Here is a 288,358-nt window from a genome sequence, read left to right as displayed (position 1 = left end):
TAAATAAAGTACACTCTTTCCTCTCTCCACCAGCCCAGTGCAGGCTGAGTCCTTTTCCCAGCAATCCCTAGGAAGAGGTGGCGGCTGGGAGACTTAGGTTAGTGGAGGTGAGCTTTGTGTTCCCGCAATTTTCTTAGGTTGGTGGAGAAACCCCAAGTGACCTTTCTTTACCGCCGAAATTCAGACTTGGTGCCTGTTTCTAGGAGCAGGTGGCAGTCGGGTGACTTAAGTTAATGGAGGCAGCCCAAGTGACCTATCTTCCCGAAATTTTCTTAGGTTAGTAGAAATAGGCTAACTGACCTGTCTTTACGACTGAAATTCAACCTTGGCGCCAGTTCCTAGGAAGAGGTGGCGGTCGGGTGACTTAGGTCAGTGGGGGTAGCCCAAGCGACCTATCTTCCCACGATTTTCTTAGGTTAGTCGAGATAACTGCGGTGTGATAAATTATCCTGTTGGAATTTGAACTTCCCGCCGTTTTTCTGGGGGCGGGAAGGGGAGGGGGTTAGGTTAGTGGACATAGCCCAATTGTTCTGTCTTCCCTACAAAATTCAAACTTCCCGCCAAAATCCGCCATCTTGAATGTTGTCATCGCCACCATCTTGGATGATGCCATGTCCTGTTCTCAGGTCTACACGCCGCCATCTGGGATGATGTCATCGCCACCATCTTGGATACATCCTGGCACCAATGCAGAGTGCTCAGAAACACCCTTGCCCCAATACTTGTGTTGACTACGAGCAGTAGGCCGACATGCTGTCTGTTGGTTGGCAACATTTGTGTCAGACAACCGCTCGTGGCCTGGCTGCCCTGTTCTACCTTGCTTTCATCAGCTCCACTCAGTAGCTGCTGTGATGCGTCATGGATCCACGTAACTGCTTGCTGGTAAAGGGGAGTAACATTCAGTATTCCTCGTGGTGATTTTTTACATTGTCTACCTGCCCTACTTATTATTTTCTGGTTTGTACCCAACCCTCAGAGTTTTACTTGGTAGGTTGTTTGGCAGTAGTATTGTACGAAGACACTAGTTGTCATTTGAAAATTTGTCCCGCTATTATATAGTCTTTTCCTTCTGATTTGTACCCAATCATTAATGTTCTAATTAATCAGCTCTTGGTCATAAATACAGCTGGAGCAGTTGTACTAAGGCACAGGTTGCTGTTAAACAAAGAGGGACCTTGTGGTTGGATGTAGTGGTTAACTGGTTCAGTTCTTTTGTTGTAATTGCATTTCTCAGTCATTAGTTGAGGTTATTGGCTTAATGAAAGCTGAGGCGAATGGATTGCCGATTGTGGAGTTTGTGGGTCTATGACCCAAAATGTATGCACATCATACAATAGGTGGGGCCACCTAGAGGTGGCATAAGGGTGTGCAACATGTGGCATCACGTGTCCTCACTGCAAGAGGCAACTTGCAGTGACGTACAGTGGTGTTCGCAATGCTCCACTGAAACCTCTGCATATGGTAGAGCAAACTATTATTCAATAGCGAGGTCACAAAGTGGACACTGTGCTGCAATCTAAACTTGGGCTGTCACCTCATTACGATAAGAGAGCCATTTATGACGACAGGATCAAAACCTCCAGTACTCACACTATTTACTTGAAGCATGAGAAGGGTAGTGAACTCTGACGGTGTAAATGAGAGATAAAGTGAGTGACTGGCTGACTGAGAGCTTGTGCCAAACAGTATGGCTCGTTTATCATGGTGTAAATATTGTATGAGAGTGATGTATGTTGTGCCTGCATATGTGATTCCTTACGTGCCTGTGTGTAGTCATTTGAGTGCCTTTCAGTGTGAATGCATGTGTAAATATGTATGCCTGTGTGTAAATACATTCTGCTTATTTTTTCTCTTAATAAGTAGCATACTGTGTATGCATGAGTATATGAGCACCATGTGCTGGAAAAAATTATAAAAATTATTTAAAAAATTAAAAAGTCTGGAAAGTATATATAAAAAGTTTAAAAACTGTAGAATAATCATCAAAAAGTTAAATGTTGTAAATGGAGAAAAAATATTGTTTTATGGTATTTCTCTGTTTTGCACTTCATGTGTGTGTGATTTTGTGAGTGCATGTGTAAACAGAATAGTTTTAAGTTTCACCTGCCGCTAGTTATCCAAGTCATACCACTTTTAAACTGCACCTCTGCAGTAGCTGTAATCAGAACTGCAGGGTTAAATAGAAATTTTCGCCCAGTAATGTTAGTGATGTAGTAATAGTAAAGCAGTAGTGCATTGTAACGTAAAACTTTTTTCAATCATTACTATTATTTGTAAAGCAAAGGATTGCGAACGTGTGTAAAAACATTTCAAACAGTAACAAGACCTGTGAATTTAAAAGCAATACTACTTTGTGTATTATAAAAACAAGATTTCTGAATGTAAAGCAGTATTACTACTGTGAATATTTATGTCTGGATAAAAAAATTGTTATTCGTTACCATATGTCTCCGTTGTTATTTCACAAATCCCAAAGCTCAAAAATGCATGTAAAGGCTGTGCATGACGCACAAGGTATTAGTTTGAAGCATGAGGAAGGTGCTGTTTAAGATGGAGGAAAACATAATACATGTAATGATTGGAAGGGATTTCCGCCTATCGTGCTGCATGTATAGGTTTTTGGGAACGGGTGATCATGTCCACTTCCAAAGACATATAGCAAACATGTCTGAAATTATTCAGATTGGATCACCTGTGCTTGAACAAAGCCACAGACGTAGGATCTGAATAAAGCTTCATACTATCTAAGTAGGAGCTAGGTACAAAGAAAGCAAAACACAGAATGTGAGGTAAAAAATTCATCCATTCATTCTACAGGGCACCTGTAGATTCCAGGTCTTGAATAGATGTTAACTTGAAGATCCCTGTGACCTTCTCCTCGCCTTTGACGTAGATCACGGACTCAGAATGATCGAATATTCGAAGTGACGTCATCATTTCTTTATAAGGTATACCAGGATCGTCCCAGTGGAGTCCCTGAAAGACATGTGTTAGCCGCTTTGCACTTTATTTCAGCATAGTTCACATCCTTGAAAGGCCTCGGTGATGCAGTTCGTGTTGAGAATGTCTCAGTTATACCAGGATCTTCTGTGTATTCTATTAGTGCAACATCTCTAAATATGAATTATCTACACTCAGCATCACAGAAACCTTAGATATCGGCAACGATGTTCACAGTACAAGTTGTCATTGTGAAATGCTCTGGGTATGCCACAGCGTTTGGTCATTTATACAGCACGCTGCAGAACACCAGTAAGTGGGCAATAGTTAATGACACGGTCATGTAGAACTAGAGCGTGTTCTGGGAAATTAGATGAGAATTCAAATTCGATTCTTACATCTATTAGTCCTGATTTGAACATATCATTCCGCTTAGAGAAGTCTATTACGAAGACTGGTGCCAGCTCCTTGAATTTCCGTGGACTCAGAGGCATGCTTCCTCTTCAGCACCTTCACAGTAAGAAGCATGGAACCTTGCATACATGTCAAATACTAGACTACATACATTCTGATCCCACTGTAGCTGTTAATTGTCATACGGATAGAATTCTGAATTAAGTAGACTCTGGCATTAGTTAAATTATAGTTGTCAAATACGGTGGAATCATTTGCTAAATTCCTCCTTCTATTGATCTGAAATGCAGATATGATGAATCTCGGTATTTGCAGCTGCACTGGGGTTTTAATATCCCATGTTTGTCTGCTCGCTGTCGGTAGCATAGGGCAGTCAAAAACCTCGCGTAGGTGGAAAGTTAATGGCAGATATGGGCCTGTATTCAAAACTTTTAAAAGCTTCAAACGCTCCTCGTCTACCACAGTGATGTGTGGCATTTTCCAGATAGTTTTATTGAGCTCCTTGAATGTACGAGGTGCTATCTGTTGCACTCCATACCAGAATAAGTCTCTGTTTAGCATTATAACAATTCGTTGCATGCCCTAAAAGTATTCCATAACCATTTTTAGAGGTATACATGCAGTAAATCGAAGGTACTCTTCTGCTGTCCTGCCCACAGTCTCCTCTATGAAACATCCTGTATTTTCTAAACCATCCAGATCCGAGGCTAAGATGAGACATATGTTTTAACGACTGATGCTATGCCTACATTTCGTGTACGCTCAATCCCTGCCCCATTAATTTCACATCGTATTTCCTGGAACAGGAATACTAAAACATTACGTATAAGCTTTGATCCTTCTGTATGGCTACCATCCTTTTTCTCAAATGATCCATCCAAATATATGAAATTTTTGCATGGAAGAGTTAAAGCGTCATGATGCTTGATGAAAAGCCCAATTTCATCGTTCCTGTTAAATGTCATTGGAGCATATGATCTATGCGAAAATTATTCCTGGTGTAAGTTGCTCATCATATTCCTCTGCGTGAGACATATTGAGCAGCGACGTCATTGCGAGGTTTCAAGCCTACTGATTTAAGAAACTCTTAGTTCACACGTGTTATCACATTGCGGTTCTGCTGCGAAGTGCTGAGCTGTGTGCGCTTATTTTATACCTTACGCCCATCTTGTTTTAGATGTAGCCGTACAGAGATTTCCTGACTACGAAAGTCGACAAGTTAGTTATTCTGGCCCTCAATGCGCAGGTCTAGATAGTCCAATGTCTGAACTGTCACTGGAAGCTATATAGCGTTGGTAGGAGTCTTAACAACCTTTTACCCTGTTCCAACTTATGGGAAGAACCCGTAAATTGAATGAATCAATCTGTCGTTGAGATATGAGTTCGTTCCAGTGTTACACTCAACACGGATTGTGCTGACAGGGATAATATACATTGTATGATCAGATTTGTAAAATTTACTGGGATCCATCTTCAAACTTGTCCCTCTGTGAAACCCAATAGTGGGCCAACTGAATCTTTCTGCTTAAAGTCAATCGACGCATTCACCATCCTTTTTTCAGATTTAAGTGTACTAATGTTTGCACAGAGTTCAATCCCTTTTCCAAACTGTTTTAAAACTTCGTTTAAATCGTCTATATCGTATGCACCAGGATCAATTTCCACAATTTCGTTTTTACCTTTAATTTCCAGATGCAGTTTATTGTTAGCCTCTGTGGTATTTGGAATGGTATTGTATGTCTTCAGACCAATACTCCAATCTCCAACGCTTAAATCAACTAGTGGGAAGTAATTCGCACATAGAACAGACGATCGTTCTTTTGAAGTCAGAGTGTATGACATCTCATCTAAACATTAACTGGTGAAAGGATGCATATGCTCGTCCTTATCATTTGTAAACGTCAGGAGGAGCATGAAGTCTAGATGACCGCACATGTAAGTATTAAAGTCTTGGTAGCGTCGAAAATTGTAGAACACATGTCTTCTGCCTTTGAAGTGTCGTTGTAATTCTTCTGAAGGTTATAAGTCACCGAATGAGTAGAAATAGTAGACGTTATTTGTGCTTATTTTTTTAACATATGCTACCCAGTGAGTTCTAGGTCCTCCTGCTACCTCTAAATTCACAATTCCGCATTCTCCTGATTTCAGCGCAGTCTTCAGTAATGTATTCCGCATAAACACACCTCGGAACCTCGGAATGTTGAATTTCTTCTTAACAAACTCAAGCAGATCTGTATTTGTAATCGCCGTCTGGTAGGACTGCTAGGGACCCTGTTTTTGTTTATGAAGAGACCTAGTCCTTTCTTATACCGTTTCAAGTATAGTGCTTATCCGATGGCTGCTGCCTTCGTGATGTCTTTATGTCTTCGTGCCTTCTGGATTTGCTTCTATGAGTTTTGTGTATTTTTAACTGACCTAGTAATTGCCGCAGCACCCCAGCCAGTGAACCCGCCGCTCAGTGACTGGCTAGGGCAGGAATGAGGACGGAAATAATTCCACCCAACGTCTTGGGTATTAATAAAGCCCTGCGTGGTTTTATCGATCTTTTTTTTACACTCCCTTGTGCTTCAGGGCGCTTGTACCTGTATACATCGCTGTCAGGATACAGTTTTTCATGCATCCTTTTGTTGTATTCCTCTTCCTTAGCGCCCAAAGTGCAGCTCTCACAACTTGGTTGAACTTCTCCACACCTAAACCCAACTTAACTTTACCATGCATCGTTTTTTCAACTGCAAATGATGCAATGCGTTGACCTATACCAATATCCCTTCTCGCACGTATTGCCTTAGCTTTATCAGCTAAAATTCCATTGGCAGTGTAACGATCTTTATTTCGTACATCCACGAATGTGTAACTCGACTGGCAGTTTGCCGAGAGTACCGCCTGCTCTTCTAATGCATCTCCTATCATGTATGTTATGGTACTGAGGTGGATGTGGTCTGCACAAATAGCAAATCGCCAGCGTTGATCCAACTGTTTTGTGATACAGTAAAACCAAGCCATTTAACTAAAGTTCTGTTCCCTCGATGCTGTATGACCCTCTCAACGAGATACACATCTGGTTCTACTCTCTTGTGTAAGTCTTCTCTGTAAAAAGCATCCTGCAATTTCAGTACCACTGTTGTCCTTTAAGAGGCAGGTTCTACGATTCGTTCTCTGTTCTTCGCAAACTGTGAATATCTCAGTTGACCAGTTTGGCCTGTACGACTTCTCAAATTCCATCTTGTGTTTTTAAATACATACTAAATCACCTACATTATATTGCTGTTTGCGTGTATCTAGCATTTTAATATTATTGTATACTGTATCTAGTAGTGTACTGTCAAGCACATTGATTGGTCTCATTTTTATTGTGCCATGTTTGGCTCGATTATACTGTGCAATTATTTGTGGGAGGATAAGGGTCCATTTGTGAGAGCCACGAAGATTGAAACACGTCCATCTTTGGGCTTTCATTGTTCTGGGCAAATGTTCCACGATACTCGCCGTCAGGTGGATGAATGTCGAGTAATGATGTATTTCATACTGCTCCACCACAGTCTTGTAATGTCTATTGTAAAACTCATTACCGTGATCTGTTTGAAGGTTGTCGGGGCTGCAATTCATCCCTGTCTGCAGCAATCGCTCAAACACGTGTGCGATATCCTTCCCCCTTTTCGCCTACGTGAGTAATGCCCTGACAAATTTAGAATAAGTATCAATGACCATTAAAATATATTTGAACCCATTATTCATACTGAATATTCCCTCATGTTGACAAGATCCGCCAGCCACAGGTCATCCAAACCTTTAATCATAACATATCTATGAGGGTACGGTTTGCGTGCTGGTATGTGCAGTTCTCGAATTACCGTTTCCACGCTTATTCAATGATACCTCTCTCTCTAAGCTCAGAAATTATTGAAACATATTTATTCGAATGAGCTGTACTACCAGCGGCAGCTGATGCCATGAGCACTCACCGCCGATCTAGTAGCTCATTGGGGTCGTCATAACATATATATTGCGGGAGTCGATTGCTCACTCCTTTATGCTGAAGGTCAATACCATCACCACTGCTATTTTTTCCACCATTCAATATAGGTTTTATAATAATGTATTTCACATTGCTTTGGCTTTTGCATTCTTACGAAGATCAGTCAGATGTAATATTTCACAATACATTTACCGATCTTTAGGCGAATAATAAGGTTCAGCAGATTAAGTGTTTTTTGAAATTTCCTATCCGCTATCTGTACTGATATTTCATTTAAAGTTATAGGCTGCGTGCCCATCATGTGTAGTTTTTCAACATTGACACCAAATATTTTGCCTAGTCTAGCATCACTGTGACGGTTAATAAAACTGGCAATAGCGTCATCGCCGTCATTGTGGAATTTCGATGAGAGTTCATCGAGAAATTCAGTGATTGGCTTAAAGATTTCTCGCAGTGTCTGCTCTCGATCGAAATGCCCTAACCTCAGCCTCTGTAACTTCTCTCGAATAACCTTCCATGCAGGACTTTGTCTTTAGTTGAATCTTGTTGTACACTAATCGGACTTCTGTGCAGCATGAGGCTTTATGTATCTGCTCTTTTTCTTCTTATGCTGCTCCCCCTTCTCGGTAAAAGCTGTTTTCTTTTCAGTTAAGTCGCCTACTTTGTTTTCAATTGCATTACCCCATTCATAAAATGTCCCCTTCTCATTAACAGCTGTCTCCCCTTCAGTTAAGTCGTTTACTTTCTTTCCGATCGCATTAATCCAGTCATTTACTGTACTGTTCAGTCTCAGAAGGGTATAACAACATGTCTCTAGTTCCTCCCGTACGCCTCCAACTTTGCATTCGAGAGTTTGAATTTTCGTGTCCATGTGCACTATGCGTACCCAAACTATCAGACTGAGCACCCGACATGCATGCGAATTTATCCATCGTGATGCGTTCACTGATGTACTCACCTCTTTCTCTGGCTGTATACCTAGGAACTCCTGGAATTTCCGCCTGTACCTGCCATCATTCAGTTCCCTTGTTTTATCAATAATGAGAAAACCGTACTGTGAGTGATTTCGGCAGTCTGCACATATCTTTACAAATCATTGAATGACGTATTGGTTCCTACGTGAGCCTAGTAAATGTGTTTTAAATTCAGACTGTCCTGTTTGAGTGCTGTAATTAGGTTTGGATTATTCCTCACCAGCTGTTTTGAGACTCTGGGATATGTCTGACTCAGATACATCAACAGCCATATGGCGACCATAAATAGAAATATCGTCGAATTTGATTTTTGTTTTCCACAGCAACATCGTCAAATATGAACACTGTGTTTGGCTTTTTTTTTCCAGTGGACTGACATCACTGCTCTCTCTGAATGTCATGTCTCTTTCACCATCTACAACCTGCAATATCTCCGGTAACAGTTGGTATTTGGCCTGAAACAGTGCTTTCAAAAATGCACATAGATACTCAAAGCGGTCTCCATCTGGGTGTGTTAGCAGCGACATGAGAACATTTGTCTTGCTGCGGTTGGATGGACCTACAACTATTGCACTAGGTTGGAAAGTACACTACTGGCCATTAAAATTCCTACATCACGAAGATGACGTGCTACAGACGCGAAATTTAACCGACAGGAAGAAGATACTGTGATATGCAGATGATTAGCTTTTCAGAGCATTCACACAAGGTTGGCGCCGGTGGCGACACCTACAACGTGCTGACATGAGCAAAGTTTCCAACCGATTTCTCATACACGAACAGCAATTGACCGGCGTTGCCCGTTGAAACGTTGTTGTGATGCCTCGTGTAAGGAGGAGAAATGCGTACCATCACGTTTATGACTTTGATGAAGGTCAAATTGTAGCCTATCGCGATTGCGGTTTATCGTATCGCGACATTGCTGCGAACCAGGAGAGCTTCTGTAAAGTTTGGAAGGTAGGAGACGAGGTACTGGCAGAAGTAAAGCTGTGAGGACGGGGCGTGAGTCGTGCTTGGGTAGCTCAGTCGGTAGAGCACTTGCCCGCGAAAGGCAAAGGTCCCGAGTTGGAGTCTCGGTCCGGCACACAGTTTTAATCTTCCAGGAAGTTTTATATCAGAGCACACTCCGCTGTAGAGTGAAAATTTCATTCCCCTCATTTATTTGAATTGCCTTCCTAAATTCGAAATTCCTGCCAATAGGGCAGGTGGGGGAGAGGAGGGGGAGCGAGCAGGAACCCCGCGAGCCAGCTGGGGATAACCAATGACCTCATCCAGAGGTGTGGGTGGATGGGGTAATTAATTGATCAATTAATTAAATTGCAAATGAATTTGATATCAAAAGTGTCCCAGGAACTTGCAGTTACACTGATTTTGGTGAGACAGCCAGTGAAAATAGTAAGAAGACAAAAAGTGTGTCCGAATATGGGGACGCATTGGGAGGGCTGTGGTATAACATTTATTTTATGAAGTAATTAAGCTGTAAGTTAAAATTTAGTAAAAGAACTGTCTCCAGCTTTTCTGTGTGTTTCCAAGACAGAGTGAAATCTCTATTACTTAACATTATTCACTTTGTACAGGAGTGATTTTGAGCCAGGTCAGCTTTAAGGCAACGCCTTTCAGCTATAATCATTGTTGGTCATCAAGATGGTGACGAGCTTCTTGATTTGAAGAAGGACGCCAGGAACATAGGGATACATTCCTGATAGGTAGTTGGCGGTTAGAACCAGCCCAGGTAATGGCAAACTATCAGATCTGAAGATTTCCTTCCGAACTCGCACGTAGCTCTTTGTATGAGCGATTGTTTAGGGTGTCATAGGAAATAGTGTCTACCACGGCAACCAGCTGTCTTCTTGCTGTGACCGAGTTTTTAAACAACACCCAGCAGGGACAGCCAGCCTCACTTCATTCTGTGGTGTCCTGCACCAGTCAACCCGCAGCGCCCGTGTACATCACAGAGGAGTTCGCGGGCAACCACCAGCTGCCGTCGGCACAACAGGCGAGATGCTGTGACCTACAAGCTAGCCGACACGTCATCATACTCCAGGGGCCTCCGCATTTCCAGAATTTCTCTCCCTCGCTCGTCTCACCCTTATAGGGGTTTCATCGATTACATATTTATAACTTTTATTTTAACATGCTTGATAATACGTGAATTTCATGCTAACACCATTTTAATGTTGTGATGGAGGGAATGAATAGGGCAGTTAAAGATATAGTAAAAGAAAAAGACAAAAAGATGATTTTTGCAGATGATATGGTAATATGGGGTGATAAAGAGGTAGATGTACAGTTACAGCTTGATGCGTGGAAGGAAATAATGAAAAGGTATGGATTAAAAATAAATAAAGATAAGAGTGAAGTAATGGTATTTGGAAGAGAGAAAGGAATCAATGGAAATATTACCTTGAATGGAGAACCCCTCAAAGTGGTAGAAAGTTTCACTTATTTAGGGAGTGAAATATCTAGGGATGGAAGAATAACTAACGAAATTAATAGGAGGTTACAGAAGGGAGGCAATTTCTACCAAACAATAAAACATCTGATTTGGAATAATGAAGTTTCAGAAAGAGCAAAACTCCTGATGAATAAGAATTATTACTTCCCTATTGTCACCTATGGTGGAGAAACATGGACAATGAAAGAAAGGGACTGGAGCAGACTGCAAGCAGGGGAAATGAAATTTCTCAGATCAGTTAAGGGAAAAACAAGAATGGACAGAGTAAGGAATGTAGAGATTAGAAAGGACCTCAAACAAGAAAGTATGAGAGAAGAAATTGAAAGAAAGAGATTAAGATGGTATGGGCTTGTTAAGAGGATGCATGGGCAGAGACTCCCCAAAATTATGGAAGAACTAAAGATGGATGGGAAAAGACCTAGAGGGCACCCAAGAACAGGGTGGAAAATGGGAGTGAGAATATCTGTAGAAAGGAGAGGTGTGACCTGGCAGCAAGTGGAGGAAGAAGAGTGGTGGTGGGAGGACCGAGTCAAATGGAGAGGACTCGTGAGCACCCAGACCCGGCAGCAGCTGGAGCGGGATTCGGATATAGATAGATAGACCATTGTACTCTTTCCTCCCGATTTCAGAGCCTGACATTCGTTTTCTTTTACTTTTCAAATCTTGAATGCAGGATGTATCGCAATCAAGGAGTCGAATTCGGGCTCTTGTCATTGTTTTTACTGTGGTACCGCCTGCCTGCTCATCTACTTCCCGATGATTACCTTCGATTAACACTTTGAGTCACAACAACACGAAAAAAATATTATTTTGAAAATTTTCACAATATTAATCTTTATTATGGTAGTGAGCAACGAATAAAAGAAGAAGGGACATACAGTTTTCAACCACCCATCATTTTACGTGATATATTTGGAAGCAATTGCGAATTTTTCCTAGACACAAACCCAAATGAGCTTATAATGCCTAAAACAAATTGTAGCCCTCAGTAACGAGCAAAAATGAGACATAAATATAAGAAATTTAAGTCGAAAGTACATAATGCCCCAGTTGTTTCATTTCGTTACCACTCATAAAAGCTGTAGTACAAACTCAAATTTAAGTTACCGTAACTTAATGTACACTTACTGTCACTGTCATTGATCTTCTCAAAATGATCGATAAGAAAAAAAAGAAAAAAACACACGCATGTCACAATCTCCTACAATCACGTAGCACAATAGATGTGTCTGCCTTTCTTGCGAAAGGCACTAATATCTCAAAAAAATTAATGAAATGATGGTTTTCGGTACTCAAGGCTAATCACTGTTCAAAACGGCTGCTTGATTCATATTTGCAAGTAGGATCGAGTCAGATGCTTTCACTGTCACACGGTGTAGCATCCCATTCAAAGGCTTCCATTTGTTAGTAGAAGCGGTGGGCATGCAAGGCGTATCGCCATAGGTTGGGCAATGGCAGTTACTCTGGTATGGGTAGCTGCAAGTGTAGATGGATAGAGGCGGATAGTGCGGAATGCGGCGAGAGGTTGCAGAGAGAAATCAGCACGAAGGAAGATGTAGGGAGCTTTACGTGGAGTGGCGGAAAGGAAAGAGAAACGGCCTTCGCTACAAAAGGTAAAGTGCCGAAGAGAACTCTCTGTAGTTTATTTACGGAAATCCGTTGAAGACTGGAGGACACGTAGTTTTTTGTTACTATAAGTAGCTTGCAGGAGGAACTTAGAACTGCTAAGAATGTTACTGACGCTAAACTAAGCCTTATACTTCAAAGTGCCTGAAATTATGGAGAAGGGAATTACCAAAGATAAACAAAGGAGCTTAACTTTTAATTTATCTTGATGTGTCCTTAGTACTTACTCTGCCGGCCGGAGTGGCCGAGCTGTTCTAGGCGCTACAGTCTGGAACCGCGCGACCGCTACGGTCGCAGGTTCGAATCCTGCCTCAGGCATGGATGTGTGTGATGTCCTTAGGTTAGTTAGATTTAAGTAGTTCTAAGTTCTAGGGGACTGATGACCTCAGATGTTAAGTCCCATAGTGCTCAGAGCCAGTACTTACTCTTTTGCTCTCTAAGTGTTTTGAGGTAGAAAGAGTAGTCGCCGTATTTTCAATGCACACCATAATCTTTGTGTGAATAAGTATAATGAACGGAAGAGGTGTTCGGTTAGTTTTATTTATCGTTGCCTATCTTCTAGCGTCAACATCTCTGCAGTTCTCCTGTACTATGACTTGATGTTTAGTCTTTGAGACAGTCAGAGCGCCTGACTCACGTTTAAAAAACTTACACTTATCTCGGGGGATTAACGTCATATAGTAAAGCTGCTGACCCAATTTATTTCAGACAACGGTGTTGCTGGGTAGCGTTTGGAGCAGATGAACGTGGGCATCGCCACAGTCCTAACATCTTGCGACAGTCCATCTCGCCTTTGTTACCTCCTGCGGCGAAGCGCGCCAAGCGGCCAGTAAGCGATACCGCTGAGTCCAGCGGAATCTTGTGAAAGCGGAAGCGGATCATGATGTTGTTTATATTGGTTTGTAGAGTGGCTTTTACAAACGGGAGCGTCTGTAGTGCAATAAAATTGCAGCAACAAGAAAGGGAACAGATCACGTTTGTGTTAGGTTTCCTGAGGACCCTGAGCAGTACGTACCATCGTGTTACTGAACTGTATCTTCAGGATTCGCTTGTAACTGTAATTGTGGTGCGTTATTTGTAGACTTGTTATTGTGTATCCTAAACTTTCCTTCTGGATGTTGTGAAGAAAGTAAACTGCTGTTATTCAGTGTGTCAAAGTGACACACTTTTTACAGGTTTAAATCATGGAATCATGACTTACTTTCTATCAGTAAGGAACCAAATAAGAAACTGAAGAAGTTGACTCATTTGGGGTACTAATTTATTTGTTGTATATTTCATTCACTTTTCTTGCTAGCCATTTGTTATTCCTCACTTCCTTCGAATGACGACATCATTAGTTTAGACGCTTGTACACTGACAAATTGTTTGACAATTATTATTGACAATTATCCAGATATTTGCTTTCAAGTGAACTGTAATGTAATGAACTTTTTATAATGTTTTCAACATATATCTGTTACTATTTTGCAGACATTTGTCCCACACAGAATAATATAAAGATGAAGACCGTAGTTGTGGCAGTAGGCGACAGTGACTAAAACACAACGAAACGACAAATGTGGCGTCGATCACTTTTGCACGTCGAGATACGTGTCCGTGCTTTTTGCGTGTAAATCTATGTGTGTTGTATGTGTGTAGTAGGCTGCAGTCATGTGTCACATGTAATGTACGTTTTTTTCACAAATACCTTGTTGCTTGTCACTGGATTCACGAGTTTTAGCTCCATTAGCACTTATTCCACGATCACCAGTGTCTTCTGATATTACACGAAGTCTTGGAGGCAAAATAAAATCAAACAAAATAAAATAAATATTTCGTGAATCACGCAAGTGACTGCTTTCTGACCGCATGGAGCGCTAGTGTCGCTCCGGCTGTCATACGGTAGCAACTCGCGCAGTGGAGAAAGTCACGGCTGTATGTAAACTGACAGAAAAAAATAGCAACAACGTAAGATAATTAATGTAGAGTAACACATTTAAGTGCTTAACATTGCAAGATCATAGGTTTGAGGAAGGCTGGCGTTTCCAAAATACCATGTGAGTGCGGTAAGGTATACATTGGCCAAACTATTCGTACCGTCAATGATAGACGTGTTGAACATCGAAGCCATACGCTGCTATTACAGCCTGACAAATCAGCGGTGGCTGAGCACTACCTTACAGAGGCACATAGGATGTCATACAATAAGACACAAGTGGTTGCAAACGCCTCACATAACTGGGATTGTGTTTTAAAAGAATCTGTCGAAATCAGACTGAAAGATATCATTAACCATGATAACGGATACCCGCTAAGTAAATCTTGGAATCCTTTTTCATCAGATATGAAGAAACAATGGCATCTATGAGTAACTGTGTTTAACGATATATTGTTCTTCGGCAGTATTCACCACTGAAGGCGCTGCAACTCCTCTTGCGCCAGGGGGCAGCAGCAACGTTTGAGCGCTTGCGCGTCACCTCAGCGCATACGCTTTTGTATTTTCGCTGCATATAAAGGTTCCATCGTTCACGGTTTGAGTCAGTTGTCGGCGAGAGCGGCTTAGCTTTTGTCACATGATGATGGCGGCCACATGGACCGCTGAAATATTGTGTGCAGATGACAGTTCGATCCGGCTGAACACCTGGCAAGAATTTAACCAGTTAATACGCCGGTAAAGTCTACTAGTCACATCACAGGTAAGCCATTGCAAATGTGAAATGTTGGTACATTAATAACCGGTGTAACTGCCAGAATGTGCAATTGAAGCATGCAAACGTTCATACGTTGTGTTGTATAGGTGCCAGATGTCAGTTTATGGGGTGGAGTTTCTAACAATACCACCACTTGCAAAGTAGGTTAGAAATCAGATTAATAATGTTGCTCACGCAGCATATGTTCGCTTTATTGGGCAACAACAAAGTTATTGACTGTGGATGGTATTGTCAGAATGGAAACAATCAAGTCACTGTAAAAAATTTTGGCACTTATCTCGAATGGATTCTGTAACGTCTCTTAGCAAAAGACGTATTATGTAATAAAGAGAAAACATTGTGTGTCATGTTTTGTTCTTGTATAGAATTATGTACTGTTTTTTTTAGATAATATCTATGTCGGCGAGTACTGAAACCGCCACAGACGATACTTATTAAATATCAAACAAAGATGAGAATAGGTGACTAGTATAAATAGTAAAAAACGAACATTAATTTCTCTGTCGTCTTCTTGGAGTTACGTGAGTAGGATAGCCTGTGACGTTATATTGTACTCTTGCGTAGCATTCTTTTGTCAAGATTGTGAGAGGGACGCCATTGGACATAGCCTTGGAAAGGTGTGTAATTAATTGATTTGTTTAAATGTTTTGAAAAGAGTTACTTAGTGAAACCTTGCATTATGATTTGTAATAAGCTTTCCTGGTAGTTTATCCCATCCCTTTAAGACATTTTCAGTTATTTAAATATTATTCGTGGTGCGGAGCTGCGCTACGAACGAACGAGCCGCTGCCGCGGAGCATTCAAACTGCATTAAATGAAATCTATCATACCGCAAAGAAGCGGGCAGGTAATAGTGAAGTAAAATTATTTCTTTCAGCTTTCGGAATTGCAGAGCAGAGCAGCAGATTTTATGATGTGTTTTACAGGTTGACGCGAGCTGCTGATAATATATTACTAACAGTGTAAAAAGATACTTTACCTTCATAACATAAAAGAAATCTTGCTGTGCGTAGTTCTGGTCTGGCAAACCTTATAGTAAAAACATCTTTTTTCTCCGATAGTAGTCTCATGTTCTCGTGTTAGTCGTGGTACTTATTGGTGTTTTACTGTTAACAAAAATCCACTGCAAAATTTTGATGTTGAACAATCATTGCGTACTGTAACATCAATATTGATAACAAAGTAATTTTCATTAACCTTTTCATTAACTATAAAGTAAGGAAGATATGTTGAACTTTATAGTGAGTTACAGTAACGAAAAAATGTTCCTTTAATAGAAAGCCAGATCCAGAAGAATAAGAACATAATATATTTTTTGTTGAAAATTAATGATCCAAAGAAAGTCACAGCACAGCATCACTAAAATGTATTTCGGGGCTCTTTTCGTAGTAACATATTTTATTTCATATATTAGTTGTTATGCGAGTAATAATAAAACAAAGCAAATAATAATAGAGCCAGCGAAAATTCCCACGTAGATTTCGTCGAAGTTGTTATGGCCCATCTTGTTGATTCTAGGGTGATTCCACTTTGATTGCTAGTAGGTCCAGATCTATATTTTAGCAATATTTGAAGACCTAACAATTGCGTTTTTCATGAAATTCTTAATGATCAAACAATCCCAGATCAGAACAATGGTATGGTAGAAATAATTTTTGACTTGGTGTTCACGATCCACATTTTTATTAAACTTCTTGTAAATTCACATATACTTCTTCTTAATTGTCACATCATCAATAAAACAGTTTTGTATCAATTTTCGTATATTTAATTTCCACTTTAACCAAATACAAGACTTGACTGTTCTTTTACAGAGCGAAATAACAATTTCTGCAAAGTGAAACAAGGACTGCTCTGTGCGCATTCGGGCCAAAACAGTTACAAGTAAGTCAAAGATTATGACAGTCTCACAGAAATGAGTACACACAAGAACCATATCACTATAATATACCGATACATCGGAGTACCTATACATTAATAAAACCAAACGTGAATATTGTCACAAAAATATGTGTTACTTCGCATAAAAGTTGTACGATATTACTGGTATCGAGAATTGGGGTTGGAGTGCCGTAATGGTCACATAAATAAAGAACCATTACAAGTTCCATGCGGTAGTCGATCAATCCAGGGACAGTTAATGCTGATGATGGATGACGCTGGAGTTTTAGTCCGATGACGCCCCATGCGTGTTCAACTGAACACGTATCTGGTGATCGAGCAGGCCAACGAAACATGTCGACACTCAGAGAGCATGTTGGATTACAACAGCGGTATGTGGGCGAGCGCTATCCTGTCACAAAACACTCACTGGAGTGCTGTTTATGAATGGCAACACAACAGGCTGAATCACCAGACTGACGCACAATTTTGCAGTCACTGTGCGTGGGTGCGACAGTGCTCCCGCTGTTACACGAAATGGCACCGTAGGCAATAATTCGAGGTGTAGCTTCAGTGTGTCTAGCACGCAGTCAGCTTGATATGAAGGCATGAACTGACCTCCTTCAAACCAACACACTGCCATCACTCGCACCGAGGCAGAACCGGCTTTCATCAGGAAACGCAACAAACCGCCACTCTGCCCTCCATTGTGCTCTCGCTTGACAGCAGTGAGCCGGCCGTTGTGGCCGAGCGGTTGTAGGAGCTTCAGTTCGGAACCGCGCTGCTGCTATGGCCGCAGGTTCGAATCCTGCCTCGCCATGGATGTGTGTGATGTCCTTAGGTCAGTTAGGTTTAAGTACACTACTGGCCATTAAAATTGCTACACCAAGAAGAAATGCAGATGATAAAAGGGTATTCATTGGACAAATATATTATACGTGTGATTACATTTTCACACAATTTGGGTGCATAGATCCTGAGAAATCATGACCCAGAACAACCGCCTCTGTCCGTAATAACGGCTTTGTTACGCCTGGGCATTGACTCAAACAGAGCTTGGATGGGGTGTACAGGTACAGCTGCCCATGCAGCTTCAACACGAATCCACAATTCATCAAGAGTAGTGACTGGCGTATTGTGACGAGCCAGTTGCTCGGCCACCATTGACCAGACGTTTTCAATTGGTGAGAGATCTGGAGAATGTTCTGGCCAGGGCAGCAGTCCAACATCTGTATCCAGAAAGGACCTCAAACACGCGGTCGTGCATTATCCTGCTGAAATGTAGGGTTTCGCAGGGATCGAATGAAGGGTAGAGCCACGGGCCGTAACACATCTGAAATGTAACGTTCACTTTTCAAAGTGCCGTCAATGCGAACAAGAGGTGACCGAGACGTGTAACCAATGGCACCCCATACCATCACACCGGGTGATACGCCAGTATGGCGATGACGAATATACGCTTCCAATGTGCGTTCACACGGATGCAACCATCATGATGGTGTAAATAGAACCCGGATTCATCCGAAAAAATGACGTTTTGCCATGCATGCACCCAGGTTCGTCGTTGAGTACACCATCGCAGGCGCTCCTGTCTGTGATGCAGCGTCAAGGGTAACCGCAGCCATGGTCTCCGAGCTGATAGTCCATGCTGCTGCAAACGGCGTCGAACTGTTCGTGCAGATGGTTGTTGTCTTGCAAACGTCGCCATCTGTTGACTCAGCGATCGACACGATCAGTTACAGCCAAGCGGATAAGATGCCTGTCATCTCGACCCCTAGTGGTGCGAGGCCGTTGGGATCCAGCACGGTGTTCCGTACTACCCTCCTGAACCCACCGATTTCATATTCTGCTAACAGTCATTGGATCTCGACCAACGCGAGCAGCAATGTCGCGATACGATAAATCGCAATCGCGATAGGCTACAATCCGACCTTTATCAAAGTCGGAGACGTGATGGTACGCATGACTCCTCCTTACACGAGGCATCACAACAACGTTTCACCAGGCAACGCCGGTCAACTGCTGTTCGTGTATGAGAAATCGGTTGGAAACTTTGCTCATGTCAGCACCTTGTAGTTGTCGCCAACGGCGCCAACCTCGTGTGAATGCTCTGAAAAGCTAATCATTTGCACATCACAGCATATTCTTCCTGTCGGTTAAATTTCGCGTCTGTAGCACGTGACCTTCGTGGTGTAGCAATTTCAATGGCCAGTAGTGTAGTTCTAAGTCTAGGGGACTGATGACCTCAGATATTAAGTCCCACAGTGCTTAGAGCCATTTCAACCATTTGACATTACTGAAGTCACAAATGGCAGTGGTTCAGGGTTACTGGAATCCACGCCGCAGGGCTTCTGGCTTGGAGCTGTCCTTTAAGTAACCGATTTGTAACAGCTCGCTGTGTCACTGTGACGCCAACTGCTGCTCAGATTGCTGCTGCAGATGCAGTTCAAAGTGCCAGAGCCATACGCCAAACATGATGGTCTTCCCTCTCGGTAGTGCCATTTGGTCGTCCGGTGACCGGTCTTCTTACAACCGTACATACTACGAGATCATCGCTGCCAGCAGTCGTGTACAGTGGCTCCATTCCTGCCAAGTCTTTCTGCAGTATCGCAAAAAGAAGGTACAGCTTCTCGGAGCCCTGTCGCAGCGACAACTCACAAGGGAACCTCCCCATCGCACCCCCCTCAGATTTAGTTATAAGTTGGCACAGTGGATAGGCCTTGAAAAACTAAACACAGGTCAATCGAGAGAGCAGGAAGAAGTTGTGTGCAACTATGAAAAAAATAAGCAAATATACAAACTAAGTAGTCCTTGCGTAAGATAGGTAACATCAAGGACATCGTGAGTTCAGGAGCGCCTTGGTCCCGTGGTTAGCGTGAGCAGCTGCGGAACGAGAAGTCCTTGGTTCAAAACTTCCCTCGAGTGAAAAATTTACGTTTTTAATTTTCGCAAAGTTATGATCTGTCCGTTCGTTCATTGACGTCTCTGTTCACTGTAATAAGTTTAGTGTCTGCGATTAGTAGACGAAAGGACGTGCCTCTCCAATGGGAACTGAAAACATTTGATCGCAAGGTTATACGTCAACCGATTCCTCCGCAGGAAAACAAGTCTGATATATTCTATGCGACACTGGTGACGGCATGTGCGTCACGTGACAGGAATATGTAGTCGACCCACCTAACTTGTACACTTGGCGAATGTGTAAAAAGATTCTTCTACCTTGCCCGATTTAGGTTTTCTTGTGCATGTGATAATCACTCCCAAAAAAGTGATTGCATCAGACGGACGGACGGACAGATAATAATTATCTGAAAATAAAAAATTAAACTTTTCACTCAAGGGAAGACTTGAACCAAAGACCTCTCGTCCCGCAACTGCTCACGCTAACCACGAGACCACGGCGCTCCTGAGTTCACAGTCTCCTTGATGTTGCCTATCTTGCGCATGAACTACTCAGTTTGTATATTTTGCTTATTTTTTTCATAGTTCCAGACAACTTCTTCCTGTTTTCTCGATTGATCTGTGTTCAGTTTTTCAAGGCCTATCCACTGTACCAACTTATAACTAAATCTGAGGGGGGTGCGATGGGGAGGTTCCCTTGTCAGTACTGACTGAGAGACGTGTGGACTCTTCTCCATCCTCGGTAGCTGCCGCGGACCTGCAGTTCTCGGATCCCAACGTCAGCTAGAGGATTCCGGCCAGACGATATCTTTAAGCGCCACAAATTTCCCACATCCTGCCGCGCTCGCCCCTCGCCTCCCCCTAGATATTTATCCCTCCGCCCGACCACGGCACCGTTTTCTATTTTAATTACGCTCGCATTCGCTAATGGAATTCAGATGTCCCGGGCATTAAATATTTATGCCGGTGACGGCCTTCGAAACGATCGCATAAAATTCCGCCGGACGCTTACCTCCGGCACGTGACGGTAGCCAGAGGCCGCTTCTCCTATAATATTTATGCGTCGGCTCATTTTTTTTCCTCGCCGCATTAATTCATCTCGGAACGGAATACGAGAAGTTTCGGCTAAAAATACGGCCGCCGCGCGCTTAGAGAGACGCCATAAACTGCGAATCGAGGAGGCGAGCGCGTGCCCGCTCACACCAGAGTAGGCCGTGTTCCTGTTTACAGCCTCGTCACTCACTCGGCCTCACTGCGCCTGCGCACTCCTGCTTAGTGGCCGTCTGGCCGAGATCTGCGGCCGGAACTGCCGCACGCAGAAACAAGAGCGTACAGAGGCCGGAGGTGAAACTCATATACGGACGTCTGGTAGCACGCCCTTGGTTCGCTGCCACGCCACTTGGAGCGCTGCAAGTTTATCCGTCCACCAGCTCGCTTTCTTATTGTCAGATTTTTAGTCTTCCATGCCTGTTTTCGTATCGTAGTTAACACAAGTTGTTTTCATCACAGTGTGCTTCTGATTATGATTTCTCGTGATGCTGAGAGAATTAGATTAGGAAATGAGACACTTAAAGTAGTAAAGGAGTTTTGCTATTTGGGGAGCAAAATAACTGATGATGGTCGAAGTAGAGAGGATATAAAATGTAGGCTGGCAATGGCAAGGAAAGCGTTTATGAAGAAGAGAAATTTGTTAACATCGAGTATAGATTTAAGTGTCAGGAAGTCATTTCTGAAAGTATTCGTATGGAGTGTAGCCATGTATGGAAGTGAAACATGGACGATAAATAGTTTGGACAAGAAGAGAATAGAAGCTTTCGAAATGTGGTGCTACAGAATAACGCTAAAGATTAGATGGGTAGATCACATAACTAATGAGGAAGTATTGAATAGGATTGGGGAGAAGAGAAGTTTGTGGCACAACTTGACTAGAAGAAGAGATCGGTTGGTAGGACATGTTCTGAGGCATCAAGGGATCACCAATTTAGTATTGGAGGGCAGCGTGGAGGGTAAAAATCGTAGAGGGAGACCAAGAGATGAATACACTAAGCAGATTCAGAAGGATGTAGGTTGCAGTAGGTACTGGGAGATGAAAAAGCTTGCACAGGATAGAGTAGCATGGAGAGCTGCATCAAACCAGTCTCAGGACTGAAGACCACAACAACAACAACAACAACGTGTGTACTACTCCCTTTGTACAGGGATATAACTATGTTAGACATATTCTGGTTGCGATCTCCTTGCATACGTAATACTGGGTGGGGCAAATGATTCGAAATATGATTTTGTTTCATATAACAGAGAGATGTGTATCTACAATTGAAAGAAAACAACCCTCGGTCACTATTTTCAACGAATTAACTGGATTTCAACACTGCTAGGAGTGTCTTCCTCAGAATTTAAATCAATGTATGGTCTACAACATGGTCACAGAATTATGACTAAAAACGTATGATACAGAGTATAAGTACGGAATCATCGTGAAAGACTGGCAGTACTTGCATGTCATTTATAAAAAATAAATATGCCAAAAGGGCATTAGTGACAAAGATATTTAAGATAAAGAAAATTGTGATGGCGAGCCACTAAGGGCTGCTCGTTACTTGCGTGGTGCAGGTTGCAAAACGGAGAGTCCGTACTTATACTCTGTGTCATACGTTTTTAGTCATAATTCTGTGACCATGTTGTAGACCATTCTTTGATTTAAATTCTAAGGAAGACACTCCTAGCAGTGTTGAAACCCGGTTAATTCGTTAAAAATAGTGACCGAGGGCTGTTTTCTTTCAATTGTAACTACTCACGGTCTTTGAACGTGCAGCCATGCACAAAATTTTGAGATGTGTATCTGTTATTGCTGCCGAATCTGAGTGTGAACTGCTCGCTTTAAATGCATTTTAAAGTGTTATTGCTCGTCATCATCATCGTCATTTCCTTGAGCCTTTGTCCCACTTCAACGCGGGGTCGGCCTTGTTACTAATGCCCTTCCTTTCGCCAACATGTACCCCCCCCCCCCCCCACACACACACACACACACACACGACGGGGCAGAAGGAGTGTATCCCAACTTCCTACATCTAGTCTAAGTCATGGAATGGTGCAGACGTTTTTCAGATTTCTGCGAGTCATGTAACTGAGGTGGAACATGGGGAGCAGACTGGTATTCACCTAGTGAGATGTGGAAAACCGCCTAAAAACCACATCCAGGCTGGTCGGGACACCGGTCCTCGTCATTAATCCGCCGGGCGGATTCGATCTGGGGCCGGCGTGCCTTCCTGAGTCCAGGAAACAGCACATATCGCCCTCGGCTAACCTGGCAGGTAAAGTGTTATTGCTCATGTTCTACGTTATTTTTGTTTGCATCCGTTTTCCATACTTTCTCAATTTTATCATGTTTTGACAGTTTTGGTATTCAGCTTTATTATATCCTGCCACGATACGAGTACGTAATTGTGCTTTCAATGGCGTTGCTTCTTGTCACTGATTGTAAGTGCCATGCATTTCTCACTGTCTTGAAGAGTACGGATGTAGATGTAGATGAGCAAGCCCTGTGCTTTCTAGTGTTGGCGACTAGAGGACTCTTCCTTGCGAAAGGCGATAGTAGTTATGCAAATGTTTTGACACATTAGTAATAGGTACTGCAGACTGTGGTATCACGTACCGATACCACCTCATGGGTATCGTACAGTTGGCAATGGAACCGCAAGTTTCCATCAGATGCCGATAGTGGTCGTGCGGGATCCAGTGGACCCAATGGTGCACACCTGTTGAGTCACGCCTGTAGCAGCTCCGTACCACGAGTGCCCACTGCCGCCACTATACAGGGTGAAAATTATTTAAACCGACAAACTCTGGGACGTTGTAGGGGACATCAAAACAAATATTTTTCCCTAATGTCATTTTTTCCTATGAGGATTATTTAAACCGGTGGAGGCCGTATTACGCTCTTTAGTTGTTAGAGGCTGTATTACGATCTTCAGTTGTTAGAGGCCGTATTACGCTCTTCAGTTGTAGGCAATTGCTGTCCACCAGTGTAGTAGTGCATTGTCTCTGTTTACTAATGTAGCCATACACCTGGAGTGAGTACACTGATATGGTTGGTGCGTACTACGTAGCGCACCACAACGAACGAGCTGCACAGCGGGTTTATCAACAACAGTATCCTAATCGCCGTATCCCGCATCATACGACTTTTGCTGCTGTGTACCAACGTCTGCGTGAGACCGGGTCATGTAGCATCAGGTTACGTGGACAGGGACGCCGTCGCACGGCAAGAACGCTGAAAGTTGAGGAAGCTGTCTTGCAGCATGTGGAGCGGGATCCTTCAATCAGCACTCGTGAAATTGCACCTCACATGGGGACGAATCAGACGAATGTAAGAACAGTCCTTCGAGAGCAATTGTTACGTCCATTTCACTTACAGCGTGTCCACAACTTGGAACCAGTTGATTATCCACCCAGAGCACAGTTTTCGCAGTGGTACCTGGAACTGTATGAAATGCATCCTACATTTCCATCCTCTATGTTGTTTACCGATGAAGCAACGTTCGGGGGTGATGGAGTCTTCAACATGCACAATTCGCATGTTTGGAGTGAGGATAATCCACATGCCACAGTTCCCAGCGCTCATCAAGTGCGGTTCTTCGTTAATGTGTGGGTCGGTGTTGTTGGGGACTGTTTAATTCGGCCGTATCTGCTACCTAGTTGTTTCTTGGTCGTAAAAAAATGGAAAAGTGTTTGTTGATTTAATTATTTGCCGCCAGAGAAATCTTCCTCTACCGGTTTAAATACTCCTCATAGGAAAAAATGACTTTAGGGAAAAATATTTGTTTTGATGTCCCCTACAACCTCCCAGAGCTTGTCGGTTTAAATACTTTTCACCCTCTATAGGGTGGCCGGCAGCAGACAGACACGCGCTCACTCTTGGAGCCCCTTCACTACGAGATGCAACGCAGATACTGCCTCGTCGTGGCTCCATAGTTCGTGCTCTACTGCACAGAGTGCTATCCGTGTTGACACATAGAGGTGGACTTTATTTCTTGCTGCAATGTTTGTAATTAGTCTTCGTTTGCTTGCAGAAATACGAGTTAAGTAAATCTGTTTACTGTGTTAACTTGTTCCCTAATCATTTCTCCTCCCGTCCAGCTGTTCTGTGATATCAGCTGCCACACCTCTCTGTAACCATCTCTCCTTACCACTGTGTAAGAAGTTGTACACAACACAAAAGTACATTTTAGGAGAAGTCAATGAAACTTTCGGTGGCTTCCATTAAATGCGAGACTACGAAAAACGGATGCTAACAAAAATAAAGTACAAAACCAGCATTATACGTACAGTGCATTTAAATCGAGCAGTTCACACACGGATTCGTAAGCAATAATAAACAGACATGAGTCCACAGAATACCATGTGACGAAACCAGTGTCTATTTCATATGAAACTAAAACAAATATGGAACCATTTACGCCACCCATTATTGCGGATGAGAGCAAAAATTAAGCAGAATACGAGCAACATATTTACTTTGCAATTCAGAGAGTGCAACACGCACAAGACGGTAGTAACCAAGAACATAAATTCCACTTGATAACAGCCAGACGGTCGAAACTGCAATATTGGGTTTTACTAATAAATACGCTTTACCACCAGACCCACCTATAAAGTAAAAATGAACAATATTTTCATCTAGTACTGGTATTTCGAGAAGTAGATTTCCGCGCCATATTTCTCGTAATCAAAGCTCAGCCGCGCGGGGTAGCTGCGAGGTAGTAGGCGTCTTGTCACGGTCCACGGGGCTCCCCCCGTCGGTGGTTCGAGCCCTCCCTCGGGCATGGGTGTGTGTGTCTCGTCCTTAGCGTAAGATAGTTTCAGTTAGATTAAGTAGTGTGTAAGCTTAGGGGTCGATGACCTCATCAGTTTTGTCCCGTAGACCTTACCACAAATTTTCCAATTTCAAAGTTCACTGCCATGCCACTTGGAGCGCTGCTGTTTTTCTTTGTTTCCGTGTCATAACACGGTCCTTGCACTTCTGATCCTTCGGTGTTCCGTGGTATAGAGCCTATGTACGCCGCTACGGCCGCCTATGTTTCGTCCGCACCGCGGCGGAACGCACGAACAGACGATAACTAAGTGCAAAGTCCACTGTTGTACCTCTGTCACTGAGACAAAAACACAAGATAAAATTGCGAAAAATACACTAGTAAACGATTTTGGAACTGTTGGCTGCTTACTATACTAATAAGACGTCTGCCTAGCGCTTCTGACGCTTACGCACATGGAGTTCATACAGCGAATGTAAATACTATTTAGGCATTCGTATATTTCTGCTTTGAAGCTAGTTCAGAAGATAAATCACTGCACTAACAAGTATATAGACTGTAAATTTAGGTATTGTAAGGTTTGTTTCCCATATCAAGTGCAAAAATTTAAAATGGTAAAATAAAATCACATAAGTAACTGTCCGTTTCTGACGGTCAATACGTGTCTGAAGGCGTAACAGCATGTAATAATGCGACGCTTTTGCGGAATGATTCACAGAATCAGAATGAATACTTTTCATGGGATGAAAGCTGCTGAACGCGATATGTTGTGTCTATATGTTCACTTTTTTTTTTATTGTGGTACTTTCAACGGAGGAACGCGTTTTTCTTGCTGAACATGTGTTTCGACACATTCATAAATTCACAGATTTAGTGCAGAACACATTTTCTCAAAAATCCCAGGAAACGACTGTGCCTCGCCGTAAGGCTGTTCATCGACTTATTGATACATTTAGAGAGACAGGTTCAGTGTTACATGCCGATCGAACTGAAAGACCACTGATTTATGAACTAATATGACATCGGCCTTGAGTCTGAAAAGTGACTACGCCTGTAATCAAATATATTTCTAAGCACACTGTTTTGTGTCCCAAAGAGTGCATGTGAGTACGATGCACTCGCAGCCTAGACGTTCGCTCCATGCGCAGTGCGTGTACTTCTTGTGTATTGTGTCTTATTAACTTAGCAGAGGAGAATGACATCGACTGCGTGTTGGGTAGAATTCAGTTGAGTCTCTAGTACCGATAACTGGTTAATCAACTATTAATTATCGAGAAGAATCATTATCTGTCTTTCTAACATGCTGTAAGGAGGAAAACTTCGAATACTGACAGGATTAGAATATATATATTGTTCATTGCTGTTCAGTGTTTGCGAATTTCGAGATGGGTGAGTTAGAGGAGCGACATGTCTGCATTAAATTTTGAGTGAAACTCAAGAAGACCTTTACAGAGACCCACCAAATGAGGCAGGAAGCCTACGGCGATGAGCGCTTAAGCCGCACTTGGTGTTACGAATGGTTCACACGGTTTGAAAATGTCCGGACGGAAGTTAAAGATGACCCTCGTTCAGGACGCCCTTCGACGTCTACCGACGACGTTCACGTCAAGAACGTCAACGAAATCTACATCTACATCTGCGTGACTACTCTGCAATTCACATTTAAGTGCTTGGCAGAGGGTTCGTCGAACCACAATCATTTTATTATGCGTGCCAATCGAAGACTGACTGTCCGAGAAGTTGCAGAAGAATGTATCATTTCAGCCGGACCATGTGAGAAGCAAACGGCCTGAAATGTGGCGAGACAATTCATGGCTCTTGCTTCACGATAACGCACCCGCACATTCATCCCTGGTGGTGCGTGACTATTGCACAAAAAACGAAATTACTGTTCTGCGTCATCCTCCGTATTCTCCAGACCTGATCCCCGTAGACTTTTTTTTTTTATTTCCGAAGTTGAAAACCACGTTGAATAGACGAACATTTGCAACGATAGACTAGATAAAAGAAAATTCGCAGACTGCGCTTCGTGCGATTCAGCAAGAGGCGTACCAAGATTCATTCCGGATGTGGGAACGGTATTGGAAGCGGTGTATCAATTGTGGAGGAGAGTATTTCGAAGGAGACCAAGCACAGTAAGTAAAAGGTAAGCGTATGAAAATTTTGTGGACGAAGTTCCGGAATTTTTTGAACCGACCTTGTGACAGACAGACATACAAGAATGAAACGTCCGGCAGTTACACATTAAACACAGGCGTATGCAGGGATGCCAAACGCACCTTGCTCCAACACTTGGCGTGAAATTACGAACGTTCCGGAATTTTTCGAACAGATCTCGTACAGTGAGATGACAAGTCAGGGGATACCTCCTAGTGCCGGCCTGTGTGGCCGTGCGATTCTAGGCTCTTCAGTCTGGAACCGCGTGACCGCTACGGTCGCAGGTTCGAATCCTGCCTCGGGCATGGATGTGTGTGATGCCCTTAGGTTAGTTAGGTTTAAGTAGTCCTAAGTTCTAGGGGACTGATGACCACAGATGTTAAGTCCCATAGTGCTCAGAGCCATTTGAGCCATTTGCTACCTCCTACTAACGTGTCGTTCAAAATGGTTCAAATGGCTCTGAGCACTATGGGACTCAACTGCTGAGGTCATTAGTCCCCTAGAACTTAGAACTAGTTAAACCTAACTAACCTAAGGACATCACAAACATCCATGCCCGAGGCAGGATTCGAACCTGCGACCGTAGCGGTCTTGCGGTTCCAGACTGCAGCGCCTTTAACCGCACGGCCACTTCGGCCGGCCTAACGTGTCGTACCTCCTTTTGCTTAGCGTAGTGCAGCAACCCGACTGAGTCGTGGTAAAAATTGCTGTTTTGAAGAACGCGCCGCAGCGAGTAGTGTGAAGCAGTCGCCCTCCGTTTCTGGCGGTGGCGCCGCTGCGGAAATCGCAGCTTTTGTGTCTCCCTCTGGTGGGAAAGGGGAAAGGTTGCCTGTTCACGTGCATTTAAGGGCCGCTATGAGCTCGCCAGGGGCCCCTGCCACATCTTCACCGTTGTGTCCCCCCTTTACCCTCCATCTCTACACCCTACATCTCCTTTCCCAAGGTGACTTCCATCAACTCCCCCCCCGGATGATGCCCTCTCTCCCTCCATTTATCCCTCCTATCAACTCTGATCCTCACTCCCCCTCCTTTCCTCTGCCCTTTCCCTGGGCTCCCTCTTCCCCCCTTCCATCCTGTTTTCTCCCCACTAAACCTCTCCCTCCCTCCCTTCTCCCCCCCCCCCCGAGTCCTTTTCTTTCCCCTCCTCTGTCTACCCCACTCCCTGCCGCGTCTGCCCAGCGCTCCCCACCCCTCTTATGGGTCCTCATCCTCCATCAGCTCCTTTCCCGGCTCCCCCCCTTCGCTTTTACTCTCCTTTCCCCCCCTTTTTTTCCCATCAACTGTCCAGTTTCCCCCCACCTGCTCTCGGCTGTGGTATGTCACATTTGCCAACTTTTTAGTGCAGTGTTCCAGTGACTATTCAATGTTGTTTGTCTTTCTCGTGTTGCGAACAGAAACCATGCTGTCGCTAGGTCTGAATTTTTTGTCTTTTGCGAACAGAAACCAGACTGTCGCCGTGTTTTTTAATTGTCTGTCTATTGTTTTACCTGTCTGCTTCGTATGTATTTTATTAGCATCATCATCCCTCTGTTCTTTGTTTTAAGTTCCACGATTTCTTTTCGCCATGTTACTCTTTAAGTCTCCGATTTTATCGCCTGTTTTTATTATTTATTCTCTTCATCTTTCTAACAAAGTCTGTAGGCTGAAGAGCGGCATACTAAGCTGCTGCCAGTCCGCCCCCTTCGGGGGGAATTGAAATTCAATAAAGAAAAAAAAAAAACTCGCCAGGGGGTCAGTCGGAGTCAGTCTGGGAGTCGGTGAAGTGAGTCGACAGAGTCAGTCGGGAGGAAGACACTCGCATGTTAGTCAGTCGGCTCTAAGTCTCAGTCGCTGTTGGGTTGTGGACTGAGTCGGGTTCGTCGTTACTTCTCGGTTGGACGAGTTGGCAGGTCCGCACGGTGCAGGTAAGCGCCGGGACCGTGGTGGACGCAGACGGAAGGCCGTTGGTCGATCGGTCGGCTGGTCGTCGGATGGCGACATGTGGTCTGCCGAGCACTGACACCAGCATCAGTCGGGAAGAGCTGGCAGCCAGCAACAGTCAGGTCCGTTGGTCGTTTGCTCGGCCAGTCGTCTTAGTCTACTACGTCTTGGATCCTCAGGATGAACACCATTTTCCGGGTCGGGATGTGGTTGAACCTTGTTGGTTCGTTGGGACTGAGCAGCGACGTAGTCTCCACAGCGCAGCAGGCACGCGCTGTTGCATTTGGATGCGCTATCTGCGAGAGCGACTTTTCGCTTTCCTCCGAAGCAGGATCCTCAAGTTAAGTCATTAGTTACTTCTTTTTAAATCTCGACTGTTACGATTTGTTCATTATTTGTGGATTGATGTTTACTCAGCCGTTCACACGTGTGATAACAAGTGGTGTGTGTTGTTGTCTAGAACTCGCATCCTTCTTCCGTAGTGATTTGACAGTTGTTACTTGTGTTTTCTGCATTCTTTTAAACTTGTCTTGAGTGGTGTTTGATGCCTTGATCTTGGTGAGGCCGAGATAGAAGGTGTAGGTATCTTGGTTTACTCGACATCGGCCGATATTCTCTGTTGTTTGTGCAGTTGGATCTGACGGTTGGAAATCGGTCAGATTGTCGGTCGGAGTGCTAGTATGTCTGTCGTTGGGAGCTGCCTCTGTCATGTTTGTCGGATTCGCTGTGTTAACGAATTTATTGGTTGGAGTGTAACGGCCTAATTCCTGAAATATGTTTTTAACTTGCCTATCATCTTGAGAGGCGGTATATGTGTACTGTAGAGCATGTTAACTCATTTGGCCAACCTTGTATAATTTTATATAAGATTGCATTTCATGGGCTTTTATTTAAATGGTCATTTTAGTATATAAAGTTGCCACCCTTCCACCGTAAGACTTTTCTTAGAAGTTCAAATCAAGTTGCACCTTCGGTGGCAAGTTAATCTTTTAATTTTAGTGTTTTATACCATTTCCATCCCTCCTACAGGGTGCATAGTTTGTGTGCTTGTATGAATTGTTAAAACTTCTAGTTTAAAGTAATCTGGTGTGTTGCAGATTTGCACCAGTGTAGTCTTTCAGAGGTTGTTGTGAGCGGTCGTGACTACGGCCGTGTCAAAAGGGAGCGGCAAGGTTCTCAGCCCGAAAGCTCATACTCTCAAAAATTTGTTTCTTTCTGCCTCTGAATAAATTGTAACTTGATATTTAGAGGGTGCATTCTGATTATAATTTTAAATCTGTTCTGAAAAAAAAAAACACTTTTAGGAATAAAATTTCCATTTGTTAAAAGCAATTTGATTACGATTTCATCAGTTACCCCCTGGCAACGACTTCCACACTCACATAGTGCGATTAAATGTGTTAATGTTCTTGATGAATCGCTAGCAAATAAAATAAATTCTTAAGAAAATTCTTTGAAAATAAAAACACGGTTCGCCGACGTCGCGTTGGAAGTCCTCTGAAGAAATATTGAGCCATACTGCCTCTATACCCATTCATAATTACGAAGGTGTTGCCAGAGTAGGATTTTGTGACGATCTGACCTTTCGATTACGTCCCATAAATGTCCGATGGGATTCACGTCAGACGATCTGGGTGTTCAAATCATTCCGTCGAATTGTCCAGAATGTTCTTTAAACGAGCAACGAACAATTGTGACATGGCGCACTGTCATCCATAAAAGTTTCTTCGCTGTTTTTGATCATGAAGCCCACGAATGGTTGCAAATAATCTCCAAGTAGCCGAACACAAGCAGGACCCAGTCGATTCCATGTCAACACGACCCAAACTATTATGGAGCCCCCACCAGCTTGCACAGTGCCTTATTGACAACTTGGGTCCATGGCTCCGTGGGATCTGCGCCACACTAGAACCATGCTACTAGCTCTTACCAGATGAAATCGAAACTCATCTGACAAGGCCACGGTTTTACAGCCGTCACAGGTCCAACCAATAACGTCGCGAGCCCAGAGAGGTACTGCAGGCGATGTCGAGCGGATAGCAAAGGTATTCGGTCGGTCGTCTGCTGCCATAGCCCATTGACACCAAATTTCGTCCCAGTGCTGTAATGGATATGGTCGTCGTACGTCCCACATTGGTTTCTGCATTTACTTCACGCAATGTTGCTTGTCTAATAGCACTGACAATTCTACGCAAACAACGTTCTTCTTGGCCGTTAAGTGATGGCCGTCGGCCACTGTGTTGTCCGTAGTCAGAGGTATTCTCAGCATACTCTTGGCACTGTGGATCTAGGAATATTTCATTCCCTGACGATTTCCGAAATGGAATGTCCCATGCGTCTAGCTCCAATTACCATTCCGCGTTCAAAGCTTGTTAATTGCCATCGTGCGGCCATAATCACGTCGAAAATCTTTTCACATGAATCATCTGAGTACAAACGACAGCTTCGCCAATGAACTGCCCTCTTGTACCTTATGTACGCAACAGTACAGTGTATTTGTGCTTGTTGGTAGCCCATAGTTTTTGCCATCTCGGTGTACAATCATTCTACTTTCCAAGCGACTGCGAATATTTGAAATTAATTCTCTAATACATTCTCTTCCCATACAATCAGACCTTCTTTCCAATAATTACACATTAAGGAACAGGTATTGATGGATATTTCTGTCACTATGCATCAAAATCCACCAAAATCATTCTGCAAGATGGCACATAGAAAAGACATCAGACTTGCAGCCATCCACAAATCGGTCAGCCGAACAAAATAATTGCAACAGTAAGACACGGCTATGGTCACCGCATGGAGCATCTCCTGGGAGTCCAGTAGCTTATACCCGATGCACCACTGAACCTTTACTGTGACCCGAGCACCATCACACTAACGATGCGACACAGAAATATCATCGCGATTAAGTCTTCAGGCTCCATACCGACTTCTCACAAAGAGACTAACGCGGCTACGGTCAACACATGAAACCTCTCCCGGGCGTCCAGTAGCTTGTATCTGATGCACCACTGCCTGTTTACTCTAAACCTCGCAGCCTCACACTGTTGGTGCGACATAGAAATTGCATCGCGATTAAAAACTAGAGCCTCCATGGTGTCTTCATTCCAAGAGACTAACGTGGATCCGTCACCGCAAGGAACTACTCCTGGGAGTCAAGTAGTTTATAGATGATGCACCACTACCCGCTTATTGTAACCCTCGCACATTCACAATGACTATGTGAATAAGAATTTTCGTCGCCATTGAGTCCTACAGCCTCCATGCCGTCTTCTCTCCAAGAGAATAACGTGGACTCAGTCACCACAAGTAACTACTCCTGGGAGTCCAGTAGTTTATAACCGATGCACCACTACCCGCTAACTGTAACCCTCGCACCTTCACAAGGACTATGTGAGACAGAAATTGCATCGCGATTGAATACTACAGTCTCCATACAGTCTTCACTCCAAAAGACTAACATCGTTACGGTCACTGCAAGATACTACAATTGAGAGCCCAGTAGTTTATAGCCGATGCACCACTACTAATTTACTGTAACCCTCACATCATAACAATGGCTGTGTGACACAGAAATTGCTTCACGATTGAATAATACAGCCTCCATGCCCTCTTCAAGAGACTAACGTAGATATTGTCACCGCAAGGAACTACTCCTGGGAGTCCAGTAGATTATAGCCGATCCACCATTACCGGCTACTGTAACCCGCGCACCTTAACGATGACTAAGTAACACCAAAATTGAGACGCAGTTGAAAATTACTACCTCAATGACGTCTTCTCCTCGAGAGACTAACGTGGATACGGTCACCGGAAGGGACTACCCCTTGGAGTCAAGTAGTTTATAGCCGCGGCACCACTACCCACTTTCTGTAACCCTCACACCTTCACAATGACTATGTGACACGGAAATTCAGTCACGATTGAATACTGCAGCCTCCTTGCCGTCTTCTCTCCAGGAAACTAACGTGGATACAGTCATCCCAGGGAACCACTTCGTGGGGTCCAGTAGCGTAAAGACAATGCACCACTACCCGTTTATTGTAACCCTCACACCATCACAATGACTATGTGTCACAGAAATAGCGTCACAAATGAAAAATGCAGCCTCCATTCCGTCTTCACTCCAAGAGAATAACGTCGATACGGTTACCGCAAGGAACTACTCCTGGGAGTCCAGTAGTTTAAAGCCGATGCACCACTACCCCCTTACTGTAACCCTCGCACAGTCACAATGACTATGTAACACACAAATTGCGTCGCGATTGAGTATTACAGCCTCCATTTTGTCTTCTCTCCAAGAGGGTAACGTGGATACGGTCACCTTTAGTAACTGCTCCTGGGAATCCAGTAGTTTATAGCCGATGTACCACTAACTGCTTACTGTAAACCTCGTACCTTCGCAATGACTATGTGACACAGATATTGCGTCGCGATTCAATACTCCATCCTCCATGATGTCTTCCCTCCAAGAGCCTTATGTGGATACGATCACCGCAAGGAACTACTCCTGAGAGTTCTGTAGTTTGTAGCTGATTTACCACTGCACGATGACTACAACCCTCCTAACTACACAATGACTAAGTGACACCGAAATTGCGTCGCTATTGAAAACTACAGCCTCCATGTCGTCTTCTCTCCATCAGACTAACGTGGATATATACACCGCAAGTAACATTTCTGAGGGTCCTGTAGTTTATAGACGATGCATCCCTATCCGCTTACTGTATCCCTCGCACCTTCACAATGACTATGTTATATAGAAATTGTGTCGCGATTGAAGACTACAGCCTCCATGTCGTCTTCTCTCACAGAGGCTAACGTGGATCCGGTCACCTCGAGGAACTACTCCTGGGGATCCAGTAGTTTATAGCCAATGCTCCACATCTCGCTTCTTGTAACCCTCACACCATCAAAATGACTATATTACACAGATATTGCGTAGCAATTGAAAACTACAGCCTCCATGGCGTCTTGTCTGCAAGAGACTAACGTGCATACGGTAACCACGAGGAACTACTCCTAGGAGTCCAGTAGTTAATAGCCGATACACAATCCCAAAGAAAGCAGGCGTTGACAAATGTGAAAATTACCGAACTATCAGTTTAATAAGTCACGGCTGCAAAATACTAACGCGAATTATTTACAGACGAATGGAAAAACTGATAGAAGCCGACTTTGGGGAAGATCAGTTTGGATTCCGTAGAAATATGGGAACACGTGAGGCAATACTAACCCTACGACTTATTTTAGAAGCTAGATTAAGAAAAGGCAAACCTACGTTTCTAGCATTTGTAGACTTAGAGAAAGCTTTTGACAATGTTGACTGGAATACTCTCTTTAAATTCTGAAGGTGGCAAGGGTAAAATACAGGGAGCGAAAGGCTATTTACAATTTGTACAGAAACCAGATGGCAGTTATAAGAGTCGAGGGGTATAAAAGTGAAGCAGTGGTTGGGAAGGGAGTGAGACAGGGTTGTAGCCTCTCCCCGATGTTGTTCAATCTGTATATTGAGCAAGCAGTAAAGGAAACAAAAGAAAAATTCGGAGTAGGTATTAAAATCCAGGGAGAAGAAATTAAAACTTCGAGGTTTGCCGATGACATTGTAATTCTGTCAGAGACAGCAAAGGACTTGGAAGAGCAGTTGAACGGAATGGACAGTATCTTGAAAGGAGGGTATAAGATGAACAAAGATGAACATCAACAAAAGCAAAACGAGGGTAATGGAATGTAGTCGAATTAAGTCGGGTGATGCTGAGGGAATTAGATTAGGAAATGAGACACTTAAAGTAGTAAAGGAGTTTTGCTATTTGGGGAGCAAAATAACTGATGATGGTCGAAGTAGAGAGGATATAAAATGTAGACTGGCAATGACAAGAAAAGCGTTCCTGAAGAAGAGAAATTTGTTAACATCGAGTATAGATTTAAGTGTCAGGAAGTCGTTTCTGAAAGTATATGTATGGAGTTTAGCCATGCATGGAAGTCAAACACGGACGATAAATAGTTTGGACAAGAAGAGAATAGAAGCTTTCGAAATGTGGTGCTACAGAAGAATGCTAAAGATTAGATGGGTAGATCACTTAACTAATGAGGAGGTACTGAATAGGATTGTGGAGAAGAGGAGTTTGTGGCACAACTTGACTAGAAGAAGGGATCGGTTGATAGGACATGTTCTGAGGCATCGGGGGATCACCAATTTAGTATTGGAGGGCAGCGTGGAGGGTAAAAATCGTAGAGGGAGACCAAGGGATGAATACACTAAGCAGATTCAGAGGGATGTAGCCTGCAGTACGTACTGGGAGATGAAGAAGCTCGCACAGGATAGAGTAGCGAGGAGAGCTGCATCAAACCAGTCTCAGGACTGAAGACCACAACAACAACAACACCACTACCCGCTTACTGTAAATCTCGAACTTTCACAATGACTATGTGTCACTGAAATTGTGTCGCAATTGAGTACTGCAGCCTCCATGCCGTCTTTTCTCCAAGAGACTATCGTGGATACAGTCACCGCAACGAACTACCCCTGGGGGTCTAGTAGTTTATAGACAAAGCACCACTACCCGCTTATTGTAACACTCACACATTCACAATGACTATGTGACACGGAAATTGCGTCACGATTGAATATTACAGTCACGATTGAATATTACAGTCTCCAACCCGTCTTCTCTTCAAGAGGCTAACGTGCATACGGTAACCACAAGGAACTACTCCTAGGAGTCCAGTAGTTGATAGCCGATGCACCAATACCCACTTACTGCAACCCCCGCACCTATAGAATGACTATGTGCCACAGAAATTGCCTCGCGATTGACTACTACTGCCTCCACGCCGTCTTGTCGCCAAGAGACTAACGTGGATACGGTCACCACAAGGAACTACTCCTGGGACTCCAGGATTTTTTAGCCAATGCAGCACTACCCGGTTACTGTAAACCTCGCAAATTCATAATGACTAAGTGATTCCGAAATTGCGTTGCAATTGAAAACTACAGCCTCCAAGCCGTCTTGTCTCCAAGAGACTAACGTTGATACGGTCACCGCGAGGAACTACGCCTGGGAGTCCAGTAGTTTATAACCGATGCACCACTACCCGCTTACATTGACTCTCGCACCTTCACAATGTCTATGTAACACAGAAACTGCATCACGACTGAATACTACAGCCTCCTTGCCGTCTTCTCTCGAAGAGGTTAAAGTGGCTACGGTCACCTTCAGTAACTACTTCTTGGAGTCCAGTAGTTTATAGTAGATACACTACTACCCGCTTGCTGTAACACTCACACCTTCATAATGACTATGTGACACAGAAATTGCATCGCGATTGAATACTACAGCCTCCATGCCGACTTCTCTCCCAGAGACTAACGTGGATACGGTCACTGCAAGAAACTACTCCGGGGAGTCCAGTAGTTTATAGCCGATCCACCACTACCCGTCTACTGTAACACTCACACATACACAATGTCTATATGACATAGAAATTGCGTCACCTTTGAAAACTACAGCGTCTATGCCGCCTACTCTCCAAGAGACTAACGTGGATGCGGCCACTGCAACGATTTACACCTGGGAGTCCAGTAGTTTGTAGCCGATGGACCACTACCCACTTACTGTAAACCTTGCACCTACAAAATGAATATGTGACACAGATTGCACCCGATGGAAGACTGCAACCTCCATGCCGTCTTCTCTCCAAGAGGGTGACGCGGATGACGTCACCTTAAGGAACTACTCCTGGGGGTACAGTAGCTTATAGCCATGCACCACTACCCTCTAATTGTAACCCTCGCACCATCACAATGACTATATGACACAGTTATTGCGTAACGAATGAATACTACTGCCTCCATGCCGTCATCTCACCAAGAGACCGACGTCAATACGGTCACCGCAAGAAACTAACGTGGATGCGGCCACTGCAACGATTTACACCTGGGAGTTCAGTAATTTAGAGCCGATGCTCCACTACCCACTGGCTGTAACACTCGCACCTTCACAATGACTAAGTGACACAGAAATTGCGTCGCAAATGAAAGTTACAGCCTCCATGCCGTCTTCATTCCAAGAGACTAACATGGATACAATCACTGCGATCAAATAGTCCTTGGAGTCCATTACTTTATAACTAGTGCACCACTACCCGCATACTGTAATCCTCGCAGCATCACAACTATGTGTCACAAAAATTGCGCCTCAATTGAATACTACAACCTTTATGCCGTCTTCTCTCAAAGAGATACAGTCATGCCAAGGAACTATTCCTGGGAGTCCAGTAGTTTGTAGCCTATGCACCTCTACCTGCTAACTACAATCCTCCCACCTTCAAAATGACTATATGGCACAGAAATTGCGTCGCTGTTGAATACTACAGCATCAAAGCATCAATGTCGTTTTCTCTCGTAGATAGTAAAGTGGATTCGGTGGCACCTTTACCTATTTGCTGTAACCCTTGCACCTTCACAATGACTAAGTGACACAGATATTGCTTAGCGACTGAAAACTGCAACCACCATGACGTCTTGTCTCCAAGAGACTAACGTGGGTATATTCACCGCAAGTAGCTGCTCCTGGGTGTCTTGTAGTTTATAGCCGATGAACCACTACCGGCTTATTGCAACTTTCGCACCTTCTCAATGACTATGTGACACAGAAATTGCGTAAAGATTGAGTACTACATCCTCAATGCCGCCTTCTCCCCATGAGAATAACGTGAATACGATCTCCGCAAGGACCTAACTTGGGAGTCCAGTAGTTTATAGCCGATGCACCACTATCCCCTCACTCCTTCACATTGACAATGTGACACAGAAATTGCTTAGCGATTGATAACTACAGCCTCCATGCCGTCTTCTCGCCAACACACTAACGTGCATACGGTCACTGCAAGGAACTACCCCTGGGAGTCCTGTAGTTTATAGCCGATGGACCACTACCCGCTTACTGTAACCCTCGCCCCTTCACAATGACTACGTGCCACAGAAACTGCGTCGCGATTGAATACTAGAGCATCCATGCCGTCTTCGCTACAAGATACTAAGGTGGATTCGGTGACTAAAGGGAACTACTTATGGGAGTCCAGTAGTTTATAGTCGGTGCATCACTACCCACTTGCTGTAACCCTCGCACCTTCACAACGACTAAGTAACACAGATATTGCTGTGCGATTGAAAACTACATCCTCTCGCCAACACACTAACGTGGATACGGTTACCGCAAGGAACTATTCCTTGGAGTCCTGTAGTTTATAGCCGATGCACCACTACCGGCGTACTGTAACCCTCGCACCTCCACAATGACCACGTGAGACCTAAACTGCGTCGCGACTGAATTCTACAGCCTAAATGCCGTCGGCTCTCCAAGAGACTATCGTGGATATATTCACCGCAAGTAACTACACCTAGGTCTACTGTAGTTGATAGCCGATGCACCACTACGCGCTTACTGTGACCATCGCACCTTCACAGTGACTATGTGACACAGAAATTGCGTCCCGATAGAATACTACAGCATCCATGACGTATTCTCACCAAGATACTAACACGGATTCGGTGACTGAAGGGAACTACTCCTGGGAGTACAGTAGTTTATTGCCGATGAACCACTACCCGCTTACTGTTCACAATGATTATGTGTCGTAGAAATTGCATCTCGATTACATACTACAGCCTTCGAGCCCTGTTCTCTCCAAGAGGCTAACGTTGAAACGGTCACCATAAGGAACTACAACTCGGAGTCCTGTATTTTTTTGCCGCGCACCCCTACCTGCTTATTGAAATCCTCGAAGCTTCACAATGAGTATGTGATTTAGAAATTGTATAGCGATTGAATACTACATCCTCCATGCCGTATTCTCTCAAGACAACAGCGTTTTTACAATCACCGCAAGTAACTACTCCTGGGAGTACAGTAGTTTATAGCGAATGCACAACTAACCCCTTACAGGTGCCCAGTAGTTTATAGGTGATGCAACACTACCAGCTTGCTGTAACCCTCGCACCTTCACATTGACTATGTGACATAGAAATTGAACCGCGATTGAATAGTACAGCCTCCATGTCGTCTTCTATTGAAGACGTCTTCTCTCAAAGAGTCTAAAGTAGATACGGTGACCGGAAGGAACTACTCCTGGGTGTCCAGTAGATTATATCCGATGCAGCACTACCCGCTAACTGTAACCCTCGCACCTTCACAATGACTACTTGTCACAGGAATTGCACCGCGATTGAATACTACAGCCTCCATGCCGTCTTCTCTCCAAGAGACTAACGTGGATACGGTCACTGCAAGAACTACTCCCGGGAGTCCAATAGTTTATTGCCGATGCAACACTTCCCGCTTACTGTAACCCTCACACATTCACAGTGACTATGTCACTCAGAAATAGCGTCACGATTGAATATTAAGGCCTCCATGCCGTCTCCACTCCAAGAGGCTAATGTGGATACGGCCACCTTAAGGAATTTAACCTGGGAGTCCAGTAGTATATAGCCGACGAATTACTACCCGCTTACTGTTACCCTCGCACATTCACAATGACTATGTATCACAGAAATTGCGTCACAATTGAAAACTACAGCCTCCATGCCGTCTTCACTACAAGAGAGTAACACGGATACGGTCTCTGCAAGGAACTACTCCTTGGAGTCCAGTATTTTATAGCCGATACACCTCGACCCACTTACTGTAATCCTTGCATCTTCACAATTGCTATATGACACAGAAATTGTGTAGCGACTGAATACCACCTCCTCCATACCGTCTTCTCTCCAAGACACTAACATGGATACGATCAGCTCAAGTAACTACCCCTGGGAGTCCAGTAGTTTACAGCAGATGTACCACTACTCGCTTATTATAGCCCTCGCACCTTCACAATGAGTATGTGACACAGCAATTGCGTCGCGATTAAATACTACAGCCTCCATGGCGTCTTAACTACAAGAGACTGACGTGAATACGGTCACTGCAAGGAACTACTACAGGGAGTCCAGTAGTTTATAGCCGGTGCAGCACTACCCGACAGCTGTAACCATCTCAATTTCTAAATGACTATGAGTCACAGAAATTGCGACGTGATTGAAAACTACAGCCTCCATGCCATCTTCTCTCTCAGAGACTAACGTAGATGCTGTCACCTCAAGGAACTACCCCTGGGAGTCCAGTAGTTTATAGCAGATGTACCACTACTCGCTTATTGTAGCCCTCGCACCTTCACAATGAGTATGTAACACAGCAATTGGGTCGCGATTGAATACTACAGCCTCCATGGCGTCTTAACTACAAGAGACTAACGTGAATACGGTCACTGCAAGGAACTACTCCAGGGAGTCCAGTAGTTTATAGCCGGTGCAGCACTACCCGACTGCTGTAACCATCTCAATTTCTAAATGACTATGAGTCACAGAAAATTTAAATACTACAGCCTCCATGGCGTCTTAACTACAAGATACTAACGTGAATACGGTCACTGCAAGGAACTACTCCTGGGAATCCAGTAGATTATAGCAGATGCACCACTACTGGTTTTCTGTCTCCCTCGAACTTCGGCAATGACTACGTGACACAGAAATGGCCTCGCGATTGAATACTATAGTCTCCATGCCGCCTTCTCTCCAAGAGACTAACGTGAAAACATTCACCGCATGAACTATTCCTGGGTGTCCAGTAGTTAATAGACTATACACCACTACCCGTTTACTGTAATCCTCGCACCTTCACAATGACTATGTGACATAGAAATTGCGTCGCTGTTGAATACTAGAGCCTCCATGGCGTCTTCTCTCAAAGAGACTAACGTGGATACAATCACCAAAAGGAACTACTCCTGGGGGTACAATAGTTTATAGCCGATGCACCTCTACCCACTTGCTGTAACCCTCGCACCTTCACAATGACTATGTGACACAGATACATCGTCGCAATTGAATACTACGGCCTCCATGCCGTCTTCTGTCGAATGATAATCATTGTGGGGGTGTGAGTGTTATAGTAAGCGGGTAATGGTGCATCGGCTATAAACTGCTGGACTCCCAGGAGTAGTTCCTTTTGGTGATCGTATCTACGTTAGTCTCTTTGAGAGAAGACGGCATGGAGGCTGTAGTATTCAACCGCAACGCTTTTTCCATGTCACATAGTCATTGTGAAGGTGAGACGGTTACAGTAAGGGGATAGTGGTGTATCAGCTATAAACTACAGGTCACCCAGGAGTAGTTACTTGCTGTGAATATATCCAGTTTCGTCTCTTGGAGAGAAGACGTCCTGGAGGCTGTAATTTTCAATCGCTATGCAATTTCTGTGTCACTTAGTCATTGTGAAGGTGCGAGGGTTACAGTAAGTGGGTAGTGGTGCATCAGCTATAAAGTACTGGACTCCAAGAGGTAGTTCTTTGCAGTGACGGTATCCACGTTAGTCTCTTGGAGAGAAGACGGCATGGAGCCTGTAGTTTTCAGTCGTGACGCAGTTTCTGTGACACATAGTCATTGTGAAGGTGCGAGTGTTTCAGAAGGCGGGTAGTAATTCATCGGCTATAAATTACTTTACTCCCAGGAGTATTTCCTTAAGGTGCCGTATCCAAATTAGCCTCTTGGAGAGAGGCCATCATCAGTTATTTTGCTCCCGAAAAGGCAAAACTCATTTACTACTTTAAGCGTCTCATTTCCTAATTTAATACCCTCAGCATCACCCGATTTAATTCGACTACATTCCATTATCCTCGTTTTGCTCTTGTTTGTGGTCATCTTATATCTTCCTTTCAAGACACTGTCCAATTAGCTCAAATGCTCTTCCAGGTACATTGCTGTCTCTGACAGAATTACTATGTCATCAGCGAACCTCAAAATTTTTATTTCTTCTCCATGGATTTTAATATCTACACCAATTTTTCTTTTGTTTTCTTTACTCCTTGCTCAATATACAGATTGAATAACATCGGGTAGAGGCTACAACCCTGTCTCACTCCCTTCCCAATCACTGCTTCCCTTTCATGCCCCTCGACTCTTATAACTGCCATCTGGTTTCTGTATAAATTGTAACTAGCCTTTCGCTCCCTGTATTTTACACCTGCCACATCCAGAATTTGTAAGAGAGTATTCAAGTCAACATTGTCAAAAGCTTTCTCTAAGTCTACAAATGCTACAAACGTAGGTTTGCCTTTCCTTAATCTATTTTCTAAGATAAGTCGTAAGGTCAGCATATCCTCACGTGTTCCATCATTTCTACGGAATCCTAACTGATCTTCCCCGAGGTCGGCTTCTACCAGTTTTTCCATTTGCCTGTAAAGAATTCGTGTTAGTATTTTGCAGCCGTGGCTTATTAAACTGATAGTTTGGCAATTTTCACTTCTGTCAACGCCTGCTTTTTTGGGATTTGAATTATTATATTCTTCTTGAAGTTTGAGGGTATTTCGCCTGTCTCATATATCTTGTTCACCAGATGTTAGAGTTTTCTCAGGGCTGGCTCTCTCAAGGCTATCAGTAGTTCTAATGGAATGTTGTCTACTCCCGGGGCCTTGTTTCGACTCAGGTCTTTCAGTGCTTTGTCAAACTCTTCACGCAGTACCATATCTCCTATTTCATCTTCATCTACATTCTCTTCCATTTCTATAATATTATCCTCAATTACATCGCCCTTGTGTAGACCCTCTATATACTCCTTCCACCTTTCTGCTTTTCCTTCTTTGCTTAGAACTGGGTTTCCATCTAAGCTCTTGATATTCATACAAGTGGTTCTCCTTTCTCCAAAGGTCTCTTTAATTTTTCTGTAGGCAGTATCTATCTTACCCTAGTGAGATATGCCTCCATATCCTTACATTTGTCCTCTAGCCATCCCTGCTTAGCCATTTTGCACTTCCTGTCGATCTCATTTTTGAGACATTTGTATTCCTTTTTGCCTGCTTCATTTACTGCATTTTTTTATTTTCTCCTTTCATCAATTAAATTCAATATATCTTCTGTTACCCAAGGATTTCTACTAGCCCTCGTCTTTTTACCTACTTGATCCTCTGCTGCCTTCACTATTTCATCCCTCAAAGCTCCCCATTCTTCTTCTACTGTATTTCTTTCCCCCATTCTTGTCAATCGTCCCCTAATGTTCTCCCTGAAACTCTCTAAAACCTCTGGTTCTGTCAGTTTATCCAGACCCCATCTCCTTAAATTCCCACATTTTGCAATTTTTTCAGCTTTAATCTACAGTTCATAACCAATAGATTGTGGTTACAGTCCACATCTGCCTCTGGAAATGCCTTAGAATTTAAAACCTTGCTTCTAAATCTCTGTCTCACCATTATATAATCTATCTGAAACCTTCGAGTATCTCCAGGCCTGTTCCATGCATACAGCCTTCTTTTATGATTCTTGAACCAAGTGTTAGCTATGATTTAGTTATGCTCTGTTCAAAATTCTACCAGGCGGCTTCCTCTTTCATTTCTTACCCCCATCCCATATTCGCCTACTACATTTCCTTCTCATCCTTTTCTTGCTATCGAATGCCAGTCTCCCATGACTATTGAATTACCTGACTTAAATCCATGAACATGACAGGGAGACCAGAAAACTGAAGCCACCTGACATTGAAGACGTCTGTAATGATTTTCAGATGTTCTGGACTCCAGTATCTGCATAAACACTACAATATCTTATCTCCAGAATACTAAAAGTTTGCGCAACTGTTCTGAGGGCAAAGTGTGGATATTGTGAAGAGGCAAAAATGTAAACCATGCTGTATTTTACTTGATGATAGATAGAGAAAATATTTATTGTTTTGGTCTGTTTAGTTTGTACGATGTGTTTGTATCTTGAACTTAAGTATATAGTTTTTATTACGAGTGATTGAAAACTTTTGACCAGTAGTGTACATATAACCAGAATTTCTTTGCGTTTTGTGAGAGATCCTTCGACAATATTTTGCTGCAGTAGTTGTTGAAGGGTTCACGCTTTGCCCTCTTGACAGCCAAATGCATTTCATTCAACATCGTATCTATTGCCCCATTCTTTATTTTGCACCCATTATGCACTCGTCTCTGTTTCTTTAGAAATTTCTTTACACCTGTTGTATACCATGGAGATCCTCCCATGAATAACGTTTCTATCAAGTGCATGGTGAACTATTCTTCTAAACCTGAGTTCTTCTACACGCTCCCCTCCAGAGTTAAATGCTTCGAGTTCCTCATTTAGGTACGACACTAACGTGTCTTTCTTTATCATTGTTGCCACAACTGCATCATGGGCACTAATACTAAGTGAGGTCTGTTTGTTGCTTTGAGATCCAATATATTTCCATCATGAAAGGGCTTCCGAACAATCTGTTCTAGGTAGGACTCAGAGAAGGTGGAAGGTAACAAGCAGCCCGGCTTGCCTCCTTCCATTTATATTACATTTATCTGCCCCTTGTCACGACTGGTGATAGGCAGGACACTTTAGTCGTACCTTCTGGAAGTCTCATTACGTTGACTTATTACGGGGAAGTGTATTTTAGAAAACCCTCTTGGTTTGATGGTGGGTAGAGACAGGTCGCTGGTTCGGCATGTCGTGGCGTTTGGATGTGTCCGAGTCCTAACGAGCGAGATTCTGGTTCTCCGCTACGACCACGGTCCCCTTACTTATCTCAAAGCGTATTGGTGAGAGTATACAGCCGCACGACTCACTAGTTGGGGGTTAACGTTTATATTGGAAGTGTACCGTTGTCACAACTCCGCTAAACCCGATTCGTACCTTAGTATCATTTGATGTGGTATTTAACTGACCACTGGTGTTTCTAAATTAACCATTGGATTGTATTGGTTTAATGATTTGATGTGGAGTTAGGATACGGTAGCCATCTCTCCTCCTGCCAATCTTGTTAGTTGTCGTCAGCAATTAACTTAGTTTTTTTCGTAAAATGTTGATGCAAAGACTTTGTAACTGGTTGAAATAATAAATAATCGGTTTATGTTTTACTAGGGGTTTTGTTTGAAAGAGCACATAGTTCCCTTCAATTCATTGATTTATTCTATTGATAAAATGGTTCAAATGGCTCTGAGCACTATGGGACTTAACTGCTGAGGTCATCAGTCCCCTAGAACTTAGAACTACTTAAACCTAACTTACCTAAGGACAACACACACATCCATGCAGGAGGCAGGATTCGAACCTGCGACCGTAGCGGTCACGCGGTTCCAGACTGTAGCGCCTAGAACCGCACGGCCACTCCGACCGGCTATTCATTAAATGAATAGTTATATAGTTAAGAGGAGTATGACAGAGAATGGGTAAGTCAATTACTCTGACAGGTTTCACACACCGTGAGATATTCCAAAAGGCATTTAATAATGTTTCGCAGGATGTCTTGTCACGCCCACACTTAAAAAGCTATAGTTTTCTCAAATGATTGTTGCATAATTACAGTTCCCCGCGTTTTTGACAATATGATTGGGAGCTTACTTACTCGTGAACTTACGTTTTCTTTAAAGTATTCGAATACATCTAGAGATGAATATGGTAGTCGATGTAAGGTTCCCATGCCCACCCTTGATATAAATTCTTGTCTAGATAAATCTGGAATACAGTTTCAATCTGTGTATTGGTGGGTTTGAGTTTCTTATCTACCGCTACACAAACGCTTCCTTCATTTGCCATTAGTCTTTCCTTTCGATGTACATTTAGATTTTCGCCAAAAATCTCTCTGCTATCAGTTTCGGGCTTTAACTAGCTTGTGCTCTGTGCAAAATTCTTCCAAGAGGCTTTGCTTTTGTTTCTCTTTCCAGTCCACCTCTATCTCTCCGTTTTCTTACTATAAATTCCAGTCCCTAATCACGACTTAATTTTCATTTCCCTTAACGATCCGATTAATTTATTTTATCTGTGGCCACTATTACAATATGAAATTACACTACTTCAGTGTTTCTATCTTGTTTACGATAATGTGTTCACTATCTTGTGCATAGTAGCTCACCTCATTCCTATTTTCCTATTCATTATTAATCCTACTTTTCAGATACCCCTATCTGATTTCGAATTTATAGCGCTGTTGTCACCTGACCAAAATCAACATCGTTAATTCCCATGATGAAATAGTGAAGGCAGCAGACGATCAAGTAGGTAATAAGAAGAGGGTTAGTAGAAATCCTTGGGTAACAGAAGAAATATTGAATTTAATTGATGAAAGGAGAAAATATAAAAATGCAGTAAATGAAGCAGGCAAAAAGGAATACAAACGTCTCAAAAATGAGATCGACAGGAAGTGCAAAATGGCTAAGCAGGGATGGCTAGAGGACAAATGTAAGGATGTAGAGGCTTATCTCACTAGGAGTAAGATAGATACTGCCTACAGGAAAATTAGAGAGACCTTTGGAGATAAGAGAACCACATGTATGAACATCAAGAGCTCAGATGGAAACCCAGTTCTAAGCAAAGAAGGGAAAGCAGAAAGGTGGAAGGAGTATATAGAGGGTCCATACATTGGCGATGCACTTGAGGACAATATTATGGGAATGGAAGAGGATGTAGATGAAGATGAAATGGGAGATACGATACTGCGTGAAGAGTTTGACAGAGCACTGAAGGACCTGAGTCGAAACAAGGCCCCCGGAGTAGACAACATTCCATTGGAACTACTGACGGCCTTGGGAGAGCCAGTCCTGACAAAACTCTACCATCTGGTGAGCAAGATGTATGAAACAGGCGAAATACCCTCAGACTTCAAGAAGAATACAATAATTCCAATCCCAAAGAAAGCTGGTGTTGAGAGATGTGAAAATTACCGAACAATCAGTTTAATAAGCCGCAGCTGCAAAGTACTAACACGAATTCTTTACAGACGAATGGAAAAACTAGTAGAAGCCAACCTCGGGGAAGATCAGTTTGGATTCCGTAGAAATACTGGAACACGTGAGGCAATACTGACCTTACGACTTATCTTACAAGAAAGATTAAGAAAAGGCAAACCTACGTTTCTAGCATTTGTAGACTTAGAGAAAGCTTTTGACAGTGTTGACTGGAATACTCTCTTTCAAATTCTAAAGGTGGCAGGGGTAAAATACAGGGAGCGAAAGGCTATTTACAACTTGTACAGAAACCAGATGGCAGTTATAAGAGTTGAGGGACATGAAAGGGAAGCAGTGGTTGGGAAGGGAGTAAGACAGGGTTGTAGCCTCTCCCCGATGTTATTCAATCTCTATATTGAGCAAGCAGTAAAGGAAACAAAAGAAAAATTTCGAGTAGGCATTAAAATCCATGGAGAAGAAATAAAAACTTTGAGGTTCGCCGATGACATTGTAATTTTGTCAGAGACAGCAAAGGACTTGGAAGAGCAGTTGAACGGAATGGATGGTGTCTTGAAGGGAGGATATAAGATGAACATCAACAAAAGCAAAACGAGGATAATCGAATGTAGTCGAGTTAAGTCGGGTGATGCTGAGGGTATTAGATTAGGAAATGAGACACTTAAAGTAGTAAAGGAGTTTTGCTATTTGGGGAGCAAAATAACTGATGATGGACGAAGTAGAGAGGATATAAAATGTAGACTGGCAATGGCAAGGAAAGTGTTTCTGAAGAAGAGAAATTTGTTAACATCGAGTATAGATTTAAGTGTCAGGAAGTTATTTCTGAAAGTATTTGTATGGAGTGTGGCCATGTATGGAAGTGAAACATGGACGGTAAATAGTTTGGACAAGAAGAGAATAGAAGCTTTTGAAATGTGGTGCTACAGAAGAATGCTGAAGATTAGATGGGTAGATCACATAACTAATGAGGAAGTATTGAATAGGATTGGGGAGAAGAGAAGTTTGTGGCACAACTTGACCAGAAGAAGGGATCGGTTGGTAGGACATGTTCTGAGGCATCAAGGGATCACCAATTTAGTATTGGAGGGCAACGTGGAGGGTAAAAATCATAGGGGGAGACCAAGAGATGAATACACTAAGCAGATTCAGAAGGATGTAGGTTGCAGTAGGTACTGGGAGATGAAGAAGCTTGCACAGGATAGAGTAGCATGGAGAGCTGCATCAAACCAGTCTCAGGACTGAAGACCACACAACAACAACGACAACAATTCCCACAATATCTAACTTAACGAGACCTCGATGTGAAAATGATTGAAAAATAGAAAAAAAAGTTTTTATCTCCATCTGAAAGACGAATATCTCCCGTTTCCAAAAATGTGTCCATTATCAACTCTCAACTTGGTTATTTGTTCTTAAACGCTCTCTGAACAAAAGTCTGTACATCAGCCACGTCTCCTTTCGGTTCACTGTCGCACTGCCACAGTCATGCAGACAAAGTCAACATACAGGGACTTTGCAGATACAATATTATTTAGCAGATGTCAACATGGTCACACACAGAACCATAATAAGGGTTTCAACAGCTGTGTGTGGAAACAAGTACCAAAAACAGTGCCTGTTGGAAGGACGGTACACAAAATAGGTGTGACGGATGCTGTCATCTGTTTCAATGATGGTGCAATTAGCGGGACAAAAACAATGGACAAATTGGTTATCTAACCAGAAAATAATATGATAGTTCCTCCGACCGCCATAGATCGTCAGAAAGTAGTTGAAGCTGAAAGGCTGCGGAGGCCACCACTGAAGAATTCAGAGTAAGGAAAGGACTCCTGAAAAAGTGTAGAGGATAAAGAAACAGCTGGCCAGCAAGAATATGCTACTGGAATGTTCTGAAAGAGGCATTCGGTGAGTCAAAAGCACTGTGAACAGTCTTTTCTCAGTAGAAATAACTCAAAAGTCACGATCGCTTAAATACTGTTTACTCGATAACCGGTTTCAACTCACTAAAGGTGCCATCATCGGATCTGAATGTAGCTTAACATTTAATTAACATTCAGATCCGATGATGGCACGTTTAGTGTGTTGAAATCGGTTATCCAGTAAACAGTATTTAAGCGATCTTGGCTTTTGAATTATTTCTAAAACAGAGTGATCGCCCCACTACGCACTATGTGTTCACTACAAAAAAGTCTTTTCTCATTTTCTCGAAACTACATTATACGAAATTTGGGTACATATATCTTCACTATGGTTTGAGCTACGTTCACCAAATTTCTCCCAAGTGAAGAATGGTATGCCGGCCGCGGTGGTCTCGCGGTTCTAGGCGCTCAGTCCGGAGCCGCGCTACTGCTACGGTCTCAGGTTCGAATCCTGCCTCGGGCATGGATGTGTGTGATGTCCTTAGGTTAGTTAGGTTTAAGTAGTTCTAAGTTCTAGGGGACTGATGAGCTAAGATGTTAAGTCCCATAGTGCTCAGAGCCATTTTTTGAAGAATGGTATACTCTCATTGTATTACGCCTAATACATTGCAGAAAATTTCTGTGTTTGTCATTCTGTGAATAATTTTAGCGGTAACTTCTGGGCAAAATAATTATGTGGTATAATAGAGATTTTTCTGTTTCCTCAGGTGCACTACAAACTACAAAAAGAGAGGCATAATGTGTTCCTATGAATGTTGACAGCAGCCTGCCACAGTATGAATGATGCACAAGAAAATAGTACCAGAAATGAAACGAGTATTATAAAATCATCTATTGGACAAAATTTTGTAATTCTCAAACTATAACTGACAATTTAATAAATTGGATACAGCTTCAAATGGTTCAAATGGCTCTGAGCACTATGCGACTTAACATCTGAGGTCATCAGTCCCCTAGAACTTACAACTACTTAAACCTAACTAACTAAGGACATCACACACAACCATGCCCGAGGCAGGATTCGAACCCGCGACCGTAGCAGTCGCACGGTTCCGGACTGAATCGCCTAGAACCGCTCGGCCACCGCGGCCGGCTGTACAGCTTCAGTTAATGTCATTCAGTGTTGGTACAAAACCGCAACCTCTTCCGCATTGCAGGTTACGGGTAATGCGCACCGATACCGAAGTATAAAAACACAGGCCGTTCACGTCCACGTATCCTTAAGCCCATCTATTTCTGTTTTTAAATTTTCTACCCTACCTACTTGATTATGGAACGCAACTTCCAACATTCCGACCAGTAGTTTATTTTTTATTTATTTTTTTAAGTTACGTCAGCGTCATGAGTATCCCCCACCTGCCGGTCCGAACGGGGGATTATGTTACCTATGAAATATTTTACAAAATAAATTTTCATCATCATTTAATCCTAGAGCTGCGTGTACTCGGAAAAAATAACGGTTGAAGTTTCCCCTTTTTTCAGCCGTTCGCAGTACCAAAATAGCAAGACAGTCCTGGCTAATAATTGAGAGATCCGTCCATCATTCGGACAGTTATTCCTGGAAGTATGAGAAAGGGTGCTGCCCCTCTTCTGGAACCAAGTACCATAGTAGTCTGGCCCCTCTGCATATACCCCTCCATTGAGATTGCACCAAGGATACAACAATACGAAGTATCCCAAGTGCAATGCTCAGTATTCAGGAGTACGACAGGTACGATCATTCGAAGCAAAATGTCTGGTAAACACGCTTACCTAATGAGCTATAAACACTGTTTCATCTTCGATACTGTGAAAAAAATCTCTTCTACTGATAGCTCTTTGCTTTCCTTACGATAGTACGAACCAAAAAAAGAAAAAAGGTACAGTAAACATGCCCTCTAAAGTGCATACCTCAAGAATTACAAGCACTTGTTATCTTCTAGTGAACAACTGCTCATAACTCTTAAGGTATGCTTTTTACAGCCCATCTTTACTAGACATTTTTTTCTTGTTTTGGTCCGTACTACCTCCACCGATAATATGGAAAGCAGAGAACATGCAGTAAAAGAGATTCGTTTCATAGTATCGAAGATCAAGAAGTGTTCTTAGCTCTTACGGTAAGCATTTTAGAGTCCATGTTTATTAGACCTTTTTGCTTCGAATGACAGTTCCTACCATATCTCTGAAGACTGACCGTTTCACCTGGGACACCCTGTACGTATCACTGAGGCAAGCAAGGCTCCCTACCGTGGCGAGGACCATAGTTAGTGAGGGGGTAGGAACTTGTAATCTGCCCCTCCCTTTCTTGTTGTTGCCACTGTTCACAACGACCTTTTCAGAAGATTCGATATGAGTAAGATTTACAATAAACTTTTTACTTAACTTTTCTCGCACAGTTAGCTCCAGTTCTTCATGTCTAGGAGTCTGATTCTTGAAGCTGAGATTCTCATGTTTTAAGTTCTCATGGTTCAATTGATCTAAATAATTTTGAAGAATGTCTTTGCAGAATTTTTGTTTTCACAATAATTTATTATCTCACATTTTACTGTACCGTACTGTCTATTGAATTTTTACATTAAGAAAGCCGAAGTTGCATTGTTCGGCCAAAATACAAAAATACGTCCGATCACATCAGAGGGATGCTTACTACTGCTTCACTCTGCGTTAACAACATTATTCCAAATGATTTATAATTTTTCTTGACAAATGAATTTCTATTAGTTTAGATTAGTATTTAATAAATGAATCCAAAAATAAACGTAATACGCAGTACTAGATTGCGTAATTAATAATAGAAATTTTAAGTGTTCCAAATATTTCGTAATTTCAAATGTTTCTATACATTCAAAGCTAGTACATATAGATTGTAACAACGAAATTAAAGTAATTCCCTTTCATAAATTTTATCTTGAAATATAACATATTGTGTATAAATTATATGAAGCTTTTCAGGAAAATAGCTTTTCAGGGAAATAAACTACTGACCATTAAAATTGCTACATCAAGAACAAATGCAGATGATAAACGGGTATTCATTGGACAAATATATTATTGATATATATTATCTGATCACATTTTCACGCAATTTGGATGCATAGATCCTGAGAAATCAGTACCCAGAACAACCACCTCTGGCCGTAATAACGGCCTTGATACGCCTGGGCATTGAGTGAAACAGCGCTTGGATGGCGTGTACAGGTACAGCTGCCCATTCAGCTCCAACACGATACCACAGTTCATCAAGAGCAGTGACTGGCGTATTGTGACGAGCCAGTTGCACGGCCATCATTGACCAGATGTTTTTAATTGGTGAGAGATCTGGAGAATGTGCTGGCCAGGGCAGCAGTCGAACATTTTCTGTATCCAGAAAGGCCCGTACAGGACCTGCAACATGTGGTCGTGCATTATCCTGCTGAAATTTAGGGTTTCGCAGCTATCGAATGAAGGGTAGAGCCACGGGTCGTAACACATCTGAAATGTAACGTCCACTGTTCAAACTGCCGTCAATGCGAACAAGAGGTGACCGAGACGTGTAACCAATGGCACCTCATACCATCACGCCGGTTGATACGCCAGTATGGCGATGAAGAATACACGCTTCCAATGTGCGTTCACCGCGATGCCACCAAACACGGATGCGATCATCATGATACTGTAAACAGAACCTGGATTCATCCGAAAAAATGACGTTTTGCCATTCGTGCAGCCAGGTTCATCGTTGAGTACACCATCGCAGGCGCTCCTGTCTGTGATGCAGCGTCAACTGTTCGTGCAGATGGTTGTTGTCTTGCAAACGTCCCTATCTGTTGAGTCATGGATCGAGACGTGGCTGTACGACCCGTTACAGCCACACGGATAAGATGCCTGTCATCTCTACTGCTAGTGATACGAGGCCTTTGGGATCCAGCATGACGTTCCGTATTACCCTCCTGAACCCACCGGTCCATATTCTGCTAACAGTCATTGGATCTCGATCAACGCGAGCAGCAATGTCGCGATACGATAAACCGCAATCGCGATAGGCTACAATCTGACCTTTATCAAAGTCGAAAACGTGAAAATACGCATTTCTCCTCCTTACACGAGGCATCACAACAACGTTTCACCAGGCAACGCCGGTCAACAGCTGTTTGTGTATGAGAAATCGGTTGGAAACTTTCCTCATGTCAGCACGTTGTAGGTGTCGCCACCGGCGCCAACCTTGTGTGAATGCTCTGAAAATCTAATCGTTTGCATATCTCAGCATCTGCTACCTGTCGGTTAATTTTGCGTCTGTAGCACGTCATCTTCGTGGTGTAGCAATTTTAATGGTGAGTTGTGTAGATAAAATTGACCTGTCCAAAGTTCGAAAAATATTTCTGGTATCGATTACAACCGTTGAGGAAAAGTAATGCTAGAGGAGAATGTCCCTTTACAGACTGCAGGGCAGGAAGGGAAGATTGGAAGCCTTGTAGAGAATGACAGAGATTGTACTCGTATATCCAATAAATAAGTGATGACGTTTGGTGTAATTGCAACTCTGAGATAAAGAGATTGACACAGGTGAGAAAACTGTGTAGAACCCCATCGAACATGGGAAACCTAAGAAGACTGAGGAACTGCACAAAGAAATTAATCCTTGCGATACCTGAACAGTAATTCACTGGCCGAGACACGTGTCGAATCACGTTCCTTGTGTGGTTGCATCCACTGTAGCTGAGATGTTTGCAGACAGTAGTTACACAGTCGCGCAGGTAGAAAAGCAGTGAGATATCGACGGGCTGCGGAATTCAGTGTGTATGATGTGCGCAGCAGCCATAGGGCCACACCGGAGCCAGCCGGCGGAGATAGGGCGTTCTGGGAAAGGGCGTGGCGACTGCCCACGAACAATGGCGCGGGCGTTGCAGGGGTGTGGGGGCCTACGCGCGCTCTATCTGATGCGCGGCTGGTCACGCGGGCACATCGTCCATCCACGCAGTTCTGTCCGCCCGCGTTACGTAACTGCTCAAAGGGTGAGCGAATGCAGAACACAGCAGTCCGTCTGAGACTAAGCTCAGATGCCGCTTCAAAAAATGGTTCAAATGGCTCTGACCACTATGGGACTTAACATCTATGGTCATCAGTCCGCTAGAACTTAGAACTTCTTAAACCTAACTAGCCTAAGGACATCACACAACACCCAGTCATCACGAGGCAGAAAAAATCCCTGACCCCGCCGGGAATCGAACCCGGGAACCCGGGCGCGGGAAGTGAGAACGCTACCACAAGACTACGAGCTGCGGACAGAGATGTCGCTTCCTTCGAAATTCTCAGCGTCCCTCTACGTGAGGTAGTCTGCTATACAGCGAATAGACAAAATAATGTGAACACTTGTACTTACTTGGGAATGGTTTATTAATAAGGGGTCGGACCGCCATCTCCCGTAATACAGTTGCGATTCTTCTTGGAATACTGGCATACAATGATTTCGGGTGGAATCTTATGCCACTCTTCGATCAGAACCTCTTCTAATTCCTGTAGTGTCGAGGGAGGCGGAAATTGCTCCGGAGTTTGCGCACCAATACCGCCCACAAGGGTTCGATAATGTTCAAGTCCAGGGACTGCGCTGGCCAAGGAAGACGCTGCAGTTCAGCTGCATGCTCCTTATAAAACGACTGTGTGAATGGGTGCATTATCGTCCTGAAATATGGCGTCATTGTTGGGGAACAACATTTGAATCATGGGGTGCACCTGATCACCTAAAACGTTCACATAATCGTTGACTGTAACACGGCCTTTGAGAGTAATGATGGGACCAGCAGAATACCATAATATGGAAGCCCACACCATCATACTTCCACCTACATGTTTAACCGTTGAACTCAATCAGTCTCGATTGTAGGCTTCTTTTGGCGTTCTCCAGACGTAAACCCGGCCCGATACTGGAAATAACGAAAACATTGACTCGTGGGTCCATTTGACGTGCTTCCACTGATCAGCCGTCCATGACTTATGCTCCTAACACCATGTTTTACGCTTTTTTGCGTTAGTTGTCGTCACTAATGGTTCCGGTATAGCAGCTCGTCCATGAATATTCGCTTTATGAAGTTCTCGGCGGACAGTGCCGATAGATACGGGGCCTCGAAGATGGCTATTGAGCTCTGCAGTCACTTTCGCTGCCGTAGTTTTGATCCAGTTCGTGTTAGCGTACGACGATCACTGTCATTTAGTTTTGATGATGGCTATCCATGTTTTGTGTAGACTGTCGTGACTGTTGAAACAGTTGTTCTTGAAACATTCAATAAGTTGGCTGTCTTGGTTACTGATGCTACAGCTATCGGGCCCTCACAATCCGCCATCTTTGGAACTCTGTTAGGTCTTCCATTGCACGTCGACCTCGGCTACTGAATGCAAATACGAAGTGTGCACTACTCGTAAACAACCTACACTGATGTCTAGTCCGTACTGAACACGCACAGTCTAGCGCTACACGTGCCTTACCTGCGTTGTTGACCGTCAAACACAACCATCCCATTACTCCACTGTTCGCATTATTTTGCCTATCTCCTGTAGGTGGACTTCTCTGTTAGTGGCAATTGCCAGGTGTGCAGCTGGTGCTTTAGACCACAGGTACATATGCAAGGGGTTGGACAAAAATACGGAAACACCAAGAGATATTCATGATCGAACATAAGTGCCAGCCAAACCTGTGGGTTGTGCTGTTATACTTGACCACGAACTGCCCCTGCGCAGTGACCTCAATACACTGCAAGTGTCAGTCGTGATCAGAGCTGTGTTCTACGAGGGACGTTCGGAAAGTAATGCTTCCTATTTTTATTTATGGAAGCTGCAGGAATTACATTAAACACAACAGCACGGCTAAATGGAGCAATATTTCAGCTACAAACTGTCATTTTTTCACAGAGTCACCACCATTCGATACACACTTTTGCCAACTATGAACCAGAGCCTGCGTACCTCACTCGTACAAATCGGAACCAGCTGAGAATAACCACTTTCTTACAGCTCTGACAACAGCATCCGAGTCTTGGAAATGTTCGCCACGTAGTCCATCTTTCAGAGGCCCAAAGAGATGTAAGTCTGAAGGTGCTAAATCGGGACAATACGGTGGATGTGGTAAGGCAGTCCAGTCGAATTTTGCAAATGAGTTGTGTGGTCACAAAACTGGTGTAGAGCCTGGCGTTATCATGTTGGAGGAGAAAGTTGGTCTTCTTCTCTAGCTTTACCCTGGAAATGATAACAGATAACTGATAATTAATAAGAAGTGGCACAAATTCTGACAATGCATTTCTAACAAATAGAATAACGGGAACCAATAAATTAATAATCCTCAGTTAAATCCTTGTCAGAAACTACATACTGGAATCGGTACAGTACATCAGATACTCTTATGCACATTATTTTTTAAGTATATATTTTTCTCGTGTACATACTGTGTCTTGTTACAAGTGAGTGGAGTGTAATTATTGCTTGATAAAACCGTAATTAACATCCAAGTATGGTACAACATTAAATCTTATTAAACGAAATGGCGGGCACAGTAAGGAGGGGGACAGACTATGTTCAGGACCGTTTTGTTAATGCGGGTTGCCTACATCAGGGCAGGTATGCATGCAGGAACAAACATATTGTTCTCCTTTGATTGACAGGTACTTAACCTATAGTTCTCCTTTGATTGACAGGTCCTTAAGCTATTGTTCTGTTAAATGGTTTGCCGGCCAGAGTCGCCGAGTGGTTCTAGGAGCTTCAGTCTGGAACCACGCGACTGTTACGGTCGCAGGTTCGAATCTTGCCTCGGGCATGGATGTGTGTGATTTCCTTAGGTTAGTTCTAAGTTCTAGGGGACTGATGACCTCAGATGTTAAGTCCCATAGTGCTCAGAGCCATTTGTTAAGTGGTTTTCTATGTGACTGCACTTAATCTATCGTTTCCCCACCCCTCCCACTCCATCCCCCCTCAGGAAGGGGGTGCTGGGCCATTTTGTTAGTGTGGGTTGTCTACATCAGAGGCAGGTATGCACCCACGGGCAAACCTATAGTTCTCCTTTGATTGGCAGGTCCTTAACCTATTGCTCTGTTAAGTGGTTTTCCATGTGACTGCACTTAACCTAGTCTTCCCCCACCCCTCCCACTCCCCTCCCCCCTCAGGAAGGGGTTCTGGGCCATTTTGTTAGTGTGGGTTGCCTACAAGCAGGGGCAGATATGCACTCGGGGGCGAACATATTGTTCTCCTTCGATTGATAGGTGCTTAACCTATTGTCCTGTTAAGTGGTTTTCCATGTCACCACCCTTAACCTATTGTTCCCCCGCCCCTCCCCCTCCCCCCCAAACCCCCCTCTCCCCTCGCTGCTAGAGGCACACTGTCATGTCTGAGTTTTTGGAATAGGCCCTGTCACTACTATCAATTTGATTGACTACTTAATGAAGTTCATCAATTAGTTAATCTCTGCTCATCTGGTAAATACCCATCCCCTCCCTCCTCTCTCTCCCCCACCAGGAAAATGGCGGGAAAAAGACTCAGTTGATTAGTCATTTGGAGGGAACTTGATTGCTGTGTATGGAATATTGTTTTAGGGGATTAAAGGCTGTCCCTGGAATATATGAAAAGGGTATATTGTTTATTTATAAAAAATACGTTTTTGGGGTTTGGATTTCTCTTGCTCATGATTCTAGGCTGTTTGGAAACATGTACGTCTTGCAACAAGCAATTATATGGGGGCAAGCATGATGCAAAACCTAATGTTCAGCATTGTACTCTGGGTGTCTTAACCTAATGCTTGAGCCTTTGTCGGCACTTAACCTATCGTTCTGTTAAGTGGTTTTCAGTGTCACCACACTTAAACTATTGTACCGCCTTTGATACGAAATTAAGTAATAAGTTATGTCCTCCACCATTTTCTGGTACAGTTTTCAATTTCACACGCTTTTGAACACCATTTCTGGCGCATTCTTCTTTGTCACCCACCCCTTGAACTATTGTACTTCGTTTTACATAAAAATTATTCAAATTAACTTAGTGGTCTGCACGTAACCTGTAGTTCTGCTCCATGTCAAGCACTGACATACATCACCCGCTTAACTATTGTACCACTAACACCACGTTGATATAAAAAAATTATGCAAATTAATTAAATCGATATTCTTCACATGTATTGGATAGTTTTTTTTTTTATAATTTGCGACATCCTATTTGTCTTAGAGTATTATTTGCCTGTATGAGGCCCTTACAAGTTGGGTCTGATTCAAGAGATTGAGAAGGTCCAAAGAAGAATGGCAAGATTCATGACTGGTACATTTAACCATCACGAGAATGTTACAAATCTCATTGAAAGTTTGAAGTGGGGGCACTCTTGCAGATAGACGACATGCTCTCCAAGGATGTAGAGCATATATTATCACCACCAACTTCCATATTGCTCAATGATCACCAGTCAGAGATAACGGAAATTAGAGCTCATACTGAGAGGTTCACACAATCGTTCTTTCTTTGCACGAACCGTCAGTGATACAGAAGGAGGGAAATATGACTTTGGCGCAAATAGTGCCCTACACCACACACCGCCTGGTGGCTAGCAGAGTATATATGTAGATCTAGATGGAGTATAGTTAAAACAAGAGATCACTAATAGTAAAAAACACATCCCACCACTCAATGTCCGACGCTGACGCCGGAGTCTGGGTGTACTGGCACTACCAGCGAAGCTGCGACGCGACAGTTGAAGCCCTGCAAGGATGAGGTGGCGACATCTCTTTCATACTTTACAATTGAGAAATTCCCACCGAAATACATGTTCACCTATGTACTGTTGCTGGTGCGATGACGCACAGCTGCAGTTTGGTCCACAGCCTTTAAGATTTCACAATGCCTCTCAGAATAGCAGAGGGCACGTTCATAACAGGACAACCTGTCCGTCAGTCAATTTACCCATCAAACTACCAGTCTGCGAGCACCATCTGCCATTGTTTTCTGCAGACAAGACTTTCAGAGGCAAACTTCTTTTGCACAGATCGCTACACTGCGAAAGCTGTCTACAGATCATCAAATACATACAAAACTCACAAGAATATTTACCAGTGTAACTACAATTAAATATTACGATTTCTTCTACAGTCTGACACCGATCGATGTACAGGTAATGTCTCCTCTTGATGGCTGTGCTTCTTGAACGAATATCAGTATCCATAGCACACATAATTTTCCAAGTAAAAAATCTCATACTCTCGCAGTTATCGATGTGCTGAATCCAAATGTCCTTCATGATAGGACATACAGTCCTCCTCTCTAGTCATGCCACAACATAAATCACACTTACTTTACAATGCAATATATACGCATCTTATACAAACAGAGCAATTATCTTTTATATCTCTCCAGCATCCAAAAAAATTATGGTGTTCCCACACTCACACCGGCTATATGTCACGATGCTCCTCAGTCCTAGGGAAGCACCATCCGCCTTTTCTTTCTTTCTACAGATGTGACATTCAGTGGCAATAAACTATTTTACACTGATCGCCATATTGCACTGACAACTAAACCTCACAAAGTGCCATACATATCGTCAAACACAGAAAAACTCTTACACAATTACACTGCTCTCCCACTGAGGACAGGAGCTTGAATATTAGAGTGTCAAACCAATCTCCAACCCAGCAATATAACACCGCATACCATGTCGATGTAGTAAACATACGATTCATATCCTCTGCCATACAAAATCACCCCTTCTGCATCAGAAAGCCGTCAGTGGATAAGAAGTCACTGTCAGAACTGTTGTGCAAAGAGTGGCTATTTCCCCTCCCCCACCCCCCCCACCCCCCTCGGTATGAACGCGTTACTATTTCTGGGCCAGACCTGCCTGCTTACTCGCGTTTCTAGACCCATCTCCAGACTCTGGGATTGCAAGAACATATCTAATTCCGCATGGTTTCGCACCCAGCAGTATCCTACCAATTGCTCACGCAACGTAATCCCGAAGATGTAGACTGGGAATTATTTCTATACAAACCCAAAACGTTAACTAGGTGGAGCATGCTCTAGACCACAGAGTAACTAGAAACAAACAGACGAAAAATGATATTTCCACCCGTAAATACCGATCTCGGTGATGTAACAGATTCTAAATCATCCCTATAATTTACAAGTTCAATGAAGGTGTTCCTCATGTCTAGAGAACAGGCAAATGTGTCTTCCACATGTTGGATGCACATCCCACAATCGATCTCCTCTCAACTAAATAAAGGCGTGGAATGTGCAGAAGCAGTCAACTGAACAATTTACATGGGAGGGAATAATGGTACAGCACAAACGCACCTCCATATTCATTCTCAAATTTCCACGCGATCACAAAAGCTATCCAACACATATTAAGTATTAGTTCACTATTCGGTAATCTAGAGGACAACACCTTAATTCATCTACATTCCTACACTCCAACAGGCCTCTCCATTCTGACAGCTCCTACCATTAAAGGGAAATATGAATCGCTCCCGCACAGGTCACCGGCGCTGCAGGCCGAGCACGCACAGGTAGAATCAATCATCCTAAGAAATCGGTCACATATATATTTCATCCCTCTATTTATAATTAAATGTTATGATCGCTGTCTCCATTGAATGACATTCGACAATGAGCTGTTGACAGCAATGACTCTGCAGATAGAAATATCAGTACCATTCTTATGACTTGACATACTCTTCCCTTTGCTATCACAGTACTAGACTTCAAATCCATACCTTCCTTATGAATGGACACAGTCACTTCCTCTGCATATGTTGAAACACAAACACATACCTTATAAGCCTGATGCTTAAGGCGAACCTATTACGCACCGCCTACTACTAAGTATAATACTTCATCAATAACTGATTACCTATGATATATTCCCGGCGGGGTCAGGGATTTTCTCTGCCTCGTGATCGCTGGGTGTTGTGTGCTGTCCTTAGGTTAGTTAGGTTTAAGTAGTTCTAAGTTCTCTGGGACTTATGACCACAGCAGTTGAGTCCCATAGTGCTCAGAGCCATTTGAACCATCATTTTTTTGAACCTATGATATAAAATAATACTGAGAGAAAATCAGCGATAGATGGACATGTCTCATAAGATTTTCTTGTGAGTGATATCACTATGTCTTAGAAAGAGAGCCGTAATTGGACAGATGTTAAAAAAACCCGATCACAACAACTACTGTATGTTACTGTCAGAGGCGGTCTTGGTACGACATTACCACTGAATGAGGTGGTTTTTTGCCCAGACAAATACCGTGACGGCGACCACAGGAGTATATTGTATCAGATCAACACGTTGCCGACGGTGCAACCTCGCAATAAAATTACTCAATTTAGAAAGTGATATGGCTAAGGAACATGGTATGAAACCAGTATTTGCGAAACTGTCACGCCACCGCAGCTAGATATTTCTACAGTACTTGCAACGTATTTTGTATCGATCCCATTGTCGGAGGTTCGGTGATATATCCACTGAGCTATAGGCGATGGTTGATTGAGAATGATCACAACCAGTAGTAGATGGTGTGCTGATTGAGATCGTAAGAAAATGTACACTAGCTTTCCAGATGTCTCGTGTTACGCTATCTGCTAGAAATGATGTCCATTATTTTGAATCAAGTCTTTCCATTCAAGCTGATACCTGCTTTGAATCACAGCCACAAGTGAATCATATTTCTGGCACTCTAATATCTCGAAACGAGACACCTTTCTCGACTATGTCTGCTATAGTAATATTCCAGCGTGGGTTTAGTCCGCCCCTACGCATCTTGCAACTGCTGCCATTTCTGCAGCTTAGCGCATGCGATCGCTTCAATTTAAGTCGGAACTGAGCAGAAGTCAGAGAAAGCCATAACCACCACCTTCTGCGGCCCATGTAGAAACAGAACGGCGTGAGTGAGTGCAACAGGACCATTTGGTGGAAATGCATTGTGGTGTGTCGCCAAACCAGATACAGATACTACTGTCTCAAGCAGATCCGCATCCATTCACATCTATCAGTCCAACATGCTATCATCGTTATTCTGTACCATCCAACAGAGAAAAACATGCTGTCACATCATTGTCTGGTGTTGAAACTACTATAAAATTACTAAAATTGTTCACACTGTCAACTGTGATGTTTATTATTACAGTACATTGGCGATGTCTTTTCCATCCCATCCGTGCACTGGCATGCTGTTGGTTATCACATAATGATTGACTGACAGCGCTTGTTTGAGTTGGGCAATGAGTTTTGTGGATGGGTGACACCTTCTGCGGGTTGCCAGCTCTGAAACAGTGATCGCGTACATGAGTGCAATATGAGGAATCAGTCGAAAGGGAACGCAGAGCTGTCACTGTAACAGATGAGTTTACATGTAGAGGTCGTCAATCTCTTTCGGACATCAGTTTGGAAACTCTCCACAATGCAGCCAAACCCTTCTAGTTTCCTTATGTTGTAACTGTCTTTTATTTAAAATCGTCCAGTGTGTGGCTTGTTATGGTAGCCGCCATAACAACATGATTTACACTGTGCGATGTCTAGTTCTCTGCGAGAGGCCGTGGATCAAAAAGTCTTAACGTCAGTTTAGAACCTGACACAGGTCTCAAAGTTGTGGCAGAAAAAGAAAATGTTTCACAGTGTACAAAAGCGTGTTAGACATCAACGTTTCAGACTCCGACACAGGGTCACAGGGAGCCTCTCTTGCGACTTACAATATAGTCTGTGGGATACGATCATTCTCCTAGTTTATAGGTGATGAAACTTTAAAGTGGCCTCTGCAGTGGATCAATACGTGTATATTTAATAGGATCGTCCCACACAGGCAGCAGCAACAGCAGTTTGAGATAAATTCAGTGACAGACAAGGTGTTCTATTAGGAATGCTATTCTGGGGGGGGGGGGGGGGGGGGGCATCGCACAACTCTCTCTGTGTGCCATATCCATATCGCAGCTATGCGTCATTGCTCCTGCAATGGCATCTAGATGAGTTTCTATTGAATGAAGTTAGTGGAGATTTTATAGTTCGTAATTTTTCTCTGTTGGATGCTATAGAATAACGATGACAGCATGTTGGACTGATTGATCTGAATGGATGCAGATCTGCTTCAGACAGTAGTATCTGTATCTGGTTTGGAGACACACCACAATGCATGCATTTCCACCAAATGGTCAAAACACGTCCTGTTGCAGTAACTCAGGTCGTTCTGTTTCTACATGCGCCGTAGAAGTTAATGGTTATGGCTTTCTCTGACTTCTGCTCAGTTCCAACTTAAATTGGAGTGATCACATGTGCTAAGCTGTAGAATTGGGATCAGTTGCAAGATGCGTAGGGGCTGACTAAATCCACGTTGGAATTTTACTGTACCAGAAAGGGTCGAGAAATGTGTCTCGTTTCGAGATATGAGAGTGCCCCAGAAATGTGATTCACTTGTGGCTGTGATCCAAAGCAGGTATCTGCTTGAATGGAAAGACTTGATTCAAAATAATGGACATCATTTCTAGTGGACAGTGTAACACTAGACATCTGGAAAGCTAGTGTACATTTTCTTACGATCTCAATCAGCACACCATCTACTACTGTTTGTGATCATTCTCAATCAATCATCGCATTTAGCTCAGTGGATATATCACTGAACCTGTGACACGGGATCAATACAGAATACATTACAAGTACTGTAGAAATATCTAACTGCAGTGGCGTGAGGGATTCGCAAGTACTGGTTTCATATCACGTTCCTTAGCCGAATCACTTTCTAAATTGAGTAATTTTATTACTAGACTACATCGTCGTGACATGTTGGTCTGACAATATATACTCCTGCGATCGCCGTCACGGTATTTGTCTGGACAAAAAACCACCTCATTCAGAGGTAGTGTGTACCTCGATTTATAAATCTCAGTATAGCTTTTGACATGGATACTTGTGTGCACTTGTAGAACTAAGACAGCTTGTAACAGTTACTTTCAGTAGTTGTTACGATCGGGTTTTTTAACATCTGGTCACTTACGGCTCTCTTTCTAAGATGCAGTGGTATCACTCACAAGAAAAACTTATGAGACATGACCACTCATCGCTTATTTTCTCTCAGCATTATTTTTTATTGTAGGTAATCAGTTATTTACGAAGTAGTATACTTAGTAGTAGGTGTAAATTATAGGGATTATTTCGAATCTGTTACATCACCAATTCGATATTCACAGGTGGAAATATCATTTTCGTCTGTTTGTTTCTAGTTACTATGTGGTCTAGAGCACGCTCTACCTAGCTAAAGTTTTGGGTTTGTACAGAACTAATTCCCAGTCTATATCTTCGGAACTATGTTGCGTGAGCGATTGGTAAGATGCTGCTGTTTGCGAACCATGTGAAATTAGATATGTTCCTGTAATCCCAGAGTCTGGAAATGGATTTAGAAACGCGAGCAAGCAGGCAGATCCGCACCAGAAACAGTAACACATTTGTACCGAGGGGGGGAAACGAGCCAGTCTTTGCACAATAGTTCTGAGAGTGACTTCGATCCACTGTCGGCTTTCTGATGTTCAAATGGCTCTGAGCACTAAGGGACCCGACATATGAGCTCATCAGTCCCCTAGAATTTAGAACTACTTAAACCTAACTAACGTAAGGACATCACACACATCCATGACTGAGGCAGGATTAGAACCTGTGACTTTAGTGTTCCCGCAGTTCCAAACTGAAGTGACTAGAGCTGCTTGGCCAAACTGGAAGGCCCTTTCTGATGTAAAAGGGGTGCTTTTGTATGGTGGAGGATATGAATTGTATGTTTACTACATCGACATGGTATGCGGTGTTATATTGCTGGGTTGGAGATCGGTTTGACGCTCTAGTATTCAAGCTCCTGTCCTCAGTGGGAGAGCAGCGCAATTGAGCAAGAGTCTGAACGTATTTGACGATATGTATGGCACTTTGTGAGGTTAGTTGTTGGTGCAATATGGCGATCAGTGTAAAATAGTTTATTGCCGCTGAATGTCATGTCTGTAGAAAGAAAGAAATGGCAGATGGTGCTTCCCTAGGACTGAGGAGCATCTTGACATACAGCCGCTGTGAGTGTACACATAGCACAATTTTTTGGGTGCTGGATAGACATAAAACATAACTGCTCTGTTTGTGTAAAATATGTATATATTGTATTATAAAGTTACTGTAGCTTATGTGGTGTAAAATGTGCATATATTGCCTTGTAAAGTTACTGTGGTTTATGTTGTGGCATGACTAGAGAGGATGACTGTGGTCCTATCGTGAAGGACATTTAGATTCAGCACATCGATAACTGCGAGGGTATGTGATTTTTCACTTGGAAAATTATGTGTGCTATGGATACTGATATTCGTTCAAGAAGCACAGCCATCAAGAGGAGACATTACCTGTACATCGATCGGTGTCAGACTGTAGAAGAAATCGTAATATTTAATTGTAGTTACACTGGTAAATATTCTTGTGAGTTTTGTATGTATTTGATGATCTGTAGACAGCTTTCACAGTGTAGCGATCTGTGCAAAGGAAGTTTGCCTCTGAAAGTCTTGTCTGCAGAAAACAATGGCAGATGGTGCTCGCAGACTGGTAGTTTGATGGGTAAATTCACTGATGGACAGGTTAGCCTGTAAGGAATGTGGCCTGTGCTATTCTGTGAAGCATTGTGAAATCTCTAGGATGTGGACCAAACCGCAGCTGTGTGTCATCGCAACAGAAATGGTACCTAAGTGAACACGTATTTCGGTAGACATTTCTCAAGTGTAAAGTATGAAAGAGGGGGCCCCAACTGTCACGTCGTAGCTTCGCTGGGAGCGCTAGTACACCCAGACTCTGGCGTTAGTGTCGGGCATCGAGTGGTGGGATGTGTTTTTTATTATTAGCGATCTTTTGCTTAAACTAGATTCCATCTACATCTACATATATACTCTGCTAGCCACCAAGCGGTGTGTGGTGTAGGGCACTATTTGCGCCAGAGTCATATTTACCTCCTTCTGTATCACTGACAGTTTGCGTAAAGAGAGAACGACTGTCTGAACATCTCAGTATGAGCTCTAATTTCCGTTGTCTTTGAATGGTGATCATTGCGTGACATGGAAGTTGGTAGTGATAATATATGCTCTACATCCTCGGAAAAAGATAGGATTTTGGAATTTAGTGAGCTGCCCCTTCCGTTTAGCATGTCGTCTATCTGCAAGAGTGCCCCCACTTCAAACTTTCAATGAGATTTGTAACACTCTCGTGATGGTTAAATGTACCAGTCATGACTCTTGCCATTCTTCTTTGGACCTTCTGAATCTCTTGAATCAGACCCAGCTTTAAAGGGGCTCATACAGGCAAATAATACTCTAAGACAAATAGGATGTCGCAAATTATTAAAAAAAACTATCCAATACATGTGAAGAATATTGACTTAATTAATTTGCATTTTTTTATATCAACTTGGTGTTAGTGGTACAATAGTTAACGGGGTGGTGTGTTTGAGTGGGTGACATGGAGCAGAACTGCAGGTCATGTGCAAACCACTAAGTTAATTTGAATAATTTTTATGCAAAACGAAATACAATAGTTTAAGGGGTGGGTGATAAAGAAGAATGAGCCAGAAATGGTGTTCAAAAGCATGTGAAATTTGAAAACTGTACCAGAAAATGGTTGGAGGACATAACTTGTTACTTAATTTCGTATCAAAGGCGGTACAATAGTTTAATTGTGGTGACACTGAAAACCACTTAACAGAACAAAAGGTCAAGAGCCAACAAAGGTCCAAGCATTAGGTTAAGAAACCTAGAGTACAATGCTAAACATTAGGTTATGCAACATGTTTGCCCCCATGTAACTGCTTCTTGCGAGACATACATGTTTCCAAACAGACTAGAATCATTAGCAAGGGATATCCATCCCCCTCCCCCAAATGAATTTTTTATAAATAAACAATATACCCTTTCCATATATTTCATGGACTGCCTTTAATCCCCTAAAACAATATTCCATGCACAGCAATCGATTTCCCTCCAAATGAACAATCAACTGCATCTTCCCGCCATTTTCCTGTTGGGGGAGAGGGAAGGAGAGGAGGGGGATTTACCAGATGAGCAGAAGTTAATTAATTAATCATCTTAATTAAGCAATCAATCAAATTGATAGTAGTGACAGGGCCTATTCCAATAACTCAGACATGATTGTGTACCTCTAGCAGCGAGGGGAGAGGGGGGCTTGGGGGGAGGGGTAGGGGTGGGGGAACAATAGATTAAGGGTGGTGACATGGAAAACCACTTAACAGGACAATAGGTTAAGTACCTATCAATCAAAGGAGAACAATATGTACGCCCCTGAGTGCATACCTGCCCCTGCTTGTAGGCAACCCACACTAACAAAATGGCCCAGCACCCGCTTCCTGAGGGGGGAGGGGAGTGGGAGGCGTGGGGTAAGAATAGGTTAAGTGCAGTCACATGGAAAACCACTTAACAGAGCAATAGGTTAAGGACCTGCCAATCAAACGAGTACAATAGGTTAAGTACCTGTCAATCAAAGAAGAACAATATTTTTCCCCTGTGTGTATACTTGCCCCTGATGTAGGCAACCTGCACTAACAGATGGCACAGAACATAGCTTGTCCCTCTACTACAGTACAAACCTACAATCTTTGCAAGGACAGTAGTGGCACACGTACGACACTACCAGAGGTATCAGAAAGATTTTCACTTATAACTTGTTACTCAGACAGTTACAAAATACAAGCACTCTTCTCAGTTTATGCCTGTTCAACTCCACAGCTACCAGACAAGGATAACCTTCTTTTCTCGTTCGTGAAAAACGAGAACGAGTCCGCACTAGAGATGCACACTGCGTAGTAAGGAAAGTGAAGCACCCAAGAAGGGAAGAGGAAAGGGAATGAAACTTGTTGAATTGAGAGAGTAAGTGATGTTATTTCGTTGATTATGAAATCGAGTCAAATTTATAAAGAACTTGGCAGTAGAGTCAATTTGTCGATATGACGTTGCACCCCATATGCCCTGGATGTATGCAGTGATTCGATTGAGAAAGATACCTTAACCCCGTTCTGTCCTCTCATGATGCAAGATAAGCCACAACTGTTGTAACTAGTAGGCCTACTTGATGTCCTGAACATCGGCACTGCGATGGAATTGACATCCGAGCTGGTACCAAACATGTTCTACCGAGAACAGATCTGGGGATTCTATTGTTCTATTGGCCGTAGGAGTAACTCAGTAACACATAGACATTTCATAGGTACATGTGGTCTGTTCGAATCACACCAAGACAGTCGCATGAGAGTTAACACGTCCTGCTGTGCCATTAGAGATCCCTCAATCACTACTAGCCATTACCTAAGGTCGTATCCGATGGCCCCCCACATCTCCATGCCAGGAGTAACAGTACTGTGTCTCTCCAAAACGTTTGAAGAATGGAAGCACCTCTATCCCTTTCCCTCCCCCCACCCCCCCGCCAAGTCACCGTCATACTCGCCAACAATGGTCATCCAAGGTAGTGCATAACAGCGATTCATCACTGAACACAATGTAAAGCCATTCATTAGCAGTCTACGCTTCCGAATCATTGCACCAGTACAGACGCAGACATTTGTCTTGTGGCGTTCATGGCAGCCTACACATGGGACGATAATTCTCTAGTCTAGCTCCTGCTTGTCTCCAACCAATGATGCACAGAATCAATTACTGTGGTATCGTCCAAAGATCATTATGCCACACCACAATAGACAATGCGCATCTATACCACAGACATTAGCAATGCCTCGCTGCAATCTGCAACAATTACTTGGAGAGGCTGAGGAAGACATGCCCTCTCCCTCAGCACAGCAGCACTCTTGCATGGAAGTCAAAAAAGAGCCGAGCATGGAAGCACTCAGCCCCAGTTCGTGAACTCAGCTGAAGCAGTCAGCATCATTGTGTATTATTCAAGATTCAGATGGTAACGTAATTTTCTAAATCTTCAATATTGTACATCAAAAGAACAGTTTGTTAATTGGTGCATCAAGTGATGCTTTTAATAGCCAAGTCAGTTGTATGAGGGTTGCCCAGAAAGTAATGCACCACATCTTTTTTCTTCAACAATTAGAATTACACTCACAAAAGAATGATGTTTTATCTACACATCCTATTTTTCCACAAAATCTCCATCCCACTGTATGGCCTTCCTCCAGTGTGAAACAAGGTCATGTATGTAGGATGACCAGACGTCCGGATTAATCCGGACATGTCCTCCTTTTCCGCTCTTTGTCCAGGGTCCGGGCGGGTTGTTATAGTGTCCGGGTTTTTCGCAAAGTTGAGCGTAATACAGTTAAATTTACAATTCGTCCCGTTCTATTGCTCTTTTCTTAAATACTTTAACTATTGGCACAGCCTTCGTGACAAACCCGCATGAAGGCGGTATTAGTAGGTGGCACCAGGATCGTCGATGTTATCGTTCATCTACCTATAAGCGAATGCAAATATCGATTATTTAAAATTTTCGTTTCGTATCTTCGATTTGTATTGGCTTGACTTCCTGCAGTGCACGTGTGATTTGTGAGTATAATCTTTAACCGAGTGAGTTACATAAAATATTTGGCTATGCCTAAACGAAAGTGTACATATTATTATGTTCTTTCCTGCAAATATCCGGCTTTAAGAAAGGGAGAAATGAATTTGAAGCGGGATGTAAGATATGTGGAGCTGGAACATACGTCTCAGTGGCCAATAAACGTAAGAAGTAACTCGACAGATTAACTGTCATGATTTTATTTCATAGTTTCATAGTCATTCAATTTATTTCTATTTGGAAGGTTAAAGTGCAGTTTACATGTCGTCAGCTGCTGCTTGAATTGTAGATGTTGGTAGCGGTGTGTCGAATGAAGGGAGGTGAATGGTCTTACGTTTTTCGCTTTATAAACAATTCCGTGTTGTTGACATAACAAAACAATTGACTCCACACTGTCACCACAATCAATGTTTTCAATTTTTTTATATTGCTCAGTTAACCACCACCTGGCCATCAGTAAGAATTAACTACTAGTTTTACCGGTAATTCTAGGTAGTCACATGAATTGTCCAAAGCTGACGGGTGGTATCCTCATCTGCAGTTGACCCGTTTGGTGTGTCCTCTTTTTGATTCCTTTGTCCTCCTTTTTGAAGCTGTTTGTCCTCCTTCTTAAACAATTGTATCTGGCCACCTTACGTGTATGCCCTGTCGGAACCAATCCTTGTCCTGGTGGTGGAGCCAGTGCTTCACTGTGTGAATCACCTCCTCATCGTCCACAAAATGCCTTCCATGAATGGCATTCTTTAATGGTCCAAACAAGTGGAAGTCTGAGGGGGCAATGTCAGGTGTGACAGCCGTGGATGGTCTCCCCAACCACTGCAAATCGTGGAGCTTCGCCGAACCTCTTTCTGATGACGTCACCCTCTGTTCCCAGCGACTAACTGTATTTCTGTTGACAGCAGATGCTCCACAGACTTTGCACAAGCGTTTGTGAATATTCCCCACAGTTTCTTTCTCTGCAGTGAGACATTCAATGATGGCATAATGCTTGTAACGGACATCATCTACAGACGCCATTTTGAAACTGTTCTGCAGCTACGCTATCTGTGAGAAACCACTGAAACTTCGCGCGCTCACTCAGGAGTTACATATGTAACGTTTCGCATTCGTAGCTTTGTTCTCGGCTGAGAAAAAGAATGCGCTGCATTACTTTCTGGGCCACCCTCGTAAATTATCGACAACTCCTGTGGCAAAGGATTGTATCAAGTTAAGTAAATCTCTTTATTGATTGGTGTAATAAAGTGAACTAGTATTTCAAATGTTGTAATTCCAATGAGGCATCTCCCAGAACAAAGAACCCAAAATTTTGGCTGGACGATTATAGCTTCATCTGGTCATAACGATTACTTGTTCTCACATGGCAGGCATGGATGCAAAGGAGTTGCAATGTGCTTCATGCGCAATACGATAATCCTCCCTTGTGGTGGTCGGACGTGGTCGACTGGAAGAGGGAGGGGGCTGGTTCGGAATGGCAGAACCACCACCACTAACCAATGATGACTGTGCTCATAAGTACTAGTCTTTAATACATACGTAAGTGACAAAATTATTTGTGATTGCACACAATAGTTATATGATATCTGTTTTTTTTTTATTTCCGCACGGTTTTTGAATGATGTCAGTCAGATGGATGTATAACGTATGTGAGAAACGTAATGAGACTGACTGGCAGTGCTGCGTTTTTCTGCTTGAGTAGACCAGTGCGTTCATCCTTTCCAGGAGCTCGGCCCGAGTTTCAGCTCCATACAGCCATCACATGATTTTTGAGAGCACCATCAGTGAAGTTGTTTGTTTCGGAAATGGAACAGAGGACTTTAGGGCAACTTTATGTCATCAAGTTTTGTGTTAAAGTTGGGGAATCCACGAGTGGACCTTTGAAAACGTTGAAAGAGGCTTATGGGAAAGTTTTCTTATCAAGATCGCAAGTTTTTCGCTGAAACACATCATTTTTGTAAGGCCGAGACCACGTTGAAGATAAATCTCGCACAGGGAAACCTTCATTTCCAAAAACTAATGAAAATGTCGAACGAGTGCGTGCTCTGGTAAGATCAGACCGACTTTTAACAGTAAGGATGATGGGTGATCTGTTAAAGACTATCACCGTATATCAGATTTTCACCAAAGTTTTGCACATGCAAAAGGTTTGTGCCAAAATGGTGCCGAAAATCCTCAAAATTGAGCAGAATGACAATCGAAGGAACATGTGCCTTGACCTTCTTGAGAGGATTGCCAATGACCGTGAATGGTTCACTCAAATGATCACAGGTGACGAATTCCAGACTTTTGAGTATGATCCTGAGACAAAGTGGCAAAGTGAAGAATGGCACACTACATCTCTCTGATTGAAAAAACTCGAATGAGCAAGTGAAAGCTCAAAACAATGCTGGTTTGCTTTTTTAACAGTAGGAGCTATCATGCATAAACAATTTGTTCCTTCAGAATGAACTGTCAACCTACTGTGTTTCAAAGATGTCCTTGAAAGGCTCAGGAAAAGGATGAATCGAGTGAGACTGGACATTGCAGACAAGTGGATGCTGTATCTTGGAAATGCACCATGTCAAATGGCACCTTCCATCATGGAATTTTTGATCTCAAAAGGCTTTCCTGTTATTCCACAGTCCCCTTATTCACCTGATCTGAGTTCTTGTGATTTATTTCTTCTCCCAGAATTAAGAAATATCTTAAAAGTACGTAACTTGGGGACTCTGGAGAACATTCAAAAGAATATGAATGACATGTTAAAGGACCTACCAGTTGAAGCCTTTCAGCGCTGCTACCAAGACGGGGAACAATGACTCCACTGGTGTATAGCTGCCTAAGGGAACTACCGGGTGATCAAAAAGTCATTATAAATTTCAAAACTGAATAAATCACGGAATAATGTAGATAGAGAGGTACAAATTGTCACACATGCTTGGAATGACATGGGGTTTTATTAGAACCAAAAAAATATGAAAGTTCAAAAAGTGTCCGACAGATGGCGCTTCATCTGAGCAGAATAGCAATATGATGTTCTTTACAGGAAATGCTCAATATGTCTACCACAATTCCTCAACAATAGCTGTAGTTGAGCAATAATGTTGTGAACAGGACTGTAAAGCATGTCCGGAGTTATGGTGAGGCATTGGCATCAGATGTTGTCTTTCAGCATCCCTAGAGATGTTGGTTGATCACGATACACTTGCGACTTCAGGTAGCCCCAAAGCCAATAATCGCACGGACTGAGGTCTGGGGACCTGGGAGGCCAAGCATGACGAAAGTGGCGGCTGAGCATGCAATCATCACCAAACGACGCGCCATCTGTCGGACATTTTGTGAACTTTGTTTTTTTTTTTGTTATAATAAAACCCCATGTCATTCCAAGCATGTGTGTCAATTTTTACCTCTGTATCTACATTATTCCGTGGTTTATTAAATTTTCAAATTTATACTGACTTTTTGATCACCCTATACTTTGAATGGAACAATATTGCTGTTTGAAAAAAAAAAAGTTGATTGCTAAAAAATCAGTTTCATTAATATTCTCACACCCACCTACACACACACACACACACACACACACACACACACACACACACACACACACACACACACACAAACCCACCTCGTTCTCCGCGGAGAACTGCACCGGAAATGACCGCGGAGAAGCCCTCGGACGTTGGCGTGCCAGGTACATATAGTCTGCAGCCTTGAGCTCGGCTCCAGTTCACCACTGGCAATGGAGGGTGAAGCTTTGACAATGCCAGCTACTTATGCTGGCGAAACATCAGTAAAATCGTCAGATGAATGTTGGCCGAAGAACGCAAGACTGAAGCCAATAGGCCACAAAAGCCTTAACAGTTTTGTGATTTCACACAGTCTGTTGGAAACGACTCCAAAATACTGTTTGTCGTGGACAGGTTAACTGAAACCAAATTCTTGGTGGACATGACAGTTTCACAGACGATTCTGCTGGAGCACAACTTTTGACAGCAGCTAATGACTCTTTTATTCAAACATAGGAAGGAGACAGTAGAATTCAGACCTCAGTTTGGACAGAAAGTTCCTGAGGATCTTTATAGTCATGAATGTTATTGAACCTGTAATAGGGGCAGTTTTTCTTTACCACTTTCTGCTAGCAGCAGATTTCCACAGTGGAAAACTATTATCAATAGCAACAGCAGAACCAACATGGTGTAACCAGAAATTTAACAGTGTCATATAAGAATTTCCAGAAATTGAGTCAGTAGAAAAGGCAAGCTCCTTGGGCGAACACAATACTATGCTTTTCATTCAAACATTGCCCGAACCACTGTTAGTGGCATAACGCTGCTGCACAGGAAGATATTAACATGCAGATCCATAAGGTTGTGATTTAATTGGAAATACTAACAATATTAGAAAAAAATTGTGACTTACATGATTACAACCCTAGATTAAAAAGTAACTTGCATTTACTCCTAGCCAATACAAGTTTGTATCAGAAAGTTACAAGCTACATGGCAATTAAATTATGTAATAAGTTTCCAAATGTAAATATACACTGAAGAGCCAAAGAAACTGGTACACCTGTCAAATATTGTGTAGGGCCCTTGCAAGCATGCAGAAGTGCAACAACATGATATGACATGGACTCAACTAATGTCTGAAGTAGTGCTGGAGGGAACTGATACCATGATGAATCCTGCAGGGCTGTCCATAAATCTTTAGGAGTATGAGGGGGTGGAGGTCTCTTCTGAACAACATGTTGCAAGGCATCCCAGATATGCTCAATAATGTCTGGGGAGTTTGGTAGCCAGTGGAAGTCTTTAAACTCAGAACAATGTTCCTTGAGCCACTCTGTAGCAATTCTGAATGTGTGTGGTGTCAAATTGTCCTTCTGGAATTTCCCAAGTCCACCAGAATGCACAGTGGACATGAATGGATGCAGGTGATCAGACAGGATGCTTACTTACATGTCACCCGTCAGAGTCGTATCTAGATATATCAGGGTTCCCATATCATTCCAACTGCACATGCCCCACAGAGCCTCCACCGGCTTGAACAGTCGCCTGCTGACATGCAGGGTCCATGGATTCATAATGTTGTCTCCACATCCATACACGTCCATCTGCTCAATCCAATTTCAAATGAGACTCATCCGACCAGGCAACATGTTTCTAGTCATCAGCAGTCCAATGTCAGTATTGATGGGTCCAGGTGCGGCATAAAGCTCTGTGTCATTCAGTTATCAAGGGTACACAAATGGGTCTTCGGCTCTGAAAGCCCATATTGATGATGTTTCATTGAATGGTTCACATGCTGACACTTGTTGATGACCCAACATTGAAATCTGTAGCAATTTGTGGAGGGGTTGAACTTCTGTGACATTGAATGATTCTCTTCAGTTGTTGTTGGTCCTATTCTTGCAGGTATCCTTTTCCAGCTGCAGTGATGTCGGAGATTTGATGGTTTACAGGATTCCTGATGTTCACAGTACACTCGTGAAATGGTCATAAGGGGAACTTTCCACTTCATCACTGCCTCGGAGATGCTGTGTCCCACCACTCATGTACCGTCTATAACATCATGTTCAAACTGACTTAAATCTTGAAAACCTGCCATTGTAGCAGCAGTAACCGATCTATCAACTGTGCCAGACACTTGTCTTGTAAATGTGTTGCCGACTGCAGCACTGTATTCTGCCTGTTTACATATCTCTGTATTTGAATATGCATGCCTATACCAGTTTTTTTGCACTTTAGTTTATGTACTAAATATTACTGCTTTTGAAAGTTCTGTTAGAGAACATCCATAGTGCCACTGCTGTTATCCAGTAAGTGAATAGTTGAACTGCAATAAATGTATATAACTGTAACTTTTGTAACATATAACATGTAGTATTATATATAACCCTGAATACTGTCCACTATAATAAACAGAGTTAAGCCAAATATCATGTTCTACATCACACTACACAGGATCAAAGACTAAATAAATAAATGGCACCTTCAGACAGTCAGTGGGCCTTTCTATTATGCATGCTGCCAAAGTGGAACAATAAATGGTGTTTGCGCAGCAACTACAGAGTTTGGATGCCAGAACTCTGTCAGAGGTAATGGATTTCAACAATGCTGTTGCAAAAGTCTGAATATTCAGCATCATCACTTGTGAAAAGGCCTATTCACAAATACTGGTTGTGCCCACATATATATAGAAAAGACAGCCATCATTTCCGCGTTTGGCGTGTTCGAGTACCAGTTCATGCAGTACAGTTTGCAAAATGCAGCACAAACATGGCAGTGTTTTTTTTATTCACCAGGTCCTCAAAGACATTGATTTTTTTGTTTTGTTACATGGACGATATTCTAGTGTTTTCAGTCACTAGAGCAGCATGTGAACCTGAACCATCTCATACAGTGTTTCTGATAGCTATGCCAATAAGGGGCTGTCACCAACAAAGAAAAATGCACTTTGGGGAAAAAGCAATGTGAACTTTCTCAGTACTGACATGTCAGCAGGGACCATAGCTCCAGTGTATGAGAGGGTAGAAAACTTTTGCAAAGTAGCGATATCACAAGCATCTGCAGCATTTCCTCAATTATTACAGAAGGCACGTGCCAAAAGCACTACAACTTCATGCATCGCTCAGACACCTGTTGAAAGGAAAATGTACGGTTAGCAGGAGAAAAGTGAAGTGGAGTCAAGAAACACTCATGGCATTCAACTCAATTAATGAGTATGCAGCTCAGACAGTGGTACTCACACATTCATAGCATTACACATCATTGGCATTAATCGTGGACACTAGCCAAGTGACACTTGGAACTGCCTTGCAGCAACTTGTGCATGGAGCCTCGCAGCCTTTAGCATTTTTCTCACAAATGCTTACAACAACACAATAAAAATGAGGCACAATAGACAGGGAGTTGTACAGTAAATTCACTGCAATACAAAATTTCCACAACTCAGTGGAAGGCAAGCAATTCAATATCTACACAGACAATGTTCCACTTACAGCTTTCTTTTCTAAAGTCTCTGCACATGGCTCACAAGGTGCTGTGCCTTGCCTTTCTCAAACCTGTACATAGACCACATCAGCAGCTGCAGAAACATAGTTGCTGACTTTTTTCTCATGTTGTTGTTCAAACATGAAGGCCATTCCATGGCATAGCATTCTGGAACAACAATAGAATGACACTGACCTACATTTTATGCTTGAGCAGCAGCATTCCAGTCTCAGCTTGTCACAAGTACATGTGCAAACTGCAAGTTTCATTGTGGAGTCATGCATCATACAACCTACTGCTCGTTTCTATACCCACAAAATTCCGGCTCTGTGGTTTTGAGGCCTTCCACAATTTAGAACACCCAGGGGTGAGAGATACTGCCAAATCGATAACAACAAGTAGTTTGGCTGGGCATTGAGAAAGACTGCCAAACATTGGCTCAAGCTTGCACCAGATGGCAACAGTACAAGACTGGCAGGCCCTTACTGGTGCCCCTTAGCACCAAAAGCATGCCTACAGTGCACTTTAAACGTGTTTGCATTGACATGGTGGCACCTTAGTAATGTACCAGATCAGTGTAGTTACTTATTAACAGTGGTTGACAGATTTACATGCTGGTCCAAGGCCTCTTCAATCACTGATGTGGCTGCAGAAACAGTGGCCAGAACTTTTGTAAATGATTTGATCACAAGATTTCGGGTACATCAGATGATAATAACAGTTCAGATCCTCACTGTTCTTCCAGTTGCTATGATTATGTGGTTACTCATGTATTAGAGCAACCAGCTGCCAACCCGCTAGCCATGGGATAGTGGAGAGTCTCCACAGGACCTTGAAGGTGACCATTATGTGTAGAGGACAGCAATGGCCCAAAGCTTTACCCCCAGTGCTACAGACAACAGCTACAGACACAGCAGTGCAATTAGTGTTTGGAGAGCACTGGAAACTTCAGGCTGAAATCATGTCTGACAAATGAAGACTTCTGCCTACTGAGGCAGCCACAACAGAATCTGAACAGCTTCTCCAAAGAAGCATGAACCAAATTCAACCTTCAGCACCAAAAACCACTATCTTTGGGACCACCTTACACAGGACTGTATAAACATGGAGCAAACACATTTAAGATAGCAAGCAATGATAGGGAAAAAATGGCTTGCATCAAAGGGCTGAAGCCATCGCACATAGAGGGGAACTTGATGGACTGGAGGCCATGGATCACACCACCTACTCCATCGGGCTCTAACTTCAGGCCATCTCCTCCAATTGTACATGAGGGGGCCTCAGAATGTGTGGTGCAAGACTCACTGGTGCATAAGAAACACCATCTACAAACACCTCAACCACCACAATCAGTGATCACAAGAGCAGGAAGAGGAGTAAAACATCAGTTCCCCAAAATCCCCACTGCTCCAGGCTTACAAAGAAGAAGGAGATGGGTGTTGATGTAGCAACCTCAGAATCAACCAATCAGTCCTGAAGAAACAAAAGACAAATTGTTAGTGATATTTTTCTATGTTGTGCTCTTTGTACTTTCTGGGATGTAATGTGCTTTTGCTTGTTGTAAGAAGCTTTCATGTAGTGTAAAGCACAATAAATGTATGTATTCAGAGCTTGTGTCTACATAATTATTGTGGTGTCTGTTTACTTTGTTTTTATCCTACACGTTCAACTCTTCCATCCAGTATTCATATATCTCAATTTTATAGCTGCCACCTTGATAAATCTATCTAATTCTGTGTGTCTACATATGAACAGAGGATCCATCTATGCAATATCCCCCCCTCCAAGAATAAATGCATAACATACGTGCTAATTTATCCATACAGTTACCTATCAATTAATTTCAAGATGGTTCTGATGTTGTCTCTGTGCTCAATTTTCATATCCTTGATACCTTTGTCAGTGTGTTCTTCTTGAGCACTTTCATTCATGATACTCTTGTTAACACTTTCTTTTCAGACATTTATATCCTGTATTATTTTAGTGATGCTTTCTTTTATAGCATTTATATCCCTGATACTTTTGCTCATGCTTATTTTCAGGCAGTTGTATCTACAATACCAGTACTTTTGCAGATGTCTTCAGGATGGGGTACTTTGATATCTTCTTCAAGTACCACAAGCCTTGCAGCTAGCACATTCATTGTTTGCCATGTGCTCTCGAGTCTCACATTCAACTGCTGTTCAGTCTTTGTGTAATTTGCTGATTAGCCCTCAAAGAATTTGCATTAACCACACTGGTACGGTTTTAATTTTTGTAGAACAGCTTTAAAGATTTCATTATTTTTGTCAATACAGAATTTTTGCATCAACATAAATGTGGATATTTGGCCTGTGCACCATACCCTAAGAATAAATGCATGATATGCATGCAAATTTGCCCATGGTGTGGAATATACTGACTCAGTTACATATTGGTACATTACCTTTTAAAAAGAATATCCTGGAAATTCCTCTGTGCCACCCATCATTCAGTTCTGTTGTTTTATCAATAAAAGTAACCCGTACTGCAGGTGATTCTATCAATCTCCATGTACAGTTGTCAATTAATTGACAATTACGTCAGTTCCTATGTGTGCTTGATAAATGTGTTTTAGCTCATACTATCTTGGTTGAAAGCAATAATAAAGTTTGTGTTATCCCTTACCACCTGCTTTGAAATCCTAGAATATGTTTCAGTCAAATAAAAGACATCAACCCCATTATCTTTCCATAATTGATCCTGGTTTTCCATAGCAACATCATCATATATGGGGTGGCCAAGATAAAAGAGGCCCTGTGTTATACTGAACATGATATTTGAAACTATCTCAAGTGTTGTTATTTCTTATGTTATTATTTTGTAATGCTAGGGTGTCACTTGAGCATGGTCACATGATATGATGTGATATCAAGCAGTGATTTAGTGATCAGTGCTGCTTTGTCAGCAGTCAGTTTGAAGCTTGCTGCAAAAACAGTTCAGCAGAATGCCTTGTTCAGCTGAATAAAGAGTGTTTATTGTTGAAACTTTTTTGTCTGTCAGTTGTTTAAAATGTTGAATTAAAGTATCAGGATAAAACATTCAGATACAGTTGCTCCTGCAAAAAGCATTGTGCAGAAATTGATCACAAAACTTAGAGCCACAGGTTAAGTCACTAACTCCAAATGTAACCATGTAAAGAAAGTTAGTTTGCCTAAAAATACTGGTGTGTTCAGAAGACTATGGTAAGAAGTCCATGGAAATCAACTGGATGTCTATCTTCCCAACTAAACATCAAATGAATATCACATTAGAACATGTTTAAGCTGTTACATATGTGAACATACACTGTAAGATGGATATGCATAATGACACCACCATTGCAGATGGTCACTCCCGCATGTTGCCGATGGTTATCTGGATTCAGATCTTTACTTCAACTCAGATGAAGCTTGGTTTGACTTTATCTGCACTCTGACAACACATTCTATTGGTCAACAGACAATCCCAGGAAATGTTTTGAGATGCCTCAGCATGATTTGAAAGTAGATGTTTGGTGTGCAGTTTCATGCCAATGGATTGTAAGCACCATTTTCTACAACACCATAAGCTCTCAAGTGTATGTAACGGAACTGTTGCAACCATTCATAGGGCAGCTAATGGAGGAAGAAAGAGAGTATGCATTTTTCCAGCAAGATGGCACTACAGCATATACTTCGTGGCTTTTAATGTCATACGTCGATGAAGCTTTTGGAGAAGAACATACAGTTTCCGAATGTTTATGGCCTTCCAGATCACTCAATCTACCTACCTGTGATTTTTATTTTGAGGTAATTTAAAGGGCAAATTCTGCAGTAGCAAGTCATATACAACAGAAGATTTGAATACAAACATTCACAATACTATTGCAAAAATCACACCAAATCAATTGACAAAAGTTTCCAGGAACAAGTTGAGATGTGCTGAGTTGTGTATAAAGTTTATGGTGATGTTTTCAGCACCTCCTGTGAACTACTGACCTATTGAATGTTAAGTACATTGTTTTTCATAATAATAATTTACTACTCTGAATTTTGTATTTACAATGAATGAGTGAATTCTCTGTATATTGTTTATAAGATGAGGGGCCTCTTTTATTTTGGACACTCTGTATAAAAACAGTGCTCAGCTTTACTCTTTCTAGTCATATGATATCACTGCTTTTGCCGAATGTCATGTATGCTACACCATCAATGCTGGACAGTATCTCCTGTAATAACTGTTATGTGGGTTAGAATAATTATGATTTTAAAATATATACACATGATCAATGCGAATCCTAACAGGTTGTGTTAACAATGACATAATAACATTCATCTTGCTGCAGTATCACAGACCAACAGTTATCAGCCATAAGCTATAGGGAAGAAACATTCTATTGTTGTTGTTCTTCTTCTTCTTTTTCTTTTTCTTCTTGTTTTTGGTAGTATTGCAGGACCAATCAGTTACTATGAAGTCCTTGGGATGAGGGTGTTTTGTCCACTCAGCCCTAATGATAACTATACTTTTATATTACCATACAAGGGCTTTTATGGAGGAAAAAGGCACATACATATGGCTCTTACGCTCTTACACTTTTTTATTTATAAACTCTTAGATATACTTGGATATATGAATACGCTTAAACAAGAATGTAGTTCTGTGCCTACATCTGGCATGGCAGGTTCATACAGATTTCCGCGTACTGATACACAGCATGTGTCATAAAGCCTAGTAACGATTTCTTCTGATGGATGCAGAGCTTGGTGTGCTAACTCCATCAGACTAGTCTATGGTTTCTCATACAACCTGTACACATATGGCTGCCACCTTAGTCACTTGTCTAGAGTACGCTGGATCATGTAAGTGGCACAATTAAATTTTTAACCATTTACTCATGTAACTTTCTTTTGTTAAAAAGTTAAACTGTGCATAGGAAGTACCCTGTGGAGATTGTATGATCTCCTACTATCAGTGAGGCAGTCCGAGCATCTCCGCTGAATGTGGCAGCAATTTACATTGAACTTTCACATAGTTGAATACATTTACTCAAGGAAAATATCACTTTCATATCCCTATATCAAGGATTTTTGAAAACCACCACTTGGTAGAATTCATGGTCTGACATCATTCTCACAATAATGCATTTACTGTTACTGCTATTTAAACTGTATGTTTAATTAAACAACATTATTTTCACATGAGGTAGTTGGGGTGGGGTGCCTCACCTAACCAGAAAAAAAAGGTTACACATATATATGACTATATTCTGTAACCATCATCAATGTCACTAATACTTCCATAATAGCTTCAATTAAGGAGGGGAAGTGTGTAGCTGCTGCACGTTGCAGCACGTTGATCCTTTGAGAGTTCTTATGCAACTGGGAAAATGCTTTTTCAGCTGTTGTTAATAAATATCACTTGTAGCAGTGTCTGCACCTTTAAAATGCAAAAAAATGTACAGCTCTATACTGGTCTCTACAGCCAGTTTATCGAGTTATCCCTCATGTCATCACCACAAGCACTGCTAAAGGTTATGATACTTGACACCAAACCTGATAAACACAGAGTGATAGTATCAGTCGTTAATTTAAGTGGTGGTGATGAATGTATAGTGCAGGTTCTGAACACTGAAGGATCTTTCAGCACTTTGAACTTATCCATTAAGCCACTGCTAAAAAAAATGATGGCTGCAAGATGTTGGCGTTCTCACAAAATCTACTAAGCCCAATCATCATAAATGTTCTGTAACAAATTATTCCTGAATATGTGATGATGCTGCTATTAGAAGACTGTGAATTTGCCAAGACAGACAGTGTCCATGCTTATTATTTGTTTGAGTGGCTTAAATCTGAAAGTGTTTGAAGTTGCTTCTCAAAAAAAGAAAAAAAGAAACTTGTACAAGAGTGCAATAATTTAAATACAATTTGTTTCCTAAATAACTGATGGCCCTTTTTATATAATGCTTCATGCAGCCTTTACAAGTTACTCAAGTGTTTCAGAGAGATGCCCTTATTTCTAGGTATGATTATTGTTATAAGCATTTTGAGCTGAATAGAGAATATGAAGTTTATGAACCTCCTCCTGTTCACTGTGATGATTGTAAAAAGGAATAAATAATATTTTTTTCTGTGATTCTTTTTTCTCTTTCTTGTAAGCCTTAACAAAAGAATGTGCAGTCATTATAGCTTAGCCAGTGAAGTAGTATAGTAATGCAACTACCCTATTTTTTTAAATAAACTTCTGCAATTACCTTACCAATTGAGGCACAATGATTGTACGTCTTTATAAAAAATGATAGGATTGATGAGAAATAAAACATAATTTTTTTAAGATATATTATTTTATTAAATATTTTTGATACAATCACTTTTATTTATATATAACCATCATCCACAGCACTATTATGAGAATAATTTTTGGTTTTATATGCCTTAATTTCACCCTGTATTGCTTTCAAACTGATAGGAATAATGACATACTTAGGTATTCTGTCTGTAAATTCTGCCTGAGTAGGGGTAATAATAGCAGACTGCAGTACTGTATGAATACATGAATTTATACATTGATCTTACTTATCACATGTACTCTCCTCTCATACACACAGCTCGCAGAATAATTGAATAGCACCTTCTCATTGGGTTGCCACCAACTCAGCCTGTCTGTCACAATCCGTAAGGGGCTTATAAGCCACACAAGTTCACAACTTTTGAATGACTAATAAATGCACCACAAAGAGTCTCCTGATGTTAACTTCAGTGTTGGAACTGAATACATGTCAGCAATGGATGCCCTCTTGTTAAAGATGTAGATGACTGGAGGATGACATGGGTCATCCAGTGATTGGTGTATTCCAACATGTTACGCAGATGCCCCCACACCATCTCTGTAAACTGCTCTTTAGCATTGCAATGAATACTCTCAGTTTCTTTTAGTACTTGGCAGTCACTGTCTGGTGCTCTGCCTATGTTTACAGGTTTAAATCCACTGACAGTCAACTGATAAGGAGCTGTGAACAGATATTATCTGGAAATAACCACTTGGCCTGCTCGATATATCAGGCAGTCCATCTGCTGATTTCTGCTCCAATGTAACAGGATGCCATTGTGCAAAGGGAAAAAATAGTAGTAATAATAAATAATCCAGAAGAAATTATAATAATGGACGGTGAGAGAAAGGAAAAGGTTAGTACTTACAGTTGACTGTGTGGGTCAGTTTTTTACTCTGTTTGTAGGTTGCAGATCTCTGGTGACACCTCATGATGATGATAACTGATCTTTTCACTATGGTGTAGCATGAATTCCAAGTCCAGTTGATAGCTTGCATGCCCAGATGCTATGGATGAGTTGTGAGGATAGGTCATAGCAGCTTTATGGGAACTGGAAGAACGATTTTGGACTGGGGATGGGGGGAGGGGAAATTCTTGGATGATTTGTGTGTCCACCAAATTGGGCAGGCATGTTTGATTGTGATATCACAGTTCCACCCTCCTGCATCCTGCCTTGTGTCATGAATTATACTACCTGGATAATAAATACCACTGATAAGATTTTCCAGAATGAGATTTTCACTCTGCAGTGGAGTGTGCACTGATATGAAACTTCCTGGCAGATTAAGAGAGTCGTGCTTGGGTAGCTCAGTTGGTAGAGCACTTGCCCGCGAAAGGCAAAGGTCCCGGGTTCGAGTCTCAGTCTGGCACACAGTTTTAATCTGCCAGGAAGTTTCACCACTGATAAGGTAAGAAATTACAATGATAAAGAAAGGGGTGGTCCTAATTGGGTAATAAGTTAGCTCCTAAACAAACAAAGCTCAAGGACCTAGATACCTGGGGGAGGGGAAGAAGAAAGGGGAAGGGGAAAAAGAAAGTGGGTGGGAAATGTCTAGACATTCAAGATCAGCAGCCCAACTAACAGCATAACAGCCCACCAATTTCAAATTGCTAGCTGGCCAAGAGGGAAAGGCAGAAGAGGAGAAGTGAAGATAGGGGGCCATAAATCACTGATAAGGGGGAGATAAGGATGACAGGTCATAAATCATTGGGATGAAGCTGGTTCTGTTCCATTAATCATTGCCATGCTGTCGTCCCCACCATAGTAAGAAAAAAGTTCTTGAGATATTTTATCACTTGTAAAAGACAGAGAAAATAAAGTTCAAAAGATCCAAACAGCAGTGTTAGGGCCCTTTGCATATCCCTGCAATCTGTAATTTTTATTTTACTTTTGGCTGCTATTTCTCCTTTTCTGTTGTTATTATTATTATTATTATTACTATTATTATTGTTGTTGTTGTTGTTGTTACTTCACTCATTATTTTCAATACCCATTTCTGTCCGTGTCCTTCCTACTGCATTTTGCTTAATTGTTCTTGTTGCAGCATTCTTCTGTCAAAAAGAGGTTTGATGCAGCTCCACACCAGTCTATCCTGTGAAAACCTCTTCATCTATCAATAACGGCTGCATCCTACATCCATAGAACCTGCTTACTGTATTCATCCTTTGTCTTTCCACTACAATTTTTATCCACTATACTTGCCTCCATTATCAAATTTATAATTCATTGATGTCCCGGGATCTGTCCTATTAAATGGCCCCTTCTTTTAGTCAAGTTGAACCATAAATTACTTTTGTCCCCAGTTTGATTTGGCAAGTCATCATTGGTTACGTTATTTACCAACCTAGCTTTCCGCATTTTTCTGTAGCACCACGTGTATTCTTGTCTGAACTTTGATGTCAACAAGATGTTAAACCCAATCAATCTTCCTTCCTTCCTCCTTCTGGTGCAAACCATTTATCATCCCAGTTTCACTCCCATACAAGGCCATGCTCCAGACAAATTCTTTCAGAAAAGTCTTCTTCACATGTTAATTTATATTGGGTACTAACAACTTTCTCTTTTTCAGAAGTGCTTTCCTTATTGCAGCCAGTTTGCACTTTATATCCTCTCTACTTTGTCAGTCATCAGTTATTTTGCTGTTCAAATAGCAAAATTCGTCTACTACTTTTAGAACTTTACATATCTTAATAACACTCCTCAGTCAGTGATTTCAGTTGTCTTCCTCTGACAATTAGCAGTCCAATTTGTATACAAGTTTTAAATAATCTTTTCTCCCTGTAATCACTGTTACCTTCAGAATTTCAAGGAGTGTATTCCAGTCAACATTGTCAGAAGTTTTATTTAAATCTACAAATTCTTTAAACATAAGTTTGCCTTTTTCTAAAAATCTATCTTCTAAGGTAAGTTGTATAGTCAGTATTATCTTGTGTTTATCTACATTTCTGTGGGATGCAAGCTAATTGTCTATCTGCCTCTCATGACATCTAGCAATCAATTTTGCATTATACAGTGACACCCAGGTACTTTTGATCAAATAGTGTATCACCCTCTACCTTGCTTTACAGAAAGCACAGTCCACTGACCTCAACTTCTGTGACGAGGTGTGGACATCCAACTCTTTCCTACTTGTACTTTCACTGTACTTCAACCATTTGCCATAGATGCTCATGATTGTAGCATGTAAATGGCCAACTAGCCTTGGCATTACTGAAGTGCTCGTTTCCAGGCACAGGACCATAACAATATGCAATTTGTCAAAGTAGCTTATGTCAGAGGGTTTCCTCATCATCACTAGAATAATTTCCCATTCATCTATGCTCCACTTATACAGTTTCCTTATCACACAACATGCCCACAGTGTGACAAGGTGTCATTCATTCTTGCAGTGGACAGTGGTCATAATGTTTTAGCTCATCAGTATACGTCTCAAATAGTGAATTGTAATTTAAAGTTATAGGATAGCATTTTACAGTAATGGTTCGGTTATATTTGCATTCATGAGTAACACAGGAATTTTACACAATGATAATCAAGCAATTTATATAGCAGCACAGTAAGCTTCCTAACTACCACTGCAAGATTCAATAACGGCAATTCTGAAATATCACTTAGGTGCAGATCTAAAATTAAGGGAGAAACAACCCCAGTACAAGTAAAGAATTTTTTCACACTAAATGTTTTAACACAGTAAACAGCAGTACCAGAGCCCCTCACTATCCTATTCCCTTCACAAATAGAACACTGGTGTAATAAAAGTTTGTATGGATCTGTGCACACTGTATCCTCTCTTATCTTTTTCTCATGAATGATGGTGGCTATTCACTATACAATTTACTTACAGTAATGAGAACTAAATCAGAGATCACTTTTCTTGACTGAAAAGGGAGGGGGGAGGGAAGGAAGGTTGTAAATACTAAAAACAAAATCAGAAAATGACATACTGATATGTTGTTGTTGTGGTATTCAGTCCTGAGACTGGTTTGATGCAGCTCTCCATGCTACTCTATCCTGTGCAAGCTGCTTCATCTCCCAGTATGTACTGCAGCCTACATCCTTCTGAATCTGCTTAGTTTATCCATCTTGTATCCATGTCTTGGTCTCCCTCTACGATTTTTACCCTCCACGCTGCCCTCCAATACTACACTGGCGATCCCTTGATGCCTCAGAACATGTCCTACCAACCGATCCCCTCTTCTAGTCAAGTTGTGCCACAAACTCCTCTTCTCCCCAATTCTATTCAATACCTCCTCATTAGTTATGTGATCTACCCATCTAATCTTCAGCATTCTTCTATAGCACCACATTTCGAAAGCTTCTATTCTCTTCTTGTCCAAACTATTTATCATCCATGTTTCACTTCCATACATTGCTACACTCCATACAAATAATTTCAGAAACGACTTCCTGACACTTAAATCTATACTCGATGTTAACAAATTTCTCTTCTTCAGAAACACTTTCCTTTCCATTGCCAGTCTACATTTTATATCCTCTCTGCTTCGACCATCAGCAGTTATTTTGCTCCCCAAATAGCAAAACTCCTTTACTACTTTAAGTATCTCATTTCCTAATCTAATTCCCTCAGCATCACCCGACCTCATTTGACTACATTCCATTATCCTTGTTTTGCTTTTGTTGATGTTCATCTTATATCCTCCTTTCAAGATGCTGCCCATTCTGTTCAACTGCTCTTCCAAGTCCTTTGCTGTCTCTGACAGAATTACAATGTCATCAGCGAACCTTACATTTTTATTTCTTCTCCATGGATTTTAATACCTACTCCGAATTTTTCTTTTGTTTCCTTTACTGCTTGCTCAATATACAGATTGAATAACATCGGGGAGAAGCTAAAACCCTGTCTCACTCCCTTCCCAAACACTGCTTCCCTTTCATGTCCCTCGACTAAGGATGGGTAAAATACGCACAGAGCATAAAACTGTTTCACCACTGCTATGATAGATAACAGTGGCAGTAGCAGTAGCAGTATCCCAAGTAAGACGACAGTAATGAAATGATAAAGAAATGAGGAGTGAAATTTATCTAAGAAACTTTCATTAGCTCTGAGGAGTGTGGTAGTGCCTAAAAATTGGCATTTATATAATAAAAATGCAATAGTTAAGGATATATTACCTATTCTAGCACAAAATGTGGGGACTGATAAGCTGTTAAGTAAAGTTTTTGAATTTCATAATGACTGAAAGATAAGAAGCTAAGATTAATAAAAAAAGAGATGAACAATCAGTTACCCTGTGGGTCTTTTTATTTTCTTTATTATTATTAATTTTTCACTTCTTTTTTAACCAAGCTCGTTTTTACTGTGTGACAATTTGTAATAGCAAACACATCAAAATGTTATAATATAGTAACAGAAAATAGGTTCTTGTTGAACAGTTTTTAAAGACAGATACATGAGAGGGAAAGCTCAGCATTAAATATTTCAATAATATGGAACAAGTTGACATACTGCCAAATACAGGGAATGGTGTAACAGAAGGAGGGAGGAAACAAAATGTATTATATAGCCTGGGAAGGTCACTGTGCTATGGAGAAAACTTCAAAATTGGTAGGTGTGATGGGGAAGGGACAAAAACTGGGCACACAATTGAAAAATTTATAAGATGAGGGTGTATCTGAATTTATGTAGGGATAGGAGGAAGGAAGGTTAGGCGAACCCTTAGAAGGGATGCTCTACACGTGGACAGGTAAATCCGTGGAAGGATTGACTTTTAACTGTTTTTGTAGGAAAGGAAAAGTAAAGGGACATTTACATCATGCATACAATAAGATATGGTCACAGTATTTTGTTCAGAAAATGAGTTGAAAGCACAACTAGTACAGAGAGATGAAACTGTAAAGTGAATGTAAGTAAAATGAAGGAAGTATTCTCAAAAACAATTTAAGGCACATGGGTTGACCTGGTTGCTGCTGATTCTTTGGAACTCCATTTTCCTTATATGTTGAATGAATACAAATATGAGACTTGAAGACATGGAGAGCAAGGTAGATTGGAATAGCCACCATGTAAACAAATGTTTGAACTTTTATATCTTAAGCAAATTGAGAAAACTATGTTGTTACAAACTAATCACACAGGATTGCCCCGATTAAGAGTGATGTAGTCAGGACAGAGCATGAACAACCATGACGAAGGATTTGTGTAGTTTTTATGACCATGCTCTGATTTCTGAGTGAAATAATTGACTGTTAGAAGTAATGCAGTCATTTACTAGTTTATGACAGTCACATGTTTAAATGAAGATATGAAAGGAGGGCATTCCTTGTGATCAATGAAGCTTAATGTTACAATAAAATTACCCTTAGTGGAAATATAAACATTCACATTTACTCTTGGCGAATAAAGTGATTACCAATTCAAAAGGTTCTTGATTTAAGAGATCAGAATGTATTTATTTTGTTATGGACAAAATGGAAATATGTAGAAATAGTAACAATTTATCAAATGGTCATAGTTTTCAGATAGTCTAATTGGTTACATAAGTTATTTTACACAACATCTTTCATCTTAGTGGAGGGAGGGTGTTTCGAGGTATGTAGTGGTACATGTTGTTATTTAATATAGCAACATGTCTCCCTTCTTTCTACTATATCATTGAAAGACATTTGTGGAGAAATATGATTTTTAATTAACAGTGTAAAAAGGACTGCCCACTGTGCATGCGTTTTTTGGATTTATGTGTGGACATGGAGGAAGAAATGTGAGCACAGTGCATCAACAAGATACAACAAAGTGTGAATGCTTTTATTTGCGATAGTGAAGTCATTTATACATTGCATTCGTGCTCTGGGGATGTTGTGGACTACAGTGGATAAGTGGTATGATGACAACTGTCTAGTCTCAGAACAAAATAAGCTATGTTACAAAATCTCTTACTTACTATCTATCATTTGATTAATTATCGTGTCCAGACCCGCTACAAGCATGTTGTAAATGAATGATCTGTTCACTCAATGCTTTAATAGTTTATGAGAAAATTGAAATACAGAAGAGTCCTTTAAAGAGTGGATATGTGATTTTGTAGCTAGTTCCTAGAGAACACAAGCTCTCTTACAGCTCTTAACCCTCTGCAGATGGAGACAAAGTTCCATGGTACAATTAGTGGCACTGCATAGCAGGGCCATAGCCTCAAGAGTTGACTACATGATCACTGTAAGAAGATATTCAGTGTAACTGGTATTACGAACAGCATCAGGGTGACAGAGCACTTCACACAGTAGGTGCACTCACCAATGCAAATACAAAACTGAGCCACCATACTATTGCAAAGTCTCATCACCTATGATGATTGTTCCCAGAAAATAATTGTCCATATTTTACATTTCAATCAAGTAGCATCATTTTTGTTCAAGAGTCATGGTGCGCAGGACAGATGTTGTACACTCTTCTCTCTTCTTCAAAACATTTTGGAGAATGTCTTGAACTGTTTGAAATGTTGCTCCAGTTTGGTTTGTGACAACAACATTGACGTGCTGTGGTGTAACATCCACGACTTAACAATGCATGCTCATGACTGACTGTCTGAATATGTGTCTGTTGTCTACAGCTGCTAGTTCAAGCTGTTACCACAGTTACTGCCCTGACTTCACTTATACACCAGGAATAAAATCAATCTCAGAATTTTTTGGACAGACAGTGTAGTTCAGCATGTCACATGACTAAAATGTCTTCAGACCATCTACTATCCATCAGCATGACAGTATAATGCTGGATGGGCTAGGTGTTCAGTGTCAGGGCATATGGTGACCAGGTTGTGACAACAGAAAGTTATTGTGCTAGACTGGGATTCCAACTTTCATGGTCACTGACATTTCCACTTATTATTTTTGAAAAATTTTAATCAAGCCTAGAGGCAGGCTGAGCCTGCTTTCAAATCATTTGTGTGTCCCATCTTAGAATACTGCTTTAGTGTGTGGGACCCGTACCATATTGGACTGACAGAAGATCTTGAACCCTTACAAAGAAGGTCAGCACAAATGCTCACGGGTTCATTTGATTTAAAGGATACCATCACACAAGTGTTGAAAAACCTGAATTTGCAAACATTTGAATATAGGCACAAATTATTCCATGAATGTCTGTTTACAAAATTTCAACAAGCAATATCAATTGAAAAATAAAGAGATGTTCTTCAGCTCTCTGCATATCACTCCAGCAAGCGTCTTAAAGACCAGAGACTAATAACAGCACACACAGAGGCATAAAGTAGTCATTCTTCTCACATTACATGCAGGTGGAATGAGGAGAAGCCCTAACATGTGCTATCATTCTAAGTATCCATTGCCTTGGAATTCAAAGTGGCTTGCAGAGCCTATATGTGGATGCTAATATAGATACAGTGGTCATCACACCAAATGTAGGCCTCTGCTCACTATACACTGAAATGACAAAAGTCGCGAGATACCTCATGATATCATGTCAGACCTCCTTTTGCCCAGCATAGTGCAGCAGCTCGAAATGGCATGCAGTCAACAAGTTGTTGGAAGTCACCAGAATACAAATACAACCAGTGGCAGCAGGTGCTGCTGAGGCATAACCTGCCTCTTTGGTCACTACATGCCTTCCCCGACTCCAGAAAGCATCATCTTCCAGTGGAACTGCATCAGTTTTTCCTCACAACTGGCTGAGTTACATCAACTCTTAAGCATTACACCTGCTTTCTGCATTGCCCTTCAGGAAACCTGGTTTCCCACGATGCAGACCCCTGCCCTGCATGACTATTGGGGCTGCGACAAAAAAATGTACTGACTGTGACAGACTGTCAGCTGGAGTTTGTATCTATGTCCTTACCTTTGTCTGTAGCGAACCTGCGCCCCTTCAAACACCTTTCGGAGCTGTGGCTGTCAGGGTGCGGACAATGCAGGAAATTACCAGATGTAACATCTACCTTCCCCAGATGGTGAAGCGCCACTTGATGTACTGGCTGCATTAATTCCCCAACTCCCTCCACCTTTTCTGTTTCTGGATGATTTTAATGCCCATAACCCTTTGTGGGACAGAAACAAGGTTACAGGCCATGGTAGAGGTGTTGAGGACCTACTAACTTAACTTGACCTCTGCCTCCTAAATACAGGTATCTCCACACATTTCAGTGTACATGTGGCACATACTTGGCCATTGATCTCTCGGTCTACAGTCCTGACTTTCTCCCATCTATCCACTGGAGAGCTCACAATGAGTTGTGTGGTAGTGACCACTTTCCACTCTTCCTGTCCCCTCTGCCTGTGTCCCTCATCTGAACGCTTGCCCAGATGGACTCTTTCCAAAGCTGACTGGGATGTTTTCACTTCTGCTACCACCATTGCATGGCAACATTGATGATGTGATCCACACCATCACTACTACCATTGTTGCTGCAGCTGAATTGGCAGTCTCTTGTTCCTCAGGCTGCCCCCATCTGAAGTCAGTGCTTTGGTGATTTCCAGAAATTGCTGCGGCCATTAGAGACCGGAGGCTGGCCCTCCAATGTCATAAGTGCCACCCAACCCTGGAGATCCTCATTGCCTTCAAACGGCGCCATGCCCAGGTCCACATACTCATCGAATGACAGAAGCAGGAGTGTTGGGAATGCTACGTCTTCACCATTGAAATACGAACCTCTCCTTCCTGGGTTTGGACTGAGCTCCGATGTCTTTACATCTATCAGACCTCTGCAAGTTTACCTCGAATTTCTACACATGGACCTGTATCTGCCGACCCAGAAGTAATTGCAAAGTGTCTTGCTGAGCATGATGCTCAGACCTCTGCATCTGTGAATTACTGCCCAGCCTTTCATCTCCTCAAACAGCGGGTGGAATGACCACACTTATTCTTTTGCTCCACACCACCCTGAGCCATATAATTCTCCCTTCAGTGAGTGGGAATTTTTCAGTTCCCTTGCTGACTGTCCTGATATATCACCTGGCCCAGACCACATCAATTCCCAAATGCTTAAACATCCAAAGAAAACTATGATCATGCTCTTCACCTGTCTCACTTTTTTGAGTCTTGGAGAGCCCAGGTTCTTCCACTGGGACGATTGTTGCTTTGTCTCTGGGTCATAACAGTAAATCCAGCTCTCGTCGATGGTGATAACCCATGACAAGAAGGGTGGATCATCAGATGCGGTCTGACGAAGGTCCTTGAACACTTCGCAGGTCCTTCGTAAAATCACCACACACCAAACACAGAGTATTACGGAAATCCCTGTGGACATGCAACACATCCTCCCAGCTGAATGACACTCCGCACACTGACTCATCAGATAGGCAGCTCTTGCCACCTAGCAGTGCAAAGATCTATTACTCCTACTTTCCAGATGGCAGCACCAGTCCCAAAAATTTTGGATTCCACCTCGTGTTACCTCAGTGTATGTCACAGGGCATAAAAAAAAGATGGTCATTACAAAACCACCATGGAACACTAGAATCTTGGAGAAAGGTCACATAGACAGCCGAGTCCCAGTATATGTGGGTTTATGCTAATGGTGGTGTCTGAGCAAATTAAATGCTGCAAAATAATGCAGGGCATCCCACTTGACAGTATAGGGGAGTTTTTGTGTGTGGACACTGACACAGTTGCCGTTGTCTCTCACTAGCAAATGATACAGGAACTTACTGTCCAGTCACAATCATCCATTTGTTTGCCTACACCTCCTCCTCTCCCCTCCACCACAGGCCACCTGAGTTTTTAGCAAGGCAATACACACACCAGCTTATCATTCCCAGATTGTTGGAAACACTTCACGTACTTTAGGGTGCATGTTTTGCTCCCCAGCTTACCTGTGTTCAATCCAACTGAGCACATATAGGAGGGCATCTAGTGATGTGAGGGCCTTGGATTAAACTCCAACCAATTATCATTAGATGGGTTTAGTATTTGGTTATGATTCTACCACCTCAGCAAATGGTGATATGATTAAAGATTACGTCCTACTTCAGTATTGCCACACATTCCAGCAACTACCTACTTTGTGCTGTATGTACTACAGTATTTATAGTTGGATTTCATTTCTTAGCTAATGGCATGATGCTTGTTAATAGTTATGATCTGTTATGCATTTGATTAATGGTGTCACACTGTTAGTATACAATAGGTCATGGATGATGATTAGTTTATTATATTTGTTTTTGTAATTACTCTCTGTGCCTATTTTTTTCCTTCCTTCTGGTATGCTGATACTGAGAATAGTCTGTTTCTGACTGAAACTGGTTGTTTAATAAAGTGGCAATACAGCTGCGTGCAACCCATGATTTTTAAAAAAAATCTAGAATCTGTAAATCACTGAATACTCAAAATAATGTAAAAAAGGATAATTTTAGGTAGTCACTTCAGTACAGATGTGTGATGGACAATACATAGGAACACTTAGAAACATCATAAAATCAGCTCTTTTACTTTTTTGAGTGATACTGGTTCAAACCCCCTCTGTCTGGGGCAGCTGGATGGGGAGCAGTGAAGAAGTACTGGGAGATCTCTCTCTCTCTCTCTCTCTCTCTCTCTCTCTCTCTCTCTCTCTCTCTCTTTGCATTGTTAAGTAGTGCAATAGTTTTGTAAGAGGGTATATTCCTTTCATAAATTTGTTAAATTCACGAAGAGCCTGACAGGATGGAAAGTATTTACCTGTAGGAGACAACTTTCTGTAAAGATGACGTAGACAAATCAAGCAATATTCTTATCTCTTGGAGCAACAAGGCCATTTTTCAGGGGACAAACGATGAAATCATTGTGTAGGAAAGAGAGGGGAGTAATGTCACATAATCCACATTAAGAGGAACTGGTGATATATCAGGAACAGAGGCCGTTTACCTATGTGGCATGTGTTATGGGATTCATGGCGTCAGGTGCCTAGTAGCTATACTGCACAGTTTCTTGGGGGGAAAATAAGCCATTACCACAAATAAACTAAAAACAATAATAGTATTATGAGACTGTGGGCTACAGCAGATAATAGATCACTGACAAAATTTTGTGTGTTTCTGAATGCTTCAAGAATACATTTGTTGTACGACGGTAAGTCATAAATTATCCAGACTTTTCATAAAACACTTAATTTAATTTGATTTACACATTACTTTTCAAAGTAGTCTCCCTTCTTTGAAATGCCCTCAGTCCAGTGAGCCACAAGCCAAAAAGAAGGTTTCTGGTTGGTTGCAAAGCCACTGATGCACTGCTTTGGAGCACCTCTGTGTCTGAGAAAATAGATGTCCTTGCAGATGCCTTTCACTGATGCAACAAATAAAGGTCTGATGGAGCAAGATCTGAACTTCCAGGAAGATGTTCCAGCAGCTCAAAACCCAATTTCTGGAGGGTTTCAGTACGAGCGTTTCTGTGTGACAAAGAAACTCTCCATGACAAAAGATCTCTGTTTGCTGCGAATTGCTGCTTCATGTTCCTTAGGCAACAATGTACAGTAATAGTCTTTGTTGAGGGTTTTCCCCTTCTCCATGTAATCTTCCAGTATACTGTATTTACTCGAATCTAAGCCGCACTCGAATCTAAGCCGCACCTAAAAAATGAGACTCCAAATCAAGGGAAAAAAAATCTCCCCAATCTAAGCCGCACCTGAAATTTGAGACTCGTAATTCAAGGGGAGAGAAAAGTTTTAGGCTGCACCTCCAAATCAAAACAAAGTTGGTCCATTGTAATATGAGACACAATTTAGGTCGAATGAATGATGATACAGCTACAGTAGTTTGCTTCGAGTCGTAAGCTTAGCACTTAAGCTTTACCAGGTAGCCATTGCTATGTGTCAGGCGCTCTGTCCGTATGGACACGGGTACCCTTCCTTTTTCACGTGCTTCATCTGGTTTGAATTGATTGTTTATTTTTCTTTGATCTGATAAGCGCTGTTCTCTTTGTTATAGGTGTTTACGTCACTCTAAGCTGAAAATATATTACTGTACTGTGTCATGCACTGTTTGTCGCATTCTGACAATGAGTGTTTACGGCCTGTCGCCGCTCGCATGGCTTACTTTTGAGCGCGCTACCGCCGCTTACAATTGAGGAGAAAAAAAAAAAAAGAGAGAGAGAGAGAGAGAGAGAGAGAGAGAGAGAGAGAGAGAGAGAGGAATCGTCTCATTAGCGAAACAATGGCAAGAGACTGCTATTTGTTGTTACTTACACCGCTGCTTTCTTTGATAATGATCAACAAGAACCAAATAATATACTGCGTATGATAGAAGTTCTGAACGAGAGTTTAGCGAAAATTTTTCTCCGTTTGAAAATCTTTGCAGATGCCTCTTTAGTACCTAACATTCTGCACAGAAGTTAGTCATCTTAGATTTAAAAATCTAGTCAATTGCCGTGCTTCATTTCTGACTGTATCACTATTAGGCATAAGAATAATACGAATATAAACATGACATGATATGTATATTCTTCCGCGTTTGCTGTTGTCTCACTCTAGTTTCGTAGTTTATTAGGCAGACAGGATTTAAATGAGATACCAGCAAACACGAAACAATACATGGCAAAATGTTTATATTCGTATTATTCTGAAGGTGAAGAGAATACTGCATGTGATTCACAGTTCATAAAAGTTCCTATTAGCAACCATCTCTTCTCACAAGTAGGAAAAAATTCAGAACGTAGAATTGGCCACATTGGCAAACATCCCAGTCTTGCCAGTCGGATTTTCGTAGTACATTAAAATGCTGCTACATTCGAACATGAACAATACGGAATTCGTATTTACTTCGTTGGATAATGTATGAAAATGCAGTGATCGAAACTCGGGGCGGAGTAAATGCTCGTCTTCCACCTTTTTTTTAATTTATTTACTGACGCAGAGGTTTTGGCGCCAGTATTTATCTTTGTGCCTACAAAGCATGCCTGTGTAGCGCTACATATATTCTATGGCAGAAGTTAGTTGTGGCAGCACCTACCAACATTTTTCATAACTTCCGCTTACTTTGCACTCGATTCTAAGCCACAGGCGGTTTTTTGGATTACAAAAAAAAAAAAAAACGGAAAAAAGTGCGGCTTAGATTCGAGTAAATATGGCAGGCCCTTTCGTGTCCCAAATCACAATTAGCATAACCATACACGCTTATGCCGCACACTTGAATTTTTTCTTCACTGGTGATTTACGGTGCTTCACTCCATACTCTGGAGTTTTGATTCTGTCTCATAGTGATGAGCCAATTCATCACAGGTCACTAATCCTTGAAAAAATGACTCACCACCTCTTTCATAATGGTTGCGTAAGCGATGACAGCTCTCAGAATGTTTGAGTTTGTGTTCTTCAGTGAGTTGTCAATAGCACCCATCACGAGCAAAGTTTACGGAAGCTAAGTTTATAATGGATGATGGTATAGGCAAAACCATAACTGATGTTCAGTGCAGATGCTACACAATCAATAGCAACCTACCTATTTGTCAAAACCATCAATTGAGCTTGCTCCATTATGTCTGCCATTGTGGACATTGACAGGCACCCTGTTGTGCATCAAAATTGTCCAGCCAGTTTTGAACTTCTCAATTCACTTGACCACAGCAATGTACTGTCCCAATACTGCACTACGATGAATTTCAGCCAGTTTCACTGCTTCTGGCCAAAAAAATAGTATCATTGTCCTTTTTTCTTCCTTTGTGCAAACCACTAGTGGAGTGGGCATGTTTACACCGCCACTGCTGGCTCACTACTATTCTGATGAAGGTCAAGAAAGGCACACATCACCACATTAGTACCAACTGTAAACACACATTCGCAGAACACAGTATAACTACTGCCAAAGCATTTCTTTAAGGAAGCCAAGATAATTTTTGACCTACCCTAGCAATTCAACTTTATTAAACCATAAAGGTTACTAGTTTAGATGCACTGAGTCATCATTTTCAAATGCAATCACAAACCTTGAAAAATGCATTAATAATTTATTGTTTTAGTGGCTGTGGCTTGACAACCATTTGTGGAGTCATATAAATATTTTAAATTTTATTCGGTCACACTCCTCAGTGACAATTATGTCGAAATACAAAATTTATTAAACCACATTTTACAAACTAAAATTGGTACAGCCTCTGGTCTCCATCAAATTACTATGTACTTGTGCCACCATATTGTTGGGAAAAAATGTTTGCTTTACATTATTGACACACTTTAGCTAAAAATCATTTGTTGGCATACTCTCACACCAAACATGGCAGACCTCTAGCCAAAACAGATAGACAAGAAGTTCAGATTAAGATTAATTATAATTTATCTCACATAGTTTTGTTTTTTCGTGGCTGTTTTTCATTCCTTTCACTAATTTTGTGTTTAGTCAGTGTGCCTGAGCTTCCTCTATGTTTCAATGCATTTTTGTACAGTTTTAATACATGCTTTAGTGTTTAACTTACTCATATGCACTTGCCCACCCATTCACTCCTGACAAATGTTCTCGCGCTCCCTCTGCTAAGCAAGATATAGATCAGACTTTCACAAGCAATTTGTCATGGCATTTACTGTGTGGCATAGTACTATTAACTATGATGCAGAACTTTGTAATTTTCACATGTATAAACTTTATAACATGTCTCATTACTTTTCAACATGAACTGCAATCCAGTTCAAGGCAATCTACACAAATTAGTGCATGCAATGATGGACAACTGCCTGTTCTGCTTGTTGCTAGTTTGAGTGATGGTAAATGCTTGTAATATGGGTATCTTTGTCTTCCCACTTTGTGAAAACAAGTAAGAACCCCTGGTGATTTGTCAGTTTTAGAGTATCCACAGCTAGACATTACCTTCACATTTTACTGTATAGGAGCCCTACAATTCATTAGTGCTAGCTACTGCACCTCCTCCCACACTCTCTCTCTCTCTCTCTCTCTCTCTCTCTCTCTCTCTCTCTCTCTCTCTCTCTAAAAGAATTCAAACATGTCCCATGATACACGCCTGTGAAAATCTATGGTACAGAGCAAACACGAATTTGTCAACATTTACCTTTCATGCAAGTAAGAATGAGTCCATTACAACCAATAGGAGGTGCTGATTTGAGACATGTTTTCCATTCCCGTCATGGTCAGAAGTATCCGTGCAGAGCAGCAGTTTGTGCTTCTGTGCTCCATCATAATAATATATTATTATTATGTCAATGTGGTAGCAAGGCAGTAAAATAGATGAAGAACGAATTTTTGTGAAAATTGCAAACAAAGGGTAGCAGAAGGAAGAAGAATGATGCAGAACATTAACATGGCCGCGAGCGTAGATGCACGTAATTCTAAGCTATGAAAAGTTACAGTTGTGTGGTCAAGAAGGGCGACTGTGACAGTTGTAAAGTTGAAAAAACAACACTAAACAAATGAATTTCAAGCCTACAACTATCAATCAAGTCTTTACGAAGAGCATCGATGCACTGAAGAAAGAAAACCAGGGCCTACGATTCAAACAAAAACCAAGTGAAGAGGGCAAGACAAATGTGATAAACCATCCGAGTGGATAAAGGTGTCGCATAAAGGTAGTTCTTTATCCACAAAAATGTCAAAAAAATCTGCAAAAACAGCTACACTCTAAAAAAAAAAAAGTAAAAAATAAATAAATAAGAAAACGCAATATTATGTTCCGCAAAGAGTGTTACTTAACATTAATATCTACATCTACATCTACATCTATACTCCGCAAGCCACCCGACGGTGTGTGGTGGAGGGTACCTTGAGTACCTCTACCGATTCTCCCTTCTATTCCAGTCTCGTATTGTTCGTGGCAAGAAGGATTGTCGGTATGCTTCTGTGTGGACTCTAATCTCTCTGATTTTATCCTCATGGTCTCTTCGCGAGATATACGTAAGAGAGAGCAATATACTGCTTGACTCTTCGGCGAAGGTATGTTCACGAAACTTTAACGAAAGCCCATACTGAGCATCTCTCCTGCATAGTCTTCCACTGGAGTTTATCAATTATCTCCGTAACACTTTCACGATTACTAAATGATCCTGTAACGAAGCGCGCTGCTCTCCGTTGGATCTTCTCTATCTCTTCTATCAACCCTATCTGGTACGGATCCCACACTGCTGAGCAGTGTTCAAGCAGTGGGCGAACAAGCGTACTGTAACCTACTTCCTTTGTTTTCGGATTGCATTTCCTTAGGATTCTTCCAATGAATTTCAGTCTGGGATCTGCTTTACCGATGATCAAATTTATATGATCATTCCATTTTAAATCACTCCTAATGCGTACTCCCAGATAATTTATGGAATTAACTGCTTCCAGTTGCTGACCTGCTATTTTGTAGCTAAATGATAAGGGATCTATCTTTCTATGTATTCGCAGCACATTACACTTGTCTACATTGAGGTTCAATTGCCATTCCCTGCATCACGCGTCAATTCGCTGTAGATCCTCCTGCATTTCAGTACAATTTTCCATTGTTACAACCTCTCGATACACCACAGCATCATCTGCAAAAAGCCTCAGTGAACTTCCGATGTCATCCACAAGGTCATTTATGTATATTGTGAATAGCAACGGTCCTACAAGACTCCCCTGCGGCACACCTGAAATCAGATTAGATTAGATTAGATTAATACTAGTTCCATGGATCATGAATACGATATTTCGTAATGATGTGGAACGAGTCAAATTTTCCAATACATGACATAATTAAGTTAATTTAACAACATACTAAAGTTAATATAACAACTTTTTCATTTTTTGTGTTTTTCTTTTTCAATTTATATCTAAAAATTCCTCTATGGAGTAGGAGTTGTCATTCAGAAATTCTTTTAATTTCTTCTTAAATACTTGTTGGTTATCTGTCAAACGTTTGATACTATTTGGTAAGTGACCAAAGACTTTAGTGCCAGTATAATTCACCCCTTTCTGTGCCAAAGTTGGATTTAATCTTGAATAGTGAAGGTCATCCTTTCTCCTAGTATTGTAGTTATGCACACTGCTATTACTTTTGAATTGGGTACACCTGAAATCACTCTTACTTCAGAAGACTTCTCTCCATTGAGAATGACATGCTGTGTTCTGTTATCTAGGAACTCTTCAATCCAATCACACAATTGGTCTGATAGTCCACATGCTGTTACTTTGATCATTAAACGACTGTGGGGAACTGTATCGAACGCCTTGCGGAAGTCAAGAAACACGGCATCTACCTGTGAACCCGTGTCTATGGCCCTCTGAGTCTCGTGGACGAATAGCGCAAGCTGGGTTTCACACGACCGTCTTTTTCGAAACCCATGCTGATTCCTACAGAGTAGATTTCTAGTCTCCATAAAAGTCATTTCACTCAAACATAATACATGTTCCAAAATTCTACAACTGATCGACGTTAGAGATATAGGTCTATAGTTCTGCACATCTGTTCGACATCCCTTCTTGAAGACGGGGATGACCTGTGCCCTTTTCCAATCCTTTGGAACGCTACGCTCTTCTAGAGACCTACGGTACACCGCTGCAAGAAGGGGGGCAAGTTCCTTCGTGTACTCTGTGTAAAATCGAACTGGTATCCCATCAGGTCCAGCGGCCTTTCCTCTTTTGAGCGATTTTAATTGTTTCTCTATCCCTCTGTTGTCTATTTCGATATCTACCATTTTGTCATCTGTGCGACAATCTAGAGAAGAAACTACAGTGCAGTCTTCCTCTGTGAAACAGCTTTGGAAAAAGACATTTAGTATTTCGGCCTTTAGTCTGTCATCCTCTGTTTCAGTACCATTTTGGTCACAGAGTCTCTGGACATTTTGTTTTGATCCACCTACCGCTTTAACATCTACCGATATTATCGGTAGTGTTTATAGGAACTATTGATTTATTACCGATTCTTCTGGGCAAGTATTTCAAATGAAAAAACTTTATACGAATTTATTGTTTAAAATACAACATTACAAGATACGCACAATTCGTTTTATAAAGGTAAACCCCTTTTACTTTAAGTCTGTTGCATTTTTCATTGATTATTTCTGTTGCCTTGGAGAAAACCCACTCCGCAGGAAATGAAGTCTCTGTACAGCACAAATATTTAGTGGTCATTACACACAATATACTATTAGATTTTTTCCACTATTGTAACACACAAGCATGCTTGTGTGTTACACTTTTCAAAACATTGACGTAAGGCAATTACGGAATCACAGACTGATTTAACGACGTCGATGTTGCGCTGTTACTGATTGGATGGTCAACTTTTTTGCTCAATTTCAAACTAGTAGATGTATTAGCACTGCTCATGGATTCTTCTGTTTCAGTTATTATTCTTGGTGTTGATGCAACAATAGCAGCATACTCTTTCCGAAGTAATGGCGCAGCATCTGTCTGTCTCTTGAAATGTCCTGAAATCGAGTTTCTTAAATCTAGGATCTAATAATGTCGCAAGTATATTAACAGTCCTGTATTAAATGGTCTCGGGCTTCCTTTGATTTAATCAAGGAATCCAGAACTCTTTTCGCTTCATTAGTTATTAAGGTGCTTTCCCAGAGCTGGGTGAAATAATGGGACGTATGGGTGTGCCAATAAAAGGATGATCTACACCAAAAATATGTGTGAAGATATAATGGATTATTACTGGGCAGTTAACTTTTCTGCAATGAGAGGAATATTGGATAGTTCCTACAATTGAAGGATCCCATTGAATTTGAGGCTTACTCCAAACTCGTTTGAATAAACTTACCAGATTAACAGGTCAAATAATTAACAATTTTAGAGATTGAATGACAAGTATCTGAGAGTTTTAAGTAAATCATAGTGCAAAGGACGTGCGTGACTAATAAAGTCTCACAGTAAAAAAAAGTTTCAAGCTGTTCTGAGCATGTGACTCTTAGTTGATAGTTAAATCTTAATATAAAGATATAGCAAACTTACCTTCATGTGCTGTCGTGTATCCTGGAAATTACATGAAAAATTTTGTTTTGACAACAAAGGAGTAACCACATCTTTGAGCATAGCTGGGGAAGGTTCCTTTGCAATTTTGTAGTGTTTTGTACACTATTCACACAATGAATAAGAGGCGTGTTTGTTAAGTGATACAAGGACGCATATACCTTTTATGGATATGTCAAATATATGTGCGTGTGTGTGTGTGTGTGTGTGTGTGTGTGTGTGTGTGTGTTTGCGCGCGCATGTGCGTGCGAGTGTATACCTGTCCCTTTGTCCCCCTAAGGTAAGTCTTTCCACTCCCGGGATTGGAATGACTCCTTACCCTCTCCCTTAAAACCCACATCCTTTCGTCTTTCCCTCTCCTTCCCCCTTTCCTGATGAAGCAACCGTGGGTTGTGAAACCTGAATTTTTTGTGTGTGTTTGTGTTTCTATCAACATACCAATGCTTTCGTTTGGTAAGTTTCATCATCTTTGTTTTTAGATATAAATTACATAGTTGGGTTTATAAGAGTATTTTAGATGCTGTGGTTAATTTAGTCCATGTAATTGCTTTAGTTTAACTGATTATGATGTAGCAAACATGCCATTAATTGCCAAAGGAGTTTGACTATATGTGAAAGTTCATGACAGCTTTACAACACTAGGAAAACTATTGTAGTAGCATGCAAAGAATATATGATGAAATCATTGCTACAAGTGAATTTAAGTAACAAACTTGGGTAGTACCAAAAACAATGTTACGATAAAGGTACAAATACCGGTTCTAACAAAAGTGGTCAGTCACAATTGTATAGCATGCTTTAAATGAACGTGGTGTACAAACTACATAATTAGAATCAGTTAACCTTGAGTACTGGCACTTGTAATCTGAGATATAAGGAAAAAGATGGTTAAAATGAACTTACCTGAAGGAATACAAATGAATTGTGTTCAGGATTCATAGCTTTATTTATTTGAAGTTGAAAGAAATAAATATCTAATAGAAATAACAGAGTAATGTTTAACATGTAATTCTATGAAGAGTTTGCAGGAATTTTATTTTCAGTATGTTGCTAATGTTACATGGTTAGGGCATAGCGAAGTGATGTGTTGCACAATGTTTGTAGTACCAACAAATGGTGGTTGTCAAACACACAAATTACTTCTTATTAGCAGCTTTAGTGAGTTTGGATAAGCATATTGGGCAGGAAATATGTATTGTTTACGAGTGTGATGAACACAGCATTTCTGCAAGAAGTGACAGTGCTGCAGTTTGGTCCCGCTTTGTAGCACCAGCTGGTTTGGTGATTAATCCATGGAGCTGTGCCCCTGCCTCACACATTGCACTCCGTGGAGTAGTGCACTTCATGACAATGGACCATGTTATGAAATGATGAAAGAGTCAGTTCAGCTCTAGAGAGAGTAGACACTGAACCATCTACAAATTTGTAATACTCTACATAACTGACAAAATCTGAACTGCAGGCAGTTGTATATGGGAGGTTCTAGAATTTGTGTGTGTTGGAAGAACAGATTTACATCTTCAAAACTGACATCTTTAATTTGGTAGCCTGTGAACATAGATAAGCACGACTTCCCTCTCCATCGCAGGTCAAACTGCATGGGAGACTAAGTCCACGAAAGGAAAAAAGAAGATATTGAGAGGGAGATGCTGTTGTTGTTGTGGTCTTCAGTACTGAGACTGGTTTGATGCAGCTCTCCATGCTACTCTATCCTGTGCAATCTTCTTCATCTCCCAGTACCTACTGCAACCTACATCCTTCTGAATCTGCTTAGTGTAGTAATCTCTTGGTCTCCCTCTACGATTTTTACCCTCCAATACTAAATTGGTGATCCCTTGATGCCTCAGAATATGTCCAAACAACCGATCCCTTCTTCTGGTCAAGTTGTGCCACAAACTTCTCTTCTCCCCAATCCTATTCAATGTTTCCTCATTAGTTATGTGATCTACCCATTTAATCTTCAGCATTCTTCTGTAGCACCACATTTCGAAAGCTTCTATTCTGTTCTTGTCCAAACTATTTATCGTCCATGTTTCAGATCCATACATGGCTACACTCCATACAAATACTTTCAGAAGTGACTTCCTGACAAAGCTATACTCAATGTTAACAAATTTCTCTTTACATTTTATATCCTCTCTACTTCGACCACCATCAGTTATTTTGCTCCCCAAATAGCAAACCTCCTTTACTACTTTAAGAGTCATTTCCTAATCAAATTCCCTCAGCATCACTCGACTTAGACTACATTCCATTATCCTCGTTTTGCTTTTGTTGATGTTCATCTTATATCCTTTCAAGACACTATCCATCCTGTTCAACTGCTCTTCCAAGTCCTTTGCTGTGTCTGACAGAATTATGATGTCATCGGCGAACCTCAAAGTTTTTATTTCTTCTCCATGGATTTTAATACCTACTCCGAATTTTTCTTTTGTTTCCTTCACTGCTTGCTCAATATACAAATTGAATAACATCGGGGAGAGACTACAACCCTGTCTCACTCCCCCTCCCAACCACTGCTTCCCTTTCATGTCCCTAGACTCCTATAACTGCCATCTGGTTTCTGTGCAAATTGTAAATAGCCTTTCGCTCCCTGTATTTTACCCCTGCCACCTTCAGAATTTGAAAGAGAGTATTCCAGTCAACACTGTCAAAAGCTTTCTCCAAGTCTACAAATGCTAGAAACATGGGTTTGCCCTTCCTTAATCTAGCTTCTAAGCCGTAGGGTCAGTATTGCCTCACGCGTTCCAACATTTCTACAGAATCCAAACTTATCTTCCCCAAGGTCGGCTTCTATCAGTTTTTCCATTCGTCTGTAAAGAATTCGCGTTAGTATTTTGCAGCTGTGACTTATTAAACTGATAGTTCGGTAATTTTCACATCTGTCAACACCTGCTTTCTTTGGGATTGGAATTACTATATTCTTCTTGAAGTCTGAGGGTATTTCACCTGTCTCATACATCTTGCTCACCAGTTGGTAGAGTTTTGTCAGGACTGGCTCTCCCAAGGCTATCAGTAGTTCTAATGGAATGTTGTCTACTCCCGGGGCCTTGTTTCGACTCAGGTCTTTCAGTGCTCTGTCAAACTCTTCACGCAGTATTGTATCTCCCATTTCATCTTCATCTACATCCTCTTCCATTTCCATAATATTGTTCTCAAGTACATCGCCCTTGTATAGACCCTCTATATACTCCTTCCACCTTTCTGCTTTCCCTTCTTTGCTTAGAACTGGGTTTCCATCTGAGCTCTTGATAGTCATACAAGTGGTTCTCTTTTCTCCAAAGGTCTCTTTAATTTTCCTGTAGGCAGTATCTATCTTACCTCTAGTGAGATAAGCCTCTACATCCTTACATTTGTCCTCTAGCCATCCCTGCTTAGCCATTTTACACTTCCTGTCGATCTCATTTTTGAGACGTCTGTATTCCTTTTTGCCTGCTTCATCTACTGCATTTTTATATTTTCTCCTTTCATCAATTAAATTCAGTATTTCTTCTGTTACCCGAGGATTTCTACTAGCCCTCGTCTTTTTACCTATTTGATACTTTGCTGCCTTCACTACTTCATCCCTCAAAGCTACCCATTCTTCTTCTACTGTATTTCTTTCCCCCATTCCTGTTAATTGCTCCCTTATGCTCTCCCTGAAACTCTGTACAACCTCTGGTTCTTTTAGTTTATCCAGGTCCCATCTCCTTAAATTCCCACCTTTTTGCAGTTTCTTCAGTTTTAATCTACAGGTCATAACCAATAGATTGTGGTCAGAGTCCACATCTGCCCCTGTAAATGTCTTACAATTTAAAACCTGGTTCCTAAATCTCTGTCTTACCATTATATAATCTATCTGAAACCTGTCAGTATCTCCAGGCTTCTTCCATGTATACAGCCTTCTTTTATGATTCTTGAACCAAGTGTTAGAGGGAGATATCAAGTCAGTAATTACCAATCCATACACATCAGTATCGGCTCTATTACACGAAGCCCCCTCTGAATGTTTAGCACATACGGCAGGAATTATCATACAGGATAATGAGAAAACACAGTCTACAAAGAAGGCTGCTTACAAAACACCTGTATGTCCCATCTCAGAATGTTGCTCAAGTGTGTGGTATTCACACCACATTCAACTTCCAGGAATACTGAATGTGTACGAAGAAGGGCAGTGCAAATGGTCACGGGTTTAACACAAAGGAGTCACAGAAATGCTGAAAAACATTGTCACACATCTTAAGATAAACTACAATTATCTAACAAATACCTAATTACAAAATTTCTAGAGCCAGGCTTAAGTTTGGAATCTAGTAATTAATCCGTACATATCAGTCTCATAAGGACCACAAAAACAGGTGGTACAATGCTAAGTAACCTCTGCCATGCACCTCACAGTGGTCTGCTAAGTTTGAGTTTGTATGTAGATGAAGACAGACCTGGTTAAATGTAGCTGGGCAAAGGCACTGGACTGTTAGAAGAGGAGCCCAGACCACCAAGACAACATCAATGAAGCTGTATCAAACCAAGAGTTGCAGTTTCTGTGAATTAAGGAATGCCTTCTCTTTCTCATAGCTTAACGAAAGTGGTGCAAGGGATGAGGACATCCTAGTTTCAATAGCTGTACCTCTGTTTGTCTGTTGACCATCAAAGGTTAAGAAGTAATGAGTGACGACGTTCGCTAGTGCGAAAAGGAAGACGATTGTGGAAGTGTTTTCAGTGGATATTGGGAGAGGATTTTGAAGGTTCAAAGCCACCTGAATGTGAGAGACTGAGGTAGATAGTAGTTACATCTATAGTAAGAATGCAAGATTTGAGATACAAAAGAAGTCAGAAAGGAATAGAGATCCTCCAGCAATTGGCTCGGATCATTGCTATATGAATGAAGGTTTGGGCTGATAGATGCTGGGCTACAACCAAAGCTTAAATTGGTTGGAACCTGTATGCCCAAAATCACTGTTCAGAGTGGTTGGGGGCTTGAAGCTGTAGGACAGTACGGATTGTTACCATTGGCTATTTTTGGTTGAAAAACCGTAGAAATGCAGTGATCATGTAGGATGCGAAATTCTTTGAAGGTTGTCACAAGGGAATGTGATGGACCTAGTATTTTTAGAATTTACTGCAGTTCATTAAGGGAAATCAGAGTGAGGTCAAGAAACACGTACACAACCTCTGTGCCTCATCAGTCATATACCAGTTGTGGAACTACTGTCCACTGGGCGAGTGAGGATAAAATTTTATAGGTGAATTTTGTTTTATGGCCCATGGTCCAAGACATAATTCCCTACCTGTTTCATCTTCCAATGCTAGAGATAGCATCAGAGGCTTTAATGAGCCAGAAAGCAGTTACAGTCTCAAACGAACTCAGTGAGACAAAGTGTTTATATACATAACTATGCCACAATCGGTTTGCGGCATAATCAGACCACTACCTAAGATCGTAGCATTGTGCTGACGTATGTTATGGACGTTATAGTAGGTACATAGACCCATAACTTGTCCAATTTCAATCCTTTATTGGTGTTAAAGTCGATTTTCTGCTTTTGAATTCCTTTGGCCTCTCTGTACATCTTAACACAGATATGATTAGATCTTAATAAAACCACAATATCAGAGTAACTAATTTACTGGTTCCCTAGTCCAGTGCATCAACTGCTGCTGACTAATCCATATTATTCCTATCACAGTTGCTTGTGTTCCTTCCACTTATAAAAATTGTCACTGGCAGAGCACTCAGAAAACAAGGTATTGAGACACTGTTTAAACCAACATTAAAGCAGTATTAATATTTGAATACTGCAAAGGACCTAAGCCTGCCACTTGCCATAGCAGGAGTATATAAAACTCCTTTGCAGTTGTAATCAGGTGTCATAGGAATTGCAAAATGAAGAACTAACACTTACCTTAAGGAATGCATGAGTAACTGTTGTCTAGACAACATAGGTAATTCAGTACTTACAGATCATGCACTGGAGCCATACATTCAGACAAGAGCTCAGAAATGTGAACAATTATTGCATTTTGGTTATGCACTTCTTCAATCGGAGAGGTCCTTAACCCATTTGCTCCAACAACTTTACCACCAGATAAATTTCTATGCCACAACAGAAACTAAAATGTGCCTGAGAATTGATTCTATTTATTGAATACTGTCCTCAGTTAATGGGAGTTTTAGGGAGCATTAAAATTAGGAAACATGGAAGAAATTTATTTGTAAACAATCCGTTTACTTATGATATAGCAGACAATGTACATATCCTTCACATACAAATGTAGTGCAAAAACATAGTGACCTCAGTAGAAATCATTTATAACACTCAGATGTTAACAGATGTCCAGCAACAGTAACAATGGTGCATGTAAAATTCCTACTTTAATATCTATACCATCAAGATAACAGTGCACACAGCAGGAAGAAACACGTAAGTTAACACTTCTTAATTATAAAAATATAAAAAATATACATTTCACTTCAAAGAGTGCTCAGATCCTTTCAGTATGTATTTTGTACACCTCATCACTGACTAAAATGACAGATCAGCAATAAATTACTCCTAAGCCAAACATAAAATGCCACCACCTTCATGAATCACTAAAGTACTTATAAATATTCTATTAGTACCACTTCCATTCTATTTACTTTAATTAGGAACAGATTGTTGTGATAACACTCCGACCTGGAAGTGAAAATAAGCTGAGAAATGGCAGTACACGCAAAGAAACAATTTCAACAGCTGTCAGCCCAGTGCACAATACGAGTTATCTACATAATGAACCACAAAATTTTTTTCACAAAATGAATGTGAGTTATTAATATACAGTAATAAGGCATTGTGTGTGTGAAACCCATTTTATGTTCAGATGTATGCACATACACAAATATTACGTTTCTCAATAAGGGCACTATCATTTTTTCTATTGCATAATCTGACTTTGGTGGAGTCAGTGCGGTAAGATACCCTTTTAGTTTTACAAATGAGACTCCTTTTTTAATAATAAATATCAACATCATTCACCCATTGCATTAAAAGACTTTGAAAATCTGATTACCACCCTTCTTCGTTTAATACCAGTTTCATTTCTAAATATAATGCACACAACACAATCGAAATATACATAAAAGAAACTGAGATTTCATATAAAACTGAGATTTCATTTAAAATGTAAAAGCAATTGCTTTCTATTAAACCAGTTAAATACAAGGTAACCAAAAACTTAAATACAGAAATAAATTGTAAACAGACAGAGATTTACAGGGAACTGCTGCACTTCTTCCCTACTCCAAACAATATATTGAACTTTCATACTACCAGTAGTTTATCTGATTAACTGAAATTACAGAATTATTTGGGGGAAAAAACTAGTAAAGATAGACATGATACACTATGGATTGCACTGTACATGAAAAAGATGATCTGATAGTTTCAGTTATCTGCAACATCATCAAATATTGCACACTTCAAAATCAAACCCGAAGTATTCGTGTTTGTAACAGAACATTAAGTTGTGTTGATGTGATGTATTACATTTCTTGAAAAATATCTGACATAACTGTTTTCCTGGCATATTTCATTTAACCATAGTTAGCCACAAGGATGGAATCCTGTATCACATGCACTACAAGAAAAATATAAAATGAAGGACTAAAATGCCTCCCACAAAACATATATATTCATAAAAAAGAAAAGCTTCAGATCTATCAAAAATATGTAATAGTTAATGGATGTAAGCAGCATTCAAAAAAGATATACAGGATGTAATAAACGTCTATGTGACTAGTTCTGATTAAACGAAACAGCACAAAAATATGTTTCTCCTTAGCCAATATGGCTCAGAACAATTGCAATGTTGTATGTTATACACATTGATACACTTTTAAGCATTGTATGTAAATACTCTATGAACCACACATTAAACATTCATCTTTGTTGGCTAGTGAACAAACCATTGCACTCATATTGTATGCTTCATCGCTGTTGTTCTGCACCTTTGGGGTGGAATGGCCATTTGTTGAGGTGCTAACATTGCGTGATAATTTACTCTTGTCGACTGTGAACTGGATTGCTTGAGCCGCAGGCTTAGTACGAAGATAGTACATTCCCGTCTTCAGCCCCTAAATGAACAGATACAAAAAGAAGAAATTTAACCATTATAAGAACAATAAAAACAGATGTAAGAATTACTGTAATGTTTTGCTTTCGATAACTTTATCTCCTTATGGGACACAAGCAATAGCTCCCACATGTATCTACATGGACGGTTACTTCTTGTAACTTTTCTTTCTTCATAAGACAAGTACGTTATCTTGTTTCTCTGTAGGCCAATGAATCTACTGTCCCTATACGTCAAAGGTGTCTACTTCCATTAATACTCTTATTCTTTGTTATATCATTAAATCAAAATAAATACAATGCTTCGAACTGCTGTACAGTATTCTGTTTGTGGGCCAGAGAGTCGAGTTATGACTACATTTCAGAGAACAATGTTAATTAACTGAATACCATCAGTTTAATATAACTTACATAATGTAAGCAGAGCATAGAAGATGAGTTGATGATACTGCTACTTTAAAGTAGAACTAACAAGCTGTGTTTTGAGTGTCTGTGGAGTGTGTAGTAAGACAAAAATTAGTTGATGAAGGTATACAATTCAAATGGAGGAGCGATACTTGGAGAAAGTTTCAAACAGCAGTCCACACTTCACACGAAAAATACAAATTTCATGCAATGTAAACAAAATGGTTTCATTCTTGTTTATTCCCCCTCAATCATGAGAAAACATATCTGCAGCATCAAACAAAAACTGGACACCTAGCAATGTCTTTAAATATGTCTGCTTGTGTCTATATATGTGTGGATGGATGTGTGTGTGTGTGTGTGTGTGTGTGTGTGTGTGTGTGTGTGTGTGTGTGTGTGTGTGCGCGCGCGCGAGCGAGTGTATACCCGTCCATTTTTCCCCCTACGGTAAGTCTTTCCGCTCCCGGGATTGGAATGACTCCTTACCATCTCCCTTAAAACCCACATCCTTTCGTCTTTCCCTCTCCTTCCCCTCTTTCCTGATGAGGCAACAGTTTGTTGCGAAAGCTTGAATTTTGTGTGTATGTTTGTGTTTGTTTGTGTGTCTATCGACGTGCCAGCGCTTTCGTTTGGTAAGTCACATCATCTTTGTTTTTAGATATATTTTTCTCACTGTTATATCACTGTGACAAAAAAGTGCACTAATAATACTGTACTCAGTTTGGTCATGGTAACTTGCGTTTGTCGACTAAAACAAGGTGCCTGGCTTATCATTCATTTCCGTAATTTATTTCATATTTTCTCGTTCTGACATTACAGACTCTGTAACACCAAACGTGTCTATGTGTCAATGTAATCCTTAGATATTCTCTAAATAAATATTAAATATTAAAATAACTTTATAGCAGTCTTCAAAAACTGTTTTATGTGTGAACAGAATATTATTTACTGCTAACCAATCAGTCGTTATGTCCATTACGTCAGTATATAACTTGCTTCTGTCATTTAGGCAGGTCGGATATTTTGTGACATTTCAGCTTGCACTTGAGAATGGCTATACAGCCGAAAACAAGACTGTGTGAAATAAATTAATAGTTATTTACAGTTTCATGGTGGGAATTTCCTTCAAAACTGTTGTGTATGTAGCAGGAATGCTGCAAGTCTGCAAACTCGTGTACTTGCTCTAATTTCCACTTGCACCTGACAAAAGACAGGCGACGAGTGGCCTGCAGCGGAGACTCATGAGTCAAGTCTTATGTGCACATGGAGATGGCGTGTTCAGAGATGTCACAAGACCCGCTGACGAGGTTAAAGCGAGTATACAGAGGTCATTTCTGATCCTTACATTATGTCCCTGTTGGTGGAATGTAAGTACAGTTACTCTAACAACATAAGTTTTTCACTTTCAAAACACATACGCATGTCAATAGTGTTTCACATCTAGGAATTATATCTTTTCTGGAGGTTTTATAAGTAAGTTAGAAGCCTTTGATGAAAGTGAAGTTTCACTTTGGATTCATCTCTGTAACTTAAGTGTTCTTCCATAGTTACTCTCCATAAACTTCCTATCTTACATATATTAATAGCTGTAATAATTAGTATAGCTGTAATAATTAGTATAGCTGTAATAATTAGTATAGCTGTAATAATTAGTATAGCCGTTGTTGGGAACCACAGTAATAACTTTTTTGCTCCACATTTGTTGATATTGTCCACGAACTGTCAGTGATGTGACTGAGTGGACATGCTAATGAAATACTTATCACTTGATTTTAAGATAACTATCTGGTGGGAAAATTTTTTCTTTCACACCTTGCAGTATGATTTCTTTGCTCAATAGAAGACTGAGTTTCCTTTCATTATTCATTTTAGTTACTGTGCTGCATCCAGTTAAGAAAACATTGAATGAAATTTTACTTGTTTTGCAGAGGTGGTTCGTTTTAGGGCACTGACTGCTGCATATGAAACATAGATAAAATTTTGTAGTACTTCATAAACGATTCAAGATATTTAAACGAGTTTTTGGCAAATGACAGCACACAAAGAAATGCGTATATTATATTGCCGTCTGACTAATACTTTAAACTTTTTCACTGATTGAGATGTGGATGCAACTATAATTTTTTTCAATGGAAAGTTGTATTTGTCTGAACAGCATTTAATATCTCGTCATAAAGGAATACTCTGGGATTACACACATTAATATTTATGATCATCTATGTAGGACACTCAACTACAATCGGAACCTGTTTGTCGTTATGTTACAATGTGTATTTGCTAAGTAACTTAATCACTTAAAACTTCTGGACTATTAGGCCATACTAGATGCATAAAAGTTTCTCCGAACATTTCCTCTCTGACTGCAAGAGACATCTTCAAGGCAAAATGGTGAACTACAATCAGAACTCGAGGGAGTGCGGAACATGTAAGTAGTGTTGATTATTGCTCGTAATGCCAACATTCTTATGCTGCAATGTTGACATCCAAATTTTATCTTATTTAATACCTTTCTCCTTTCTGTTAAATTTATTATGGAGTTTATAAATCTCAAAAGCCTCTTTATACATATGAGCATGATAATGCGATGTTTCAATATGATGCTTGTCTTGGTGAATTTTATTTCAATATCACCCTCCTGGTAAACGTGTTCCAGTACAGCCAATTAATGCACATATCCCAGGCAGCAATTCCTCTTGTGTTCAACGTGACGGGTGCTAACGCTGCTTTCTGTTGTACCAATATAAATCAGTCCACAACTACAAAGAATGTTATATCAACCAAGTGCAATCAAAGGATGTCATACGTCTTTTGCCGATCTTTTATGTTCCTGGTGGGTCTGAAGATAGTTTCCACACCATACTTGCTGAACACAACAATTCTTATATGGAGGTGTCAGATACTCTGCTTCATTTTTTTTTTATTCTGCTTCCTCTGCACCACCACGACAGTGTGCCATTTTCTCAATCAAAAACCAAGAAGATGAAAACACCAACACAAATAAGATCACATGAGCAAATGTACACAGGACGAACAATGGAAAGTAGCCGAGTACTCAGGGCAGAAATGCAACTACGCGAACACTATCTGGTCGCTAAGTGCCTCGTGCATTAATGCGCCTGGAGCGTATAGACTCAAGCGGCTGACCACATTAATCTACCGGGAGCATAAAGGTGGCAGCAAGGAAGTGGATGTACACATGTCTAGAGCACCTGACAAAAGAATCAAAGGTGTGAGTAAACATATCCAGGGCACCCGGGGATAACAGCAACCACACATTAACTCAGTCAGTCAAAAGGTTAAACGGTAGAGTGAAAGCAAGTGACCAAGTCAGGATTCGGTCCCACACCCTTTCAGATACCAGCCACACGCCCTATCACTAGATCACCACACCGGATGCAAATCAGATTGCACTTCCTGTGTCCTCTGCTCTCTCAAGTTATAGCAACTGTTCGTTAAGTGGCAATGGCATTGTTTTCACAACTTATACACAAAAGCCTTCCTTGCAAGTGAGTGTGCCTATTAGTCTATCAGATCAAAATCCCTACATCAGTTCCTGAGATTAGCCTGCACATACAGCTGAAGCAAGCAACTTATTTCAGTGTGTGTGTGTGTCATATGTGTGACAAAGTCACACATATTTTCCAAGCTATTGGCAGGCTGTATTTTATGTCCTATCCAGCCACTGTCAACCATTTTGCTTTCCAAATAGCAAAACCCATCTACTACTATGAGTGCCTAATATCCTAATCTAATTCCCTCAGTTGATTTAACGACTACATTCCATTACTTTTACTTTTATTGCTGATCTTATTACCTATTTTCAAGACTCATTCCATTCTGTTCAACATCCAAATCCTTTGCTGTCTGACAGAATTACAATGTTGTCAGCAAACCACATTGTTTATTTCCTATCCCTGAACTTTAATTTCCTTTCCAAATTTCTCTTTGATTTCCTTTGCTGCTTCCTAAATGTACAGTTTGAATAACACCAGGTCTAGGCCAAAAACCTGTTTCATTCCCCTTTCAACTACTGCTTCCCTTTAATGTCCAGGCTCTGGTTCAGGTTCTGTACAACTTGCAGGTAACAGTTCCCTCATTTTACCCCCGCTACCTTCAGAATTTCGAAGAGTGTCTACCAATAAACTTTGCCAAAAGCTCTCTCTCAATCTGCATATGCCACAAATGTAGGGTCAGTATTGCCTCACATGTTACTTGATTCCTTTGAAGTCCTACTGATCTGCGAGGTCTGCTTCTAGAGGTCTTTCTATTCTTTGGTCAATAAACTGTGTCAGTATTTTGCACCCATGATTTATTAGGCTAATGGTTTGGTAATATTCACACCTGTCAGCACCTGCCTTCTTTGGATTGGGAATTATTAAGTCTTCTTGACATCTAAGGGTTTTTCGTCTGTCTCACATCTTGCACCATGTGGAATGGCTTTGTCAGGATTGGCTCTCCCAAGACTTAATGATTCTGAGGATGTGTTGTAGGCAACGTGGGTCTTGTTTAGATTTAGGCCTCATAGTGCTCAATGAAATTCTTGTAAAGGTTTTAATGTGACCCTCTATTTTCATATACTACTACTATCCTTCCTATAAATTTGTCTTCAAACTCATTTCTCTTGTATAGCCTTTAAATAAATTCCTCCCATCTTTCTGCTTTCCCTTCTTTGCCTAGTACTAGCTTGCTATCTGAACTCTTGATATTCATTCAGAGATTTCTCTTTCCTCAAAAGGTCTACTTTTTTCCTGTAGGCAGCTTCCATGTTTACTCTAGTAATGCATGCTTCCACAATGTCACATCTGTCCTCTAGCCATTCCTGCTTAACCAATTTTTCACCTTTCTCTCATTCCTTAGATGTCTTTATTCCCTTTTGCACCATTTTCTTACCTTCTATTTTCATCAATTAAATTTACTATCTCCAGTGCAATCCAAGGCTGCTTCTAGGCATTATCTTTTTACCAATTTGATCATCTGCTGCCTTAACCATTTAATATGTCAAAGCTGCCCAATAGTCTTCTATTGTATTCCTTTTCTGTATCCATCAATCATCACCTACTCTTCCCTCCAAATACGTGAAAAACCACATCTCCTTAATTTCCTACTTTTTTTTGCAGTTTATTCAGTTTTAAATATCAGTTCATAACCAATAAATCAGGGTCAGAGTATATACTTGCAACTGGAAATGTATTACAGTTTTAAGTTTGATTTTGAAATCTGTCTTACCGTTACATAAACTTCGTGTCTTCACATCTCTCTCAATTCCAGGTCTCTTCCAACTGTACAACCCTTTTTCATGATTCTTATGCTAAGGGTTACTGTTGATTTGCTACAGTAATGCATTCATTAAAGTGTTCATATTAATTTATCTGCATTCCTATTTTCTTATTCATTATCAGACCTACACCTCCATTACACCTATTTGATTTTGTATTTATAATCCTGTACTCATCTGACTAGAAGTCTTTTCTTCCTGTCACTACACTACACTAATTTCCATTGAACTTGAACCTACCCATTCCTTTTTTAAATCGTTTAATCTTTCTGCCTGATTAAAAGGGTGTAACTTTCCTCACTCTGGCACGTACAAAGCCTTGTGGGTTGCACCTTAGGTACAGGCCAGCAAGGCAAATCGTCTAAGCATAAAATACTTTTACAGCTTGTTGATATACTTTACACTAACCATAGTAACAGATCTATGATAATACAGCTGAATGCGTTTACTTGACAAATCATAATTCTTGTAACATCAAGTACACTTTTTTATTTTGTAAAAACAAAAATTCTACACCAATTAACAGTAAACTGATTTTCGACATTAGCTTTTCCTTGTCCTCTTTCTCTTACAGTTGGTTGCAAAAACTATTTTTTTTTTTTTAAATAACTTGTGTCACAATATTCTGGAAAGGAACTAGTGAATTATTGTGCTGACAAAGCAAGTAATGCTATGGAGGAACTATAATGTAATTACCATTCGCCATGCATAGAAATGCATTGATGTTAGCTTTCCATAATTTGGTTCAGCAATATGTATGTTGAGAGACTGGCTCTGATCAATGAAAGCTCCTCTATCAGCTGCCATCTTGATAATAGTTTTTTGAGGTATCTCCCACACAGTTTTGTACAGCGCCTTCAGATCATCAGGAATGCCAGCAATGTTCTGCAAACAAACAACATTTAATTAAGGAAGTCCAAATTTTGGTTTACTGTAGAGTGCAATCTTAGATACTTGCCTGTATTGATCCACCACTTGCTATTATTTCATTCTTCATATCATCGTTCCACAGACCACACTCAGTCAAGTCCCTCAAGAGGTGTTGATTTACAACCTGCAACATACAATAATTGAAATGAAATTAAAATGGATTAAGGAAAGTTGCATAACTTTACAAGATCAGTTGTGCAAGAAATAGATTTTAGAAGTGTAACATGATTTCTGTTATCACCGTGTAATTTTCATAAAATGCTTGGTAATTCACCTTTTACATATCAGCATAAAAGGTTGACAGTGTATTACTTCAACAACTTAAACATTACAAGTATTAGTAACTGAACTGACATGTATCTAGCGGTCAATTATTTTTAACAGCAGTTGATATTTAGTCCACAACAGTCTGCTTGTGTAATTTTTTGAAATTGAGTAAGTTTTTCTGTTCAGATTTACAGTGTGAAAAGAAGCCCTGAAGCTTTCAAAGCATCAACGGAAAATATCTTCTTAATTCATAAGATGCAGGGTTCATTCATTACGTAACTACTATACTTTTGCTTTTTGGTACAAATCTACACTGTATGTTTTTCCAGAGAACATGCCTGACTACTTTAAGATTACGTAAACAAATGGCACACTTTTTAAATATAGAATTATATGGCAATCACATTGTCACCTGTTAATGTTTGAATTTTGGCTGTTACTGATGTGCCAATAATGACCGGTTAGTTAATAGCCTGAAGGTGTAAGAAATTATCATTGTGGCCTTGCAGAACAAAACTTTATTTGCATATGCTGAAAGAATGAGGAGGTGCACTGGAATTAGCAAATACAGATAAGATAAATACTCAATCTCACGTTGATAAATGTACTCCAAAAAATGTTTATTTTTAGTTGATGTAACTACAAGAGAATAATAAGAGTAGGAAATAACAACAGAACTATTGTTACTCAAAACAATATCTACGCTCCGTGGTGGCTGTAAAATATTCCATGCTGGTTGCAGTGCCCCTGGTGGTTATCACGAAAAGCCAACTGACAAGCAGAGCACCATCCAGGTAATGCGCAGGGAAGCACACACGCTGTCCCGATCTCGTTGTGCGAGGTGATGGTGGTAGGAGGTGGTTCTGTGACAATCGGGAGGTGGTTCTGCAGCAGTTGGAGGCAGCTCTGCGACAGAGGTAGGCGACACCGGTGCTTGAGCAGGAAGTTGTGGCTGTGGACAGTTGTAAGCAGGATCCTCATGCGGAACGTAAGCTGGTTTCGCGGAACATAAGCTGGTTTCACTATCAATTGGCACTGTATACAGTTTTCCATTTAGCAGTATTTCAAAGGTTTCTTCTCCTTGGGCCAGTGTAAGGCACTTGTGCAGGTCTGGCGCCACCTGTTTGGTGCATGACGCTATTGCAGGACACTAAGTCTCGATGAAAGTCAGTAGCAGGAATGCTATGTCTTGAAACTTGGAGAGGGCGAAGTCGAGTGACATGTTCCATGAGCTTAACTACAGAGTCGTCATGATCCTGACCAAATGTCTGTGGCAGCGGTGCTTCAATGAATTCTCCAGGTGGTGCAGCGTTTCGCTGCACACTAGTTTCACCAGTGAAGTGTAAGTCAGGTTTCTACACCACGCAGAGCCCCAGAAGAACAATCGGTAACACAGTAGTCCAGTCTGATCCATGGCACATTATGTCCCCCTTGAGTGTGCAATGCCAGCACTCAACTAAACCATTACTGGCAGGATGGTTACTAGCAGTCCTGTGGTGCACTGCGTTGCAGAACTTGGCTAATTGAGAGACTAGTTCCCACTTGAACTGGTGGCCGCAATCCGTTGTCACATGTAGTGGGCAGCCAAAGCAAGAAATTCTGCTTGAGGTAAACACGAAAGCTATTTTTTCTGCTGTTATGTTGTCTATTGGAGTTTCCTCAGGCCAGCGTACGAGGCGATCAATCATTGTTAGAATGTATCTCTGTTCGTTGGAATGAGGCAGTAAGCCTAAGATGTCAATGTGGATGTGTGCAAATCTCACATAGGTCACTGGAAAGTTTCCAATCAGTGCATGAACGTGACGACGAATCTTGCTTTGTTGCCAGTGTATGCAGGTACGTGCCTATTACCGGCAGTCTTTTTGCACACTGGGTGAAGCAAATTGGTGCGAGAGGGCGTGAACTGTTGCCCTGACACCAGGATGACTTCAATTGGGTACTTTGCCCAAAGCTGGTGTATGAAACCCTGCCGACAAGAATGATCTTGCTTTTCCTTTGGCAGCAGCATCAGACAGGCAATCCGCTACCACCTTGTCGATTCCGGACACATGTCTGATGTCTGTAATAAACTGTGCAATAAACATTAGTTGCTTGTGCCAGCATGGTGAACAGTTGTCGCTGTTCTGTCTGAATGCATACATCAACGGCTTATGATCAGTGAAAATAGTGAATTCTCTCACTTCCAGTTGAGGTCATAAGTATTGCCTCCTATATTGCAAGGAGTTCACGCTCACACGCACTTCACAAATGTTAAGATGCCGACAGCCTGAGAGTAAAATGCCAAAGGTTGCCACGCGACTTCGTTTAATTGTTGCAGCGCAGATCCAATCACTGCCTGGCTCAAGTCTAATTCTAGTGCAAGCAGTGAGTCTAGTACATGCTTCAAAGGCAGAATTCATGTCTTCAGTCCACTGAATCAATGAAGTTCCCCCGTTTTTCGGACCAGCCAGTGCTGCAGTGAGTGGTTCTTGTACTTCAGCAGAGTATGGCACATACAGACAGCAGAAATTGAGCATACCAAGAAACTGATGTAGATCATGAGCTGTGTGCTGTTGTGTGATCTGTAATACAGCTTTCACTTGTTCTGGGAGGGGAAGTGTGTCCTAAAAAAAATCAATCTGCGACTGGCCAAACACACATTTGGCTGTATTTAACTCTACCCCTTATTTCCTGAGCTGCTCTAAAACTTGTAGCAGATGATGTTTGTGTTGTTCTGTGATCCAGGAAAAAATTAAATCGTCATCTACATATGAGAAACAGCATGTCAGTCCTTGCAGTACTGAGTCAAAATGCTGCAAAGATTGTACAGCGATCCTCAAGCTGAATGTCATGACTTTCTTTCAAATAAGCCCGAAAGGGGTGACAACTGCCATTTTCGTAATGTCTTCCTCTGCAACTGGTATCAGTGTATATGCCTCAACGCAGTCCAAAAAAGTAAAAATCGTCACGTCTTGTAGTACATAATTGTAGCTGCGTAGTATAGGCACAGGGTATCGATCTGGTACTGTCCGGGCATTGAGAGCACGATAATCACCATGAGTGCCAGGCGCCGCTTTTCTTAGGCATGAGATGTAGGCGAGACGACCAAGGGACTGCTACATATGATCCCTACTCTGAGTATAACATCAAATTCTGCTTTTGCAATAGTTAACCAGTCAGGCGCTAGATGCTGAAAGTGGCAAGAGACTTGAGGGCCGCCTGTGGTCTTGATGTAATGTAAGGTGTCATGACATACTTCTCTGGGTCCTCCCGGGGGCCGCATCATGGCCGGAAACCGTTTGAGTAGGCGGGCTTTCTCCCCAGCACCTGCCTGTATGAGAAACAGAGCACTCAGCTGTGAAACCTAGAAATCGACAGTCCGTTGATGCCATCAACCAACAGTGCATTCCTGACATCGGGCAGCATGTTGTTGTGCGCCAACAGATCGACATCGTTGACAAGCTTGGTGACGCCTGTGATGCAGTCCCACATGAATGCTTGGTGTAGTCCCAGGTCCAGTTTCATGCACTGGGTGCCATAGATTTTGATGGACGAATTATTGGCAGCAGACAGGTAGAATAATGTTGTGGTTCTACAACAATGTACCAGTCTCCGGGAAGAATACACAAATCTGAGCCAGTATCCACTAGATATTTGTAGCCTGTCTTCATGTCACTGACAGAGGCATTGGAATGATGTTTTGCAACCGGTGACAGCATCTGACGTGCGATGACCATTGGTGTTGGTGTAAGTGCAAGGAGATGTACACTTATATGTCCGGTTTCCAAATTTCTTATGGTACCAACAGAAGGAGGTTTGTTCTTGTCCTGTAGTGGAAGAGGTAGTTGAGGAACGGCTTCCGGACCTCCTGCGGTACCAGTGCAAGTTGGAACTGTTGTCTTGTCAAGAGAGTAGCTCCTCAACTCATTTGGTGAGGCGGCCGATTTTCGCTGCCAGATTATCATGATCAACATATGTGACTCCTGCCAGCAGTAGGCCCAAATGTGTTGCTGCCAGTGTATTAGTCAAGGCTGCAGACAGCATGGATTGTGTTAGGTTGTTCAACACTGCCGGCGCACCACTGCATGCTGTTACCCACATACTAATGGCAACCTGGCCTGTAGCACCCACTATATGGGCAGCCAAGTTGGCCAGTGCTTCCAAGGGCCTGTCGGTCTGCAATGCTATGTTGGATTGTATGTGTGGCAGCAGACAGCGACTCCACAATGTACGCAGCAGGCTATCAGGCACAGTACGAATGACTACCTTGCCGTGTATGTGCCACAAAAACTGCAAGAGTATGCAGTCTCCCATTACTTCTTGAGTTAACACCTGTCATATACATTCCTCTTCCAATGCAGAAACTAATCAATCAGCTCCGCATTCAATCTCTTATTTGAGTTGACTGCTGATGGTGTGGTGATAACATCTTGTACTTGCGCAGTGTAAAGATGGTATAAATGACTGACGACCAGTACAATTTTTCGAGGAGTCCAAAGTAACACCATCACAGAGGAAACTGGCTTCAACCTGCACAAACCAAAGTGCCAGATTGTGCAGCCATAAATGGGGTCAGCAGAGTGAGAGTCTCGTGACTTGGAATTATTTCTCTTGACAATTCTGTAAAGTCCAGGGTGTAAATGCGGACAAGGAAAAAAAAATTCCCAGACATCCCATTTAAAAAATATACTTTTTCCCGGGAGAAAATACACTTTTTCGTGCTAAGTCATAGTAGGTTTTCCGTAGATTTTTCCTTTGAAGCTATAAGACTTATCAATCCTTTGAATGGTTTACATTTTATACACTGGCATAGAGCTTCGTGGAAAGGGAGGAAAAGAAGCAGGAGGAGGAGAGAAGTTTTCGAAAGACCTTTGATGTGCAGCAACATAAATGCTGCATATTTTCGTATTACGAAAGTATAAATTTGAATTGCACCAAACACAGCACGTTAATTTCTGGAGCGTTGAAATCGAGATTGCAATGTCCTTTTGTAAGCCAGTCATATCTCATGCCACGTGATCTTGCCAGCCGATGACAGCAGATATTCAGAGCATAGGACACGTGTTAATAGTCATCCAATAGCATGATCATTGTTACGTAGCACGAACATACAGAGGAAAAGTTAATGGTTTACATTAATATACAAAGTATAGCTACAAGAGAAGCTGAGCTTTCACATGTAACATTGATCTTTTTTTTGGTTGTGTTATACTTTAAGATACATGGAAGTATTACACAGTCTTCATCCTAAGGCCTTTGATATATTTTTGCTGTTTGCAGACACTTGTGCGTGCATGGTGTTTTGTTGTCATAAATGGCATATTTCCTTTGCCACTAAAGTTTTATTTTTTCCCCTCTCGTTTATATTTAATTGCTGCAGTATCTTACTCCAGTAGCAGGATACAGTAACATTCTTTGCTTGAGAATCAATTCTTACCAATCAAAATTACAAAACTTTAATTGAAAGCTAAAACAATGAAAAATTCCTGGAATTCCGAAAAATTCCCAGGTTTTTCCCGGATGAAAAAATTCCCCTGGATTTTCCCAGTTGTCCCGGGTCGTATACACCTGAAGTCGTATGCAGTGTAACTGTACATCCCGGCGTTTTCCAGGCTTCAAATCACATTGGGTCACCACTTTGGTTGACACTGACATGACAGTGATAACGGGTCTGTTAATAGCATGAAGGCACAAGAAGTTATCGCTGTGGCCTTGCAGAACAAAACTTTATTTGCGTCCACTGAAGGAATGAAGCGGCGCACAAGAGTTAGCAAATACAGATCAGCTAAACACACAATCTTACAAAGATAAATCTATCTCCGATAAAAGGAGAGAAGTAAAAAGTGTGTTCATGGAATAGAGTGCTGCGAAGTGGTGGAATGGGAACAAGGAAGGGGCTGATTGGTGAGGACAATAACCAACGAAGATTGAGGCCAAGATGATTATGGAACATAGAATGTATTGCAGGGAGAGTTTCTTCCTGTGCAATTCAGAAAAGCTGGTGTTGGTGTCTTTCCCACATATAATGCAGAAACCACCGTGCTGCATTCTATGTGTGTATGACAACCAGCAAGCTATCTGTCTGCATGAATGGCCACGGACAATCTGTGACCAAGAAACAACTGGACCACCCTGTTGCTGAGTATGCCTCCCAACACATTATTCTTTTCAGTGACTGCTTCACAGCCCGTGCCACATGGACCCTTCCCACCAACACCAGCTTTTCTGAACTGTCCATGTGGCAACTCTCCCTGCAATATATTCTATGTTCCTATAATGCTCCTGGCCTCAACCTTCCTTAGTCATTGTCCTCACTCATCAGCCCGTTCCCTGTCCCCTTTCTAGCACTACACAGCACACTGTTCCACGAACACCACTTTTTTCTTCTCTCCTTTTCCACTATTCCCCCCCTCTCTTCCCCACCCACCGTCTAACCACCTGACTGCACCTAGCTGCCCTCCCCCCTCTCCATCTCGTCCCTGCATGCTCCCCAACAGCACTTTACCATTCCCACTGCAACCACGAATATCCACCGCAGTACACCACACACGAACAGACCTGGCCTGCAGGCAGATCGGTAAGACTAAATCTGATGGGTAGGGCCTACACATTAGTGGGAAACGATGGTCTTCAGATCGGCAGGTCTGATCCGTTAAGAGATACCCACAAAAATGGCCTGCAGTTTTGGCCCGGAAGTCCATTCATGCGGCCAGCTATTAACAGGTCACAGACACCATACTGATGAAATAAGACCCCAGTGATCAATCCATGCAATAGATAACTTGCACAAATACTCTGAGAATCAATACTAATCACGATAGGCAGTAAATCACCGTATAATGATTGCTGAGCTGCAGTCAGGCACACAGGAAAGAATCACACTCTCACAACTACATTTTTGGCCATAGCCTTTGTCAGAAAACGAGAGCACATACACATTCACACAATCACTCAGACACAACTCGTGGACACACGACTACTGTCTCTGGCCGCTGTGTCAACAGTCTCTGAGAATCAGATCCAAACAAACCACTCTTCACACTTTCCTGCCTCTTGTGGCAGCTGCTAGGCTAGTGGCAAGAAGTGATGGCAATGCTGACTGCAAGCTGAGGTGAGTGGTACAAAGGGGAGAAAGCTATATCCAGCCAGTGACGATGCGCGACATCTCACTAAACAAACCATTTCATCTACTGAAACAAAATGAGTTTTTTTTTTTTTTTTTTTAAATTTCTCTGGCATTTTCCCAATTTTCTAGACACATCTGAAATTCCCTGATTTTCAGAACTTGTGGCAACCCCGACATCATTACCTTGACACAAACAATCCAACTGGCTCAGACCTATTTATCTACTAAAAGCCATCGCTGCAGGCAGAAACTGTGGCATGCATGTCACTGTTTGCATTTAATGTGTCAGGTATTTATTTGGTCTGCAGCTGTTCATCATAATCCTGCACTGATCTGAGGTTTTGACATAAATCATGTGAAGGGGAATTTATCAGTTACATACTCTGTCCTCCTCTGATTCCATGCCAGCAAATTCAGAGGATTTGGTTGCAGTACATGAGAGCTTCACAGAATACAGACTTAAGCCCAGGATCACTTAGTTCTGTAATCCTGATAAAGTATGGCAGTGTGGTTTCAGTTGCCCGAGACTGCAGTTTTTGTGTGTGTGTGTGTGTGTGTGTGTGTGTGTGTGTGGGTGTGTGTGTGTGTGTGTGTGTGTTATTGACGAAGGCCTTAATGGCCGAAAGCTTTAATTGTGAGAGTCTTTTTGGTGTGCCTATCTGCGACTCAGCATCTCTGCTATATGGCGAGTAGCAACTTTCCTTCTCATAATATCGATCATTAAGGTACTGTTATATACTGTGGTAATATTTCACTTCAAAGGTCAAAGACAATCAGCAGTATAAAAAAAAAGTACTGAAAACACGTGGCAAGTGCCCCCCTCCTCCTCCCTCACACATACAGGATGGAACTGATCTGCGATGACAATTTCAGAGGTTGTTCGCAGGTATTTTGGATGGATGGAGAGATGTCTGTAAGGATGGATTGATGATGTAAAGGGGGACCAAACCACAAGGTCATCAGTCTGTTAATCCCTTGTGTGTCAAGCCAGGAATGGTCTCCAGAGAGACAAAAGACAAATCCTAATGAACTCAATTACATCCGAGAATCAATAAAGCCAAAAGACACAAGCATGCGGAAGTGAGAGAGGGGTAAAAGAGTGAAGGTGGTAGAGTTCCCCCACCCATAGAGCAGCTGGAGGTCCCTGGGACACGTTATGTACCTGGAGAAGCAGCCTCTGCATCTGACTGGAGCTTCCACACACTCCATTACCACAAGAAAGCTTACTAAGTGGACACGATAAAATCTCACGGAGAGAACAATGATGAGTCTCAACCAATGACAGATGTAAATGTAAAAGAAAAATTAAAAAGATGGGAAGGGCAGAAGCCAATCGGGCCACTGAACTAGAGCAGCTGTGAGCCGCTTGGGTTGGAGCAGGTGACAAGACACCCTTCCAATCCCTCGAGCTGCCGATGAGGTCACAAAGAAGGTACTGGTTAGTCGCAACCAATGGGTGTCGATGATAGCACTGGTCAACAGCCTGAAGACTACTCAGGGAGTCACTGCTGATTAAGAACATCTCATCAATGCAAGAATGGACGTGGCTGAGGGTTTGAACTATGCTAACCAATTCTAGAGTGAATACACTGCATTCATTTGGCAGGGAATGTAGTTCACTGTGCCCTGCATGTGTGAAGGCAAAATCAACTTGTCTGTCAACCGTGGAGCCATCAGTGTAAACTACGTCCAAACTAAGAAATGCATCAAGCACAGGCAGGAAAAGTTGGTAAAAGACAATGGGATCAAGTCTTTCAGTTCAAAGGATACATCAAGGCAGATCTGAGAACAGAGTACACACCATGGGGTGTACACGACTGTTTCTTAATAAGATGCAACAATGATGGTAGCTTGAATTCAGAGCAAGGAGCCGGTATGTAAACTGTGAGCACGATTCCAGCCCTGGGCCTCTGTTGTGGGAGGTGGATCTCACCACTATGAAAAAGGACACGGTAGTTCAGATGCTTATTGGAGCAGGGAGTAAGCATCACACAGATGAACAGTAGTGTTGGCATCTGATCTGTAGGATGGGACCCCATCCTCTGCAAGTACAATGTTCACAGAGCTGTTCTAACAGACACCTGTTGCAAATCGGATCACACAATGTTGTATTTGGTTCAGCATCTGCCAAACTGAAGGTGATGTCAAGCCATGTGTCAGACTCCAGTAATCAAGATGGAACAGGATCAGAGTTTGCGGAGCAGAAAGAGAGTAGAGCAATCTGCACCCCAGATGATGTTACTGAGGCACAAGTGTATTAAGGGTATTAAGTTGTAACTAGCACATTTGCTGAAGTTGGTGAAGATGAGGAAGGCACATCAAGAGAGCACTGAAGACCAGTTCAAAAGAGTGGTAAGGCCCCACCACACTGAGCAATTGGCAGTCGAGTTAGTGTTCTGGTTGGGGATGGAGTAAGACGGCGATGGAAGTGCATGACGCATGTCTTGGTGACAGAAAACCAGAACCCATGGGCGAGAGCCCAGGACTGCGCTTTTTGTATGGCACCCTGCAGTAAGCTTTCAGCAACACCCACAATTCAGGAGCAACAGTAAATGCTAAAATCATCAGCATACAGGAAGGGTGATGCTGCAGAGCCCACAGCTGTGCTAGACTGTTGAAAGCCACTAGTAAAAGGGACACCCTCAATACTGAGTCATGTGGTACCCCATTCTCTTTTAAATGTGGGGTACTGTGGGAAGCACCATCTTGAATGTACAGTGCAGCAAGAAGTTCTTGACAAGAAACAGCGACAAGGTTTTTATAAAGGGCAAAGATGACCAGATAGACTCCAGGCAGATAAAATTTTCAGCAGTGGATCAACCTCAGTGAAAACTGCCAGATGCACCTGTGGGGAACTGGTGTCCACAGAGGTGCCTAATCTTTGCCCAAACCTGAGGGATTGGTACTATTTCCAATGGTAACAACATACCATTCCCAGTATTCTTGTTTGTTTTATGAAGTGGCGGACGACCTGGGCACAGGGCCGTTTAAAGGCAACGAGGTGTTCCATCAACAGACATCGTTTATGGCACTGAAGAGTCCCTCTGAGATTTCTAACAGCCACAGCAATTTCAGAAGTCCAACAAGTCTTCTGACAGAGAGGTCCTGAGGAGCAGGGGACCTCTAAGTCAGCTGCCGATAGAGTGGCTGCAGTTGCACTCTGGACAGCCTCACTGATAACTCCCCACCTGGTGAGGTGCTAATAGCAATGCTAGAGGCAAAGGCATCTCAATCAGCTTTGCTGAGAGCCTACTGGGGTGGACACCCAGGCAAGTGACATCAAGGGAGGGCCAAAACAATCTGACAACGATCACTTGGGCTAATATATTAATGAAAACAACTTTTGACAAAATAATTTAATTGGCTACATAAAAAATCTACTCACCAAGTGCAGCAGAACACACACCTAAAAGAGGGTTGTAATTAGGCAAGCTTTCGGAGCCACATGAATATCCTCAGCCTCCAGTGTCATATTGAGTGGCACATGTTCACTGTAGACAGAGTCCAGAACATACACGCAAACAACACCCAACATTCTTTCCTAGTCAGCACTGTTCTTAAAATAGCCCTGATAGCCACGATGGGTAGGTCCGCATTGGTGGGAACAGCATTTCCTGAAGGGCGATGCAACTCAGGGGAAACACATAAGAGACAACGTATCTCAGCCAGTTGGTGGTGGTGGTGGTGGTGGTGGTGGTGGTGGTGGTGGGGGGGGGGGGTCGGAGGATGGTGAGGTTGTAATGCACGAAAGGACCAAGGAGGCAGGTCACTCCTCATGGCCACCTGCTGCCACTGGAATCGAGAAAATGGCGCCAATACACAATGACTCTGAACCACAGATCACTAGATTCCTGGAAAGGGAGCGTCCCAAGGGACCCATTCCTGGGAAGGGTGCATCCCAAGGGATCCCTTCCTGGTAAGATATGCTGGAGAGAGCATTGCTGTTTTGGCCGGGGGTTGGGGACAGACAACCACAATGGGTGCAGAGTCAACAGCCCCAAAGGGTGTGTGGGGGAAGCAGTAGGATGAGGGTCCCCAACCACTAGAGGACCAGGTGTGGGAGAAGCAAGAGGAGGCGGGCCCCCAATCACCAGGAGAGTGGATCTAGTCAAGTGGCCCTAAGGACCTGGAGTACAAGACACAGACGGCAAGGGTAGAGTCGTTAAGAGAGGATGATGTCATAGCTGCAGCATATCATCATACATGTAGGATGTAGAGAAATCACTATCTTACTTGGCATCTTGATATAAGAGCCGGTCATGTGTTTTGTATGCTTGGATTTTCTAGTCAGGAGTCTTGTAGTCTTGGATTTTCTTTTCTTTTCTCTTTGGAAGACACTGCAGTCCAGTGAACCGGGGAATAGCGCTCCTCGCAGCTGATACAGATGGGGGTCGAGGCCCAAGGAGCATTCGAGTGCAACAGATGTCCACAATCTCTACATTGCCATGGGTGGAGCTTGTGTAGTAGCCATTTCTGCTACTAGCCGTGTATAACACAACTCACTGTCAGTTCAGTGCCACCTATGATGTCAATCTGGCTTGTTCCGTTCATATGCAGTGATTGTTTTTGCTAGCACTGTTTGGTTCTTGTTTCGATTTTTATTATGGCAAGTTTAAGTCAACAACATGCAGCTGTGAAATTTTGTTTTCTACTTGGTAAAAATATTGCTGAAATTGTTTTAATGTTGAAAACAGCTTACTAAGATGACACTAGAGGGAAAACTCAAGTTTACGAGTGGTTTGCTCAATTTAAAAATGGTGACATATCAACTGATGACAAATCTCGTTCAAGACATCTATCAACTACCCGAATCGGTGTAAATATTGAAAAAATTGCAGAGCTTGCACTCACAGTTCCCGACAGACAACTGATGAACTGTTAGAAATTAGTGGATTATCTTGGGAGCTCGGTTCAGCGAATTTTAACGGAATATTTGTTCCTTGGGTTCTGACTGATAACCAAAAGCCACATCAAGTTGAAACATGTCATACTTTGAAGCAACAGCTTGGAACTGATCCAGATTTTTTTTGTCATAGGTCATTACTGGTGATGAATCATGGTGCTATGGTTGCGACCCAGAAACAAAGCAACAGTCAAGGCAATGGAAAATGTCATCATCACCCCGTCCCAAAAAATGTCATGTCAAATCAAACACCAAAAACATTGTTGATTTGCTTTCCTGATGCCATGGGCATAGTTTATTCAAAGTTTGTTCCTCTAGGTCAGACCGCCAATTAAACCTTTTATTTGGCAGTTTTAAGTAGATTGCGTAACAGTGGGAGAGAAAGAAAGAAACAGTGTGGCACACAGGAGACTGGCTCTTCCACTACGACAGTGCACCTGCACATGCATCCATCCCTGTTAAGATAGCTTCTGGCTGAAAATGGCATGGTTCCACTGCTCCACGCACTTTCCTGACCTGGCTCCATGCAACTTTATCTTACTTCTACACATGGAAAGGGTCATGAAAGGACACTAATCTTACAACAATGAAGAAGTGCAAGGGGGGGGGGGGGGGGGGGGGGGCACGTCTTACAAACAGATCTTTAAAAATTGTACACGCAAAAAAAGTCTGTCATACCTGAAATTCTCCAGACAAAACACGGCGTGTATAGATATTGCTGGTATACGGCTCAAACGACTCATTGTTCCCAAGAATTTGGGCAGTTGATGCAGTTGGCATAGGTGCCAACAAGAGAGAGTTGCGGACACCATGGGCTGCAATTTTTTCCTTGAGAGCAGCCCAATTCCAAAGTGATGTAGGTTTAACATCCCACATATCATACTGCAAAATCTGTAAAAAACAATTACCAAAACTTTAGTATTCACAGCTGCAAACACAAGCTCTGATACTCTGATGGACAAAATACATAGTTTTAATATGACTTCTGAGTATGCGATGTTGTTACTTGTAACATTCCACATTCTCAGCAACTTTGCAATGGAGGGTATTAATTTTACCGAACTGAAAATTCAATTGATAAAACTAAAATTATGAGACTGAATCAATGGTCCGTTCTTACCTACAGGAGGCAAACAGAGACACAAAATTAAAGTGATGACACATCCTAGCTGTCAGAGGTATTATTTCCTTCCATGACAGAAGTAATAGGGACAGGTTGAGGCAGAATACAAAGTAAGTGTGGGTCACTTGGGCACATGATTGGAGGGCGGGGGTTAACAATAAATGGAACTATCAGAAGAAATAGTTTGAAATATTTCTTCTACAATTTTACCTATTTATCTCTTCAGATGCATTTTGGACTTCAAACCTTCACTATCACTGTAAGCCACACAGTGAAGTTTAAAAAACTAGTATCTAAAAAAGGTAGAAACAAGGAAGATAACTGTTCAATATCTCAACATCCATGTGTGGAGTCAACCACAGCTATTTCAAATAACTCATGCCAGTGTTCATCTAAAATAATGAAGGAAAACATAAATCTGGCTGCTTCTCCTGAAAGTTCAGTGACCTTGTTTCGTTACAAAATAACCCTATTCATTGTCAAAAGAGTGTACATGCAACTAACACATACTGATTTAATTTCAATGTTTTTAAAATACACTCTACAGTCACTATATGCAACCTAAGCAGTGAGAACATGCTTAAATTACAAAGAATGTTAATCACAAAGAGCTCACACGCAATTCTATTGTCATCCCCCCCTCCCAACCCCAATTTTTATTTGGTTGACAAACAGCCATTTAAAGTCCTACTTTTTAGTGGGCACCACATTTTAAATAGAAAAAAATATAACTGGCTGTTTTATCATGATCTCACACTTACCCCTTTGCTGACAGGACTTCCTTCGTAGGTCTCATAAGCACCCAAGGTCTCTGCCAGTTCACAGCTTGCTTCTAGAGCTCCATAGTAGATAGTTTCAAATATCTGGATATTTAACTTCTGAGCCTCTTCACTCTCAAAAGGATATCTCATTAGAATAAAAGCATCTGCAAGGCCCTGAACACCAATACCAATAGGACGATGTCGCATGTTTGATGTCCTTGCCTGAAATGAAAGTATCAAGAATTATCAGATGCACCATTATCTTAACTCACTGTCTCATTGTATTTAATACAGACATGCCCCAAATTCGAAATCTGTTTCCTTTCTTCACAGAACTGCATAAAGTACACCCTTCACAACTATATGCTTACTTGATGGAATATTAGCAACAGGATTTGAAATTAAGAGAGCACAACACAAAAAATTAATCAACTTACCTCTGGTACAGGATAAAAATTGACTTCAATTATTTTATTTAAATTTTTTGTTGCAATTTTTGAGACTTCTTTCAGCTTGTCAAAATCATACGTCTTATCAGGTTTCACAAACATATTGACAGCTATGGATGCAAGGTTACATACAGCAATCTGAAAATACATGGTGCATTTAGATAACAATTTCCAACATCATTCCACGATGAGACCTATGAAATAATTATGAAACCACGATATTTACCTCTGTTGGTGATGTGTACTCAATAATCTCCGTACACAGGTTGCTGGATTTTATTGTACCCAGATTTTGTTGATTAGACTTTCGGTTGCAGGCATCCTTGTACAACATGTAAGGTGTCCCTGTTTCCACTTGTGACTCTATAATAGCATACCACAATTGCTGAGCCCTCACTTTGCGTACATATCTTCCTTCAGCTTCATATCTGTAAGTTATATTAGATAGTATGTTAAAAATGTCACGAAATAATATCAACACTTTGCTAAATTTAACAGTTGGGGGGAAGGGGCGGGAGGGGTGGGGTTGGGGTTGGGGGGGGGGACTTTGTAAATGTGTGATTCCGTAAGTCCACTTCCTTTGAGAAGAATACAAATTTACATAGTAAAACTCCAAATTAATGAACCTGCTTTTAACGAATATTTCCAACCATCCCAGCGAAACTCTCATAAGAACAATGTTACTTCTCCGCGCTCTTGACGAAACCCACTTTGAGAAAAAATCCACTTTTAAGGAAAAATCATGAAACATTTTGCAAACTGACATAGTTTTCATGTAAATCCTAATGTGTTCAAATGAGTTTCTAATTTCTTTCCATTTCACACAGGTTATGTGATGCAAAAATGGTAATAGAGTAAATCACTCAACGTACCTAGATTGCAATCAATAACTCAACTTCCCTTGTAGCAATATCAGCACAGGCATTGAAATGAAATCAATTTCCATGTGGCTCAAGTCACGTGATCTTATGTTGCCATACTGTGTCTATGAAGTGAGAAACGTGTAATTGTATGTTCGCTGAAGTGTTACCAGTTTTACTTTTGTGAAGTTCTGGGCTGCAAACACAGGAAACTTACAATTCAGTAAACGCTGACAATTGTCTGCGATATTGATCACAATCTTAACGTAAATCTTTCAGACACGGCGATGAAATACAATTTTGCCTCATCTACTTGTGTTGCATATTCATATTCAAAAACAAGGAAGCGTTCTTAAATCCCGAAGCTAATGATTTCTGTGGCTCCAAAAAGGAACAAATTTCATATGTCTACAGTCAATGATGTGGAAAAAGCATTCCTATAAGTGAAAACATACTGCAAGAGAAAGAGCATGAAATCACTCTGAAGATTGACACTGAAAATTTCAGTGCGTCGAAAGGATGGTTAATCAATTTATAAGACGACATAATCTGTCTTTTCAAAGTATAAGAGGAGAAAGTGAGGCCCTGGTCACAGGAAGTGTAAACTACTGGAAGAACATTACATTGCCACGATTAATAAGGTCTGTGAGCCGAGATACATTTTGAATGCTGATGGAACTGGCATCATTTATGATTTACTTCCTGCGAAATCCTATTCTGCGAAGGGAGAAAAATGCCGCAGAGGTAGAAGAAGAAGAAGAAAGGATGATGAGCTACTGCATGTAAACTAAATAGTTATGGAGGGAAAAGTTGATGCCACTGTTAAACCTCTGGCGATTCCAAAACATGAAAATGCTATTAACACAATACACTGTGTTAAATTGTTCCACAAAGGCAGGCTGTGGTATATCACCACCTAAATGTGGTTTAATTACAATGCTGAGTCACTCCTCCTGTGTATTCTGACAAAACCCCCTTTTATGGACAACCCCTATTTAACGAAAAAATATTTGGTTAACTAGACATTCATTAAACCATGGTTTTATTGTATTTGTTGAAATATTATGAAAAAGGGTTAGTAAATCTTTTCAACTCTGCAACTGGTTGGCCATTATTTACAATTCTATAAAGTTTTTACATGCTGCATTGCTGAAGGCAGCCCTGTATAAAATTCTAAAATTTGGAGGCTAATAGCAAGAGTAAAGGAGATATGGTTAAATGTCGCACTGATGTGGCCACTGGAGATGAAACAAAAGCTTGAATTCCAGAAGGACAGATACGGAAATCAGCCACATCCGTTTCAAAAGTATCATCCAGATACGCAGCTTAATTCAAGACTCCATACACAACCTAAACTCTGATGGCTAGGGAATGCCCCAAGCGCCACTCCACTGGAATGTAAAGCCTGTATCTTAACCATTTCATCACCTTATTTGGTAAAATGTTAGTGAGAGAAGTGAGTTACTCAGGATGGAATAACAAATGTTAAATTAAGAACTGCATTATTCAACACACAGCTGTATACGTAGATTTTATTACATACGATAGATTTTGGTCTAGGATCACACAATCATTGGGGAACCAAAGATCGTCTAATCCTAGACCGACATACAGCTGTGTATTGCGTAAAGCAGTTCGTAACATTCATTAATGCTGTACATCAACACCTCCATAAAATACTTCTGCAATAAATGTTAATATACATCAGTACTGTGCGAACCACTGAATACAGGGCAAAGATATTTCCCACTGTATCAGATACAAATACTACTTCCAGTTCCACCAGTGTATCTTCAAGCCATCTGCCGGTTCAGCTTTTTCGATGTCCCTATGATGCTCTTCCATTGGCCATTCAATCCGCTCTTCTTTGTAATCATAGAACTATTGCCTTTTCAAAATAGCTGCTTCAGCACTTTTGCTTTATCTGATAACGAAGTTGACACCAACCCATGGCTGGTTTGAATGCTTTACTGGGCATGGTCCAATTGGGTGTGGAATGACCCTACTTTTCTCAGACATTTGAGTTGACTTATTCAGCACATTACAGGGGAGGGAAACCCAGTTTAACATGGTTTATGAACCATGGTGCCACTGGTATTTTTCACATTAACAAACACAGCCACAAGCAAAACAAGAGTTAACTGAGCAGTGAACCTCTTCCAATGACCACTAGCTGCGTACCGATATTTCCAAGTATGCAATACGATGAGCACATAAATGGCAGTACATAATCTGTACATAAAAAAGTAGGCAAGAAATGCTAATTTATAGACGTTGCACACAGTATGGATAGTAACAAAAAAGAATGTGTTAGAGGTTAAACATACACTGATGTACATAGATATACAACTCCACAATGACCTAAACAAAGTTCACCACAAATAAAATTCACCTTACCATCCGAAAACGACAAAAAGCTAAGTTTCTTAGACATCACAATTCACAGACACAATAAGCAACAGCAATTTTCAATATTCAGAACACACACACACACACACACACACACACACACACACACACACACACACACACACACACACACACCAGCACAACCAAACAAAAAAATCTAACCATCTCCTTACCCACAACAAAGCTAGTTTCAGACAGGTGCTACACAGACTGAATGGAGTACCCCTCAATGAGCTAAAAATAAGTAAACAGTTGTTGAAAATAGATACAAAAACAAACATTACAGACAAACTAGACCAAAAAATTAAAACAAAAATGATGCACCCAACACAATGCTGTAAACAGATGAGCACCTGAGCACAACCACTGGCACACAGGACAAAAACACATAGGAAAAAACAACACATCTAAAAAAGAAGCATCCACAACAACTAATGTCACCTACAAAAACAAAGCAGCTCACAGAATAAGCAACATATTCCAAAAACAAGGTTTGAAAATTATCTACAGAACAGACAACTCTATCCAACACAAACTGAGGGCAACTAATACAAAGAAACAACACAACTGGAATCTACCACTAACATATAAAAACACCAACTCAATTTACATTGGACAAAAAGTAGAAATTCTATCATCATATACACTGAACACAGAGGGGCACTTGAAAGTAACGGCAGTCATTCCGCATTTGTTGATCACCAAACAGACCAACAGATATAAACACAGACTTAAAAATTCTGAAACACAGCAATATCGCTCCACAGAAACTCACAAGAAAAGAAATTTACCATGTACAAAAAGCCAAAGTAAGAAGTAATGAGTGAATACACAGCACTATGCAACAGAACTTTAAGTTTGCAGACAGGCTCAATTAAAAGAAACTTACACAAAGCTTTCGCCCAACTCTGGAAGCTGGAGCCATAAAACACATTCTGGCCTGAGCTGCCACAGTTGGTGGTCATGTGTGCTTGCCTGTGAGTACAAACTGTGCGTTATTTCTCCATTTCTTTTTTGCAGATAAAGGCTGTGGCCAAAAGCTTTGTGTAAGTGTCTTAACTGTGCCTGTCTGCAACTTAAGGGGCCTTCTTTAAGGTAAGTAGCAATCCATCTTTTCCTACATTGTTTATATATTATTTGACAACCACCAGCTTCACGAAACAGTATTCCAAATTATTCACTGAATACGAGTTTTTTTGGGACATCAGCTGCAACAGATATAGATGCATTAACCAATTGCGACATATTAAAATTTGTGCTGGATCGTGACTTGAACCTGGATTTTCCAATTATGCAAGCAGTCGACTTAACAACTTTGGCTATCTGTGCACACTTCACAGCTTACTCCAAACCTCCGTTTGTCTCAGTCCACATCCTTATATCTCAGTCATATGTACGCCTCCCTTTAAGCTCGCAACATTTCTTGCTTTCCACTTAGCGAGATCAAGATAAAGAACAAACTCTTATTTTATCGTAATGGCATTTCTCCCTATGTAGGTGGGTGCCTACAGAATGTTTTCGCAATCGGAGGAGAAAACCAGTGATTGAAATTTCATAAGAAGATCCCGTTGCAACGAAGAACTCCTTTGTTTTAATGATTGCCACTCCAATTCATGTATCATGTCTCCCCTATTTCACGATAATACAAAACCAGCTGGCCTTTTTCAATGTCATCTGCCAGTCCCACCTGATGTGGATCCCACACCTCACAGCAACACTCCAGAATAGGGTGGACAAGTGTGGTGTAAGCAGTCTCTTTAGTAGACCTGTTGCACCTTCTAAGTGTTCTGTCAATGAATCGTAGTCTTTGGTTTGCTCTACCCACAATATTATCTATGTGATCATTCCAATTTAGGTTATTTGTAGTTGTAACCCCTTAGTATTTAGTTGAATTTACAGCCTTATCGCATAGTCGAAATTTAGCTAATTTCTTTTACTACTCACATGTGAATAACTTCACATTTTTCCTTATTCAGGGTCGATTGCCACTTTTCACACCATACAGATATCTTATCTAAATCATTTTGCAAGTCGTTTTGACCACCTGATGACTTTACAAGACGCTAAATGACAGAATCATCTGCAAGCAATCCAAGACAGCTACTCAGATTGTCTCCTATGTCATTAATATAGATCAGGAACAATAGAGGGCCTATAAAACTTCCTTGGGGAACACTGGATCTTACTTCTGTTTTACTCTATGACTTTCCGTCTATTACTACGAACTGTGACCTTTCTGACAGGAAATCACGAATCCAGCCACACAACTGAGGCGATACTCTGCAGGCACGCAGTTTGGTTATAAGACTGCTTGTGAGGAACGGTGTCGAAAGCCTTCTGGGAATCTAAAAATATGGAATCAATTTGACATCCCCTGTTGACAGCTTTACTTAGGAAAATACGGCAATAAGGAGTGCTTTCCATGAAATTTATGGAGGGAAAGATCTTCATGAAGAATTTCATAATTATTGAACTATGAAGATCCCTAGACAAATTCTTCAGTTATACACAACGAGCAGAGATAAATTCGACTATTTCATTAATTAATTGAATTCTTGTGTGACCAAAAACTTTCACCAGCCAATATGTGCAGAAGAATGATTGACCAATGTAAATACAGAAAAATGAATTACTTTCCCACAAGGTGTCTGCTGTGCAACAAGAGCACCTTTGCCCAGTAATGTGAATCATCATGGGTCCGGGATCAGCACAGGCTACACTGTAACTAACTCAACTACAGTCCTATCACCTGTTCTGTGTACTAAGTTTTATTACACTCTTTATACTGCATCTCATACTATATCTTTAAGGTCTTGCTGAAGTACTCGATATGAAACAGTGTATACACATCTATCCCAGTATATCTCTTATTCCTAATGAAACACATTAAACAACCATGAAATTTTACTGATATTTGATTGCTGGAAATTTAATTTATTGGCAATTGATGTTAATGCCAAGTGTTTTGATTAATCTAAATAGTCTGCATAAATAAAGCATACAAAATTTTTGGAGGAAAGTCAAACACTTAGTGAAATGCTTTGTCTAAAAGTATGATATGAAACAGAGAAAAATAATTCCTGATGCCCTCATTTGCTGTGTAATATTTCAAGCATAATTCAAAGCCACATAAAACATTTCTCTATTCTGTTTCTTTCCTTTAGACATAGCATTTCATAAAATATTTGGTTGATTTCTTTCATTCTTTTATTTAAGTTTTATTCAGAAAGTAAGATCTGACTGAAACCTCATTCACCTTCCTAGCATCTCATATACTCGAAGTGTCCTAAATTTAGTACGCGATTCGAATGAAGTCTTTTTGACAATTAAATATCACACCAGTGCATCTTTTATGCACAAAATATCTAGGCCTTGAAGAGATGAACTTTTTGACACCTCATTTAAACAGCTAGCAGAAAACTAGAACTCTACAAAGTTCAATATCTTTAATTGTTTACAAAATGACAATTTTCATGACCATATTATTCATGATGCACAGGGAAACAATTTGGCACAGCGTGTATGACCCTTCCGCCACACATTACCATCTGAAATCTCCCGAACTAAGAGAGAACTTTAAATACAATTTCAATATGTTGGATATATTTTATACACAAATACGTGTGACCTAAAATGAACCATATGAAAAATTTATGAAATGCTTTTTTACCTCTACACTCTCAAAAATTTCACACAGTCATTATTTAGTTTCATACAGCACAGTAACTATGATGGGGAAAAAAATTTAAAAAATTAGTTCTTTATTAAGCAAAGATACCAAAAATTAAATTTTCTCATTGTAATGTTTCGAAAAACCAGATAAGTATTTCACAGCATTCGGCATGTCCACTCCAATGCTTTGGCAAGAAGACTCATTGCTGTCACTCTCACCGTCACTGTCATGCATGCAGCAGCGACAATATTCAAATGTCGCAAGTTATCGTTGAGGACAGGCAGCCCCACCGGTGTCATTCACCTAGGATATTTCCATAACTACCTGATACTTTGTTCTGTTGCCTGAAGCTGTCACGTGCTGTTGATCGCTGCTATCGCTTACGTAGGATACGGCCTAAAGGAAGGCACACGTAAGACTACAATATAAGGACGTGGACTGTGACATTAGGATGTTAGAGTCGAGTCGTGAAGCCTGCAAAGATAGCCACCTCTCACAATAAGTGGCAAATCCATGACTCCCGGTCCACTACAAATTTTCACATGCCACAATTGGATATTGCAGCTGGTCTCCTGAAATTCACATCCAGCAAATAATTTGGTCTAAAATAACCATCAGGAGACCAAAATACACACACACACACATACACACACACACAACGCCACAGAACAAGTGGACATCACACAAACAATGTAATGGTTCATGCTCAGAAGTTCTACTCAACCACACTGTAGACAAGTGAAAAAATGTCATCTTCAAAAAGCAACTACACACATTTACATACAATCACCCATCCCTGCCCATTCCACAAAGCCTATTAACAATCAGCATGTACTTTAACACATTTTTTGAAAACTAGTAGTTACAAAAAACCACTAGTCAAAGGATAAAACAGCAAATCAGTGTCTACAACAAAAAACAATGACTGGTCACTAATTTTAAAAATCTACAGTTTCCCATTAGGCCTAAAATTTGGCCAATTGTATATCAAAGCAATGAAGAACTCTTATTAATTGCAGGTGATATACTAGAAGGCAATAATTATCTCTGCAAATAACAGAGTGCCACGTGAACACCAATATGTAATACTATTGTATATATTTTTCCTGTAAATATTTCTGTCAGTACTTTTATTAAGACATTAGGTATTATAATGCATAAATTCTTTATATGTTATTTAACAGAGAATAATTGGACTCACTGATGACAGAGAAACTCGTCAGAAACCTGTTTCAGTACTTAAACAAGATAAATTGTGTTTGATTAAGGCACAACATTTCCTTATTATATACTTATGTAATTATTTCTCAGAGTAGCACGTGCAATCTAAATCCTCAATTATTTCCTAGATGTATTCCAATCTGTCTTCCTCTACAGTTTTCACCTTCCAAAACTCCCTCTAGTACCATAGAAGTTATTCCATGATGTTGTAGCAGATGTACTACCATCCTGTGCATTCTTCTTATCAGTGTTTTCCATGTGATGCTTTCCTCATTGATTCTCTGGAAGACCACTTCATTCCTTACCACATCAAGTCCATCTAGTTTTCAATGTTCTTTTGTAGCACAAAATCTCAAATGCTTCAATTTTCTTCTTTCCCAGTTTTCTCACTGTCCATGTTTCACTAACATACGATGCTGTCCTCTTTCCTTCTCATCCCATACAGTAATTGTGCCCTGACCCGCAGTTCAGGGAGACTTTTCCAAAATCTACTCCTTTTTCTAGACCTCTCCAGTCCTTTTCCTTCACCCTTCTTCCTTCTCCTTCAACTTTTGCCGACAGGAGCTACTGGCTCCTAAGACTTGCCTATCATAACAGTCTTTTATGTGTGTGTTTTGTCGCCACTTGGTGAGTAGATTTTTATCTACGTTTGGTAATGATTTGCAAGGAATGCCCTTTTTGCCAGTGTTAGTCTGCTTTTTATTTCATCCTCGCTCTGTCCATCGCGCGTTATTTTGCTGTCTATGTAGCAGGATTCCTTAACTTCATCTACTTCATGATCAACTATTATGATACGTTTTTGGTTGTTCTCATTTCTGCTACTTCTCATTACTTTAATCTTTCTTCAATTTACTCTCAATTCATATTCTGTACTTGTTCATTCCATTTATCAGATCTTGTAATACTCCTTCACTTTCTCTGGTGTCTTTACCTTTCCTCATATAGGCATTCTATTTACAATGTTGAGCACATTCAAATAACCTGAACATTTGAAATACACTAACAACATATGTTATTATCTTACTATTCCAATCACTTTATCAGTTTTTGGGAAAGGTTTTCATTAACCAGTACATCACTGACAGATTAAATTGTACGAGGGTAATCTCAAATGTAAGGTTTCCTATTTTTTTTTTTTATAAGTACATAGACCTGTTGATTTCTACAGTGGTTTACATCAGTTTACAGCTTGAACATTTACCTATTTTTTGACATAATCACCATTTCTGTCGATGTATTTTTGTAGACGCTGTGGCAGTTTTGGTATGCCCATGTGATACCAGCTCGCTGCCATGCTGTTCAGAAAGTTATGAACCTCTTCTTTTACCTCGTCGCCGGAGCTGAATCGCTTTCAGGCCAAATGTTTTTAACCTAGGGAACAGGTGATAGTCACTGGGTGCCAAGTCAGGACTATAGGGTGGGTGGGTGGGTGATTATGTTCCACTACAACTCTCGCAGGAGAGCAACAGTTTGCTGAGCGATGTGTGGGCGAGCGTTGTCATGGAGAATGTGTACGCCCTTGCTCAACATTCCTTTTCTCTGGTTCTGAATTGCTCGGTTTGAGTTTTTTCAGTCTCACAGTACCTGTCAGCATTAATTGTGGTCTCAGTGGGCATAAAGTCGACCAACAATACCCCTTTCCAATCCCAAAAAAACGGTTGTCATGACTTTACCAGCAGATCGTGTTTGTTTGAATTTCCTCGGCTTTGGTGAAGAAGGATGCCGCCACTGGCATGATTGTTGCTCGCTCTCAGGTGTAAAGTGGTATGCCCCGGTTTCGCCACCCATGACAATTGAGTCCAGAAAATTGTCCTGTTTGTCTGCAAGGCGGTGAAGAAATGCACAGGAAGCATCAACTCATTGGTGCATGTGGCCCTCAGTCAGCATGCGTGGCACCTATCTTGCGCACACCTTCTGGTAGTTCAATGCTTCCGTTAAAATTCTGTGAGCAGTAATTCGGGAACCCTCAGGAACCAAAGTGCAGAGATCGTCCTGGGTGATCCGCCAATCTTCACGCATACTTTGCTCAACCTCCAACACTGTCTCCTCAGAAATTGACAGTCTCCTGCTCCTTTGCGTGAATTTCGGTCCGACCAGCTGCAAACTCTCTACACCACTTACGAACATTTTTGACATCCATGCATGACTCACCATACACTTCCGTCAATTGGTGATGGATTTCAATCGGTGCAGTGCCCTTTGCGTTCAAAAACCGAATAACTGCGGGCAATTCGCACTTGGCGGTAACATCCAACGGGAGCTCCATTCTTAATGGCTGCCAAGCCAAGACTGAGCGCCTCAGTGTGGCGTGTGCATGTTTACACACAGTGCGTGAAGCACTCTTCATAACAGTGTGACCAACTGCCACACAAACAGAGTTCTGTACTTATAAAAAAAATAGGAGACCTTACTTTTGGGACTACCCTTGTAGAAAGCAATCTCATAAACCAATACTGAATTACTCTGAAGCAAGACTCAAAGCAATGCAATACTGAATTTTAGTGTATTATGTGATGAGCCTAAGATTTCATAAGCAGTGAAATACTACTGTAATCCATGAACCCCTACAGTGAAATTCCTTAACATTCTTTATCACAATGTGTGTTCTTCCAGACAAGTCAACAGTCTTGTTCCATTCAGAAAGACTGTCTTGTGATGAAGATGATAAATTGAGATCATATTTTTAGTTTCCCACACATATTAATTCTGGATCAATGTAATTTATGTATTAAGAGTTAGATTTCCCTTTTAGCATTTTTCATCCAGTGAAAGTTGGAACCAATGGAAACACACTGGTGTTTCATTCGCAAATACCTAGGAATTTTTCTTCTTAGACAAGGCTCTACCAGTTTTGTAAAGCCACATAATAAATTTCTTAAATAAATACGTACTTTGAATGGCTGACAAGCATCCAAAATGAAATAAAAAGGCTTGCATTAGGATAGAAGCAACATGATATTTATTTTATCTTTCAGTTGTGTGCAACAGAAAAAAATCTTTACTATAATAATTGGAATTTTAGAATGGAAACAGTACAGAAAAATGAGGGAGAGCAACCAACTCGCTTGTAGTTAAACTGATACATATAGACTTTTCTCTCACTTATACTCTTAACAGCGCAACTACTTTTGAAACTATTACTAATTTTACACTGTAAGTATGCCATATGTTATTCTGCATGCGTGTGCCTCAAAAGCTAGCCAAAATCCCTCTGCTTTAAAGCCCTCTTTACACTGAAGCAAACCCAAGCAAACATGCAACAGTGAATGAGAAGTCTCTTGGTGTAACAACTATTTATGTGTGCACATACAGCATTTAGTCATGCACTATGAAGGGCTTTTGAAAAGTCTGTGCAAAAATAAAAACTACTTACGTGTTTGGGGTAAACCTTTTTTATTTTTCAACACAGTTGATACCTTCCGAATAATAGGAATTGGCCAAGTCTGCAAAATAGCTATTAGTTGCTGCAATCACCTCCTCATTTGAATAAAATCTTTGTCCTGCCAGCCATTTCTTCAAATTGGGGAACAACTAGTAGTCCGAGGGAGCCAAGTCCGCAGAGAATGAGGGGGGGGGGGATGTGAAATGAGTTGGAATCCTATTTCCATTAACTTTGCGACCACAACTGACGAGGCGTGTGCTGGTGCACTGTCGTGATGGAAAAGGACTTTTTTGTGGTCCAATCGCCGGCGTCTTTCTTGCAGCTCTGTTTTCAAACGGTCCAATAACAATGAATAATATGCACCTGTAATAGTTTTACCCTTTTCCAGATAGTCGATGAGGATTATCCCTTGTTGTTGTTGTCTTCAGTCCTGAGACTGGTTTGATGCAGCTCTCCATGCTACTCTATCCTGTGCAAGCTTCTTAATCTCCCAGTACTTACTGCAACCTACACCCTTCTGACTCTGCTTAGTGTATTCATCTCTTGGTCTCCCTCTATGATTTTTACCCTCCACGCTGCCCTCCAATGCTAAATTTGTGATCCCTTGATGCCTCAGAGCACGTCCTACCAACCGATCCCTTCTTCTAGTCAAGTTGTGCCACAAACTTCTCTTCTCCCTAATCCTATTCAATACCTCCTCATTAGTTATGTGATCTACCCATCTAAACTTCAGCATTCTTCTGTAGCACCACATTTCGAAAGCTTCTATTCTCTTCTTGTCCAAACTATTTATCGTCCAATCCTACAGTAAAGCTGCATGCCCTCAGGAAAAATTACGGCTGTAGTTTCCCCTTGCTTTCAGCCATTCGCAGTACCAGCACAGCAAGGCCGTTTTGGTTAGTGTTACAAGGCCAGATCAGTCAATCATCCATACTGTTGTCCCTGCAACCACTGAAAAGGCTGTTGCCCCTCTTCAGGAACCACACGTTTGTCTGGCCTCTCGACAGATACCCCTCCGTTGTGGTTGCACCTACGGTATCCGAAAAGACAGTCGCCATAACCTTTCTGGCCGAAGGAATGGTCTTCGACTTTTTTGGTGCAGATTCTCGCTTGGTAACCCATTGTTTAGATTGTTGTTTGGTCTCAGGAGTATAGTAACGTATCCATATTTCATCCACAGTGACGAAATGACGCTTAAAGCCATGCGGATTCTTCCTGAACAGCTGCAAACAATCCTTGCAACACTTCACACGATTCCATATTTGGTCAAGCATGAGCAACCGCGGAACCCATCTTGCGGATAGCTTTCTCATGTCCAAATGTTTATGCAAAATATTATGTACCCATTCATTTGAGATGCCCACAGCATTAGTAATCTCACGCACCTTATCTCTTCTGTCATCAATCTCCTATCATGGATTTTATCAATGATGGCTGAAGTCATAACCTCCACATGGCGTCCAGAACGTTCGGCATCACTTGTGCCCATACGGCCACTACAAAAATTTTGAAACCACTTATGAACTGTTCTAATCGAAGGTGTAGAGTCACCATAATGTTTATCAAGGTTCTCTTTAGTCTCCTGAGGTGTTTTGTCTCATATAAAGTAATGTTTAATCACCCCACGAAATTCTTTTTTGTTCATTTTTTGACGATCACTCTACTTCCTTGACACACACAAATGCTAAATGCAAAGAAATAGACCAATATGGCAGAAACTTGGTGTGTGTTCTTTCCAAAGATGCTACTAACTTGATATGCACCATTGGTGCCATCTCTCGGACTTTGGAAGGACTTTTCAATCGCCCCTTGTATTCACATTCACATTCACATGTTCTGCCAACAGTTGGTTTCCCAGCAAACCATCAAAGGAAGTTTGAATCCTCTCTACTTCACTGTAGCAATGCAGAAAGCTTTTGTCTACTTGTGTTGCTGACAGGATTTCCATGAGCAATGGGATGGTCTGAAGAGAGTGCAATGTTGCTGATAGAAAAGTATACATGTATGTGCTTCTAGGTTCCAAGAGATCTACAGCGGAAGTGCTGAACCAAAACAAAAATACGATTGGTCAAAATCTGCAAAACACTTAAAAATGCCCTACTGGAGATGTGAGAAAGATGATGATATTATTAGATGCTTGCATCAAGCATGAATGGAGTGAATAAGTTCAATTATTTTTTTTATTGAGAAAGAGAAAAACAATAAATTTCCTTGAAAGCAAAGAAGTGAAAATATATATCTAGTATGCTGATTAAAATTAAAAATAAACAAAAGACTTATCATTCTAATTGCTTACGTTAATAGTATCTTATGTTAAGAGATTTTTTACGATAAATAAAAATGGTTTACCCAGAATCACACTATCTGTCCCCTAACAAACTACAGTTAAAGTAGATTTTATCAAGTAACCTACTGTATTTACTCGAATCTAAGCCGCACCTGAAAAATGAGACTCGAAATCAAGGAAAAAAAAAATTATCCCGAATCTAAGCCGCACCTGAAATTTCAGACTCGAAATTCAAGAGGGGAGAAAAGTTATAGACCGCCCCTCCAAACAGAAACAAAGTTGGTCCATTGTAACATGAGACACAACTGAGGTCCAATGGATGAAGATACAGCTACAATAGTTTGGTTCGAGTCGTAAGCTTAACAGTTAAGCTTTACCAAGTAGCCATTGCTATGTGTCGGGCGCTCTGTCTGTACTTATACGGGTACCCTTCCTTTTTCACGCGCTTCGTCTTGTTTGCATCAATTGCTTATTTTGCTTTGATCTGATCAGTGCCGTTCTCTTTGTTATACGTGTTTACGTCACTCTAAGCTGAAATGCATTATTGTACTGTGTCATGGATTGTTTGTCGCATTCTGATAATGAGTGTTTACGACCTGTCGCCGCTCGCAGCATGGCTTGCTTTTGTGCGTGCTACCGCGGCTTAGAATTTAAAAAAAAAAAAAAGAGAGAGGAATTGTCTCATAACCGAAACAACGGCAAGAGACTGCTATTTGTTGTTACTTACACTGCTGCTTTCTTTGATAATGATCAACAAGAACCAAATAATAGACTGCGTATGATAGAATTTGTTTCGAAAGAGAGTTTAGCGAACATTTTTCTCCATTTGAAAATCTTTGCAGACGCCTCTTTAGTACATTACATTCTGCACAGAAATTAGAGTCATCTTAGATTCGTGCTTCATTTCTGACTGTATCACTATTCAGCATAAGAATAATAAGAACATAAACATGGCATTATATGTATATTCTTCCGCGTTTGCTGTTGCCTCACTCTAATTTTGTAGTTTATTAGGCAGACAGGATTTAAATAATATAGCAGCAAACACAAAAGAATACATGGCATAATGTTTTCATTCTTCTACCTTTTCTTTTAATTTATTTACTGACGCATAGGTTTTGGCGCCAGTATTTATCTTTGTGCCTGCAAAGCATGCCTGTGTAGTGCTACATATATTAGATGGCAGAAGTTAGTTGTGGCATCACCTACCAACATTTTTCAGAAATTCCGCTTACTTTGCACTCGATTCTAAGCCAAACGCGGTTTTTTGGATTACAAAAACCTGAAAAAAAGTGTGGCTTATATTCGAGTAAATACGGTATGTGACTGGTCATATGTATATTTCACATATCCATTAATTATATTTCATTTACACTGTCTTTCTTAGATCACTGCAGACATCAGAAACTATCTGATATAAATCAGTTACTGAAATGCACATATGTTCGCAGTTGCTAATAACCTGAGTGTAAGTGCTAGCCTCTCCTTATATTATGTTAGTTGTCAGTAATTAGTATTCTGTTTTCAAATTTCCACATCCATTGTAAAGTGAAGACGGCAAAAAGCACCACATGAAATATGTACATTGTTTTGGGCTAATGTTAAGGACAGCTGGAGTTGCAATTCAGAGTGAAGTACACTGCCTCCATTTATTACATGTGTACGTACAGACCGTACAACTACATTCTCCCTTTCCTACACCAATATGTACATTTCTGTTCGCCATCAGATCTGTAATACAGTGTATAAAGTATAAGTTTAAGCAACTTTACTGCAATAATGTTAGCACTAATAAACAATACAGTCTCTCACTTTCTTCTCCGTTAGCTCCAGTGTAAATGCTTATGGGCAGGTACAAGTCAATGACACTGCGCACTACCAAATACTCTGTACATTGTTAGCAGATGCAGATTTGTTTCTGCATATGCAAATTTGCTTCTCTTCTGTCTGTTCCAGTGTAAAGGGAGCTTTAGAAGCACATGCACCAATGCACCCTGTCTACTACAGGTAATTAATAAGCTTTGCTCTTTCTTTATTGGAGGAGAGTGGACCAAAATGTGGTGGCACAGGAAACTGGCTTTGAAGAGAAACAGAAGCACATATGTTCAAATCTAAAACATATCTATAATTTTCCACATGCTTGGTATACTCACTTTGTATAGAGTTTTTCAAATTCTTCACCCCAACAATCTTGGAGACCAGGACAGTTGTGGGGACACATTAAACTCCATTCTTCATTGGCCTCCACACGACGCATAAATAAATCTGGGATCCACAAAGCATAAAACAAGTCCCGAGCACGAACTTCCTCTTTCCCTGTGTTCTTTTTCAGGTCCAGGAATTCAAAGACATCTGCATGCCAAGGCTCCAGGTAGATTGCAAATGCTCCAGGTCTCTGTAAGTAGTGAAGCAAAGGATGTAAATCATATTTGCCATGACTGCTTATTTATTCACTTAGAAACAGATCAGGACAGACATTACAAGTTTATTGTAAATTCAGTTACAGTAAATGGCATTTCAGGGGCATATTTCTTCTTAACTATCTCATTTGCAACAATCTGCACATTTAAGAAATTTGTAAATATATAATCAAAAATTAAGTGTTCTTTTATAGCAGTTCTCCCCAATTCACGTCAACTTCCAGAAAGAAAGTTAAATCAATAACGGACAGTGTAAATTAACAAATCAAATTTCCTCAAAGTTCCAATGCCAAAATGGGGTGCACCATTACTTGCAGATATTAATGACAGTCAATACTAGATCTTAATTCTGAACCCTTATACATATTATAAGAAACAAATGTGGATAAAATGACTAAAACCATTGTCACGTAGTGAACTACACTCATGCCGATCTGTACAATCACTCTCTCAAGTCTTGGTACAATGGAGAAAGGCAAAAGGTCCTACACATGAAATTAAAACACAAGTGAAACCACAGAAGAGCCAAAAGAAAGACATGGGGAAGTGTGACGGATGACTACTTACAAAAAAACATGGGCGAGCCAGACACCATGTTAAGAACATCTACCTAAAATTTTAGGTAAAAAGACAGACAGATAATAAAACCATAAAACTCTAATTTGCTTTATTAATCTCTTAAGACTAAAAATCACATTCTATGCCAGTTTTATTTAAAAATTCAGATGTTCTCATGCACAAGGGAAAAGTTGTTTGTTCGGTCTGCTTGCAGCATTTAATTTGAGTTAGAACTCTAATCTTTCAAAGATAACATCCATTGTCTTTTGTCAGGAGCAGCTGCCTGTTGTAATTGATGCTGATTTGTGAGCCTACACCTTTGTGACATCACACTGCCAAGAAGAGTGAACAAATTTTATACCATGATGCCATATTGAGAAACATCATTTTCATGTGAGCTAGCATGTAAATATTTGCTTTAAGAAAAAATAATAAAAGGATCAAGAAGAACATGTGACACTTTCGCACACAGCAGTTTTCCTTAAATAAATGGTGTGAAAATATTTTACTTTTAACATATACATGTTTTTCCTTTAAAGCACTTCTAAGCAAAGAAAGGATGTGGGCGAATTAAATTATATTATTGTGATTAAATTTACAGCTCAATGCGTACCTTGTTACCCCCCTGGTCCACATATCTGGATGTATTGTTATATACACGCAGCATAGGAACCAAGCCATTGGACGTGCCATTGGTGCCAGCAATGTAACTTCCAGCAGCTCGTATGCAATGTACACTAAGACCAATACCTCCCGCCGATTTGGAAATCATTGCACACTGCTTCAAAGTATCATAAATACCTTCAATGCTGTCCTCTTTCATGCACAGCAGGAAACAGCTGCAAAAATACATTTTCCATTATTCTATCAGCAGATCCTTTTTTCCTCCAGTTTATATTACACATTATACTCAGTACACTTTTTCCTCTCAAATATGCTGTACTCAACACATTTTACACATAAAAAAGAAAGCAGAAGAATGAAAAAGAAAATGAATTACACATTGAAAGTCGGTGCCTCCAGGATGAAGCCACTTCACAGTTAAAGATGTTTACAGATAAAAATTGAAGCACTGAGTTTCAAAACAAAAAATATTTTCTTTCGCCACAGGCAAAAGAAAGAATAGGTAATCTCGAATAAAGGAACTCTCTCTGCTTTACTTGCCAGACACGTATCAAAATTTTGTGCACGTTGTCTCATTTGTTTACATACTCCGAGGGGACAGAAGTCACGGAATACCTCCTCATATTGTGCTGGACACCTTTCACTCGGCGTAGTGCAGTACCTCGACGTGGAATGCACTCAACATGTCATTGGAAATCCCCTGCAGAAATACTGAACCATGCTGCCTCTATAACCATCAATAATTGTGAAACTGCTGCTGGTGCAGTATTTTGTGCACGAGCTGACCTCTCGATTATATTGTATAAATGTTCATGGGATTCAGCCCGGGCTATCTGGGTGGCCAAACAATTCCCTCAAATTTTCCAGAATGTTCTTCAAACCAACCACAAGTAACTGTCATTGTTGTTTGGGAACATGAAGTCCATGAATGGTTGCAAATGGTTCCCAAACAGCCGAACATACCCATTTCTAGTCAATGATCAGTTCAGATGGTACAGAGGATCCACCATTCCCTGTAAACACAGCCTACATCACAATGGAGCCACCACCAGCTCGCACAGTGGCTTGTTGACAACTTGGATCCACAGCTTCATGGGCTGCGGCACACTAACCTATCATCAGCTCTTATGAACCGGTATCCGGACTCTTGACGAGGCCATGGTTTTCCAGTCATCTAGGGTTCAACCAATATGATCACAAGCCCAGAAAAGGCACTGCAGGTGAAGCTGTGCTGTTAGAAAAGGCACTGGCTTCTGTCATAGCTCATTAACACCAAATTTTGCTGTACTGTCCTAATGGATATGTTCGTTGTATGCCCCACATTGATTTCTGCAGTTATTTCACATGGTGTTGCTTATCTGTTAGCAGTCACTACTCTACGCAAATGCCACTGCTCTTGGTTGTTAATCAAAGATCCTTGACCACTGCACTGTCCATGGTGGGAGTTAACGTCTGAAATTTGCTATTATCAGCACACTCTTCATACTGTGGACCTGGGAACACTGATTTCCCTACTGATTTTAAAAATGGAATGTCCCATGCATCTGGCTGCAACAACTGCTGTTCCGAGTTCTAAGTCTGTCAGTTCCTGTGTGTAGCCATAATCACATTAGAAACCTTTTCACATGCATCATCTGACTATAAATAACAGCTCTGCCAATGCAATGCCCTTTTATATCACGTGTACACGATACTACCGCCATCTGTATATGTGCACACCACTATCTCACAACTTGCCACATCAGTGCATAGCGCACTTAGTAATGTGTTGAAGGTAATTTCAAATGGCAGGACTAATAAATATGAGAGAATTTCCAGCCACTACTTACCTTTAGCAGACAATATTAAGCACTGCCAATACACACACATTAAAGTAGAAGTGATAATGTTATCCTAGCTTTGTAACTATTAGTTCCTTCTTTGGGAAGGAGAGATGGATAGAGTGGGGAATATTAAACAAGAAAATCAGGTTTCTCAGACCACAGGGCTGCAAGGAATGCATCTAAGCATGGAAAGAATCTGCCTTTAAGACCCCGACCAAAAAAATGCAGATATGACAGAATTTTTTGTTGGCAATGAAGGCCGAAAGCAAAATAATATTCACGACCTAAAACTGTAAGTTAATGGAGTTATTTATTTCAAGTATCAGCTTAAACTAAATTTCTGAACATTCTTCATCTACATTTCGAGCTTCTATTATAGTATTCTTCATAGTTGGAAGACTAAAGCACCTACTAACATCTGTGAAGTACTTGTTACTGTAATTCACATAATTTTATAGTTTAATGATAAATTACTATCACAATACTTACCTTGATAACTGGGGTCTAGGAGTACCAGCTCCGAAGAGTGTAGGCGAAGCGTGTGTGAAGTATCTTTCAGACAACAGATTATATGTTTGTATGGCAGCATCTATGTCCTCACCATGTATGCCAACAGACACACGCATCAACATATGTTGAGGCCGTTCAACAACTTTTCCATCAATGCGTAGCAAATATGAACGTTCTAGTGTCTAAACATAGAGATTTTAAATAATTCACAATAAGAATGATCTTACATATTGCCAGTGTGGTGCTGCATAATGTTCACACACATATGCTGCCAGACAGTAGGGCCTTAGAGGCATGTTGAACACTGTCTGGAACTTAAACACTCCCTGGATTGCAGTGCTACAGAAATCCTGGCTCAGAGGTGAGGGTTATATAGTAGCATAATTACAGAGTCAGTTGAGATTCAGTTGTCTTAATGGACATGCCAGCTATAATCAGAGAAAGACACAGGATTTTGGCTTAAATTCAACAAGTGTCTCAGGAAACTCAACTCGGGTCACAAACCAGGAATTCAGTCACTGGTACAACCTGAACACCATGAATGGTTCAGATAGGCAAGGGTGGCATATGGAAAGCCACGGCCATGGAAAGGAGACAGGAGGGGTAATCAGCAGTTATAAAAGGAAGGGCAGTCCCCATGAATTCAGAATGACAGAATGCTCAATGATAAGCTAGGCAGAACTATTGTCCCAGGAACAACAATCTGGCAACACACCATGAGAACATTATGCAATTCACAGTAAAAATTACAACATTTACAAAAACACACAAGAATTTAACATAGACCTTTACTATAGTCTACGAACAAGTAACACATAAGGGAAATGTCAGCACTGAGACACTAGTGCTTGGTACGAAAGCTTACTTCTACTTATGATCCCACACTTTCTTTCCTTGTTTTCGTTTCTTCATTGTGGACCTGGAACACTTTTCTCTTACAGTACAGCTATCACCTAAGAAACATTGCTACCACTTCCTTTCTTTCACAACTCTTAATTGTGTTATTTATTTGCTGGTGACCAGCCTGCTCTTGTATCAGTATTTCCCCTTGACTGCGCCTTTCACAGCCAGGTTAACTGCTTCAGGATATACCATAGCACATGTCCCACTAACCCAATCCTTCTGCTGTGTGTCTTTCAAACATTTCAATCCTCACATATCTTTTCCATTAGTGCTTCACTTTGTATCTTATCTGTGAAATTGATTCTTAAAATTCTTTGGTAAACTTACATGATTTAATTCATTTGGCCCTTATGGGGACATAGGGCACCCAGGATAACTTGCCATCCATGTTTGTCTTTATCCATTTCACATGGTTCGACTCAGGTCTTGTCAACTCTCCTTGCTTCCCCATTCACCACTCTCTTCCATGTATCTCTAAGATCAGCCTCTCTTCCTTGTTCTTTGGAGATACCATTCCGATGCCTTCCTCCCAACTGCTCTGTCTGGCTTTCTCAATGTGTGCTCTGGCCATCTCCACTTTCTCTCGCATTCTGTTCTTCTACAGGAATCTGGTTCGTTTTTCTTGAGAGAGCTTTGTTCCACATTTTTTCTGGGCACAGGATATTCATTATGTGCCAGAGACACGCATTTATGAAACTCCGTAACTATGATGTTCTGTTCTTGTCTACTAACCAACTTTCACTAGCATACAGACGGACTGGACTGCCTTCACACTTGTATTAAAAAATACAGATTTTAGTTTTTTCACATCACTATCCAGATACATGACTGAATTGATAATCTCCCCCTCCTGCTCCCCTACACACAGCGACACTTCCACGTTCCCAGAATTTACTCTCACTTCCTTCGTTTGACTTATATATCTTCAATTCAGCAGTCTCTGCTTCTTTTTTCAGTGAATTCATGGATTCATCTCCTGCCTGCTGTGATTCTGCTCACAACAAAGTCATAGACCAGTAGAAAGTGTTTTGTAACAAAATATAAAACTGCTGGACTCCAGTTGACGTCTTACTGGCTCTGTGAGGTTTCCCTTGTGGAACACAAAACATCTGTAGCCATTATACAGATCTCTCATGTTTGGGACATTTTGTTGTATACTAAACTTCTGCGACACCTGTCACATACTTTATGTTTCATAGACTCAAAGGCCTTTTCAAAATCAATGAATACCACACATAGTTGCCTGGAATTCTTTGCTTTTTTTTAATATGACCCTAAGAGTGTACATAAGCTCAACGAAATTATGTTGTGCCCAAAAAGTGTCCCCTTTATGCAGTCTATTTTCAAGTGAATTTTTAATCCTATTTTACATATCTCTGATCAGGACCTTACTGGGCACCGACAGAAATGTAATACCATGAGAGCTGTTACAACCTGGCAGATTCTCCATTTTTGGAAACTTAACCACAAACCCATTTTTCCACCCCTTTAGGATTTCTCTTCCAGCCAAATACACAGCAATGGGTCGAACATTTTGAAGTACTTTCGATATCAGATTTTAAGAGTTCTGGTGCTATGTTGATTAAGAATGGAGCCTATTCATCTTTCTGGCTTCTCAAAGTACTCCTAATTGCAGCCACTGTGGGATGCTGCAGATTTCTATTTTGATATGCTCAGAGTTCCTCCGGAACTTACCTCATCTTTTCCTCTAGGTTGTCTGCACAACTTAGAAGCTCCTTAAAATGCTCCCCCATCAGTGTTCTTAACTGGTCCTTCATATCAAAGTTCTTTATTGACAGCTGTTTAGTCTTAGAGGACTCCTATTTGTCCTTGTCCTCCTCCTCCTTAGAAGATAAGGAGTGAGAAAGTTTACCTGCATTGGTTTCAGGTACAGAGGAGCAACAAGAAGTCTGGTGGATAGCAACCTATACTTCCTTCAGCTACCAGCTGGTGTACGGCTGTGGACCAACAGGAACCGTGGAAGGCAGCAGGAACCATGGAAGGAAGAGTCCCAGGTGTCTCTCCGTTGCTAGAGAAGCCGGAGGAGGATGAGGCGTTCCCAGCAGGTGGGGAACCAATGCTCCCAAGGTGGGTGTGGTGGAACCACAGAAGGGGCCCAACTGCCTGGGGGCAGGTTTTGGTGGGTGGCTCAGAGGGTCCACCATAAGAGACACAACAGAGGAAGGCATTGTCATCAGTGAAGGTGACATCGTTGCAGATGTAGCATAAGATTGCGTCATTTGTCCGGATTTAGATGCTTACTTTTTTCTGGCCTCTTGATATGTGAGCTTGTCCAGGGTCTTATATTCTTGGATTTTCTTCTCTTGCTTAAAAACAGAGCAAACTGGTGAACAGGGAGAGTGGAGCTCACTGCAGTTTACACAGATGGAGGGAGGGGCACAAGGAACATTCACATGGAGTCGATGTCTACAACTCCTGCAGACAAGGGTAGCAGTGCAATGGAAAGATATATGTCCGAACTTCATACACCTGAAGCATCTCATAGGAGTAGGAACATAGGGTTTCATGTCACACTGTAGACCATCACCTTGACCTTCTCAAGCAATGTATCACTCTCAAAAGTCAATATGAAGGCCACAGTAGCAACTCTTGTTTTCCCTTGGTCCCCTGTGGGCACAACAGGTGAAGTGCACACACTGTCGCTCTAAGCTGGTCTGCAGCTCATCGTCAAGTTGCTGAAGATCACAGTGAAAGATGACGCCTTGGACCATATTGAGACATGCCACAGTCATGACGGGCACATACTCCATGGCATACATGGGGAATGTGCAACGCCGGCACTAACAGTGCAATCCCTGTGTGATCAGGTGGCTACCATGTCCATGTACTTGACAACCCCCCCCCCCCCCCCCCTACAGGATGGTTATTGTGCTGGGTTTTGGGAGTACGACAATAGGAAGGAAGGCTGCCAGGGTAGAAGGACATGGAGGCATTGAATACACAACAGTGGATGACCTTCCCTGCACGACATGCACTTCATAAAATTTGGAAAAAATGGCAAGTCAAACCCAACGATGGTGACCCTGTATTAATGGAAGGTGAAGATAGGGCTGGGAGTGAAAGTAGAAAACAAGACCAAAATTGTAAACTGAATAAAAGTAGAGTCTGTACCACAAGGACCATCTGCTAGAAAGTGTAGGTTTGCGGGACAGAAAGAGGAACCAATGCTGCAAAGGCTGGCGTGCCAGGACCCCGTGGTAGCCAAGCACGTACTTAAAAAGAGTAGTGAACCCCGGGGTGGAGGGAGGAGGTTGGGGGGGGGGGGGGGGAGGAGAGAAGAAACTTTAATAGTTGTACATGTTACATATAGCTGCATGTACAAAGTACAGAACACCTTGTTCTAAATTGAAGAAACGAAGGACATAAATACACAAATACATAATAACAGCAAAATGAAAAAGGCAGTTCATGAAAGAAGTAACACTGAAAGGACACGGGGATGACTGAGCACTTTCCTGAAACAAGAAACTACAGAAACTTTGCAACACAAATTCAGATGCACTGAGGCCAAATTTTTCATCCTTAGCGTTTATAAACTGTGTCACTGACAGAGGCAACATGACAACCTTTCTGCCTGCCTCTGTATATGACCCTATTACCACTCACTGTAGTATTATTCCTTTGGTGTACTGCTGATACTGGCGTGGAGGCAGCAGCCAAGCCATTTGTTGCAGACAGAAGTTTGATTGTGATTTAAAACTTTCTCCTGATGAAATAAGTTATTTTTGACCAGAATTAAATCTACACATAATTGTAACTTTTTAATTTTGAACCAAGCGAAGATTAGGCGCAAATCATAGTGCCATGTTACTTCTTCTACCTAAACTGAAACAATTCACAATCAACTTCATCATTCCACTGAGCATCTCCATTTTATGTTACAGATAGTACAATTTGAAAGGATGTGATTATCATGGTACCCCTGCAACACTTCCAATACTACATGCATTTCATACTGTGTGGTCCTTTGGTTACAATATCAACACTGTTCCTTTATGTTTACCTACTATGTACCCCTATTGGTAGCTCAACCATCATCATCATCATCATCATCATCATCATCATCATCATCATCTGTTTGGAACATAAGCCTCACTCCTGTTTTCCCACCACCTTTCAGTGTTCACTCTGGTCCAGTTCTCACATCCTTTCTCAATACACTCCTCCACATATTAAAGCCATCTGTCCCTTGGTTTACCTCTTGGTCATTTCCTTTGTGTATCTCCTTGGGAATCCCCTCACTTTCCTGTCTCCTGAAGTGCCTATACCGTCTTTGCCTTGATGTGTGTATCTTGATCTGCAAGGGTTCCTCTTTCCACTATTTCCCTTACTCTTTCATTCCTCTTACTATCTCTCCTCATTACTCCTATCCTACTTCTGAGGAACTTCATTTGCAGCTCAATACTCACTAGATTACATTGGTATAATTAAGTGGTTACCTACATCTGTGACACAAACACCCCTGTTGCAGTACATTAGTACTTGCCATGCAGGTTTACAAAGAACACTACTACTTGCCATTCATTTTCTTTTGAACTGGTAGGAATTCCCAATCTCTTTTTTTTATGTATGATGGGAGCCAGTTGAATACCTGTGTAACAGAGTACTCTGAGGCAAAGTCTACAAGAAATTAGTCCATCTCTGTAGCTGAGTGCTCAGCACAGATGAATGCCTGTTAAGGGCCAGGGTTCGATTTTGGCTGGGTAGGATATTTTCTCCATTCAGATTGGGTGTTGTGTTATTATTTCATCATCAAAAACGTGCATGTTGCCGAAGTGGGGCCAAATAAGAAGACTTGCACCAGGCATTGGAACACCCACCCACATGCACATCACACAAGAAAATTATTTTTGTGTCTTTTACTGTGACAGTGTAGGTCACAGTTTAGCTGAATGGGGGTGGGGGTGGGCACTGTCTGGTGCAAAGTGCACAGGGATTAGAAAACAGCATCATAAGGCTGTCAGGTCCAGCACTGGGAGGCTGTGGGAACGGGGAAGATGGGGGGGGGGGGGGGGTAGTTATAGTGAGCAAAAAAGTATAGGAACAGAGAGGGGATGTCAGGTGTGAGGTGGTGATAGGACAGGGGATAGAAAGTGTTGGATGGAAGTGAGGGGACTGTAGGTTATTGTATGTAGGGGCGGCGATAATTTCAGGAATGCAGAATGTGTTGTAAGGATAACTCCATCTGTGCAATTCGGAAAGGTTGGTCATGGAGGGGAGGATCTAGACATCCCAGAGTATGAAGCAGCCACTGAAATACTGCATGTTATATTCAGCTTTATGTTGTGCCATACGGTGGTCCACTCTGCTCTTGGGCACAGTTTGGTGGTGGTCATTCAGCATGGTGGACAGCTGGTTGATAGCCACACCAATATAAAAAGCCGTACAATGATTGTGACAGAGCCAGTATATGACACGGCTATTTTCACAGGTGACCCAGCCTCGGAAGGGGTAGGCTCAGCCTGTGACAGCACTGGGATAGTAAGTGCTGGGTGGGTGGACTGAGCAAGTCTTACACCTGGGTCTCCCCCAGAGAAATGATCCATGTGGCAAGGGGCTGGGATTGGGAGTGGCACAAGGATGGACTAGGATTTTTTGGAGATTGAATGGCAGGAGGGGTGGGAAGGATATTGGATACAATGTTCCATCATTTCGGAGCATGATGATAGGCAATCAAAGCCCAAGCAAAGAATGTAGTTCATTCATTCCATTCCAGGTTGGTACTGGGCAACAAAGGGGCACTCAGGTGTATGTGGGAATGCGGCATAGGATCGTGGATTGGTCGCGGGGAGGGGGGATAGTGCCTCTGTGAAGGCCCTTGTCAGACATTCAGCATAATGGGCAAGAGTGTCCTTTTCGCTGCATATATGCTGTCCCAGCATGGTATGGCTGCATGGAAGGGATTTTTTGGTGTGGAATGGATGGCAGCTGCCAAAATGCTGGTACTTTTGGTGTTTGACGTGTTACATGTGAACAAAGGTGTGAATGGAGCCATGAGACAGGTGGTTGTAAACGCCAAGGAAGGTGGCATACTAGGTTGAGAAGCAGTTGGGGGATATAGGAAAGAAGGTGTTGAGGCTGTGAAGGAATGAGGATAGGGTATCTTGGCCCCGGGTTAGGATCATGAAGATATCATCAATAAACCTGCACTGGAAGAGGGGAAAAGATGTACAATGATTGTGACAGCTAACATATGGCATGGTAGTTTTTATAGGTGGCCCACCCTCTGAAAGGGTTAGGGGTTTTGGTTAGCTAGAAAGGTTTCATCTAGATGATCCATAAACAAGATGGCATATGAGGATGTCAAGTGGGTGCCGATGGCAGTGCTGTGGATTTGTTGGTTGGTTTAAAAGAGGGGGCAGGGACCAAAGTGCTAGGTCATCAGTCCCTCGTTCTGATTAAAAAAATTCCACAAGGGTGGGAGTAAAATAATCAAGACATACAAAACACAGCTGGAAGAAAGGAGAAAACCACAAGAATGACAGAAGGGCAACAAAGACTAAAATGGACAAAACTGGACAAGAAAACCATAGATGCAAGAAACAGGTAGAAGGGATGAAAACAAGAGAGCAGCCACTCTGCGACACATTAAAAAGCACTAGGATGTAGAACACAAAGGGACAAAGGACATGCACTAAAACTGACACTGAATGATAAAACCCAGTGATGAGGGTAGCACTGGTCGATAGCTTGTAGGCTCCTCAAGGAATCAGCACACACAAGAAATGGCTCTGAAGGGCATGAACGGATGTGCTCAAGAGCATGAGATATAGCCACCATCTCTGCAGTGAAAACACTGCAGCCATCGAGCACTGAATGCTGTTCAACACGTCGTCCAGGGACGAAGGCAATGTCATCATCAGCCGTCGAGCCGTCAGTGTAAACCACTTCATGGCCTCGGTGCATGTCAAGAATCTAGAGGATGTGACAGCGGAGAGCTGCGGGGTTAACTTAGTCCTTAGGGCCATGTGAAAGGTCCAGGAAAAACTGCGGCCTAGGTGTACGTGAATGGACCTCAAGTACAGGTGGTACAGGCCCAGACTCCAGTTCGGACAGAAGGGATCGGATGCGAACAGCAATTGTTAGCCCTGACCTGGGCCACCAATGTGGCAGATGAACTGCCTTGGGTGGGAAAACGAGACAGTAATTCGGATGCGCAGGAGAACTATGAACGTGTTCAACGTAACTGGCGAGCCAAATCTTCAATGGAGGAACTCCAGCCTCCACCAGGACGCTGGTCGCCGGACTCATCCTAAAAGCTTCCGTCACAGTGGGGCACAGGGTCCAGTAAACTCAACACTGAGGGCGCCCCCGAACCATAAACCAGACTCTCATAGTCAAGGTGGGATTGAACAAGGGCTCTGTAGAGCTGCAGCAACACAGAGCGATCTGTACCCCAGTTGGTGTTGCTCAGGCAGCATAGGACATTAAGGTGCTCCTAGCACTCCCACTTAAGCTGACGACAGTGACTAAGCCAAGTCAATCGGGCATCGAAAACCAGTCCTGAGAATCGATATGTCTCTACTACAGTGAGTGGATCATCATTAAGGTAAAGTTGTGGTTCCAGATGAACGGTACGACTCCGACAGAAGTGCATGTCACCCTCACACGACTTTGCAGCCGAAAACTGGAAGCCATGGGCTACAGTCCATGACTGTGGCTTGTGCATGGCTCCCTGTAGGCCCTACTCAGCAACACCAGTACTGGAGCAGCAGGACGAGATGCAGAAGTCTTCGTACAGAGAAGGTGAGAAAGACGGCCCTACAGTTGCTGATAGGCAATTAATGGCCACTAAAAATAGAGATACACTCAATACAGAGCCCTGCAGGACTCCATTCTCCTGGATAGGGGGGGAACTATGTGTAACACCAACCTGGACACGGAAAGTACAGAGTGACAGGAAATTTTGAATAAAAATCGGGAGGGGGCCCCGGAGACCCCTTTCATACAATGTGGCAAGGGTATTATGCCACCAGGTTGTGTCGTAAGCTTTTTGTAAATCCAAAAAAGATGGCAACAAGATGTTGGCGTCGGGAAGAGGCTGCTCGGATGGCAGACTCGAGGGACACAAGATTATCAGTGGTAGAGTGATCCTGGCGGAAACTGCCCTGGCATGGAGCCAGTAGGCCACGTGACTCCAGGACCCAACCCAACCCAACCGCCGACACACCATAGGTTCTAGCAGCTTACAAAGAATGTTGGTGAGGCTGATGGGCCAATAGCTATCCACATAAAACGCGTTTTTACCAGGTTTGAGCACTGGTATGATGGTGCTCTCCTGCCATTGCGGTTAGTAGTCATTGCACCAGATCCAGTTGAGGATGACGAGGAGATATCGCTTGCAGTCAGACGACAGATGTTTAATCATCTGTCTGTGGATCCGATCTGGCCCAGGAGCTGTGTCGGGGCAATATGCAAGGGCACTGAGAAGCTCCCACTCTGTATATGGGGCATTATAGGGTTCACTGTGGCGTTTAGTGAATGACAGGACTTTCCCTTCCATCCACCATTTGAGAGTGTGAAGGCCCGGGGGGGGGGGGGTTAATTCTCTGACGCAGAGGCTCAGGGTTCACTACATACTAAGTTCAGGACATTGACATGAACTCTACCTGACACACTATAATAGTCGCTACGGTTCTTTTAATATCCCTTATAGCCATGGAGGGCAGGGGCCTGCATTCCCAGGAACCAGGTTTCCTGGTGGGCAATGCAGAAAGCAGGTGTAAAACTTAACAGTTGCTGTAGCTCAGCTAGGTGGTCGAAAAAACCACAGCATTTCCACTGGAGGATGATGTTTAGGCACGAAGCGCGCAAGGAGGCAGGTTATGCCTCAGGGTCACCTGCTGCCACCCATTGAGTGTTTCTATCCATTGCTATGGTGGATGAGGCATCAGTGAGATCCATGTCCTCAGGAGATGCTAAGATCTCCACATCACCCTCAGATGCAGAACTGGAAGGGAGTGGTGGTGTTGGGGCCACCAGAGGGTCCTGTTTCTTAGCAGACTACTACTTTGTTTGTTTGCTTGCTCTCTCACCTCACTTCGCTTTAGGGGCTTGCTGGGAAGACTTCTCCGAAGCAGCTTCAGGCTTGGAGGAAGAATGTGAGGCTCTTCGTCCAGCAGTCTTTGGCTCCTTTAGCCACTGGCGATGTCCCCTGCATTTGGGGAGCCTTGCTCCCGAATTAGGTGCTTCGGGAGCAACGGAGGAAGATTTGCCCTCTACCACCAAGGGGGCGGATGTATTCTTGCGGTCCAGGGGGCCCACTGTTCACGGCACAGAGTGAGGAACCTCTGGCACTTGGGACAGTGATGGTGAAGTAGCTGCAGCATATGGCAACGTTAACCGAATGGGGTGTAATCTTTCAAATCTACATTTAGCCTCTTGGTAAGTCAATCAGTCCAGGGTCTTTTACTCCATAATTTTCCGCTCTTTTCGGAGTTCTGGGCAGTCTGGCAAGCACAGGGAGTGGAGCTTTCCACAGTTGATGCAAGTGGGAGGAGGCCCACGTGGAGTATCTGACTGCCATGTATGTCCGCAGTCTCGACTTGTGGCACTGGAAGTGCAGCGGGAAGACGTGACCAAACTTCCACCACTTAAAGCGCCGCATAGGGGGAGGGACGTATGGTTTAACGTCACAGCGGTAAACCATAACCTTGACCTTTTCAGGCAATGAATCACCCTCAAAGGCCGAGATGAAGGCACCAGTAGCAAACCTTTTGTCTTTGGGTCCCCTGTAAAAACGCCGGATGAAATGAACAACTCATCATTCTACAATGGCGTGGAGCTCGTTGTTGGACTGCAAAAGGAGATTGCGATTGGGTACATGATGGCCCCCACAACAACAGGCTGGGTACTGTGCTGGATATTGGGTGCAGAGAAATCCAATATTGTCATGGGGGTGAAAGAGGGCAGGAGACAATGGAAAAAGATGACATACCCTGGGAAGTGTCCTCACCCAGATAGTTGAATTGAAGGTGGAGATGCAAAGCTATGATGACAAGAGATTCAGGAGACAGAAGCTAATGGCACTATGGACAAATTGTGCACCACTTAAGGCGTCCTTCCCCATATGGCCCGCACTTCTGCAGAGTTTGGAAAGTGCCAGGTCAAACCAGAAAATGGGACCTGAACGTATAGGGCCGAAAAGTGAGAGACTCGTTTTAGTCGCCTCTTATGACAGGCAGGAATACCTCAGGCCTATTCTAATCCCCGGACCTGCAGGGGGGAGAGAATTTGGCATATGATAAGCTGCACTAACAATCAACTTGGTCATGTAGTGGTGTATTGCACGCAGATGAGACTATTGATATAGTGTGGTCGGATGTTAGAGTGTATGCGGTTTCAACCGTCCCCCCCCCCCTCTCCCCCCCGCCCGGTCGGATGTTAGAGTGTATGCGGTTTCAACCGTTCCCCCCCCCCCCCCTCTCCCCCCCCCCCCGACTCCACTCAACATTTTCGGCCCTCTGTCCTATCACCTCCTCCCAACTGACATCCCTCATCCTTATTGTGGATCGCTCTCTGCCAGTGAACTCACAGGTATTTTCCTCTCCTTTTCTGCTCACCATTCACCACCCTCCCTCCACCTTTTCCTCACAGTCTCAAGCCGCACCTGGCAGCCTTGCTTGCCACCTTTTAGTCCATGCATGCTCCGCCTGACAGCATTCTTCTCTCCCCACCCGTACCCTCTACTTTCCCCAACTCACTCCAGACTGCTGCTTTAGTTCAACTCAACAGCTGAGACAGCAGTCATTATGCGAGAGGTGTGTGCTTGTGTGAATATGTGTGCATTTTCCATTCTTGTCTAAAGAAAGCTTTGGCCAAAAGCTCCAGTGTGCAACAGTCTTCTCAGTGATCAGATCTAGAATCAACCTCTTGCCTTATGCTCAGAGCTACAATCCATATCATATGATGCAGGGTGCAAAAGAGACTATTATCCAGTGGAACATGACTAACAATTCAGACAAAAACCACTTTCAGTCAACTTCCCTGCATGTCTACATTCTTAGGTTAAACAGAGTCATTTCCAGCAACTGCACTTCTCACCTAAAACCACAGTTATGATACACCACCATAATTCTACAAAAATTGTGAGAGACTATGTATGTGCAAGCTACGGAAAGTAAAGAACCTAAAGATCGATTACCAATGTGCGAAACACTTCTGTAATGAAAGTAAAAGTTATAAGGAGGTCATTTACACATATTTCTTTGAGTGAGGTGGAAAAGGCAATAAAATTGTAAGCTATGAGAAAGCTGCAAAGGAAAGGGATGAAAAGATGGTGTAGAAAAGAAGAAAGAAGCAAAAGAAGAAAGAAGCTTAAGTCATTGAAACAATAACTATGTATACAAATTAAACCTAAAGTGTAAGAACCATTCAAAGTGCAAAAACTAACGCTGCTGTTTTAAGGGGAAAAAATCTGCAGATACTATATAAAAATTCAAATACTAGTAATAAGAAATTCCCTAAGTTTAGTGGCACTTAAGATTAAATTACCAGGTATCAACATCAAAGAGCAGCCACAAGCAAGTTACAGCTGAAAGCTGTAACCAAGTAAACAATTCCAATTACTTACTTATCCCCATGACACTAAGCAAAGTTTAAATACAATACTTGCTAACGAGATTATTTTTAGAGGCATTACCTTGAATCCAAAGTAGTTGTAACTAAAATCTCTATCATAAATTATTGCAGAATTAAGCCTGTCTGCATTTTTCATAATAACGGTGTGGTGGAATTCTGATATAAGTGGACTTTTCCTTTTTGTCACAGGATTGACCATATTATACAAATCATCCATTACATCTGTGGGAAGAAATGTCATAAGCGAATCAAGAGAAGTTAAAATGTTAACATAAGGAACTTAAACAACATACTGTAATTATTAATATAATCCTACAGTGTTTTAAGGAACACATCAAAAAGCATTCTAATGTGTTCCAGTACACTTTAAATTTTGTCCCTGAAACATCAGCAGTAAGTTTACAGTACATAACAAATAAGATCTTTAGTCTAGTCAGTCAGAAACAGTTACACACAACATATGATCTACAGCCACGTAACTTTCCTTATTTATTACTTACAAACCATAATAACATTTAATATAATTAAAAATATCCCAACAGTGAGAAATGAAAGGGCAAGCTCCAAATACACATTATTTAAGTTTGAGATGACTATAGTACACATCAATTATAGCCTGTTCAAACTTACTTTAGGATTGACAGCTACGGCAGAAGCAATAGAGAGCGAGACCACACGGGCCGCACAGCACATATTTCACGAATACCACGAGACCTGTAGCCACAGCAGGCACTCACAGTTGCCAAACCTTCACCCCCATCGTCACAACACTTCCCTCTTGCGCTTTGCTGGCGTTTTAGACAGCTTGCTGCCCCATGTGTTCGCTGCACCCTGACATTTTGTTTGTTATAATATTCACTGTTTGTAGAAGTTTTTATTTTATTTGTTGTTACTGTTAGTAGTTGTGGGGTTCTCAGCAGTACCAGAAGGAAATTAATCAGAAGTTATGAGCGGTTAAGTTTGACGTCATTCCCTCAGCCAGTGGGTTGCTTTATGAGGTAAGATGAGAAAAATGGTTTGCACAATATGCGATTGCTTTGAGATTGAAAAACTTAATTGTGGCCCGATGCTATCTATTAACTACGTGATCGATAGAACTTCTCCAAATTTGAATAAATAAAAAACCCCTATTCCCAAGAAACACTGAAGCTTGAAACTCGGGGGAAAAGTGTTATGTGGATAAGTGGATTACCAATACAGATTAATTTGCTGAAGACGTGATTTGTCGTGTTTAAAATTATTATCGTAGAAAGGATCATCTGACACACAGCAGGTTAGTCATCCTTAAGGAGTCAGGTGCTTTTCAAGGCAGTCACACATACCATTTTCATTGTTTTGCATGACATACGATTTAATTTGGACATTTCTGTCACTGTATAGTGTAAAGGGAAGGGAACATATAGCTACAATGCAGTGCTGACTTAAGGTAGATCAGTAACATGAATACCGATAAAATTTTATGAACAGGAAGTATACATGGATTTTCCCGGGTGAAAATACACTTTTTCTGTGTTAAGTGATAGTACACTTTTCCTCGGAACTATAAAAGTTATCAGTCCTTTGAATGGTTACAGCTTTATACACCGGCGTAGAATTTCCCGGCACTTTAGGAAACAAAACATAGCGGAAAAAAACAAGTTTTGGAAAGATGTCTGATTTTCAGCAACATGTAAACTGCATATTTTCGTATTATTAAAGTATAAACTCTAATTCCACCAAATACCATATATTACTTTCCGAAGCATTGAAATCTAGACATTGATGCGCTTTTGTAAGCCAGTCATAGCTCGTATCACGTGATCTCGCCAGCCGATGACAATGGATATTCAGAGCATAGGACACTCATGTAGTCAGCCAATAGCAACACACTTAAATAGCGCAAACACAGAAATAGGAAAAGTTAATGGTTTAAATTAATAAACATGGTGTTGCTACAAGAAAAGAAAAGCTTTCACATCTAAAATTGGTCTCAAAGGTTAATAAGCAACAAGAGAAGCTAAGCTTTCACATGTAATGTTGATCTTACACTTTACGATACATCACACAATTGTGCCAGTATAATTTTTAATGACACAAATTTTCGGGCCTCGAACTTATTCTAAATGTTCGCCCTCAAAGAGTTGATTTTTAAATAAGATTCAAACGCTCTGTAATTTAAGAAATTTATTGTACATTCTCGCACACAGTTCATCTTGCTTAAAGGAAATTTACTTTGTAAGTAATGCTTCTCAAACAACCATTCGCAGGATTTTCCAGCGACTTGTTAGAAACAGGTTTGCTTCAGCAGCTGCCAGAGAGCACCTGATAACAGGAATCACTGAGCTTGCGCAGCTACAATGACGCAGGAAGCCTGTATGTTTGTACGTGTAAAACATTAAACGACTTTACGTTATGTCATAGAAGAAACAAGACATTAGAGAATACCCTAAGAGCATCGGAATTTCATGAACAATACTAAAAATGCATAATTTGGCTTAAATGCACATTCGGATGTAAATTTTCTTGGAGTGCCGATACTGTATTCTCATGGTTGGTTCGTTATTGTGGCATAATACCATACATGCTAGCAGATGAAAACATGCACTTTAAATGCAGCAAACAGTTGAAACTAGCCAATAGTGTGGAATTAAACACTTCATTCCAAATAAATTGACTGCCTCAGCAGAAAAGATTAATAAAAGCCAAATTTCTTTAGAAAACCGACAAAAATAACTTCATTGCTTCGCAAGGCGATTAATGCTTGTCTGTCAGAAAGGTGGAAATAAAATAAAACATGAAATTAATAACATATTTTAGCCTTCCATAATTATGTCAATTTATTTTAATCCACTTTATTGATAGCTCCCGGCCACAGAAATTGTTTTGTTTTCATTTGACATGAAACTAAAAGAAACAACAAAATCACTGAACGCAAACTAAGGTCACGTGGAAACTACTCATCTCCCCACTGTAACTCAGAATGCGCTGCACATCAGCACCAGATCTACGATATTTCACAACCAGGGCAATACTAGATAGTATTGCCTAATACTAGCAAAACGTTTTATGTTAAGAAACAGCTTCACATTTCATTCATACGCTCCAGCTTCTGAAGCACGAAACCGAAAAGTACTACTACGAAATTTTTATATAAATTTGGAATTGTCATATTCTTCCTCAATTATGTGATGTCCCCGTTTCTTCTCCTTCCTCATTTTAACAAACAATTTTGTCATCGCTAATTCAGTAACAATTCCTGTCAGTGTCAAAACTTATTCTCCAGTTAACTTCACTACCCCTGCCACAATCACCAGTTTAGTTATCCCACGTTTACTCTATGGTTAGGCGTTATTACGTGTTCGTACAACGCGTTTTCCACGCTGCTCCCAGAATAGAACTTTAGCAGCTGCTAGCCAGGGACTGTAAAACTGGCCCTTACTAGTGTAGCGTTCTGACCAAGAACTTTTTGTTGACATTTCATTTTCTTGGATACACCGAGAAGATAATACATAATCTCTCTTACCTGTTACTCCTGATAGTCCTTTATTTCCACTCTGGTAGTCTGAATCAATGGATTTCATTAATAATTATAACAACGCTGATCATTCGCAAACCCAGTCAACCACATAAACAGCGACTGGCATTCACCCGTTCGATTTTATTCTGCTCAGCTGGTATAGCCCTGTCCCCTTTTGTCTGCAGGACAGTTTATTTCTAGATGCAACAAGGATTCCCCTACCAGAGACAACATGTACACTATGCACGCATTCAAAAATCAACTTACGATTCATTCAGAAATAAACTTAGAATTCGTTCAAATACCAACAGGGATATGTTTCAAAATCATATGAGTAATCGACAGACCAACGTGTGCTGGATGCTAGTCGCTGTGTAAAACAAGGTCTTTTCCTCAAAAACATTAATCTGGCGCTCCCTCCCCATCTCGCAAATTGCTGCCCGGGGCAGATACTCCGGTTTGCCCCCACTCCTAAATTCAGGCCCGTTGGGTCTGCGCGAATCTGGCAACTTAGGCGCATGAATAAAATTTTTCCGAGTAGCATCTGGCTGCTTGCTGCTATTGCTTATACAGCTAACTGCCACACTTATGAAGCCAGAAGCGGGAGAAGGTACTACTCATACATGACTCAACTGTGCATGCACATGTGCTCGCTCGCAACTGCTCAAACAAACCTAATGTAAACAGTTGTGCCATCACGCTGATCGAAGGCAATTTGCTGTTATCAAGCAATGCATAGTCTTTCTAAAGCCTTTGACACATTTTGCTGTTGGCGGACACTTATATGAGCACTGTGTTTTATTTTTGTATACGATTCATTTCCTTTGCAATTTACATTCTTTTTCTCTTGTTCATGTTTTATTGCTGCAGTATTATTCTGCAGTAGTGAGATACAGATACGATTAGATTTACTTTCACTCCAATTGATCCATAGTGAGGAAGTCCCCCAGGATGTAGAACATGTCAGAAAAACAATAATACATGACAAATATTTACAACTGAAACAAATAAGCTAATGTACCTTCCATGGGTTCCAAGTGGAATGATTTTTAATGAACACTATATGAAAGAATCATTTTACAAACACTTATTTACTAAGATCGCATTAATGCACTGAATTTAAAATTTTAAAAAATGTAAGTAATATCCGATGTTGGAGTATTGATTTTTACCAGTCAAAGTTACAAAAATGTAACTGGAAACTATAACAATGAAAAATACCAAGAATTTTAAAAATTCCCAGGTTTTTCACGGTTTTCTCCTAGGTGAAAAAATTCCCGGGTTTTTCCCGAATCTCCCAGGTTGTATACACCCTGTATGAAACATGTCAACTCTGAACATGTTGTCAAATATGGCTGGACAGGTGAAAGGTAAGGAACAATCCCAACAAAACCTTCCAGCATACTCATTATTTGCCATGTATGCACCACCACAAGGTTCTCTCTCCAATGGTTTCTTGCTTTTTCTCAAACAGTCTCTTGCTTTTTAAATCACAGGATTAATTAACAATGTAATTATGTAAAACACAAGAAAAGCAACAGCACAGAGAAGCTGCAGAAAAAGATGAAGTGTGTGTATGAAGATTATTACTAATTTTTAATGGCAAAAGACCCACCAATGTTACCAAGGAAGGGAGTCACTTTGTAATGTTAATAAATAAATGAATAAAATCAATCAAGAGAGACAGGAGATAATCACAAAAAATTAACCAAATCATGTTTACAGTGCAGTTTTGTAGAATCATTAATTCAAAATCTGGGAAAACTGTCAAAGATTTTTGTTGATAATGCTTCTTATCATTCAGCTGCTGAAATAGCACCTACCATACCAAGGCGAAAGGGGGGAAATGACTGACTGGCTTCACTTTCATAACATCAATGTAAGTGCTAACCTTAGAAGGTTGGAGCTTATGGAACTAACAGCTCATCATTAACCACAGTTTTGCATATATGGAATCTACGAGCTCGCAAAAATGTATGGGCAGTCAAGCATTGGCCTACCACCTTACCACTGCCATTTCAACCCAGCAGAGTTAATAAAGGCTCAAACTAAAGGTTATGCTTCCAAGAACAGTAATAAATTTACTTTTCTGCAGATGAAGCACTCTGATGTTAGAAACCTCATCTTTGAATATTGGAAGAAATAAGACAAAGATATGTACAGCATGATGGCGAGAGCATGGCACAATAAAACTGTTCCACAAAGATTCCATGTGGATGGTGATTATGTGATTAAATAAGAACAGCGGCAGTTACAGTGCTATTTCAAGTATGTCATAGTGATGAGAGCAATGTCGGAGTTCCGTTATCACCTTCAAAATGAAATGTGGATGGATTAAGGTGCATGTCTTAAGTGCACAAGTTACATAACTGTAATTTGTTAAGTTTTGACATTTTAATAACAAGGCTTTGTCAGTGAAACTCCAAATGAAGTTTGTCTCCTCAAGAATTCATCAAATATCATATTGTACAAAATAGGATTTCTCACATCTTATCTTTTGTTATGTTAGAAATAAGCAGTTGGAGCAAAAAACTTGATAACAGGTTAGTTATAAACTTAGCGATCCGTTTGTCATAACGTAACCATATAGGCAACCCCTTAGTACTTTACGCACCAGCGGACCATAGCAGATCGTATTCAGCCGACATTATCTCGTGTTAGAAAACTTTGACAGTCAGTATGAAGTAGATGAAAATGCAATGTATTTTTAAGATTTCATTCACTTAACATCTTCACCTTAAATCAATAACAAAAAACTTCCACGCATGTGAAAAATTCGGTAACATCAACAGAAAATGCAATTTTGTAAACCGTCTGTATAATGCCTTAATGATTTGTTGCCACATATGAAACCAGAATAAAAACATAGTGCAACTTCTACAGAACACACAGATGCCAGTTCCACATTTATACAGTGAATAGTTTCCCTGTTTGAGAGAGCTGAATAAAATGTATGATAGCACGTCTCTTCCACGTGGAACATCTTTGACACTTCTCCGCACCTCCATGTGCTCCAGCCGAACTGTCCATCCTGAAGTAATTTTGAACAGACTATACACGCATTTCATTGAGAACACAAAAGAAGCTGCTGCCTTTATTGTAGTGAGAGATGTTGAGGCTTGGTAGTGCAGTGTTCGTGTACTAAGGTACATAACCACAGTTCTGTACTGGGACGAAATACTTCCTCATACTGCCAGTTTGATCTTCCTTTTTGAAGGCTACGTATCATTTTTAGAGTGAACATTTAATGTAGGACCAAACTGTGGAATGTGAATACAAATGCGAATGCACCAATAACCGATACCAGACACCTTTATTTTTTGACAATATGTTTAGAAGAATACGACCCCCCCAAAGGTAGATTTATTTAAACTATAACAAAGATATTTTGTATGTACATTTTTCTGGACAACTTTTATGACTGGCTTACAGTGTTCACATGCTGCATTTCCAATCATATATAAACTGCAAGCTTAACTTTTCATGCATAAGAGGTTATTCTGAGCTTCTATTCTGTACTGAAAAGTGTGACTTTGAAGAAAACTAGAATCGCTCTCAGATTCTAGCACGGGTCACCCAGAATATCAGCAGCCTATATAAAACAGTTTGTTATCTTTATTTTAAAAAATTCATTTGGTGAGAACTTAAAATTCTTCAAATGCATAGTGCAAACACTGATGAAGATAACTGGTTATCAGTTAATAGTGTAGTTCTGTTAATCCACATCACTTACTTTGGTTGACCTACAGAGTGGCAATTCTGGGCTGTGCAACACGTGGGAAGTCAGTGTACTTCACACACACTGTTCAAAAAATGGGCAAAGAAGCAACTGAAATTGAGAGTGACCCATGTATGACAATATCCATTTCCTGCCCCCCATTAATGAGCAACACAGGACAGCAGATGGTAAGACACACACCATCATGAAAATTGTTGGTAAATATTCAGCATTAATTCAGCAATGTAGAACTGGCAAGGTTTTATTACACTACCAGCTATTATACCTCATGGCATGGCTCTATTAAAATAAGTTTGAGATACAGTTTGTAAAGGCAAGGGGCAATGTTGCCAGTGCACACCCTCTACATGTGCCAATAAAATGGCCAGTAAAGTGAGCACACACAGCTCACAAAAGACCTACAATTGGCTGGTGGCTGGCCCTATCACTCTACTCACTGAAATGCCAATCACAAAGTTGCTTCAGTAAAATTTTACTTACAGCAACGTTGGAATAGCGTGCTGATGTTGGCAATGACTGTTGAATACTGGGAATTCACGATGACCAACTGTGACACATATGCAGGCAGCCAATCAGATTTTGGGCAGTAACACCTAATTTATCCCCACAATAAACTTAATTAGTTTGATAAGGTCGACTGGGAGTTCCAGTTCCACAAAGTGGAACAAATATTGGTTTGTGGTTTAAATTCAGAACTTGCCAAGTGCACAAATTTTAGTATGTACATGGTCCACACAAGCAGTAACAGCTCTTAGAATTGTTTCACCGATGGCAAAACACATCGCAAACTGCTTGACTGAAGCATTCTTTAATGTCACGTAAGTAGTGCCAGGCATCCATAGCAGAATGTGCACAATGTTTTAGTGTCAGACAAATTTGCTTCAAAAAATTGTCGGATGTGAAACGGCTGAACAGACTGCCCATGTGAAAATAGACTCTACAAACCTAACCACACAGAGAATAATCCGGTGTTTTCCATTAATAAAAGAAGTAATACTATTGTATGTAGTTTTGTCGCAAAACTGAAGTGATTATTTTCTAGTAACTAGAGACACTGACAAAAAAACAATGAAACATTTGTGACAACTAACATTATAATCAACAAGACGCTAGAAATTTATTGTCCAAGATATCACTACTCTTTGAAAACCCAACCATATAGAATAAGAGGACTGGTCTTTTGTCTTGACCATGAAGTAACTAATTAATGCTGTTCCTGCTCTATGGTTGACACGTTCTTGTACGTACCCTTATCTGCCCAGTAAAGTAATTATCTTCGTAAACAGTAAAATTTTGCTTATGGCCTGCATTTTTATAATCCACCAAACCAAAATAGCAAATGTCATTGGATACTGTACACCATCAGCCAATTGGCTAATGCCAACATCTTATTATTCCCAGTATTCAATGATCATAGCCAACATCAGCACTTTACACCACCAATGTGGGAAAATTTAACTTGTTTCTTTAATTGTAATATAGAGCAGTCTGCTTCTGGGCACCTCCCAATCACCAGTCTTTATACATGCTCATGACTAGCAGTATGCTCCCATTTTTCAGCCAGCAATTGTCCACAGTGAACAAAGACAGTCACAAAATTTCCAGGACAACTGAGGCAGGTGGTTGTAACCCGATTCATTTTAGCAGTAATACTAAGTTTATCTTAGACACTTATAACTATTTTAAGAAACCATTTCATAAAACTTGTGTATACATTTCATAGTGTGACAAAAGTATTTTTTTACCACTGAAAGCCTTCTTAGTTTCTTTGTGTAGGTTTGAAACTGCAATTCTTGCTGCCAGTACTGCATAATCAGGATGTCTGGTTGTCATTGTGGCGGCAGTCTCTGCTGCAAGATTGTCCAGCTCCACTGTTGTCACACCAGAGTATAGACCACTGATAACTTTCAGAGTGATCGCTGGCTGTAACAGTAAGATACTTGTGTATTAGCTGCGGTAAACTTCAAAACATTGACAAATAACTCTTGTAATGCACATAAGAAAGATTATTTACACAACACAATTGCATGAGAGATGATGATAAATGCTTTGCTAATATTGCACCACTTGCAAAACAGTAAGTTTACCTTCAATGAAATTTTTTTTGTTATTACACTGTTGGAAATACGTTGCTGTCTGAGGAGCAACTGTGCTTTGCTCACAAATGGGGATTGCGTGATTTCTTTTGCTATTACAATGTGTATAACAATGGCCTTAACCCAAAGGTGACTACTATATAGTTGGCAAATAATGGTTAAATAAGTGTATCTATATATTCAGGGAGGTTAATGTTCTGCCCTCTTAAAATTCATATACAATCATATACTCTAAGCACATATTACATCCAATAAAGCTAATCTCTTTAGTAAAGAACCTTATACAATGGCTTGATTACTTTAGGCCTTATCATCTAAATATTTTATTACATACAAGTGAGGTAAAAAAACACATGTAATGCATTTTTAAGCAGTATCACCCATCACAAGTAGTTGTATCTACATCTACATCATACTCCGCAAGTCACCCAATGGTGTGTGGCGGAGGGTGCTTTTTGTACCACTAACTAAGCCCTCCAACCCTATTCTACTCGCAAATACCGCAATGGAAGAATGACTGTTGGTAAACCTCTGTATTGCCCCTAATTTCTCGAATTTTCTCCTCATTGTCATTACACAAGACATACGTCGGGGGAAGTAATATGTTGTTCGATTCTTCCCAGAAAGTGCTCTCTCGAAATTTCAACAGTAAATTTCTCCAAGATGCAAAACGCCTCTCTTGTAATGTCTGCCAGTGGAGTTTGCTGACCATCTCCATTACACTCTCGTGCCAACTAAACGATTCCATGATGATACATGCCACTCTTCGTTTTATCTTCTCTGGTAGGGATCTCGGATAGATGAACAGTACTCAAAAATGGGCCGAACAGTGCCTTATAAGCCACTTCCTTCGTGGATGAGTACATTTCCTTAAGATTCTTCCTGTGGGTCTGAGTCTGGCATCTGCTTTCCCCACTATTTGTTTTATATAAAAGTTCTACTGAAGGTCAAACTGCGTAAGTATTTATGGCAGACACTGTTTCCAGCAGTTTGTCATCAATAGTGTAGCTACACAGTATTGGATTTCTTTTCCCATGTATTCACAATATGTTACATTTATTTACATTCAAGATCACTGCCAGAGCTTGCACCATTTATTAATTCTCTGGAGGTCACTCTTCAAATCATTATTATCTTCTGGCGTTTCTACTTTGTTGTAGACAACCACATCATCTGCGAACAGCCTTAGAAAGCACCTGGTGCTTTCTACTAGTCATTTATATATATTGTAAACGGTAATGATCATGTCGCACTTCCTTGGGGTACTCCTGCGGGTTTTGTTCCATTAAGAGCGACTTGTTAAGTTCTGTCTGCAAGGAAGTCTTGAACCCAGTCACACACCTGCTCTGATACTCGATAAGCTTGTATTTTTTTTTTCACTAAACGACAGTGCAGGATGGTGTCAAATGCCTTCCTGAAGTCAAGTAACATGGCATCAACCTGAGGGCCATTGTATATGGCGCTACGGATCTCGCAGAGGAACAGAGTGAGCCGAGTTTCGCAGGATCTCTGTCTGCTGAATCGATGTAGATATTTATAGCGGAGAATTTCCTTCTCCAAGAACATCATAGTTCTTGAACAGAAAACATGCTTCATAATTCTACAACAGATTAATGTCAACAATATAGGTCTATAATTGTGTGCATCTGTCCTATAGCTCTTCTTAAAAATGGGAATGACCTGCGCTTTCTTCCAGTTGCTAGGTACCCTTCGTTGCTCAAGCAATCTATGAAAAACAACTGCTAGAAGGGGAGCAAGTTGTTTTGCATAATATTTGTAGAATTTTATGGGTATCTCATCCGGTCCTGACACCTTTCCACTGCTAAGCAATTGTAGCTTTTTTCCTATTCCGCGATGGATTATCTCAATATCTGCCATTCTGACATTCGTATGACAATTGAAAGGAGGGACCATGTTATGATCTTCCATGGTGAAACAATTTTGGAAAACCAGATTCATTATTTCACCCTTCTCTCTGTCATCTTTCGTTTCAGTGCCGGTATGGTCACTGAGTGAATGAATAGGTGATTTTGACCCACTTACTTATTTTACATACAAGCAAAATCTCTTGGGGTTTTTACTCCGATCAAGTTGCAAAGTTTTACTTCCAAAGTCAAGGTTGATTTGTTTTGTTTTGCTTTAGGGAGCAAACACAACTGGGATCGTATGCACCCAAGTCAAAACTATAGAACACGAAGACAGAGAGAAGTTAAAAAAACGACTATACGTCATCCCAAATTGACAGAAGAGAAGACAGTGAAAAACAGGGACATGGGGAAAGGGCTAAAAAGACACCATATAGAAACGGAGGTCCAAGACTATAAATTAAATGGCCTTTGGTGGATAGAAAGTAAAACGCAGTCGACAACCCACGCATCATTTGCCAAAACGGCTGATAACTCAGACGGCAAACCCTAAAGGAACGTAAACAGTTTAAAAAAATGGGCATTTTGTCGGTAAGTGGTGGACAGTTAAAACTTGGGCGCAATGTGTACAAAGTGGTGGGGTAGTGCCTCCTCAATTAATAAGGTAATTAGCGCCCAGTCACAAACGTTAGTGCACTAGTAGTATACAAAAACGCAAGGGAGCAACACCAGAAAGTACTTACAAAGACGCAGACAAACAAAAGAGATCTCTTTGGACAAGTCCGTCAAAACACGAGAGTGAATAAAACGGGGACAGGACAATAAAACATGGCGCACCATCAATGGATGACCACAGGGGTACTGCGGGGTCGGGTCACTGGACGACAGGTAGCGGTGGCTAAATCGGCAATGCCCAATCCACAATGGCCAAAATGACCTCCTCTCGTCGGGAAGGGCGTGAGGACGTCATCCAAGCTGTCAGGATCGGTTTGATGGCCCTAAGCTATTTTCATGGGGAGAGGACCAAGCCTCATGCCACAATGATGAAACGCGCTGATAAAGAACCCCACTAACATGAGTTGATGGGACACAAAAGGAAGCTGTCCGAGGCAGGAGGACAGCAGACTTGGCTGCAGCATCAGCAGCTTCATTCCCAGGCACACCAATGTGGCCAGGAATTTAAAAAAAGAAAAAAAAAAAAAAAAAAAAGACACGAGCGCCTGTATCAGCTAGCGACTGAAGGGACCGTTGAATTCGTTGCATGAGAGGGTGGTGCAAATATGGGTCACGGAGACTCTGAATGGCACTCAAACAATCAGAGCAGATGGCATATGGAAAATGACAATGGCGGCGGATATACTGAACAGTCGGATAGAGAGCAAAAAGCTCAGCTGCAAAGCTTTAACACTGGTCAAGGAGCTGGTATTGAAAGGTATCATCCCCAATGACAAAGGCACATCTGACGCCAGCAGTAGTCTTTGAGCCATCTGTGTAAATGAAGACATTATTAGTGAGCCTCGAAAGAAGTTTGACAAACCTCAAGCGGTATATCGAATCCGCGGTCCTCTCCTTTGGGAGCGAGCTGAGTTCAAGGTGCACGCGAAACTGAGTCTGGAGCCAACGTGGCGTCGGGCTCTCACCCACTCGAAAAGTCGTAGGGAGGCTAAAATAAAGTTGCTGAAGCAGGCGACGAAAGCGAACTCCAGGAGGTAACAGGGCAGAGACATACAGGCCGTATTGGCGGTTTAGAGAGTCGTCAAAGAAGGAGAAATACGACGGGTGGTCAGGCACTGACATCAGTCAGCAGGCATACCAACAAAGCAACATATCGCGCCAGTAGTTTAGTGGTAATGCAGCAGCTTCGGCATACAGACTCTCAACAGGGCTGGTGTAGATGCTCCAGTCGCCAGACGTAACCCCGATGGTAGATAGAGTTTAGACAGCATAAGATGGATGGCCGGACAGAAGAGTAGACAAAGCTCCCATAATCCAGCTTTGATCGGACAATGGACCGATATAAGTGAAGCAGGACCATTCGATCTGCTCCCCATGACGTACCACTGAGAACACGGAGGACATTTAGGGAACGGGTACAACGAGCAGCCAAGTAAGACACATGTGGAAACCAGCAAAGTTTCCTGTCAAATGTAAGACCTAAAAATTTTGTTGTCTCCACGAATGCCAGAGCAACGGGACCAAGATGTAAGGATGGTGGAAGAAGCTGTTTGTAACGCCAGTTCATACAGACCGTTTCCTCACCAGAAAAACGGAAACCATTACCGACACTCCAGGAATATAGACAGTCTAGACAAAACTAAAGACAGCACTCCAGGAGACATGTTCTCTGAGCACTGCAGTAAAGTCAGAGAACACTGCAGTAAAGTCGTCCACGAAAAGGGAGCCTGAAACGTTAGCTGGACGGAAATCCATTATTGGATTGATAGCTATGGCAAAAAGGGCCACATTCAAAACGAAGCCCTGGGCCACCCCATTCTCCTGGCGAAAGGCATCTGACAAAACAGAGCCCACACGTACCCTGAACATTCGATCCATTAAAAATGCATTAATAAAAAAAGGGAGGCGACCGTGAAGGCCCCCAGTGCGCATGGTGCGGAGAATGCCCGCCCTCCAACAGGCATCATAAGCCTTCTCCAAATCTAAGAACACAGCCACCATCTGGCGCGTATGCAAAACGTTGTTCACAATAAAGGTCGAGAAGATAACTAGGTGGTCAACAGCAGAGCGGCGCCTACGAAAGCCACACTGGACATCGGGAAGGAGGCATCGAGATTCAAGGAGCCAAACCAATCGAGAATTTACCATGCGCTCCATCACCTTGCAGACGCAGCTGGTAAGGGAGATGGGGAGATAACTGGAAGGAAGGCATTTTTCCTTTCCTGGTCTGGGTATGGGAACAACAATTGCTTCACGTCAGCGTGTGGGAACATGACCTTCAGTCCAGATGCGATTATAGGTGTGAAGAAGAAAGCCTTTACCTGCAGGAGAAAGGTTCATCAGCATCTGAATATGGATACCATCCGGCCCCGGAACAGAGGATCAGGACTGGGCGAGTGCACTTTCGAGTTCCCGCACAGTGAAGGTGGCATTGAAACTTTCACGATTCAAAGACTGGAAAACATGTGGCCATGCCTCTTATGCTTGTTTTCCGGGAAGGAAGGCAGGGTGGTAATGGGCAGATCTCAAAACCTCCGCAAAAAAGTGGCTGAAGGCATTTGAGACATCCTCAGGATCCACAAAGACTTCATTCGCTACAGTCAGGCCAGAAATCGGGGAGTGGACCCTGGTGCCAGATAGCCGGCACAGGCCACCCCACACAACCGAAGAAGGAGTAAAACTGTTGACCGATCCGGTGAAAGCCACCCAGCAAGCCTTTTTGCTTTCTTTGATAGCACAACGACATTGTGCACGGAGTCGTTTGTAACTGATACAGTTCCCCATCGTAGGGTGGCATTGGAAGGTGCATAAAGCATGTCGCCGAGCATGAATAGCGTCGCTGCGTGCTGTAGTCCGCCAGGGGACTGGGACTCGACATGGAGAAGAGGAAGTACGAGGGATGGAATATGCAGCAGCAGTGAGAATAACATCCGTGAGGTATGCGACCTGACTATCGCAGCTGGAGAAGTTTTGATCATGGAAGGTCGCCAGGGAGGTGAAAAGCCCCCAGTCGGCTTTGGAGATCTTCCAGCTAGTGGAACATGGAGAAGGGGTGTTATGTAGGAGACGGATTACGCAGGGGAAACGGTCGCTCGAGTATGTGTCAGACAGAGCATACCACTCGAACCAACGTGGATGTTGGATAGTGGATATTGAGAGGTCCAAGTGAGAATAGGTATGCGTTGTGTCTGAAAGGAAGGTAGGCACACCAGTATTTAAGCAGACTAGATTGAGGTGGTTGAAAAGGTCAAGAGGGAGCCTCTCGGGCAGGATGCTGGAGAGCCCCAAAGGGGATGCTGGGCATTAGTCTCCAAGAACAGAACTATCTATAAGTGCCAGACACGAGAACGCAGGGTTTGCGACTAGCCAATAACTTGCGAGCGACTGTGCAAGGCACTTTTTCCTTTACCCGCATCTCTTGGACATCCCACTCATCAAGATACATGGGCAATCCCAAGAGGAGGTGGCATGGCCACCATTGCAGTTGATACAGTGGGGAGAAGGAAGCAGACAATCGCCCTCATGTGCACCCCTACCACAGGTTACACATTTGGCAGGGTGTTGACAAGACGTTCTAGTGTGGTTGAAACAATGGCACAGGTAGAAGCGCATCAGGTTCGGGATGTATGGTCGGACTGTGATAATTTCATAGCCTGCTTTGATCTCGGATGGAAGCTCTACTCTATCAAAGGTGAGAAAAAGAGCGCAGGTAGGCACTATGGAGGAATCTACCTTTTGCATCACCCAATGGACGGCAATGACATCCTGATCAGAGAGGTAAGATTGGATTTTGGCCTCTGTTAGACCGTCAAGCAGCCTGGTGTAAATTACACTACGGGAAGAATTCAGAGTTCTATGTCCCTCAAAACGAACACAGTAACCGTGGAGAAGCGAGGCAACAAGCAGTTGTTGTGCTTGAGAATCCCAATAGTCTCCAAAAGCCGAGTGCCATTCCATAAACGAGAGTAGGATTTCACAGGGCCAGCAAATGCATCAACACCTTTCTGAATAATAAACGTATTTACCATGGCGAAGGACTGACAGTCTTCTGTGCATGAGACCACGAGGAACCGTGGTGCAGTGGGAAGGGTCTTTGAATTGTTAGCCTCATTACATTTACGTTTTGTAGACGTTGATTGGAAAGATGATGGCGTCTCCAATGACGCACTCCTTCTAACTGGGGGCCCCCCATCACAAGTGGACACACCCACCTTAGGTGATTGTTCACACCTCAGGCCACACGTCCTGAACACCTGACAGAGGGACCGAAGGTTGCAGCTCAGGTAATCACTGGGCCTGGCCAGTGCCAGGGGTATGTGCGAACCCTACCTGTCGATCCGGGGTTGGGAATTACGCATTACCCAGTCACCTGTTATGCGTCAGACGCATGGGCTGGCCTTCAGGAGTGCACAGGGGGGAAGACGAAAAAAGGACCCTCAAACCCCGCAGCGGAGGAACGAGAGGAGAAGGGAAACAGAGAAAGGTAAAGGAATGAAAAACAGTGGTGAGACTGTTCTTACATTAGTGACAGACAATGCAGAACATTCCAAATAACACCTGAGAGATGTTCCCCAAGGGAAGGGAAAAAAAACAGCAAGAGAATAGACATCCACCACAGAAGTGAAAAGATGCTGCAAAGACTGGGGCCCCGTGGCAGCCAAGCATGAACCCACCAAAGAGTGGCAAGCCCCCTGGGGGGTCTCTCATACTTGGGAATACAAAGTTTTGTCTTGTCTGTTAATTATGCTAGTTTTGCTATGTTAGCTCCGAACACATTGCCTTTATTCACTTGAAGTTCTTGCATGTGAAACCACTATGTGCAATAACTATAATAGGTAATGTCCTAAATGATAACCCCACGCTAACACACAAATTAATGATTTATATTCTTAGTGATACCCCACAAGATGTTAGATGTGACACTTCAGTCATAAGCCACAGATCTGCAAGCACAGTCCAAATGTATTTTAGATAATTACAGATATGATATTTGTTAATTGTGATTATTTTGCTGAATGCACACATAACTAAATGACAGATATTCATGTTATTTATTTTACTTTACGTTTGCACTGGCTTGTCACAAATGTACGATATATTCACGTTTTATGGTGTTTCAGTACTGCTTGCTGTACAACTGAATGTTTAAATATGAATACTAACATGAAGGAATCCATCAAATGTGGCTCTGTAATGTGTGTGTGTGTGTGTGTGTGTGTGTGTGTGTGTGTGTGTTCTCCTTTCTCCATCCATCAATTAAAATTTTCAGTAATTATTCATGTCACAATGTGCCAAACCACTTCATTTTTCCCATGTTCTTTACAAGCACTTTTTCTCATTTATTCATTGCAGAACCACTTTGTCCCTTGGATGATCAATTCATCTGATCTTTAACAGTCTCATCTGTCACTACATTGACAGAGCTTCTACATGTTTCACTTCTTTCTTTCAAAACAATATGTGCTGTAGTATATAACCCACCACCAATATTATAAGAGTTTAACCAATTTTTAACAATATAATTCAACTGGATGGCTAAAAAATCACCAATCAGCATTCGAAGAACACACATATAAAAAAAAGGTTTTACTTATGCAAGGTTTCAGAGCCATGGCTCCTTCCTCTGGCAGAAACGTTGAAGATTCCAATGAAGAGGGGTGAAGGAAAAGGACTGGAGAAGTTTAGGACAGGTTATAGTTAAAACATCACGCATGAGTTAATAAGAGTTAAAAGCTAAGTGCACTGTATGCAACAGAGGTGAGAGGGGAAAAAAAAATAAAAAAAAAAATATATATATAATAATAATAATAATAATAATAATAGACAAGTCATAAAATGAAAGATGTGGAAAACTAAAACAGAGTGAAGAAAGGATCAGTTACTGTGAAGATACGTTGACATGGAAGAAGTTCAAGTAAATTAACGCCAAGTGAGTGGCGAGAACGAAGGGAATGTTGTAGCGCTAGTTCCCACCTGCAGAGTTCAGAGAAACTGGTGTCTGGAGGAAGAATGCTGATGGCGCATGTGGTGAAACAGGCACTGAGGTCATGACTGTCATGCTGTAGAGCATGCTCAGCTACAGGATATTGCGTGTTTCCAGTATACACCCCCTGCCTATGCCCATTCATCCTAACAGATAACTTGGTGGTGGTCGTGCCAATGTAAAAGGCTGAAAACATTGTTTACACAACAGATGGTATATGACGTGTCGTTTCAAAGGTGGCTCTCCCTTTCATATTATATGTTTTGTCAGTTACAACGTTGGAATAGGTGGTGGTAGGAGGGTGCATTGGGCACGTCCTGCAGTGGGGACGTTCACTGGATTAGGAGCTGTAGGGCATGGAGATGGGTTCAGAAGGAGCATAGGGTCTGACAAGGATAATGCAAAGATTGGGAAGGCGAAAAGAAGTCGTCTTCCTTCTGGCAACCTTACAATTACAAAGGTTTATTTGACAAAATAGAAGAATGGTGCAGAGGAAAGGCTACTAATGGAAAAGAAGGCCTGTCATTCAAGATACTGGGTCAAGGTGAACATCAGGATTGGACTGGATCTGATCGATTCTTTCTTGACATTTCTTTCTTTCGATTTTCATTGTATTCTACACGATGGAGTGACCCTTGGCCCCTTTTCTCGAAGTAGCTTTTTTTTTGTGAAAAAAATTCTGGGTATTCCTCACTAAAAGTGGCAAGCTCGTAGATGAGTCTTAATTTAGTCATTGTGACATAAGTCACTTTATTATCTGCAAAACTCTCGGGACAAATTTTACGGAAAAAAATCTCTTATTATTCTAAAACGAAAGAAAGTAATTAAAGGTCTTTAACAATGGTTAAACCGCAAGCTTTTGTATTTAAATAAAAACAATAATAAAATCAGAAAAATTAAGGAATGGAAGAGATAAAAGACATACTTGTCCTTACTGAAAGCAAATTTTAGAGCAGGGAATGTAGTAGCTGTGCTTGACACAGGTTTTCGCTCTAAAACTGGACTAATTTCGTACGAGAGCAAGGTACGGATGTCCCGCTACCTGTCGCTTGACTGGTGCTGCCTTCTGTTGCCCATTCATAGTATTAGTTAGAAAGAAGTAGTAGCGAACATTAGAGCTGTTCAGAGACGAAGAGGAAATTCACCGGCAAAAAGAGTAGATAAGAAGCGAACTGGTATGGCTCTGCATGCTAGAACACTTCATCTTTTCTGCACTATAGAAAAGTCGAAGTGTTATTGCATGAAGAGACTTGTGACATTGCTCAGTAACACATTATGCACTTTTTTGAAGGTCAATTATACTTTTTGCCATCGATTGCATAATTTTTTATCTATGAAAGAACAACATTAAATATGAAAACTGACTTGAAGCTCGATCTTCTTTTAGCATGTGTTACACGTTAAGTCATATCAAATACAAATGTGCCGGTAAAATTTTAAATGGTGGCATAAATGACTTATATTCTGGGCCTGAATTTTTTCAAATGGCTGATCCTCAAAGTATAACGTTTTGAATGAGAGTTATAATGCCCTGTGATTTAAGAAATTCACTGCACATTCTCACACGTAACATAAATCATCTTGTGTGGAAATTTACTTTGAAAGTAACGCTTCTCAAGCCACTATTCCGAATATTTTCCAGTGATCTGTTACAAATGTAAACAATTGTGACGTCACACACATTGAATGCACGTTAGTTGTTAAGGACGTACAGCATAATCTTTGACCTAAATAAAGCCTTTTGACACTTTTTGGTGTCGGCAAACTGGTCTGTGCATTGTCTAAATTACCCATTTTCTATGCAACTAAACTTTTATTTTGGTGTTATTCTCAGATTTATGTTTCATTGCTGCAGTGTTATTCAGCAGTAGTGGGCTAAAGTTCTTTGTCAGCGTATCAAATCTTACACATCAAACCTACAAAAATTTAACTAAAATCTAAAACAATGAAAAATCCCAGATTTCTACAAAATTCCTGGGTTTTTCCCGGATGAAAAAATTCCCGGGTTTTTCCCGTATCTCTCAGGCCGTATCCACCCTGTAATAGGTATTTACACTTTTATGTGTGTTTTAAACTCATAAAAACATGTGAGACCTGTTACTGAGGAAAACAAATTCAGCAGTGAATTTCAAAGTTGTAAAATAATTTATGGCCAATGCAAATTCAATTACGACACGAACACACGATTTCTAGACAAAAATATATTGTTCTACACTATATAAAACAACAGAATACCACTTACTGGATCCACAAAATCCATGTTCAATCCATAGCACAGTTTCTGTATTCTGGATGTGATCTTGTCAAAATGGACTTCCTCTTTCCTTCCATCTGTAAAACACCACAAAATTATAGATTAAGAAAAAACTTGATGCAGGGCCTAAGCCACAAAATGAGAGGTGAGCACTGTGCCTTACGTGATACAAAACCCTTTCTACCATCCGCCCTACTCAAGCTGATGCCCCACCCACCACTCTAAAAAAGGAAGACTAAAAGAAGATTATACCAAACTTGAATGATAAAACTACTACTCTCTGATTTTTCAATAGCTCTTCATTGTGCAGTTCACAGTATTGTATGGTATCTTGTTAACTGATTTTCATACTATCTGACTAAAAGATTGCAGAGTGCTATAAATAAGCAACTAAGGGAGTGCAGGCCTACAGCTTTGCCCTCAATGTTAACCGCGTAGGCTTCCAATGCCCAAAAGCAACAAATGACCAGTGCTGCAATGGGCAAATGAATGACTATTGGTGGACTCAAATATATAAAGTAGGCATAATTATTTCACACATTTCCCCTTCATACCATAGGCCTACTATAAAGCATGTTGCATACATGTTAGGACCTAACACAGTGACTCATTTCTGACAGTTTCCACTGAGCACTACAGAATACAATTTCTTAACGTGATGATTTTTACCACCAAAGGGTACAACATGTGGATTAATTGGAGCTACAAATAGGACTTCACCTCAAAGTAACATAAGTCTGACAATACACTAAAGATCTGTCATCACAACCTAGGCCTACATTCCAAAAAATATGTATAAATAAAAAAAAAAAAATCAGTGTTCAGTTCTCTTTCCTGTTTGTGCATGTATGGATTCACATGCCACGTCATTACGTCACCGGATGAAGCTACTACTCAGTATTGGTAGGTTATGCTGGACATAAAATGTGTCTTCAACTTCTGCATTATGTGGTCACACCCCACTTCTGCATTATGTGGTCACACTGATCAATTGACATTTCAAGAAAGGTTTAGAGCTTGAGGTACTGATCATCTCAAAAGTTAAATCCATTTGCTATAAATGGTTCAAATGGCTCTGAGCACTATGGGACTTAACATTGGTGGTCATCAGTACCCTAGAACTTAGAACTACTTACACCTAACTAACCTAAGGACATTACACACTTCCACGCCCGAGGCAGGATTCGAACCTGTGACTGTAGCAGTCACGTGGTTCTGGACTGAAGCAGCTAGAACCGCTCAGCTGCTGCGGCTGGCCCATTTGCTATATTTCAGCAATACTTAGTTACTTATGGCCAGCCTCCTTTGGAGAATAATGGGTACCACTGTTCTCCATTCATCTGACATGTTGCCCATCAGATATACCTGAGATATGGTCACCCACGAGTTCATCACAATTCTCCAGCAACCTGTTGATCCTTTGTGACTACTACTTCAAATCACCTGGAGGCAGATTTTGCCAATAAATATCGAGAGACACTGACTCTTTGGCACAACAGTTAAAGATAATGTGGCACAGGGACTCCAAACCGTGCCAAGTTCTTAGCATCAGCAAGGATGTACAGCTCTAATACTAATATTTCTGAATGATCATGTACATAATTTGTGGTGTGATTGTTACATAAATTAGTGTTGTTTTTGTTACATCCATGGTGGATTTGCATTTCCAAAAAACTATACTTTGTAATGGTTTCATCATCCCTCTAACAATCCAACACACAAAGATACAGCACTTTATTGTTGACAACCGTGACTTTAAAAATGTACAGCAGGGCTGTGTCATGTAATTTGGTGCAAGTTGTGTGCTTGTATTCAGGAAGTGTGGGGGCAGACCTTGAGCAATTTTTAAGTATAGGCCCTATCTTTGCTACGTGCTGGACCCAAGTGAATTGGTTAGAAAAGCTTAACCTATATGCAACTGGAGTTCTAATAGGTGACCTTATAAGAAAACCATCTTTTCCATTTGTTTCCGGTTCCCCAATTTAATTAGTAGAGCTACATAATGATAAAAAAAAGTGTAGCATATATGTTAAGTCCCCCAGTTCACTGCCACCTCATTATCTGTTGTTTGTGACCTAAGTCTGGCAAAAGTAACACGAATTCAACAGTAAAAGAAGATTAGAAACATTTTTAAGTTAGGTTAACACTTATATTTATTTAGACACTGGAAACTTCAAATCTGAACAGTAACTTAAACAGCCACAGTTAATGGGAAACTTTGGGAACACACTATTACTAATCCTCCTAAAATAAAAGTAAATAACACAGTTACTTTGATTTCACACTTAAACTGCGAGTACCAGCTCTACCTGCAAGCCAATGTCCCATTGTGCTTCTACACTTATACTTTCCCAAGTTCGCTTTGTCAGTAACGTTAAAGCAGCATCATTTCACAAATTAAAGAATATTAAGCAACTGGCTGCGAAAAAACAGCTTAAGAAACATCCAAAACCGCTGAAAAATTTCCCGTCTTCCCTCATCCTCTACCTAATTAGTTACCAATGGTTCGGCGATGTCTGAGATTACTTAAAAGCCAGGTAATAATAATTGACGAGTAAGGCCGTTAGTGCAACTTCTTAACACACCCCACACTGTTGTTGAGTCAGGTAAAGTACGTTAACGATTTTAGATGGTCTAATCTTACTGGTTCACGACAGACGATATTCCTGAAATCAGCACTCCAACAGTTGTTTATTCTCTACCAGTCAACGAAGATGACTGAATAAACGACCCTGCATACGTGCCACTATGACTACTTCTAACAAATATGAATGAGTGTTCTACATCGTATGTGCTCTTCCAATGATACCTTAGAATTATGTATTATGAATCTATATGGAGTGCATCTTCCTGTAAAACAATTTTTTTTAAAAAAAGATAAAATATGATGGTAATCCTTTAAAACTACACAGTGAAGAATTCAGTCATTGATATTCGTAAAAATAACATACAAATGCGAATTATTTTGATGCTTATGTAATTTTATTTGTGTATTTACGAGCTTACCTCTCTTCAAAACAAACATTTTACCAGATCTTTCAACAACCATCTCGGAAAAACCTACGTTTGCCGCTTATACGCCTAACGTACACAACTACCCGCCACGGTGTATTTCGATGCAAAGCGCGGGTAAAATAGTAGTCAGGTGAGCCAACGGATACAATTAAATTTCCCAGACTTGTCGTATTTGCTTGTTGTTCGACAATTCAAGAAGAATTATGTAACGCATCATTTTAATCGGCAAGAAGTTTTTGAAGTTTAAGGAATTAGATTCCAGCACAGTGTGCATCACAACTGATATCCGGGTAAGTACAACATATTTATTTTCGACAACGAACGAGAGAACAATGATAAGACAATAGTGCTACGACAAACGGCGGCGGATCAAAGAGTCTGCACTCTGCAGTAAGCAAATGTTAAGACCAGCAGAAGTCGGTCGTACAGTTAAGAAAATTAAATATACAGATGTCAGATAAAGAAAGTCAAGAAAATGAACTTTCTGCGTTGGAAAGCATATATAATGCAGAAGAAATTAAAATTATAGAAGACAGTGGTAAATCTGGCGGACAATTCTATGCGTACCCAGATATTTCGTCTGATTTTAAAATCATTTATCGTGACCTAAGGAAAGAAGGTACTGTGATGCAATGTCTGCTGCTAGTCTAAAATAATTGTTATGGTATGCTGTGAAACTCAACTGTTTTGCAGATAATGAAGTCACCGAAGTTAGTATCAGGTACTTGCCACCATTGGTTTTATACTTCAGCTTACCTCCCGATTACCCATCGACGAATCCACCGGATTTCACATTATCGTGCAAATGGTTGAGAAAGATAGAGGTATGTAGTACGTCTTGCATGTATAAATAATTACAAAACAAATGCAGGAAAGAACTTCTGTACTTCGCATGAAACCAGCACAACTGTTCACACTATGTTCAATTTTTCATGATACCTGCATCTCTAACGCTAGGAAAGCAGTTATACTGTAACTAACCTGGGTGTCCACAGTTAAAAATCAGTTGTACAGGGTGGAGAAAAATTTTCTTTTGATAGTTCTCAAGTAGGTTGGGTTACTGATTAATGCACGAAGGTAGTTTTCCTGTAAAGTAATACTGTTATTGTTGAATTAATATACATACATTATGGTACTAGTCACTTACTAAAAGTGATCTAGAGCAGCGTAACACAAACAAGTTCATTACAGAGTCGTAGTTGATAGACATAGTCATTATAGCCACAATTAATTGAAATCTTGTGCATGTGTGCACTTGTAAGTAAAATCTTTTATAACTTCTCTATAACAGTAATAAAAAAATTAATAAACTAGTTTGTAAGCATATTTACTTCCTCCTCTGCAGACATACATTATTGGATGAGCCACCCCATGAGCATGTAACACAAACTTGGAGCCACTTAGCTGTGTCAAATATATTCATCAGCACTTTGAGACGAATAGTCGTGTCCATACCTCAGCAATGGTCAAAATGACATTTACTACATGCTAACAAAGGTGTCAGTGGCTCAGGAAGGAGTCCAATATGCATCAACAGTTTTTTTCAAAAATTTAGCCAATAACATAAAATGTGTGACAGGTAGCAAAGCATGTTTCAAATCTAACCTGAAATCATTTCTTTTACTCCTATTTCGTATATGAATTTTCATTTTAAAACTGTTAGCCTGTAAAAAAAACTAGTTTTTAACTGTAGTTGCATGTGGTGGTCTGAAAAATAGTAAACTCACTCATACTACATTATTTCAGAAGAAAACTTTGAAATGAGCTTACAAACATGTAACTAATTTAATAAACTGCCAACATCAAATTTTGATCATCACTGACAATGCATATCTCACTTGATATTGTTTGTTGCAGTCCTCACACTTAAAATGTGTCATTTTTGTAGTAAATTGGCATGGTGTAGAGCTGAAAATCAGATACCAGAAAGATCTTCACATTCTTAAATGTATTGTCAAATAAAGCTGGGGAGTTCAGAGGTCTCACTTCCTGTGGTTTTACAAGGCATTTGTTTGATCCCAGCTTCAACAAAGATGCATTTTATGTGGTTCTACAAGGCAGGCAGATCTAGTCAAACCATATTGATACCTAGCGGATTTGTTGAGGCTGGTGAGTAAACCTTCACCTAGATGGCCTTGCCTCATGATGAGACTTGCTCTAAAGATCTTTCACTCCTGTAATTTTGTACAATAAAGTCGTTTAATCGTGTTTTGAGCAGTTTTTCAGAAAAAAGGGAGTATGCAAACCAACTGGGATTAGAGCATGAGAATGTCTTGTGAAATTAGTCAGTAACTGGGGTTAACGGAAGTGTCAGATTCCACCCGTCTCCTTTGACCCATGACGTAAGGGTGTTGTTGTGTGTGACATCATTATGGTGCGGAGTTTGAGTTGGTTGTGTTTGTAGATGTCGTCTTGTTGTGTTTGATGGCGTTGTGTGTGTGTGTGTGTGTGTGTGTTTGGTATGGCTGGCCGAAATTTGTTGGTTGTAAGTAATTGTTTTTTTTGGTCTATTTTTCTCGAGCTGTAATGTTTTGTGTATTGAATGTGTTTTAATTTACTTAGGGATGTTTAAGTTTTTAATTTTTGAGGTGGTGTGGTTTTGTTTTTGTTTTTTGTAGTTGTAGGTGTTGGTTTTTTCGTATAAGTAATTATAGTTGACCTTTATAGTTGACTGATTCCAATTTTCTTATTTTTATATGTAGGGAAATACGGAAGCGTCCGATCCAACCCGTCGGCTTTGACCCATGACGTCACAAATATGGCGGAAACGACCATAAACGACAATTCCAATATGGCGCATATAAAAACGTTGCATACGTATCATAAAGACGAAAATACATAGAAAAACAACACACACACAGGTTTCATAAAAAGCCTAATGACTCTAACGGGACAAGCGTGGGAAATTGGGGGTTTTTGGGTGGGGAGAAACTAAATATAAACAAATTTAGCCACCCACCGCCATACAAAACCACGCAAGACGACGAAAAAAATCGACATCACAAAACTCACCAAATACCACAAAACACATTATTATCTGGAATCGGACACTTCCCTTGACCTATATAGATCTACAGTAGCTCCCGATCCCATAAATTGGGATCTAACACTTCCCTTGACCTATATAACTCAACAGCGGCTCCCGATCCCATCTCCCAATACAAAAATCAAAATACACCACAAAACATTGCGAAAAAACACTTCCCTTGACCTACATATATCTACAGCAGCTCCCGATCCCATAAATTGGGATCGAACACTTCCCTTGACCTATATAGCTCAACAGCAACTCCCGATCCCATCTCCCATTACAAAAATCAACATACTCCACCAAACATTGAGATTGAACACTTCCCTCCAACTATATAGCTCAACAGCAGCTACCAATCCCATAGCTTAGGATCGACCACTACCATTGACCTATGTAACTCAAAAACATCTCCCAATACGAATACCAATACCAACCTTCACAGCCACAAATTTCAATGAAACACTTCCCTATACCCCAATACACAACACATACGCCAAAAACAAAAAAAAGGGAACTTACCACAAGAAAGTTCCAGCCCCACAAACTAGATTGGCCACCACAATCACACACAAATGCACACGCAAACACACACACACACACACACACACACACACACACACACACACACACACACACAAACCAACGAAAAAATACTGAACCAAAAGAAAAACCCAACCCACCCACACCTCAACCCCCTCCCCCCCCCCCCCACACAACCCCAAAATAAAAAACCCACAAACAAAAACCAAATGCAACACAGAAAACATCTTAATTCCGAGAGGCCGGAACTTTAACCAATTTCATTGGTTCACGGCACACACCGCACTTCACGACTTCGGCAATTAAGCCAAATAGCTGAAGGAATTTAATCAGCTCTAAAGCTGTGTCCCCCATCATAGCCCTCAACCGAGAACTATTAATCTGGTCTTTCATATCCATTCCTGAACAAAAAACCACAACCGAATACACTTAATAACAAACTCACCCGACGTACAGAATTCATCATTACATTAACCATCACACAAACCCGTTAACTCACTGATACAAATTCCGCTTCAAAAAGACGCACGCAGCACTCACCACTAAGCAACAGCAAACTGAGCCCAACACACCAAACAAACGAAAACCATGAACATACCGCCAGAGGGCACAACAAACAACAACACATCATCTACAAACACGCCACACTCACAAACCAAACTCCGCGCCGTAATGACGTCACACACCACAACACCCTTACGTCACGGGTCAAAGCCGACGCGTGAGATCGGATGTTTCTGTTGTAGTTATAGGTGTTTTGGCACCACCAGCTGTGGTCTAGGGAAATGTCTAATTCCAATTTCAGTAGTTTTTGCTGTAGGTGTTGGTGTTTTGGTATTGTCAGCTGCAGTTGACAATTTTAGGGAAGTGTCTGATTCCTGTAGATTTTGTAAAATTATTATTATTTTTAATTTTTTTTCATCTTGTGTGTTTTGGGATCGTGGTTTTTTTTTTTTTTTTACTGCTATATTTTAGTTGTCCCCTCCCTAAACCCCCAGTTTTCTGTGGTTGTCCCATTAATTTGATTTCATTTTTGGAGGGAGATGTTATTGTCATATTTATACGTATTTTTGTGTTTGTTGCCGTGTTTATGTAGTGATATCATAGGCCCCATATTGGAGATGCGTAGAATAGCCATTTCCACCATATTGATGACGTCATGGGTCAAAGCAGACGGGTCAAATTGAACACTTCCGTATTCCCAGTAACTGCTGATACTTGTCAGGGCTGGTGTAGGCCACCATCAAAACCAATTGAACGGCTCAGTCTTATTATGGAAAAGACATACCACAGGAAACAGCATACTCCTCTTGTTTTAAACTGTGGTTGTAGTTAACATAATGAATTTGCTATTTCATTAACTGAACAGTTAGAAATTCACAAAGTGAGCTCAAGAAACTTTTAAGTTCACAGAAGCAAGCATGAGCTTTGAATTACTGCAGTACACCAATTTTTTATGTTACACAATTGCAGTCTCTACCTGTTCTCTCACTGTAAGTCTCCTAATGTCAACCTCAGTGCTGCTCCCAAGCATTCCTTTTTCTGTGTGAACTGTACAGTGGAGGGCGTCCAATGTAGCAGCAGGTGGCCACCTGAGTGCAGCCATCGTGGCACCCTGACCTTGGTGAAGCCCAACGTAGGCTGAGATCCAAACTCAGTAGCCACTCCATTATAAGCAGGTTGGAGTGTTATCATGTACACTTGACAGCGCAAAAGTTTGTCACTGAAATTTTTATTGCTTTATGCAAGAGCCAGTAACACAAGAGTGTACAGTACTGTGGAAAAGGGACTTAAAGTTGAGATATGGCACCAAGTGCAGAAGAGCAGTATGAAATACATGAATATTGCAGAACTTGGTAGAGTGACTTCATAGTTTGGTGATGGACTCAAGAGGCTCATAAGCAGGCGCATGACAGTAGGATTTGGATTTAACCCCTCTTTGTCAAATTCAAAGGTCATACACTTCAGTGACCACCAGCATCCTTTTAGGAGGGGTATCTTCGAGATGTATTGTCCTTGCCATTATTAGTGTGAAGTTGTTAGGTATGTGTCTGTGTACTGATGTCTACCACTTAGTTACTATGTGGCCGTGTAATTGTGGTCATCTGATTGTATGTGGAAAGTCTCTCTAGTACAGAATGATCTCGAATAAATATGTTGCAAGTGGTGTATGCATTTGTATGTCCTATCCACCCACTCATACAGTACAAACATACAGTCAGTCTGCATGATCAAAATTGCTATTTGAAATTTCTCCACAAAATAAATTTCAGAATGTCGTTCTCTCTTCATGTCGTGGCTATTAAACCAATAAAGTACAGGGTGTATCAAAAAGAATCAACCAATTTGCCACATCTATATTTCTGAAACTAATAAACATATGTAATGAATTTTGTTTTCTGGTGAACGGGAAATTCAAAAAGTTTTTTTTTTTTTTTCATACCTCTTCATAGGTGTTAAATATGCCTCCCTTGAGATGCACAGCTTACATCAGTGCGGTATTCAGATTGTTCGCACGCTGCAGCAAGCATGTCTTGAGTTACAGCTTCTACAGCTGCTGTTATGCGATCTCTCAGTTTATTTATCATTGTTGGCAACAGAGACACGTAAACAGTCTATTATTACCCCCCACAAAAATAAAATCAAACAATGGAAAATCCAGATTGGGATGTAACAATATTAGAGAACAAAAGTTGCTACTCTCTATATAGCTGAGATGCTGAGTCGCGATAGGCACAACAAAAAGATTCACACAATTATAGAAAAAATGGTTCAGATGGCTCTGAGCACTATGGGACTTGACTTCTGAGGTCATCAGTCCCCTAGAACTTGGAACTACGTAAACCTAACTAACCTAAGGACATCACACACATCCATGCCCGAGGCAGGATTCGAACCTGCGACCGTAGTGGTCGGGCGGTTCCAGACTGTAGCACCTAGAACCACTCAGCCACTTCGGCCAGCCACAATTATAGATTTTGGCCATTAAGGCGTTTATCAGCAGTACACACACACACACACACACACACACACACACACACACACACACACACACACCAATACTGAACCTTGCCTAACTTAGTTCATTCCTCTATCCAACCGAAATCCACCCCCGCTGCCTCCAAACCACCCCCTGTTAACTTCCCAGAATTTCTTAACCAGTAATCTTGCCTCACCATCATTCCCCAAATCCCTCAACATGCAAACTAACATTACATCTGCAGAAAAAAAAAACACAATCCACAATCTTAAAACTGACCCCGACCTTATAATCCTACCTCCAGACAAAGGCTCCACCACCGTTGTTTTGAACTGCAAGGATTACGTGGCAGAGGGACTCAGTCAGCTGTCAGATACTGCCACCTACAAATCTTGCCACAGTGACCACATTCCAGTAATCCAACAGGATCTCCAGTCACTACTCAAATCCTTAGGCCCATGCCAGAACCTCTCCCCAGAGTCCATCTCTCTACTTGCCCCTACCATTTCCTGCACTCCCACCTTCTATATGCTTCTTGAAGTCCATAAACCCAAGCAGCCAGGCCACCCCATTGTGGCTGGTTACTGTGCCGCCACAGAGAATCTCTGCTGTCTTAGACCAACACCTTCAACCTATCCTCCTATATAAAAGACACCAACCAATTCATCCATCGAGTCTCCGCAGTTCCTGTCCCTTTACCACATGGTGGCCTGCTCATCACTGTTGATGCCACATCCCTGTACACTAACATTCCTAATGCCCATGGCCTTACTGCTACCCAACACTATCTTCCCAGACACCCTATGGATTCCAAAACAACCACCTCTTTCCTAGTCACCATGATCAACTATATCCTCACCCACAATTACTTCTCCTTTGAAGGCATTACCTACAAACAAATTCAGCGTACGACTATGGACACCCACATGGCGCCAACCTATGCTAACCTATTCATGGGCCATCTAGAGGAATCCTCCTTAAAAAACCAGAATCCTAAACCACTCACTTGGCTCAGATTCATTGATGACATTTTTGTATATGGATTGAAGGTGAGGACACCCTATTCAAATTCCTCCAGAATCTCAACTACTTCTCTCCCATTTGCTTCACCTGGACCTACTTAACCCAACAAGCCACCTTCCTAGATGTTGACGTCCACCTCAGAGATAACTGCATCAGTACCTCCGTCCATATCAAACCTACTAACCACCAGCAATACCTCCACTTTGGCAGCTCCCACCCATTCCATACCAAGAAGTCCCTTCTGTACAGCCTAGCCACCCATGGTGGTCTCATCTGCAGTGATGAGCAGTCCTTCTCAAAATATATCGAGGGTCTCACTGAAACCTTCACTGACCGTAATTATCCTCCCAACCTTGTACAAAAACAAATCTCCCGTGCCTTATCTTTCCAGTCTCCCACCACCTCACAAAGTCCCACAGTCCGGCCACAGAGGAGCATTCCCCAGTACCATCTGGGACTGGAGCGACTGAATTACATTCTCTGCCAGGGTTTCAATTACCTCTTGTCATGCCCTCAAATGAGAAATGTCCTACCCACTATCCTTCCAACCCCTCCTACAGTGGTATTCCGCCATCCACAGAACATACACAATATACTCATCCATTGTTACACAACCCCTGCTCCCAATCCCTTACCTCATGGCTCATACCCCTATAATAGACCTAGATACAAGACCTATCCCATACATCCTCCTACCACCACCTACTCCAGTCCGCTCACTAACATCACCTATCCCATCAAAGGGAGGGCTACCTGTGAAATCAATCACGTGATTTACAAGCTAAGCTGCAACCACTGTGTTGCATTCTATGTAGGCATCACAACCAACAAGCTGTCTGTCCACAAGAATGAACACCGACAAACTGTGGCCAAAAAACAAGTGGACCATCCTGTTGCTGAACACGCTGCCAAACATGAGATCCCTCATCTCAGTGACTGTTTCACAGCGTATGCCATATGGATCCTTCCCACCAACATCAGCTTTCCTGAATTGCGCAGGTGGGAACTTACCCTGCAATACATCCTACGTTCCCCTAACCCTCCTGGCCTCAACCTTCATTAGTCACTGTCCTCACCCATCCAGCCCCCTCCCTGTTCCCATTCCAGCACTACACAGCCATCGTTTCACTGCCACACCCAGTCTTTTAATTTCTTTTCATTTCTCACCTTTCCGCTACTTACCCCCCCCCCCCTCCCCACCCTCCCCAACTTCTCTCCTGCCCTCTGTCTAAACTGCGCCACCCCGACCATACTATCACTCCCCATCCCAGCCTCCTCCTTACCCCAACCAGTCACCACTCCCATCATGCACTGTTAGTGCTGCTCGCAATGTGGTTTCAGTTGTCTGAGACTGCAGACATGTGTGCAAGTTTGTGTGTGTGTGTGTGTGTGTGTGTGTGTGTGTGTGTGTGTGTGTGTGTATATATATATATATATATATATATATATATATATATATATATATACTGCTGACAAAGGCCTTAATGGCCGAAAGCTACAACCGTGAATCTTTTTGTTGTGCCTATCGCGATTCAGCACATCTGCTATATGGTGAGTAGCAACTTTCCTCCTCTAATACCCCCACAAAAATAATCAGATTTAGTCAGTTCCGGTGACCTTGGAGGCTAGTAATGTAAGGCTGAATCATTTGGTCCAGTGCGACCAATCCATCATTCAGTAATCCTTTGATTTAAAAATTCCTGCACTTCCAGATACCAGTGTGGCGGTGCCCCATCTTGTTGGTAAATGAAGTCGTTCGAATCAGTTTCCAACTGTGGGAAAGTTCTCAACCATATCACGATATTTGCTTCCCGTAACAAGTGTTTTCCACAAAGAAAAATGGACCAAATACCTTTTCGCATGAAACTGCACAAAACACATTAAATTTTGGAGAGTCCTCTCATGCTGTATTACAACTTCATGTGGTTGTGCCGTATCCCATATTCTCACATTGATGGTTCACCTTTCCATTTAAATGGAAGGTTGCCTCGTCACTAAACACTAAGTGTGGAAGAATACTGTCATACTCACTCTTGCCAAGAATGAAATTACCCAACTCCACACAATGTTGTTCATCACTTTCATAAAGAGCTTGCAGTAGCTGAATTTTGTATGGTTTCATGTGTAAACGTCGATGCAACACACGCCATGTGACATCAGGGGCATGCTGAGCTGTCGAGCTTCACGGTGAACAAGATTTCTGCAGACTCCTTGCGAAAACTATGGCGGATGTGTTTGACGTCTGTGTCAGACACCAGGGGACGGCCCGGCAATTTGCCTTTACACAAACAACCTGTTTCTCGCAATTGTTCATGCCATCATCTAATGCTCTGTACTGTAGGAGGACCCACACTATACATAGTATGAAAGTTACGATGAAGAGTTATTACTGACCTGCACTGTGCAAAATGTATAAAACAAAATGCTTTGTTGGCCCGACTCCATTTTACTAGAACTGCAGTGGGCACGCACTACTGCTACAAGCAGGAACTGTGTAAACTTGAGAGTTTGCTCTTCCCAACAGTATGTTGTTCATGTGCGTATCTCAAATAATATAGAAGTTACGATTTTTCTAAAATTGGATGATTCTTTTTGATATACCCTGTGTATATCAACAAAGTAATTAATCTTCAGGAGGTTAATGTAAACTGTATAGTCAATCATCTCACCACACGCCAGTAATTACATACACTGCCAAGATTTGTTCACCAAGATCATCGTCAGTCTGAATTAATTATCTGCTCCCTCATGTACGCAAACCACAAATCACATATTTGTAGTAGGTCAGCCAGTCTCTGAAACTTCAGTGATTCCTGTAATGATCTGTTATTTCTTTTCGTTTATAATAATTATAATACAGTGTGCATGAAACTGCGGAGATCATCGTAGTTCAGTGACAAACTGCTATGTAGGCAGTTGGCTCCTGCAGCTTCGACTGAGTGGAAAACTTTTACAAACTTTTGAACTGAACCTTTAGCTTCAGATTGTATAATTATTTGTAGGCTCTTCCTCATAATCAAGCATACGCACCCCTGTTTTGCTGTAAAGTCACATTACCTAATACAGTCAGGTGAAATGGGTAAAAATATTATTTTCACAAACATTTTTTGATTGAATATAATTTCAGTCTTCATTTAATGATCCATAAACAGCATACACTTGACTTCAACTTGACAGTGGTTAGCAATTCCATCAAACTAGCAATTCTTTTGTAATAGTGCCCAACAGTGCACTTCAATCTCCTGAAATTCAGTACACATCTTCCTATGACAGCTTTACACCATGCTGATCAAAATTTAATATATTGTTACACAAATTATCCTTTCAGAGAATTGATTGCACTGATGAATGCCTATCTCACTGTATTAACTCTCGACTGTTCGTAGTGCGCTGCACTTCCATCTGCCTGTCATGCTCACTCACTGGCTACATTATATCCAATTATACCCAACCCGTCACTTGCAAGCTTAAATTCCTACCTTTCAACAAAAGAACATACAATTCAGACATTCATAAAATTTGTAAAATAACCGTACACAATAAATTAGACAGGTAAGTAATGTTCCCATTTTCGGCTACCTCCTCCCAGGCATCTAGTATAACATTCCAAAATTGATTGCAGGTGCTCATTGCGAGATGAGGCAACTTCTCTCACAAGTATGTTTCATTTCTGCCTGTACATTTTCAACAGGGCTGTGGTTTGTAGTTGCAGCTGGAGGCTAGCCAGGAAGAGAGATCTCATTCTTTTCTGCAAACTACTACAATACTATAGTTGGCATTTGTCTCCTGCAAACAGATCAGTCCCATTTGATACAGTCACTCTGAAGGGATCACAATGTTACCCCCAATATGAGTATACTGGGTACTCAAATCAACCATCTATCCTGTGCCCCGCCTGAGGTATTCCTGCCTGTCGTAAGAAGCGACTAAAAGGAGTTTCGCACGGTTCGGCCTTTATGTGATGGTCCCCTGTAGGGTTTGACCTCCATTCTTCAAAATTTTCCCGAAGAGCGAGCCAATTGGGGAAGGGTGCCTTACATGATGCATTGTGTCCATCGTGCATTGAGATCTTTAGCCCACTTTCTCGTCGTCGCATTTCTGTCCCACTCATTATCCGTCTCTTCGGCGAGGACGCCTTCCTGGGTGTGTTTTCCACCATGCACTATGCAGTGTCGCTTTCTGCATTGATGATGACCATAGACTTTTTTACATCTGATATCCAACAGGGTAGCCAGTCCATTGTGGTGGGGCTACCATGTACCCTGTTAGTTGTAGCCCCCCTGACCACACAGGTATCGCTCTGCTGATTGATACCTGCGCAGTTAACTCCCCACATACGCCAAGGGGTAGATGCCCATCCCCCTGCGGCATCAGGACTCCCGGCAATGGCCATCCTGCCAGGTGGGCTTTGCTGCGGCTGGGTGGCGCCCGTGGGGAGGACCCCTGATTGGATTGGGTGACATCAGGGTGGATGACACACGATGAAGCGTAGTACATCATCTCTTCCTGGTGGTGAAACACCAGCAGTCTCTAAGCATTCACGAGCTCAATTCGTTGCTCAGAAGTACGACCCCAAATCGTTCCCCTCCCTGGCCGCACTGTGGGAAGAATGTCAGGCTAAGGATGGCAGTGGATCTTATTCGCCCCAGTACCTGGTATGTTCGAGAGCTGATGGGGAATCTTTCATGACGACGAAGCCTCAGTTTTTTGTTGAACATTTAGAGGACAAGTTTGGGTAGGTGGAGGGATTGTCCAGAATTAGATCTGGGTCATTCTTGATCAAAACAGCATCCTCTGCCCAGTCACAGGCGTTACTCACTTGTGACAAGCTGGGGGGGGGGGGGGGGGGTTTCTGTAACCATCACATGACATAAGAGCTTAAATATGGTCCAGGGTATCATATTTCACAGGGACCGTCTTTTGCAGTCTGACGCTGAGCTGCGCGCCAATTTAGAACGGCGAGGTGTACATTTTGTTCGACGTATCCACCGGAGTCCAAGGAATACATTTCAGTGTGGCTCGAGGTAGTTACTTGGTCATTGATTTATCAATTTGAAGCCCAGGACTTCTCCCATCTATCCACTGGAGAGCACATGACGACCTGTGTGGTTGTGACCACTCCCGCATCTTCCTGTCACTGCCCTGGCGTCAAGCCCATGGATGCCTGCCCAGATGGGCCTTAAACAAGGTGGACTGGGAAACTTCCACCTCTGCTGTCACTGTTGAATCTCCCCCATACGGGAACATCAATGTGATGGTTGAGCAGGTGACTCCAACAATCGTTTCTGTGGCAGAAAACACGATCCCACGCTCTTTAGGGTGCCTCCGGCGAAAGACAGTCCCTTGCTGGTCGCCAGAAGTCGCTGAAGCAATTAAGGAGCATCGGCAAGCTCTACAGTGGCATAAGCAGCACCCGTCCCTGGAGCACCTTGCAGCCTTTAAATGGCTCAGTGCTTCCATTCAACTGATCAAACGACGGAAGCAGGAGTGTTTGGAGAGATATGTCTCAACCATTGGGTGCCATACATCACCTTCCCAAGTCTGGGCAGAGATCAAATGCGTTTTCAGGTACCAGACCCCAACAGGTGTTCCCGGTGTTAACATAAACGCCATGTTATCTACTGACGCAAACGTGATTGCCAAGCACTTTCCTGAGCACTATGCTCGAGCCTCTGCGTCGAAGAATTACCCCCAGCCTTTTGCACTCTCAAACGGTGGTGTGAAGGGAAAGTCCTCTTTTTAATTCGCGCCACAGTGAATCCTATAACGCCCCATTTACAGAGTTGGAGCTCCTTGGTGACCTTGCACATTGCCCTGACAAAGCTCCTGGACCAAATCAGATTCACAGTCAGATGATTAAACATCTCTCATCTGACAACAAGTGACACCTCTTCGTCATCTTCAACTGAATCTGGTGCGATGGTGTCTTTCCATCGCAATGGTGGGAAAACACCATCGTTCCGGTGCTCAAACCGGGTAAAAACACACTTGATATGGATAGCTATCAGCCCATAAGCTTCACCAACGTCTTTGTAAGCTGCTGGAACATATGGTGTGTCAGCGTTTGGGTTGGATCCTGAAGTCATGTGGCCTATTGGCTTCTTGTCATGGCGGCTTCCGCCAGGGGCGCTCTACCACTGATAATCTTATGTCCCTAGAGTCTGCCATCCAAACAGCCTTTTCCAGATGCCAACACCTGGTTGCTGACCTTTTTGATTTACGAAAAGTGTATGACACGACCTGGCGACGACATATCCTTGCACACTGTATGAGTGGGGTCTCCGAGGCCCACTCCAGATTTTTATCCAGAATTTCCTTTTGCTTCATTCTTTCTGTGTCCAAGTTGGTGCCTTCCATAGTGTCGTCCCCCCCCCCCCCCCCCCCATATCCAGGGGTTTGGGTCCCACTGGGCTCTGTGTTGAATGTCTATTTTTAGTGGCCATTAATGGTGTAGCAGCAGCTGTAGGGCCGTCAGCAGCAGCTGTAGGGCCGTCCGTTTCACCTTCTCTGTATGCAGACAACTTCCACATTTCATAATGCTCCACCTGTACTGGTGTTGCTGAGCGGCGCCTGCAGGGAGCCATCCACAAGGCGCAGTTGTGGGCTGTAGCCCACAGTTTCCAGTTTTTGGCCACAAAGTCGCGTGTTATGTACTTCTGTTGGGGTTGTACTGTTCCTCCAGAACCAGAACTTTACCTTAATGACGATCCACTCGCTGTAGTGGAGACGTATAGATTCTCAGGACTGGTTTTCGATGCCTGATTGACTAGGCTTAGTCACTGTCGTCAGCTTAAGTGGAAGTGCTAGGAGCACCTTAATGTCCTCTGCTGCCTGAGCAACACCAACTGGGGGCAGATCGCTCTATGTTGCTGCAGCTCTACAGAGCACTTGTCTAAACCCACCTTGACTATGGTAGTGTGGTGTATGGCTCGTCAGTGCCCTCAGTGTTGCATTTACTCGGCCCTGTGCACCACTGTGGGGTTAGACTAGCAACGGGAGCTTTTAGGATGAGTCCAGTGACCAGCATACTGGTGGGGGCTGGGGTCCCTCCATTGCAGATCAGATGTGCACAACTGCTCGCAATTTACGCAGCACACATACGTAGTTCTCCTGAGCATCTGAATAACCGTCTCCTTTTCCCGCCCACGGCAGTCCATCTCCCGCATTGGAGGCCCAGGTTGGGGCTAACTGTTGCGGTTCGTATGCGGCCCGTTCACATATGCCTCCATGGTGTATGCCTCAGCTGCAGCATCGTCTGGACCTTTCACGTGGCCCTAAGGACTCCATTAACCCTACAGCTCTCTGCTGTCACTTCATCTTTATTCTTGAAGTGTTCCGAGGCTCTGAAGTGGTTTACACCAATGGCTCGATGGTTGATAGTCACATTGGCTTTGCCTACATTCCCAGTGGCCTTATTGAACAGCATTCCATACCCGATGGCTGCAGTGTATTCACTGCAGAGCTGGTGGCCATTTTTCGTGCACTCCAGTATCTCTGTTCATGCCCTGGGGAGTCTTTCTTTTTATGTACTGACTCCTTAAGCAGCCTGAAAACTATCAACCAGTGCTTCCCTCATAATCCTTTGATAGCGTCCATCCAGGAGTCCATCTACACCTTGGAATGGTCCAGTCATTCAGTGGCATTCGTCTGGACCCCTGGTCACATTGGAATCCCACGAAATGAACTCGCTGACAGGCTGGCCAAACAGGCTGCACGGAAACCACTTCTGGAGATCGGCATCCCCACAACTGACCTGCGTTCGTTATTACGCCACAAGGCTTTTCAGCTCTCGAAGACAGAATGGCAAAACCTCAGTACGCACAACAAACTGCGAGCCATTAAGGGGACCATGAATGTGTGGAAGTCCTCGATGAGGGCCTCTCACAGGGACTCCGTGGTTATCTGCCGGCTCCGCATTGGCCATGCCCGGGCAACCCACGAAACCTCCTGCACTGTGAAGACCCACCTCAGTGTTGGTGCGACACTTGGTTGACAGTGGCCCATATTCTTCTGCTCTGTCCTTCTTTGGCTACCCTGCGACTTCATCTTCTGTTGCCAGACTCGATATCATTCATTTTAGCAGACAGCGCCTCATCGGCTGATTTGGTTTTACGTTTCATCTGTGAGGGTGGGTTTTATCATTCGATCTGAGTTTTAGCACATGTCCTTTGTCCCTCTGTGTCCTACACCCTAGTGCTTTCAGAGTGGAGGTTTTAATGTGTTACAGGGTGACTGGCTTTTCCTTTCTATTTTTGTGGTCGGCCGGCCACTGTAATCTGCTTCCTTGTTTTACTCTCTTATAACTGTTTCTTGCATCTCTCTGTTGTTTTCTTATCCTCTTATGTTCCATTTACTGTTCGTTGCCTATCCTTCGTTCTTGTGGTCTTCCCTTATTGTGTTATATGTCTCATCTGTTTTATTCTCACACTCGTGGCATTGTTTTATTAGGAACAAGGGACCGATGACCTCGTAGTTTTGTCCCTTCCACCCCTCTTTTAAACCAACCATCTATCCTGCGAAGCATCTGAAGTCCACAAGAATAAATTCAGCCCCCAACTGTTAAAAGACACTAGGTCACTGTGAGATGACTCAGGTGAAAACAGATATGATGCAGCTATACACTCATACTGGACCACCATGTGTTGTGGAATATACTGATTCATGATGAAGAATTACATACCACTAGTCACTATAAATATATTCCTCAGCAAACGCTAGTAGGTGGAGTCGATATTGATCACTGAGTTTCTCCTTGGTGGCCACGTTTCCTTTGTAATCCAGCAGAACTCTGCTCACAGAACCATGAAATGCAGTAGTATGTTTGAAATGCATAGCATTTAAAAATGTTTTTGTTTGTTTTGTTATTCAGTGGTTTGATGCAGCTCTCTGTGCTGCTCTATTATGTGCAACCCTCATCTCCAAATAACTATGGCAACCTGTTTCCTTCTGCTTACTGTATTCATCTCTTTGTTGCCCTGTATCCTTTTGAATTTCATGACTGTATTCACCTCTTTGTCTCCTTGTAAGATTTTTTACCCCCCCCCCCCCCCCACACACACACACACACACACACACACACACACACACACACAAACTTATAAACATACATACATACATACATACATACTCGCCCATGCAGTACAAGAAAGTGTCCTATCAGCTGATCCCTTCTTTTAGTCAAAATTCTTTTCTCCCCAGTTTTATTCAGTACCTCCTCATTAGTCATTTGATATACACATCTAACCGTCAGCATTCTTCTGTAGCATTGCATTTCCATGCTTCTCTTCTTGTCTAAACTATATATAATCCATGTTACATTTCTATACATGGCTACACTCTAGACAAGTACCTTCACAAAAGGTGTCCAAACACTTAAATCTACATCCAATGTTAACAAATTCCTCTTTATCAAAAACACTTTTTGCCATTTCTAGTCCATGTTTTATATCCTCTCTACTTCTGACCTCACCAGTTATTTTGCTGCCCAAATAACAAAATTCATCTATAACAACAACTGCAACAACAAATGTTCATTTCCTAGTCAGATTCCTTCAGCAGCCCCTGACTTAAATGAGTTACATTCCATTATCCTTTGTTTGCTTTTGTTGATATTCATCTCATATCCTCCTTTCAAGATACTGTCCATTCCATTCATCTACTCTTCCAGGTCCTATGCTGTGTCTTGATTGAATTAAAATGTCATTGGCAAACCTCAAAATTTTTATTTCTTCTTTCTCAACTTTAATTCCGACTCTAAATTTTTCTTTGGTTTCCTTTACTGCTTGCTTAATGCACAGATTGAATTACAGCAGGGATAGGCTACAATGTTGTCTTACTCCCTTCTCGACCACTATTTCCCTTTCAAGGCCCTCAACTCATAACTGCTGTCTGATCTCTGTACAAGTTGTAAATAGCCCTTCGCTTTATGTATTTAACCCCCCGTTAACTTCAGAATTTCAAATAGAGTATTCCGGTCAACGCTCTCAAAAGCCTTCTTGAAGTCTACAAATGCTATAATCGTAGGTTTACCTTTAGTTAACCTACCTTCTAAGTGAAGTCATAGGGTCAGTATTGCTTTGTGTGTTTCTTCATTTCTTTGGAATCCAAACTGATGTTCTCTGGGCCGGCTTCTACCAATTTTTCCATTCTTCTGTAAAGAATCCATATTAATGTTTTGCAGCCATGACTTATTAAAGTAATAATTCGGTAATATTCACATCTGTTTGCACTTGCTATCTTCAGAATTTGTCTTGAAGTCTGAGGCTATTTCTCTTGTCTCATACATCTTGCTCATCAGATCGAATAGTTATGTCATGGCTGGGTCTCCCAAGGCTACCAGTAGCTCTGATGGAATGTCTAAACTCAAGGGGCCTTGTTTCAGCATAGTTCATTCAATGCTGTGTTAAATTCTTCTCGCAGTGTCATATCTCCCATCTCATCTTCATCTGCATCCTCTTCTAGTTCTGTAACTTGCCTTCAAATTCATCTCCCTTGTATAGACCCTCTATGTACTGCTTCCACCATTCAGCTTTACCTTCTTTGTGTAGCACTGGTTTTCCATCTGAGCTCTTAATATTCATGCAGCTCCTAATCTTTTCTCCATTAAGTGTCATTAATTTTCCTGTTGGCAGTATTTCTCTCTCCCCTAGTGATGTATGCTTCTAAATCCTTACATTTGTCCTCTGGCCACTCCTGCTTAGCCATTTTGCACATTCTGTCAATCTCATTTTTTAGACATTTGTGTTCCCTTTCACCTGCTTCATTGTCTGCATTTTTATATTTTCCCTTTTCATGAATAAAATTCAATATCTCCTTCAATATTCGATGATTTCTACCGAGGCTTGTCTTTTTACTTACTTTATCCTCTATTGCCTTCACTATTTCATCTCTCAGAGTTAGCTATATGTGTTCTGCTGTAGTGCTCCCTCTGAAACCATAAACAACCTCTTATTCTTTCAACTTATCCAGGTCCTATCTTGTTGATTTCCTATCTACAGTGTATAACACAGTAAATTGTGGTCAGTCCACATTGCACCTGAAAATGTCTTGCAACTTAAAATCTGGTTTCGAAATCTTTACCTTACCATTACACTATCAGTCTGAGACCCTCCATTGTTTCCAGGTCTCTTCCACATACACAACCTTCCTTTATGATTCTCAAACCGGGTGATAGTGATAATTAAATTATGCTCTTTGTAAAATTCTACCAGGTGACTTTCTCCTTCATTCCATTTCCTCCAGTCTGAAGTGACCTGTTATTGTTTCCTTCTTCTTTTTGCTACTATCAAATTACAGTCCCCCATAATTAAATTTTCATCTCCCTTATCTATGTGGACAATTACTTATATCTCATCATACATGTTCAATATCTTCATCTGAAGACCTTGTTGGCATATAAAATTGCACTGCTGTGGTGCGTGTGGGCTTCATGTCTTACTCAGCTACAATAATGCATTCAATATGCTGTTCATATTAACTTACCCACATTCCTATTTTGTTACTCATTGTTAAACCTACTTCTCCATTACCCCTATTTGAGTTTTTATTTATAACCCTATATTCGCCTGACCAGAAGTTCTGTTCCTCCTTCCACCAAACTTTGCTAATTCCCACTATATCTAACTTCAACCTATCCATATCTCTTTTTTAATTTTCTAAGCCTTCTGCCCAATTAATGGATCTAACTTTTGTGGTGGCGTTCGTAGGGACAAACAATTCGCTGTAGAAACGGCTTACGAAGTCACTGCCACACTTTTAATAGCGGGCCGACCGGTCCGCTGGAACAGTGAACAGAAAGATGAAAGCCCAAACACTCTGATTAAATAAAAGTCGGTACTTATCTTTATTAACGAAGATACAGAAACACAGTAGTGAACTCCGTGTCTACAGAGATCTGTCTAGTTCGAGTCGGAGCGGCTAGGTCAGCGTCGGCTGACGACAAACAACAACTCTGCTGCGATGAACACACAACTGACTAGCAAGTACACAATTCGGTAGCGAGTATACAACTGAGCGGCGAATACAGAACTGTCCTAGCGCTCGCGACTCCAGCGCTTAAGAAACCAGAAGCCAGCGGTGGCGCGCGCAGACTTGCGGCGATTTCCTGTCTCGCTGGCGCTGCTTATGCGGACGGCGTCCGGACTTTGATGCTGCCAACCTTTTGGCAGCGGGCTCGGGTGGCATTACTGGCTAGGATATAACACTCCTCCCCCCCAAATCGCCGCACCGTCGTTGAATAATGACGTGGCGAGCGTCGACGGCGGGGGAGGGGTCTGGCCGCAGGTGTAGCAGAAGAGACCGGGGCGGAGACTGTTGTCGGTGGCAGTCCCCGGTCCGCACCCCAGCATTGGCTGCGCGGGGCCTCGGGAAACACCGACTGAAAACCGAGGTCAGGGTGCACGCCTGTGACCACGGGCGCAGCTTCTGGTACTGGACGCGACGGGGCGTCGGGACCCACGAAGAGAGGCAGCGTCTCCTGACGCTGCGTCGACGGCTGCTGAGTGGGCGCCGGACAAGGCGCTGCTGTGTCAAACTCCTTGGGGGTGCCCAAGGAAAGCGGCCGCAGGACAGGCTGCACAGCCACCGCTTGGGAAGGCGGCCCGGCTGAGGGGTCGACGTCTATCAGCTCCGAAGGCGGTGGCGACTGAACAGGGACCGCAGGCGCCGGAGCGACCACCTGGGGCGCTCCCGGATGAAGCTGCGCGGGAGGCATCAACGGGACGGGCTGTCGGCGTGGTAGCGGCAACGGCTGCTGCTGCTGCCCTGGGGGCAGCAGCGAAGTCGGGAGGCGCGGCTGGAACCCGCCGCGGACCAAATCTGTGGACAAAGAACGAGCGGCAGAATTCGGGCGGCCAGCGCGGCGCAACTGGTTCTGATGCCTCCTGTGCACGCCAGTAGCACCTTGAACAGTATAAAAACCGCAACCCTGGACACTTATCACGATACCACGTTCCCAACGACGGCGACCGTGATAAACTCTGAAAAAAACGGCGTCGTTGCACTGAAAACGCGTGCAATGCTCAGAAGCGGCGGGTCGATCCGGGGGGTGCAACAACCGTAGTAGGGTGCGATGACGGCGGCCGTGGAGAAGCTCCGCAGGCGAAGGGCCGTCGCGTGGCGTGGTCCGGTACGACGACAGGAACGTGATGAGGGCCTGCTGACGAGAGTGCGTAGCACGAAGGCGGTCCATATGATCCTTGAATGTGCGTACAAAACGTTCCGCTGCACCATTCGATTGAGGGTGGAACGGCGAAGTAAGAACATGGCGAATGCCATTGGCAGAACAAAAACTTTCAAATTCAGCAGAGGTAAATTGTGGACCATTGTCAGACACTAAAACTTCTGGAAGACCCTCAATACAAAAAATTGAAGTCAACGCCTGTATAGTTTGTGCAGACGTTGTAGACTGCATGGGCACAACAAACGGAAAATTACTAAATGCATCTATCACGATGAGCCAACGAGAATTCCAATATGGACCAGCGAAATCAATATGTACCCGCTGCCAGGGACCGGCAGGGCGTGCCCACTCAAAATAGCGTTGAGGCGGAGCAGATTGGTGGTCGGCACACGTCGAACAATCTGTAGACATCTGCGTAATCTGCTTATCAATGCCGATCCATGTACAATGACGGCGGGCAAGCTGCTTGGTGCGGACCACTCCCCAATGACCTTGATGCAACAAGTCGAGGACCTTGGATTGGAGCACTTGGGGAACCACTACACGAAGCTGGTCATTCTCGGTGCATAACAGCAAAACTCCGTGCGAAACAGACAACAGATGACGTTGCGAATAATAGCGACGAACCACAGGATCCGATATGTCCTTTGCCTTGGACGGCCAACCACGTTGAACAAAACGTAATAGTAAACTCAGATGAGGATCCGTAGCTGTCTCACGTGCCACCTGACGATAATCAATCGGAAAATCCCGGAGGGATTGATGCTCATCGGCGTCAATCTGATGGCAAGAGTCGTCAGAGGAATCTAAGACGTCATCCGCAGCAATCGGCAATCTAGAAAGCGCGTCAGCGTTTGCATGCTGAGCTGTAGGGCGATACAGTATCTCATACTGGTATTGTGATAACAAAAGAGCTCAACGTTGTAGTCTCTGAGCTGTCCGCTGAGGAACTGGTTTAGACGGATGAAACAGTGACATCAGGGGCTTGTGATCTGTTACTAAAGAGAATGGTCTACCATAGAGGTAGTGATGGAATTTTGTGACACCGAACACAATAGCCAACGCTTCCTTGTCCAATTGGCTATAATTACACTGAGCTTTGTTTAGCAATTTAGATGCGAACGCAATAGGACGTTCGGTGTTACCGACTCGGTGAGACAACACAGCACCGAGGCCGAAAGAAGAGGCATCACAAGCTAACACCAGAGGCTTGTTAGGGTCGTAATGGACCAGACAACGATCATTCAATAAAGCCTCTTTAAGCTGCTGAAAGGCTGATTGGCAATCAGCTGACCACACAAACGGAACATTCTTACGGCGGAGACGATGCAACGGTGCAGCAATCTGTGATGCATTAGGTATAAACCTAATATAATATGTCAATTTGCCAAGAACTGCTTGCAATTCATGCAGATTGCGAGGGGCGGGCAAATCACGAATAGCTGCTAAATGTGACTGGGAGGGATGAATGCCTTGAGCATTAATAACATGTCCCAGATACTCCATCTCCGTAAGGAAAAATGAACATTTATCGATGTTGCAACGTAGGCCTGCCTGAGACAACACTGTAAACAAACACTCCAAATTATGGAAATGCTCAGCAGGCGTCCGACCGGACACAACAATATCGTCTAAATAGTTGCAACACGATGGCACATTAGCCAGAAGTTGTGACAAAAAACGCTGAAAAACAGCTGGAGCTGACGCACAACCAAAAGGCAAACGCAGAAAACGGAACAACCCCAACGACGTGTTTATGACAAAATACTGTTGTGATTGCTCGTCGAGGGGCAATTGCAAATATGCTTCACGGAGATCAATTTTGGAAAAGAAACGAGCTTCCCCTAACTTATCCATCAGCTCGTCCGGTCTAGGCAAAGGAAAAGAATCAATGACAGTCTGAGAATTAACTGTCAACTTAAAATCAGCACACAAACATAACTTGCCAGACGGTTTCTTTATGATAAGTAAGGGAGAAGCCCACTGGCTCGCTGAAACGGGTTGAATAACACCGTTGTTTTGCCAACAATGAAGTTCATCTGCTACAGGTGCCCGGAGGGCGTGAGGCACTGGACGAGCACGAAAAAATCGAGGCTGAGCATTATCTTTTAACGTAATATGAGCGGCAAAGTTCGCAGCACAACCTAGTTCGTCTTTAAATATGTCAATGTATTGTTTACACAAATCGGTTATGCTGTCTTGAGGAACAACAACAGAATTAATTTGCAACACATTGTCTTGGATAGACAGGCCAAACAAGTCAAAACAGTCTAATCCGAAAATGTTTACACTGTCTGTAGCGCGGAGCACTTTGAATGAAACTGTTTTTGTATTGCCACGGAATGTGGCTGGCACGCTACATACACCTAACACAGGAATTTGTTCTCCACTATAAGTAGCCAAAGAATGTTTTGCCGCTGAAAGTTTAGGGCGGCCGATAGCCGCATACGTAGCACTATTTATGAGAGTCACAGACGCACCAGTGTTTAATTGAAAATTGAAGGTCTTATCCTGGATGCGTAGCTTCACAAATAGTTTATTACACTGTCTCTGGATCGGTGCAGTGGAGGCGGAAGACACAAAATCAGCGCGTTTAGCGCGTGTTCGCTGCTTACGACAACTCGTGGGTTGGGCGGGTGGAACAACAACTCCCGCTTCACTTGCAGTCTGTACATTACTTTTTACAGCGTTTGAATTACGCCTGGGTCGCATAGCAGAGGGCTGGGTGGGTGGCTTATTGCGAACAAGTTTATTACCCACACGAACCGTGGAAGAGTCTTTAAACGCGACCTTCTGGGCGGGCTGGCTTTGAAGAACATGAATATCCATGGGCTGGGCAGCACTAGAATTGTTCTTGCGTTTACGCAAACAAACAGTCTGGATGTGTCCTTTCCTTTGACAAAAGTGACAAACCGCGTTTCTCAACGGGCAACGTTCACGAGGATGAGCAAGAACACACTTAGGGCAAGACTTAACTCTATCATTTTCACACGCGGCTGACGAATGTGTTTAACATGACGCGGCCGGCTAGTGTTTACAGTCTGACTCTGCCGGTGGGGCCGCGGGCGTGACATAACTTGCTTAGCACAGGCAATTTGAGAAATACATGGCTGATCTAACTCACACTCAGCATAGTCAAAAGTATCTTGGGCTTCAATGATGTTCATCACAGTCTCTAATGACGGGTCAGGCAACTTTAAGATAGCAGCACGAATACGAGAATCTGCAATGTTTTGAGTAATAGTGTCTCGTAACATGACATCACTGTAGGAAGCTCCACACACACAATTAAATCGGCACTGACGGGTGAGGCCCCGTAAATCTGTTAACCACTGTTTATTAGATTGATGTGGCAGTTTCTTTAATCTGAAGAACTTGAATCTGGCTGCTGCCACATGAACTCGCGACTCGAAATACTCAGCAAGCTTGTTAACAACAACGTCATAGTCTAAAGCTTCTGGCTTGGATTCCGGGAACAACTTACAAAGTAGTCGATAGACTTCCACGCCTGCAGTGGAAATTAAATAAAGCTGCCGCTCAGTACCCGTGATTTTGTAGACTGTCACGTGCGCCTGCAACTGCGCGAAATATTCTCGCCATTCTTCTCTTGATGCATCAAAAGCACGGAAAGGTGGTGCTGCCTGTGCTTGTTCCTTTTGTGTTGGAGGATTAGCCGCTTGTTTGGCGATTGCTTCCACCAGACTTTGTATTTGCTGACTCTGTAACAAGATCAACTGTTGTAATTCGGCAGACATAGTGAACACAAATTAAACCAGCCCCCAAAATTTTATCGCTATAATTAGTATAACCAGAAACAAGTTGAACCAGCCCTGCACACGAGTTCGGAAGCCCTCGTCGCCAGTTTTGTGGCGGCGTTCGTAGGGACAAACAATTCGCTGTAGAAACGGCTTACGAAGTCACCGCCACACTTTTAATAGCGGGCCGACCGGTCCGCTGGAACAGTGAACAGAAAGATGAAAACCCAAACACTCTGATTAAATAAAAGTCGGTACTTATCTTTATTAACGAAGATACAGAAACACAGTAGTGAACTCCGTGTCTACAGAGATCTGTCTAGTTCGAGTCGGAGCGGCTAGGTCAGCGTCGGCTGATGACAAACAACTACTCTGCTGCGATGAACACACAACTGACTAGCAAGTACACAATTCGGTGGCGAGTGTACAACTGAGCGGCAAATACAGAACTGTCCTAGCGCTCGCGACTCCAGCGCTTAAGAAACTAGAAGCCAGCAGTGGCGCGCGCAGACTTGCGGCGATTTCCTGTCTCGCTGGTGCTGCTTATACGGACGGCGTCCGGACTTTGATGCTGCCAACCTTTTGGCAGCGGGCTCGGGTGGCATTACTGGCTAGGATATAACACTAACATTCCACACACTGACCCATAGGACCCCAGTTTTGCTTCTGTTGATAACAACATGCTCCTCAGTAGTCCCTACCCAGAAATCTGAATGGGGGACTATTTTACCTCCAGAATATTTTACGCAAGAGGATGCCATTATCATTAACCATACAATAGAGCAACATGCCTTCAGGGAAAAGTATGGTAGTAGTTTCCTCTCCACTTTCAGCTGTTCGCAGTACTGTCACAGCAAGGCCATGTTTGTTGATATTGTAAAGCTAGCTCAATCATCCACACTGTTGTGTCTGAAATTATTGAAAAGGCTGCTGCCCCTCTTTGGGAGCCACATGTTTGACTGGCTTCTCAATAGATACCCCACCATTTTGGTTGCACCTTTGGTGCAGGTATCTGTATCATCGAGGCAAGCAAGCCTCCCTTTCACCATCGAGGTTCATTGGGGGGGGGGGGGGGGGGGGCGTCAGGGTTAAAATGGTATGTTGCTATTACATGTTTATAAGTTCATTATCTGGGAATTCCTACACACCTACTAGATTCTCCCGCATCACAATATTGTTTTGTCTATTACTGCGCTGTGTTCTGAAAAATACTGCACTGTGCCCCTGCCTCCGCTGCCACCAGATTTCCTTCCTCCACAAAAGCAAGGAGAGTCGCAAATAGCCTATTAACAATTTATGACTCATGAATAAGGTGGCTGGACTCTAAGCAAGGTGGTGCGTGTATCTGACATTGATTAATGTTATTGGCTGTTATAGAACAAATGACGCAGTGACAATTTGCTGCATTAGAGTGCCAGTCACTGTAGCTGAATGCTGCCACCACTTGCAGATATAACATCGAACATGATAGTTTACTCCAGGAGGACATTCCCATTTGGGTAAGGTGATAGTACAAGGAAATTGAGCAGTTTAGTCCCTATAAATGCATTTGTACAGGATTTAGGTAACTAGGACTTAGTTACCAAAAGAAAAGAAATGGATGTCAACAGTTATCACTTTCAAACACTTTATTAGTTCAACATAGAGAGTTGGTGCAGCAATTAGAGCGATACTTTCCAACCTGGAAATCGTGGGTTCAGCACCGCTACCCAGTCTTTTAGCAACATGCTCCTGAGTAGTACCTGCCCAGAAATCTTAAGTGATAAAAAAGCTGCCATGAAGTACTAAATTAGCAGCTACAGGCTGGTAGCCACAGTGTGGTGTCATCTTGGTCAGAATAACATAAGCATGGAACATTACGAGATGAGGCTAGCTGCACACAGTGGAAAAGTGCACCATGGAGCGGTAATCACGGTAGCAGGTGGGTCAGTGACACTGAACCAGGGCGAGTCTCTTGTTATGGGTGACCTGACTAGGTGTCAGGTTTTAGTTAAACAAGCGTACCTCGGATTGATATAACTATGTCTGAACTTTGAAGCAGAGGCATTCCCATTGCTGGGGTCCAGCAGCACCACCATCACTATGCCAGGGCCATGCCACTGGTCACTGGTGACTTTACTGACAGGCTTTCCCTTGGCCTGAGCTGGTACAGGCTAAGCCCTTGGGTGCTATTCTTGTGTAACCTGTCAATGTTGGTATTTGTGGCCTCTCTGGTTGGATTGGCATCTGGTTTTCTGAAATAGATACAAACAAACATTTGCTGGCAAACTAGCTAATTAGTACAGAAAAGCTAGGGAGTCTTAGTTGGGTGGAGGGTTTTCCCCCCCTCTTCTTTGCACACCTGACAAGATGTTTCCAGTCACTGAGAGTGAAGTTGGCACATGCTTTGATTTCACCACCACTCTGAACAGAGAGACAAAGGTGCTTTGCCAGCAGCAGGCATTGGTTCGAGAACAGTCTGTGCCTGTTGCCGCAAGCACAGAGTTCCTTGCAGGATTTAATGACACAGCACCAACAACCTGCTGTTCATAGCTGCTGCCATCTGCACTGAGTTCCCCGCATGACTTAGTACCTCAATGCTAGCATTCGTCGGACTCCTGCCAGAGGACAGTGAGTTGAATGCCGTGCACAGCAGACACAACACGCCGTCAGGGTAATGTGTGTGGGACCAAGGGGCCACTGAAGGCACGATCGCCATTGGAGAAGCTGCATCCCACTGACATTGTGGGCATGGCCGACAGAGGCTGCTGGCTGTTCACAGGCCTGCCATCAGCAGTGCAGGTGCCTACACAGCATACCTTCACCAGGGTGGCAGCTACCGCCCACACATCAGCACAAGCCAGGCTCAATAGTGAGGCGTGTTCTGCCTTGCCAAGCCATGACAAAGCCTGTACTGATGTTGAATAACATATTGTTTATTGTCAGCATTATTTCCTCTGGGCCCTCCTGTCTGTCACCTTCACCACTTGAACCATGGAGTGCAACTCCACTCTTCAGAGAGGTATCAGAAGTGGACTCCAATGTTGCCTCAGTCAGCAGCAGAGGGTGTGACCCCTCCCGCAGTGCAACATCAGAACCACAGCTTATAGTATCATTGTTTGGAATGGCTGAGACTATTTAATTTTTGTGGTGACAGTCATGGGGGTCAAGGATTTGGGGGCATTATAATAGAAGGGTTACTTTTATAAAATTGGAGAAAGCAGTGGACTTACACAGTATAAGGACAGTTCTAGAGATCAGTGATTAGAACCTGTGTGTTAAACACAGTGTGTTATCCTTGGACATTCTGCCTCTTGTGCCGAGTCTGTAGCATTTGTTTGCTTTATGTGTAATTGTTCTGGGCACATGGCTAGAGAGTATAGTGTGTCCAGGTGATGCATGATTAGGCAAAAGAAATGGGTTGGTAGAGCAGGTAGCCACAGTGTGTTCTGCCTGGGTTATTGTTGGATTATTATTTCTGTGTTAGAGTATTAATTTTTAATCATGAGAATGAGTAATGGTGAAGCAATAGCAAAATTACACACACAAGGTGTCATCAGAGAGGAAGCTGTACAGTCAGTGGCAAATTGGGTAGCTCAGTTACGGGTGGATAAGTTGGTTTTGGAGAATAAACTAGTAAAGAAAATTGAGGAGATATTTGTTAGTCAGACTTTAAGAAGGATCTGGCTGTTGCAAACCTTTTCTCTCCCTTTTCTTGTATTTAATCTGAGTATGTGTTAGCACATGTGTGAAATCATCGGTAAACATAGAGGTTTCATCAGATAAGCAATTATTTACAGGTAGCAGGGTTACATTTCACAGGAGAAATGAAGTAATTTGTGTGCTGCACAGAGCAGAGACTTTTGATCAATGCAGGTGGGATTAGAAAAGAGATAAAGGAAGCAGAACAGTGCACAGTTTTTCTGTGAACAGTGCAGTGTGGTTTCTGAAGTACATAATGAAGCAGTTGACGACTGCATATAGACTTAGGAAACTTAATGTACACACTTCAGAATTAACACAGATTAAGGATGTAACCAAAGTGTTGGGTACAGGAAGCAGAGCAACATGTGCTTAACACTTTTCTAAGAGGTACAGCACTAGAGATATCTAGAAGAGATTGCACTGGAATGCCTAAAGATCTCCACACAACAGTTAGATTAGCATTGGAGTGTGAGGGAATTGATGCTTCAGCAGTGTCAGGGATTGGAGGAACATGTTTGTGTCAAATGTAAAATGTTTTGTGGATGTACAGGGCATGTGCAGAGGCAATGCTACCAACCACAGAGGGGTTTAGTGGTAGTGTAGATTCCCAACAATCTAATAGGACTAATGATAGGAATGGTCCAGGGAAGGGCATGTATGTGTTAAGAAGTGCCTGTTAAACTTAAGGAGGAACCTCAGAGGCCCAGGAAGCAGTTCCCAGTAAAGATACATGCAGTAAAAATAAATGCAGATGCAGAATGTGCCACAGTGGGCATCAAAGGTGGTAGGGAATATGATGTTTTATTGGTCACAGGGGCACAGGTGTCATGTCTTCAAGAGTGTTTTTTGGTAGGAGGCTTTGGAACCCAACACATAACAAATTACAAGTTGCATGGAATAGGGGTTGGTGATATACTACCACTTGGGTTGGCAATAATGAATTTTTCATTGACACAACAAAGTTTAGGCAGTGGAAGTGGTCTGTCATATAAGTGAGGGCCAGAGCATCATCCTAATGTTAGACTATCTGCGTCAATATCATGCCATAGTCAATCTTCTGTGATGTGTAGTGGAGTTCTGTGAGAACACATTCCGACTAGGGGAAGTTGTTCGTGTTGATCAGTCATGAGCAGTGTCATATTTTCAGGACTATCCAGTTAAACTGCCAACAGTGCCATTAAGACTTAGTTTGCATGATTGTGCAGGAGCATAGGCAACGACTGAGGGAAGTATTCAAGAGGGGAACGGGCAATCCATTAGACACTAAGTACTGAGAAATGTTGTTTTGCGTTAGAAGTAAACTATTGAGGCCATGTAATTAGTTGGGTGGTGTAAGAACTGATTCTAGATTAGTGCAACCAGTGAAATATTTTCCGGTATAAGGCAAAACTAAGGAGTTACAATCTTTTCTAGGTCTCATAAATTATTATAGAATATTTGTTAAAGAGCTTGTGGATATTGCACAACCACTCGGACAGTTGTGGAAAAAGGATGTTAAGTTCATGTGGTCGAAGGAATGTCGAATTAAAGAAGGTGTTAACACTGAGTCCAGTGTTAGTGTTTCTGGAGTTTCAGAAGAACTTTAAATAGTTGTGCGACGCATCGCACCATGCTTTAGGGTATGTCTTGAGCGAGAAGGTTGATGTTCAAGAACATCCTGTTGCCTTTGCATCAAGACAGTGAACAGAGCATAGAAAAACTATTCTACAACAGAAAGAGAGATGTTTAGCTTGGTGTGTGGAGTAACAGATTTCCAGTGTTACCCTTATGTAAGGAAGTTCAAGGTAGTGGCAGACAATACAACTTTGAAATGATTACTAGGTTTGAAGGATCGATCCAGTAGACAGACAAGATGGGCATTAAAACTGAGTGAATTTGAGTACAAAGTAACCCACAAGTCAGGGAAGGAACACTGAAATGTGAGCAGGTTAAGCAGGAAAATAGCAGTAGTACAAGAATTGGGTCAGACCTCGCTGAATTGCAAACAGCACAGAACATTGACTAGGAGTGTAAACAGTGTACAGTTTAAAATACATGATGGGTTATTGTGTAGAGAAACAAATTTAGGACCACAGGTGGCTGTGCCAGCAGAATAGATGGAAGGAAGTACTATATGAAATGCAAGATCACAACTTTTCCAATTATGGGGGGGATTCAGGTTGATGAATTGGCAAGTGGCAGAAAGGTACTGGCGGAAGGGAAGAAAGGAGGTTGTCAATCAGTACATCAAAAACTGTATAGAATGTATGTAGTGTTTGGATTTGAATCAGAAGCTGGTAATATTGCAGAGGTTATCAGAAGCAACAGAACCATTTAGTTTCATTTTGGTGGACATGGTCCTAAAATGTTAGGACCATTCAAGTAGATACGAGGTAATCGTTTTGTGCTGACCATAATAGACAGTTTTTCTCATTACATTAAGATGGTGCTGATGCCAGAACAACAGACAGCCACAGTCACACAAGCATTAGTTAATAAGTAGGTATTGAAGTTTGGGGTGCCTGAGACAATAATAACGGACCAAGGGATGAACTTAATGTCAGGCCTGAAGGAAGAATTATTGGTTATTAAATGTAAAGAAGTTGAGAACTAATCCACTTCATCCTTACGCTGACAGGAGGACAGAACATGTTCATCAAACAGGTAAGAAGATGCTTAGTTCTTACATGAATGCACACCTTTTGGGTTGGGACATAGAGGGTGTTTCCGTAAGACCCTGCAGAAATTTTAACAGGAATTAGAAGATGCTGCCCTGAACAATTTGAGGTAGAGAACCTGGAGTCAGAGAAGCCAGCTTAAGAAGATAATAGGAATAAAATCATATTACTGTGTACTTTTTTATGTTATTTTGCAGTTAACTAAATGCAAATACCATCCAATGAACATACCATTTGTACTGTATCTTACAAAACGTGCTGTAAGTTATGACCATCAACCTGAATGCAAGCGTGACATCGGTGAACAAGATTTTGACACACCCTAACAAATATCCCTGGTGTGTTTCGAATCATATCACAGGCAACTACAATTCTGGAATTTAATTCCATCTCCATACCCATGGGGGGTGTCATACACAAGTGACTTGAGATATCCCCATAGGAAATAATCTAGGGAATTCTAGTCAGGTGACCTCGCAGGCCATGCAATGGGGCCTCCCCTTCCAATCCAGAGACCAGGAAATACAGCATTGAGATGGTTGCAGATGTCCACACTGAAGTGAGACTGTGCACCGTCATGTTGTATCCACATCCTCTCACGAATATACAAAGGTACAGTATCCAACAACTCGGTTAGAACTTTTTGCATGAACTTATTAAAGTACAGATGGCCAGGTAGAAGATATGGCCCATTGAGGTTGTTGCCTACAATGCAAGCCCAGATATTCACAGCAAAATCCACTTGATGGTGGTGACTTCTACAGCATGAGGGTTTTTCTCATCCCACGTATGGCTATTGCTGCAGTTCAAAATAGCATCACAATCAAATGAGGCCTCGTCAGTAAGCAGCACTATTTGGAGAAAATCTGGTCAATCAATCCATTGTTGGAGCAACCACTGATACAATGTGACCCTTGGTGCAAAGTCAGTCACAAGCATTGCATGAACTCGTGGGTGATATGGGTGTAACTGTTGTTCTTGGAGTACTTGCCACATGCTAGTATGTGCAGCTAGTATGATGCCTGTTAGGTAATCGTTCCCTGTACAGTCTCTCGGCAACGAGAGCATTGAAACGTACTCCCCCATACACAATGTGCATGTCCGTGAGTTCTGCAAAACAGTACTGTTACTGCTCCATCGTATTGTACTGTACATCTCTGAATAGCACTGAGTAATGAATGGGTCTGTCATTGATTCATAGCACGTTCTGTCATGGGACAATGTAAATGAGATACAACGGAGCCCCTTATTGTCAAGTAAAGTAATCAAAACTGTATCATGACTTCCTAATAATCAGGCTCATTCTTATTGTTTCCTCACAGGAAATAATGTACATTTAAATAAACATCACAGTATGTGTAAACCTGTGCACATATTAGTTGTAAATAATCTGGAAAACAGTACTGCTAGACAAAGTGGTTGACAAATTTACTTCCATATCTTTTTAAGCTGGCTTCTCTGAATCCAGTACCCTACCTCAAATTGTTCAGCGGAGCATTCTCATGTCACGTTACATTTTTGTGCACTCTTATGGAAACACCCTGTATATTTATACTTCGTAGTGAGTGCGTTTAAGTGTAAAGTGCAAACTAGCTCAGGATTGTCAATATTCAAGGTGGTGTATGGTAAGAAGGTGGTGTTGCCATTCGACATGGTCAGACAAAGTAGGCAGGAATAGAGAGTCAGACCAAAAATTTGCAGCAACTGTGAGGGAACTCCGGAAGGAGGTCCCACAAGCAAAGACGAAGGCATTGGAGAAGCAAGAAGAGGCAGTAAAGCAAGTGGAAACTTACCTCACTACAAAGTAGGCCAATGGGTGATGTTGTCGAGTTCATATACTGTGAATGGGAAAACAAAAAAATTGCAACATGGTACCAGGGACCATACCAAGTTGCGAAAGAGGTAAGCAGTTGTGCATGTTGGGCTTCTATGATCATTCAGGGTGAGCCAGAAGCAATTCCATGAGGTGTGTTGATGAAATTGACGGAGGCAAGGAAGAGGAAGTGAAAAGATGAGCAACGGGAAGGAGAGGCCTGTATACCTCAGGCTTGGTTGAGGCTGAGGAAGTAATTGATATGTATTGTGTTTTTTATTTTGGTATATTGTATAGATAATGAAAGTTATTTCAGGCAAGGTTGTGTGTTTGTGTTAAGATAGGAATTATCTTCACTGCGATAAGACATGCTGTTTGGAGCCAGCAGGCTTCTGAGCAGAGGGTTGGTGATAATAGTCTTTGCCCTGAGGTTTGTATGCAGAGGGAGGTGAGAAAAGAATGCTAGTTTTGACAGTGCTGATCATCTTTGCCAGGGATGGAGTGGAGGTGTTCCAAGATCATCGCCTGGACGGAGGAACTCTCTTCTCCAGTCAGCAAAATGTAATATTATCAAGCCACAGATGGTCATTGGGTTTAGTATTTAATGTATGGGAATAGTGAAATAAGATAAGGAGGCTAGAGTAGATATTCACAGGCGTGCAGTAATTAGCTAATAGTAACAGAGTACTTTAGGGAGATGTCGAAGGAACACAGAAGTTGCTTTGGCCATATTCATGGTTGAAGCAGGAGATGCAGGAAGTGATAGGGATGGTGCTACATGAGTCGAGGAGGGTAAGAAGGGTGTGGATAGCTGCTGGAAATACTGAAAACTAAGTTTGGGACAGCAGAGACAGGTAATGTGAGCAAACGAACAAAATAGAAGCTGCAAGGAGGTTACCAGAGACGAACAAAGCAGTTATGGGTAGCATTCAGCACAGGTTGTGAACTTTGAGAGCAGCCTGTTGAACAACACATGGATGCTTAGATCGCTTACTAAGGAAACTCAGCCAGCACTCTGAACTCAAATTTTGAGGCAGTTCAAGCTTGAATGCAAGTGTTTAGATGCAAGAATATTGCAGTCCCTGGGGGATAGTATATGGGATGTAGTGTTGGTACCCAGTCATTTAGCAAAAGTAATGAAGTGGTGAGAAAGCCATCTGGTAGCTGTAGTGACGCGACATGTGAGTCAGAGTAACAGACATGGGGGAGGACTGAGAGACGAGGCTAGCCACACTCAGCAGAAAAGTGCACCACGCAGCGGTAAAAACTGTAGCAGGTGGTTCAGTGTCACCGCACCAGGGCAAATATCTTTTTATGTGCAGTGTGACTAGGTGCCAGGTTTTAATGAAACGAATGCACCTCAGACCAACATAAATATGTTTGAATTTTGAGGCAGAGCATTCCTTATGCCGGAGTCCACCACCACCACCACCACCACCACCACACCAGAGTTGTACCAGACAACAGGACGACTGGGCATTGTCAGCAGCAGGCATGGATTTGAGACCAGGCTGTGCTTGTTGCTGCAAGCACAGAGTTCCCCACAGGACAAGCTGGCTTCTGTGCCAGCCGCCATCTGACTCCTGCCCGAGTGCAGTGAGTCAAAACCTGCACACAACAGTCTCCGTGTGACATAGCTGTGGTCTACAGAGGCCACTGGCCAGCCATCACTAGTGTGGGCTGCCTCCACAGCATCCTCTGACTAGGGTGGAAGACGCTGCAAGTACGCAAGCGCCAGCCAGAGTAATCAGTCTGAGGCGTGTTCTGGCTCACTGAGCTACAGCGAAGCATGTACTGAAGTAGAAATAAAGTGTTCTTTACAGTCAATAGTGTTTCCATTGGACCCTCTGGCACTTAGTTGCTAATTAATAGAATATAATAAAAGTGAAGATTAACTTTGTTTGATGTTTTAATGGCAGGATAATACACTGGTGTGCAAAACTTCAGGATGAAAGTAATTTTCAGACGATGGCTCACTGATAAGTAACATAGCTCAGTGAAACTTAGTCCATGTTGTTGTTCTTGTTGTTGTAGTTGTTGTTGTGGTGGTGGTGGTGGTGGTGGTGGTGGTGGTGGTGTTGGTGGTGTGCTTCAGCCCAGAGCAGCTCACCATGCTACTCTGCCCTGTGCAAGTTTCTTCATCTCAAAGTACCTACTGCAACCTACATCCTTCTGAATCTGCTTCCTGTATTCATATCTTCGTCTCCCTCTAAAATTTTTACCCCCCACGCTGCCCTCCAGTACTAAATTGGTGATCCCTTGATGCCTCAGACTATGTCCTACCAAACGATCTCTTCTTCTAGTCAAGTTGGGCCACAAATTCCTCTTCTCCTCAATTCTATTCAGTACTTCCTCATTAGTTATGTGATCTACCCATCTAATCTTCAGCATTCTTCTGTAGCACCACATTTCGCAAGTTTCTATTCTCTTCTTGTCTAAACTATTTGTTGTCCATGTTTCCCTGCCGTACATGGCTACACTCCATACAAATACTTTCAGAAATGACTTTCTGACACTTAATCTATACTCGATGTTAACAAATTTCTCTTCTTCAGGAACACTTTCCTTGCCATTGCCGGTCTACGTTTTATATCCTCTCTACTTCAACCATCATCAGTTATTTTGCTCCCCAAATAGTAAAAGCCATCTACTACTTTAAGCGTATCATTTCCTAATCTAATTCCCTCAGCATCTTCTGCTTTCATTTGATTACATTCCATTATCCTTGTTTTGCTTTTGTTGGTGTTCATCTTATATCCTTCTTTCAAGACACTGTCCATTCCATTCAACTGCTGTTCCAGGTCCTTTGCTGTCTCTGACAGAACTACAATGTCATCGGTAAACCTCATAGTTTTTATTTCTCTTCTCCATGGATTTTAATTCCTACTCCGAATTCTTCTTTTGTTTCCTTTACTGCTTGCTCAATATACAGATTGAATGACATTGGGGATAGGCTTACACCCCTGTCTCACTCCCTTCCCAAACACTGCTTCCCTTTCATGCCCCTCAATTCTTATAACTGCCATCTGTTTTCTGTGCAAATTGTAAATAGCCTTTCGCTCCCTGTATTTGACCCCTGCCACCTTCAGAATTTGAGAGAGAGTATTCCAGTCAACATTGTCAAAACCTTTCTCTAAGTCTACAAATGCTCGAAATGTAGGTTTGCCTTTCCTTAATCTGTCTTCCAAGATAAGTCGTAGAGTCAGTATTGCCTCACGTGTTCCGATATTTCTACAGAATCCAAACTGATCTTCCCTGAGATTGACTTCTACCAGTTTTTCCATTTGTCTGTAAAGAATTCGTGTCACTGTTTTGCAGCCGTGACTTATTAAGCTGATAGTTCGGTAATTTTCACACCTGTCAACACCTGCTTTCTTTGGGATTGGAATTATTATATTCTTCTTGAAGTCTGAGGGGTATTTTGCCTGTCTCATACATCTTACTCACAAGATGGTACAGTTTTGTCAGGGCTGGCTGTCCCAAGGCTATCAGTAGTTCTAATGGAATGTTGTCTACTCCCGGGGCCTTGTTTCGAGTTATGTCTTCCAGTGTTCTGTCAAACTCTTCACGCAGTATCATGTCTCCCATTTCATCTTCATCCTCTTCCATTTCCATAATATTGCCCTCAAGTACATCACCCTTGTATAGACCCTCTATATACTCCTTCCACCTTTCTGCTTTCCCTTCCTTGTATAGAAATGGTTTTTCATCTGAGCTCTTGATCTTCATACAAGTGGCTCTCTTTTCTCCAAAGGTCTCTGTAATTTTCCTGTAGGCAGTATCTATTTACCCCTAGTGATATATGCCTCTACGTCCTTACTTTTGTCCTCTAGCCATCCCTGCTTAGCCATCTTTCACTGCCTATCGATCTCATTTTTGAGATGTTTGTATTCCTCCTTGCCTGCTTCATTTACTGCATTTTCATATTTTCTCATTTAATCAATTAAATTCAGTATCTCTTCTGTTGCCCAGGGATTTCTACCAGCCCTCATCTTTTTACCTATTTGATCCTCTGCTGCCTTCACTATTTCATCTCTCATTCTTCTTCTATTGTATTTCTTTCCTCCTATCTTGTCAGTCGTTCCCTAATGCTCTCTCTGAAGCACTCTACAACCTCTGGTTCTTTCAGTTTGTCCAGGTCCCAAACTAATAGATTGTGGTCAAAGTCCACATATGCTCCTGGAAAAGTCTTAAAATTTATAACCTGGTTCCTAAATCTCTCTTACCATTATATAATCCATTTGAAACCTCCAGTGTCTCCAGGCCTCTTCCATGTATACGACCTTCTTTCATGATTCTTGAACCTAGTGTTCGCTATGATTAGGTTATGCTCCGTGCAGAGTTCTACCAGGCAGCTTCCTCTTTCATTCCTTAACCCCATTCCATATTCACCTACTACTTTTCCTTCTCTTCCTTTTCCTACTATCTAATTCCAGTCCCCCATGACTATTAAATTTTTGTCTCCATTCCCAGTCTGAATAATTTCTTTTATCTTATCATACATTTCTTCCATCTGTTTGTCATCTACGTGCCAGTTAGCATATAAACTTGTACTACTGTCATAGGCGTGGGCTTTGTATCTATCTTGGGTACAATAATGTGTTCACTGTGCTGTTCGTAGTAGCTTACCCATGCTCCTATTTTTTATTCGTTATTAAACCTACTCCTGCATTACCCCTATTTGATTTTGTATTTATAACTCTGTATTCACCTGACCAGAAGTGCAGGCACACTTGAACTGTAACAGCAATTCCTCATTACACAATATCCAATATTTGATGTGGCGTGTGTCTTGTTAGATGTGTTTGTCAAATATCGTGTGTTTAATGTGTTTCTGAGAAATTTTGATTGGTGGCAGATTTTACAAGGTAAGAGACATTGATATTGTCTTATGTTTCACTGTGCATGTGTATTGAAAAAGAGTTTGATTAAAATTTATCTCCCTGTATCATGAGTTTCCAAAACTATGGAGACTGAAATAAAGAAAAAAGAACAAAATATCACTGGCAATTACCAAAATGGTAGAGGTGTTGCATCCTTCCAAGCCATATATCACTCAGGAAGCGGTTAAGAAGAAGATAAATTTTGAACACACAATATAAAAGTGAGAGTGAGAAAGAAAAAAAGTTGTTGGAAGTTCTCCAGACCTTCCACAGACAGTGTATATATTCCCATGTTGTGGTATTTTAATGAACTGTCATTAGAGGACAAAGTAGAAGAGATTTTTTCTTTACTTGTGTAACCTTTTTCTGTGTGAGGGCAAAATAACTCAGTTTTTAAAAGTTTAACTGTCCATTTGGAGAAAGTTGATGTAAATATCAGGTTCTGCGTGTTTATTTCTCGTAGCACATTTTCATGGATATATTTTTGTAAATTTTAACCATTCCCTGGACCAGCATCTTGTTTTGTTTTTCTTTCTGCACAGTGCTAAAGTCAATGCCAGTAATACTTTGCATTGGTAGCCATTCCCACTACAGTCAGAGTACTGCACAATGTGAACGACGTCAGTTTCAGAAGTGAAGTTAAGTTGACACTTTGCTGGTATGTGTACAGGCTTGTTTGACAAGCCTGTGAGCAGAAACAAGTGAATCTGACAAACAAGTATGATCATGTATGGGCTGTTTTACCATCATCCTACTTGGCAGTCTGCACAGTTCTCTGGCAACCACACCTTACCTGCAAACTTTACCATCCCTTCTGTAGGAACTGTACCAGCCCCTTACATCCCGAGGAGGAATCTGTATGCTCATTCGGACATATGTTCATAGTGAATGGGTGCGTCTTCATACAGCGGTAGCCCTGTGGGTTTGAGTGACCTCTGATTCATCTGGTGTAGTATTTACGTGCCTTCTCCAGACAGGAAGATAATGTGTCCAAAGACGATCAACCAACAAAGCAACTCCCACCCTCACCCGGAACTATTCCTCATGTTCAGGCACTTCAGTGGGGAAGTAAAAAGCACCTTGGAAGGTGTCCTCTGATAGAACAACTGCTGTCTGATTTTAGCCTGTGTTATCTCAATGATGGAATCTCTGCACATTTTAGTGCAGCTTTGGCACTTTCCCAGCCATCAATCTGACATGTACTCTTCTAGTCTTGTTACCTCAGTGCATTGGTCTAGGCACAGTAATGCCTATGAAAATGTTTCAGTGGTTCTGTTGCTTCCATAAACAGTTCCCAGAAGGACTGAGCAAAGCCGAGACATACTGAGTAGTGTCAAGACAGACTGAGCCATGGACTGCATGTGTGCAGCATATAATGCACATGTCCAGCTTTACATGCCGTTACTGGCCCCGCCCTAGCCATCTGAATTAACTGTTAATTTTTTCTTCCAGGAATATGCCCCCCCCCCTGCCCCCCGACACACACACACACACACACACACACACACACACACACACACACACACACACACACACACACGAGAGAGAGAGATATCCAGTTCAAGCTTTGAAATAGGAATATAGGAATGCATTTGGAAACTCGAATATACCTGGAGAGTGACCCTATTTGTATATGTTGCCTCCCATTTTGTTTGGTGGTCTGTGTCCAGGCCAGACCCCATGGTGTGTACTCAGACCATAGGTCCAGCTAAACCTATTTCAAGAGTCTAAAATCTGTCACCCCCATATTGTTTTCAGACATATCATTCTTTCAGTTCTATGAGAATACCAAGGCACTGAAATCATGTTTAGTGATAGCTCTAAAAATGCAAAACAGAAATGATATTCTTTCACGCATGCTGTAAATAGTGGTCATCACATCTTTCTTGTGGTGCCCAGTGTTTACGGAAAGCATCAGTTTGTTTACTTTTACAAACAGGATTATTTTTAAAGCAATTTATTTGTTTGGTGCAGTATTCATTTTGTCGATACATATTAATAGGGACACTAAAACAGAGTAACCAGTCTTCCAGCAGGGACAACAGTGCCGTCACCCATACTGGCTGCTACCACCTTGAGGCAGTGCTGCTCAGTTGTTGCTGGAGCACTGGTTATTCTTAGTGTTTTACTGTCCCTGATAATAAATATTGATAAAATGACTTGCTTGACATGGCTCTATTGAACAGGCACATGAAATTCCACTTTAATAACAAATTTATTTGTAACGAAAAACAAACCAGTGCTTTCTGTCATCGCTGGGTGTTAGATGAAACACATAATGGGCAATATTCATTTGAGGTGACGCCAACTACACATTGAAAAATGAAATTGCAAATATCTGCTGAAACATCAGAGAAAAAGCTTTCTCTCTCTCTCTCTCTCTCTCTCTCTCTCTCTCTCCCCCCCCCTCTCTCTCTCTCTCCCCCCCCCCCCACCCCCCCCCACCCCCCCCACCCCCCCCACCCCCCGTCCCTCTCTCCCTCCCTCGTTTTAAAGTATTTCTGGACATTTTGATAGCATCTCTCTGTAAACATGCTTCTCACTAATAAATTTTGACCAAATACATTAAAATTTTGTTTCAGATTTCAAAATTGTGCAGGAAATTAGATGATATATGGGAAGAAAACAAAGGCATGGAAATACTTTTCCTTTGGACTCAGTTTCTGAAAGAGGAAGCACTGAAATTTCTAGGCCATGAAGAAAAGCTAGATCTGAGTGCAATGTACACTTTCAACCAGAAGTTCATTGCCAATCATCGATCAGAGAGCATTCAGAAGGTTATTTTTGATCCAAGCAGTAATGAAAACAAACATGGAAACAAAAGTCTCAGGAATATATTTTTGACTACAGATGGGAAAGACAAGAAGCTAGGCCACAACACTCGTGGTCGGGGTTACTCAAGCAGAGGAAGAAGAGGATATAGAACTAACTGGAAATCCCAAAGAAACTGGGAAAATCGTTACACCTACACTCCCTCGCCACCTAGTGAAAGTGATACAGGTAAGTTTTCTTGAGGACTGTGTCACATGTATAAAGTGATTGTGAATGTTAGTTACAATATGGAAACACACACACACACACACACACACACACACACACACACACACACACACACGTCTCCAGGTGCTAAGGAGACAACAGTGGCCATTTGTGTGTGTGCTGTGAATGTGTGTGCTTCTGTTTCAAAAATTCTTTTTCATTGTGCCTGTCGGCAACTCAAACCCTTTTATGTGGGTTGTAGCAACTTGTCCTTTCCCTACTGTTGTCATTCTGTCCAGGACTTTCCATTGTGAATGTTAGCTTATACACAATTTTCGTTACGTAAAACAACCTGACACTAAGGGATTTTTGTAAACACAGAAAAATTTAGTTGCGTCTTAGACTGTGGGTGTAAGAAGTATTAAAGACAATTGTAACCTTACATGGTACATTATTTTCAATCCACAGAAGTGTGAAACAGCAGAAAAAATTACTAAAAATGTAGAAAAGGATTTGTAGCAAATGGCAGTAACAGATGAACGAAAGCAAACATAAGAAACACTGGATTTTGGATAAGCTTTTTCGCACAGCAAGAGAAAGGAAAATGTTGCAGGAAATAGGACTATTTTGGAAATAGGTAGAAAAGCCACCCATGACTTTGGAGATTTGTTTTGGTACAATAGCACATGGTGAAATGTGTAATCAGTGGCCTCAGTATAAGGAAGCTTCAGTTATGAAGTGACTACTGTTGTTGAATTTTGGCCACTCACAGGAACAAAAACATTAGATACAGAACATTGGCCTAAAATACTGAGAAACAGTCGTACAGATAACAAATCTTACATAGCCATGAAAGTTTATAATTTTGATCACTAGTGATGTGTTCTACTGATTGTTCTGAAAGAACACCACTAATACACTCCAGTGGTAATTTTACCTTTTACAGAGATTTGCAATTTTAATCATTTCCAGACCCACCGGTGCCAAGTGTGATTACTAAGTTACATTGACACTTCACAGTATCTTCTGGGTGCTTCACTTTTTTGTCAGGCAATGTAGTTATAAAGGTTTTTAACAGTCAATTTCAATCCTATGTATGCTCATGTCATTTGGAATTTTCACTAGCATAATTGTAAAATGTCTTCAGTTTACAACCTTCTGGTCTGATATAATAAAATAAGCATTAATTTATATTGAGTTGTTTAGCAATTTTAGTATTTATAAAACTGGCAGGTACTAAAGAAGATAACGCAGGGATAAGACAGAGGAAAACTGAAACTAAAGAAAACATTCTGGAAAAGTCATCTGAAATGCCAGCAACTGCTCCACAAGCAAATGGCATAGCATTCACTTCAAGGCAAAGCAGAACAGGAGACCCACGTGCCGTTCTCGACATCAGTCCATTCACTTCAGTTGTTAGAGTGATTGTGGACTACAATAAAATCAGAGATGAAGAAGTTTTCAAACGCAATTTCTACACTTGCAAGATCTGCTTCCAGGTATGTTGTGCATGTATATGAATGTGACAATTGTTTTGGCTTAAATGTCAAGTGTAATATACTATATAAATGCAAAATATGAGAGACAAATGAGTAGGATGTCAGCAATTGATCCACAGTAAGAAGAAAGCACTTAGGTCATTAAAACGAGCAATTGCAGTGTGGCTACTGACATAAGTAGTGGAAACAAATACAGAGTAATTGTTACATATGTTATATACTCCTAGTTACTGTCTGTTTATTCCTTACATTATTTATAACTGTTCTTCTTTATACATTGGAATGTCCTTCTCTCATTTTGTTATCAGTGAAAAAATTATTTCTACATCTGCTATAGTGGTGTGCACGTAATAAGGTGGGTGATAGAGCAATGTGCAGCAGCAAGGGCCATATTGCCACATGGCAGTTGAGCAGGTAGCTTCATTCCAATATGATGGCCTGTTGCCATGCACTTAGACTTGAGTGTAGAACATTTAAGCTTAGATTTTCACGTCAGTTTATGTCTGATAAAGATACCAGGCTGCTGTTGTGTCTTATTATAGATGGCATATAGCATAAACTATTATGTTAACATGCAACAGCATAGTTGTCTGAGCATATAAAGTTGCTTAGGAAGATTCAGAAACAGAAACAGTGTCCCACTGTGGGATTAACCCGGTGTTGCTAGTTACCAGGTTAGGCTATGGGTGGAGTGTGTGATGTGGGACAGAGGCAGAATGCTCAGACAATGCCACAAAATATTCTCCATCCATCTCTGTCTCTGTGCAGAATACATCATGCAGCTACCTTCTTACAGGCATACCACTATAATATTGTGTGTGTGTGTGTGTGTGTGTGTGTGTGTGTGTGTGTGTGTGTGTGTCAATACTTTTACATCAGAAGTAGCTGAATGGGTATTTGCAAAATACCACCACCTCTGGATTAAAAATGGAAAGTCTAGGATGGATTAATAACAATCTTAGGAAAAGAATATATTGCTGCTCGTCATGTAGAGGAGACGAGTGACAGGCAGGCACAGTGAAAACACTACAAAACATCTAAGCTTTCGGCCAAAAGACCACCTCATGATGTAGAAAACCACACCCCACACACACACACACACACACACACACACACACACACGCACACGCACACGCACACGTCCACTTTCTGTGTCTGTACTACAGACTGCAACTGTGTCTGATGTGAGAAGCAATCCAACATTTGGGGATGAGTTGGTGGGAAGGGGAACAGGAGAGAAGAGGAAAAAGGCTGTTGGGTGCATTTGTGGAATAAAAGGCTTTGTAGTACTAGAGCGGGAACAGGGAAGGGCATAAGGAGGGGAAGGACGGGGATTAGCTAAGGTTGGGGCAAGATGTTTATGGGGATGGAGTATATGTTGCAGGCAGGGTTCGCACCTGTGCATTTCAGAAAAACTGATGCTGGTAGGAAGGATCCAAATGGTGCAGGCTGTGAAGCAGCCATTGAATGAAGCACATTTTGCTGGACAGCATGTTCAACAACTGAGTGGTGTGACTATTTGTAGGCACAGTTTGCCTGTGGCAATTTGTGCGGACAGAGCTTGATAGTTGTCATACCCTTGTAGAAAGCGGCTCAGTAGTTGCACCCAAGTTTGTAGATCACTTGACTGCTTTCACAGCCACATAACTATCAGTGCATGCTGCTACAGTCAGCACTACACATTCCGTCACCCCTACCCTGCTATCCCTCCCACTTGCTGCCCCATTCCACCTAAGTAACCCCATCACCCAACCCAGATTGTTTCTCCCATCAGGCACAGTGTCCCTTCTATATGGTGTATCACCACTGGATGAAGTTCACCGCAGGCTGGTTGTAAGAGCAGTACCACACTTAACGTGTACATACTCAAGGCAGAGATAAATAATTCTTGTTTTAAAACCCTAATTAGTAAAAACAGTATTGCAGCGATGTCAGTAGTTTTTAATCTGGCACACTATTTAACAAAAATCCACCGCGCAGTGTTAGCTAAAGATGGTAACTACTGAGGAAGAACAGCACATTAAATCATACGGTATTAGAAAACCGTTAATATGGCCATAAATACATGTGCATGTGTGTGTCCAATGGTAATCACAGTTCTCATGTGTTCAGTTGATGTCAGTCATTATTGCGGATACTCTGAATACAAAAGCTTTTTTCATATTCCAACAATCAAACAGGTCTCTTCTCCCCATACTCACAAATGCCTGTTGTTGAAACATAATTTCACATTCAAAAAGAACTCTCAGTGCTGGCCTCGTATACGATGTGCTGCGATTTATGTGCAAGACCAGATAGCTAAGTGGGTAAATGTTAAAAGCTCCGAGATTCAATCCTTGATGTGATCGTGGAATTTTTTCAGTCTCTTGACACATTTTTCTCCAGTGGCATTGATTTGTCACTGAAAAATGCCAAGTTGCACCATGGTTCAGACTTCACATTATACTATAGGACTCCATACAACTAGCTGGATTAGTCAATTCGAAGATTTGAGGAGTGTAAGGGCATACCAACTCCAATGGGACTGACGCTACCTCTAATGCACCATCAGCAGCCTCTGCACAACCCGTTGTAACTCATTCTGGACGACATGTCCGTTTCAACAGAAAGTACCGTTGACACTAAGGGGGGAGTGGTGAAGTGCAGTGTAATGCTGTGTGCAAGTGATTGCCATTTGTAATTATTATCCCTGGTGCAGTCTCGGACTTATGTTTCTTCATTTGTTTTTATGCTGTTCTGTTGTATAATTTTCTAGTAAAGGAGTCAAATGAGTTACGATGTGTTTTTATGTTGCAATTAATTAAATACAACTATTGCCGCAACAGGACCATGCCTAGGAGGCTTACCCTCACCACCTGGAAGGATAGCTTCTCCCATCATGTGCTATTGCTCGCAGTCTGGCCTCAGCAGCCAGAGGCAGAGGCAGAGGCAGTGGTCATGTGTGTGCGAGTTGTGTTTGCGTGAATTTATGTGTAGTCTAATTCAGGAGAAGGCCGTTTGGCCAAAAGCTTACTTATTAAGCAGTCTTTTTGTTGTGCCTGTCTGCAACTATACATCACCACAATACGGTGAGTAGCAATCTATCCTTTTCATAATATTGTCTCTTGTTGGTTTTATACAAAATTTTACCTCTTAATCCAGGCTGTCTCAACTCTACCAAGCACTGCTCAATTTACTCGGGAGCAGGCACAGCCAGTATAGGCTACCAACTTGGCAGCCCTATTACATTCATTCTGCACATGCGTGAACTACTTGACCAACCCTGACAGTGTGCTTTCAGCTGCTGGAGAACTTTTACCTAGCAGCTTTACTGCTCACACATCAGCTATTTGCCCACATGTGCCTGTGGTGCCTTGCTGCAAGCCGACAGGCAGGCACTGGAACAGAATGCCTTAACCCATACAGTAATGTATTTTTGCACACTGAGATACCTTGAAAGATCGCACCTGTTCTGGCAACAGCTTCTCTTACCGTGCTCTTGTATGAAGGTATCAGTTGCTTTGCTGTGCAATTTTTCTCAGCTGCTTTCAGTTGCTTGTTAAATATGGCAAATATACCCAAAAATCCTTATTGAAGTTCCCCAACTCTTCCCATTTTGAAATATTTGTTGTTTTTCTTTTATCTGACTGCTGCATTTCTATCTTTGTGAGTACAACCATACTTACCTTGGCATTTCCTGTGATTGTTTTCTTTTACTTGCATTTGTGTAAGTAATTTTTTTTTCATTCTATTCTTCCTCATAGTACATGTCCATTCACATATGACAGTCTGTAACATTAAAAACAAGGACTTTAATCAGAGATTCTTCCCTTCTTATATTTGTGATTTCATTCTCTCTGTTCTCCTGGGCCTTCAGCAAATTAGTAAACTGTTTAACTGGGCGGTTATGTGTAATAAATAACTGTTACAACATCCTATCCAGCAATAATAGCAAGTGCAAAAACTACAGAATTTTATAAAGAGGTGATTATTTTCATCGATCTTTCCTCTGACACATCTTGTTGCCAGATCAACGCGCAGGGCTTTGAATTGCTGCAATCTTTTCCATTGAATAGCAGACAAATAGCTCAGACCACGGAAGCGGATCCTGATCTGAAGATTTTGTTGCATCACATCGCACGTCTTCGCCTTGCTCATTGAACAGTATTCAAAACTCAGCAGTGCGCCGATACTTTGCTCATCGGCATAACCTTTCAGTACAAGAAGTTGTGATCTCAGTACAATCTTACAGTGGACAATCACATATGCTCATTCTCAGTGTTGTAAAAGGATATTACAGGGATAAAAGCAAAGTCCAATGTAGCAATTTTTGAGCATTACATGTAGGAATCGGCTTTGATGTTTGAAACAAGGACTGAAAAGGCTTGTGATCTGTCACTAAATAGAACTTGTGACCATACGCAATAATGAGAGCTTCTTTTTTAATTTGTGAATAACTGCACTGAGTTTGTGTTAATAATTTTGAGCCAAAAGCAATATGTCTTTTTTGTGCACCAATTCTGTGCGAAAGTACGCGCCAATTCCTTTGAGGAAACGTCTACTTGCAAAATGACTGGTTTGGCAGGATCAATGTGTACTAAACATCTGTCACTGAGCAAGGCATTTTTGAGTTTCTGAAATGCGTAGTGACACTCTTTGGTACACACGAAAGGCACATTTTTCCAACACAAGCGATCTGTGAAGCGTTCAGAGTGAAACGAATGTAGTATGTCAACTTGCCTAGCACTGACTGCAGTTCAAATACATTGTGAGGAACTGGTAGGTCATGGATTGCAGGCAAATGAAATTAGAGGGGGTGCACACCCTGACTGCTTATCACATAATCTAAGTACTGTAGTTCTGTCTGGAAAAAGTCACACTTTTTGAGAGGGCTCTTGAGTCCTGCATCTAAGAACTTTCGAAAAAGAGTACGAAAATTTGTAATGCATTTCTCTGGCGTACGACCTCAGATGACTATCTTCAAGGTAGTTCGAACAGTGTATTAAAAATGAACACTTTCTGTGATTCTTCAATTAGTGTTATTTGCAGATAAGCATCATGCAAATCTATCTTAGAAAAGTAGTGGCCTGCGCCAAGCTCAGGGTGAGGCAATGGATAAGTGTCGGTTATTGTCTGTGGATTGATTGTAGTTTAAGTCAACACAAATGTGAATGCAATCAACAGGCTCGGGCATCAAAACTAATGGACTTGCCGACAGAGTAGCTTGTATTGGAGCAATCACATGATTGCCTTGCAATTCTTTTAATTCACTGGCTGCTTTGTCCCTTAAAGTAATGGGAACAGACCGAGTCCAGAAAAATTTAGGCTGTGTGTTGTCTTTCAGGATAATGTGCACTACAAAATTATTAGCTTTGCCAAGTCCATCAGAAAAGAGTTCAGGAAATTTCTTAAGTAACCTAACTACACTGTCGTTTGGATTAAAAACAGTCACAGAAGCTACATTGTGTTGGACACTAAGGCCAAACAAGTCAAATGAATCTTACCCAAAAATATTTTCACTGTCTGTTGATTGCAACACAGTAAATTTCACTGTCCTAGTGTGAGATTTGTAAGTGGCAGGCAAACTATACTGTGAAAGTACTGGGATTTCCTGTCTGTTATATGCAATGAGGTGCGTGCTAGAGTGTGACAGGTGTTGTGAGCCTAACTGTTTGTACTTGCCAAGATTAAGCAAAGTTACAGAAGCACTTGTGTCCAATTGAAAGTCAGCGTGGCAGCCAGCAATTTGTAGAGTTACAAATAGGAACCTGTAGTCAGTTTTGCAAACACTGCATTCGCAGAATATGCATGAGACTGGTTGCTGCGAGAGCAGGCAGAATTTGCATTCTTTCACCATTGCAAGCATATTTCCTGGACATGGCTTTTCTTTACGCATGATCTACGTGTCGCATTGCAAGATAGGCAGTTACAGGTTATGGCGAGCAAAACAGTGAGGGCAAGACTTCACTAGATTTACAGGCCTGGCTACTTGTTTACTGGGCTGTCTGCACATCTTTGTGTGCACTCATTGTGGCAGCTGAGTGGGGAAGTCGTTGGCAAGAGCCGACTGGGCCCGACGAATTGAGTCCTGATCAAATTTATCTGCGGCTGTGATGCCAGAATCGAATTGTTCTAATATCTTTAATACTTAAGAAGTGAAGGATCAAAGTACTTGATAATCTGTTCTCTAATTCTAATTCTGCTATCAGGGACATTGTATGTGATCGTATCACGGATCATCACGTCACTATAAATGTTGCCACAATTACACTTGAATTCTCACTTCCAAGTGAGATGTTGTAAGTCTGCATATCACTGACGATACATCTGTACTAGCTTTTTCTTAAAGCAGAAGAACTAAAATGTGGCTGCTGTGACTTGAATCTGCTATTCATAATACGGACTTAACACACCTATACTTCATCATAGGAGAGAGCGTCAGGAGACAACGCAGGGAAAAGTGTTTGAATTAAGCAAAACACAGGGGTTCCCGCGATGGACAGGAAATAGTGAGATTTCACAGTACTTGGAATTTGACAGACTTGACAGTGGGCCTGGAACTGGGTGGGATATTAGAGCCATTGCTCGTATTTTTCATCGAAGTGCCGAAACAGTGGAATGTTGTTTGGTGCCACTTTTTGGATCAGTTGGTTGGTCGGTTGGGCAGCCGAGCCTGCTTGTGCAGCAAGCAGTTGCTGTACAGTAGACAGCAGTGTGGCGATTTGATGGTTCTGAAACTGAAAAATCTGGTTTACTTCCAGAGCAGGAGCAGCCTATGGCTGAGGCACAGGGGCAGAGGATGGAGGGGGCGGAGTAGCCATACTGACGCTAACAAATTACAACAAAATATGAGGGTCATTCAGTAATTAAAGAGACGAATTGGCCTGGGGAAAAAACTGTTATTAGGGCAAGTTTGGTACTTTTATGGCTTTAATTTGGCATCACTGGGATGAGCCCTGATCAGCTGATGTATCAACATTGTTTTGTTTATAACCTCAAAAATACATTTCAAGATGGCAAGTCCACTTGAAACGTCCACATTAGTAGAACAACGTTCTGTTGTTCATTTTTTACTTGCTGAAGGTGAGAAACCAGTGAATATATACTGTAGAATGTCTAAAGTTTATGGTGAAGGTTGTATGAATTGTGCAAATTTTTACAAGTGGGTAGAACAGTTCAAAATGGTCATGACTCAGTGACTGATGAACACCGTCCTGGCCGACCAGTTGCAGTTTCAACTCTCTCACATGAAAGTTGAATTGATGACGTTATTTATGCCGACTGCCGTGTGACTGTGGAAATGATAGTTGATAAGGTTCAAGTTAGTACTGGTACAGTTCATAACATTATCTGTGACAAGCTGAAGTAGCGCAAAACACGTGCAAGATGGGTCCCAAAGTAGTTGGGGCGGCTATACAAGGAAACAAGGTTGAGAGTGTGCACAGAGCTAAAGGAACATTGTGAAAGAGAAGGTGAGCACTTCAACAAAATTTTAACTTTTGATGAAACTTGGGCTCACTATTATGAGCCAGAATTAAAAAGACAAAGCATCAAGTGGAAGCACACCAACTTACTTGTCAAGAAAAATTCAGAATCCAAGCATCAGCAGGAAAAGTCATGTTGACGGCGTTTTGGGATGCTGAAGATCCAGTTTTTTGTGATCATCTCAAAGAGCAGCATACAATGAACACCCAGTACTACTCGGATTTGCTTTTAAACAAGGTGAATCCAGTCATGAGAGAGAGATGACATGGAACTCAGAGGAGAGATGTGATTCTCCAGCAAGACAGAGCACGTCCTCATATTGCTCAACTAACCCGTGGAACAATTGACAAAATGGGCTGGGAAGTACTGCCCCATCTCGCTTACAGTGCTGATGTAGCACCTAGTGATTTCCATTTGTTTGGTGCACTGAGGGAGGCAAACGTGGGAAAAGGTTTAAGGACAACGAGGATGTGAAAAAGTTTGTGGGAAATTGATTCAAACATAAAGATAAAGAGTTCTTTGCAGCTGGAATAAAAAAGCTTGTAGCCCGTTGGAACAAGTGCATAAATATTCAAAGGGATTATATTGAAAAGTAGAAAAAGTAATGTTTTGTAAAAATAAATGCTTTTTTCTCCAGACCAATTTGTCTCTTTAATTATTGAGTGACCCTCGTATGAAAAGACAAAATGAAAGCAATGTGCAAAGCCTCTGAAAAGAGAACTAGATTTGTTTTGCAGCTCTCATCCTGTAATACATGCAACAACAAGAACAAATTAGTGAAAAGAATCACTGTTATGACAGCTCCCCTGCAGCAATGTAAAACACATGAAAAGCAAACAAAACTTGATCAGAATCGTCGCCACTTGGTGTTCCCTCCTCTGATGTTTTGTGGTTCCTGGCTGGATGAAGAGACGGTGGTATGATAGGTGGGTGGCCGGTTTGGTCTTACTACAACACAAAATACACTTCATTATATGAACCAATAGTGTACTTAACTTCAGTGATGTCCAATCTGAAGTTCTGTGGTTAACGGCAATCAAATGACTAATTCCTGAATCTTGTCCATGTCATATCACAGCTATATACAATGACTAACATTCCCTCACAGCTAGCTGAGGTGCGAGGCGACAACTATCACTGTGGAAGACTAGAGCACTGTGCAACGTATTGAGGTGCAATTCAAACTTAGTCCCGATGTGACATACTGAGGTACTGAGACTGAGCTGTCTGTCAGTGGCCGTGGCCTGTATGTACACTACTCCGGGAGCATTATCGGTGTGTAGTCGGGGGGTGTCCCTTGATCTTCTCTTGTCGTAGGTCCGCATAATTCAGCGCCTTATACACAGTGTTTCTTAGTGCCGAATTGTGTGCTGGCGAAGTCGTATGCCAGCACAAGATGAGTCTTATTTCTGCAGTTTCCAACTTCTGGTGGAGTTTATGTCCAAAGAGTGAAATACACCTGGGTTCGGTGGCGATTTGTGCAACCATAAGATGGTATTCCATGAGTCTTTGGTTACCCTGCAAGGTTACATTACTGCCAGGGATTATGTGACCATTTTGACAGATCAGGTCCATGCTGTGGTACGGTGTTTGTTCCCTAATGGTAATGCTATGGTCCAGGATGACAGGACTCCTGTTCACACAGTTCACATTGTCCAGAACTGGTTTTGTGATCACAAGGATGAATTGTCACATCTCCCTTGGCCACCACAGTCACCAGATCCCAATATTATTGAGCCTTTGTGATCTACTTTGGCGAGAAGAATGCGTGATCACTATCCACCTCCATCGTCATTATCTGAACTCTCAACTATTTTGCAGGAAGAATGGTATAAAATTACCAAGAAAACAATACAGGACCTGTATTTATCCATTCTGATAAAACTGGAATATTTTTTTTTTTTTTTAATTTTTTTTAATGCCGTTTGTTTTCCTACAACACTTTAGGCATGGTAATGTGTTGTGAATTTGGTGTTTCCAAAATTTTTCCACACTCTGTATGTATACAATTCACCAAATAATGATACGTCTATGCTGAAATCCTTAAGGCAACAATAACAACTACCTACCTTTTAGTAGAGAGATGAATATTTCTCGTATCAGTGGTGGGCATATGGCACTGTCTAGGTTCAAATACTTATCATCTGGAGAGAACTTCACATTGTCTTCCAGGTAGAGAGGGCCAAATGCTGCATGAAATCCTAGCTAGGCTTCCTGAGCTCCATAAATCATTACACTAAGCTTTTGATTGTATGGACACGTTTTGTAATCGGAAATGGTGTTGTCAAGAGCAGTAGGAGAGAGAAAACCCAGAAAATTGCAGAGTATTTTACTTGAATTACTGTTGCTGCCACATAGAATGCACCTTTCTGACCATCAAGTGGACACTGAGAGGAGTGGTTTGGCTTCAGTTCTAGCAATGATTTTTCTTACTAGCCTATCCCCGTGTGAGAGTTGAATTCATTGGTGTCTGTCACATACCTGCTCATAACAAAATAAGGTTCAACAAGTCATTGTGTATCACTGGAAGTTATAAAAAAAATTATCTGATACCTTTTTAATTAAATTTATGAAATGGAAAATTTTCTTGACTTAAAAGCAGAAGCTATTTTAATTCCCTTCCTTACACCTGGATTTGACCAGAAATACCAGAGTACTTACGCTTCTCCGGTAGGGCAGGAAGACATTGGTACATATGGTCGCCCTTGCTTTATCTGGATCTTATAATACAGGCAAGTCTCCAATATTTTTCAGTGTTGGATTGGAATGAAATTTAACCCTAGCTGAGGTGGCCATGTCACAGGCTATGCTGTGCAAGCTTCACCTAATTCGTATTTTCATCAGTTTTGAAATAGCATTTGATACTAGATGGAGGCATAGTGCCCTTGGACAGTTCAACATATGGTGTTATGATCTTTCTGTGTGATAGTCATCCCCACCCCTCCCATCCCTTCTCCATTTTGTTTGGTGTATTTCCAAAATTATCAAGAATGCATTTTCAGTTCAGCACTCCTCCTCAAACAGTTCCACAATGTGTTAACCGTTTCGGAAGACACACTTCTTGAAGGACTGCCAAATAAGATTTTGTTTCTATCATGAAGTCTTCCTTGAATATTAATTTCTCCCCACCAAGTCAGTTTTTCGGACTTGTTGGAGAGGAAGTAGTTCCTCGGAGCAATCTCTGGAGTATAGGGTGAATGAGATAGCAGTTCATAATGCAGTTCAGCAAATTTTGTCATTGTATCAACAGATGTGTGGGCAGACAGTTTCTTGGTGAAAGAGAACCCTTTTCTTTATCAAATGTGGTTGTTGCTTTAACAGTCTCTTGCGAGATTTATAAAGTGCTTCAGCATAGTATAAAAGAGTGATTATTTTATTCTTCACAAGGTAGTCTCTAAATATCACACCTTGAGAATTCCTTGCCTCCCAAAGAAAGGGGGGGGGGGGGGAGGGGGGGGGTGGTATGTTGCCATGACTTTTTCCCAGTGACAAAATGTTTTTGCTTCCTTTTGAGCATGTTCACCAGAGGAAATCTGCTGCTTCAGTTTTGTTTTACAGTGAAAGTAATGAATCCATGCTTCATCAGCCATGATATAACACTGCAAAAACTCGTCAGGATTGCACTTAAACATGTTCGAACATTCGTGTGATACGAAACATGGCTATGCTCGTTGTTAACTGTGAACATTTGTGGCACCCATCTTGCCCATGCACTTCTCATAAGCAAATTTTCATGCAGAATATTATTTATATGTTCACTCAAAATGTTTATGGTCTTGGCTGTTGTGTGGATTTTCATGTGAAGGTCTTCCATCGCAATATCACAAACTTTGTTGAAGATTTCTTCTTTTGTGACCTCAACTAGCCGTGCACTGTGCTGGTTTCAGCCCACCCAACCTGTGTCTTGCATCATGTGCTATCCTGTACATGGGCCCACCCAGATGGGTCACAAGACCATGCAGCTGAGCCCAACTCTCAGGCTAGTGTGTCACTTTTGCAATGTTACATTCTGCATCATCAGCAAATCTCAAAATCCCGTTTATTATTATTTCCATTAAATATCTAGGGACATGTGAATGGAAGTTTCAATGAATGTTTGAGCTTCACTATAGTGCCAATCTTATCCAGCCAGTTGCAGTATTTGCATAGGTATTTTTTATGCTAAGACTATTGTTTGTAAAAGCAATAACAATTAAAAAATATCTTTGCTGTGGATGGATTGTTAATTTCCAAGCAGTGCAAATGAAGCATATGTTGACACAATTAAAGGGAGTACATTCTTATAGTGTGAAATATCTGATGATCGCATTACATGTGGGTAGGAATCAAGTGGTACATGATGTTAAGTGAGTGGCCAGCTATAATATAACTCACAGTCTGCGGCACTTGGTTCGTCTGCCAGACAAGTAAGTGGCCTGTACAAGCTATGAAAACTAAAACATGCGCCACATACAAATCAAACATCAAGCATGTGTTCTGTGTGCTTGGCATCTCTCGTGATCTAGTGTTCGCATAAAAATTCTGTGAATGATGCCTTGTGACAGAGCGGGGTCCCCATAACATTTTCTCAGTTTTTCCTCCCTTTTTTTCATCACTATACCACCAAAAAATTGTTTCTTATCAAAACACAATTCTCCAATTTCACGAAACAACATACTCTCAACAATTCCTTTGGAAACTCTTGTTGGCACATTTCTCGGATTATACACAGAGTAAATATGACTTCTGTGCCAATAAAAAATAAGTGATTTCAGCGTGCTCTCTCGTCATTCACGGATTTATGAATCCATCCTTGTGTAACCTGTAGTGTCCTTTCTGATGCCTTGGAACAACAGAAGTGCCCTTCAAGGTAGTGCATTAAGCATGATATTGTTTGTTATCTATGGGCAGCATTATGTCCCCAGTAAAGTGTCACACAAAGTGCTATTTTTGTGTGTGTGTGTGTGTGTGTGTGTGTGTGTGTGTGTGTGTGTGTGTGTGTGTAAAAGGAGGGAAGACTATACTAAAAATTTAGGGAGGCTTCAGGGTCTCATCTTACATTCATCAACCAACAAGATTATCACTGTTCAGAGATCTGAAAACTTGTTAGAAATTTGAAATGTTTGTATGTAGCATATGGGGAGCTTACAGAGGTTGTCTGCTCCTGCTTTCGTTAGTGCCAGTGTACAATCCCATTCGTAGTGTGCTTCCAGGTGTTCTGCAGAGTCATTGCTAGCATTTTCTGCACTGTGTTTAGAAAGCCAACCAGGGCAGTTAGAATCCAGACAGTGAGCACACATAACAGCAACACTTTCAGCATATGAAGAATGATGGCTGAATTTGTCATTGAAATATTGTGCAGAAAATGGAAACAACAACTCAGCAGAACACCTGAAAGTGCACTATATGCTGAGAAAATCTGAGAGAGCATAGTGTGGGGCATTACTTTCTGTGTGACCCTTGTATTTGGACAAGAGGACAAATGGTAGCTTAAGTGGTCCTGTATTTCAGCTTACAGTGAGTCAAGGGTTTTAAAACTTTTAATGTTCTGTGTGTCATCTGAACTCCAGACTTAAGGGTTTAGGTTGGCGAGTTTAGTGTGTACGGGGGTGTGTGGCTCGTCTATTTTATTTTTTGTTAGTTAGTTAGTTGCATGTTCCATATGTCATTCTGCACAATAGATTTCTATGATGTGGAATGAGTCGTCTTACATTTCATCATAAATGTATTTGTACACGTGATTACTTTCTGGACTTTACATTCTTCTTTGTCTTTTTTTTTCCAAAAAGAAAAAAAAATATACACACATAAATTAGTTATTCCTACCCGCCACCTTCTACATGTTACAGTAATAAGAGATTCTCCTATTGGTAATAGTCGTGAAGGAGAAACTTTCCCAGATAGCACTGTGTAAGTGATAAAAATCTTGTTACAGCATTGTGCACCCCTTTTTGTGCTATGAAAAACAATGTGGAGTAATGAATGTCATTTCTCCTTCTGGTATTGTAATTAATTATGTACATTATTTCACCAAGATTTTCTGTGATTCCAAGTGCAAATGTGGGTGCACTAAGTTGTTTTGGAAGTTCCAATATGTATTTTTTCCATTTTAAATTCTCATCAGTATGGATCGGTAAGAATTTTGAAGTTTCCACCCTACCAATCGTTTCCTCGCCACGTGTTACACTTATCATTGGTGTAATGTGCTAGATGTGCATGTTGTATCTTTCTAAAATTGAGGGTGAGACCGTTCGCAGAAAAGTAGTCAATGGTAATGTTAAGAACTTTTTTACTGTTGCTTCTGTTCCTGTAAATACGCCATGATTGATTGCCATACTTGTGTCATCTGCAAACAGAGCTAATTCTGCTTGTTATATACGAGAAGGAAGAGCGTTTATATATCTGAGGAACAATAGTGGACCTAAGATTGAACCTTGAGAAACCCCATACGTGATTTCTCCCCAGTCAGAATAATGTCCCTGGACTATATTGCTTGTATTACTGTGTACCGCTGCTATCTGTTCCTTCCCCTCACTGTGATGTTTTTAATAATATTTTTAAAATTATATACTGTAATTGGTTACTGTAACACAAATTTTACAAAATATAACTCTGTTGATCACCATTTCAAAAACTTTACAAAAATTCATAGATGGCATAGCTTTTTAACGAAGTGGTCAGTGAAGAAAGAACTATCTTAAAGCCTTGTTTACAAGTTTACAAGTATTTATGACTGCTATTGTGAGAATTTTTTTTTATGTTTACCTTAAATTACTTCATTAAGTGCACTATCGATCAGTGGCCATGGTGTTACCACATGGCTAACTTTTGCAGTAGTGCTATATCAATAAGAAATTTCAATTGTGATCATTGTAGTATTGCATTGACGTTTGAAAATTCTTGACAGGCTTCTGTACTGCTTCTCTGCAACATCAACATACGAGGGTTGTTTGAACAGTTCATGGAACAGAAAAAAAAAGTGCTTTCATCACTGAAACCTCTTTTATTTTTCAATGTAGACTCCCTGTGGCTTAATGCACTTGGTCCAACGATGTTCCAGTGCCTTGATCCCATCTCGAAAATGAGTTTCCTCCAGGCCTGCAAAATAGTTGTCAACTCCGGCTATAAGTTCTTCGTTTGAAATGAATCTTCATCCACCAAGAAAAATTTTCAGTTTTGGGAAGAGATGGAAGTCTGATGGAGCCATATCATGTGAATAAGGCGGGTTTGGCAACAACTCATACCTTGTTGTTGTTGTGGTCTTCAGTCCTGAGACTGGTTTGATGCAGCTCTCCATGCTACTCTATCCTGTGCAAGCCTCTTCATCTCCCAGTACCTACTGCAACCTACATCCTTCTGAACCTGCTTAGTGTATTCATCTCTTGGTCTCCCTCTACGATTTTTACCCTCCACGCTGCCCTCCAATACTAAATTGGTGATCCCTTGATGCCTCAGAACATGTCCTACCAACCGATCCCTTCTTCTGGTCAAGTTGTACCACAAACTTCTCTTCTCCCCAATCCTATTCAATACTTCCTCATTAGTTATGTGATCTACCCATCTAATCTTCAGGATTCTTCTGTAGCACCACATTTCAAAAGCTTCTATTCTCTTCTTGTCCAAACTATTTATCGTCCATGTTTCACTTCCATACATGGCTACACTCCATACAAATACTTTCAGAAATGACTTCCTGACACTTAAATCTATACTCGATGTTAACAAATTTCTCTTCTTCAGAAATGCTTTCCTTGCCATTGCCAGTCTACATTTTATATCCTCTCTACTTCGACCATCATCAGTTATTTTGCTCCCCAAATAGCAAAACTCCTTTACTACTTTAAGTGTCTCATTTCCTAATCTAATTCCCTCAGCATCACCCGACTTAATTTGACTACATTCCATTATCCTTGTTTTGCTTTTGTTGATGTTCATCTTATATCCTCCTTTCAAGACACTGTCCATTCCGTTCAACTGCTCTTCCAAGTCCTTTGCTGTCTCTGACAGAATTACAATGTCATCGGCGAACTTCAAAGTTTTTATTTCTTCTCCATGGATTTTAATACCTACTCCTAATTTTTCTCTTGTTTCCTTTACTGCTTGCTCAATATACAGATTGAATAACATCGGGGAGAGGCTACAACCTTGTCTCACTCCCTTCCCAACCACTGCTTCCCTTTCTTGTCCCTCGACTCTTATAACTGCCATCTGGTTTCTGTACAAATTGTAAATAGCCTTTTGCTCCCTGTATTTTACCCCTGCCACCTTCAGAATTTGAAAGAGAGTATTCCAGTCAACATTGTCAAAAGCTTTCTCTAAGTCTACAAATGCTAGAAACGTAGGTTTGCCTTTCCTTAATCTTTCTTGTAAGATAAGTCGTAAGGTCAGTATTGCCTCACGTGTTCCAGTGTTTCTACGGAATCCAAACTGATCTTCCCCGAGGCCGGCTTCTACTAGTTCTTCCATTTGTCTGTAAAGAATTCGTGTTAGTATTTTGCAGCTGTGGCTTATTAAACTGATTGTTCAGTAATTTTCACATCTGTCAACACCTGCTTTCTTTGGGATTGGAATTATTATATTCTTCTTGAAGTCTGAGGGTATTTCGCCTGTTTCATACATCTTGCTCACCAGATGATAGAGTTTTGTCAGGACTGGCTCTCCCAAGGCCGTCAGTAGTTCCAATGGAATGTTGTCTACTCCCGGGGCCTTGTTCCAACTCGTGTCTTTCAGAGCTCTGTCAAACTCTTCACGCAGTATAGTATCTCCCATTTCATCTTCATCTACATCCTCTTCCATTTCCATAATATTGTCCTCAAGTATATCGCCCTTGTATAGACCCTCTATATACTCCTTCCACCTTTCTGCTTTCCCTTCTTTGCTTAGAACTGGGTTTCCATCTGAGCTCTTGATATTCATACAAATCGTTCTCTTATCTCCAAAGGTCTCTTTAATTTTCCTGTAGGCAGTATCTATCTTACCCCTAGTGAGATAAGCCTCTACATCCTTACATTTGTCCTCTAGCCATCCCTGCTTAGCCATTTTGAACTTCCTGTCGATCTCATTTTTGAGACGTTTGTATTCCTTTTTGCCTGCTTCATTTACTGCATTTTTATATTTTCTCCTTTCATCAATTAAATTCAGTATTTCTTCTGTTACCCAAGGATTTCTACTAGTCCTCGTCTTTTTACCTACTTGATCCTCTGCTGCCTTCACTACTTCATCCCTCAAAGCTACCCATTCTTCTTCTACTGTATTCTTTCCCCCATTCCTGTCAATTGTTCCCTTATGCTCTCCCTGAAACTCTGTACAACCTCTGGTTCTTTCAGTTTATCCAGGTCCCATCTCCTTAAATTCCCACCTTTTTGCAGTTTCTTCAGTTTTAATCTACAGGTCATAACCAATAGATTGTGGTCAGAGTCCACATCTGCCCCAGGAAATGTCTTACAATTTAAAACCTGGTTCCTAAATCTCTGTCTTACCATTATATAATCTATCTGATACCTTTTAGTATCTCAAGGGTTCTTCCATGTATACAACCTTCTTTCATGGTTCTTAAACCAAGTGTTAGCTATGATTATGTTGTGCTCTGTGCAAAATTCTAACAGGCGGCTTCCTCTTTCATTTCTTAGCCCCAATCCATATTCACCTACTACGTTTCCTTCTCTCCCTTTTCCTACTGACGAATTCCAGTCACCCATGACTATTAAATTTTCGTGTCCCTTCACTATCTGAATAATTTATTTTATTTCATCATACATTTCTTCAATTTCTTCGTCATCTGCAGAGCTAGTTGGCATATAAACTTGTGCTACTGTAGTAGGTGTGGGCTTCGTATCTATCTTGGCCACAATGCATTCACTATGCTGTTTGTAGTTGCTTACCCGCATTCACATTTTCCTATTCGTTATTAAACCTACTCCTGCATTACCCCTATTTGATTTTGTGTTTATAACCCTGTAGTCACCTGACCAGAAGTCTTGTTCCTCCTGCCACCGAACTTCACTAATTCCCACTATATCTAACTTTAACCTATCCATTTCCCTTTTTAAATTTTCTAACTTTCCTGCCCGATTAAGGGATCTGACATTCCACGCTCCAATCCGTAGAATGCCAGTTTTCTTTCTCCTGATAACGACATCCTCTTGAGTAGTCCCCGCCCGGAGATCCGAATGGGGGACTATTTTACCTCCGGAATATTTTACCCAAGAGGATGCCATTATCATTTAATCATACAGTAAAGCTGCACGCCCTCGGGAAAATTACGGCTGTAGTTTCCCCTTGCTTTCAGCCGTTCACAGTACCAGCACAGCAAGGCCATTTTGGTTATTGTTACAATGCCAGATCAGTCAATCATTCAGACTGTTGCCCTTGCAACTACTGAAAAGGCTGCTGCCCCTCTTCAGGAACCACACGTTTGTCTGGCCTCTCAACAGATACCCCTCCATTGTGGTTGCATCTACGGTACGGCTATCTGTATCGCTGAGGCACGCAAGCCTCCCCACCAACGGCAAGGTCCATGGTTCATAGGGGGGGACTCATACCTTAGTTCGTGTAATATTGCCATAGCGACGGCACGTGTGTGGGCGCACATTGTCTTGATGGAAGATGACTTTCTTCCATGCTAAACCTGGCCTTTTTTGTGTGTCTTCTCTTACAATTTGTCCAGGAGGTTAGCATAGTATTCTCCAGTAATTGTCTGCCATGTAGGGAGATCATCTACACACAGAAGTCCTTTCACATCCCAGAAGACTGATGCCAAGACCTTTCCTGCCGAAGGAATTCTCTTTGCTTTCTTTGGTGGCAGAGAATCAGCATTTTTCCACTGCTTTGACTTTTGTTTTGTCTCTGGGGTATAGTAGTGCACCAAATTTTCATCTGTGGTCACAAACCAATGCAAAAAATCTTTTTCATTCCTCCTAAAACGGCCAAACATGGGTCCGATATGTCCATTCTCAAGGGTTTTTGATCCAGCGTCAAGAGTCGCGACATCCATCTTGCAGATAATTTCTTCATTTCTAATTCTTCAATTAAAATGAGATATTCCCTTTCAGATGACATCTGGCAACTGTGAGCAATTTCACGCACTTTCAGTCGGCCTTCTTCCATGACCATTTTGTGCACTTTTGCAATGATTTCTGGAGTAGTGACGCATCTTGGCCGACCACTGCACGGATCATCATCTAAGCTCTCCCCACCCAATTTAAATTCGTTTGTCCACGTGGCAACAGTTGACTATGAAGGCCCATTCTCCCCCTCCACCGAGCTAGATGGCGCAGTGGTTAGCACACTGGACTCGCATTCGGGAGGACGACGGTTCAATCCCGTCTCCGACCATCCTGGTTTAGGTTTTCCGTGATTTCCCTAAATCGTTTCAGGCGAATGCCGAGATGGTTCCTTTGAAAGGGCACGGCCGATTTCCTTGCCAATCCTTCCCTAACCCGAGCTTGCGCTCCGTCTCTAATGACCTCGTTGTCAACGGGACATTATACACTAACCACCACCACCACCACCACCACCTCCTCCCCCCCCCCCCCCCCCCCTTTGCTTCCATACCTTTCTTTACGAAGTACTTAATCACAACTCAAATCTTGCTCCCCCCTCCCGCCAATCACTACGCAGGAACAACAACAGAGCCACATCACCGCCACAGCTCTCTTCAAAGAACACTGACATGGCACCTGTTTACAGACAGCAGTCCAATGAATATCACGTGAACAACTTGTTGTGCTAGCGTTGACCTCTCGTGGTGATTCCGAGAACTTTTCAAACCACCCTCATAGAAATAAGTAATAATAAAAACTTTGTACGAGAGTTGAAGATACCAAAAGATGTTAGTTTATGATGATGATGATGATGATGATGATGATAAATAGGAGCACTCACTACACTAAATATACACACTAGGCAGAGATCGGAACAAACCAACACACAGAAGAAACCCACAAAACCAACATGGCAACACAGGCTACAGATCAGAATAGAAAAACAGAGAAAAGACATCGGACAGCTAACACAATTTATAAGACATGAATTATCAGACAAAAAACGAAAAATGTTAGGTAAAATCTCACAACAAGAAGCGATAGAGCAATTAGATGGAAAGAAGCAGAAATTACAAGTATTGGCCAAACGACTTAGAAGATACAAAAAAAGTGAAAATAGAAGGAAACAAATCCAAATACTCAACACAAACCAAAAGAAATTTTATCAGACAATAGATAACACACACATTAAAATAGACAACCCACCATACATAACAGACATGGAACACTTCTGGAGCAACATATGGTCAAACCCGGTACAACATAACAGGCATGCACGGTGGATACAAGTAGAAACAGACACATACAAGATGATACCACATATGCCCGAAGTGATAATTTTGCAACATGAAGTCATCCGAGCAATTAATTCTATGTACAATTGGAAAGCCCCTGGAAAAGATAAAATAGCAAATTTCTGGCTAAAGAAGTTCACCTCAACACATTCACATCTAACAGTTACATTGCAGACCCATACACATTCCCTGATACACTTACACATGGAATAACGTATCTGAAATCTAAATATCAAGCAGACACAGCAACCCCAGCTAAATATCACCCCATAACATGCCTACCAACAATATACAAAATATTAACTTCAGTCATTACACAGAAATTAATGACACATACAACACAGAACAAAATTATTAATGAAGAACAAAAAGGCTGTTGCAAAGGAGCACGAGGATGTAAAGAGCAACTGATAATAGATGCAGAGGTGACATATCAAGCTAAAACTAAAAAATGGTCGCTACACTATGCATACATTGATTACCAAAAAGCTTTTGATAGTGTACCCCACTCATGGTTACTACAAATATTGGAAATATACAAAGTATATCCTAAATTGATACAGTTTCTAAACATAGTAATGAAAAACTGGAAAACCACACTTAATATCCAAACAAATTCAAATAATATCACATCACAGCCATTACAGATTAAGCGTGGAATATACCAAGGAGACTCTCTAAGTCCTTTCTGGTTCTGCCTTGCTCTGAACCCACTATCCAACATGCTAAATAATACAAATTATGAATACAATATTACTGGAACATACCAACACAAAGTCACACATTTGCTATACATGGATGATCTAAAACTACTGGCAGCAACAAATCAACAACTTAACCAATTACTAAAGATAACAGAAGTATTCAGCAATGATATAAATATGGGTTTTGGAACAGACAAATGTAAGAAAAATAGCATAGTCAAGGGAAAACACACTAAACAAGAAGATTACATATTGGATAACCACAGTGACTGCATAGAAGCGATGGAAAAAACAGATGCCTATAAATATCTAGGATACAGACAAAAAATAGGAATAGATAATATTAAAGAAGAACTAAAAGAAAAATACAGACAAAGACCAACAAAAATACTGAAAACAGAATTGACAGCAAGAAACAAAACAAAAGCTATAAATACCTGTGCTATACCAATATTGACCTACTCATTTGGAGTAACACAGACCTAGAAGCTTTGCCTTAACAAATGTCTGCTTGTGTCTGTGTATGTGCGGATGAATGTGTGTGTGTGTGGGGGGGGGGGGGGGGGAGGGGGGGGGGGTGCGCGCGCTGCGCGCTTGCGAGTGTATACCTGTCCTTTTTTCCCCCTATGGTAAGTGTTCCCGCTCCCGGGATTGGAATGACTCCTAACCCTCTCCCTTAAAACCCACATCATTTCGTCTTTCCCTCTCCTTCCCTCTTTCCTGATGAAGCAACCGTTGGTTGCGAAAGCTTGAATTTTGTGTGTATGTTTGTGTGTCTATCAACCTGCCAGCGCTTTTGTTTGGTAAGTCACATCATCTTTGTTTTTAGCTACATTATGGACAAGTAGATAATTTAAGAAAATTCTTTATAGAACGAGCAGAAACTAGCAAAATACACAAAGCAATCACTCATACAAATACATCGGCTACACCATTGCAATTTCATAACCACTTCTACAACCCTTTAGATCACATAATATCAACAGATACGAAGAAAGTAAATTGGAAAAAGAAAACACTACATGGCAAGCACCCGTATCATCTAACACAGCCACACATCGATCAAGACTCATCCAACACATGGCTAAGAAAAGGCAATATATACAGTGAGATGGAAGGATTCATGATTGCAATACAGGATCAAACAATAAACACCAGATATTACAGCAAGGATATTATTAAAGATCGCAATACCACAACAAACAAATGCAGACTTTGCAAACAACAAATAGAAACAGTAGATCACATCACAAGCGGATGTACAATACTAGCAAATACAGAATACTCCAGAAGACATGACAATGTAGCAAAAATAATACATCAACAACTTGCCATACAACATAAACTAATAAAACAACACGTTCCCATATACAAGTATGCACCACAAAATGTACTGGAGAATGATGATGGTGGTGGTGGTTAGTGTTTAACGTCCCGTCGACAACGAGGTCATTAGAGACGGAGCGCAAGCTCGGGTTAGGGAAGGATTGGGAAGGAAATCGGCCGTGCCCTTTCAATGGAACCATCCCGGCATTTGCCTGAAACGATTTAGGGAAATCACGGAAAACCTAAATCAGGATGGCCGGAAATGGGATTGAACTGTCGTCCTCCCGAATGCGAGTCCAGTGTGCTAAGGAGAATGATGAATACAAATTATACTGGAACAGAACCATTATAACAGATAAAACACCACCACACAACAAACCTGACATCATACTCACCAATAAAAAGAAGAAATTAACACAACTAATCGAAATATCCATACCCAATACAACAAATATACAGAAGAAAACAGGAGAAAAAATTGAAAAATACATCCAACTGGCTGAGGAAGTCAAGGACATGTGACATCAAGATAAAGTTGACATTATACCAATTATACTATCAACTACAGGAGGCATACCACACAATATCCACCAGTATGCCAACGCAATACAGCTACATCCAAACGTATATATACAACTACAGAATCTGTAATTATTGATACATGTTGAATTACCCGAAAGTTCGTAAATGCAATGTAACATATACCGTACAGTTAAAAGGAAGTCACGCTTGAGCAAGGTCCGCGTCACTTTCCATTTTGAACCAGACATAACATCTGAGACAGGAAAGAGAAATAATAATAATAATAATAATAATAATAATTGCCAGTCAGTCATTTGTGAAATAGCACTTTAGGATGTATACAGGGTGTGATTCAAAAGTTTCAAGACTTAACTCAGAACTAGAAATTTATTGGACATTTAAGTACGGCGGACTAAAATTCTTCAAAATATGATCCTTCAGCATCAACACAGCACTGCCAGTGCGTCTTCCACTCTTCATAGCCCTTCAGGAAGGCCTCAGGCATCATGCTGTCAAGGGCTCTCATCGAAGCCTGCTTGATGGCATCGATGGAGTCGAATCGCTTCATTTTTAGGCCAGTCTTGATTCGGGGGAAGAGGAAAAAGTCACTTGGAGCCAAGTCGGGGCTGTAGGGTGGCTGCGGCAGTGTTGTCACGTTGAACTTGACCAAAACATTGGCAGCAGCGCGCGACGTGTGAGCGGGTGTGTTGTCGTGGTGGAGAATCCAATCGCCCTTGATCGCCGGGTGGATGCGGCGAACTCAATCCCTCAAGCGGCGGAGCAATCCAGCGTAAAAGCCACCTGTGACAGTCTGGCCACGAGCAACAAACTCCTTGTGAATCACTCCCTTACCATAAAAAAAAAACAGCATGCGCTTCACACATGACTTACTCAAGCGAGCCTTTTTAGACTTCAGTGAAGAAGCATTGTGCCATTCTACACTTTGACACTTCGACTCAGGATCGTACTTGTAGACCCAGGTCTCATCACCAGTAACCACTTTCCATAGAAGGTTTGGATCATCATTCAACCGCTGGAGCATTTCCTGGTAAACAGTCAGGTGCCGTTTCTTCTGACCCACTGACAAAACTTTTGGCACCAGTTTGGCCCAAACTTTTCGCATCATCAAATTCTCCGTCACAATCCTCCACACTCCGAGTCCCAGTTCAATGGCAGTTAATCTAGTACTAAGTCGATGGTCATTGTTTAAAAGTTCCCGCACACTTTCCACATTTTGATCTGTTCGGCTTGATGATGGCCTCCCATAGCAGTCGTCGTCTTCAACATTCCTACGGCCATCTTTGAAACGTTTGTGCCACAGGAAAACCATTGCATGGGACATGGCTTCTTCCTTAAAGGCCTCTTAAATCATACTGAGAGTCTCTGTGGCGGTTTTGTTCAGTCGCACACAAAACCTAATCGCATAACGCTGCTCCAAGTGATACTCCATTTTCGCCTATCCCACTATTCGACTGAGGTCAATGACCTGCACCCACACTGCAAGCGATGCACACTCTCCAGGGTTCTGGAGGCAACTGCTGCAGCATCAGTTCGTTCCCTGAGACCCCCCACTACTTCCCCCACTTGGCAGAACGCACGCGCTCCCCTACTCAGAAATTAATCAGTCTTGAAACTTCTTAATCACACATTTTATAGTGTGTTTTAAAGCCAAGTAGTCATAGAGAGAGAGAGCCACCAGTAGTCTTGTAGTGGAAGGCATAGGATCAGTGCACCTGAAGATTATGCAGTGGAGTGCTATTAAATGGTCATAAATGTGGGAGATCACAAGTGCGTACCGAAGAGTGTCATTGTGAATTTGTGATTTATTAGTCTCGTAACATGTGTAATGTAAATCATTTACTTCAGTTACAGGAGACAAGTCAAAACCATTAACTCTAAATGCAGAGCAGTTGATGGGCAGCTAATAACAGAGCCTAATCCTTGAATTCTTATAAAGAATAGTAACATTTCTCACACAGAATCCACTACAGCATTTTCTAAAGTATCTAGCTTCATGTTAACTACATTCTGACCATTAATTAGTGGTAAAGTCAGTATCGTTTGCTAGTATTTCCATTGCATAAGCAAAATACTTAGATTTATTTAATAGGAAGTAAATATGCCTATTCCAGCTTAAGTTCTTGTCAGTGTTTAACCCAAGGAACTCAGTCAAGTGAGTTTCCTCGATAAGTTCATAATTATGCTGCATTTTAAGCTCCACATGTTTGGTTTCAAAATGCTCCATATGGTTTTTGCAGTGTTCGCTTTCAGTTCCTTTAACTGGCACTAGTTTTTTAGGATATCAAGTATTCTCTCAATAGGGCTTGGAATTTTTTCTGCACCATCACCTAAAATTAAACCAGATTTGACAAGATGGCATGGCACATTGATGTGTTATCACAATCTAATATATTGCTCTGCTGAAATTTGCAATTTCGTTAGCACAAAGTGTATTTTCCAGTTCTGCACACTTGATGTGTTTGGTGAACACAATTACATTAAGTGAAGCTTTTTGTGCTTTCTCTTACTGCAGTCGGAGCGAAACAGCAATTGTCAAAGGATTTTGAAACCATGAAGCGTAAACTTTCAGCAGTGGAAAGGTGTTCAGGAAATTGAAGATTTGTTAAGTTTGTTTTGGGGTGGAAATATGTTACATGACTCTGAGCAGAATAAGAGCACAATGCTGGTGAATGCACAAGTGTTTCGGAGCACACTGTTCATTGTACACTGTTGAAGATGGAGCTCCGCAACAGACCACCCCTACGTGTTCACATGTTGACCCAGCAACCTCATCAATTATGATACGCAGTGGGCACGGGACCATCAGGATTCGACCGTCAATCAGTGGAAGCCTGTTGGCTCTTCAGTTGAATCACATTTTTGATACACTAGGTCGATGGTTCTCCACAAACATTTTCATTGAGGTAAATGGTGGCTCGAAACGTGCAGCATGCCACAGATGCAGGCTGATGGGTGTAGTATTATGTTACGGGAGATATTCTCCCGCATTTGCATGGTACCTGTGGTTGTCTTCAAAGACACATTGACAGCTGCAAGCCATCTGCATCCCTTAATTATTGATGTCTTCCACAATGGTGATGTCATCTTTTAGCAGTATAATTGTCCATGCCTTGGAGCCAGAATCATGATACATTGGTTTGAAGAGCACTTTAGTGAACTCGTATTGATGTCTCGGCAGCCTGATGTAAATCCAACGGAACCTGTCTTGGTCACTATCGGGCACCATCACCATATTTGCTAATAAGTGGTCTGTTGTTTACGTGAATTACATGGCCTGTGCGCAGAAATCTAATGCCACACACCGTCACAATCGTACCGACAGTCACATACTTGATACGAAGAATCGGTGATGTATTTTGTTCCAAAGACAGACAAACATGCTGTTAAGCAGATGGCCATAATGTTTTGACTTATCAGTGTATACAATCTTGATGTTACTCGAACAGTCACGTGACATTTGATTTGGACAGTGCTAGTGCAAGGAATATGTGAAAAACTTTGAACTCCCTAGTACAACAATCTAATGTTCTGCATAAAATTTGACAGTGGAACAGGTTTGCAATGAAAATTCTCGTACTGAGAGACTGTAATGATTTACTAAGTGATGTGCAAATGAGAAATTCACTCGCTGTTTGCGTATTAGAATACTGGGTAAAAACATTACCACCTTTCAGTTGGCTTTAGAATACGATGGTGACATAAAGATGAAAAAAGTAAACTTAACTCAGAATGACATGTCTAACAAGTGAAATAAATCATGCTAGATGGACTTGTTGTTGTCACAAGAATAAATTACAGTGCTAAGACCCATTGTGAAAATAGTACCAACAGACATTAGTAGATTGCGGGATGAGGAAATGTTCGAAAATTGGACTGAATCGTGATTACAATCATTTGTTTATGTATTAGTAGCTGTTCTTACATACAACTCGCTTCCTTGGAGATATTGCTGTGCATGTTTTGCACTTGCTGAAGCACACAGTTACAGAATGGTTGGAGGGTAAACAGCGACACAAGCTCCACTAAAAACTAAATGAGTTGGGGGGGGGGGGGGGGGTGTATGAGCAGACAGCAAATAAAGTCATGTTACCAACCATGGGAATGTGTACTGTGTACTTTGTCTTTTTAGGAACATCTATCACGTTTAAACTGCAGTTTGCCTGAATCCATGTGTTGTTGGAATTGAATTGACTTTAAAATTGGACAGTAGTACGTATTCATTTCTGCAGGAGACAGTAAAAATTTAAATTGGTGCCAGTGGTGTAGTTATGTGTTTCATGCTGCAATGTTGTCGACAGTCACCGTGACATATGAAAGGAACGAAAGGGTGTGCATGGTTCTACGCAGCCAAAGAGATCATTGCTGCAAGCAGACAATAAGTTTGGAAGCAAGAGACACTGTCGAATACTCACATTGTCACAGAAATGAAATTCCATAAGTGTTCAGATAGAACCAGCTGTGTTCTCAGGTCCCGCAGTAACCAAAACCTCCGAAATTGCCACATATGTGGTAGAAACAGACAAATATTTGTGACAATGAGGATATAAATTTCACAGCTGTGGTATGATGATGATGATGATGATGATGATGATAAAAAATAGTGGTATCACAGATGACAGGGTTAGCAAGTGTAAAATTATAAAACAAATGGTCCGTTTAATGTAAACCATTTAATTGATTTCTCCTGGTATTATCAAAACACAGACAATCAATAAATGGCATAAATTTAGAATAGGTGTAATGTTAACATTTTAGGCAGATTCTTTGTTAGTAAAACAATTTGTGATTATGATTAGTCAGAATATGTTTAAAAAATTTGCTCAAGAAGCCTCTTGAAAAAAAGGGTGCTTGGCTAATACAGTAAAATTTCCCACAGCCTTTATCAAAAATTTTCAAAAGTGGGCAAGATGTTCAGCTTTGTGATGAAGTCCAAAGGGATTTACTTTACACAGATACTCCACTAAAACACCATCTGCCTCTGTTACATTTATGAAGAATTATTTTAAACACTCTTATACTTACTGTTTATCATTTGAAGGTCTCTCATTTTAAATGTGCTAAGGACCAAAAGTAATGTTTTCAGATATAACAAAAAAATTGTGTGACATATGAATTAGCAACCATGTTTTAAGAAACAGAAAACTAAAGATTTGAGAGCAGAAGATGTCTCAAGCATTACGTTACTCCGTGTAAACGGGCTAAGTCCAACAGAGATATTGTGCTATAATAGTTGATGAACAATGACTAAATGTAAATGTCTTAAGACTTGTAAACAATACAAAATAAAGATAATCAGTCTGTAGTATCATTGCACAAATCGGAAAAAAATGTGTATGGTGGTGTGGTATAAACAGTAACGTAGGAAGCAAGTCCTTCTTTCCTTTATCTCTCTCTCTCTCTCTCTCTCTCTCTCTCTCTCTCTCTCTCTCTCTCCTCTCCCCCCCCCCCCCCCTTGCCCCTGCCCCCTCCCCCCATGTTGTCTCATTTAAGTATACAGGATGGTCCATTGATTGTGACTGGGCCAAATATCTCACGAAATAAGCGTCAAACAAAAAAACTACAAAGAACGAAACTTGTCTAGCTTGAAGGGGGAAACCAGACGGCGCTATGGTTGGCCCGCTAGATGGCGCTGCCGTACATCAAATGGATATCAACTGCGTTTTTTTAAATAGGAACCCCCGTTTTTTATTACATATTTGTGTAGTACGTAACGAAATATGAATGTTGTAGTTGGGCCACTCTTTTTTTTTTTTTTTTTTTTTTATAGGTGGTGCTGTAATAGTCACAAACATATGGCTCACAATTTTAGATGAACAGTTGGTAACAGGTAGGTTTTTTTTAAATTAAAATACAGAATGTAGGTATGTTTGAACATTTTATTTCGGTTGTTCCAATGTGATACATGTACCTTTGTGAACTTATCATTTCTGAGAACGCATGGTGTTACAGCGTGATTACCTGTAAATACCATATTAATGCAATAAATGCACAGTATGATGTCCGTCAACCTCAGTGCACTCGGCAATACCTGTAACGATGTTCCTCTCAACAGCGAGTAGTTCACCTTCCGTAATGTTCACACATGCATTGACAATATGCTGATGCATGTTGTCAGGTGTTGTCGGTGGATCACGATAGCAAATATCCTCCAACTTTCCCCACCGAAAGAAATCCGGGGAAGTCTGGTCCGTTGAACATGCGGGCCGTGGTATGGTGCTTCGACAACCAATCCACCTGTCATGAAATATGCTATTAAATACCGCTTCAATTGCATGTGAGCTATGTGCTGGACATCCATCATGTTGGAAGTACATCGTCATTCTGTCATGCAGTGAAACATCTTGTAGTAACATATGTAGAACATTATGTAAGAAATCAGCATACATTGCACCATTTAGATTGCCATCGATAAAATGGGGGCCAATTATCCTTCCTCCCATAATAGCGCAACATACATTAACCCGCCAACGTCGCTGATGTTCCACTTGTCGCAGCCATCGTGGATTTTCCGTTTCCCAATAGTGCATATTATGCCGGTTTTTGTTACCGCTGCTGGTGAATGATGCTTCGTCACTAAATAGAACGCATGCAAAAAATCTGTCATCGTTCCGTAATTTCTCTTGTGCCCAGTGACAGAACTGTATACAACGTTCAAAGTCGTCGCCATGCAATTCCTGGTGGACAGAAATATGGTACGGGTGCAATCGATGTTGATGAAGCATTCTCAACACCGACGTTTTTGAGATTCCGATACTCGCGCAATTTGTCTGCTACTTATGTGCTGATTATCCGTGACAGCAGCTAAAACACCTACTTGGGCATCATCATTTGTTGCAGGTCATGGTTGATGTTACACATGTGGCTGAACACTTCCTGTTTCCTTAAATAACGTAACTATCCGGCGACCGGTCCGGACACTTGAATGATGTCGTCCAGGATACCAAGCAGCATACATAGCACATGCCCGTTGGGCATTTTCATCACAATAGCCATACACCAACACGATATCGACCTTTTCCGCAATTGGTAAACGGTCCATTTTAACACGAGTAATGTATCACGAAGCAAATACCGTCCGCACTGGCGGAATGTTACGTGATACCACCTACTTATACGTTTGTGACTATTACAGTGCTATCTATCACAAAGCAAAAAAAGTGGTCCAACTGAAACATTCATATTTCTTTACGTACTACACGAATATGTAATAAAAAATGGGGGTTCCTATTTTAAAAAAATGCAGTTGATATCCATTTGACCTACGGCAGCACCATCTAGCTGGCCAACCACAGTGTCATCTGGTTTCCCCCTTCAAGCTAGACGAGTTTTGTTCTTTGTAGTTTTTTCGTTTGATGCTTATTTCGTGAGATATTTGGCCCGGTCACTATCAATCGACCACCCTGTATAACTACAAGAAAGGAATTTAATCTATAAACAAACAGCAAGCAATTTCAGCTAACGGATTTTTTTTTTTTTTTTTTTTTTTTTTACTTGCAACAAGAAATTTGCCATAACTGTTTATTCACAACTAAGTGCTGCTTATTACTTTAGCATGGGCGTGAATCATAGTATTTCGTTGTTTAGTGCTCCAAATTTTCAAAATTTAATGTATTTAGCTTCACATGAGTGAGTGTTCTGGCATCTGTTACACTACAATATTGCCCTGATACCTGATCGTGTGGTCGTCTTACCAATATCTAAGCTATGTTATAGCACCAGGATCTGAAATGTTTGGAGCCTCATTTCCACCAGTACTGTCAAAAAATAACAGCTACCGATGAAACAATGTAAAGTCAGTGATGTAGCCCTTCTGAAAATGTAAGTGCTATGATGAAGTCCCAAATATAAAACATCCAAACATATCCACATACCTGTGGAAGGTAATACTGGTTCCACTCCTGAATTTATTTGTGCAGTTAAATGCTGCACAACTCTCCCCATTTTTCTCCACATACAATGGAATGTATAGACAGTACAGTTGTGACCTAAAAATGCTGTAAGTACCCACAACACAACAAACAGTATGCAACTATTGCACATTAAACTGATGTAATTCCACATTGATTGTCAGTAGTATAAAATACTCGCATGGATGTTGCAGATTTAGAGCGAATAAAATCACTTTTGAAAGAAATGGTACTTAACACATCTAGAACATTATAACTTTGTTTGGCTACCTTCACAGTCTTTTTCTTTTCTTTCTTCTTCTTCTTCCTCCTCCCTTTTACTTATTTTTTTATTTATTTTCTTTATTAGCATCTTACATACTTAATAAAATGCCTATCTGTGTTCTACCTTAGTTCATTGTGGAGTTTCTTCTTCTGACACTAGATAATTTTATACCTTGAATTTTCCATTAGAGTTGAAGAATGTGGTGTGTGTACAGTCACCACCAGACATCAAAAATGCAATTGCTAATACCCTTTGTGTATTTCTCATCATGTCCAGAAATGAGGAACATCCTGCCCACCATCCTTTTCATTCCTCCCAGAGTGGTATTCTGCCACACATCCCATAGAATCTACACAATTTTGTGGTACATCCGTACATCATATCCACTCCCAACCCTCTTGCCACGTGAGTCCTATCCCTGTGTAAAAATCAGTGTTTGCAATATGTTATAAGCATACTTTCTTATTTTTGAAGGATAAAGTGGGTGCACAGAGCACAAAGTTTGACCCATGTGGTCATGTGTTTTGTCGCAATTGCATCTCCTCGTACCTTGAAGTCCGCATCAAAGAGGGCACTGTCCATCATATAGCCTGCCCTGAGGATAAATGCACCTCAGAAGCGACACCTGCACAGGTACGTTTTTTTATTTACGATTAGTAACATGTTATTTATTAAGCAGTTCAATCAGGATTTTAAATTGTGTTGTTTTACCTCTTACAATTGCAGATAATTTTGAAGTGTTTAATGCCTTTTTTAGTTACTGCTAGAAAGTTTTTCTACACTTACTATCGTTTAGTTTCTTCATTGGGACATGAAATTATTCTGTTTTCCACAGGAATGCATTTTATTAAATTTCCCTTTTTCTACTTCCTCGAGATTGGTACAGTATCAAGAGACTTGATTATGGCACACGGGCAAGAACGATAAAACCCTGGGAAATGCCTGTGTACTATTGCTTAGTAAACTTGCTTACAAATTACACTTCCATATTTTCACTGTATTCTCAAGGCAGTGCAGTTCTTCAGAAGTGTAGCAAATAGAGAGGGTACAAGCAGGGAGGGAGGATGTCATCAGTGCCCTAAAATGGAGGCCTTCCAAATGCAGTTAGAAAAAACTCTCAATAGAAAGCCCAGGTCCATCAGGGGTTCTGCAAAACATTGATATTATTTTCAGCTTTAAATTTTCCTACTCCTAAGTCAAAGGACTTGATGGATCTCAGGGTGATAAAATTCACTGCAGCAAAAGGGTTAATCCAGCCTTTAAAGTAATGCTATGGAATGTTGGTTATTGCCATTGAACCAGAGAGAAATAAAACACCATGGAACTGTGCAAAATTAACATTTTAATTACTGCTTAGCAGAAGAGGGCTAGGGACTAAGAATCCAAAGAGGTATTAAATTAGAGGTAAGGCTAATATAGTGGTCATGGAAGAATAATTTAGCAGATCTGAAAACAGAGGGGAAAGTACACTGTTAGACTACTATCTGCACCTACGTGAAAAAGAAAAGTGAAAACAAGCTCTATTAGGAATCCGTACAGCAGACACAATTCTATTGATAGGAACAACTGTTTTAAAAAGTAAAATAACTAATTTTATTTCAGACAAAAGATATAAGCAAATATACTTACTGTTGATGGATACAAAGTATTATTGACTGCAAAATTGTCAATAAACAGTTAAAAGTATGGTGCAACCCACATCTCTATATAGAGACATTATCTGGCTCGAAACAGCCAGGGTAAAATTCAAAATTATACGAATGAGAAGAGCTGAACAAAATACATACGCTAAAAGACAAAGAAGGTATGCTCACTAGATTGCACAGACATACATATATATTGGTATATACCTTTGGAACAATTTCCACGTGTTTTTTAATTGTTCAGTCATATAGGTTCCCATAAAGAGCTGGAATTGTGGGCAGCCAACAATTACCAAATCTCCTTTCCAAAAATTTAAGAGAAACCAGTTTTGTGTTAAGTATAGCATGAAACAGAACTCTTGACTGTGGAACAGTAACAGAGGTCGATATCAATATCAGTGGTGCCAATGACACTGTTTTCTAACTGTGTTCAGGGCACATAACTCAGTTTCTTGTCCTTTGCTTTAACTTGTCTGTAATTAAATATCATAATGACTTCAATGATTTGGTTGCTCATTTTTAGGGCAACAAATGATTTTTGATGTCCTTCACTGTCTCTAGTTTGGAAATTCTGGATGTACGAATTTCACACTTATGAGTTACTGACTTTATCTTCTCTAGTGTGGCTTTCTTGCATTTATGCAATTTGTTCCCTTACAGAATTTGTTACTGAAGGATTGGTGGCACAAGGGAGATGACTCATTTCTTGTTTGTTGCCTAAGCTTTTGAAATATAAATTCCAGTACTGTCATTATTGCAGCAGGATGCAAAAATGAAATGCTTCTTTAAAATAATCAGAAATCAGAAAAGTCATTTATTAAATGAAAATGCTTTTGGTCAATTACATTTCAGTTGCTAATACTCTTGAATTAGTACGTTCTCCGGCAGGAAACAAATTTTGCTAAATCTGACTCCCTCTAGCACTGTAGTTGGAAGACATGTTTTATGGTGCCTGGTACATGAAATTAGAAGTGTACAGGTAGATAGTGCCCTCAGTGAATTAGGAAATGCTCCTTTACCCAGATGTTGAAGAAACGAAGCACAGTGAAATGAAATATCAAATTCATAATGAGCCCTGCAGAACTACTGTATTCTGTATTAAGTCATTGAAGTTGGCAGTAGTGAGAAGTCTTTGCACTCACACTGTTTGTTTATTAATTTTCACAACATTTTATGCGAATGCACAAGCATATTGTAATAAAACCACACATTGTAGGAACAAAATATTGTAGATTTAATGTGTAGACTCTTTAAAAGTTCAAAAAAAAGACTTCCTTTCTTCATTTTAGGTGCAGGAACTTGTGAGCCGAGAATTATTTCAAAAATATGATTCTGTGCTTCTAAACGCTATGTTAGATTCAATGGAGGATGTAATTTATTGTCCGAGGTCCTTTTGCCAGTACCCAACAACACGTGATCCTGATGAGAAAATGGCGACATGCCCAGCTTGCAATTATGTTTTTTGTGTGTACTGCAAGATGGTCTACCACGGTGTTGAACCATGCCGTTATAAGTCAGGTATGTGTCATTTCTCACACACACTGTTGATGTATGAGATTTCATTTTTATACATAATTCATCAACTTTAAAGAAATAGAGCATGAATAAAGTACAGACATGTCTCATAATATAAACATAGGAAACTACTTTTTTTTCTAAATAACTTTTATGCATGTAATGCTGCATTGGAGTAGTTCTGTACTTTACTGAGTAAGAGATAGTGTTTTGGATTTCACGTAATGTTAACACACATTTTACATGAAAGGTGTTGTGTTGTGTACCTGTTGTTAGTAATGAATGGCAACAATTACTTCTATTTCTTAAATGTGTTAGGGTCTTGAGTAAGATGAATGCAGAAGGCACCCAAACCTTACATCTGTAATGGCCAGAACTGTTGTTTGGTTGTATGAAATCATGAATTGTCATGTTGCAGCAGTGCACTTGCAGATAGCAAACTGTTGTTTTAATTAGATTGTAGTGTCTGGATGTCTTTTAGGGCGTATTTGTTTATTGCGTGAGAGACAATGAATCTTCATGACTTACAGTGCCTCTGTGTAACCTCCTTTTCATCCCAGAAAGAGGTTGCTATAATCTTCCATGCTGTATTTTATACTTGTTTCATTTGGATTGTGAGGCTGAGTGCCATTCCTTGGTCATTATATTTCTGGTCTGTGCTAGTGGACTCAGGTTTCAAACCCATTTCATGAAGAGAAGCTTCACCTTGTTCAGCGCATCATAGAAATTATTGACACGCATCACTATTTCAGTTCGGTAGTCAACTGCCGGGGCACCAATTTTGAAGCTACTTTGTGAAATTAGAGCACTTCTTGCACAATTTTATTTGCTGGACCACAATGGCTGTTTACAGTTGTTGAAATGTCATCCAGTATCACTTGGCATTACCTTTCACAATATATTTTATAGTTGCTGTGTCTTTCACATAATCTCAACACATTGTGCCTGAAGATGATGAATAGCATAAGCCACAGCTACTGCACTACTTGTGAACTTTCAGCTTCATTTCTAGACTTCATGGCTGCAACAAATATGTATCACCATACTAGCTTTTCATTCTGGAATCACTGTACAGATAGTAAGTTTCCGAATTTTGTAATTCCATGGTGCATATTGTAGCCATCTTAATATTATTTGTCTACCAGTGTTTGTACATACACACAGCTTTGATCACGATTACCAACTTACTTTTTCTTTTAATTGCACTTTTACAGTTGTCATGTGACTCTCACTTACAAATTTCTCCACATGAAGTCACAGTTTTGTAGTTAAGACTAAGGCTGGTAACATTGCTGATATTTTTTCCCGCCTCTGGTATGCAAAAACTATTGTGATTTCTTAGCAAGTTAGCAAGTCATTATCAGATGAGCTGTTAAAAAAGAAATGGGGGACAGTAAAATACTGGAAAATTAAATTACAAAATTATGTTAACTATAATGTTGCAGGTACTTATCAGTCCCTTTTCATAGGTAACGTTCCTGGTACCTAACAAAAGTGCACTGCCTCTATTATTCCTTAAGTCATTGTTGGTCGTGGTTCTTCTCCACCAGCTGATGGATGGAACAGTAGAGCAGTCTGTATTATTACATATTATACATACATTCGACATTTCCTGTTGTAAATGATGCACTATTTTTGCCACTTACTGTATGGTTGTTTAATAGTTATGTGGCCAGTTGTTTTCAGTTGACATACATGAGTTACCTTGATTAATAAGCAGTTATGCTACTACTTATAATATAAGACACTGTATGCAGATAACACTTCTATACTGCTTCACACTCCGTGATGGTAGCAGTTCAGTATCAGTGATAAACAACAAGGAACACAGTACAGTGGAGACTTCATTATCCGGATTAATTATTGTCATGTCATTTGAATGATCAAAAATCTGGATAACTGAATGATGAAGAAAAGCAATTTTTTTTCTAATTATTAACTCTAGAAAGACAATGTATATCATCCACATATGGTTATCTTTTGTGTATGTTGTCATATGATTATCCTTCTACCATTAATACATAATGTCAAGGTGATCGTTCCTGTAAAAATCAGTAGTACAGAGTTTATTCCACAAGTTCATTTTTCAGTTTATTCATCACTTCTTGATTTATTTATTTATTTACACATCTAGTTCCATAGGGTCAAATTGAGGAGCAAATCTCAAAGATCATGGAATGTCCCAGTACATGAAATTACAATATATAAGTAATAACAGATAAAATAAAAGGTGTGTGAACCCATAAAAGTCAAGCTACGAGTTTAATTAAACACAATCAACAATATAACATAGGAATAAATAGAGGGAAACATTCCACGCGGGAAAAATATATTTAAAAACAAAGATGATGTGACTTACCATACGAAAGCGCTGGCAGGTCGATAGAAACACAGACACATACATATACACAAACATGTATGTGTCTGTTTGTGTTTCTATCGACCTGCCAGCGCTTTCGTATGGTAAGTCACATCATCTTTGTTTTTAAATATATAACATAGGAATCTGCTTAACTTTTCAAGAATCTCCTCAGAAGAATAGGAGTGACTCCAGTCTTCACTATCAAGTTCGCAGGTGTTCGTCAGAATTGAATCTGTATTCTTCTCTATATCACTTATCTCAGAAGTACCTACACCATACTTATTGGCTAATTTATAACCAGTTTCTTATAACTGAGGTTCACATAATTGAGTCTCCACTTATCATTACACCACTAAAACAACACAAGATTTTTTTTGCCTAATGTTGCATGCCAACCTTATACAAGACAACAAATGGTTAACTTTTTTTAAGTTCCAGAGCAAAGCTATCTCGCTTGTATTAAGGTGGTGTCAACATGAGGCGGGCATGAAGAATAACTTTTCACCACTGAGAGAGCTGGTCAGAGGAAAACATAACATTAGCGTTTCAGGCAAACCAGACGGCAGACCTCAGCAAAAATGTAGTGGAGCAGAGCAGCTTTTCAGTATCACATCACCTTCATTACGTGAGGAAAGAAACACTATCTCTAATGCATCAACACGTACCAAGAACTTTTACAAAACAGTCCTGTACTATAACAAACTCTTTAAGCAAGGACGGCAGAGTGAAAACTGCTGGTACTTTCATAATAGCAAGAACTATGCGGTCATAACAAGTGATGTCGGGTAAACATTAGACTCTACTTCACTCCATAAATACCCCTGCATTTTAGCTTATAAGGCAGTCAGTCACACGGATCGATGGTGTACATAATGTTTGCACTCTATTGCCTGATTGCACAAAAGTGACTTCTAGCACAAGCCTGGTGTTGATTGCTTGCGCACTACTGGGTACCAGTAATATTAATGTTCCAAAGGGTGTTTCGTAGAACTACTAGCAATTAATAACATGTTGGATGAGCAGCATTGTTTTTTTAGGTAGATGTATAATGCATACAAGGGTTATTATTGTGTGTCAGGTTACAGTGCCAATAAGCATGGATAACGTTGGGGAAGATGAACTTACTCTTCCAAAGGGATTACTTATAGCCAGATTAGATGCTATAGAAAAGGAAGATATTGAAAATTCTAGGGTACAAGGCAGAACAGAGCGAACTGTTGACATACATGCATTGAAGAAAAAGTGAAGTATCTTAAGGGTAAAGATAGATTGTTACTGTAATTGGTGCTAATACAATATAAGGATTTGTTGAATCCACAAGAAGTGTTACCTGCCACACCAATCACACAGCATAGAATACAGACAATCATTCACCAGTAGTTGGAAGACAGTATCAGTTACCTAAGCATTTAGAGTCTTTAGTAAATCAGTTTATGGATCGGCAATTATTAGAATGGATTATAGAAGATAGTGTTAGGCCATGGCCAGTGAGCGTAGTAATTAAATTAAAAAAGTCACCAGATGGAAGAAATAAATACTGGTTTTGTTGGAACTGTATACTCTCCTCCTTCCTATTTTTTAAAAAATTGCAGACTGATAGCGGATACACTAACACATTAAATAATTTAGGTCAGTGCAAGTTCTTTTCAATGCTACATTTAAGAAGTAAATACCATCAAATTGAGGTAAACCCTGAGGATAGAAATAAAACAACTTTTACTGTGTCTTCTGGTCACTACCATTATTGTAGGGTGCCTTTTGGGTTGGAAGTGCCAGCTATATCCAACGTTTATTAGATGGAGTCCTCAGAGGTGCCAAACAAATGCATGGTCTCTTTAGATGATGTAATTGTATTCTCTAAAAGTCTAGAAGAGCTTGCTCAGCATTTGGAGATGGTATTTGAAAGGTTGGAAGAGGCTTGACTTATGCTTAGTATTGATAAGTGTCTCTTTGCACCATCACAAGTAAACTGTCTGGGGCATATAATTAGCAGAGCTGGAATAAGGACAAATCAACACTTTACATCAGCAGTACATGACTTTCTGGTCCCTCAGACAGTTAAACAATTACAATCTTTCCTTGAATTAGCAAATTACTGCAGAAAAATCATGAAGAGATGTGCTGAAGTGGCACAACCACTAACAAAACTATTGCAAAAAGATGTTATGTTTAGCTGGACACCTGAGTGTCAGACAGTGTTTCAAAATTTAAAAGATGTATTAACTTCAGATCCAGTTTCAATTTTTCCACATTTCACAAAAGAATTCATATTGTGTTGTGATACATGTAGTATAGTTGTAGAAGTAATTTTTGGAAAAATCCTTGATGGGAAAGAACACTCAATCACATATATCTCTCATCATCTTAATAAGGCCAAGCAAAATTATTCTACCACTGAAAAGGAGATGTTGGTATTGATATATGGTATTTCTTATTTTTGATTTTATCTGTCACTTTGGTTAATCATGATGCAGATTTAGAATGGTTACGATGGCAAAAATTCCATCAAGTCTTCTAACAAGATGTGATTTGGAACTAAGTGAATTTCAGTATGATGTAATCCACGAACTGGGTGTTAAAACACAAAAATGCTGATACACTTAGTAAAAAGATTGGGCATTGCAAGTCTCTGGATTTGATATCAAAGATCTGAAGAAAGTGCAATAAAAAAGATTGTCAGGTGTATTGCAAACTGCCACAGTTTGTCATACAAGATGGGATATTATGCAGATCAAAAAATTGTGGTGCATGTGCTGTAGTCTCAGCAGCTTTGCGAACAGAGGTATTACAGCAAGAACATGATCATACATTATTAGATCACAGGGGTAAGAGGAGAACACACAGAAGAGTAGCAGTAAGCGTCTGATGGCAAACAAAACGTGCTGATGTTCAGCAGTGTGTCAAGAACTGTATTCTATGTTTGCAGCATTCTGATTTTTTGCCATGAGAAGATAAAATCATAAGGACTGCCAGAGTCCGACTATACATTTCAAATGATAGGAGCTGATATTTTGGGGTCATTTCATGAGAGTCCATCGGGTAACAAGTATGTGTTAACAGTTATCGATTACTTCTAGAGATATTTAGTAATTATAGCAATACCGGACCAGAAAGCGAGCACCGTAGTTCATGCTAAGGTAAATCATTGGATACTTAAATTTTGGTGCTGCAAGCAATTATTATGGGTCAAAATTTCATGTCTGATCTCATTAAACAGTTGTCGCTTCCTGAAAATTGAGAAATTACTTAAGAGTCCATTCCACCCTCAGGCAAATGGTCATACAGAAAGAGTTCATAGGGCTAAACCAAAGATGCTAAGCCATTATATGAATTCGCAACACATACACTGTGACATATATTTAGATTTTGTAGTTAGTGTCGTCGGTTGAAAAACTTGCACAGGAATAGAGTTATCAAATTACTAGGTTGTACATGGATGCAGAGTGCCATCTCCATTTGGTGTGATTCAACTAAAATTGGGAAAAGATGGTGAACACGACAAGGTGTTTGCAAGAATTCTAAAGGAAGTCTGGCAAAGGGCAAAACAGGCAAACATGAAAGTGCTAGACTGTAAAGAGCATGTGGGGTTAAGTAAGAGGAATTTACCACAGTATTGGATAGGTCATTGGGTAGTACTTGTGAACCCTTGCATTCCGAAGGGTAGGAAAAAAAGTTTTTGGTGAAGTTTCAGGGTCCTTATCAGGTGGTGAAGATAGTCACCTGTAAATGTAAAGTTACAAGTAACAATGCAGGAAAAGATAGATTGCTACTTACCATAAAGAGGACATGTCAAGTTGCAGACAGGCACAGTTAAGACACCTACATAAAGCTTTCAACCATAGCATTCAGCAGTAAAAACAAAAAATCACACACACACACACACACACACACACACACACACACACACACACACACACACACACACACCTTTCCTCAAGTATCAGGGGAATTGCCATTTACTAGAACTAAGACGCAAAAGAGTAAAGAAATACTGCAGAATAGGCTGTAATGGTTGATACCAAGGAATACATAGCCAGGGATGTAGAGATACATTGGTAATAATAGGATATTTTCTTTGTTTTCATTGATTTATGTAGTGTACTTGGGAATATTGGTGTTTTTGTTGTATTCCCACCTTTTTCTAAGGAGGGAAGTAGTACATATAAATTATGTCCTCAATGTGATGGTGAGCGTGACACTTAGATGGAGTTTACCAAGTGTTATTATCTTGCTCATCATTAGAGCAGAAGGAATTGTCAACCAGTGTTTGTGGAAAGAGGTTTTGTTTGCACAGCAGCCAGATATAGTCCTCAAAAATCACAGATGGTTGTTGTTACTGACCTTCAATATCTGGGAGGTTAGGAATGAAGTGAAAAGTTTGCAAGACATGTCAGAAGTGCGAAAGACACCAAATGGGGGCAATATAATTATTAGCTTAAGTTTTGCTATGATAAGCTGAGAGAGCTGTTGCAGCAAGTAATGGGTAAAACATTCTCTAATATAGCGAAAGAGAGGATGGCTGAATGTGGGTGGTAAACTACTAAAAACCATGTTTGACACTTCAGAGAATGATATTTCAAGTCTGAATAGTACAATTTTTAAAGTGCAAGAAGTAACAAGACACTACAGGAACAATAGTGGGTTGGCATATGACACAAATTATGGGTCTGGAGTGAGGATTGTTAAATATAACTAAAAAGGATGCATAAAAGAACAATTGAATTACTGCAATATGTTAATGATACAATTATTGCGATGAATAAGAATTTTAAGTGTAACATAGTCATCTGAAAATGTTACACAGGGTGGTAGGGATAGCTAGGCTAACAAGAGAATTAGCAAACAGTTTGTGACCATTGAATAAAGTCAAAAATAATTAGAGAAGCTCCCATAATGAAGTTGGGAAGGTAGGAGACGAGGTACTGGCAGAAGTAAAGCTGTGAGGACGGGGCGTGAGTCGTGCTTGAGTAGCTCAGTTGGTAGAGCACTTGCCCGCGAAAGGCATATGTCCCGAGTTCAAGTCTCGGTCCGGCACACGGATTTAATCTGCCAGGAAAGTTTCAATTAGAGAAGCTGTCCAGCATCCTACAAATAAACAATTAACCACTACACTGTTAACACCAAAAAGATTTTTGTAAGGAATATTTCAAGAGGAAAAAGGAATTTACCACGTGTCTGTGGCATGATATTTCCATAAATGAGAGCAACAAGTTTATACAAGATAAATTGTGTGTGTGTGTGTGTGTGTGTGTGTGTGTGTGTGTGTGTGTGTGTGTGTGTGTTAATGTTAATGTTAATGTTAATGTACAGGTCCCTGTAACTAACTGTAAGTCATAATTTACAATTTAAATGTTATAAGATTTGTGCATATCCATTTGCGTGGAGTGTTGTTGACAGATGGATTAAATTCTTGGTTAATGAACTACTACGTGTGTCTAAATAACTGAAAATGTGCGTAGTTCTATCAGTAGATCTCTTGGTAGTTGTATTAATGAAACTATTATTATTTGTCCTGCATTAGTAGTTCAAACAGATAACCAATGTTGCGAAGCAAACCTACTTTAAGGAAATGTGAATGCACTCAATTGTAAGAAGGTGGTTATGAAGCCAGAAACACATTTTCTGTGGGTTGGAAATCATTGGATTTATACTGTGTACAAGCCACAAATGGTAATAGTGAACCATTACAAAAACGATACTTTTACAGGAATGATGAGTGGAATTGCAGATTAGTGGTATATTAATCAACGGAACAGAATGTGCTATAGCAGGAGTATACTTTCACCTATGAACAACCATCATGCATACTACAGTAATTTGTAGTGCACAACCAACATTGTATTGGACAGAAAATCCCTTCAGAATTTTACCTATTTAAAATGTTTCCTTTGTAAACTACACGCCAGATGCTACCATACTGTAGGACATATACAGCTTAATTGGTGCAAAAAATTGGCAAATTGCTGTCGAACAAATGTTAAGACATCTTCAGGGATATCACCATGGATGAAAGCAGAACACAGTTACCATTAGTCTTACGGACACTAGTATAATCACCATACTAGTGGTGATTTGTGCAGTGTATCTTTTCCTAAGATTCAAAATTATGCAAGCAGATTTAGAAACCGCACATGAGATCCCCCTTAAGTGGGTTGTGCCAGAAAGAACACAGAAATTTATCAATTTTAAGTTGGTAAAGAATTTTGTAAGTAGAGAAATATTTTGTATTAAGATTTTTGTTTTTCCTAAAATTTGGTACAAATTTTTTGAAGGAGAGGGATTGCAGACCAGCCTCGTAGAAGGCAGCAGACTGTTAAAATTTTGAAAGTCTCAGAGCAAAGCTATCTCACTTAAATTACGGCAGTGTCAACATGAGGGGCAAGAAGAATAATATTTCAGCACCGAGAGTGGGTCAGGGGAAAACACAACATTGGCACTTCCGGTGAAACAAACAATGGACCTCAGCAGAAATGTAGTGGTGTGGAGCAGCTAGGCGGGATCACGCCTACTTTGTGATGTGATGAAAGAAATACTATTACTAAAGCAACAGTTGACACAAAAAATTTTTATGAGCCGGTCATATACTATAACAAACTCATTAAGCATGCACGGAAGAGTGAGAACCCCTGGCTGATACCTTCATAACAGCTAGACCTATGCGGTCATGACATTGCTCCATAAATACCCCAGCATTTTAGCTTGTAATGCAGTTGGTAAGACAGATTGATGATGTGAATAACATTCACACTCAATTCCCAGATTACAGTAACGTGTTGTAGATTTAGTGCACGCTACTGAACAACGACAACCACTACTGGAAAAGTTGGGTGCCTCGCTATGATCACCAGTCGCAGAGTTCAACATTAGTCCATCGCTGTAGCAGAGGGTCTTCCCTATCATCCTGGATTGGAACATGAGTGTTTCTGATACTTCAGAGGATGATCGTACTAAGCAGCTACACCTCAACCGTCATCTCACTTCAGCAGATGATGAAAAGCGGTGGTGAATGGGAGGCGACAGAGTTCTGTCCAGATTGACATGAGTAAGTCCAACACACGCATCGCCTTCACTGTATGGGCAGTGCCGGAGCCACCACAGTCAGTGAACTGCCATTAAGCAGACAGCAGGGAACAAAGGCTGCAGCAGCAGCTACCTCAAGCGGGCTGAAGGCCACTTAAGACACAAATCCTCAATAGGCGTCGACAGCCGATGTCAACAGCGAGTTGAAAAACTGACTGAAACTTATGGAAATAAATAACTAATTCTGAACATTCTTTCACTGTGTCTACTTGTGGCAACAAGTCACCAGCCTCCTCCTGAGGAAAAGAAGACAAGGAGCAAACTGGGAGAGCGCCTGCTGATGCAAAACCATCTCTACTTCTGCCCTCTCAACAGTTGCCATCTTGCACTGACTGTAGTTGTACACATATTGTAGACTGTCACCTAAAACTGAACATTTACAATGTTGTATCGGATTCAAAGGTAGGCCACCCTTTGACTATTGTGACAGATATGTATGGGGGCTCAGACTCTACTGACTCTAATATCAGTGGTGTTATAACTTTGAATTCCCCTTCATACCTCTTCATAAATTATTGCTGCTGATCAGGCTACAATCCGATTCCCACATAACTGCAAAATTATTACAGTCTTCTGTAGTACTTTGGTGTCTTTTGAGGAATATTGAGTCTTTGCCTAGGATTTTCTTTCTTTATTAATTATGAACAGATTTTAATATAATTTTAGTCATGTAGTGGATTGTTCAGAGGCTGCAGTAACTGCACCATTATGACCAGTGTGCACACCTCTCAACGTACTTTCACACGTGGGCCACTTGTCATTACAATATCTGCTGACTAGCCAGACACAGGCATTAGCGGCTTGTCCTGTACATAACATGCGTTGCTTGTTTGTGTGTAGTTGTGTATAGGTGTTGATGTGGTTTTGTAGTTTAATTTCATAGTATTTTACTATCTCCCATTTTTCTTTTTTAAACAGATTATCTGATGATGACTTGCTAAAAAGTCTAGACTCATGATGATACCATTTATTTTTTAACCGAGTCTAAAATATGTAACTAAAAAATTCCATTTAGAAGACAGTCTGTTTTCCCCTAAGGCAATGCACCTATTTTGTGTAGAGTTCCAATTCTTATCATATTTCATTTTAATGGCATTTATGTTCTGGGTAAAAGGATTATGTTAAACAACATTTAGGTTATGTTTCGTTAAAAGATTGCAGCCAAAGAACATTTGGTAAAATTAACATTTTTGTGCACTACTCAATCTAAAACATATAAACTTTATATTCTGTTAAACAATTTGCCCTCTCACTTTGCACACAGATGAAAAAATGCGGCTTGTGGAGGAATATCGGTCAGCAGATGAGAAGCAAAAGGAAGTGCTGGAGCAGCGTTATGGTAGAAGGCAGTTACAATTACTTGTTGACAATACAATGTCAGAAGCATGGATTAGTAGCAACAGTAAGAACTGTCCTAATTGCAATGCTGCCATAGAGGTAAGAATAATTGAATTGTTGGCTAGAAGGTACCTTTTCAATAATTTGTTCTGTATTATGCTACTAAATTTCGGTTTGTCACTTACCACTTCTTTCACCACTTGTCATGTTTGTTAATGTGAAAAATGCTAAGTTGCCCATAGTTCAGAGGTTGGAGGAAGGCAATAGAATACCACCTCCAATAGAGCCATGCCTAGTAAAGCACTGTGTGTTCAAATCAGGCTTCAGGTTCATCGTGGCAGCTTTACCTTCTTCATGTAAATTCAATGGATGGCACTGATTTTTGTAGAAGTCTCTTACAGTGACAAATAGAGTTCTCTTGTTCTGATGTTTTTTTTAATGGTGTGAAACAATTATGCATAAATATTATGCCTGATCAGCCTGACAGTGACCTAAAATAATACCTCTAGTATTCTGGGTGTAAAATTCATAAAGAAGTTAGATGAACTTCTGCTGTTAAGATAATGAGCTCAACATCTCAACATGACAATTGCTGACAGTGGTAAAGAGAAACTCTTCCAGTTAACTTTCTGATCCCTGTATTGGAATGAGTGAGTTTTTTAAAGGAAATGTAGCAATATTTTATAGAGCCTGGAGAAAACTGATATTAACTTAACAATTCTTATGTAGAAGTATGAAGAATGAGCAGTGTGGCATGTCATTATAATGTGACAGTTGGTACTATGGGGGCTTCATCTTGAGATACTATGGCATCTTGATTCATGGAATAATTAGACTTATTCCCAGTCACCCTCTCACCCAGCCTTGGTTGTCATAACCATCTCTATCCCTTAGCCAGTTCTTGTTAGCCGCTTGGGTTCCACGGGTTGCAGTACTTCCCCATGCTACTCTACCCCCTTCCAATCACTGATGGTGATTGTTCATTTAATTACAAAGGCACAGAATTGCTGGATAGTTTTTACCTTCAGGGCAATAAATTCTAGGACTACCAGTAAACTCATTAGAAAGTAAAGAATTATTCCTAGCTTCCAGAACTATCTTTTCCTTCTTCAGGAAGGAAAGAGGGATAGGTTGGGGAGGTTGCGAAGACATGAGGTGGGTTCCTCTCAACTTGGGGTGAGTGACTTCCACCTCTTTCTAACATTTCTCAACCTATCCCTCTGTTCTCCCTGTGAAAGGAACTGATAGCTCCAAAAGTTACTCCATCTTGGTTATGTGCCTTCAATCTACAAGTGCGTTTGGACATATTTAGCACATTTTTCCTTCTTTTATTCGTGGTATTTCATCATTATTTGACTGCATTACTTTTTACACACTTATCTCCCTCAGCTAATTCTCACATTTGGCCCCAAAAATCTGCTGAAACTTTCTCTCTCCTATTTTTTATGGCTTGCATTTCACATCTGACTCCAGTTACTTTGGAAATTGATTGTGGATGCAGTATCAAAAATAGAGGACAATACAGTACTTATGAATTAGATGCATCATGAAAAAACTAAAAAAAATAGGGCTGTATCAACAAAAGTCCAAAAGCGCTTAGTATTTTTGCATGCATGTGTCAGTTGCGTCAACTTTCCTTACACTTATCATTTCTGTGTGTTACTGATAAGTAAAAAACCTCACATAATGTCTTCAAAATGTCCATTTGCTGCCGGAACACATGATTTAGTTCACTGTCAATTGTCCTAATCATAATTTCATCCCCCATTGACACGCAAGTCACCAAAGTGGCATCAAATTGAAAGGCTTGCACCTGGCGAATGGTCTACCCGACGGGAGGCCCTAATCACACGTCATTTACATTTTACTGTCTCAGTGAATTCTAGACACATTCAAATGAACCTAGCATAATTGGTATGGGCTTGTGGTTTCTCAACCTGTGTTAAAAAATGATCTGGACTCACAGTGAAGAACAACTCCAGAATTTCCTCTCCAACCTCAACTCCTTTGGTTCCATCAGATTCACCTGGTCCTACTCCAAATCCCATGCCACTTTCCTTGACGTTGACCTCCATCTGTCCAATGGCCAGCTTCACATGTCTGTCCACATCAAACCCACCAACAAGCAACAGTACCTCCATTATGACAGCTGCCACCCATTCCACATCAAACGGTCCCATCCCTACAGCCTAGGTCTTTGTGGCAAACGAATCTGCTCCAGTCTGGAATCCCTGAACCATTACACCAACAATCTGAAAACAGCTTTCGCATCCCGTAACTACCCTCCCGACCTGGTACAGAAGCAAATAATCAGAGCCACTTCCTCATCCCCTCAAACCCAGAACCTCCCACAGAAGAACCCCAAAAGTGCCCCACTTGTGACAGGATACTTTCCGGGACTGGATCAGACTCTGAATGTGGCTCTCCAGCAGGGATAAGACTTCCTCAAATCCTGCCCTGAAATGAGATCCATCCTTCATGAAATCCTCCCCACTCCACCAAGAGTGTCTTTCCGCCGTCCACCTAACATTCGTAACCTCTTAGTTCATCCCTATGAAATCCCCAAACCACCTTCCCTACCCTCTGGCTCCTACCCTTGTAAATGTCCCCGGTGTAAAACCTGTCCCATACACCCTCCCACCACCACCACCACCTACTCCAGTCCTGTAACCCGGAAGGTGTACACGATCAAAGGCAGAGCCACGTGTGAAAGCACCCACGTGATTTACCAACTGACTTGCCTACACTGTGAAGCTTTCTATGTGGGAATGACCAGCAACAAACTGTCCATTCGCATGAATGGACACAGGCAGACAGTGTTTGTTGGTAATGAGGATCACCCTTTGGCTAAACATGCCTTGGTGCACGGCCAGCACATCTTGGCACAGTGTTACACCGTCCGGGTTATCTGGATACTTCCCACTAACACCAACCTGTCAGAACTCCGGAGATGGGAACTTGCCCTTCAGTATATCCTCTCTTCTCGTTATCCGCCAGGCCTCAAACTCCGCTAATTTCAAGCTGCCGCACTCATACCTCACCTGTCTTTCAACAACATCTTTGCCTCTGTACTTCCACCTCGACTGACATCTCTGCCCAAACTCTCTGCCTTTACAAGTGTCTGCTTGTGTCTGTATATGTGCGGATGGATGTGTGTGTGTGTGTGTGTGTGTGTGTGTGTGTGAGAAAGAGAGAGAGTGTATACCTGTCCTTTTTTCCCCCCTAAGGTAAGTCTTTCCGCTCCCGGGTTTGGAATGACTCCTTACCCTCTCCCTTAAAACCCACATCCTTTCGTCTATCCCTCTCCTTCCCTCTTTCCTGATGAAGCAACTGTTGGTTGCGAAATCTTGAATTTTGTGTGTTTGTTTGTGTGTCTATCAACCTGCCAGCGCTTTCGTTTGGTAAGTCACATCATCTTTGTTTTTTAAAAATACGTCATTATTCACATAAGTTCGTAGACAATCACTATGACATAACCCGCACAGAAAGAAGTCCAAGAAGTTTGACAGATAAATTTCAAAGCCAAGGAATTGGTCCACTGACCTTAGTACAATTGGATACTGTATTCAATAAACCACAAGGAAAATCAGCAGGTTCAGTTGCTAAAATATTTATATATTTGAACATTTGCCTGTACAGAGTTCTTACCACACACTTTCTGATGTTCTTACACATAATCACCTGTGAACCACGACAGACAATAGTTTTCCATATATATCTACAGTTGGCCTCTTTCTTAAGGTACAGTTTTCAATGCTGTTAACTACCTGTTCCATGAAACCTACCGAGTGAGGTGGCGCAGTGGTTAGCACACTGGACTTGCATTTGGGAGGACGACGGTTCAAACCTGCATCCAGCCATCCTGATTGACCTCGCTGTTTGGGCCCCTGCCCCAAACAAACCGATCATGAAACCTGTAAAGATGGGTGGTTACACTGTTCCAACTGGGGCAGTGTAGCCGTGTATATGCACATGTGTTTGTTTTTGTCTGTGTGTGATTTTGTTAATTATCTTACAGGATGGACATTGTTCAGCAGCACAATTTTAAAAGTGGCTGACAGCAGCAACCGCAAATAAATTTTCAGTAAAAGGAATATACAGTCAGCAGGCTGCATAAATTTATTTTACACTGATGTTCAGAAAAAATGAAAGACCTTGAACAACTAGAGATAAGACATTCTTATTCACAGGACATCTACAATAGTATGTTCTGAAGAAATGATTGGCATTTGGACCATGTCGGCCTACGGGTTCTAGGTAAATATCAATATCAATATTGTGGCGCAAGTCACGTACCTGTAAAATGTGCCTGTGGCTCTCATTGTCACTGTAAACTGAAGATAACAGATCAGTGTGGCTTGACTTGAGCAGACGTGCAGGATGCCTCTCAGATGTATGAACGAACTGTACCATCAAATCGGTGTGTTTGAAAGAGGATGCGTTATTGGTGTGAGAGAATATGACATATCCATCCGGGAAATTGCTGCTTGTGTGGGACAAAGTGTTTCGGCAGTGCAACAGGTGTTTGCTGAATGGTTCACAGAACACCGTAGAACACGACAAGATGGGTCAGGTCGCACCACCCAGACACCCCCCCCCCCCCATCAAAATGGCATTGCAGGTTGCAGGACAGATCTGCATCCTCCTCGGCTCTGGGGCAACAGTGTAACACATCGTACACTGTCAGTGGTGACAGTCCCTCGCCGTTTATTACAGCACGGGTTACATGTGTGTTATCCCCTTCTCTTTCTACCTTTGACGAATGTGCAGAAACATGCTAGACGGCAATGGTGTTTGGAACGACATCAATGGGGACAGGAATGGCATTAGATAGTGTTTTTGGATAAATGCAGGTTCTGTTTATTTGAAAATAATGGCTGTATTTTGGTTTGTCAAAGATGCGGAGCAGCATCACAGTGTTTGCATTTGCACAAGACATAAAGTGCCAACTCAAGGTCTTGTGGTGTGGGAGTGCTATTGCATACAACCACAAATCACAGTTGGTGTATATCCAGAGTGCTGTGACCAGAGTGACCTTGTGAACAGCACCCCACACGCCATTTTTCAGTGAGACAATGCATGGCCACATGTTGCTGCACATACGAATGCCTTCTTGGTGTCACAGAATGTCAGCCTTTTGCTCTGGCCCACCGTATTACCAGACTTTTCATCAGTGAAGATGTGTCAGATATGGTGAAACGATGGGAGCAATGCTGTAACCGAATGCCAACCACCACAGGTGAACTTTGGAACCAGGTGTATGTGACATAACGCCATTCACGCTTTGTAAGCGTTGGTATGGAACAAGTTATCAGTACCCATGGCAGTTCCTGGGCCTACTAGGCAGCAGGACACGTGCCGATCCGAGGTGACTGAAATGGTTATCATTTCTGCAGAACTTACTAATGTACATGTCCTGTGAATATGAACATCCTATCTCTAGGCATTCAAGCGGTTCTGTTTTTCCTGAAGATGAGTGTAAAAGTCTTGATCAGGTTTCAGTACCACTGAGGGTATCTCCTTCAGAAGGAAAGTTACCTATAATATTTTAAATATAAAATAAATGTCTAAAATACTTAATACTTTACAACATTGAAACGGAGTATGTGGAATGAAACTGGTACTTACGTAAATTACATTATGTTAAAATTGTAAACTTATGTGATGAGCTATGAAGCTAAAGTCAGACAGCAGAAAATATGGAATAAAGCCCTCCATGGAAACAGTGAAAATTGTTAAACAGGTACTGCTTGTAAAAATACACTCCTGGAAATGGAAAAAAGAACACATTGACACCGGTGTGTCAGACCCACCATACTTGCTCCGGACACTGCGAGAGGGCTGTACAAGCAATGATCACACGCACGGCACAGCGGACACACCAGGAACCGCGGTGTTGGCCGTCGAATGGCGCTAGCTGCGCAGCATTTGTGCACCGCCGCCGTCAGTGTCAGCCAATGATGGTCGTATGCGTGTTTGGCGCCATGCAGGTGAGCGCCACAATCAGGACTGCATACGACCGAGGCACACAGGGCCAACACCCGGCATCATGGCGTGGGGAGCGATCTCCTACACTGGCCGTACACCACTGGTGATCGTCGAGGGGACACTGAATAGTGCACGGTACATCCAAACCATCATTGAACCCATCGTTCTACCATTCCTAGACCGGCAAGGGAACTTGCTGTTCCAACAGGACAATGCACGTCCGCATGTATCCCGTGCCACCCAACGTGCTCTAGAAGGTGTAAGTCAACTACCCTGGCCAGCAAGATCTCCGGATCTGTCCCCCATTGAGCATGTTTGGGACTGGATGAAGCGTCGTCTCACGCGGTCTGCACGTCCAGCACGAACGCTGGTCCAACTGAGGCGCCAGGTGGAAATGGCATGGCAAGCTGTTCCACAGGACTACATCCAGCATCCCTACGATCGTCTCCTTGGGAGAATAGCAGCCTGCATTGCTGCGAATGGTGGATATACACTGTACTAGTGCCGACATTGTGCATGCTCTGTTGCCTGTGTCTATGTGCCTGTGGTTCTATCAGTGTGATCATGTGATGTATCTGACCCCAGGAATGTGTCAATAAAGTTTCCCCTTCCTGGGACAATGAATTCACGGTGTTCTTATTTCAATTTCCAGGAGTGTAGCAGACATTAGACTCAACATGTGGCAACTAGTTGTGACACCAGGTAAATGTAGTGTAGAGTGCGCCACGTACTTGGTGCTGGTATTGTGACAAACATTCAACGGCATGAAATACATGACTGTTACAGTAATACATAAGTATGCTATATGTTTAGATGTTTTAAACAGAGTAAAATGTATGTAGTATAAAAAAATTCATAAAATATGATAAAAGGAATAAAATATTTTTTATAAAAATGACAACAACAGTATGTAGCATAAAATAACTTAAGTGGTTATTTACAAATACATGCTAAGAATAAAGAACTTACTGTAGCAGGATTTTATCAAGATGTTACAATAAGTGAAAAAGGAGGAAATATACTTTACATAGAATCTACAAAACAGAATGTGGTATACAGTGTCATCTGGTATGCTGTCAGTAACAAAGTATAGAGTCCATATGGAAAAGGGAGAAATGATGTTTTGAAATGGTAGTACATGGAAACGTGAACCAAAACCTCATATAGTTGTGAGCAATGGCTTGAAATGTTCAAGAAGTGTTTGTTTCTTAACTGTAGTTGCTTGTTTACAAGACCACAGTTATTGTTCATATTCATAAGGACCTGAAGTTCTTTCAAGACACGAAGTGTCTTCTCTATATGTAGAATCATCATTTTTTTCTACTCCTTTTGGTTTGTGTCCCAATATTAAGAAATATTCCATGAAAGTAGAATTATGAACATTGGTACCCTTCTTCCCTAGCAAATGTTACGTATATCTTATGTCAAAAGCTCTACCAGTCTGTCCGATATTAAACACCGGGCACATATCCCAGGCGATGGATAATAATTCCCCCTCCCCCCACCCCTGACTGTATTCGTGGAGAAAACAGCTTTGCCTCCTTACTTCTTAACAGATGCTGAATCCTATGTATAATTTTATTCCATGTACTCCATTTAATTTTTTAAAAAGTATGAAGTATTTTAGATGTTTATTTTATAATATGTTTAAAACATTAATGTGACTTTCCTTCTGAAGAAGATAGCCTTAATGATGCTGAAACCTGGTCAGGGTTTTTATGATTCATATACACATTATTTATTGAGAATTGTTCAAAAGCTTAGTGATGATTTCAATCTTTCTTTTCGTGTCTAATCTTCTTTTTGTGTCTGTCCTGAACTGCACGGTGGTCCCTTTACTCACAATAATTTTATTCGACCCACAACTTAAAAATTTTCTGTTAATATACCAAAATAACTGAATCGTAAAAAAAAAAAAAAAAACAAGTTTATCAACAGTCTGAAACATAATAATCAAGTTTTATGATCAAATATAGCTGCTAGTTAGCCGTCTTTAGACACATTTATTTGGACGTTCATATAGGTAATGTTCTGATCTTCAGTCCTGAGACTGGTTTGATGCAGCTCTCCATGCTACTCTATCCTGTGCAAGCTTCTTCATCTCCCAGTACCTACTGCTACCTGCTACATAGTGTATACATATCTTCGTCTCCCTCTACAGTTTTTACCCCCCCCCCCCCCCCCCACACACACACACACACACACACACACACACACACACACACACACACACACACACTGCCCTCCAGTACTAAATTGGTGATCCCTTGATGCCTCAGAACATGTCCTACCAACCGATCCCTTCTTCTGGTCAAGTTGTGCCACAAACTTCTCTTCTCCCCAATCCTATTCAATACTTCCTCATTGGTTATGTGATCTACCCATCTAATCTTCAGCATTCTTCTGTAGCACCACATTTCGAAAGTTTCTATTCTCTTCTTGTCTAAACTATTTATCGTCCATGTTTCACTTCCGTACATGGCTACACTCCATACAAATACTTTCAGAAATGACTTCCTGACACTTAAATCTATACTCGATGTTAACAAATTTCTCTTCTTCAGAAACGCTTTCGTTGCCATTGCCAGTCTACATTTTATATATTCTCTACTTCGACCATCATCATTTATTTTGCTCCCCAAATAGCAAAACTCCTTTACTACTTTAAGTGTCTCATTTCCTAATCTAATTCCCTCAGCATCACCAGACTTTATTCGACTACATTTCATTATCCTTGTTTCGCTTTTGTTGATGTTCATCTTTCAAGACACTGTCCATTCCGTTCAACTGCTCTTCCAAGTCCTTTGCTGTCTCTGACAGAATTACAATGACATCGGTGAACCTCAGTTTTTATTTCTTCTCCATGGATTTTAATACCTAGTCCGAACTTTTCCTTTGTTTCCTTTACTGCTTGCTCAATATACACATTGAATAGCATCGGGGAGAGGCTACAACCCTGTCTCACTCCCTTCCCAACCACTGCTTCCCTTTCATCCCCCTCGACTCTTATAACTGCCATCTGCTTTCTGTACAAACTGTATAGATTTTCCCTCCCTTTATTTTACCCCTGCCACCTTTAGAATTTGAAAGAGAGTATTCCAGTCAACATTGTCAAAAGCTTTCTCTAAGTCTACAAATGCTAGAAACGTAGGTTTGCCTTTCCTTAATCTTTCTTCTAAGATAAGTCGTAGAGTTAGTATTGCCTCACATGTTCGAACATTTCTATGGAATCCAAACTGATCTTCCCTGAGGTTGGCTTCTACCAGTTTTTCCATTCGTCTATAAAGAATTCGTGTTAGTATTTTGCATCTGTGACTTATTAAACTGATAGTTCGGTAATTTTCACATCTGTCAACACCTACTTTCTTTGGGATTGGAATTATTACATTCTTCTTGAAGTTTGAGGGAATTTCGCCTTTTTCATACATCTTGCTCAGCAGATGGTAGAGTTTAGTCAGTAGAGCCTTCTTCCAAGGCTGTCAGTACTTCTAATGGAATGTTGTCTACTCCCGGGGCCTTGTTTCGACTTAGGTCTTCCAGTGCTTTGTCAAACTCTTCACGCAGTATCATATCTCACATTTCATCTTCATCTACATCCTCTTCCATTTCCATAATATCGTCCTCAAGAACATCGCCTCTGTATAGACCTTCTATATACTCCTTCCACCTTTCTGCTTTCCCTTCTTTGCTTAGATCTAGGTTTCCATCTGAGCTCTTGATATTCATGCAAGCAATTCTCTTTTCTCCAAAGGTCTCTGTAATTTTCCTGTAGGCAGTATCTATCTTACCCCTAGTGAGATAAGCCTCTACATCCTTACATTTGCCCTCTAGCCATCCCTGCTTAGCCATTTTGAACTTCCTGTCGATTTCATTTTTGAGACGTTTGTATTCCTTTTTGCCTGCTTCACTTACTGCATTTTTGCATTTTCTCCTTTCATCAATTGAATTCGGTACCTCTTCTGTTGCCCAAAGATTTCTACTAGCCCTCGTCTTTTTACCTACTTGATCCTCTGCTGCCTTCATTACTTCATCCCTCATAGCTACCCATTCTTCTTCTAAAGTATTTCTTTCCTCCATTCCTGTCAACTGTTCCCTTATGCTCTCCCTGAAACTCTGTACAACCTCTGGTTCTTTCAGTTTATCCAGGTCCCATCTCCTTAAATTCCTACCTTTTAGCAGTTTCTTCAGTTTTAATCTACAGTTCATAACCAATAGATTGTGGTCAGAGTCCACATCTGCCCCTGGAAATGTCTTACAATTAAAAACCTGGTTCCTAAATCTCTGTCTTACCATTATATAATCTATCTGAAACCCGTCAGTATCTCCAGGGTTCTTCCATGTATACAACCTTCTTTCATGATTCTTGAACCAAGTGTTAGCTATGATTAAGTTATGCTCTGTGCAAAATTCTACCAGGCAGCTTCCTCTTTCATTTCTTAGCCCCTATCCATAGTCATCTACTACGTTTCCTTCTCTTCCTTTTCCTACTGTCGAATTCGTCACCCATGACTATTCAATTTTCGTCTCTCTTCACTACCTGAATAATTTTTTTTATGTCATCATACATTTCATCAATTTCTTCATAATCTGCAGAGCTAGTTGGCATATAAACTTGTACTACTGTAGTAGGCGTGGGCTTCGTGTCTATCTTGGCCACAATAATGCGTTCACCATGCTGTTTGTACTAGCTTAGCCGCATTCCTATTTTTTTCTATTCATTATTAAACCTACTCCTGCTTTACCCCTATTTGATTTTGTTTATAACCCTGTATTGACCTGACCAAAAGTCTTGTTCCCCCTGCCACCGAACTTCACTAATTCCCACTATATCTAACTTTAACCTATCCATTTCCCTTTTTAAATTTTCTAACCTACCTGCCCAATTAAGGGATCTGACATTCCACGCTCCGATCCTTAGAACGCCAGTTTTCTTTCTCCTGATAACAACGTCCTCCTGAGTAGTCCCCACCCAGAGATCCGAATGGGGGACTATTTTACCTCCGGAATATTTTACCCAAGAGGATGCCATCATCGTTTAATCGTACAGTAAAGCTGCATATAGGTAATGTGTCAGTTAATATCCTGTTAAGTGTGATTCCTTCATTACTGATTAGTGGAACAGTTTTGTAATTATAAATGAAAAACACAGAATTGTTTTAGTTCTATAGTATGCTGTTGAACTATGACAATTTTGTGCTTTTTATGTATAATTTTGTCAGTTAATGTCTGTTAACTCATGTTAACGTATTTTCATACTGCGTACTAACACATCACATCTGTAGTTGTTGGTCGGAAATTTTACCTGAACATGAATAATTAGGAGCCAAGTTTATGATAGTTGCAAAATTCCTATTTCTTTGTCGTGTAACGTATTACTGACAAAACTGTGCACCCAATTAATATCTAACATTTCCTTCTGAATGATTCTCACAATATTTTTTCACCTCTAGAGGTTTACATTGCCCTTTGGCTATTTGAATTAAATATAAATTTGTTTTTTAACTAAATTCAAAGAATAAACATTATGATGTCAAAATTTGACCGTTGTTTGAAGAGAACAACTCTGTACTTGATTGAATATGCATTTACATAAACATTAAGCAACCCACAGCCATCTTTAATTTCATATATCTTTTTAGTACATGATTTTTGAGACTAAATTACGTGAGAACTGTGTACACCAAATTAGTGGTTGTTCACCTTGTAGATGAAATGCATAATATTCATTATATATATGCATTGTATACAGAAAATGTTAACATGTTTTGTGAATCACTGCTACTAACATTACAGAAATCAGATGGATGCAACAAAATGGTATGCTGGCGATGCAATACCTATTTCTGCTGGATTTGTAGTGCTCGTCTGAATCCACAGTGCCCTTACCTGCATTTTAGTAGCAGATCATCTAAGTGCTTCAATCTGCTTTTCCATGGAGTAGAGCTTGATGCTGAGCTTGATGCTGAAATGGATGAAGAAGAGGAAGATGAAGAGGAAGAATTCGGTGCCTTCATAGGTCTTGTTGCATAGCTGGAATCTGGTTCAGATGTCTGATGATTCTCGATTAAGTTAAGACAAATGTTCTTTCAGGGTTACAGGTCATAGACTATTAAACATTGTACAGTTAGCGTGTTCTAAGATCATGTTCGGGTACAAGAGTGCTAACAGAATTATTACTGTAATATTATGCTTAAAGTATCATCTGTCCCTGTTGCAGAAACAAATTATGTTGTGTATTTAAACACTTTGACTGTATCAGATAACACACAAGAATATATTTTTGATTTAATAATTTTATAGAAATGTTGGAAAATAATTGTTAGATAGTGAGCTGTACTTGGGTAGTAACAAGCTCTGTGCAACTAGGTATAGATCAAAGTCGAAGGTTCTGACTGTTTTCTTATGTCTCGCCAAGTTTCTAATACACTTATTGTTATTTTTGCTGTTATTATTTGTATACTATATTGTCATTACGGGTATTGAAACCAAGACTTTTGGTGTTTCAAAATAGAAGTTCCTTTTAATTTTTTTTTTCAACCTCCCCTAAAAAATTCAAATGGGCAGCTTTCTCTTATACTTGGACAGGCATATGCAGCATATTTTGTTATGGAACTTGTATGTAAAAAATGTAAATATATAATTTGTTGGTCTATGTACAATAATGTTCACCGTATATTTTTACTGTTTTCAAACACAGTGAAAAATTTCTTAAGCATCTGTTTTTAATTTAAACAACATCTAATAAGATAAAGTGAGGTTTCCTGTTTTGTGGTCATCCAACAAGAATAATTTTGTCTCTTTAAAACTGTGTATATTTGTGATTTTTTTCCTTCCTTCTTTCTTCTTTTTCTTTTCAGCCCTCCAAAGAGCAACACTTGTCAGCTCTGGCTTGTGTGAAAGACAACAGTTATCATGACATTGTCTGTGAAAGTAAATTATATATTTGGAATCTGTAGTAGAAGTTGCACTCTTCATTGCAGTGGTCCAAAAGACCTAGAGTTTCAATTGTAAGTTAATACTGCTTTTACGGATATGATATGTAAGTTATATAGAGACTTACTGTTAAATATACTCAAGATCTGACAGCCATACTTCAAACAATGTATGGGTCACTTCTTGACTGATGTCCACATAGGCATGCCTCCCTCTGCATGTGATGCATCATCTATTCTCTCTGGCAGTCAGAAAATGAGAGTACCAGCTGGGACACCACACTGCTCCTCAATTAGTCCGTATATTAGGCTGAAATCTTATAATGTTGGACTTGATGTACCACAGGGATGAGAGCATCAGCAATTGGCAGGGCGCCTATAGAATTTGTGGCCTCGCTGAAACCATGCGTAGTTTAAGCATGCTCATCCAACGCTGTGGGATGTGGATGCTTGATGCCAAAGTGTAGATCTGGTTGTCATGCTGCTGCTGCAGCTGCAGGCTACGTGCTGCTGTAGTAATATGTTAAAGGTGATTTTCTTGCTGTGAAACCCCAGTATCCATTCTGCACGTTGAACGGTGTCCAAAGGTACGTACCCTGATGTCATGTTGTCATCCTGGAGGGAGGATGGTCAGCGTGTGATTGGCTGACCTCTTCTCACAGCCTTCTCTACTCTGTTGTTCCTGACTGGTGGGCTGGCACTGACTTTATTCGGTAACAATACTTACATGTTGTTTATGACATGAACTTGAATAGAATGAGTTTAATAATGTACAAAGTGACACTTTTAATACGACTGTGTGTGTGTGTGTGTGTGTGTGTGTGTGTGTGTGTGTGTGTGTGTGAGAGAGAGAGAGGCCTAGTGCTTCCTTTGAAGCTTCCCTATCTTAAGTGGACCTCATTACATCATGGCGGCCTGTGCTTGATACCTCTTCTGATTTTTTAAGTACATTGGTAGACTTGCAATCTTACGGAGACCGTTCGTCATTTAATATCATTCCAACCACAGAGCTCTGTGAATGGCAGTAATATAGGATCTACTAACAGTGATTACTTTCTGAGTAGATGAAAGATTCATCAATCTATCGAGGAATAAAAAAAGTCCTTTATAAATAGGGATCTAGCATCTTAAAATGCTTCCAGAAAATCTGTATAAAGCAGTCCCAGTCATTCATGATAAATAAAGCAAACTTAGAGAGGCGGTAGTGGGGACTGAAACAAGGAAAGAAATCCAGTAAACA

At 41.3% G+C, this 288,358-nt stretch overlaps 2 protein-coding genes across 3 annotated transcripts; one reads left to right on the top strand and one right to left on the bottom strand.

Moving 5' to 3' along the window:
• Window positions 1-109,194: 109,194 nt before the first annotated feature.
• LOC124802583 (ribonucleoside-diphosphate reductase large subunit) lies at window positions 109,195-187,857 on the bottom strand. Its single transcript, XM_047263456.1, has 14 exons — window positions 187,703-187,857; window positions 184,685-184,773; window positions 173,569-173,746; window positions 164,650-164,810; window positions 152,064-152,266; window positions 149,741-149,966; window positions 148,303-148,544; window positions 132,544-132,745; window positions 132,306-132,455; window positions 131,869-132,090; window positions 130,663-130,875; window positions 117,738-117,833; window positions 117,476-117,664; window positions 109,195-111,101 (listed from the first exon to the last, which is right to left on the bottom strand). Exons 1-14 carry the CDS (start codon window positions 187,743-187,745, stop codon window positions 110,886-110,888), a joined length of 2,430 nt encoding a protein of 809 aa, XP_047119412.1. The 5' UTR covers window positions 187,746-187,857; the 3' UTR covers window positions 109,195-110,885.
• Window positions 187,858-188,090: 233 nt separating this feature from the next.
• Window positions 188,091-286,991, top strand: LOC124802922 (E3 ubiquitin-protein ligase RNF14-like). Of its 2 annotated transcripts, XM_047263994.1 has the most exons (8): window positions 188,091-188,330; window positions 188,405-188,535; window positions 227,840-228,257; window positions 229,470-229,735; window positions 260,735-260,893; window positions 263,193-263,421; window positions 274,125-274,297; window positions 285,980-286,991. In XM_047263994.1, the coding sequence occupies exons 1-8, from the start codon at window positions 188,162-188,164 to the stop codon at window positions 286,214-286,216; spliced, it is 1,782 nt and encodes a 593-aa protein (XP_047119950.1). In that variant the 5' UTR covers window positions 188,091-188,161; the 3' UTR covers window positions 286,217-286,991. The 2 variants fall into 2 exon arrangements, with proteins under 2 accessions (XP_047119950.1, XP_047119951.1); XM_047263995.1 differs by lacking the exon at window positions 188,405-188,535 and having other exon boundaries at window positions 188,206-188,330.
• The last annotated feature ends 1,367 nt before the right edge of the window (window positions 286,992-288,358 follow it).

Source organism: Schistocerca piceifrons, chromosome 6, assembly GCF_021461385.2.
Source record: "Schistocerca piceifrons isolate TAMUIC-IGC-003096 chromosome 6, iqSchPice1.1, whole genome shotgun sequence".
Taxonomy (NCBI): Eukaryota; Metazoa; Arthropoda; class Insecta; order Orthoptera; family Acrididae; genus Schistocerca; species Schistocerca piceifrons.
This window is presented reverse-complemented; position numbering and strand designations above follow the sequence as displayed.

Bases quoted from the DNA above. Each gene is read 5' to 3' on its own strand.
- LOC124802583 (XM_047263456.1), bottom strand. From the start codon at position 187,745: ATGGTTGTTGAAAGATCTGGTAAAATGTTTGTTTTGAAGAGAG. The intron at 173,747-184,684 runs GTAAGTGGTATT...TTACTGTTACAG, and splicing joins ACATGGATTTTGTGGATCCA to CCAGCGATCACTCTGAAAGT. The intron at 117,665-117,737 runs GCAAGTATCTAA...GTTTGTTTGCAG, and splicing joins CAAGTGGTGGATCAATACAG to AACATTGCTGGCATTCCTGA.
- LOC124802922 (XM_047263994.1), top strand. From the start codon at position 188,162: ATGTCAGATAAAGAAAGTCAAGAAAATGAACTTTCTGCGTTGGAAAGC. The intron at 228,258-229,469 runs GTAAGTTTTCTT...TAAAACTGGCAG, and splicing joins ACCTAGTGAAAGTGATACAG to GTACTAAAGAAGATAACGCA. The intron at 229,736-260,734 runs GTATGTTGTGCA...TTATTTTTGAAG, and splicing joins CTTGCAAGATCTGCTTCCAG to GATAAAGTGGGTGCACAGAG.